The following is a 288358-nucleotide window of genomic DNA, read 5'->3' as shown; positions in this document are numbered from 1 at the left end:
ACACAATCAATAATTTAGACTTAACGGACATTTATAGAATATACCATCCAACCAAAAGCGAATACACTTTCTTCTCAGCAGCACATGGATCCTTCTCTAAAATAGACCATATATTATGCCATAAAGCTAATGTTAGCAAATACAAGAAGATGGAGACACTACCATGTATTCTATCAGATCATAATGGATTGAAGTTAGAAATAAATGAAAGAGTAAAACACAGAAACTATTCCAACATCTGGAGATTAAACAATATGCTATTATATGATGAATGGATAACAGAAGATATTAGGAAGGAAATTAAAAATTTCTTAGAGGTAAATGAGAACAAGAAAACATCATATCAAAATCTCTGGGACACTATGAAAGCAGTACTTAGAGGGAAATTTATTTCATGGAGCGCATTTAATAAAAGAAGTAAAACTCAACAAATAAACGACCTAATACTACAGCTCAAAGCCCTAGAAAAAGAAGAACAGACCAGCACCAAAAGTAGTAGAAGACAGGAAATAGTTAAACTCAGAGCTGAAATCAATGAAATTGAAACAAAAGAAACAATACAAAAAATTGACAAAATAAATAGTTGGTTCTTCGAAAAAATAAGCAAAATTGATAAACCTTTATCCACACTAACAAAGAGAAAACGAGAGAAAACCCAAATCACCAAAATTCGGAATGAACAAGGAAATATCACAACAGACAGGACTGAAATACAAAACATAATTAGAAGCTATTTTGAAAATCTATACTCTAACAAAATAGAAAATTTCGAAGACATCAACAGGTTTCTAAGACATATGAATTGCCTAAACTGAATGAGGAGGACATACACAATTTAAATAGACCAATTTCAAGTACTGAAATAGAAGAAGTCATCAAAAGCCTACCAACAAAGAAAAGTCCGGGACCAGATGGGTTCTCAGCCGAGTTCTACAAAACCTTTAAAGAAGAGCTCATTCCAATACTTCTCAAAGTATTCCATAAAATAGAAGAGGAGGGAACCCTCCCAAACTCGTTCTATGAAGCCAATATCACACTGATACCTAAACCAGACAGAGACTCATCAAGGAAAGAAAATTTCAGACCAATATCCTTAATGAACATCGACGCAAAAATTCTCAACAAAATTTTAGCAAATCACATACAAAAACATATTTAAAAGATAGTACACCATGATCAAGTGGGCTTCATCCCAGGTATGCAAGGTTAGTTCAACATCAGGAAATCAATAAACGTAATTCACCATATTAATAGACTTAAAGTCAAGAATCACATGATTATTTCAATAGATGCAGAAAAAGCATTTGATAAAATACAGCACCCCTTCATGCTCAAAACACTAGAAAAAATAGGGATAGTGGGAACATTCCTTAACATTGTAAAGGCCATTTATGCTAAGCCCATGGCTAATATCATTCTAAATGGTGAAAAACTGAAAGCATTTCCCCTAAAAACTGGAACAAGGCAGGGATGCCCTCTTTCACCACTTCTATTCAACATCGTTCTTGAGACTCTAGTCAGAGCAATTAGACAAACCAAAGAAATTAAAGGGATACAAATTGGAAAAGAAGAACTCAAACTATCCCTGTTCACTGATGACATGATTATATATTTAGAGGAACCTGGAAATTCCACCAGAAAACTCTTAGAACTCATAAGTGAATTTAGTAAAGTAGCAGGTTACAAGATCAATGCTCATAAATCCAATGCATTTTTATACATAAGTGATGAATCTTCAGAAAGAGAAATTAGGAAAACTACCCCATTCACAATAGCTTTGAAAAAAATAAAATACTTGGGAATCAATCTCACAAAAGAGGTGAAAGACCTCTACAATGAGAACTATACAACACTAAAGAAAGAAATTAAAGAACACCTTAGAAGATGGAAAGATCTTCCATGTTCTTGGATAGGAAGAATTAATATTGTCAAAATGGCCATACTACCTAAAGTGCTATACAAATTCAATGCAATTCCAATTAAAATCCCAATGACGTACCTTACAGAAATAGAGCAAGCAATTAATTCATCTGGAAGAATAAGAAACCCAGAATAGCTAAAGCAATCCTTAGCAGGAAGAGTGAAACAGGGGTATTGCAATACCAGATCTTCAACTCTACTACAAAGCAATAGTAACAAAACGGCATGGTATTGGTACCAAAATAGACAGGTAGATCAATGGTACAGAATAGAGGACACGGACACAAACCCAAATAAATACAATTTTCTCATACTAGACAAAGGTGCCAAAAATATGCAATGGAGAAAAGATAGCCTCTTCAACAAATGGTGCTGGGAGAATTGGAAATCCATATGCAACAGAATGAAACTAAACCCATATCTCTCACCATGCACGAAACTAAACTCAAAATGGATTAAGGACCTCGGAATCAGACCAGAGACCCTGCAGATTATAGAAGAAAAAGTAGGTCCAGATCTTCAACATGTCGGCTTAGGACCAGACTTCCTTAACAGGTCTCCCATAGCACAAGAAATAAAAGCTAGAATCAACCACTGGCATAGATTCAAACTAAAAAGCTTTCTCTCAGCAAAGGAAACTATCAGCAATGCGAAGAAAGAGCCTACAGAGTGGGAGAATATCTTTGCCAATCATACTTCAGATAGAGCACTAATCTCCAGAATCTATAAAGAACTCAAAAAACTCTGCTCCAAGAATTCAAATAATCCAGTTGACAAATGGGCTAAGGAAATGAATAGACACTTCACAGAAGAAGATCTACAAGCAATCAACAAACATATGGAAAAATGTTCAACATCTCTAGTAATAAGAGAAATGCAAATCAAAACCACCCTAAGATTCCATCTCACCCCAATTAGAATGGCGATTATCAAGAATATGAGCAACAACAGGTATTGGTGAGGATGTGGGGAGAAAGTTACACTCATACATTGCTGGTGGGGCTGCAAATTAGTGCAGCCACTCTGGAAAGCAGTGTGGAGATTCCTTAGAAAACTTGGAATGGACCCTCCATTTGACCCAGCTATCCCACTCCTTGGCCTATACCCAAAGGACTTAAAATCTGCATACTACAGAGATACAGCCACATCAATGTTCATAGCTGCTCAATTCACAATAACCAGACTGTGGAACCAACCTAGATGCCCTTCAATTGATGAGTGGATAAAGAAGCTGTGGTATATATATACAATGGAATATTACTCAGCCATAAAGAATGATAAAATTATGACATTTGCAGGCAAATGGATGAAATTGGAGAATATCATGCTAAGTGAGATAAGCCAATCTCAAAAAGCCAAAGGACGAATGATATCGCTAATAAGTGGAGGATGACACATAATGGCGGGGAGGGAAGGGTTAGTGTTAGGGTTAGAGTTAGGGTTAGGGAGGGGGGCATGTATGGAGGAAGGAAGCACTGTATAGAGGGATAAGAGGGGTGGGAGGGGTGGGGGGAAGGGAAAAAATAACAGAATGAATCAAACAACACTACCCTATGTAAATTTATGATTACACAAATGGTATGCCTTTACGCCATGTACAAACAGAGAAACAACATGTATCCCATTTGTTTACAATAAAATTTAAAAAAAAAAGAAAAAAAAAGACATTTTTCTTGAGCACTTTTTATATAGAAAATACCTGTATTATCTTATTTTGATTCAAAATCTTAAGAAGATAATGTCAGTGCATCTTAAAATGGATACAGGCCTTAAAAAATCCCTGTTGGTCAGGCACTTATGCTGGCCTTTTCTTCTTACTATTATTTATCATATTCATAATTTTTAGATGAGAAAACTGGGGATGGGGATGTGGGGAGTGAGAAGAATCAAGGAAATTTAGATTATGTAGAAGGAAATGAGAGGGAGGCGGGTATGAAAAATGATGGAATGAGACAGACATCATTACCCTATGTACGTGTATGATTACACAAATGGTATGAATCTACATCGTGCACAAATAGAAATGAAATGATGTACCCCATTTGTGCACAGCGAATCAAAATGCAGTCTGTAAAAAATTAAAAAATAAATAATAAGAAAAAGTAAGTAACTTGTCCAGGTGTTGCATCTGGGATTCCAGACCCAAGGACTCTATCAATTAGAAATGCATCTGACTGCAAAGGACAAAAAATCCAACTTGTGATGGCTTATTCAAATGGAAATTTAATTTTTTTCTTATTTTAGAAAATTAAGGCTTAGGAAGTCCAGGACTGATCTCTGGTGGCTCCTCAATGTCACCAGAGATTCAGGCTCCTTCTTTTCACTCAGCTGTCTTTATGACAGACATTGCAAGGTGCCCACTGTCCTGCCTCTTGGACACAATCTACCTCCAGCATTGTGACAAGTGCTAGGCAGGAAAAAGAAGATGGGAAAAAAGGAAAAGGAAATTGCTAAGTGAGTCCCTTTTGAAGAATGTCCCAGAACCATCCTTACTTACAGTCAGGCACTGCTGAACAATGTCTCAGTTAATGGAGGACTGCACTTCTAACAGTGCTGCCACAAGATTGGAATAGACTTGAAAAATTCCTATCACAGTGCAGCATTCGTGTGCTTGTGGTGAGGCAGATATACATGAACTGCATAAAAGTATAGCAATACAATTATGTGCAGTACATACCATTTATTCATAATAAATGACTGTTACTGGCTTATGAATTTACTCTACCATACTTTTTATCATTATTTTAGAGCGCACTTCTACTTATGAAAGAAAAGTTTACTGTAAAACAGTGTGCCTTGTGCTGGCAGCCTCCTACATCTTGTGTTTACCACATTTCTCAACTGCACTGAGAGGCATGTCAAGGGATTGACCTATGCCACTAAGGTTTGTGTAAATACACAATGATATTTGCACAATGACAAAATCACCTAATGATGCATTTTTAAGAACATTGTTAAGTGACACATGACCATAATTAATTACTTCTGCTTATACCACATTGGCCAGAACAATGTCATGTGATCATCTTTAACCGCAAGTAAGACTGGGAAATGTAGTTTTCACACATAAAAGACAAGGCATGGACGACCTGCCCTTGTGAAAGTGGGTGCCTAATGGTGTCTACCATAGTGTCTCTCAGGGAAGAACTGATTTTTTAAGCAATCTGCAGTTCTGGCGTTTGAGTTAGAAATGAGAGTGAAGTTCTGCTTAGCCATTTCTCACAGACTACCAGATAATAGCATACTCCTCGGGTCCTACTAGGGTTTGACTGCGTTTTCAGCAAGGTGGCTTTTTGTAGAGGTGTAGCTTATCTCTGCAGCCCAAGCATTCCATAATGGGAATTCGGTAGAACAATCCACACTCTAAACAGACTGAACTATTAAGAGACTTAGGAGTCAAAAGACCACTGGGCCTTAAAAGCAGGGGTTAATCTATTTGCATTTTATTTATAAAACTATAAGACAACCACAGTCATGTTCATTTGTTTAAATATTGTCTCTGGCATTTCAGTCAGCCGCAGTGTTAAATACTTGCAGCTGAAGCCTATATAGCCTATAAAGCTGAAAATATTTACTATTTGGTCCATAACCAAAAATCTTGCCTACTTCTGCCCTAAAGCAATGCTGCCCAATAGAACTTTCTAGGATGGTGGAAATTTTCTAGCTCTGTGCTGTCCAAAATGGAGGCTATGTGCCACATATGGCTATCAAGCACCTACAATGAGGCTAGTAGGACTGAAGAACTAAAATTTAAATTCTTTGTAATTAATTTAAATTTAAAGAGCTTCATGGGGCTGGCGGTGACAATAATGAACAATGCAGCTTCAAAATGTCAGTGTACCCCTCAACTGATACTGGCCTACAAAATCCCTGCCAGTCAGTACTTACACTGACTGTCACTGTTACTGCATTATCATTTGACTGTGGAATGTCACCCAAAGGGTCATGTGTTGAAGGCTTGGTCCCCAAATGCAGCCATGTTCAGAGGTGGGAAATTTGGGAAGTGATTGAATCATGAAGACTATGAACTCATCAGTGGATTAATCCACTGAGGGATTCATAATTTTAATGGACTGTTGAGAGATAGTATAAAGTATAGAAGGTGGGACCTAGTAGAAAGTAATGGGTCCTTGGGGACATGACCTTGGAGACTATATCTTATCACTTCTTACTGCTTCCTGTCTGCCATGAGTTGAGAAATTTTCCCTTCCATAGCTTTCCACCATGATATTCTGCCTTGCCTCAGACTCAAAGCAATGGAGCTAGCCAACCATGGACTCAAACCTCTGAAACTGTAAGCCAAAATAAATCTTTCCTCCTCTAAGTTGTTCTTGTCAGGTATTTTGGTCACAGCAACAGAAAGTTGACTAACACATGTTAGTATTAATAAACCTCTTACAGCTTTTCAGTTGAAGAAACAAAAGACTTACCAAATTAACCAACTTGCCCACAGCTACAATGCTAGTTAACAACAGGGCCTGGAGTCCATCAGTCTCCACTGCACCCGTGGGTAATGTTGCCAAGAGACTTGGCAAGTCATGTTTGATTCGGTGTTTCTATAGAGATGAGACCAGTGTAGACCTGGCCTGTGTGAAAAGCAAGCTGTCAATGGCCTGCCCATCTTGGTTCCTGTTGTTCTTTCTTATGGACCATGACAGAAGGATTTCTGCTATAGAAGACATTCATTGATTTACCTTAAACAGTCTTCCTAAGAAGTGTTTAAAGAGCTGTCCCTGCTTCAGGCTGTTCATTAGGCCCAATTCTGTCCCTGAAAACAGAAAACCACGAGGCCCAGTGCTTCCATTCTTTGAGGGGAGGAGGAGAATTTTCACTTACATCATGGCTCCAAGAGATACCAGAATAGGTACCCAACCAATGTTGCTAACCAAATGATTTTTCCAACCAAATATAAGTTCCTGAACCCAGTATGTATGATTAATTGCTCACAAGGAATCAGTCCAGTAAACTACAGAACACAGTATCCAGTGTGGCTATTTTTGGATCTGTGGCAACATGTCTTTCCTCCCTGTCTGCTCTGCCCCATGTGCTCCCCACGCTCTCTTCATCCTGGCCAGGAACCTGCTCTTCCCATAAAATGAGATGGTGGGAAGGGAAGACCATTTATGTTAATATCCGTGTTAGCACAGAAGAAAAGGCTGCCTGGCATGAGTGAGGCCTGAGACACACAGGGCCGGCTCTGACCAGACTTCTTTCCTGGAAGTTCAAACAGATGCTAATGGCGTTGATCACCAAAGGAATCCTGAGACGTCACCTCAGTAGAAATGATTTCATTCACAGTGGCCATAAAACACAGAATGTACTCAGAGATAAGCCTCACTTTGCATGTATGAGACCTACCTAAAGAAAATTTTAAAATTAAGAAGTTTATGGAGAGACACATGGTCCTTGACATAGGATAGCTTCACTTACGATTTGGGGACTTTAAGATGGTGTGAACATGATATGTGTTTAGTATACCCCATACTTCATTTTGAATTTTGATCTCTTCCTGGGATAGCTGTATGCCACCTGATACTCGCTCATGATGTTAGGCAGCAGCCATGTGCCGCAGCTCCCAGTCGGCCATGCCATCAAGGGGGTAGCAACTGCTTCTCTACAGTGCTCTGTGCTGCTAAGTAGGGTATGTCTATTAAGTGCATTTTCAACCTACAGGGAGTTTATTGGAATGAAACTCCATTGTAAGTAGTAGCGCATCTAAACACAAAGTAATGTTTTCTTGATCAAGGATTTACATCAAGGTGGTTAAAGTACACCTTCCTCTGGAGGTTCCAAAACCATGGAATTCAGACCAAGCCCTCCAGTGTGGTTGTCCTGGCTCTCCAGTCCAGGCCTTACTTGTAGAACCATGCCACCTTCTTCACCCTAGCCCCATCCATCAAGCAGCTCATCCCCACCCCCCTCTATCCCAACACATGCTTTGGGGACATAACAAATAACTTGGGATTAATTCAGATTGCTGCTTACTAGCTCTGTGACCAGGGAGAGTTTAGGCAACCTCTCTGGGTTTCAGTTCTATTCTATAAAATCAGAATAATAGCACCAACTCTTCAGAGTGACTGTGAGGACAGAAAGAGGACAGAAGAAGGGGGCCTGGCTCAGAAAAGGTGATCAGTAAATAGAACCATTGCCATTATTTTGCCAGAGGGGCTCACTTCTGCCTTCACCACTGATTCATGCTGATCCATCCTACCTTGCCAAGGACCCCTGGCCTTTCTTCTCCACTGCCCCCAATTCTCCAGGACACTGTCCAAGTGCTCACCTTCCAGAGCACTCCAGCCCACACAGGCTACTCCCCACGTGCCTCCTCTGGGACCCTCACTTTCTGCACTTAGTCCCAGCTAGCCCCTGATTACTGAGAAATCATTTCTGTCTTATAAGCAACTGCTTACTTGTTCCTTGAGGGCAAGGGCCACATAGCTTCTGCTGCCATGGGACCAACCACACAAGAGGCAAAGCTGTTCAAGAGGGCACGTGTCCTCGACCACATGCACCTGATGTCTCCCCAGACCTCCCACCTCCTGGCATTTTACCACCCTCTGTCCATTTGCTGATATCACAAGGCTGGCCCTGCTGGCCTGTGAAATCCCACAGGCTCCTGTAGGAGAGGCCACTCCAGCCAGACACTCCAGCAGGTTGTACCAGGCTCAGATCAGCATCTAATCACGTTTCCATCACAACACGGTGAGAAACGTGCGACTGGCCCTTAGCAACAGTCTCTCAAGAAAGCTACCCCTATAGAGAGCTCATTAAGTCCGCTGAACACACGTGAGGCACGATCTAAAAACAGACCTGTGCTGTCTGGAGCCTCATGCGGCACGTGGCAGAAGCTGGAAAGGGCAAGGCGGGGCTTTGCTCACAATAAGGGCAGGGAAAGAAGAAATCTGCTAGGCAGGCAGCCCCTGAGCGGATCCGGATCCCCAAGGAGAGCACCAGACTCCCTCCCTGGACTGAAGCCCCCTAAGGAAGGCCAGACCACCCTCCATGCCCCTCACACACACCGCCCCCAAGCTGCTTCCAAGTCCCATGTACTATGGACCCTCTGCCCCCTAAAGCCCTTTATGTTATTTGGAACCCAGGAAAGAGCTGTGAAGAGTTTGATGTAGTCAGAATCAAAGGTTTTTAATTCATTTCAATCCAGCAAATCTCAAGCACCCACCACATTGCAAGTCACTGTCCTGGTTGACACGATCTTCACTCTTGAGAAGTGTATAAGGATACATTAGACGTGTCACAAATGTCCACAATTCCATGTAACACGCGGTAAATGCTTTCCTGGAGAAGCAGGCAAAGCATTCTGGAAGCAAAGGGGAGAAAGCCCCCCACCCCCACCCAGCTAGACAGGGAATCGAATCGGAGACAGCTGCATGACAGAGGCAGCACTTGTCCTGGCCCTTTGTGCCTCTCTTATTTAGTGTTCCATTGAATTTAGCAAGTTCTGGTTAAGTAGTGAAATAATAAAGTGTTCTGAGGACCTGGTTATTGCCAGTTGCTGAGGGTAGCCTCCAGATGCTGCAACTTCTTTTGTCATTGGGGAGTCACCCAAAAGGTGGTTGGAGGACTAAGACCTCAGAGTACAGACACCTAGGACCCTGCAGCCTTGCACCCTGCTGGTCTTTCCCCTTCTTATGAAGACCTCAGGGCAACACGGGCTCCTCCACCCACTTGGGTACAGAAATAGGAGCACAGCCTGCGGCAGCAAGTAGTGATGTTACTACTTTTAAAATGGTTTTGAAATGCAAGACAGTGTCAGCCACTTTCCCTGAATGCTATCAGCATTTTGTCATCAGCACAGGGGTTAATTGCTAATCGTTTTTGATGGAGAATACAAAAGGCAATCTTTCTGCATTCAAGGGGCAGCTAATCTGGAAGATGAAGCAAAGGGGATGTTTCCACCCTGACAGTTCATATGTCTCGAGAGAACTCAGGAGAGCAGGTGAGAGAAGGTGCGGGAGTGTCTTTAACCTGGAGATCTTGCAGACCCTAGGAGCAAGAGGAAACTGGTCAAGAAAATAACCCCACACACATGCAGGCATCCTCTTACATGCTACCAAAGCGGGACTTTCAAGAGTGTCCAGAGTTTAAACCTAGGCACTGGAGCTTGGGTCAGTAATGTCTGAGTCCACCCAGGCTGCACTTGACAAAGCCCTCTAAGGGTCCCTCCACCATCTCCGGTCACCAGGAGGCCCCAGGCCAGAGGCAGACACTCAAGGGACTTCCTCTCAGGGAGCTCACACCTGCTTCTGGTAGAACACCACACTCCATGCTACAATACAACTCAGCTGTAGTTTTACCCATGGACTATATAAGGTGGGTAACCAAGGAGTCTGTGAGACCTGGGAATGCTGGCAAAGCTCTTTGCTGAGAAAATGGTTTGTGAATTGTGAAGTGCTACATAAATGTCAGGGCATTTTTGTTTTAAGGAAATTAGTGTCAACGTTCACTGCAGTTTGAGCAAGAATTGGTGGCCTCCCTCTTAGCAGCTAGTATCATTTTCCTTTCCACCGTTCCCACTGAAAATCAATCCCCTCCTGTATTCCTTTTCTCAGTTCAGTGAAGACATGTTTATTGAGCACCTACTGTGTGCTAGGCAATGGGGCCCCCACAACAAAGACGGACAAAGTCCTCCAGTAATTCTTAGTCTGACAAAAATGTCCTAAAGATACCAGTTATGTCAAATCCACGGAAGAAAGTCAGAAAGGAAATAGACCAGGAGTATCTTCCTCTGAGGAGGAGAAGGATGGGGTGTTATCGAATTTATTGCCAAGGAAAAACTTAGTAATAGTTCCAAACAGACCTCTGGCTTTGACGAATGACTCTGTGTGAGCAGAGTTTTCACAGGCAACCAAAGGAAAATGGGTTTGATTTTTGATTTTGGAATAAACTCCTGTTTCAATTAGAAGTTTTGTACAATGTTCCCAGCTGGCTTGCTAGTGAATGTCCCAACTCCACAGGCTGCACAGCACCAAAAACAATTAATTAGTTCCTACTTCACAAGGTCTACACAGAAGCTGCCTGGTCCTGCTTCACGTGAATGAAGCTACTTGGGCTCCTTTTAGAGAGAGTCTCAACTTCCTGCTGACCCAAACCCCTCTCTGGCCCAGGGGTTGAGACTCTGTGTTCCAGTTACATCAATTCCAAGTCTCAGAATAGCCACACATGCTCATGGCTCTTTGCTCAGTCCCCAGACCCCCTGAGTGCAGCTGTCCTGCTACCTCAGATGAACACAGCTTCCCTTGGTCCTCCTGTGTGAGCCAGGACCAAGAAGGCTAGGAAAGTCCCCAACAGAGAGTGCCAGACGCCCCGAGCCTGGCTTCCTGACTCACAGTGCCCTTATAGGACTTAGGGGAAGAAGATTTCCTATGAAGACTTCTCTGAGAAGTTTTAAACATAAGCAAAAAAAAAAAAAAAAAAAAAAAAAAAAAAAAAAAAAAAAAAAAAACCTCACTTAATGGTGGAATTAAAATAAAATTCATTGGTTCTTAGAATATGGTCCCAAGATCTGCAGCATCAGCATTACCTGAGAACTCTGGAGCAATACAATTCTCAGGCCCCACCCCAGAACTGCTAAATTAGAAACCCTGAAGTGGGGCCCAGCAATCTGTCTTGTATCAGGCCCTCCAGATGGTTCTAATACATGCTACAGGTAGAGCAGCGCTAATGTGATTATTTGAATCTGAGATGAGCAATGTTTGGCTCCGGTGCACAGTACTTACAAAACAAAACAAAACAAAACAAAAAAACTGCTCAGCTTGACTGCCAACTGTAAGAGTGTGTGTAAGTGACCATTTCCTCAGACATGTAATTCTACAGATGAGTTAACATTTGAGAGTTATGTTCATTTGCCATGGCTGCCATCACAAAATACCACAGGCGGGTGGCTTAATTGGGTGCCAAAATTGTTAGAAATACCAAAGTGCCGCAAGAAATCAAACGTGCTCAAAAGTAGGTCAGCAAGGCAAAATTCCACGTCTGCAGCAGGGTGCGCCCCCAAGGGGAAGCCAGTGAGCAAGCACACCTGGGCGAGCAGTCTGCAGTTATTATCCCTAAGGAAGCACTGCCCCTCACTCTGATAGGAAGTGTTCAGGGTACAATCTATGCCATTACCTAATTTAAAACTGGGGAGAGCACCGAAACCAGCTATAGTCGTGATTGATACCTGTTAGAGAATTTTAAAAATACTTTGTTCTGACCACATGGTTTCCTAACTTAAGATGGCTCCATTATACATTTAAAGTTTAGGTAAACATGCCTGTGCTGCAACACAGGTTTAACTTTGATAGAAAAGAAAACATAAACCTTACAATTTTCCCCCTGGATCCATATAAATTCTTTTCTTCATATTTGGGTAACATCTTTTGACATTCATGTTCAACTGTATCTAATACAGGAGGATTGTTTTGATATGGGACTGGAGTTTGTTGAAAGTCATCTCCATCAATATTGAATAAGACCACTCATGTGGAATTAAGCAACATCTAATTTCTCACTGTGGTGTGAACATACTTCCCAACCTTGAATTATGACCCCTCCCAAGAATACTTGTCCTAATTTGTGGCCTGTGCTTTAACTGAAAGACAATAATTATAGAAAGTCAGTACTGGTGGGGACCTTTGCACACTATTCATCCTGACCCCTTATTTCCAACAATAAATTTGCAGCCCCACAAAAATATAAAATTGAATACTGAGCCCCTAAGCAGCATGTCTCCTTGTGAATGCCTGAACCCCAATTTCCCTGTACAAGTGCCAGGCTGTTCCTGCTGACCTACATTTTTTACTTGGCAGAGACCAGAAAAGAAATTCTCCCTCTGTCTCACTGCCTTCTCAGAACCTTCAAACTTTGCAGGCGTGTCCTATTATCACCTTTGATTGGAAAAGAATTAATTTCCTAGCACATGGAGCTCTCCCAAGAAGCCATGCCCACATGACCAAGGCCTTCAAACTGGAACACTGGAACACCAGTCCATACACAAGACTTTAGACCAGCCCCCATCCCACCCACTCCAGACTGGTCAAACGGTCACTCTCAAAGTAGTTTTGATAGCTAGGAAGTCGAGGGCTCACGGTTCCGGTATCTCAGCAAAGCAAATGGGGATTTAAAGTCATGCCAGGCCTTCTTTGCCCTACTGCCCAAGCTGAACTGAGAGCTCCCGGGATCAGGGGAAGTCTCATACAGGCCTGTCTTGTCTATATATGTCTCCAACACAACTGCTAACTACAAAGCTATGACAGGAAGTCTCTGCTTTACTTCTACAGACACAGCAGCAAGAAGAAGTGGACTAATCCTGAAGGGACTGGAGTTTTAGTGCCAAGATGCCTCATTTCAAGAATCTGGGAAAGGAGTGTTCTAGCAATGCACTCATATGCCATGTATTTTTGTAAACTATGTAGACTTAAACTATCTTAACCTCAATGAAGATTCTCCCTCCTGACATCCTGTTTTAGTCAGCTTTCCACTACTATAACAAATATTTGAGATAAACAAACTTAAAAAGAAGAAAGGTTTATCTTGATTCACAGTTTTGGAGGCTTCAGCCCAGGGTCAGCTGACCCTGTTTCTTTGGGGCCAGTGAGGAGGCAGCACATTATTGCAGGAAGAAAGTGGTGGAACAAAGCTGCTCACCTCATGGAGACCAGAAAGCAAAAAGAGGAAGAGGAAGAAGAGGGGCTGGGGCTCCAATAATCCCTTCAAGAACATGCCCACAGTGAACTAAGAAAGTTTAAAGTTACCTCTTAAAAGTTCCACCATGGGCTGGGGAGATAGCTCAGTTGGTAGAGTGCTAGACTCACAAGCACAAGGCCCTGGGTTCAATCCCCAGCACTGCCAAAAAAAAAAAAAAGTTCCACCATATCCCAATAGCACCAAGTTTAGGCCTTTGGGGGACATTGAAAATCTAAACCATAGCACAATCTCTCCTTCAATGTTTTCTCTTGTAGAGTGATGGAGGACCTTCTGGGTATCTGGTTAAGGGAGAATGAAGAAAGAGAAACTTTGATTTGGGTGTTATGAAACATTATATGTGGTCCATAGTTACTTCCTGAGTTGCTATATTCACACTAGCTGTCTTGAGCAATGACTTCCAGGAAATCTCCAGGCATTCCCACCCGCCCTCTTGCCTGGTCCTCTGCCCAGGGGCTGTGCAGCAGCGTGCACAGGCTCTGAATGTGTGGAGAAGCAAGAAGCAAGTCTGTGGGAAATCCATCCCGTCTTTCATCACACACACAAAAGAAACTCGAGAGCAAGCTTTGGGCACTCGACGACAAGCCTAAAAATGTACATTTCATTGCCAATAAAGAGTTACGTACCTGGAAGAAAAGGAAAAGGAAAAATTTAGTTCAGCCTGGTTTGAGGGAAAATGAATTTTCTTTATTTTCTCTCCATGAATTTTATATTGGTGATATGTCTGATTCGTTATGACTTCTTTTCTCATTCTAAATAAATGCTTCAGAACTAGTTTTTAATATATATTTTTAAGAGGATCCCCAAATTCTCAGGACCCACTTGGATCTCGTTCTAGTAGGATTACTAAGGCAACAAACTAAACCCATCAGAGAGAAGTCAACCATGTAATGACAGCAATGACATCCTCCCTTCTCAGCCCCAAATAGCTATTACACTCAGGAAAGGCAATGTAGCAAGGAGAAGCTGTGGGCTCGAAAGTACTAGAAAATAACGTGATTAAAGGAAACAGTCTCACTTGCAGATGGATAACACACACTCATTTATATGACTTAGCAGTTGGGACCTTAAAAGGAAGGTGCCATCCAACATCAAGTGAACTTGTCCTCCATTCTAGCAGGACAGGTCTGAATTGTCCTCAGGGGAAGAAGGGGAATTCTTTTCCCTGCAAAGAAGTCTGGAAGAATGGGGAACTCCTTCTGAACTGGGGCAGGGAGGGGAAGACCATCCCTGGAATGATGGTCCAATTTCGCGAAGAGGTATGAGTGCTCTTAATCTCCTGAGTCTTCTCTGACAGACCATTTTTCCTTGACTTTCATTTTCTTTTCTTTTCAAGTTATTTCATATTTGGGGAAATAGACATCAATGAATAAAATCAACAACAGCATAATCCTGCAGGGTGCAAGAGCAGCTGTGAGCTGGTGCCAAAGGGGACAGGGATCTTGACAAGACAGGGCCCAAGGAGGGCCCGACCTGACAAATGGCTCCCCCATCCCATCCTCTATTTTCAAATGCTCAGTAGTTTTTTTTGTTTTGTTTTTGCAGAGCTGAGGATTGAACCCAGGACCTTGGGAGGCAAACACTTTACTACCTAAGCTATATCCCCAGCCCACTAGTTTTTTTTTTTTTTTTTTTTTTTTTTTTTTTTTTTTTAATAAATAGTTTTAAAAATTATTATAAAAAACTGAGCAGAGGCTGGAGCTGGAGCTCAGTGGTAGAGCGCTTGCGTCACGCATGTGAGGCACTGGATTCAATCCTCAGCACCACATAAAAAAATAAAGATATTGTGGCCATCTACAACTAAAAAATAATTTCTAAAGAAAAAAAAAAAAAAAAAAGACTGAGCAGGGTGGCACGTGCCTGTAATCCCAGCAACTTGGAAGTAGGATCCCAAGTTTGAGGCCAGTGTAGCAACTTAGTGAGATGCTATCTCAAAATAAAACTAATTTTAAAAAAGACCAGGGATGTAGCTCTGTGGTAAAGCATCCTCAGGTTTAATCCCCAGTATATGTTTGTATGTATGTATATCCATATAATAAAGGAATAGCTGTGTACATATATTCAAACATACATATATATGTACATACATATGAGAGTGTGTGTGTGTGTGTGTGTGTGTGTGTGTGTGTGTGTGTGTATAGAGATAGAGAGAAACTTCAACACAGGAAGACTCTGGGAGTCTTAAAGCTCTGTTTTCATGGTTTCTTACAGAAGATTGGAAATAAATGCCAATCGCCCCTAGCAGACACTGGCAGTGGAAGTGGGAAGGGGAGGCCAGGCAGGAAGTTCTATCCACCAGGCACCACAGCCTTCACATTAGGCATTGGGTACCTCTTAGGAGCTGCCTAAGATCTTTAAGCTCTAAGTCTTCCTGCCCTCACTATTCATGTTCCCTCTGCAGCCACTGCAGTGACAGATTCTGCCAGGCAGTTCCAGAGCTTGAGGCCAGTCCATCTCCTCCTGGGCCACTCCCAGACTCCTGTGGTTGGACTGGGGACTTGGAGCATCAGCTCTTGTTTCTCAGACCTTTGGACTCAGACTGAAGGACACCACCAGCTTTCCTGCATCTCCAGCTTGCAGACAGCATATCTTGGAATTTCTCAGCTTCCATAATTGCATGGCCCAATTCCATATATATGTATATATATTTACTTCTGTCTCTCTCATACCGAGAGTGTAGCACAATTGGTTAGAATTGAACCATTTGGAATTGAAAGGTCTAGGTTCAAATCCTGGAGGAGAGTTCACAAACTTTTCTAGTAATTGATCTTCATTAACAACCACTTTGAGACCTTCCTCAAAGACAAGTTTCTCTCATTCGTACACTGTTTTCATACGCAGCAAAGCACAGTGGCTGAGCTTTCAGACTTTTGGGCTCAGTCCTAGATCCATATGTTCCAACTGTGCAAACTGGGCAGGTTACTCTAACTCTCTGTGCTTCAATTTCACCACATATAAATGAAGACACTAATGTGCCTCCTCATAGGGTTTGGTGAACCTAAGAGAAATCAGAGCCACCCATGATAAATCCAGACAGATCCAGTTTCCTAAGATATAGAGATCTCTTGCATAGGACTTAGTATATGATTAGCATTCAATAAATATTAGTGTTGTTACTGATTATTTTTATTCCCATGCTGAGCACAGAGGTATTAGTAAATGTTTTGAGAAAAAACTGAATTTGTGGAGACCTAAATCACATTCAATAGCATAGAAGAAATCATAAATGCAAATCAAGGAGGGGTGCTTTGTCCCAGATTGATCATTGTGCGAGCTCACTGCCCATCTGTGTCCTTCAGGGATGCTGCCTGTCAGCCTGCAGACATTCACAAGTATCCCTCAAGCTCAAAATGGGCAGTTGCCATGCTGTTTGTTGACCACCCTGATATGGATAGGCATCCCATGCAGTCTTTAGGATGTCCACGAGACTAACAGACTGTCTGGGTCTGTTTCACTCTGAGGATTGGACCTCTCTATTGGTGAAGTATCAAGAATCTGAGACTGTTGCTATTCCAAAGTGAGGAGTATAATTCCTAACCAATGACAAAACTCCAAGTCATTTCTCCCCATCCAGCTGTTCACTATGAGCCATCTGGGTACAGGCAGCCTCATGGCAGCCAGACTATTGCACAGAGGCTGACTCCACACCGAATCCCTCCTCAGTCAGAGGACTTGATCCTGTCTGGCTGTCCAGAGCAGACGTAGCAAGCCTCAGCCTTATACCACCCAAAGATTCCCTCTGTTCAGGAGAGCTGGGATCAACCGGTGCCAAGAGTGTGGAATCAGAATCCTTGGGTTTATGCTTCCAATTTTGGCTCCATTGCTAATTACATGGTCAAGTTTCTGTCTTTGAAACTCCATTTCTTAATCTGTCAAATAGACTTAGCAATAATCTCCACCCCACAGAGGATGATATGGAATAAATGAAACAGTTCCCACAAAAAGCTTTCAACAGTGCCTGGCACATAGGAAGACCACAGTCAATGCTTACTATCGACACTGCTATTTTTATTTTTGGCCTGGGGCACACAAGAAGGCCACAATGTGTGTCTCGGTGTTGTCTTCCCTTCTTCCTACATCCATATCTGACCTGTACCAGTCCCTTCGGCCCCATAACCCTCTGGCTCCATCCTTATCACTAGACAGTGGCACATACTGGATAGGTCACTCCTGGGAAACTCTCCCCAAAGCTCACCACCTACCTCAAGTGAGATCCTCTGTTTTTAAATTAAAAGCAAGTGGGAAAGAAATATTTCGTCATGATTTAAATTAAACTTGAACAATCCAGGTAAACCCAGCATTGCCTTCCTGTGTTCCCAACCCTTTCCCCTCAGAGAGAAGAACACAGATCACTCTGGAGGAGTGTAATTTGCCAAATAGTCTTTTAGTAGGGTGCTGGCTGCTAAGTGCTGGGGCCAGGAGCCCTGCCCTGCACTGGCTGGCCACTCAGCCTGAGTTTCTTAAAAAGTCCTGTAATCGGTGTCTAACCCAGAGGCAGCAAGAGCACGCTCTCCTTGAGCCGGGGAACAGGATTGTCTAAAATAGGCCAATACTGCCACCTGTTGATCATCCATAATGCCTACTTGAGCCAAGAAAAATTCAGGAACTCACACTTTTTGGCTTCATCTAGGGACTGAGGATGCGGTTTGGTGGTAGAATGCTTGCCTATCCTGCAGAAGGCCCTGAATTTCAACCCCAGCAACACACACACACACACACACACACACACACACACACACACAGAGGACAATCCAGTCTCTTAGTAGTGCTGAACACTTGGAAAATTCAGTAACCTTTATTTTGGAAAAAAAAAAATACACAAATAATGCATAAATAGACTTTTAAATTACTTTTTCATTTTTAAAAAACTAGATGCTTATTTCATACACAGGTCAAGTATTCGTTTCTGAAATGCTTGGCACCCTAGTGTTTCAGATTTTGCATATGCATCAATGAGGTATCCTGGAGATGGCCCACAAGTCTAAACACACAACTTATTTATTTTACATAAAGCCTGAAGGTAATTTTGCATAATGTTTTAAAAATAATTTTGTGCATGAAATAGATTTATGGAATTTTTCACTTGTGATGTCATACAGGTGCTCAAAAAATTTTTGGGTTTTGGAGCATTTCAGATTTTGTTTTTTCAGGAATGATCGATATCCATGTGTGTGTGTGCACATGCACCTGCATACATGTGCATGTGCATGTGTGTGTGTGTGAGAGAGAGAAATTTATGTAGGGTCAAATGAGTAAAGAGCTCTTGAACCTCAAGTCTGGAGTTCTGGGCTCTGTCTTTGCACAAGTAGCTGTGGGACAGGACAAATCTGCTTCACAGGCTCTCTGGCCTTTACCTGGGGGATGTGAATTCCAGCACCAATGCTGTATGATTCTAGTAACATGCAATGGTGAGACATTAGGAGTGAATTAAGTCTAACATCAAAAATTGTGCAGAAGACCTGTCAAGAAAATTACCAGAGACATCTTCCCCAGTGTAGTGTTACCACACTGCTATAGTCCATTGAGCCCACAGAAAAGTACACTAAGACAGAGAGATTGACTAGGGTAACAGCTGCACATCCACCCACCCTCTGTGTTCGCCTCTCATCCTTTCTAACAGAGCAGGCTCTGCCAGAACCACCCTAGGTGGCTGCTGCCTCTAGGGCACAGTCCCCCAGGCAGAGCACAGAAGCAGGGACTTTCTCCAGCCTGAGGAACCCTTGGGGCCATCAGCTGGAGACCCATGGGAGCTTCACCTTTGACTGACAGCAAACAAGATCAGTCCCTCCTTGCCAGCCTAACACCTGTGTACACGCCCAGAGGTTTTAAGACGGGCAGCTACAGTTAAGACTTTTTCTCACACCTAGGAAAACAGGATCTTGCAAGTTGGCCAATGAGCCTCTAAAATAGAGAACTAAGGGGATCTGAAGGTGCCTATACAGTCCTGATGTTACATCTTAAAATAAAAACGTAGGTTGCATATTTGCCAAAATAAAAAGTCAACTATAGATTATATTAATCAAAGGGAAAAACCTTATATGGTAAAAATTTCCAAATACTATCACTCCCATTAAACACGTAAGTTATTTTTAACTGATGCTTCCTTATTTCACCTCACTCATTCTCAGATGTACTATTTCAGAACAGGGCTTCATTATACTTTGCCTCAGACTGCAGTGTTAGAGTCTAGTAGAAGGGACTTGTCACGCACACTCACCATCAGCAAATCTCTGTTCTTAGTTAAGGCCATTCAGTATGAATTGTGTCTGAGGTGTATTGTCCCTGAAGGAAAGTCTCTTTTTTTCACAGTTTCTGTCTTATCTTTCCACACCCCTATCCAGCTGCTCCTGCAGCCCTCAAAACTGGGTTGTACTGGGAAAGTTTAATGACTTGCTCTGGGGGAAAAGGAAGTCCTGGTGTGTATAGCATTTGAAGATTTCTGTGGTATAAATATTCCTTTCAAGAACAATGAACCCTGAAAGACACACACATATTTTCCCTATGCCTTTATTCATTATTTTAAAATTTTTTTGAGACAAATCTCACTATGTTGCCTCAGTCAGTCTCAAACTTGTATGTTCAAATGGTCCTCCTCCCTCAGCCCCCTGAGTAGCTGGGACTTCAGACACACAGCACTGCACCCAGCTATATTATACCTTTTTTCTTTTTATATAGAGTATAAAATAACATTCATAATATAAAACTTAGTATTTTAATAATCTGCAAAAAAGGTTAAGTTGTATTTTTCACACATACCCCAAAGCCTGGGAGTCTACACCATCCCTGCTGACTGCCGACAAATGTACGGGGGAAGGGCAATCACATGTTTTACACTCGAAATCTGGAAAGTGAGACAAGAGAAGTCTGGGAAGATGGCAAGTAAATACACATGCAGATAAGGCTGAAGAGTTGCTGGGGTTGCCGAACATCTGGAGCTGGAATCTATCAAGAGCATAGATAGCAACACAGTCTGCAGTCAGGAGAGGCCGCCAGGGCACCCATCGAACCTTCAGGAAAATGAGATATGGAGAAGCTGAAGAAGAGTCCCAGGGACTCCATGAAAAGATGAAAATCAGCATGATTAAGCCCAGCAAAGTGGCAGCCTCTGGCAGATGGCATGCCCTGCTCAGGTCCTTCCTGGGCCAGGCAGGATTCTGGGAGAGAAAAGGCCCCATACCAAAGTGTGAGAAGGCAGACTGTGTTCACTGTCCCACTCGATTCCCTTCTTCCATGCTAATCCTCTCTCCTCTCCCCATTTGCCAAGCTTTGGCTGCCTTCCAACTAATCCACACAGGCCAGAGTCCGAGCAGATCTGCTTCCACTGAGAATTCCCTTCAAAAAGCAATTTGCATTTTATTAATGGATTCATAGAGACAGAGAAGCCTTCAAGAAATCAGCAGTCAGTGCAGGCGGCTGGGGGATGGGAGACCCGGACTTGGGTCCCGAGAAGGCAGGCCAGGCAGAGGTGACTGAAACGCAAATCCAACCATCGGTGTTCATAGGAGGGTGACGACCTCCTCTGGAGGACCAAATAGGAGGCAAATGAGCTCACATTTCAGCACACAATATATAGTGGACCGAGAAACAAACCCCAGTAATAACAGTAGTTATTTTAAATGATCGAGCACTCTGGAGTGGGCTTTCCTGTCATTGTGGTTTACTGCTAATTCCCACCACTTTTCCTCTGAGGTGCTGTATTTTTAAAGTTCAACTGATTAACATATAATTTTGCTTGTAGGATCATCTTTTAAACTTCATCACATGGTGAGACATCTTCAGACACCATTTGGAAATGACACTAGTTTTTTAAAACCTTGGCACAATGCAAATTCATCAACATCGACATGATTCAACAGAAACTTCTCCAGCAATGCATCTGTTCAAATGGCTTCCATACAGCTATTTGAGTTCCACACACACGTATTTGATTATTTGTTCATTCATTTAAAAATTGTATTCCCTTATCTTCATACCAGTCTCCTTTTCTTCTCCCATCACTTTCACAAATATTCCAATCTTTTTCACGTACAGATGGCCCCTGACATACGATGGTTTGACTTAATATTTTTACTTTGATTCAGTAGAAGCTGTACTTTGAGTTTTAATCATTTCCCAGGCTAGTGAAGTGCAGTACAATACTCTCTCTTGATTCAAGAAGCAGCAATGAGCTCCCCCTCCCTGTCTGCCCCTAGGAGGGGCTGCAGGGAGACACCAGAACCACTGTGTGCTGTGTTGCTAAGCTATAATGTTCAGTAGGCAGGCATGCTCCCTGCGTTTTCAACGTATGGTCATATTTTCAGCTTACAACATCATAAGTTAAGGAGCAGCTATTTGTATTTTTGCTCATCTGTGTTCCTATAAAATTTATGTTGTCGTTTTGTATATTGGTACTTTATGTGAGTGACATTGTATTCTGTAGCACTGTCTCTTACTCTTTTTTTTTTTTTTTTTTAAGTGGCATTGGGATTGAACCCTGGGGTTTTCTACCACTGAGTTACGTTCCCAGGTTGGCCCTTATTAATTTTTTATTTTGACACAGGATCTTGCTAAGTTGCCCAAGCTGGCCTTGAACTTGGGATCCTCCTGCTTCCTCCTCCCCAATTGCTGGTCTCACAGGCATGAGCCACTGCACCTAGCTCTTTCTTACTTTTTTCATTGAGCAGTATACGTAGAAGATCCAGCCAAGTTACTGAATAATAATAACTTGGTTGGGTAAGCTGCTGCAAAATAATCCAGGCCCTATCACATCTCACCTCTCTGCTCTCTGTGAGTAATGCCAAGTTTATTTCCAACTCCTTGCCACCACAAACAATACTATAAACAATCTCCTTAAGGATCTGACAAGAGTTTCTTTGGGATAAACATACAGGAGAGAATTAATGGGTCATGGGGGATGCACATGCTACATTTTCAAAACAGGACCAGATTGCTCTCTACAGAAGGATTGAACTAATCGCTGCTTCCCTCCAGCAGTGCATATGAGTTCTTACATTCTTATCAACACCTGGTGTCATCCAACTTCATATTGGTATAAATTAGTTAATTGATATGGATTAGTATCCATTTTAATTTGCATTGTTTGATTGCTAATTATTTTAAGCATCACTTCATATGTATTACACTGCAGTATATAATCCGTTTCTGGGGCAGCCATAAATTGCCAGTTGACTTCTATGGTGACTGTAAATTATCCCTATCCTTTAGCCATTTTTCTACTGGGGCTTTTGTCTACTTATTTTTTATTTGCAGTAGGTTCTTATATTGTCTCAATATTAATCCCAGGTCTAGTTTAGCCATTGAAAATATTTTCTTCCACCCTTTAGTCTCTTAACTTTATCTTTGGCACTTTTCTCTGAACAGGGAATGTTTAATTTTGATGACATTCAATGCGTGACTTTTTCATCTGTTCATTCTTTTTTTGCAATGTGACTTATGCCTTGGAAGTTTTGTTCAAAAAGTCTTTCTTTGATTTGAGGTCACAAAGTTACCTTCTCTATTTGCTCTGATTAACTTAATAGTTTTATCTTTTACATGTTGGGTTCTAGTCTATCTGCAGTATGACAGGGACATGCTGTCGAGTAGGGATCCTGTTTTTTTTGTTTTTTGTTTTTCTTTATATAGAGTCAGTCAAATTTCCAGATACAATTTTACTAAACCATCTGTCTTTTCCCTATTGATTTGTGGCATCACCTCTATCCTGTATTTGTTTCCACATGTCCTTGGATTTGTCTCTGAGCCTTCCAGTCAGCTCCAATAAAGCAGAATGCTCTGTTTTTACTCCAAAACTACACTTAAAAATTAATTATGGTAGAACCAAGGGTGAAGTTCCATGGTAGAGTATTAACCTAACATGCATGAGCCCCTGGGTTTGATCCCCAGCATGATATAAAAAATAATAATAATTATGACCCTGTGTGGTGGTGCATGCATGTAATCCCAGCAGCTCGGGAGGCTAAGTTAGGAGGATTACAAGTTCAAATCCAGCCTCAGCAACTTAGTGAGGCCCGAAGAGACTTAGTGAGACCCTGTCTCAAAATAAAAAATAAAAAAGGCTGGAGATGTGGCTCAGTTGTTAAGTACCCCTGGATTCAATCCCTGGTACAAAATAAAAATTGATCATGGCTTTGTTGCATGTCAATATCTAGTAGGAGTAGTCCTGTCCCCTTTCTTCTCTTCTTTATTCGGGTAGATTACTAGTCTTAAATTGTTTTTCTTCATACAAATGGAATTTAATCAAGTGTCTCAAAAATACCAAGTGAAAATTTGACTAAAGTTGCATTCTATTTTCAGCTTGATCAGGGTGATAATTGGCATTTTACTAAATTCTGTTACTTCATTCAAGAATGTGGACTGCCTCTCCATCTATTGTCACGGTTTTTAATAGTTTTTTTTTTTTTTTTTTTTTTTTAAGTATTCTGCTGTGAGTTATCATGCAGTCTTGGTTAAGTAGACTCTTGGATACTTCAGTTTTTCATTTCTGTTATAAATGAAACTTACTTTTGATTATGTAGTGTAAAGGATGCTAACTTTATAGGTTGAGCTTTATCCTGCAAAATTGCTGAGTTTTTATTACTGTTAATCATTTATTATTTCTGATGATTTCTCTAGAAAAAGGGTTTTCTCTTCTGAAAATATTGCAGGTTCTCTTTAATCTTTATACATGTTATTTTTAGTTCCTTTCCAGTATTGAGTAGCTTCCCCATCCCATACTCTGTAAGACAGCAGCCTTGAAGGGGGCATTATTGTTCTGACCCTTATCTTGGAGGAAATGCATCTAAACTTTCTCCATTATGTAAATACTTATTTTGCTGTAAGATTTTGGTATATAAGCATTATCAACTTAAATAAATTTTCTTCTATTCCCTAGTTTAATCGGTTTGTTTGTTTTTCAAAATAAGCATTAGACTTTTATAACTAAGTATTGGCACTTTTCAAAAACTTTTCATGCAATGTTTGAGATAATTACACAATTGTCCTTTAGTCACTTAATTTGGGGATTTATATTGATTGATTTTCTGATGTTGAGCTGTCCTCGTATTACTCAGATAAGACATTTGATTTTAATGTTATTTTTTTAAATAAGCTGTTGTGTTCAGCACATGTTTTATTCTCTGGTTGTGCATCTACATTCATGAGTGAAATGAGCCTATAATTTTCTTTCTCTTCCATCTGTGGAGTTAAGATTATACTAAATTCATAAACTGAGTTAGGCAGCTTTTATTTTTCTATTGGTACAATTGTAACAGAGTTCCCTTAAGATTAAAAGCCCCAAATTGTTTTTTGCTCCCTGATTTCCTGATAACCTGTATTTCTCCACCCCAGCTTCCTCTTGCTGAGAATGGAAAATGAAAAGTTGACCCCTGGCCTGGGCAGGGACCCATGAAAAAGGAATTGTCTCATACCTCTGGCTAGCACAGGCTGTCCAAATCTACATTATGTATTTTTCCTGACTTTTGTTCTTATGAATTATAACATTTCTATAGGATGGGTGGAGGTAGATAAGCTGCCTTTCTAATTTGGGCCAAATTTGATTACATTCATTCCCCCCCCCCTTTTTTTTTTTTTTTGGTCTTCTTTTAGTTCTGATGTGGGCAGGTGACTGAATCCAGCCTGTGGGAAACCCAGCAGGGCCTCTGCCCAAGGGTGCCAGTAACACAACTTGTATAAGATGGGAATCTGTTTTTCTAAAGTTTGGTAAAATTGCACCTGTGGATTGAGCCTGTGAGTTTTTGGAAGGGGAGGCCTTTGGCTTCTTTTTTCATTTGGTTAATGCCTGTTGGTCTAGTTCAAGCTCTCTATCCACCCCCGCCCCCCCCGACCCCATACTAAGGTTAACTGACATTTCATAGGGGCTGAGGTTGTGGCTCAGTGGTGGAGCACTTGCCTACCACATGTGAGGCACTGGGTTTGATCCTCAGCACCACATAAAAATAAATAAAACAATGGTATTGTGTCCATCTACAACTAAAAAAACAAAAGTTTAAAAAAAGTCATACTTATTCTATGAATTTATTCTTTTCATCTATCTAGACTTTAACAGGCAGTGTCCGTGTACTCTTCTATGCCATTTTAATCTTTGTGTTATATTTAATTCCCTCTTTCTGTTCTGTATTTTAGAGGGCACCTCTTTTTTCTGTCTTTCTCTCTTTCTTTTTCTTGATTGATCTTTTCTGCAATCTGTCTCCTTAGTGCTTCAAAACATATTTTTTTGTTGGTAGTCTTGTCAATTGTTTGGCAGTTTGTTGGTGGACAGCCCCAAACCAGACTTCAGGGCTGTTGACCTGAAGCAGCCAGACAACTCTGGTCAAGGTTCCATCTTCAAACCTTTAGGATGAGACAGGTTTGGGAGAAGGTAGCTCTGTCCCTGGGGTGTGGAGAGGGAGAAGGTAAGGATGGTTTCACAGCCCCAAGAGAGCTTTTGTGCTGCCATGAACTTGCCTAGCAGACACCTGTACCCTATGTCCAGTCCACCGTCACTTCACTCTGCAGGTAGGCCATGAGGGCCGTGAGGCTGCCTCAGGAAGATGCAAGTTCAGCCCCCTAACGGCTTTTCTCCAACCAGCCCCTTCTCCGCTGCCTTTGGTCCCCCTCCCTGGGGCTACAGCCCCCTCCACCAACTACAATTGCAGACAATCTTCCCAACAAATTATTGGGGCTTTTGTTTGTTTCTTTTTGTTTGTTCATTTCCCCAAGTGTACATTTCCCTCTTGCTTCTGTTTCTACAGGGTTGATCAGCCAGCAGCCTGATCAGTTCTCCATCTTGGTAGGAACCTAACTGCATAAATATTTAATAAATGTTTGTGATCGATTCGCAAAGCTAACAAAGAAGCATGTCTCCTCCACGTTTGTTATTGGCTTGACTTTTAACAGGAAAATGTTTTCAACTGGTTGCAAGATTCAGGTTGGTCCCCGACAAAAGGACACAGGAAAAGAGAAAGGAATGGATTTTATTTTTATCATGCACCCACTAAATGCTGAGCATTTGCTAAGAAATGTGCGTGGTGGGTGTGAAATGTACTCTACAAAAGATGTTTCATTTCTTAATTTCTCTGAATCTGGGAAACCACTCTGGGCCCCATCAACCTGGCTGGTAGAAAAATCCCATCTCAGTGATAGAGGCAGCTTCCCCTCCCTTGGATCATACAGGAGTTCCAGGACAGAGAGTCTTCTGCAGCCTAGGATGCACCTGAAAGGGGTTAGTCCCCACTGGTCCCCTCTGGGGGCCTCTGCAGCCTGGAGACTGTTGGTGGGATGGGGGAGTTCCCTGAGGTTCCCAAAGCAACTCATTCCAAAATGCACATGGCAACTACAGGGGTTAAACAGAAGCTAGATGGGACCAAATGTCAGAGTCCATGTCCCCTGATCCTCTCCCAATTTTAAAGAATCCCTCTTCCCCTCAACCCTGCACTTTAAACTCTGGGCCATCTCCACCTCCCTAACTCTGAGCCTGGCCCCCATCCCCTCTGGGCTGGGGCCGTCCTGTCTCCTTCTTCTAAATTAGTTTGAAATCCAAAAGCTTTTTCTCTCCCCATAGGAAAGAAAAAGTAAGGACCACTCAGTATTTTAGAGACATAGCCCCACTTTTTTCCAAGGATGAGGCTGGCAAAGATGAGCCAGTGAGTTTGTTGTCATTGTTAAATGCTTATCTTACTATGTATAGATTATGCCATGATAGTTCCTCCAACAGCCCTGTGGGAGTTGACACAGTGCCCAGGCCTCCTCAGCTGGAGGGACAATGCGGAAGGAGGGTGCTGGAAGATCATACCCTCTCCTCAGGGGCAGCCAGTGTCCAGGAGCTGACAGACAGGGGACTGTGGGTGAGGCACAAAGGTCCTGTTATTCAAGGTGGTACAACTCGGAAATGCTATCCATCAGGCATCCATGACCTTGGGCGACAGCTTGTCCCTGATTATCCCAGCTGTTCCCCTGTGCTTCCTCCCCTGCAGGTGTTGGCCCCATCTCTGTCTCAGAGTCTGTTCCCTTGGTACCAGACCTAACACAAACATGAGAGATAGAGACCAACGTTCCCATTTTATTGATGTGGAAACTGAGACTCTGGGTGCTTAAGTAACTTGGGCAAATGGAAAACTTGGTATTTGATTACCAAATCTCCCTGAACTCACATGGGCAGGAATGTGAAGTGATAGCCGTTTCACACCTCAAGCCTACACACGCACACACACACACACACACACACACACACACATGCTTTTACCACACACATCTTTGTACCATGCTTTCCACTTCTCTCTTGTCCAAAATTCCCAAAGGTAAGTGGGACGCTCCAGGCCACTGAGGTATGTTTCAAACACCTTTACAACTTCAGTAACCAAATACAAGACCCAGTGACAGAAGGTCTGGCTGACTCAGCTGCCCCTCAGCACTGAGGCTGTCTTTTCCTGCAGGGTTCTAAGGAGGGGAGGCCACCAGAAGGGCTCCAGAGATGGCTGTCCCAGCCACAGCTCCTCCGCAGCCCCTGACTTCCTCCCCTCCCTCTCCATTCCTGAAAAGATCAGAGCCAGGGCTCTTCTTCAGCTTGCATGACAGAAGCAGGCGCTGGTGCATTCTTTAAGAACAAATGCCATCTGCTGTCAGAGGCCTGCTAGTGACTCTCCTTCTGGGGCCTTCAGTGCAGCACATTCAACTCACTCACCTGCTCACTTTCGCTCCCCCTCAGCCCCAAATTAACCTGCCAGGTGCTAAAACATTGTGTAGGTATAAACATGGTCATCTTTGCTAGGACCTTTTAAAGAGGTGGTTCCATTGGTGTAGCAAGAACATCATGGGCCTGGTCCAGAAAAGAGCCCTGATCTGACACTGAGCACTGAGAGCCTGCTGAACCCACAAACAAAGCCCTGGGCTGTGGGAAGGAGATACAAGGAAGTCCCTGCTGGACTTCACAATCGCTGCTGGACTGGAACCGTGGGTGGCTGCCGTCCTGAGACTGCCTGGCTGCTCTGGTTCTTCTCTGAGGGAAACCCCCAAGTGTCGGAGCAGAGGGGGAATGTGCTGTTGTTGTGGGGAATCCACAGCCAGCGATGTCCCGGACAGAGGCTCAGGGTCAGCATTTTGGCACTTGGAACCCAGGCCTTGCTCCTCAAGGCCGGTCAAGTACCCACAGCTTTGAGGTATAGACTTCTCTGTTGGCCATGGAGATGAATGTCCTGCTTGCTTTTGTTTTCCTAAATGTCTTTATCAAAGCATTGAAAAAACAAGAAAGTTTACTTTAAAAGTTTGGAAGAGTTCCACCATTTTGGTAGCAGAGGACACTACCAATGTCACCCGCAATGTCAGAAGTTTGTGGGTACCCCAGTCTCAGCAGGATGGGCCAGCCGTGGCTCCCCTAGTCCGTGTAGCCCCCTCCTGCTCCACAGGACCCCGCCCAGGGCTGTGGAGCTGGGCAGCCGCCCTCCTGCTCCCTGAACACCCCCCACTCATGCGTGTGCTCAGCAAGATATTCACTGAGTCCCTATGTCAGGTTGGGAATGCGACAGTAAGGGGAAAAATAAATTTAAAAGCCATCACAGAGCTTACCAAGTCTAGGGCAGAAGACCAACACTATTTACTGAATTCGACAAAATTATAACTGTACTAAGTGCCAAAAAAATGAGACACAGGGTACCTAGAGAGCATGTAGCCAGGGGACCTTAGCTAATCAGGCTTTCCTAAGAAGTGGTGACTGAGCTGATACCAAGGGAAGAGCTGACAATGCAGGGAAGTGCCCTCTAGGCAGGGGCGAGGCATGTGCTAAAACCCTAGGGCCGGAGTTAGTGTGGCCTGCAGGGAACTGAATGAAGTCCTGTGGTAAAGGCAGAAAGGGGAGATTGATGGTGACATGTACAAGCCCAGGATCAGGCAGGATACTAGAGAGGTTTTTTGGTTTTGTTTTGTTATAGTATCAGGAATTGGACCCAGGGGCACTTCACCACCAAGCCACAACCCCAGCCCTTTTTTATTTTTTGTTTTGAGACAGAGTCTCACTGCATTGCTGCAGCTCGCCTCAAACTTGCCACCCTCCTGCCTCAGTCTCCCAAGTCACTGGGATTACAGGCATGCACCACTGTGCCCAGCTGGAAAGTCTTTAATGTATTCAAAGTTGTCACATGACATAATCAGATTTGCATTTAAAAGAAATCACTATTGGCTGCAGCAGAGAACAAAATAGAGAGTGAAGACTGGCCAGGTAGTTACGACTTGGACCAGAGTTATAGCTGTATGGATAGGGAAGGGAGCAGGTATCAGAGATCTTTATGAAGAAGAATCAGCAAGACTTGGTGGTAGATTTGATGTGTAGGGAAGGGAGAAAAATCCATTAAGGGAGATACATGGATTTTGACTTCATAACTGGTTATGTAGAAAAAGAGAATCAAGTCTGGGAGAAACTAACGACATGTTTAGCTTAAGGTACTTGGTGATATGCAAGTCATATTCAGAGGCGGTTGGGTATCTGTGACAGGAGTGCAAGGCTAGAAATGCCATTTGTGATGAGGCCGCGAGTGTGGCTCAGTTCACAGGGAACACTTAGAGTGGGTGGAGAGAGCCAGGGATGGTGGAGGGAGCCCCGCAGTTCACCACTAGCCAGAGGAGAAGGAACCTGCAAAGCAAATGATGGAGCTTCCAGAGAGCCAGAGACAAGCAGGAGAATGGCAGGTCTCAGACGTATCTAGAAAAGACAGTGTTTCACGAAGAAGGCTTCACTTGTGGCCATAACACACTACCAGGGATCAAATTTGCGCTCCTGCCTTAAATATGAACTAAAAAGAAAAAAACCTATGGTTTTCAGACACTGAAAAACAGACAGCACAGGACCATGATCCCTGAGAGAGGAGAAATATATGAAGTGAGTCTTATAATTGACACAGTCGGCTGCCTGGCTCTCGGCAGGGAGGGAGAAGCTCAACAGAGCCAGAAGTTCTTACCAAGCTGAGAGACAGAAAAGAGAGTTTGGGAGAACAATTCATTCTCTCCCCTTTCTTCTTCCAGAAAACTTAAAGTACTTTGAACTCTGTCTCACACTGGGGCCCTCCCAAGGGTGCCATGGAAGACTATTTGGAACTAACTGCAAATAGCCCAGTTAGCAGGTAAAATAGGACACACTGCCTTGGTGGGAGAAGTGACCAAGGAACCCATTCTGCCTGGAGAATGCACGTCCAGTGGGGAAAGTGGCTAAGTCTTCCATGGGGTGGAAGGGTTGGCTGGGCAGGGTGGCGTAGGCTGAGAGATGTGCACGGCCTCCAGAACTTCCAGGGTGCCATCCAGGGAAGGTACCTCCTTCTTTTCCTGCTGGTGGTTGCTCTGATTTGGGTTTGTCTTTGGAACTCTTGTTTGGAAATTCAAGGCCACACTTAACGCTTGTTAACAATGGACAGAAACTCATCCACCAGGCCCCGAAGCTCACCCCTGGGGAAGAGAGACATGGCTGCCACTTCACTCAACTTTTACCCTCCAAATCACTTTAGCGTGTTTTGATTTACTCAGTCCTCAAGCTGGCCCCTTACTGGTGGCAGCCCATCCTGGCATACCTCAGAGGTGGTGAAAGGTCAAAGACCTTCTTTCTTTGGCATCTGTCATTAGTGAGGACAGAACATCTTCAGTCCACCTGAGGGCACAAGGGTAGAAGTCACAGAGCCAGTGCTACCATCAACAGCCCCTCTGCAGCACTGCAACCCAGAAGGAGAAGCAAAGCAGAGCCTCCACCAGAGAGTCAGCTCAGAGTGACTGGGCTACTTCACTGTCACTGAGGTAACCCAGGAAGGACAAGAGAGGATGGAGGTTGGGAACCTCCAATCTCGATGGAGGGAAGAATCATGCTGAGTTCTGTCACCAATCGAACACTGCAACACCGAGCAAACTATAGTTCCAGTCTGTGGTTGGTATGTGTGTTTCCTTGAGAGCTTGGGTGAGGGGGAAAAGGCTATATAATGTTCATATAATGTGCATCATCCACTACATTAGTCTTCTGAATTTATTCTTAGAACTTTGGTGCCTGTCAGATAAAACAGGACTCAATTAATCCCCAAACACCATCAATTCCAGTCATTACAGTTGCACAAACAATAGAAAAAGCTCAACAATGAGTCTGATTTGAAAATTAACTTTCAAAGATGCTCACAAATGAATCATTTCATCTACAATCAACTTCCATTTTATTTTTTCTCCTAGAGAAAGAAAATAGATAATTACTGAGAAAAAAAAATTGGGGAAATTTTCCACACCCATAATTTGTATCCAGAAACAGAAACAAACATTTCTCTGGAATGTACAAAATGATTCCGTATACAATCTGCTATCATTGTAGAAAACCTCCTAAAGTGGATTCATGCAAGAATTCCTACTTGAAGAACATCTGTGATCTCAGGCATGTCAAACTTGAAATATGTATGTGTGGGTGTGTCGGAGTCTGTGTGTGCTCCCCATAAGAGAGTCCCTGTACGTCTCACTGTCTACGTGACCCGTGCAGAAGTGGGCGTGGAATGATTAAATAACAAAACCCCAAGCTGCTGTACCCACCAACATCTAATAGAGAGACACAGAAATCTAGTCAGTGGTGAAGACTTGGTAGCTATAGCAACTTGCTTTAGAAGTTGTTCTTTCCTGCCAAAATCAGGTAGACCCTGTAAGCCCTCCTACCGTCTCTCTGCAGGGAAAGAAGAACCATTCAGGAGTGCCAGCCGTGCAAAGGCACCCAAAGGGAAAGAAAATGCCTGAAGTTTCAGCACTGCATGGGTCTGTGAAAGAGCAAAGTGGGAACAAGAATGAGGACAACTGAGGAAGGCTGAACATAAAAGGTGTATTTTAAGCCCTTGCAAACAGCAGAAGGATTCTTTGTAATGAACACATCAGACCAGCTGTGGTCATTCTAATGTAAACTGGCATGGAACCCAGGAGATCAGTGCACCATCAATAACCAGGACAACTAAGAGGACCTAGACAGGATAGAACCGTGTCCCTCAGGCTTCCGGACAAGCCTTAGGAAGGAGGGACTGGAATTAATACTAGACTCCACCAGGTACAGGTAGATTTTTGTAGTTGTGGCAATTTTCTTTTTTAAAAATGTTTAACTGTTAGTAAACAGCAGATAGTGGATTCCATAGGTCAAGTTCAGATCTTCTGACCAAATCCTTTACATGTAATTAGAAACACTGGAGCAAAAAGAGACCCCCACATAGGGTTAGACAAAGGTTCCTATGCCAGGTGAACCCCAGTGACCTCAGTACTCTGGTCTCTGGAGTGAGCAGCAGATTAAGCATCCTACCCCGAGCCGGGTCTGGCGTGCTGTATGTGACATGAACTTGGGCTCCGTTCACTCCTCTCACTGTGCGTCTGGAGCAACAATCACTGCCATACCTTGAAGCATCGCTCCGCTTGGCTGCGTGGCTCAGTCTCCAACTCTCCTGCCATCTCCCTGGCTGCTCCAGCTCAACCCCCCATGTAGGACCCTCCTTTTTCCTAACTCTAGGTGACCAAAGCCTTGAGAGTTGTCCCCTCTCCATTGGCCCCATTCTCTAGGGGACCCCATTTAACATCATGGGTCTAAGCACACCTGCATGCTGATGACACCTCTGTAGACCTGGCACTTGAGACTGGCACTAGCAGCTACCTTCTTGAATGTCCCTGTGGATGTCTAACAGGCATTGCAAGCACAGCATGCCCACCACTGTCTTCTTTAAACGGGCAGCTCCATGCACAAAGCACCTGCCACACAGGCCCTCCTCAGTCCCTCTTACTTCCATCCTGGTCCCAGGCCTGCCGTCTCTCACGGTTGCTCCCATGATCTTCCAAGGCCCCTGCCTCTGCCCCTGCTCTTTTCTGCAGTCTGTTCTCCACACAGCAGCCAGAATCTTTTAAAAACACAAATCGGATGCTATCACTACCTTGCTCAAACCCTTCCAGCATCTTCCTGTCACACTAAGAATGAAAGCCAGAGTTCTCGCCCCGCCTCTGAGCTCTGCATGATCAGCTGCCCCTCCCCGCCCTCTGCTCCCCCTGCTCCAGACGCTGGTTTTCTCTGCTGTTTCAAACATGGCCTCACACTTGCTGTTCCTTCTGACTGCAATAGCTCTTCCCTCTCTCCCTGTCCTTTCTCCCTATCACCCCTGGCCTGCACCCCACCGCCGAATCCCTCCAGGTCCTTCCCTTTATCCTGCTTTGTCTTCGCCACATTAATCACCACCTGTACTGCCACAGGTAATTTGTCTCTCTCAGTCTAATGTGAGGTTCATAAGCACAGGAACTTCTCGTTTGCTGCTTTTCTTTCCCCGAGGACACAGAACACTGTAGGGCCTGGCACATGGTGGGTGATCAGCAAATATTTGTAAATGAGTGAATAAACACATCCAGGAAGAAAGCAACTGCACATTTGTGAAACGTGTTGGTCAGGTATTGGTTTGATGGTTATTAAACACTTGATTTTTGTAGCTAGATGATGTGGTTCCTTTAACAAATCTGGTTATAGAATAAGTCACTCTGCCAGAGAAATTAAAACTTTGGGGATCAAAACATAGCACTACCCCCATGCCTCTGATATAAAAGAGATTTCAGAAAAACTTACCTAATAGAGGAGTCTGAATAGATTGAGGACAATAGGATTTGGGAGCTAGACAATTTCTCCCTATGACCTCCTCTCCCGAGAGCATCTAACATAAACGGTTCCTCCCAACCTGTGTCTTGTGGGCTCACCTGCACAGGCTCACTCACCTCTCAGGACAGGGGCCTGTTCTAGAGGAATTCTCTGAGTTGACAAAATAAATAAATTCCCTCCATATCATCACAGAATTTTCAATAATAGCTCACATTTGGAGCATTAACTGTGTCACACACTTGACATTCCCTGTGTAGTCCTCAGAGGGGTGCTGTGGGGGTATTATTAGTCATCTCACCTCCCAGACAGGGAAGCTACGGTCTGAAGAGGCTGACTGACTTGTCCAAGGTTACAGAGCTAGTAAGAGGTGGAGCTGGGGTTCTACCCAAGGAGGTTTGATTTCAACCCACGCTCTTCATCACCTGCATGGGCTCTCTAGAAGAGGCCTTATGGACCCCTGGGTTCAAGTCCCTCATTTTAACGATGAGAAAGTTAAGGTAAGAGAGGTTGAGTGACTTGACCAAGGTCACATGGCAGGCAGTGAATGGGTGATACAGGGTAGGAGTGGGGTCCATGTCCATGTTCCCCATCCTTTCCATTCGACTGAAAGAGCCCAGTGAGAGTAAGATATTACTCCCTGGAGAGTGGGCAGCAGGGAAGTTTTATGGTAGAACCAGTCCTAACTGCTAACTGCCAAACAGAACACCATTGGCAGAAACTGCCTTAAGCATACTAGAAAAGGGAGCATACTAGAAAGGGGAGTAGGAATAAATAAAGCAAATATATGGAACTTCATCTCAGCTCCATTTAAGTGGAAAGTAAGCCTTTTCTATTTGGAACATTTTTTTCTTGTTACTTCCTTCATACAAGGTATTGCTTAGTGTCTAGATAAAAGAAGTATACTTTTTTTTTTTTTTTTTTTCCACATAAGGGAGTTTATTAAGCAAACAGAGTGTCTCCCGGCAGGGTAAGAGAGAAAATGAGAGGAAAAGAAAAAGGAAAGAGAAAGGGGGCGCGCTAGAGAGAGAGTGAAAGCCAGGAGGAGAGAGAAAGTGAGGACAGACAAAAGGATGGGAAAAGATCAAAAGTGTACATTTAACTAAGTTTTGTTCCATTGTTTTCAACGAGTATTTATATTTTATTTTAAATCTAGTACAGACTATATTCTCTAGGTCCTTTTAATTTTGCCGCATTCAAAGACCAGCTACCATGTGCTGTCCCTGACAGTCTTGGTGACCGAATAGCATTGCCAGACACACACTAAGCTTCCAGTAAGTACCTAAACACACAGATGTGACCCTGAACAATTCATTTAACCTATCCGGGCCCCAGTCTCACCCAGAGGGATGGAGCCAGATGTTCTCCATCTTACTCTCTGGTGTCTTGTGTGTCTCTCATAGAATAACTACCACAGTCCGGTGTGATATTCATTTAACTATTATGAGGCACTGTACTGTTTTATGTGCATTTCTCATTAACTCCGCATAGCACCACTATGAACTAGGTACTGTTATTCCAATTTTACAGACAAGGAATCTAAAGCTCAGAGGTCAAGAAACTTGTCCAGGATCACACAAGCAGGCAAGTGGCAGAGCTAGGTGCATATCCTATACTGCTGACCAGCTTGAGGTGGAGGGTGTGCCCTCCTGGGACCCTGAGAACAGCGCCCACAGAGCTCCTCCCTTCATGAAACAGGTCCCTGGTCACACTGCCAGGCAGTGGTAGAGCTGATGTGAGTTCTCGTCTTGGCTATTTACTAAGCTGTCCTGTCAGGTGGATTCTGGAAAACAGACATCTTCCCCATCAATTGACTTCTGATTAGACTCTGAGCCTGGCCAATCCACCTGTTGTTCAGGGCCATATTATAAAGATTTTTGGAAGCTATATACAGCTGCCATGCATTAGATTTATACATTTTCATAATAGACTTGACCTTCACCCTGTGTGCCCATTTTTTTTTTTTTAACTAAAATTTTATTTGTAATTCAGATTCAGAATCCTATCTGGATTTTACTAGGAAATTATTTGGTTGTCAATATGAGATTCTAGTCCTTTGCTACAAGAACTTTCCCCAAAAGTGCACTGAAAGATGGGTCTGCAGAAGGTGGAGTCCGAACTTGAAACACTCACTGCTAACTCCCACCCACAACTTCTCCACATGCTAATAATCAATGTTCTCCATCACACCATCTATACGGACTCTTGAGTCTAAGGCCACCTTTAGATTAGAGCAGAGTTCTCAATGCTGGCTGCATACTAGAATCATCTGAAGGACTTTTTAAAAATAGTCATAATTTGGTACTCACCCACCATTGAAACCGCTGGAAGTTCAAAAACCATTCATTGCATGTGTTTGAGTGGGAACATGATATGGGGATAATATGTTTCAGGAATGCTGGCTGGGTTGCTATGTCACAATTAGATGGAGAGACTTGAAGTACTTTCTGAAAACATCCAGGTCTGCTTTCTGCTTAAACTCCCACTGTAGGGTCCTCAGTTGTAGGTACCCCAGGCACTCATCTTTTTTTTTTTTTTTTTTGGTACCAAAGATTGAACCCAGGGGCCCTTTACCACTGAGCCACATCCCCAGCCTTTTAAATATTTTATTCATAGACAAGTTCTCACTGAGTTACTTTGGGCCTTGCTCAGTTGCTGAGGCTGGCTTTGAACTGGTGATTCTCCTGCCTCAGCCTCCCAAGTCATTGGCATTACAGGAGTGCACCACCGCTCCCGGCTCACCTTTCTTTTTGGAAGTTCTCACTCCACATAAAACAGTTTATGGAGAAGTAGTGTCTTTATAGTGTTCTCTGCTTGTTTTTTTAAAAAAATTAATTTTTAAATAATGTTATTGTATTTTTTATACCTTTGTTTTGTTTATTTATTTTTATAGGGTGCTGAGGATCGAACCCAGTGCCTCACACGTGCTAGGCAAGTGCTCTATGGCTGAGCCACAACTGCAGCCCTTAAATTAATTTTTAAAAGATGTTCACACAGGAGCAAAAAGCATGCAACAGACTGCATTGTGAAATGCAGTCTGCAAAAATAAAAAATATTTTAATTTTTAAAAAAAAGCATATAACAGCATAGAGTAAAAAATGAGTCTCCCTACTTCCCCATCTCTCAGCCTCTTACAACTCCAGGGAGGTGTCCCTGCGGAGGTGGTTTATGCACATAAGAGCAAACATTGTGCACCAGGAGTACCCTAGATAGCAACCTTTTGGACACTGCTCAGTGACTTGCTTTTTTCTCTTTCTTTTATCCCTGCAAACTGAGCATGCAGGCCCTTCTTCTTTGAAGTATTTTTAAGGAGAATGAAGAGGACAGGAATAAAGTTGCAGAGGATCCAGAATCTCCCAATTCCTCAGAGTGCTATCTCAGCTCCTGTTCAGTGGCGCCTGGGGGCTCTTGCTAGCTTCCTTTCTTGTCTGTATTTGAGGGTGGAGCTCTTCAAATCTTACCCTCCTTGCCTCCTCCAGCCTGCTGAGTCCCTGACCCCACTCAGCATTGTGTTCTGCCTTCTCTTTGTGAAGGCACCTGTAACTGGGAAGTGGGCCTTCATTTACAGCAAGGGCAGAACAGCCTTTAGGGATAACAGGCCATCATTCAGGAACTTCCTAATCTCATTTGGAAATTGTACATCTCAAAGGAACTTATGATCCATGATCACCTGGAACAACCTTGCACATAGTACTTTAGGCACATGACAGGGGTCTAGGCCATGATGTTAAAAGTTGGAATCCAAAAGAAAAGGGACAAATAGAAGAAACAATGCAAAGAGAAATGCGATGCGACTTGATAGGTGACCAGGTTCAGGGAATGGAGAGAAAGGAATGAACAACTCTCTGTCTTAGAATCAAAACTTCAGGCTCAAGTGACCAGAAGAATGGCAGGATCATTGTCAAACAAGACATTCTTTGTAAAGGACTTTCAAAAGCCTTATTTTTTTCTAGGTTGCATACAGTACTCATCAAATTTCAGAGGTGGCCGGGCATGGGAAAATCTGTGAGGCGATGGTTTGTCTCTGGCCCTTCTCCGTACCTTTTCTGTCTCACCCTTCTTAGGGATCCCAGGTCCCTTCCTCCATGGGGCCACCCATCATCAAGCTCCTCCTGGGGATGAACAGTATCAGGTGTGGGCTGATAGAGGTAAAAGTTATGCCTGTCCTGGGGGGGGGGGAGTTACATTTTAAAAAGAAAGAAGAAATAAAACCCCGAAAGAAAAATGCATTTCCAAGAGTGAAATTAATGGGCCCAGGGTTAATTTCTGTAGACAAGCTGGTAGTTCCTCAAATCACACAGTGTTTGGTTAATCACAAGGTTAACTTTGCTATTGGGATCACTTGATTTCAAAGCCTTTTTTGCCTGAACACAAACAATTGCCAACTGACGGCATGTTAGACCTATTACGGTATGAAGCTCATAGTTATTTTCTAGCCAACCATTCAGTTATTTTAAAAGTCAGAAAGAGAGGTTGCATAATTCAGTTCCATATTTCCTTAGTCTCTTTTGGTGGGATTTTCTGTGGTTCATAATGGGCCTTCCCTTACTGGAACTATGTAACGTTTAATGTTTTGTAGAAGAGTGAGAAAACCCCATATCTACATCCAAAACTTTAATAGAGACACATGGCTCTTCTGAAGAGACAATTCTCCATTCCCTAGTCAGTCGACAGTCACTGAAACAGCTGATCTGTTATCATGGCCATGTCCACTCAGACCAGAGCCAGGAACTCAATGAGGCCGTCATCAATTGCAATCCAGCTGGCTTAACAGAGGCCCAGCTAAAGAAGATACTCTCTGCTTAACCCCCTCCAGGCAGTGGAGGCTGAGAATGTTCACATTATATCAGAAGCAGAATGGGCTTCTGGAGGAAGCATGGGCACTGGAGCCAGGCTATTTGGGTTCAAGTGTGAACTCTATTTAAAAAAAAAAAATTAACAACTCATTTTAATTGTGCAAGTTAATGGGTTTGCCTGTGAAATTCCCATACATGCATATATGGTACTTTGATCACATCCACCCTCCCTATTCCATCTCTCTCCCTTCCCTCCACCCACATCCTTTTCCCTAATAGTCCCTCTTCTACTTTCAGGTGAGGTCAGCTCTTTTTTTTTTTTTACAGTTTCCACATATGAGACAGAACATGTGATACTCATCTTTCTGGGTCTGGCCTATTTTGTTTAACATGAGGTAACATGATGACTTCCAGTTCCATCCATTTCCCTGTAAATGGCATGATTTTGTTCTTCTTTAAGGCTGAATAATACTGCATATATATGCCCTATTTTCTTTATCCATTCAACTGCTGACAGGCACGTAGGCTGGTTCCACAACTTGGCTATTGTGCACAGTGCCACGACAAACACAGGTGTGCAGGTATCCCTTACGTGTGCTGACCTAATCTCCTGGGAGTGGTATTTAGTTTTTAGTGTGTTGAGACCCCTCTATGCTGATTTCCATAATGGTTGTACCCATTTAATCTCACTAACAGCATAGACGGGTTCCTTCCACCTCACATCCTTGCCAGCATTTGTTATTTTTTTGTTTTGTTGATAATAGCCATTCTGACTGGGGTGAAATGGAATCTCAATATGGTTTTGATTTCTGTTTCCCTAATGACTAGAGATGTTGAGCAACTTTTCATATATTCACTGGTCATTTGTATCTCTTCTTTTGAGAAGTATCTGTACATATCATTTACCCATTTTTTATTGTATTACTTGTTCTTTTGTTGTTAAATTTATGAAGCTCTTTATATATTCTGAATATTAATTCTCTGTCAGGAGAAATGTGGCAAAGATTTTCCCAGTTTGTAGATTTTCTCTTCACTGTTGTTTCCTTTGCTGTGCAGAAGATTTTTAAGATGATGAGATCCCATTTGTCAATTGTTCCTTTTATTTTCTGAGCTAATGATGTCCTATTTAGGAAATTGTTACCAAAAGCTAACTCTACCAATAGCTATTTAGACAACCTCGTGACACTTATTTAATCCGCTATGCCTTGGTTTCTGTTAAGTGGGCACCTACACTATAGATGGTTGAAGATGAAATGCTATAATACATGTGAATCATATAGTTAGTGCCATAAGAATGTTGGCTGTTTATGTTTTTACCTAATAACTGAAATATTTCATATTCAGGTTTTGCAGACGATTTGTAACTAATTTTAGTTTACTAAGATGTGAGTTTGAAAAAACATTAGCTTTTTTTCATTGCCATTTCCCCTTCTTCTACCATACAGTTTCTCTCTGATGTCCCAAGTTCTAAAAATGTCATACCTGTGTGACAAGGAATCCTAGGTAAGTCACACACCAAGTGGCAGACGTCAGGAGCTCTGTCAGTCGTCTTTAGATTTCCACTGCCCATCAGGGAGCCATAAACCTCCTTTTTATACCCCTTCATTATCACAGTGCACGCTGGCAGGAGATCCACTTTCTACTGAACTCAAGCCAATGGTGAGAAGCTGTTGCTTGTCCTTTTCATGCAAGTTCCTGGCAAGGGGACAGTCCTAAGCCACTGCATAGGACATATATTCCTCATTCATGTCATATCATTTTTTAAAAAATAAATGTGTATACTAAAGTAAGTTTTTAGAGAGGTGACATGTAAACATGAATTCCTTCAGATAAAGGGGTCACAAAGCTCATCTGAATATCATCTTAATGAAAGGCAGATCTGTGATACCTCAGGGTTTGGAGAAAACTGATACCATTGAGGACTTGGGTAACATCTGAATAGATACGGGATGAATGGGTCTTGTTCATCACACTGTTTTTTTTTTTTTTAATTGAACCATGGAGCTATACAAATATTTGTTGAATATTTATGCTATGTGCTATCTCTTTATATGAAATGCCTGTCACATAAATGTTAATTAATGTTTGTTGATTTGTTGAAGAGTAATGTTAATCTCCAGCATTTAAATTGGGAGACTGAGAATATTTTATTTAAAAACATCTTCATTTAGATATTATGTCTTCTTGTGTTTGGGCATTTACCTAGAATGTCTTTTTTCTAAAATACCATTGCAGGAAAATTTTATATTCCAAATTATTTTGAACAGTTTCTATTTTTGTGGAGATCAGCAGGATTCCAGTAAAAGAAGCAGTGAGTTTAGTACTTTTACCTTTTAGCTTAGATAACAAACATCAAATTAAAGTCACATATTAGCTTAAGACAGTTGGTACTACTATTGATAAAAAAATTGACTTTGATAGCATTATTTTTAGGTTTTAAAAATAGAGCATTTTGAAAGAACTCCAGAGACTGCACATTTTCTTTGCAAAGACAAATCATTTCCTGCTGAAAATACAGGTTTGAATCAAGTAGTGATGTCAGAAGTCTAATAAATCTTGTTGGTAAACTACAGAAGCACATAAAATATGTCTAACAAGGTAGCTCTTGCTAGCAGAATATATTATATAAATCTACATGTATTTTATATTTATGAATATACATATATATATGTATATACAGTTTTTTTTTTTTTTTTCCTTTAACTTTCTGAGAAAGTGAATGAAGTATTTTAACTTTGAGTCATCCTAGGGATGGCTCTGTTTCACACTCTATTCTTATTTTCTAATCTTTTATTCTTTTATTCTATTTCTAAAAGGAATAGATCTCATATTGGGTAATGGACTGCCTGCCATGATTTATCTAAACATTTCAAAAGGCCACACCCAGAATATTATGAGTTTTACCAAAGAAAAATACCTTCTTCAAGGTCATAGAATATGCAACAGTGGGTCTGGAAAGCTCAGCTGGCCACCACAGCTGGATTCAACACCATGTTCCTTCCTCCAGAGCTGCACTTGATGTGACGTCACTTGTAGGCTCAGTAGGAAAAGATAAGTCACCTCCACCATAAAACCAATCCACAATCTCATGAGCTGAGAGGCATCCAGTAAATTTTGGCCCCAAACTTTTTTGAAATGCCAAAAATCACCTGTTAATTATCATTCTTTTGATTTAGCTTTTCTGGTCTTTAGTATCTTCTGTTAAAGATCCTATAGATAGTAAATTATTAGTGATAAAACTTTTTGGTGACTAGATTACTGATAGAATACAATAAAACCCCTGGAGCAAAGGAAGAGAGCTGGTGAGCTTGTTGATGAGATGGGGCGAAGCATTTGCTTCTGCTCAAAGAAGACAGAAATGGTGGATGCAATGATGCTAGAAGGCTACAGAACAGTGCTGAGCAGGTTTGAGGTAATAGGAAGGGAATGTGGGGGGTGAGAAGACACGGAGAGGGGCCTTGGGAAGGGGAAATTTATTCTGGAAAGAGAGAAATGAAAGTAATCAAAAGTAAAGTCTCCCTCTCTGCCTATACATATGCATGCACACACACATACATATGTGTTTCTTCTTCTTTCCCACCCCAGGCTGGATGTAGCTGGTGATTCTAACCCAGCATCAGTGTTGTCTTTAAAAGATATTCTTAAAAACTCTTACATATGGTTTTAGAGTTTTTTGAAATGTTTTTACATGAAAAACGCATATTAACTTATAGAAAAAAATAATCCCATGTTCTTGAAATATTTCAATATATCTAAGTGTTCTGTTTATATGTGCATAATTAGGATTATGCCTATAAGATTTTTAAGAATCTGAATATATATTTTGACTCTTAAAAAATCAGTTTCCTTCCTAAAAAAGGAATTATGATTATCTTCAATTTTTAAAAAAAATTTTATTGCAAAAATATGGACTGCTTCAAGAATTTGCATGTCATCCTTGTGCAGGTACCATGCTAATGAACTCAGTGAGACTCTGTCTCTAAATAAAAATACAAAACAGGGCTGGGGATGTGACTCAGTGGTTAAGTGCCCCTGAGTTCAATCCCAGACCAATAAATAAATAAATAAATAAATAAATAAATAAATAAATAAATAAAAATAAATAAACCCCACTTCTCTGTGTTGTTTCAATTTTAGTGTATGTGCTGCTGCTGAAGCAAGCACTTCAATTTTTTTTTTTAACTTTTTTTTTTTTTTAACCTTGTGATAAAACCTAAGGGCTGCTTCCCAGTGGCATCCACTTTCCCCAATGTCTCACCTTTTTGTCATGGTTAAATCATTTGCTTTTGGTTTACTTTTAGCTGCTATTCATGAGTCACCCCCCCTCGCCTCCCCTCCCCCATCAAAGGGTGGCAGGGTAAATTCTTCCTATGAACTCCCTTTGGGTTCAGGATTTTTCTTCAGTTTCTCTTCTTAGTTGAACCCCCACCCCTTCCCCTTCCTCTGTAGCAAGGCGTGATTGTGATCTTTACTGTAGTAGGAAGTACGTCTTTAGTAACAAACTATTGGGGCAGATTAGACTGGTTCAGACCACTCTGTGCTTCACTTTCCTAGTTTTCAGCCTTGTAGAGGATGGGATGGGAAAGGAAGGTGCAGTTTGCTTGCCCTGAGTGCTTTTCAACCCTGTGCGAGGTTCTCCCTTTCAGACAGATTGCCTTTGTCTGTGGAAAAGAAGGATATTTTCCTGAGCCCAACCCTTTGACATGCAACTGCTCTTCACGCTGTCTAGCTCAACCTGCCTGTCGTCTTCTGGGCTCTGGGCTCTCCTAGGATACCACCCAGCAGCCTTTCTCTCCTGGCCCGCCTGCAGCTCCTTACCTAAGGTACCAGTCAACCATAGTGGTTTATAGCCTATGAGTTTATTCTTCCTTGTCTGGGGGACAGGGGGTGGGGAGAGTATTGAACCCAGGAAGCTCTACCACAGAGTTTCATCCCAACCCATTTTATCTTGAGACAGGGCTGGCCTCCAATTTGCAATCCTCCTGCTTCAGCCCCCCAAGTCACAGGGTGCACCACCATATTCTGTTACTGTTAGGTTCTTACAGGAGTGAGCTGAGCGTCCCCAGCCTCTCTATCAGAATTCTCTCTCTGGTTCCCAGGAGTATAATTCTAGGCCCACATCTCTGAATGTATCCCTGGTGCTGTACACCACCATCCCTGTCCTTGGAATATCTAAGTCATGCCACGGAGCCCCATCCTTCACCAGTGTCACATTCTTCACATATGCATGAGAATGTTAGAAAGTTAATCATCTTTTCCTGGAAAACCAGAAATTTCATATGGCTCAACCTAAAAAATGTCATTAAGAGGAGAATAAATAAATCAGTTGCAGTCTATTTTCACACTGGGATATTATTCTGACAGTGACAATGAATGAACTAGAGCCAATACATCATCACTGATGAAACTCACAAACCTATTGTTGAAAAAATGCAAGCCATATTTGTACCATGAATACAAAGTTTGAAAACTGTTCACAAAAAATGCTTCATATTTCTAAGGAGTACGCACCAACATTTTCCTGATCTATCTACATATACACACATATTATGAAATGTAATTTTGAGTACACATGTGTATATATTCATAATATATATATAGGTATGTGCATAACAAAATATTGGTTAGTGTATATTTCTTAAGGTAGGTAGATGATATACTCATAATAGAGTTGATTAAATTTTATGTATAACAAATAGAAAATGCCTTCTCCCTTTTTCTGTAACAAAGTAGTTGAGATATTTTCTTAAAGTTAGATAAAATTTTGGTAGAATAATATATTATTTGCTTTAACAATGTAAAATTATGGTAAGAAGTTCCTGCTCTATTTCTTAGGAAGACAGCCTCTGTGTCATTTTAAGTTAACTTGACATTCTCTTTTTCTTGTTTAAGTACATATCACAGCAGGGAACTTTAATCCTAATTAAAACCAGCTCTTCTTTTCCTTAAAATGAGCTGTGGAATTAATGTGGATCTGGCACTAAGTCTCTAAACTAGTACAAGCAACCTGGCTACAATTTCTGCCCATCTCTATCTACGTTTTGGTGTTATAATTCATTAAAATATTCAGAGAATATTTTCTGTCTTTTTTACTTGACATTATAGTGGTGCCAAGGACATGTGCACAGAGTTCCAGATAATTAAAATAATTAATCTCAATTATCAACTGGTTCATTTGTACCTTTTCTTTAACCTCCTTTTCTTTTTCTACACATAAGACTGGTACCATGCAGTTACTACAGGCCATAATTAATATAATTTGTATAGTGTTAGCATTTGCAAATGTTTTCAATGTGAGATAATCAGTTGAAATTCTTTTGCTGCAGGTTTTTAATACAAATCATACATTACCAACATACATAAAGTTCTTAAGAAAATTAATATTTAAAAAAATGTTTTAAAATTATTCCAAATAATGGTATAAACCATGAAGCTTTAAATTATATCTAAATCTAAGGGAGGAACAATTTATTTTGTTTTATTACAATTTTAACATTTAATTAATTAAATTAACATTTAATTAAAATTGTTTTATTACAATTTTAATGGCACCTCAAAAAAACATGTTTTGAGGTCAGTAATGTATTATATTCACATGGAACCATAATGTAAAATGTAAAATTCCTGTGAGGTAGGAATAGTCATTTCCTTGCTCACACCCTCAACTACCAAGTTCCTTAGGTTCTCAAAGGCAACCCAAGTACATAAAACTTCAAGCTAGTATTATTTGCAACAGAATAGAATTAGGGAAAAGGTTGATCTCAAGTGTAAGGTTATATACAAAAATAAAAGGTCTGATTGTGTATCACTCCCAGGTTTGTTTAAAAAGTGCAAATGATGATTCAGGAGGCTGAGGAAGGAGGATTGCAAGTTCGAGGCCAGCCTGAGCAATGTAGTGAGACCCTCAAGTATCTTAGGGAGACAGTCTCAAAATAAAAAACAAAAAGAGCTGGGATGTGACTCAGTTGTAAAGTGCTTTTGGGTTCAATCTCCAGTGCCCACTCCACCTCACAAATGCATACAGGTACCTGCACCCCACACATGATCACACATGTAGAGTAAGTGATAAGAGAAATTAGGTAAGAAGTGAATAATAGGTATATCTGGATTAAGGTATAGGGCTGTTCTTTGTACTATTCTTACTCTTGTAATTTTTCTGTAAGTTTGAAATTACTTCCAAATAAAACTTTAAGAAACAAAGTTAATGGCCCAATTTTTCAGCTTGCGGGTGAGGGCAGGAGGCTTCTGAAAACGGGTAGATGTTGTTTCCAACCTAGACCCCTGAGGCCTAGACCCAAAACAAATTCCAGTTCTAATACTGTCTGTCTTCTTTCATTTATTACAGGAAAAAAGATTGTATATAGCCATGTTTCCAAGGGAGAAAGTGTTCCTTTCTGGTGTGGGTTTAGAGACCAAACATTGGTTCTGAGAGTAAGGCCTCTATGATATGCCCAATTTTCAGAATCTTCATGGAATGATGCAGAAAGCCTGAGAATAAAAAGGGAAAAGTCAATCATATTTGATGGATCCAGTTCCAAGCAAATCTCAGACAACCTGATCAACAGGATAGCCATGGTTAGTTGAGTATATCAGAAGGGCCTATGATTTTATTCTAATTTTGGGTTAGTTTCATGGATGCTGACAGAAGACCTGAGACACCTGGGTAAGAAATGAAAAGATTTTCTTAGAGTAAAAGCAGCAGTCAGAGTGTCAGATGCTTGTAATGATTCCCTGAACTCCAATTCCCACAGGAATATAGAGAACCGGAAAGAAGAAATATTTGATGAGACGATAATGGCTGAGAAGTTTCTAAAAGTTCCACAGATGATTCTGATGATCAGCCAGGTTTGATAATCACTGGGTAAATAGCAGGCTATTCCTCCTCACTCTATGAACTGACAATGTAAGTGAACCAGAGGGTAGATAGAAGCCAACCAGAAGTATCTGCTATGCACTGTATTAGTGATGAGGCAAAAATCATGCCGACAGGTCAATATAAATAGAACGGTAAAGAGGATTCTGTTTAAAACCAGAAAATTCCCTATGATAACCTCCCAAAAAAGGTTCAGCTGTACTAGCTTCAGTCCTCCATGAGAAAATGGCTAGAAGACACTTTGAATCTGTTTCTCTTATTTTCAAGCACACAGCAGTCTTATATGCCCAGAATATAATAACTATTAGTAAATATTAATTGAATGTTGAAAGAAATCAGCAGAAAGAAAAAAAGCTACCTAGAACTTTTCTCAAAGAAAGCAAGTTTCAAGAACAAGGATTGAAAACACTACCTTATATTAGATTTATGCACAATAATCTACATCTATTTCTACTTCTATATTTTTAGCACATCCCAGTAAGTAATTTTGATGATAATGACACTCATTCATCCAGTTTTTCATTATTTTAACAGCCATTTACTGAAAGCCTCCTATGAACTATGGCCTATGCTGAGGTCTGAGAACACAAAAGTGATTAAGTTCTCAAGATTCTAACAGAAGACAGTAATATAAATAATTATAATACATTCTAATAAGTGCTACATTAGTTTCATTCTTAAATGGAAATAATGTCTAAAATATTCTTTTTATAAGTCCAAGAAATTCGTAGTAGCGTTCAGTAATAATAATGCTTTTGGTCAAGAATTGTAGAGTCAGAGCTGGATTCATATCTAGGCCTTATTCAGTCCCTACACGATATAAGCTATGGGACATGAACCATCACAGCTCTGGACTGCAACTCCCTCCTCTATGAAATGGAGATTAAAACCATTTCTTATCTCATCGTGTTGTATGAATAAACTACTTGGAATAGTGCCTGAACAAAAATTACAGATTGTTGGTGGGGGTTGTTGGTAGTAATGATAGTAACATTTCCTTTACAGTACATAAAATTTTAATCCTTAGTTATCTGAAAAGGAGATTTATCTAGAATGGTTTATTTCTCAAGGATTCTAGATAGCTAATATTTTAACATGCATTGTGCCAAGAACTAGGAGAGGAAAGATGAGAAAGATTCAGTCTCTGCCCTCTAGCAGAAGTTTTATCAGTGATACCTGTTAGGAGATCATTTATAATCAACAAAGATTCTAGAGTCACTAAAATGTTAAAACAGTACTGAAGTATAAATGATATTTCAAACACATTAGCCTTTCCTTGAGCAAGAATGCCTCAAAGTGAAGTGCCTTGGGGGATTCTGATTTATGGTGAAGTTTTTCCAAGTTGCACAGCTCCAAATAGCAGTCTAAGTCCCAAGCAGTAAATTCGGAGTCATTTGACAGGTCTGTCACTTCATTTTTTTCTTATTCCTCAAAATACTCCAGGGATGCACTGTCTCCATTTATATAAGCCTCTGTGTTTCTGCTTTTGAACAATTTGCTTTGTTAGTTAAAAATAACTTGATTGTTCACAGTTCTCTTTTTGTTTTGATGTGTCTTTAAATGCAGCTGCATACAACATACTGTTTACTTGTTAAAGAACTCAGTTAAAAATTGTAAACTGCATTTAAGTATATAACTCATACTTAAGATAAAAAATGCTTCGTTATTAATATTACTTTGTAGAAGAAGCAAAAAAGGGCTTTACACATCAATTTCCTTTTTGTTGACAACTGGGTTAGCCAATCTCTTCTGTAATGGTAGAGCAGGGAATTTGGACTTATCCTATTGAAAAGGGCAATGAGAAAATCTGGAAAATATTAAAGATAGGTGCTTCAAACCACCTGAGGGATAACAAGATAGGAAAGAATTACCAAGTCAAGATTTGGGGGTATATTATGGTTTAGTGTTTAGTCACTTTTCTCCTGGATGAGTTTAATGATTTCTGAGCAAGCTCTTGAGAAAATAAACAGTACTTCTGTCAGTCTCAGGCTGCAAGGAGGATAGAAAGTGGTGTGGGTCTGGTCTTAGTGGGAGGCCAGAGGAACTTTCCTACTTTATATTGAGATCCTAAAGGCTGCACAGGAATTATCAGATTCAGAGATTGTAAACTAGCTGTCCTTACTATGTTCAAGGAGATAAAAGGCAAGATTAAAAATTTTGATAGAGAACTAGAAAATAGAACTAGAATTTTCTTTACAAATAAGAAATTCTAGAAATGAGAAATACATAACAGAAGTTAGGAATTCAGTCGATGAGTACAATAGCAGACGCAACACAGATTAAGTAAATTATAAAAGAAGACAAAAGAAAACATTCAAATAAAACACAGGCAAAGGGATAGACAATATAGAACAGGGAGTAAGAGGAAAACAGGAGACAGTGAGAAAGACTAACATGTAGGTAACTGGAATTCCAGGTGGAAAAAAAAAAAAGAAAACAGAGCAGAAAAATTTAAGAGATAAGGACTGAGAAGGCTCCAAAACTGATGACAGATATCAAGCCACAGATTCAAGAAGCCTTTTGGATTCCCAGGACCATAAATAAAATGAAACCTATACTATCACCATATTCTAGTTATTACAAGGTCAATAAATATGTATTACTAACAATTTTATGCCAATAAATTCAACAAGTCAGATGACATGGACACAAATGAAAATCTTAATTTCTGTTAACAAAATTAAATCTTTTATATAATTATCCCATAAAGGAAATAGTAGGCCTAGGTGGTTTCACTGGTGAGTTTCATTAAACTTTTTTTTGAAAAAGAAGTAATATGAGTTTTACATGAACTACTAGAAAACAGAGGTGGGAACACTTTTATAAGGCCAGCGTAATACTAATATGAAAATCTGACAAAGACATTTCCTGAAAAAGAAAACTATGATTTCTCCTGAACAGCAATACAAAAATCATTAATAAAACATCAGCAAATCAAGTCCAACAAAATAAATCAAATCCAAATATATATGAAGAGGGTCATGGATAAAGTACGTTTATTCTAGAAATGCAAGTTTATTAACGTTTGAAAATCAATGTAACCAATCCTATTAATAAAACAGAGAAAAACCATATCAACAGTTCAAAAGATACAGAAAAAGCATCACACAAAATTCAACTCCAAGTCAAGATAAAAACTTTTAGCAAATTTGGTCCAGAAGAGAACATCCCCATTTTGGTAAAGGGCATGGATAAAAACCCTGCAGCTAATATCACACTTAATGGAGAAATAAAGAATGCTTTCCTACTGAAGATGGGATCAAATAAAGAATGTCTGCTCTCAGAATCATATCACTTTTATTCAACACTGTACTGAAGGTGCTATCCAGGGTAATAAAAGAACAAGAAATAAAAGGTACCCAGATCAGAAAGGAAGAACATAATGTCTATTTATAGATGGCATGAGGCATGATTGTTTACATTAAAATTTCTAAGGAATCTACAAAACAACTATTAGAATAAATGAGCCAGTTTATAAATTAGTCAGTTTATAGGACACAAAGTTAATAAAAATCAACTGTACTTTTGCATATTAACAGCAAACAACTAGAAAGTAAAATTTCAAAAATCTAATTACTGCCAAAAACATTTTAAAAAGGAAGAAAGAAAAAAGAAGATATGCAATACCTCTGTCAAAAACTATAAAACACAACTGAGAACTCAAAAGAACTTAAACAGAGATAATCCATGCTCAAAACCTGGAAACCTCAAAAATTGTTAAGCTGCCAAATGTCCTCCAAGTTAAGCTATAGATTCAGTTCAATTCAGTCAAAAATGCCACCAATTCTTTTTTTTTTTTTTTTTTTAACAAATTGTCAAGCTTACTCTAAATTTCAGATGGAAATGCTGCTAAGGACCTAGAATATGCTAAAACAATCTTGAAAACTAACAAATTGGAGGGTTTATAATACCTGACTCCAAGACTTAGAAAAGGTACCAGTAATTAAAATTGTAGTGCTGGCAGAGGATGAACAAACCAATAGAACAGTAGAGAACTCAGAAATAGATCCACAATCATACAATCATTTGATTTTTGGTGAAGGTCCAAAGCAATCTATGATGGCCATGAAAATGTACCATTCACATCACCTGCAGAGGAAAGCATAGTTGACTATGATGGCCTTGGCTGTTGGCCTTCTGGATCTACCATCACATTCATGTCAAGGTTAAGCTTGGCAGAGCACAGAGCAGGGTTAGGAATACTAGTCCATTCCTCTAAGAGGCAACTTTGGCTTCACGACTCCCCGTAGGCCTTGCTAAAACTTTCTTAGCACTTCAGTCTAAGACACTTTGCAATCAGTTCTCCTTTTCCATTCCTTTTCTTTGGCCTATGAAGGTTTCCACATCCCTTTTCTGGTTGCTCTATCTTTTTTTTTTTTATCATAGGCATTTCCGTAATAAATTCCTTACATATGGAATCCTACCTCGGTATACTCATCTCCAAGGACCTAAATTAACATAGGCGGTGGCAGGAGTAGTCTGAAAATTTAAGTGTTAGAAAAGAATTTTATACTATCTTATTCATTGCTTGGTGGGCAAAGTGGATAGCATCCTGGAGTTCTGTGTGCATGGAGTCCCTCCCACAAGATAGTGGCCCATTTGTTAGATTTCACCAATGTGTTGGGGAAAAAATGCTGGAGAGAATGCCTTTCTATGTGCAATGTTTCAGCAATTTGAATGGAATGGGGAAAACAATGCCTACAAGGACAATGGGGCTGGCTGCTTACTGCTAAGTTGTGAGGCTCTGCAGAGGGATGAGAAAGTGAGGACTGTTAACAAGAGGTTAAAATCTTAAGTGTGAAAGCTGAGTTTGGTAGCTTACAAGGAGGCCCTTATTTGTTACTGAGGAAGAGTCAACAGAGCTGACTAAAGATCTGCTCATTAGAGGCAGAGAATTCTGGAGACATTTAAATGTTCAGTTGAGGTAGGCCTACTGTATGTACTAAGGCCAGAAACATTTGCATGGATATATAAACAATGGCTACAGTGGCAAAAATGAAGGCTATGTAATGGGCTCCCACTTACCCAAAGCCAATCCATTGCTCTGCCTCTGAATGTTAAGGAATTAACTTCCACCTGATTTTAAAATGTACATAAAAAAGTAAAGAACCAAGAATAAATTTGATTCTAGTCAATGGTCAAGAAGCAATGAAGAATCAAGAATAAAGAATAGTAAAGATAATCTTAAAAGAAAAACAAGAAGGACAGGCTTGCTTTCTGGATATCACTTATTTTAAGGCTGTAACAATTTTTAAAATGTGATACTAGTGTTAAGGAGAGACCAATAAAGTCTATAAATAGACTCGTGTATTTGTATATGTCTATGCTGTCATATAATCCATATTATACAGTCACATATCAGCGTAAATATATATTTCTTATCTGTGTTTATGTATTTTTGATAAAATAGCCCTGGAGAACAGTGGAAAAAGGATAATCTTTTCAGTAGAATGACACTGGCTTGATTGGATACAAAAACAAAACTTCTACCTCACACCACACACACAAGCAAAACAATTCCAGATGGATTATAATCTAAATATAAAAGATAAAACAATAAAATCTCTTGAATACAGACAATACAGGATAATCATTTGTAACCTTAGCACAAGAAAACATTTCTTAAATAGGACACAAAAAGCACAACCCATAAAAACTGATTAAATGGTCTACATTAAACTTAGTAATAACCTCTTTTCAAAGGGCACCATTAAAGGAGACAGCTGCCAGAGAGAAAGAAGATATGGCTAAAAAACACTTAAAAAGATACTCAACATTATTAGTAATTATGTAAAAGAAAATTTAAACTATAAGATAATGCCACATGTCCACAAGAATACCTAAAATTAAACAGAATAATTCCAGAGGGTAGCAAGATGTGAAGCAACAGGAATTCTCGGACTGCCAGTGTGAGTATAAATTGGCACAACTTCTTTGGAAAGCACTTTGGCATTATATCTTAAGACTGAAGATATGCACATCTTATGATTAATTTTACTTCTTGGTATACTTAACAGAAATGTCTACCCATGAATAAGAAATACTCGCAAAAATGTTCAAAGCAGTCTTATTAGTAAAAACCCCCTAGTGTAAACTAAAATATCCATCAAAAGAATGGATAAATTGTGTATTTACATCATGGACCATGAATATTAACAAGTCAGTTACATGTAAGAACATGGCCGAATCTCAGAAACACAATGAAGTAAATCAAACAAACAAACAAACAAACAAAAAGAACAACATATAATGAACTGAAAGATTCATTTCATTAAGCACAAACTTTGGGCAAAATTAAATGACAGTATTCCAAAACACATGCTTAGGTTGTAAAAGTTTAAATAGAAGCAAAGTGATTTTCACTGAGGTTAGAGTTAGGGAAGAGGTGGGAATTAGGAGGTGGCATTCTGGAGTGATGGCAATATTCTATGTCTTGACCTGGATAATGGTTATACTACAATAGAAAACAGCTGCACCTTTCTGTGCATGTGTTACACAATGAAAAAGATTAAACAACCAAAAGGACACAAACAGCACTAACCGTAATGGATTGGTCTTTGATGTTAAGATGCACAACCTAGAAATTGGCTAGTAGGCCTTCTCTGAGTTATTTTATAATAAAGATAAGTAGCTTACATTGAATTATCCATATTCTTTTGCTGAGACCCTTGGCCGGACATTTCTGAGAAAGCTTGCTAAGGGTAAAGAATTTACTGCCAAAGAGCTGTGGAAAGTTAACCAATCCAAGAATTGAACCTTAAAATTTGGCCTCATCTTAATATGCTCTAAAACCCAAAGTTAATAGACTATAATATGTAAGTATCATCTGAGTTAAGGAATACATTGTCAAAAGAAAAAGGATTTCTGCTGACAGAGTACAATTAGGCAGATGAGATAACTCAGACATGAAAGAAAGAGGCAAGTGTCAAAATTCCAAACAGTCTTTTTTTGCTTCTCCTTTGTTTCAAATTACATAACCTTCATGACAGAATTGTCTCTGGAAGAATATTTAGAAGATTTCTAGATTGGAAAGATAACTGAATAAAGGGTAGTTAAACACATTAAAATGAGAAGATGTAAGTTATACAGGTTTAAAAGGATAAAAAGGAGGGGCATCATAATGAACTTAAGTAGAAAGAAAACCAAGATGATGTTGAGTTTAGGGGAACTAGAACAAAGTATTACAAAGACATGAAGATTTGTCTGCATGACTGACAATCCAGGAGAACCTGTAAATGTACTTAATGAGAAAAAGAGATCAATGTTGCATTACAGCAATTTAGATAAAAAGAATCTCAACCCAGGAATTCAATCATGGGATTGAGGTATTAAGATCAGTCAATGTTCCCTAGAGATTGTCCTTGCATCCCACTCAAAACCCCAACCTGATGAATTGTTGTCTGACAACTGTCTTCAGAGTGCTGAAAACAAAAAGTCCCACATAATTGTTTATTGAAGTCACTATAAATACATGGTTGCCAACCTCAAAATTGCTTTAATTCTGTCTGATAATTTCCTATGTCCCTAGAAAGCTTTCTCATTTTTAATAAGAACTATTTCACACCATCTCTACTTTTCTTAAAACTGTCAACACTCCTTCTGTTCCTCAATCATCCCGAGCAGTGTTGTCATCTACAGAGGAAAACAGATGCCATTTTCTAACCATTTTTGGTATCAGACCTTCAAGTCTAGCTGTTCACAACTACCCTTCCTCTTTCCTGCAGAAGTTTCCTTCCACAAATAAAAGGTTCATGACTCCAACCACATCAGTAATCCTCTTCCAGTCTTAAGTCCCAAACTATATCACCCAACCTTCACGTACTTGCTCCTCCCCTAACATTCCTTATATCATTAACTCCAGACCCCAGTTGTCATCTTCGACTCCCATTTCCAATGTCCAAGTCTAGTTTATTCAAATTATCTCTTGGATATCCTTATCTAACTCCTCTGCCACCACCCTAAATATCCCTATTACTTGTCACCTGTTCTAACAGCTTGACTGGTCTTTTCTCAAAGCTGACTTTCAATTCATTCACCACTTCACGGTCATTCTAATGTCACGCCTGCAATTTTATTGCCTGTGGAATAAAATACAAACCCTTTAACATGATTCTTAAGATCCTCTCATGATTTGCTCCTGCTTACTTTCCTGATCTACTCCTGGCCCTTCCACTCCTGCATGCTCTGCACTAAGCCTTTCTAGACATCTAGGCTGGAAAACTTCTCAACATTGGTGTGTTTAAAAGTGAACCTCAAAACCACAGTATCATTTCCCTTAGAAGGCCTTTCCTGACTTCTTAGACAACATTTGATCTCTGTGCATAAAGCTTCCCTAACATAACATCCATTGTTTTTTGTTAATTTATCTGTATCTCAGAAAGGAGGGCTCTGTCTATTCACGGCTGTGGCCCCAATACCCAGCACCAGCAGTCTCAAAACTCTGTAGGCATCCAAAATCTTTCCTGAATATGTGGAAAGAAATATAATACTATATAATAAAAATAAATCATTAATAAGAGGAGATATGTTCCTCTATTTGGAATGGTCTAAATAGTTCCTATGTATTTTAAAGTACACTTCATGGCTTTCTTAGGTAAGAATCAAACAGATGCTTTAAGTAATACTGGAAGATGTTATTATAGAAGACATATTGTGATTTAATGGCTTTTGTGTCTTTTAACACTGTTCCCAGGTCAGAGAGGTAGATGGGAAATTTTACTAATTCTGAAGACATTTGGATCCTATATCAAGAGTAGTATTTTAATTGGATTCATGTTCAATTAAAAGAGCAAATAAAGTTTTAAAGTGAAAAAAAAAGTAGTATTGAAAAATCTAGCCTAAAGGCAATATGGATAAATAAGAAATTTATCAAAGTGTTTGAATATAATATACAAATGGCCCACAAGGATCACATTTATATAGATATTCAAAATCATTACCAAATTTACAGAAAAGAAACTATAAGTATCCTAAAAAAAATGACTTCAATACATGCTGTTCTTTCTTTTTTTTCTAAAGGGGAAAAAAGAAAAGTCAGAGCAGCTGGCCTTACAATAATAAGAAAAAGGTATTGATAACTAGCCCATTAAAAAAAAGTGTCTGAAATGTTCATTCAAGGCTGGTATTCATTCTTTATTCAGAGTCTGTTTGTCAGGCTTGAAAAGCAACAGAAATGACTACTGAATTTTATAGCCAAGTCATACAGAACATAAATAAAACTGTTCTCAACACATCAATGAATAAAGGAAAAAAAATATTCTTTGTATTACAAGGCCCTATATATTTCATCTGTTTACAGTTATAACTTTAATTAGTCATATGACAAAACTTAGAAAGTCCATAATTTGATATTCCATTTCATTAGTTCAATGCAGAAAAGCTATCTTTAAATCCTGATTTTTACATAATGAGCATCTTGTGTTGATTTATTTGCATTTACAATTTTTTTTTATTTTTTTTTTTTAGTTGTAGAGAGACACAATACCTTTATTTATTTTTGTGTGATGCTGAGGATTGAACCCAGGGGCTCAGATGTGCCCAGTAAGCCTTTACTACTGAGTCACAAACCCAGTCCTAATTTACTTGCACTTCTATTAAGAGAATATTAAAGAGATAATGGATTCTAAAAAGGAATTTCTTGAACTATTTATAAGTTTTAAATATTTTATACCTGCTTCAATTTAAGGAGGTGGTTTCTTTTCCTTTTTTTAAAAGCTAGTATCAAGAAAATAAACAAAATTGATGAACCCTTAGCCACACTAACAAAGAGAAGGAGAAAACTCAAATTACTAAAATTCGGAATGAACAAGGAAATATCACGACAGACACAATTGAAATACAAAACATAATTAGAAGCTATTTTGAAAATCTATACTCTTAACAAAATAGAAAATCTCAAAGACATCAGCAGGTTTCTAGAGACATATGAATTGCCTAAACTGAATGAGGAGGACATACACAATTTAAATAGATCAATTTCAAGAAATGAAATAGAAGAAGTCATCAAAAGCCTACCAACAAAGAAAAGCCCAGGACCAGATGGGTTCTCAGTCAAGTTCTACAAAACCTTTAAAGAAGAGCTCATTCCAATACTCCTCAAAGTATTCCATGAAATAGAAGAGGAGGGAACCCTCCCAAACTCCTTCTATGAAGCCAATATCACCCTGATACCTAAACCAGACAGAGACACATCGAGGAAGGAAAATTTCAGACCAATATCCTTAATGAACATCGACGCAAAAATTCTTAACAAAATTTTAGCAGATCGCATACAAAAATATATTAAAAAGATAGTGCACCACGATCAAGTGGGTTTTATCCCAGGGATGCAAGGTTGGATCATCATCTGGAAAGCAACAAGTGTAATTCACCATATCAACAGACTTAAAGTCAAGAATCACACGATTATTTAGATAGATGCAGAAAAATCATGTGATAAAACAGAACATCCCTTCATGCTCAAAACACTAGAAAAAACAGGGATAGTGGGAACATTCCTTAACATTGTAAAGGTTAACTATGCTAACCCCATGGCTAATATCATTCTAAATGGCGAAAAATTTAAAGCAGTCCTCCCCCTAAAAACTGGAACAAGGCAGGGATGACCTCTTTCACCACTTCTATTCAACATTGTCCTTGGAACTATAGCCAGAGCAATCAGACAGACCAAAGAAATTAAAGGGATATGAATAGGAAAAGAACTCAAACTATCCCTATTTGCTGATGACATGATTATATATTTAGAGGAACCCGGAAATTCCACCAGAAAACTTTTAGAACTCATAAGTGAATTCAGTAAAGTAGCAGGATATAATATCAGTGCTCATAAAGCTATTGCATTTTTATACATAAGTGATGAATCCTTAGAAACAGAAGTTAGGAAAACTACCCCATTCACAATAGCTTCGAAAAAAATAAAATACTTGGGAATCAATCTAACAAAAGAGGTGAAATACCTCTTTTGAGAACTACAGAACACTAAAGAAAGAAATTAAAGAAAACCTTAGAAGATAGAAAGATCTCCCATGTTCTTGGATAGGCAGAATAAATATTGTCAAAATGGCCATACTACCAAAAGTGCTATACAGATTCAATGCAATTCCTATTAAAATCCCAATGATGTACCTCACAGAAATAGAGCAAGCAATTATGAAATTCATCTGGAATAAGAAACCCAGACTAGCTAAAGCAGTCCTTAGCAGGAAAAGTGAAGTAGGGGTATCGCAATATCAGAACTTCAACTATACTACAGAGCAATAGTAACAAAAACGGCATGGTATTGGCACCAAAATAGACAGGTAGATCAATGGTACAGAATAGAGGACACAGACACAAACCCAAATAAATACAATTTTCTCATACTAGACAAAGGGGCCAAAAATATGCAATGGAGAAAAGATAGCCTCTTCAACAAATGGTGTTGGGAAAACTGGAAATCCATTTGCAACAGAATGAAACTAAACCCCTCTCACCCTGCACAAAACTCAACTCAAAATGGATCAAGGACCTTGAAATCAGACCAGAGACCCTACATCTTACAGAAGAAAAAGTAGGTCCAAATCTTCAACATGTTGGCTTAGGATCAGACTTCCTTAACAGGATTCCCATAGCACAAGAAATAAAAGCAAGAATCAATAACTGGGATAGATTCGAACTAAAAAGCTTTCTTTCAGTAAAGGATTCTATCAGCAATGCGAGGAGAGAGCTTACAGACTGGGAGAAAATTTTTGCCACTCATACATCATATAGAGCACTAATTTCCAGAATATATGAAGAACTCAAAAAACTCTACACCAAGAATACAAATAACCTAGTCAACAAATGGGCTAAGGAAATGAACCGACACTTTACAGAAGATCTACAAGCAATCAACAGATACATGAAAAAATGTTCAACATCTCTAGTAATAAGAGAAATGCAAATCAAAACTACCCTAAGATTCCATCTCACCCCAATTAGAATGGCGATTATCAAGAATACAAGCAACAATAGGTGTTGGCGAGGATGTGGGGAAAAAGGTACACTCATACATTGCTGGTGGGGTTGCAAATTAGTGTAGCCACTCTGGAAAGCAGTGTGGAGATTCCTTAGAAATTTGGAATGGAACCACCATTTGACTCAGCTATTCCACTCCTCGGCCTATACCCAAAGGACTTAAAATCAGCATATTAAAACAATCAATTTTAGCCTCTCCTTAAGAAATGGCTTCTGAGATATGATTTTCAATTTGGGGCCAGAAGATTCATTCCTACACTTTCCACTTATTAAAATACATATACAAACACACACACAGAGTTCTGATGAAATTAGGACTAATTTAACATCTACTGGTTTACTGAGTTTAGTGAAAAATGAAATTTCAAACAAGAGCAGTGCCTAGGAAGGAAGCAGCAAGAAGGCCTTCCACCAGATGCTAAACAGAAACTGGCATCATCCTCTGGAAATTCCCAGCCTCCAGAACTGTAAGTCACATAAACTTCTATTCTTTATAAATTAAAAAAAAAAAAAAAAAAAAGCCCACAGGCGAGAATGAAAAACAGGGTATTTCTGAACCTGTTTATAAGAAGATATTTTGAATTGCCTATTTAATAAACATTTCAGTTGTCTTGGGAGTAATCTATTTGGCAGTTTCAAGTAGATAATAACTGTGATGCAAAATAGTACAACCTGAGGCAGGTTTATAATAAAAGAATTAGAAAAATCCAAAAGGAATATGAATGTCAGTTATGGTGATCAGAGATGATTTTGTGAAAATATGGGTGTGAAATAAGTTGGTAGAGAAAGGGTAAGATTTTCTAAAAGTGGAAATGGAGGTGTTTCATAATTTACAGAACACAACACAAATGAATATTATTCTTATTTAAATCTTTTAATAAATATTTATAACCTGAAAATGCTTTTGAAGTCATCTCATCTGCCCAAATTAATTTTAAGTTGGGAAAGGCAGCAGTGATAGCTTAAAATGTGTCACAATATGAAGCCTATGGATATCCCTTACTTAGAAAAAGATGTAGAGACTTTCCCTCCACATACCACGGCTGCTAGGTACTGACTGCCCTCTCCCCCTTTTGTCTATTATTGGGAAGGAGAAAAGGAAGAAACAGTGTCACAAGTGTCAAGAAGGACTGAAAGTCTTGAAGAGGCAGAATAAACAGAATAGAGAATAAATAAGCACTAAAATGTATTCACTGGATTTAGTAATATGGGCATAGATGGATGACCTCAATCAACATAAGTGAGGCCAATTATTACCCCAGAGTATACAATTTGTTTTTCTAGGTTTATGTGTAACTTCATGAATAATAAAATATTTCAATGATGAACAGCTAGCCATTATCCAGTTTCTTTCTTCTTATGGTAATAAAACTGACTTGAATGATTTGCTGCAAAATTATTTCAGCAGGTTAAGCTTAATATCTAGATTAAAAGGTTATTCTGATTTTATAGTAAATACTATATATGTGGCCTCTTCAGCCTGCAGGTACTCTCTTATCTCCCAGAAAAGTTCTGAAAAAAAAAAAATCTATCATTACCTATTTAGGATATATAATGCTAGGCTTTAGTGACTAATGCCTCTATTTTTACTATTATAAAATCTTTGCCAACTTCCTCTCTGTTACCCTTAACTACTGCAACACCAGTAACAATATGTTTTCATTATGTGGCCATAGTTGAGCTTTATTAAAAAATATATATATGTTGCCAGCTTTTAACCATAAGCACACTTGAGAAGACAGACTTTAATTGTCATATTTTCTTCAGTTAAATTTGAACCTGCATTTTTGTAAAGTCAGAAACAAACCTTGAATGACTATATAGGCTCTTGACTATATAGGCTACCCAAAAGAGCAAGTCAAATCCTGTTTGTTGAAGCCATAAGATGTGTTTTTTATAACCAAATTGAATTAGTACAATTGAACGTGGTTCCTTATTTCTGTTCTATGAAGATAATAGGTCATTTTTTTTTTTTTTTTGCCTAAATAACCAAGTGATACAAGTCACTTGATAATAATATTGAACATGTATCAACGATTTTCATTTATTTGGTACCAAGGGCTGAACTCAGGTGCGCTTAATCACTTAGCCAAATCCCCAGCCCTTTTTTATTTTTTAGAGACAGGGTCTCTTTAAGTTGCTTAGGGCACCAGGGCCTCACTAGGTTGCTGAGGCTGGCTTTGAACTTATGATTCTCCTGCCTCAAGTCTTCCAAGCTGCTGGGATTACAGGTGTGCACCACTGCACCCAGCTCAACTATTTATTGCCACAATAATGTTGCACGAAATAATTCACCTCAAAACTTAGGTGTAAGAAAATTAGCCTTTATTTTTGTGCATGAGTTAATGGGTCAGTGGTTAGGCTAGGCTTTTTTTTTTTTTTTTTTTTTTTTTTTTTTTTGTGGTGCTGGGGATCGAACCAGCCCTGTGCTTGCAAGGCAAGCACTCTACCAACTGAGCTATCTCCCCAGCCCTAGGCTTGTCTTGAATGGGCTTGCTTACCTGTCTACAGTCAGCCAGAAGGGGAACTTGGGCATGGCTGGTCTTACTTGGTATAACTCTCTTCCATGAGGATTCTGGTCTTCAGCAGGTGACCCTGGGCTTACTCTCAGGGTAGAGAAAGAGTTCTGAGAGAGTTAACTGAAACTTGGAAGGCCTCTTGAGGCCTAGTTTAGTATTGGCATATTATTTTTGCATAGGGTAACGGCCAAAGCAAACCTTAGGGATACCCAGATTTAAGGGAGCAGGAATAGTACTCACCTCTTAATGGAAAGAGCTATAAACTGTATTGCAAAAGAGGCAGATACAGGCAAGGGTGGAATACTGCAGTTACTTCTAAAATTCATTTACCCAAACTTCATTTATTTTTTCAAACTAGATAATCTGATAATAATGGTGCTTTCCCTTGAACCCTAAATCTGCTTGTGTATATATTAACAACTCATAGTATCATTATAAAACATAACATAAAGAATGCAGTTAAAATGAAGACAAGGTATGCTGAAATTAGATGGCAAGTTGAGTTTTAATTTAAGATCACAAGAAGTTGGAAAATATAGATTTTTTTAACCTAAAAAAATGACATAAAAGCTACTAGACAATATGAATATGTACAACAGAAAATTATATTGCTGAAGTAGTTTTTTAACTTTTCATTTATTATTTATTATTAATAAAGGAGACTGAATCCAGGGGCACTCTGTACCACTAACACATCCCTAATCTTTTAAAATTTTATGTTGAGCCAGGGTCTTGCTAAGTTGTGAGGTTGGCCCCAAATGCAGTCCCCTTTTGCCTTGGTCTCCTAAATTGCTGGGATTATAGACATGTGCCATCGCCCAGCTTTGTAGTACTTGAAGCTACTCTGGAGTTTTTGATAAGTGATCAGAAGCAGTTTTATTCAAAGAGCAACACCCATGAACCTTTAAAATGAACCATTTATTAAATCAGACTGTTATTGTTAACAGTTATGTAAGTTACATGTATGTTTAATTCAGAGTATTTCACATGGAAAATTTTTAAACTCCTATAGGCAAGCAAAATTGTATCACACAATATATAAGTGGGAAAGGAGTACTGCTAAACATTCAAATAAGGCAAGTATTTAAAACAATAAAATAATAATAAAAAATTTAAGCATTCCTTTAAGAGAATTCAACACTACAAGCTAAATGTACTTTCTGAGTGTATTCATATAATCAAGGCAGTGTTTCTTCTTTTAAAACATCAGGAAATGGAATAAGGCTCATTAACATTACAGCTGCCCTCAAGATTTCAATCTCATTCGCTTTCTTTAAATTAAAATTCACGAAGTGCACAATTAAGATATATCAAAAAACTGAATCTGCTACTCTAACAACAGCTGCCCATGCTTAATACTTAGTGGTTGTTGGACCAAATTTTGTCTTTTCAGGGAAAAAAAAAAAAAAAAAGATAAACCACTGTAAAACATTTAGTTTGAAATGTATGCTAATACTTTTCTTCAAAATCAAAAATTATGGAGGAAAAAGGTTATTTATTATAAGGAATAGAAAGCAAAACACTAGAATGACCAAACATTTTCAAAGAACAAGCACCACAAAGGACATATGCATTCAGTTTTGTAATATTTATCAATGCATTTTTCTTATTCCAACCAATCTACTTCATCAAATTCTGAATCATCTTCTGAATCACTATATTCCACAGCAATACGGCGAGACAGGATGGTGGCAACATCATTTTCAATGCGTTCATGCTTAGCTTCCTGTTCACGCTGCTCTTCTACTTTGCGTAGCTGAATACCTGATATAGTAAATCCAAACCATTCATTTTAAATCAAAAATGCTAAACACTTAGTATTAATATTTCTGGCATAAAATTAAATACATATGAGAAATACTATTAGGAAAATAAAAAAGCAAGATCTATTAAAATAATATGAAGTAATCATATTGAGAGGGCATTAATATCTTTCATTAGATCATTTATGAGTTAATTAGTAAAATTCACCCAATGGACATCTACAGTTTATTTATCTATCATGGTCTACTGAACTTCCATATTTACTACCCCCTAAAAAGTTAACCCAGATGATACATTTCTTCTATTACCATTATGGTCAAATAAGTTAAATACTGAATATATTTTCTGTCACTTTACTATCCTCTGTACTTGAAGGAAAAGCACTATTATTCATTTTATACTTCTGATGCCTGGCAAACAATAGCTAATTGAATACATGAATAACTATCCTATCAAAAAGTCTTTCTTTTGTAACTAAGGGAAGAACCTTAACCCTTTACAGGCATCTAGAAGAACAATGTTAATGCTATCCCAAATGAAGAGCATTGACATTGAAGGAAAAAAAACCATTTTTAAATGGGTTCATATATATATATATATTTTATATTATATGCGTGTGTGTGTGTATATATACACTAACCAAAAGAATTTAAGTTTCTATACATTTACATCTGATGCTTTAAATTTCTCATTAACTCAATAAACACTTTAAGAATCCCTAAATATGAAAATAAAATGATTAGATGTTTTAAATATTTTGTATTTAAATTATTTAAAAATAATTTAAAATATAAGTTGGACATACCTTTACTTTTGTATAAAAACAATCATCTAAAATTTTATAAATGAGGAATGCATTGTTGTCTTAAATATTTAGAAAATTTTCAATGCCACCATAATGCTTTTGATGGCCCTGAGAAAATTACCTTTTCGTATTGCTTCCAGTAGTACACTCCTTGCGTCACTGATTACAGGTAGGGTTGATGGATGACGCTTTGGCTCAGAAGCAGGTATAACTTGTGATGGAGGAGATGGAGGCATTAATGGAACATGGGGACCTGGGGCAGTAGATGGTGTTGGATGTAGCCCAGAGGGAGGATGAGCAAGAGCTGCAACTGTGACAGGTGATGATGGTCGAATGCCAGGTGGAGGCAGAGGAGGCGGTGGTGGGGGTGGAGGCAGCCCCTGGACTTCACCTTGTGGGAGTGGATGAACTGGTACAGTCTCACAAACTGGGGCAGCTCTAGCTACTGGTGGAGAGGGCTGTACTAGAGGAGGTGCAATTGGAGGAGGAGCTGGGTGAAGAACTCCAGGGGCAATCTGAAGAGGAGCTGGAGGTGGTGGTACAGCTGGAGCTTGCAAAGCAGTGGTTGGAGGTGGAGGTGGGGGAGGTACTGGTGGGGGAGGAGTTGAAGTCATTGAAGCTCTTAATGAAGAAGTTGACAAGGCAGATGGAAGAGGTGGTGGAGGAGGTGGGGGAGTAGGGCTCACAAACACAGGTGTTCTGCCTGTGGCTGGTGACTGAGGGCGATTTTCTATCAAACCTGTAGCAGAACTGAAATGATAAAGAAATCCTAGCAAGTTATTAAAAGAGAAAAACTGGAAAAAAAAAAAAAAAGCCCTACAGAAACTATTATTATCATTAATTATATCAAAGTAGATGCATAAACATGTTCCTGTAGAAATTTTAAATTCTTTAACACTATTTCAGAAGAAGTGAGAATTAAAAGTACATCAGTGAGAAAATTAGGGGGTGGTACTTTGGTTTGTAATATTCTATTTAATTTTTTATACCTAGGATTGTACCCTAGGGGCAATTAACCACTGAACCACATCACCAGTACTTTTTCTTTTCTTTTCTCTTTTCTTTTTTACACAGGGTCTTATTATGTTGCTCAGGTTGGCTTTGAAACTACAGTCCTCCTGCCTCAGGCTTCTGAGTTGCTGGGATTACAGGCATATGCCACCATGCCCTGCTTGCTTTGTAATATTCTAAACAGGCTCATCCTCTCATGCACCTTTCATATCCACTCAAGCATTTTATGCTTACTTTGTTGATAAATAAAATTCTCAATTCTACTGATGAGTCTCTGCAATGACTCAATATTTATCATATTGCAATATTTATAGCAATATTTGTGACTAATACAATGTTGTACTTATATTGCAGCTATTAAGACTCATCATATACCTTTTCAGTGAAGTCGATGACAGCTAATTAAAACCGCAAAAGCAAATTTACAGCCTCTTTCTTCTTGAGACTGGAGCAACAAATGAGCCAGTAATAAAGGGTTAGTTTTTTAACTGAAAATTGTGAAACTGATCTCTAAATTTCTTTAATATCTATTGAAAAATGTATACTTGGATAACTGAAGAGGATTAAACTTCAGAGTAGCTATACTAAAAGATTATAACAAGCAACTGCTAATTGTCTTTGCCATTCTCAAACTATTATAAATATTCATAGCCACATCTTTGGTTCCCATTTCTTAGATCCTTATGACATTCCAAAAAATTCTTATTTTTTCTTAATGATATGCTTGATAACAAAGCTATAACAAAATCAAACATACCTTCTTTAAAGCAAATTCTTATTAACTAAAATTTCCCTGGAGAATATATCAGCTCTAATCAGAGGAAGGAAAATTACATCCCACATGCCAAATGTGACCACTTCCTCGTTTTCATAAGTAAAGTTTTACTGAGATACAGATACATTCATTTGGGTATATACCATGTATGGCTATTTTCATACAATGACAAAATTGATTACTTGTGACAGAAATCATACCCCCAGAAAGCCTAAAATATTTAGGATCTGATCCTTTAAAGAAAAAGTTTACCAACAATAAAACATCTTATGCTTGTCCCAACATACCTGATACAGGTGGGTATGGGTTTTGCATCTCCTGTTCCATGCATGGGTGGAGGTGGAGGTGGTTCATGTGGTCTAACTAAGACCCTTTCTTCAGCTCTAGTCAGAAGCTCACTCATCTGACTAAATGGCAAGGCAGAAAGTGAATAAGATCCATCCATATGATCCACATATGTCTGAGGTCTAAAAGAAATACACAGTATCAGTGTACTTTCTTGAATTACTGGAGAAATAAAGTGCTCTAAATAAAATATTTAGTTTACCTTTGAATACCAGTAGTTTAGCTATAGTTTAGCTATTTTTAAAAAACTTCTTACAGAAATGTATTAATCAATCCTGCTTTTAAAACAAAGAATGCCATTCATAGGGCAATATTTGCTAATTTAATCTTATTATGGAGACCACCAGTTACTTTATTACTTTATAATGAAATATTAATTTAGTTTTCAAGAATTAAAAGCATTACAAATATAATCAACATGAAAATAACTAACTTTGGCAAATCATGTTTAAATTATGCCCATATTTCATTTTTTCTTTATAAGAAGCTGCCAATGACAGCTTAAATATGAAAACTGAAATTTTCTCCACTGTTTTTAAGAGAACTTGTTCCCTTAAACTTAGAGCTTCCAAAAGGCCTCCCTGAATTCTAGCATCGCACAGATGACTAGCTCAATTCTGTGTGTCCTTTAAGTGTTTCAAAGGTGGGAAAGTCCTCAGAAAATAGCTGAGTAACATAGCAACATGCGATCCAGATCAGACTTAAGCAAAATTTTATCTTGAACATGTGAAGTTTTATATTTACAGATTGTAGTGCCATCTGGGAACAAAGTTGGATTTAACAGATATACCCAGATCAAGTCAGAAACACCTTATTTAGCTGTAATAGAAATATTCTGTCTATAGATTATTATTATTTTAAAATCTCAATTCTTTCAGTTTCTTTCAATAATGCATATAAATATAATCTCTCAGATGTGTATTTCTCTTAAAATAGGCCAAAATATTTCACACTTATGGTCTAATAATTTACATGTATTATTCAAAACAAAAAATCAGTTCTTTTACATTAAATAGTCAATATGAAAACACATAAATTTCTTCAGAGGCACACCAATGTAATGTGTTTGCTATGGCAGCTTTGTTACTTAGACAGGGCCTCTTGACCACTGATAACTGGAAAGGGCCAATTCTATATTTCTGCAAAAGAGGATGAGTAAATTTCTTTAAAGGTCCTGATATGTCTGAGGTGGGAAATGTAGCTCAGAAAGGAAGTCAGTGGACAGAAAAGGACAAAACAGAACCCCTCTCAATTCCCATTTTATATGTAATAAATCAATAAGACATTAAAAAAATTCCAGATCCTACTCTACTGTGAAATTCCAGTAAACCTGAAACATTGAAGAGTTAAGACTTCAGATGAAAGTTAAAACAACACTGAAAATCATTTACTCCAACCACCTAAAGTCCAAATACAAGAATGACCTGCCCAAGGTCAAACTTCAGAAGGCTCAATGGTCAGGGTCTTGATATGATTTTTATATTTACAACAGGTCTTCCAGTTTAACAGTTGAGGACTCAAGACTCAGCAGTACAGATGTTGTGAATTAAGCCAATGTTTTATCATTAATTTAAAAATAACAAATAAAAGAAAGAAAAGAAACCTTGTTTCAAAATGAGAGGCTGGGCCATTAGCAACTTCAATATGCTTATGTAAGAGATTAGCATCATCTTCAGCCAGCTCTGGACCTTGGGCCAACTTCTGCCATTCTCTCCTCCTGTCATGAGGTGCTCTTGGCACTTTTTCTGGTTCATGAGGACGATCTAGATTTTTCTGCTATAACAGATGTATTGAAACAAAGCCAAATGCTGAAATGCCAATTTTTAGAAAGAGATTACACCTATCAAAATAAAATTTGAAAAGTTCAAATACTGAAAAAGACAGTATCATAATAAAAGTAACACAGGGACAGTTCACTTACACATTCAGAGTTCAATTTTACCTAGTTTGCTGTTATTTCAGTTTCTTGTCCTTTTTTTTTTTTTTTTGGCAATACTGGGATTGAACTCCTACATGCCAGGCAAGCACTCTATCACCAAGCTACATTCCCAGCCCTTTCTGTTGTTTTATTTTGAAATGAAGGTCTCACTAAATTGCTGAGGCTCGTTTCAAACTTGCCATCCTCCTGCCTTAGCCACCTGAGTAGCTGGGACTACAGGTGTATGGCTCTGTGTCCTTGCCATGTTTCATAATCACAATTTTGAATTGATGTGCTGAATATATCACAGTATGCTATTGTGGTTTGAATATGAAGTATCCCCCAAAAGCTCAGCAGATAATGTAGCAATGATCAGAGGTCAAATGATTCAGTAATAAAAGTTATAACCTAATTACTAGATTAATCTATTTGATGATTAATAATTTGAAAGGATTCCTATACTGGGTGTCCCAGTGTGAATGCCGGAAGTAGGTCATTGGGGACATGCCTTTGAGGTTACATTTTGTCCCTAGCACCTTACTTTCCTTTCCTGCTCTGTGGTTGTCATGAGATGAGCTGTTTTCCTTTCCACACCCTCCTGCTATGATGCTCCACCATCACATCAGGCCCACAGTAATGGAGTAGGCCAACCATGGGCTATGCCTCTGGAACTGTAAGCCCAAAATAAACTTTTCCTCCTGTAAGTTGTTATTGTCAGGTGTTTCAGTCACAGTGATATAAAAATGATTAACAGGTATGTCTGAGTAACAAATGGGAAGGTCAGAAATTTCTTTCAGGTGAAAACAAAACAAAACATCCAAAAACAAAAACTCCCTCTCCCCCAGATCTACTGGCTTAAAATTTCTGCCATGAATTAAATTGTTTGCCTCTAACCAAAATGTGAAAATTTACTAAGGTTATGCTAACTGGGAAGTGACCTATTAGCTGACTAACACATGGGAAAAAAAATCCTATTATGCAACTAACCCATAATAATTGTGTCACTCAAAAGAACACAGGATATTTAAACAATACAACACAAAGTAGTTCAAATTAGGAGAGAGAAGTCTCGAGTAGTATAACAAATGCCTAAAGGAGCCAAGCAGGTAACATACATGAATGAAGCTAGTCAGGTATTTGATGGGGTAGGCAATGAACTGGATAGACATGTCCATCTAAGAAATTCCAGTTCAAAAAATCTAAAATCCCTCTTTTTGGCAAATGAAACCTACATAAAGGCATAATCTGGTTTGCCAGTCACCAGAACACAGAGATACTGTCTAGCACAGAAGATGACAACAAGAGGGCATTATAGGGATTGGAAAAGTTAGAAATAGCTACAGGAGAAACAAGAATAATGAAGACAGATTTTGTCTCCTTTACAATTTTGCCTAAATCCAAGTTGCTTCTTTCTTCTATATTTTCTATTATCGTTAATGTAAAAAAAAGCAGATCCAAGTGAATGTATTAAAGTGGAAAATGACAACACAAGAGACAGCTAACAGGAGTTTAGTAAGAATCTAACTTCTCCAAAACATTTGGAAAACATTTAAGATGTGCTCTTTGGCAAGAAAATATTAGCTTAATTTACTTACTTTACCAATATCTGCATATTTCTTCAAACTAGAATGCTCTTCTCTTTCATAGTCCACTTAATTTCCATTTGTTCTACAAGATTCTTTATAAAAGCTTTGTCTCCTGGCTAAAGCAGATGCTATTTTGTGTTACCCAAACCTTCTATGCAAACCTCATTATGGCACTTATTATACCATACTGTAATAGTCTAATTGTTCATCTGCTTCCCCAGGAAACTTAGCAGTACAGTCATAATGATTTCGGTATAGGGACCCAAATAAAATAAAACTAAGTACACACGATTAATAAAGTTTCATACATGCAATAAAACATAAATATATAAAAAATAACTTCAATTTTTAAAATCTCTTATAATACCTTCTGTTTCCTCTTTTCCTTCCTCTTGTCCTCTGTGTCCTGCAACATTTTTTCTTTCCATAGATCAAAGAAATATGAAGGATTGGTATAAAACTTCAAACCTTCTTTACCATCATCTCTGAAATATATTAATTGAAATATATATTAGTAAGGCAAAGAGGCAATCATAATAGAAATAATTTTACTGAAATGTTTGTTCTTCTCACATTAGTAAAATATAACGTGTTAAAATATGGCCAAAATAGAATATTGCAGCAATACAACTTTTTTTACAAATGAGGAAGGAAACTAAGGAAAATGGAAAACCAGATACTTTCCAGAGTGAGTACTAAATAATTAAAAATATGGCTGGGCAACTCTCATCTCTAACTTCACTGAATACCAAATTTTCTAAAAGTTCTTTGAGAAATTTCAATAATTACAACAGTTCTGTCAAAAATAAAAGCCTGAAAAGACAGTAACATCATTTAGAATAAAACAACTTTACTGTTACTTCCAGTAGTATAATTATTTATAAATTTAATTTTCTAAAACTAAAAGATGTCACCTAATAGTCATTTTAATAGTAACATTTATATCTAATAGCTTGCATACTAATGTACAGTTTTAAATAACTACTTTAATACCATTTTATTCAAGATATGCATTGTGCATCTTAAATTACACATTCAATAAATCATGAGAGAACTCCAAAGAAAGGCTGAATAATTTTAGATTTTAAGTGGTAAAAAAACATTTTAAAAACAGATACTATATATTCATTATGCAAAAAGTTAACATATATATAGATATATATATATATTTAGAGTAGACAGAACAAGCAAAAATAATACTTATTTTGTTAGTGTAGTGGAATTTTGAGCTCTTTATATTTTATTTGAGTAAAAATTAAGTTAAAAGGACAATAACATTTCCTTGACCCTTCATGAAAAAGTTTGACAGTGGCTTTTTCTAGTAATATTTGTTTAAACAATCCCCTTGAATGACTTTTTCTTTTGTATGCCGGAACTCACCTACTTACTGAAACAAAGGTTTCTGAAGGATGTGGGTAAGAAGGGCTCTCTGTGTTGGTCAGAAGCACAATAAAATTAAGAATGTGTGGGGATTTTAGCATTTAAATCTGCAGTCTGAGATAAATAACAAGGCTTCTTATTTATTAACCTACTGACCTATAAGGAGTGAGTATGTTGAGAGGTGGAGGTTGTTCACAAACATCATATGTCTCTTGTAATGGAATAGGTAAAGTCTTGCGGTCAAAAAGCTGCTGATCTTGAATTGTAGAACTTCGAAAGGCTTTTCTCATTGTTATGTCTTGCAAAGACACTAAAACAAACAAAAACCAAGAATTCATTTTATTTTCCTAAAACGATTTAACCATAGAACAAATTCATATTCTGTATTTGTTTAAAAGTCAAAATGGTTCAAAAGGTTATGACCCTAGAGGCTTATGAATCAGGAATCATTTTAAATACTTTATCATTATATTTATCCCTATCATTCTGTGCCTAATTTTCCCATAAAACATGGGTTTTAACTCAACTCTTTGATTTCTAAGGCTAAGAAGGGCCTGGTGATTCCTGATGTGCAGCTAACTTTCCACCAAATATATCTTTTTTTTTAATCTTCCATTTTTAGTCTGTACCAACTTAGATTCTCTTCTTTTCCTCTATAATCTCTTTCCTACCTCCCTTTATTCCTTCTTTTTTGCTGACAGCCAGAAATAACTCTGAAAGAAATACATTGTTGACCTCTTGCTAAAAGTACTATAAATATTACACAAGTACATAAAGGTAAAACAAACTTTACTATAAAGAAACTGATTTTCAAGTACAAGGTGATCTACATTAGTCTCTATTTCACTTTTATATGTACTATAGAAATTTCTACCTACCTAACCATAGCTTCTTGAAGACTGAGACATCTTGTACATCAGAATCCCCACTAATGGGCACAGCCCCATCACATATGTGGTGACTTAAAAAAAACTTCATTTACTCATTTTCTTTTGGACTAACATGTATAGCATGGTAAAATAAAGAATGTATTGAGCTGGGCTCGGTAGTGCATGCCTATAATCCCAGTGGTTCAGAAGGTGAGGCAGGAGGATCAAGAGTTTAAAGTCAGTCTCAGCAAAAGTGAGGTGCTAAGCAACTCAGTGAGACTCTGTCTCTAAATAAAATACAAACCAGGGCTGGGGATGTAGCTCAGTGGTCAAGTACCCCTGAGTTCAATTCCTGATACTTAAAAAAAAAAAAAAAAAAAAAGAATGTATTGAAATGCTACATTATTAATTTTCAGAGTGATTTCCTTACATTAAAAAAGTAGATTATTTTACATATTTAATATGGCTTTAAGTATACAAACAAATGCTTTATACCATAGCAGTAGATAAGTGAAAATTATATTCTTGGTAGTTCCATTGCTTTTTATAAATTAAAAAAACAGAGGCATTTGGGACATAACAGCATTCAGGGTGTTCTGCCAAGGCATGAATGTGCTTTTACCACTAAAGTTTCTTCCATAATTTTATCCAGTAGTGTGGTGGTTCCCCCCCATTTTTTTTAACCTGATATCCCTGATTTAATCTTGGCATAGAACATTTCTACCCTACATACTGGCAATTTGTTTTTGAAATGTTCATTTAAAGTGGTAGCAATATTCAATTAAACAAGTAGATGAGACTAGCAATAAGCACACAATAATAATAATAAGCATATTAAAAGGAGTCACATTCTTATAGAAGCAAACCTTAGGATTTCAGATACTTTTCAAATATTTTTTATTTCTAAAACAAAAATACATAAATAAATTATAAGGAAGAAAAGAGAAAGAACTGAAGAAAAGGTCTGGTTAAAATGTCTTCTTAGTGTCAAAAAATTAAGAGCTAAATGGTATATGAGAGAGATTTTTTAAAAAGGTAGAAATGAAAAGCCAGGAAAGTCCATTGATGGCATTTATAGATAATACCCTAATTGATTATAACATGTATTACAAAAGGTAAAAAGATTTATAATTCATGTTTAATACCATTCTTAAATATAATATTCATCTAACTAAAATATATACATGGAAGAAGATAAAATATGAACTAACTTACATTCTTCTTCTTTAGGGTCAAGCTGTGTAACACTAACAGATAAACGGTCCACACGTTCCTGCAATGAGTTAACTCTGAAGGAAAAACTATGTGCTTCATTGAATAATTCTCCAAATATATCTTCAGCATATTTACCTAAGCAAAAATGAAACATATTTCATAATATTTAATGTGATCATGATCATGGCGATAAATACTGAACAAATAGAGTACTGTCCTGTTAAATTTGTCATTTATTTGGAAATATTTTAAACTTTAAATCCTACCCTATAAGCACTAAGTCATGACAGAGTGGGAAAATAAACCCACAAACTCTGGGAAACCTGATTTTATATCCTGCTCTACAACCTTCTGTTCAATGACTTGTGCCTAAAGTGGAAATAATCAACTTGCTTTACTGATATCTACCTACCTGATGAGAGTTAGGGAAGATTATGATGTAAAAGTACATACAAACGTTTCTTTTAATCCCAAATCAACATTTATACATAGACTCCATACTAGTCTCAACTGAATTTCAGGCCAGGTGGCAGAATGCAAGATTCTTCTAGTGGATGCCCTGTCTCAAACATGTCTAAGCCCAAGACACAGATTCAGAACACTTACAAGAGATACTTTGCATTCTTATTAAAATTTCTTTAAAAAATCATCAAAAACTTAAAAACCGTGTATTTCTCTAGTCACAGAAATTCCTCTTATTGAAAAAAGCAAGTTGAAATAGAAGAGGTTTCTACCTTTGGTAAATTTTGAACAGAGGGAGAAACAGACATCTAAATAAATATGAAAAGCAATTTAATAAACAAATCCAAATCACTGTGAGTCCTTGATATCAAATTTCTCATCTGTAAAATAGGAATAAAAATGTATGTCTCAAAAGGAAATTATAAGAATAGAGCAAAGGGTCTGACATTATATTTGATACAGAGTAAGAGCTCAACAATAGGTAAAATCACAAAACAGTATCTAACTCTTGGGAGTGGAAAGGTGTTCAAGAATTTAGTTTAACACAGGGAACCTTAATTTTTAGTCTATGTACCACCTGAAATTATAGACAGATTTATAATGCATTTGCACTTTTCTGGAGAGAGGGTTAATAGCTTTTTTCATAATTAAAGAAAAAGTTTAACAGCCCCCCTACCACATTTAAATGCCAAAGCAGTTTAGCAGGTAAAATCCCATTCATTCTTTTTAAATCTAACTCTGCCTCCCCTCCCAGAGAAGAAACAACTGTGTACATATCTGAATTTCAACTCTTCCATTATACCACTTCTCTACTCAAGAACCTATGTCTCATTATCTATGAAGTTAAATCGAATTCCCGTCACCTAATGTTCTACCTCCTCCATAGTCAGTTTCCATCACACTTACCTAATATCAGTTGTCTTTTTAATCCCCCTTATATACATATATTTCTTTTTGCCTCTATTCATTTACCTAGGTCACACACGCTGAAATGCCTTCCTTCGCCATTCTTTTCAAATTCTTTTGGTCCTTAAGGGCCCAATTCACCTTTCATTCAGCAGGCCTCCCTTAATGATTTCACCTATGACTATCCCTTTTTTCTATCAGTTCCTATAATTTAAAATTCACAATGTTAACATCTGCTCATACTGTTCAGAATGTTTACCAATCTAATTTGTGCTATCAATCCAGTCTACCTATCCATCCTTCTACCCTTCCAGCTTATTACCTATCTATATGCTGTGGTTAGATATGAACTGTCACCCATATGTTTGAAGCTTGGTCCTCAGTGTGGTAACATGAAACAGTTAAGAGGTGGGGCCATGTGAAAGACAATTACATCATGGGGCAACACTCTCAGAAGGGATTAATATTGTGTCTCAGAATGAGTTAGTTCTAGAGAAAACAGGCTATTATAAAGTGAAGCCACCCTATACCCTTAGCTTCTCTTGCATTCGGCTTTTTCCCTTTCTACAGTATTTCTCAGTCATGTTCAGTTCCAGTAAAGAGGTCCTTCTCCAGAGGCTGAATGAATGAAGTCACTTAATCTTGGACTTTCAGCCTTTTAAACTGTGAAATAAACCTCTTTTGTTCATAAGCACCCACATTCGGATATTTTGTTACAGCAACAGAAAATAGATGAATATATTATCTGTCAAATGATCTATGATTAATTTGGAAGAAGTAGACTTTATCACCTTCTCTTGGTAGCACAAACTAACTATATTAACAAGAGAAAAGCCATGGGCAGAGAGAACAGTTAAAAAAAAAAAATCCCTGAAATAGAGTCCAAATGGTTAAGATAATAAAATGGGGAAGAGAAAATTTACATTAAGTGAACTTTGGGTTTTCAGTAATCATCTGTTAAAAAACAAAATTATTTTCCAGTAGGAAAAATCTCATAAAATACTGGGATGTACACTTTTATAAAGAGACAAGATTATCTAGCTGAGAGTGTCTAGCTCTAAGTCTTATGAAAGCCTATACTTTATTTTCATTACTGTGTTCTCAAGAACTTTTGGTGCTAACAGTAGTGCTGAAGTGAATACTTCCATTACTGAGAATCCTCTTAGATAGCTGTTTTCTAAGTAGTTAAGAGTATATTAAATTCATTAATTATTATAACTACTTTGGATAAAAATTGTTATGAAACATTCTGAGCTTGTCTTCTTAAATGGAATACAAAAATGAAATATAATTTCCCCTTTTCTTGAAAACTCATGGCTATGAATTAATTATAATAATCAATTATTTTAAGTTACTTTTTAATCCAAGCCAGAAACAGCCTTGAAAAGTAGAAGTTATGCTTTTACATTAAATGATCTTCTTCCAGTTTTTGGGTTGTTTTGATCAATTCCTCCCTTTGCTGTAAACTACCATTTCTGGTTGGCTTCTGTGATGCCTTATTCTATTATGTGCTCCCTCTACCTTCTCTTTTAATCTTCTGAAGCATAAATGTTGGGAAATAACATCATCAAATCTGTCTGAACTATCAAAGTAAAAGTAAACACACTCTAAGAGAAGGATTAATTGGTTATTTTTATCTTTAGTGTGTGGGATTATTTATTCTGGCTATCTAGAGGCCTTTTAGATTTAATTCCAGGTTATCAATCACATCAAGTGGAAAAACTGCCAGGAAAATTAATTTCTGGGTAATCAGTTATTGTGACACTTTGCTACATTACCTTATAGGTTTTTCCTCTGTTTTTGAATTTTTACAAACTGCTTAGAAAACATCTATTTAGTCTCTGATTCTAAATATGAATATTCTAAAACTAAATTTAGTTATATTTTTACAGTATGTTTATATTTCCAGATTTGGCTAGCTTACTGACAGATGTTGCTTACATGGACTCCATTAGACAGACTTGAAAATTCCTTTTATTGTCCTTTTTAGATTACACAAAAATGTTAATTATTGTAAATTAACACATAGTCATATTAGTTTTAGATTCTATTTTGTGTATATACAAAAAGCAAGTACCTGTGTTAGACTGAAAATTCATTTTGATTTTAAGAAATGTTTTGTCTAAAGTTATTAATATCATTTTTATGCTCTTAACATGTATCTTAATAAGTTGATCTTCTCACATGCACATAAGCATTTTGTATAAAGTCATGTTACATTAGATCAATCATTGCTAGGCCACAAAAAAGTCAGCAAAATATCTTTAAATAATATGGTTAATATGGTTAATTATAATGTTAATATTGTGAGTTAAAAGACTTTTCTTTTGACTAGACTCAAAAGTATCAACCATGTTATATGCATGTATAAATATACCACAGTGAAACCTGTTATTCTGTATAACTGAAATGTACTAGTTTAAAAAAAAGCTGGAAAGAAAAACAGGTACATTGCATATTGACTTTCCTATTAAAGAAACACTATAATATCTGAGTGATTCACTGTCAATAACTAACCTGAAAAAATAACCACCAACAGGAACCAGGAACATAATTAAAACAAACTCAAATAGTCTTTTATTTATTCTTATATCTATTTCATAGGCAATGCAAAAATTTAGTATACCCCCAAAGAGCATTCAAATACAGAGATTCTCCAACTTATGATGGTCTGATTTAACAATTTTTCAACTTTACAAAGTGACATGCATTCAATAGAAATCATACTTGGAAATTTGAAGTTTGATCTTTTCTTAGGTTAGTGATATGTGGTACAATACTTTCTCATGATTCTGGGCAGTGGCAGTGAGCAACGGCTCCCAGTCATGTGATGATAAGCCATGTAATAGTGTACTGTGTTGCTAAGCTATGATGTTGGGTAGATTGGTTAGGTAAATTAAATACTTTTTTTTTTTTGGTACCAGGGATTGAACCCAGGGATGCTTAACCACTGAGCCACCTTCCCCACCACTTTTTATATTTTATTTAGAGACAGGGTCTCGCTGAGTTGTTCAGGGTCTCACTAAGTTGCTGAGGCTGGCTCTGAACTTGCAATTCTCCTGCCTCTGCCCCCAAGACTTTGGGATTACAGGCGGGTGCCACCATACCTGGCAGTTAAATACATTTTTGTCAAGGTATTTTCAAGTTATGATGGGTTTACTGGAAAATAACCTCACTGTAAGATGAGGAGTACCTGCATAACCACATAACTTTTTATGATGTTCTAGCTACAAGGATATATGACCAAACTCTCACCTAAAACAAATTATATTAACAACTTCTCTTTATCTTGTGCTAAGTACAGTTGGCCCTTCAGATTCTGTATTCATGGGTTCAACATTGCAGATTCAACAAATTTTGGATAGAAGATACTTGCAAAAAAACTTCCATCTGTACTGCACACATACAGACTTTTTCCTTTTTAGTTTATTCCAAAAAATACAGTATAACAGATATTTATTTAAATAAGCATTTACATTATATTAAGCACTGTAAGTAATCTAGATATGATTTAAAGTGCAACATATAGGAGGATATGTGTAGGTTCCATGCAAACACAATGCTGTATGATATAAAAGACTTGGGTATCTATGGATTTTGGTATCTGAGGGGGGTCCTGGAACCAATCTCCCACAGATACCAAGGGATAACTGAACTCAAGTTATAGAAAGGGAAGACAAAATTTAAATGGAAAAGACAGGCCAACCCTGATATCAGGAGAGTCTACGCTAATGGGTATGACTGACATGAAAAATCTAGGACTCCTTACAGAATATATTTAGGCCATGAATACCTTGTTATATCTTTAAAATGAAGTGTAGGTGTCTTATTAAAAAACTAATCCTTTAATTCAAAACTAGATTGGATTTAGTTTTAAATGTTCTACCTGATTAAATTTAGAATGGGAAATAATCCCTTAACTAGCTCTGTTCTGTAATCTTTTTTTCTTTCTCTTTTTTGGTACTAGAGATTGAACTCAAGGGTGCTTTACCACTGAGCTACTTCCTAGTCCTTTTTATTTTTTGAGACAGGGTCTCACTAAGTTGCTTAGGAACTTGTTAAGTTGCTAAGGCTGGCCTTGAACTTGGATCCTCCTTGTCTTAGCCTCCAGAGTTCCTAGGATTATAGGTGTGTGCCCCCACATCCAGTTTCAGTTCTATAATCTTAAAATGGGAACACACTGCATGTCTCCTTTTCCCCTACTGACCCCTTCTATAAACCTTTCTCTGGCTAATCTGTTTGCCTTCTGTCTGCCAGCAGCCAAATTCACTTGCTGTTCTCACATTTTTCTTTATATCAGACTCTTGATTCCCATTTTACTGTCCCTTAGACAAAACTCACTTGACTAGCCCAATCCTTTCACTTTAGATCTTTGAGGATATGAAAACATTTTCCTAGGCTAATAAAGTACATATATAGAGAGAGATACCAGTGTCCTCAAACACAAATAGTTGAAGCTTCTAAAACTAGTAAACACAGGTAACAATCAAGCAAGAGTATAACTCTGGTCTTACATTCATAGACTGGATCATATTTTTAAAAAGATTTTAATAATTCTTATCCAACATGTGATTATGTTCCAAAGATTCTGCCCATACTTCCCTTTCCCAGAAATAATTCTAAAACTCATTAATTTTACTTAAAATGACTACATTTTTCAAGACAACTTTATACTCTACCAAATATCCTCCCTAAAATTAATTGCAAGCACATTTTCTTGATAGTCTAAAGCATAACATTCTGGTTTGTAAGTAATCTTTTAATAGATATAAAACTTACTTAGGCTACTTAGCTGTCTAATTATATTTGCCAAAGAAATATTGGTTACACATTCCAGTTCATTCTTAATGCCTCTAGGCAGTGCTGTGTGGCACAAGTGCCTAGGATCGATGTTTCTTTTCACTAATGGCATCTTGAGATCAATCTCTGTGCCAGTTCACCTGTAGAAAATCAGAAAAGAAATTAACATTATTCAACTTCAACCAACATAGAGACTCTATCACATTTAAATAAAGTTGTATGCTTGTATGAAGACAAGAAAAATAGTTATCTGACTAAAAGAATCAAAACTGATTTGTTAGCTTTGGTTTATTTTCAATTATTAGAACATCAATATAACATAAAACACTTTTTAAAAAAACTTACTTTCAACATCAGATGCTACATCATGGTGAATTTACAATTACCATTCCTATTATTCTCCTAAAACCACTGTTTCTATTTACTACATAAATAGAAATTTACTACATAAATTTTGCTTTAGAAAGTTGGTGTCAGAGCTCCTCTCTAAGAAATAACCTAAGAATCTTAAAGAAGCTAGGTACTATCAAATTTACAATTTCATATAAAACATATCAGGTGTTCAACAGGTCAGAGATCAAACAGTCCAAGTGCCTAGCACCTAAACTCTCATCAAACCTGCCAAAATTTTAACTGATAAAAAATTCATCTTTGAATTATAGGTTGTCTTCACTTTGTATGCTTCCTATGTGTGCCAATTTCAGCAACCAATGTTAAGTTAAACAGCAGCAGTCTCCCAACAATATGGTTCAAATTTCACTTAAAACAGTCTATGAACTCTATCTCATAAATACAAACTTCACTGTTAGCATTCTAGTCCACAAATCACTGTTAATATGAATGTGCATCATGATCAGTGGCCAATCTTTCCAAGTCAGTTGGTAATTTTGTCAGACTTCATGTGTTATTCAATTCTACCACAGATGGCAAAGTCAATACCTGTTTTGACTTCTTCTTGCTTCCCACTGCTAAACCCATATGAAATTTTATAAGACGAATAGAAAAAGGGAATTGGCTAGTAGAGACAAAAGAGCAGCAAAGAATCAAAAATTGTTAACACTGGGAATGAAATTCATAAGTGGAAGAGCTGAGAGTGAAATGTTGCTATTACAACATACAACATTTAGCATGAAACTCTAGATATGCAGCCAGAGGAACTTAGGGAAGGCAAACTTACAGTCACAAGTGAGGAATGTGGTTTTGACAAAAAGAAGTAATATGTCCCAGGAAGGGATGCTGGGAAAAATTAAAGAAATTCTTGAAGTTATTTCAGTGCATTGAAAGTGCAAAAGATAAAATGCCGTAAGTAGATCCAAATTTAGTAGAAAAGGAGTGTTATAATTTGCCAAGGCACAGAAAAGATGCTTCAGCTGTTAGCTGTGGCTCTTTTAAGTTACACAAGATAAACACTATTCAAAGTGCTCATTTTTTTTAACAAGAAAAAAATAATATTGTTTCTAAAGTTGTAAATTACACTGAACTAAATAAATGTTTTATTTTAAAAAAAAACCTTCCTTATACATCTTAACAAAGAGTTTTTAATGTTTTGACAAAAAAATTCAAGAGCATGGAACAATTATAATTTTCCCATGACAGTTTTTCTGTCCTAACTTGAATGCTCATGTTTATAGTCCAGCCCAGCTGCTGAAAGTGAGGACTGACTGCCCATACTTACCTACTGGTAAACACTGGTTACTTTATGAAGGAAGAAATTTACTATTTACTGAGCTTTAATGACTAACAAAACAGTTCTGGACAAATTTAACTGCACTGAAGTGTTACTTATACAACACTTCAAAAGCATGTCAATTAACATACTTTAAAAAAACAAATGAAATTTGTCTCCTGTGACCTATTTGTACAGCACTCTGAACATTTTAAAATCTTTTTAAAATTGTGCAGTATTAAGCAAACAGAAAAAAGGCACGTACAAACTGTGTAACAATAATTTATATAAATAGTCATATAACTCCATAAAAGAAATAAAACATCCTGGACCTCAGGACTCTTCTACTTTGATCTCCTTCACAATCATCCTTGCTCACCTCCTTCTCAAAGATGTGAGAAGATGTGTGTTTTCTTTAAAAAAAAAAAAATATATATATATATATATGTATATAACATTATATTGTATATATGTGTATAAAATAAGCATTTTCTTGTTTTCTTTATATTTTCACCACCTAGGCAGGCAACTCTAAATATGAGTATTTGTTTTGATTGCTTTCTGAAGTAAAGGGAATAATATGATATATATTATTTTATTCCTTGCTTTTTCATTCAACATTGTATTTTTATCATTCATCCATATTGCTTTGTATAGATGCTGGCTGTTTGTTTTCATTGTAGTGTAATACTATACTGGTCTCATTCAAATGTTGGTATGATTTCTTTTTTTTTTTTCTTTTTTTTCTTTTTTTTTTTGTGGTGCTGGGGATTGAACCCAGGGCCTTGTGCATGTGAGGCAAGCACTCTACCAACTGAGCTATATCCCCAGTCCCTGTTGGTATGATTTGTTTTAAGTTTCAGGCTGTGATGAATAGTACTATAATCGACATTCGTGTACATGTGTCTTAGTATACATATTTCTATTGTGAATATACTTTAGGAGGAGAACAGTCTGGTTAATGATAGGCAGTGTAAGAGGCTACTGCTGCCCCACATTCTTACAATACCTCATACTTTCAGTTTTTAAATTCCAGTTGTTTTGGAGAGTATGTAGTAGCAACTTAGTTTAGTGTTTTCCTAATTACTAACGAGTTTAGCATCTTTTCATATATTCAATGATCTTTTGGATTTCTCTTGAGGAAGTACCTATTTGTTGTATAAGGAGTCATGGGATATGAACCACTTAAGATTACATATGATAAAATATCTTGTCACTCACTGGTTCTCTCTTTTAATAAACAGATGTTTATACAGTTAGTAGGGTAAAACTTATCATCCTTTTCCTTTTAGGTTTAGTATGAAAGCCTAATTTTTGAAATCTTTTTTATACCAACAGCATAAATATGACCATCTATATTTTTTCTTAGTGTTGTTGCTTTTGTCTTGCATTTTAAATCTTTGAATGATATGGAATTAATTTTTCTGAGTGGCATGACACTGCAGTCAAGTTGCTTATAATTCTTTCAGTACTTTTGTCATAAACCAAGTTTCTATATTATGATTTCTGAATCTATCCAATTTTAGACTTTGTACTATTCCACTGAAGTGTCTAACCTAGAGTTAATGATACACTATTTCAATTAATGGGGCTTTGTATAAGTCTTGATATACAACAGGGCAAGCTCCACCTTGTTTTGTTTAATTTTTGTATTTCCCTGTAAATTTTTAGAGTATTAAATCACATATACATACATACTAGGAATCTGGTTGGAACTATACTAAATCTATAGATCACAGTGGGGAGTACTAATATACATTTCTTCCTATATATGAACATAATATATCCCTCCAATTATTTCAGGATTTTTAAATGTCTCTCAATGTCTTATAGTTTTCTGAAAAGCTTCCAAATCCTTAGATTTGTATATATATAATTTTTTTATTATACTGAAAATGCTATGTTTTTTCATGTTATTTTCTACAGAAAATAAATTAATTTCTGAATATTGGCCCTATATCCAGACACCATTCTAATCTCTACTAATTATTTTGGATTTTAAAAGTATATGCAATTATATCATAAGTATTAACTATCTATGCCCTCCTTTTCAATGTATCTTACATCTTTTGTTTCTTTTTTCCTGCTTTAGCACACTAACTAGAACCTTTAATACAATGTGAAATAAAAGTGACATCAAACAAATGGATGCTGATCCATAATGGAGATAGGGTAGGGAAGAATGGAGGAACTTTGGACTAGGCAGAGTTGAATAAGGGGAGGGGGTTTGGGGGTAGGAAGTGTGGTGGAATGAGATGGACATTATTACCCTACACATGTGTGATTACATGATCTGTGTGACTCTGCACCATGTACAGCCAGAGGAATGAGAAGTTGTGCTCCATTTGTGTACAATGTGTCAAAATGCACTCTACTGTCCTGTATAACTAATCAGAACAAATGTAAAAAAAAAAAAAAAAAAAAAGGTGACATCAAACATACTTGTATTTTTACTGAACTCAAAGGTTTTCCTTTGAAAAGCCTTCAACATTTCATAAGACTAGGGTTTCTGTTACACTGTTTTGTAGACACCTTTTAATAGATTAAGGAAGTTCCTTTCTATTTCTACTTTACTAAGGCTTTTTAAAATTATGAATGTTGATTTAAGTTTTTCCTACATTTATGATGGTAATCATATGACTCTCTTATTTTGTTAATGTAGTAAACTATATTGATGTTTTTCTCTCATTGTTAAACAACTTTGCATTCTTGCAATAACCCAAACTTTTATAGCCTTACTGATTTTTTTGTTCTGGTTCTACCAGAGAGCTATGTTAACATCTCCTATGACGACAGAAGATGTGTTATAAATTCTTGGTATGATTTCTTGTTTTAGACTATAGTATTAGGTATATTTAACATTAGGAAGTTCCTTCCTCTTCATCACTAATAATATGGTCCTTTGCTTAAAAGTCTACTCTGTTTGATACTAATATATACCAGTTTTCTTCTGGTTGTGATTGCTTCATATAGGTTTTCCCATTCTTTTCCATCTTCATGTATCTTCGTGTTTTAGACATGTCTCTTGATAGATTCAATTAGGTGTTTCTTTTATATTTACTTTTCTTTAACTCAGATTGATAACTTTAAACACGTATTGGTATGATGTTAATAATGTTCCTGCTGCCCAGGATACTCCCCTTGCTCACAGGCTCTCTTTTCCCAACTTCTACTTTTCTTCAAATTTCAGCTCAAATTAGAGCATTCCCTGATCCTCCAGCCCTGACCAGATGTGGTCCCTCTGTGAATTCTCTCATAGCAATCTATCATTTTTCATTATAACAACTGCCTCAGTTTGTAATTATACATATCCATGATTGATTTGTCTCCTTTATGGGTCAAAATGTAGGTTTTGTGTAACTTTTTTCTCACAGTATGTTGGATGCCTAGTATATGCTTGGCACATTAAAAAAAAAGTGAACATGTATTTGTTGAGTAACTAAAAAAAAAAAAAACACTTAACTACAATTCAAATTCCTCTTACTAAGCCATAGATGTGTCTATGCAATTGCTGCCTGGACATCCATACTTGTATGTCCCATAAGACACATCAAATTCAGCATGTCCAAAATTAAACTTACTATATTTCCTTTTCAAATCTAGGCATCACCTTGAATTCTGCCCTACCTGCTAGAATCCCTACCCATATCCAATAAGAGATCAAGCCTTACTAATTCTGTCTCATTAATAGATCTCATATTCTGACATTCCTTTTCTATACTTTTCAAACCCTAGTCATCTCTCACTTGGTTGGACTAGAGTTTCTTTTCCAGTCTTATAGTTTCTCCATTCCATATATATCACCATTCCCACCAATCCATCCCACACCACAGCTTTAAGAACATAATTAAATTTTAAATTTGGTAATGTCCTTCTGCAAAAATAAACCCTTCCATGGTTTTTCACTGTCAAAAGAAAGTCCAAACATGATATACAAGGTTCTTCAGATTTGAGTCCCCACTTCTTCCTCTAGTCTCACTTCTCACTATACTCCTACCTTTAAACACTCTTTTACAGTCTTGCCTTTTCTCATGCTTCTCTTTGCAGAGAAGGTCTCTCCCTTTCTTATCCTCAACAGAGAACACTTAATTGTTTCACACTAGACTCAAGTATCACCTTTTCTCTGAAGCCTAACTAAATCCTCTAGTCAGATGTGGCAATCTACTTTTGGTGCCCTCAACATAGATCCACTTTTGCATCTACCTAAATTTTACCAATTATACTCTATTACACTGTACTTATTTGTTTATATATCTATGCTTAAATGATAGACTCTAAAGGGAAAAATCTTGCCTTCTTCAGCTTATATAGCCAAGATTTAAAAAACAGGAGATAATTGATAAGATCAAGATCAAAACAAAAAAAAGAGAAAACAAAATCATGAAGTGTAAGGAGGAAAAACAAAACTTTAGGTAACTTACACACACACACACACACACAGTTGCTTTTCTAAAGCAATTACTAAATTATGGTCTAAGGAACTGCTTGCTTTATTTGTATAGAAAAGGAATATATTTGAGAAAAATTAATACCTTACAACTGTATTGTGAAATCACAGGCTTGCTTGTGTTTCACCCTCCCAAGAGAAAGCTTGGGTACTATCTTACTCACTTCTGCATCTTTAGGGTCTAACTCAGAGTTTAAGGTATAGCAATCATACCAATTTCAACTGAGGAAATGGTGAGCAGCATATAAGGTAGTTTTAAGGTACTATTCTAATCTCAAAAGAAAAATGAATTTTGTTATGATTAAGAGTGCCTTTAGGTATAATGCAAAAGCTTTCTGGAGAGAAAAAACTTTCCTCATCTTTTCCTTCAGTTGTAATACCATATTAATTTTCCTATTTTTCTATGATTTTTTTCTCAAAAATCTTAGTAGCAAAAATTTAAACCATACAAAAATTTAAAGAAAGTCTAACAACTTCATCTCCTACGTCCTGAAAAAATACCTGATCCTTTGTCATACTGAGTAAAAATTAAACCCTAAATTTAAAGGTATAAATTAATTATCAAGTAAATAAGATCAAATTTATTTTAGTATTTTTAATACTGCAAATGATGTATTTTGTTTAAAAGCAATTTAAAAACTGCATAGAAAAATTGCACCAATCACCTATAATTTAACATCTTTTAATCTATCAATGCCTAACTTGCTTATTCAGGAGAAACTCATTTATCTATAAGAAAGCTAAAATATACCATGCTAATACACAATTTTTTAAATGGTTAATCTGCTCCATAGGTGACAAAGATACTAACACAGCAACCAAAACTTTCCCAATTAATTTATAACCCATTTGGTTCTAAAAGTAATTGAGCTTACTGGAGATGTAAAATGCTAAACCAATTCTCAGGTTCCTTCATGTATTTTCAGCAACTAATCTGTCAATTACTGAAGCAAAAATCAAGAGATTGTTAGAACATGCAAAAAGAATATATCATCTAAAAGAAGCAGATTTTTAAAATTAATTTTAGGATAAAATTTTAGCTAGAATCTCAACAATATTTTTAATTAAAAAAACTGTGTGGTTATAATTTTAAGTACTGGTACAGATTTTAAAATTAAAAATAAATTAGCTACAATAATACTTAAGACTTCATGTTCATTAAACTAGTAAATTGAAAACCCTCTTGTAGGAGAACAAGGAAAATGAAACTACTGAAATCTACAGCATTCTAAATTAAAACATTATTTTGGTGACTACTGTTAATATTAATTTGTTTTTGAAGTTATTTTAAGAATGCCTCTGTTGAACCCAAGTGAGGCATATATGTGTATAACAGCATAAAGCAATATGTAAATGCTAAAAATATCTCAAGATCAGACATTATAATGATGCTATGACTTTAGAAAAATCAGAAAAACAAGTTATCAAGTTCTTATTTTCAGAATTCAAAAAACTGCCTCTAAAGCTTATTTTAAACATTTAAAGGATTCCTTATAGTTACTAATGCAGACAAAAATAAAATTGTTGCTGATTTTAAAATACCAGAAAATTGTTATAGTTAATCACTTATGGAGTACATAAGAAGTTTATATATAACTAAAAATAACAATTTTTTTTTTTTTTTTTTTTTTTTTTGGCGGTGCTGGGGATTGAACTCAGGGCCTTAGTGCTTGCAAGGCAAGCACTCTACCAACTGAGCTATCTCCCCAGCCCAACAAAAAAATTTTAAAAAGAAGTTTAAGAAAATTATTTTATTATGTCTTCAATGAAAGGTATGTGATGACAAGCAACTAATTCTTTAAACTAATGTCAATGAAATAGCCTATGCTCATTTAAGGGTATTTCCAAATTTTAAAAATGGCATTGACAGAAAATGAAAAAAAATGTGAAATCATAGAGATACAGTATTCAATTTTCATGACAGTATTAAATTCAAACTAAAAGATTCAATTATATGATTGAGGGAACAGGTTAGCATAAAATAACTATTCAAATAAAAACTAATTTCAATATTTTAAATATTTTTAAGAATTTTTCAGAGAGCAAATGCATTTTAAGAAATGTACCACCTTCCTGTGAAGTTACTTAATTAGGCATAACAGACCAATTAATTAATTAAATAATTTGGGCATGGCAGCAGTTAAATGGAGACACTGTCTTCACAGAAATAATTTTATTAAACTACAATCAAATGACAAAATGATGTATAATTCTGACACACAACTGATTAAACACAAAAAATTTAAAAGAATGCATGAAATAAGAAAGAAGTTCATATTAACAAATAGATTAAATCTATTTTAAAACAATTATGTAAAATCATAGGTCTTTGAACAGTATTATAACATTTTAAATGATATTGCTCTGAAGCATATCAAAACAATTTTGTAACTTAACTTCCCTCTATATCTTTAATGTACATATTCCAAACTTTCATTATTGTGAATAAGTAACTGAGTTTACCAGTGAAATAACAAAAGCTTGTGCAATATAACCTCAGGAAAAATAATAAATATCTCTTTCATTCTGAGCAGTAAACTTTAAAACTACTTACTATTCCTGACTCTTTAAAATTCTTTACACAGGGAGATGACAATGCCAACTGAGGTACTTGCAGGTCTAAAGAACTATTAATCATGCTGAATATCTCCAGTAACTTGATTGCTCTGACATGCTGGGGCCTTTGCTTAAAGAACCTTACATAAGAACAGTGCTATCATTACAAACAATAAATAGATAATTACATTTTGCATTGCAAGCCACAAGAGCAAAGTATTAAATTTTGATAGGCTGAGGTTGAAAAAAGCACACCAATATACAAACTTCAGTAAAAGAAAATGAAATGTTACACACTCAGCAATTCACGACACTGAAAATGCTGACAGATTTAAGAAAACTGGATGCTAATAAAGTAATAAATAGTATTAGACACCTATAGAGGGGAAATGAGACTCAGTGTAGACAAGTTGTAATAAGATACACTAGGTTACTAGTTTATTCTGAGATTCCAAGTTACTCTCAAAGAAAATATGTATCTTTCAAGTTAATGCAACCACTACTAAAACTGACAAGTTTATTGTGTAAGCATAATACTGTATCAAGACTGTTTTGAGATGTTAATTTGAAATTTGAAATATTTATATCACAAATTCAGAATTAAATCATTTAAAAAACAAGATCAAGGGTTCTTTATATTAAAAAGTAATACCTCTAAAAAATATTTACCCATCAAATGTACTATATGTGAAAAATGGCAACGCTGACACATTGCCATCCATCTATTGAATACCAGTGATTCAATTACTGTGCTAAGTGCTAAAAATAAAGGGGTGAGCAAAAACAAATAGCTCTACATGGACTAGCTAGAATCTAGTATCTAATTACATAAGATCTGGTTCCATGACATTTAAATTCAGACCACAAAGATTATTAGTAGTTAGTTATGTTGGGGCAACTAAACTCTGTGTATGCACATGCTTTTACTCTAACCCAGACGATGTATCATATGCTAAAAGGCCCTAAATTGGGAAGGGGTTTGTGAGTTTGAAGAACTGGCAGATATGAAAGCAGGCCAGTATGTGTGAAGAGACTGCAATGCTAGGAAGGCGTCTGATCAAGTAGGACCCTGAAGGTCAAGTGGAAGATTTTCACTGTTATCCTAATCGGCAGCCTTAGAAGGATTTTAAACCAACGATTACCAAGATCAGGAGTGACTATTCATTCTCTCTATGGAGACCTGGGTAGTGGGAGTGGCAGAATAAAGAAGAGGTAGGCCAGTTAGAAGACAGATGCAGTAATCCAGGTAACAAAGATGGTAGTTACTGGGATTTAGTGACACAACATCAGTGAGAAGATACATCCCATAAGTAGAAGGAAATAGGACTGATGATTGATGAGATGTGAGTGAGGCCTAGTTCTTGGCATAAGAAACTTTCTAGAGATAGCTAATTGAGATCATGGAAAAAGTGAGAAGGTAATTAATGGTATTTAGAGTCTGGGATAGCAGAAGAAAGAAAAGTTTTAAAGCCAAAATCAATTGGGAAGGCCAAAGAACATTAAGTGGTTTTATTTCCTTTACTTCCCTTTAATTTTTTCCTTACATTTCATAATTCTAGGCTCATTTAACTCTTTGTTTCTACATTGTTCCCATTGTTCCTACTTGAGTCCTCTGGACTTCTAGACAACACAGCCAAGGTGAATATAATATTCCTAGCAATTTACCTTCAATGCCACCTCAACCTGTATGACATGTCCAATAACATCATCTTTCTGCAGGGAACAGTATGGCAGAATACTACTTTCATTACTAACAATTTCTCCAATGTTTAACTGTACCTTTCTTTCACATATATGTGAAGAAAATACAATGAAATAATGAAAACAATGGATGTCATATAGCAATACCTAACTATTCTATGAAACTATACATACAAAATGGGACAAATTTCATTTATCTTTTGTTGAAATTCAAAGTAAAGAGTTAAAATAATTCCCTGAATATCTTAAGGTTAAGATAGTGCAGTAACACACAGTATAGAGAAAATTTTAATGTTTACATATTTATAAAAATCTTTCAAGATTGCTGTATTAACTTCAACTATTTTAAATAGTTTACTTAAAATTATGCAAACATAAAACCAGTATAAAATCCTCATAACCCTTATACAATTATAAAACCAAAATAAATACAACAAAACTACAAAACCAACAAAATTCAAAATAGCAGCATTTAGTTAATATGAGGAAATTCTTTTGAGCTAAATCATTGTTTGCCATGTGACTGTTGTACAATCTGCCTTACTTTGTTCATGCCTGTGCTGCTATATGTAATCATAGCCTTTTCTCTGCTTGAAGAAATTTTATTCCTACATTACCTGGTTGACGCTAATTAGGTTTACTGTGTGCAAATACAACCATTATACAGCAAGCATGCCTGTATATAGTTAGTAGGCTGAAAACAATTCAAGTTATACTGTTTGATACTGGAGCTAAGCTAAACATAAACAAAAAGAGACACAAATGAAACCAGATATTAAGATTACTTGACAGGCATACTTTCGAAACACAGAATGTTTTCACTAAATGCTTTAAAAATCAAAATTAAATTTTCATAGAAAACTCACAAACATCCAAAAATGTGCTCAGGATGAGAACCACTCTAGGCCAAACTAAAGACATGACTCAGAGGAGAAATGTGTTGCTGAAGAAGTAGGGTTAGGAATAGAACCTTTTTTTTTTTTTTAATCACACTCCATTGCTTCTTTCATATTAAGCTGAATTTATACAATGTACACTTTATGAAAACATTTTAATAGTTCATTATTCAGGGAATGAGCAAAATTTCACTGAAGAGAAGAAACACAATTATTCTTTTCATCAACCAAAACAGAGGAATACATATTTTTTTAAAGTAGCAATGTACATCAGTATGCATCATAGATGAGAACAAGTCCACCCACGGACTCCTTCTACACATGATTTTTGCCAAGAAATGGGAAAATTTACACCTCCCCCCATCCCCTGGTCTTTCTCTCATCCTCAGGCTAGGCATCCTCTTTTCTGTGGATACACATTTCCAAATATTAGCTGGTTGTCTCCTTCTCAATATCTCTATGCGGGGGAACACCTCAAAATCAACAAGCCCGGGGCTGGGGAGAGATAGCTCAGTCGGTAGAGTGCTTGCCTTGTGAGCACAAGGCCCTGGGTTCAATCCTCAGCATCCCCCGCCCCCCCCCCCCCCCGAAAAAAAAAAGCCCTAAAGTTATATATAACCCCAGCAAAAACCTGGCTCTTTATTTCTTATATTAATAGTTCTATCAAACAATAGCTGTCAGAAATAATGTAATCCTTTATCTTATTCCCATCTTTCCATATCTAATTTGTACAAAAAGATCCATTAAATTCCCAGCAGAACTGTTGACATCAAATTACTGACATATGCTTTAATATTTTTGAAATGTTGACAATCACTCAAAACTTTTCTATGAATTTATACTTTTCACATCCTCAAAAACATGGCAGGGAAACTACTTTTTGATCCCTACATTATATGGCTGTGAGATATGCCACAATTTATTTAACATTTCCCTAATGCTGGATATTTTCTTGACTTTTAATTTTTTACTATAATAAATACTAGGATAAGCTTTCATTATATAAATCTTTGTTCAAGTTTCTGGTCACCCTTCTTAGAATATGAAAAACTCAAGGCCTCTGAAACATTTTAAAACTACTTCCCCTAAGACTACACAATTTTGATTCTCCTTAATTTCTCATCTCTATTACTTACTATCTATGAAACTCTGGAAAATTAACTTCTCTGTGCCTAAGTTTCCTCATCTTAAGAACAAGGATAATGACACCACCTACTTCAAGTGGTTTAATGTGAAGATTAAAGTGGTTAGTTAATACATGTACAGTTTTTAGAAAAGTCCCAGATACATAGTAGGTACACAATAAATACCACTGCTATTATAATTTATCACCAACAATGAATGTTCGGAGATAAAACTGGTAGTACTCTGACTCACTTTAAGTGGGAATAATGTTTGGAAGCAAAGATCTTTTCCAAAATTAATATATGTGGGGATGCAGGAATACAAATAATACATAAGAGGGTATGGATGAAACTAATTTTAGGTCAGTCTTTATATAAGTAGATGAAAAGTTTAAGCTTGGAGAAAAGGACTGAAAATAATTATATGTAGGGATGTTTGCAGGTAATAGAAGAAGAAACTCTCTGAAACACAGTGGAAGGATGTGAAGAAATAAGTCAAATGAGGAGTGCTGAACGCAGTATGAGTTTGTGAGTTCAGAATATTTAAAAAAAACAAAGGCAGCTTGTCCTTTCGCCACTTGATTGAGATAAATTGACATGAGGCAAAAAAGGATTATTTCTAGGTCTTCTGAAAGCATACAGACACTCTTTGGTTTATCTTATGGTCTGAGGACGCATGCTATGGCACACAGAAATAAGTATTCTTTCATACTTTACAGCACATAAACAATCAACTAATTATTGGCCCTGCAGGGATAGGGATCTCAGTTGTGACCTCCAATTAAGTATTTCCTTCACTACAACATACTGACACTGTCTCCTAAATCTTCTTTCTGAATTTGCTAACTAATTACTTGGAATATACAATCATTTAAATTAGATTTTATAATTCCTTAGTTTTATTCATTGACTGCTACAAAGAAGTTCAATTGCTATTTTCCTGTCCACTCATAAGTCTTTTTAGATCACATAATTTGTCATCTTGGCATCTCACTACACAGAAGAGTGTTTTATCATTTCAAACCTGGGCATTTTGATGTGTACTTTCTCTTCCTGAACATTTTCAAAATATAAAATAAAAGCAGTGCCCATATTAATTTTTTATTGTTAATAGTTTTCAATTCAGAAAAGCCTATCATTTTTAAGATTGCTAGAGATATTAAAAACTAAATGACTCATCTCTTATTTTGTAGTTAAGCAAACTTACCTGAAAAAGTTAAGAAACTTTTTTAAATTCACAAGATTAATAGCAGAGCTGAGACCAGATTTTAGGTTTACAAATTTTATATCTACTGCTTGCTCAATTCTCTGTTACTATTTTTAAATTCATTTTACTTTCTTAACAAATCAGTCTACCAAATGTCACAATCTCCTAAAAAACTTTCCAAGGTATTCTGAAGCTCCAAAACCCAAATGACTACTTCCTTCAATATACATTTGCAGATTATATGCTAGGATTAAACCATAGGTAATGAAGATTTAAAAGAAGTAAAATAGCTTCATCACCCAGAAGTTTACAAAATAATAAGCAAACATGTACCAAAAATTTAAAAACAATAAAAATTTACATATGACTAAAGTCTAAAATAAAATGATACCATTAAGTAAGTAGAAAAAAATGAAATCAAACCAACCCAAAGAGGTTAAAGAAGATGATGCTAACATAGACCTGTGCTATCTAATACAGTAATTATTAGTTATATGTGATTAAATTAAAACTTTAAAAGTCCCCCGTTCCTGCTGAGCAGAATCACAGGTCTATGACAGGAGTCCCCCATGTTTCTCCTTTGCTTCCTTCTTTTTCCTTTCTTTTAAACAAACAAATTTTAAAAGTACTTTAAAAATCAATTCCTTAGTCACAGTAGCACATTTCAAGTTCTCAAAAGTCAACATGTGGCTTATGGCTGTCAGAGTGAATAGGGTAGTTACAGAACCCTATCATCACTATAGAAAGTTCTATTTTAAGATGACCACATGATCCCCAGTCTCTAGTGCTACTCCTATGATGGATAAATTGACAGGGACTGAGAATATTTTAAGTCAAGAATAAGAGGAAAGTTGAGCATAGTGGCATACACCTTTAATCCCAGCAGCTTGGGAAGGTGAGGCAGGATGATCTTGAGTTTAAAGTCAGTCTTAGCAATTTAGTGAGGCCCAAAGCAACTCAACGAGATCCTTGTCTCTAAATAAAATATAAAAAAGGGCTGGGGGGCTGGGGAGATAGCTCAGTTGGTAGACTGCTTACCTTGTAAGCACAAGGCTCTGGGTTCCAACCCCAGTAAAAAAAAAAAAAAAAAAAAAAAAAAAAAAAGCAAAAATAAGAAAACTAGCTTGAAAGGAATACAGAAGAATAAAATATAAACAAAAAATGCAGCCAAATTGAAGACTGAACTTTGATATGCAATGAAGAATAAATGATTCTCTTAAAAAGGAGTAAAAGATGACAAACATTTGATCTTAAAGAGATCTTAGTACATATTATGGGGTAACTAAATCATAGGGCATATATACACAAAAATACGCACAAATTTAGCAAATACTGCCAGTTTTCCTAAGCGCTTAAGCCAATTTATATCCCTACCAGCAACTATGAGAGTTCCATAATGAAAGTCTCAGTTGTTGACAACCTTGGTAACACTTGATATTATACATTAATCTCATCAACCTCATAAAGTTTTATTTTATTTAATCTATTGAAGAATTTAAATTTCTAAGACCTTTGGCCATTAAATAATAATAATAATAAATTAAATATTTAGTTATTTCTGGGAAATAACTAAGGAGTTGACAAAACTTCTTAAATGCCATAAGAAGAGTATTCCCTGCATTCTGTAAGTTAAGAAGTCTATAAAATTTTCTGGGCATGGTGGCCCACACCTATAATCCCAGCAATTCGGGAGGTTAAGACAGAAGGATCACTAATTCAAGGCCAGTCTCAGCAATTTAGCAAGTTCCTGTTTCAAAATTAAAAAAAAAAAAAAAAAAAAAAAAAAAGGACTAGGGATATATCTCAGTGGTAAAATACCTCTGGATCTGATCCCCAGCACACACAAAAAAATTCTTGAGAATTCCTAGACTGTCTAAACAATAACAGGATCAACAAAATGCCACCTGTACTAATTCCTCTATTGTAAAAGTTTAAACAATAAAGTAATAGGAATTTTTAAATATTAAAAATTTATATGCTATAGAGGGAAAAGAGGGGTGGGAGGGGTGGGGGGAAAGGAAAAAATAATAGAATGAATCAAACACCATTACCCTATGTGAATGTATGATTACACAAATGGTACACCTTTACTTCATGTACAATTAGAGAAACAACATGTATCCCATTTGTGTACAATAAAATAAAATCATAAAAAAATGTATATGCACAGCATTTACCTCACAGTATGCAAAATCACAAATTTGAGTCAGGAATTTAAGAAACTAACAAAATCACCTGTTTTTGTTTGACTTTTAGCTACGTCCTCACCTTTTTATTGTTTGTTCTCATTATAGGTAAAAGAAAATACAAACATAGAAAAGATACTAAGCATACTATCCTCTTAGATTTATTCCATGATTTGGCCATGGAAATACTAAGCTGAATCAAAGCAGAGAGAATATCAACTTACATCTTGAGTTTCACAACCATTTCTTTGTGTACAGAGATTATTATATCTTTTTGTCCTGTTTTTAGAAAATATATATACTTTATTGAAGTATACTTTATAAACTTTATTTACACTTTATATATACGTTAGCACAATATAAGTCATTCAGTAGGCAAAATTTGAAGATGGTCTATCTCTCTAGTCCCTAGTGCTACTCCTATGATTATGTCATATTACAAGTTAAGAGAAATTTGAAGATGTAATCATAGTTGCTAATCAGCTGACCTCAAAATAGGGAGATGATCTAAATGGGTTTAATGGAATGTATTACATAAGTGGTTTTTTTGTTTTTTGGGTGCTGGGGATCAAACCCAGGGCCTTGTGCTTGCAAGGCAAGCACTCTACTGACTGAGCTACCTACATAAGCGTTTTAAAAGCAGTGTTTTCTCTTTCTTGAAGAGAAGAGGAAGTCAAAGATTCAAAGCATGAGGGAGATTCAGGATACCACTGCTGGCTGGACTATAAAGGGTCACTTGAAAAGAACCTCAAAGTGTATCTGGTCGCTAAAAACAACCTTTGGCTAACACTTGAGGGAAGAAAAGGAATTTCAACCATTAAGCCTATAAGCTGATTTCCCCTTTTCAGTCTACAGAAAGAAACACAGCTCACTCAATGCCATGATTTTAGACTTGTGAGTTCCTAAGCAGGGAATCCAGCCAAGGGCACAGAGACTTCTGACCTATAAAACTGAGATAATTAACAGGGGTGTTTTAAACTGTGGCTAAACTTGTGGTAATTTGTTAAGCAGCAATAGAAAATTAGTAAACTGAACATTTGATCAATTTTAGAAGTTTCAAAAAAATTTTTTTAGTTGTAGAAGGACATAATACCTTTGTTTATTCATTTTTATGTAGTGCTGAGGATAGAACCCAAGCACTCTACCACTGAGTTACCATCACAGCCCCTTAGAACAGTTTTAATACAGCTTAATACTGTGAAATCACCAAACATCCCCAACATTTTGTTTCCCTTTGAAATAACTTCCTCTACTCATGTCCCCAAGTACCACCAACCTAGCCTTCTGTCATGATAGATTAATTTGCTTATTACAGAGTTCTATATAAATGGACTTGTAAAGAAATTATTCATTTTTGTACCTTCTTCAGCCTAAGGATGTTGAGATTCATCCTTGTTGTTGCATGTATCAGTAATACATTCGTTATTATTGTTGAATAGTAGTGTTTCATTGTATGAATGTGTCAACTTGCTTATAGACATGAAGGTCATTTTCAGTTTTCGACTATGACAAAGTTACTAAGAACATTTTATGTAAGTACAGGGGGAAAGGTTTTTTTTCTCTTGGGTAAATATTTAGGATTAGATTGGCTGGCTTATGTAAGTATGTATTCAACAATTTTAAAGACTACCAACCAGACTGTTTTCCAAAGTAGTTTTACCATTTTATATCCCCACCAACAGAGTTTCAGTTTCTCCATATCCTCATCAAAACTTGGTATGATCAATCTTAATCTTAGCTAATTAATGAGTATACAGTGGTATCTCATTATAATTTTAATTTGTATTTTCCTATCCTTCCTAAAGTTAGTACTAAAAAAAAGTTAACTTCTTTTATAGCAAAATTTATGCTATAAGTTTGCATATAAATACTTCATTAGATATAATGGAATATTAAAAATTTTTTATAAAATGAAATGTCTAATTTAAATATGAAAATACACAATAAGATTGCTTTTAGGAGGGGAAGTATTGAGGGTACCTTTGGAGTGAAAAATGAGAGAGATTTCTTTGAGTTCCAAATGTAAATTTCAGGAGAAGTTGCAAAATCTTCTTTTCTATAACTAAAAAAATGGTAGAGGAAATGAAATTCTATAAACTCTCTCATTGACAGTGGTAAAGAAAAAAGACTGAGAGGCAGAGACCTAAGTTTCTTTTTCATAAAATCTACTCTATCTTTTTTCTTTGGTACCAGGGATTGAACTCAGGGGCACTTGACCACTGAATCACATTCCCAGCCCTATTTTGTATTTTATTTAGAGACAGGATCTCACTGAGAGTTGCTCAGTGCCTCGATTTTGCTGAGGCTGGCTTTGAACTCATGATCCTCCTGCCTCAGGCTCCCGAGCTGCTGGGATTGCAGACATGCACTATGGCACCTGGCATAAAATCTACTTTTTTCTAACACATTTTTCAATGTGCTTTGTTGTTGTTGTCTATATATCTAAAATAATGTAATATCAAACAGATTACATTGATGGGAATAAAAAATGAACACTCCATGTTCTAAAGTACTTAACAATATCTACATATATAAACATGGAACTTAAAAACAGCTTTTAATATTTAAATAGAAGAAAACAAAGTAATTTATCAACTTCTTTTGAAAAAGAATGCTAAAGACAATACCAAAAATATACTGATATAATCTGAGCCAGTAAAGTAACTATGCGTTACAAGAAAGTGCCTTAAAATAAATATATAAACAGAAAGTCCTAGAAAACTTCACTTAATTGAATTTTCATAGGGAAGCAATGAGGATTAAAAACTAAAGTGTTCTGTCCCAAGTTATCTCCATTGTTATTATTCAAATAAGAAACACTTTCTACTGATTAACTATTCAAATGATATATAAATGACATACTTTTATATATTCCGATATATTTATGATATATACATTTATGAAAAATGATATATATTTATAATAAATGATAAATATATATATGTAAACATATCTCCATCAAAGGTAGATGTAATTTGCTGTAAACAGAGGCAACCAAGCATTTTAAAAATTTAGAAATGTTGCAAGGGATCCTTTTATTCTATCTCAAAGATGTTAAAAGATTTTTCAGCCATTGCTTCTAATCTAACTTTGCTGTGCTAGGAAAAAACAAAAACAAAATACAGAATTTGGATAAAAATTTAAATACAAAAAAACTGAAGGGATACAAAGCTTGAATCTTATGTAAAATTTTCCTGGGTTAAAGTCAGGCATATGTACAAAATTCTGCTAAGAACATCCTAATACCTAATAAGGAATAGAAGGACATAATATGCTGCAATTACAAATTAGATGCCTAGTATTGATGAAAAAGCTCTTAGACACCTTCATAGTGGATGACTTCTTGTCAAGATATTCAAAAGCTATGAACTGTGCACTCAAGTAACAAGCCAATTAGACTCTACAAATTCCCAATTATATCCAATTCTCAATTTCATCTACAGTGAAATAAACATAATTGATTGAATCTACAGCTCTTGAATATTTATACTTAACATATTATCACAGTGAATATTTAGTTTTTTTATCTGATATAAGGTCAAACTGGTTCAATAGAAACTAAGAGGGCAAGTTTAGTTAAACTCTTTTGTCATTACTGTTTCCTGATTTGGAAGGAGGTTGAGAGTTCTCTTAAAACAAATATAGACCAAAAGACAAAAGTGATGAGGAGACATTAAAGCTGGACATAAGAAAACTTTTAATATCATATATGTCCAAAAAAGAAATAGGTTGCCTCTGAAACCTATTTTGTAGATGCTTTTACTAGATGAGAAGTTGGACTACATTATTTCTAAGATGTCTTCTTGTTTAAAATCTCTTATAATATAAAAGGGAAATTTTAGAGGATGAATAGAGAAACCTTCACATGAATTTCACTGACTACCAAGATAAAGTTCACTAAGATTATTATTCACTAATAATTCACTCAGGTGGGTTATTTGACTCACCTCAGCAAATTTCTTAAAATGATCTAATTAGAACCAGCTACTATTCTCTTGAGAAAGGATGGCTACTTTCCTCAGGTAGCTCAAGCCAATTCATCCTTCAATGTCCTGAATAAATTCTTCCTTCATCATGAAAATCTTCTCAATATACCTAGTTCATGAGTTATTATTTACTTAATCTGAATTCATAGTTCTGTTCTCTATGCCACTTATTATTATTGCTAACCAAATAAAGACCTACTGCCTTATAACCTTTCTTGAATTGTTTCTTACTTTATTGCAATTTTCCAAGCTAAGCTACCTAAAGATAATGACCATATCTTAGTATTTCTTTTCATGTACCATAGCAACTAATAACATTTTGCATTTTGACTATTTAGAATTGGTTCAATAAGAAAAGGAAATTACAGATTACTTTAAAAACTGAAAAGAAAAATTTGGTAGAAGAATGAACAGATAAAGAGAAAAGAGAATATAAGAAATAATTATGTACAGGTTAGTAGCTAGAGTCAACCTTGCATTAAAAGAGAGAGAGAGAGAGAGAGAGAGAGAGAGAGAGAGAGAGAGAGAGAGAGAGAGAGAGAGAGAGAGAGATGCTGTTTGTTGAGTTGAAGAAAGCAGAATTCTAACCAAGTTCCATATGATCTTGTCACATCATTTGGTAAAGAACATAATAAATTTGAGAACCACTGGTATGGGGGATAAACATGAGATACTTCCAGATTCTGAGAAAAGAAATGTTATCAGAGAATTGGAATGACATTACAAGATTCTTTCCACATCTTTGATTCCATCTTTTGGCATTTAATAGGGGTCTTCAAGTATCAAATCCCATGAAACCAGATGGTATCTGGTTGAGCCTAATATTTGGCCATGAGCAGCAAATTGATGAAGTGGCATTACTCATAAGATCACAATCACTTTGAGAAAAACTTATTTCTCTAAATGGTTCTCAAATAACCCCGGCTTCAGCAATTTTTCAACTCATATTTGGTATTATAATAACCTTCAAGAATACCATCTTGATAGTTTCATTTAATTAGAATACTGTCTAATTTTAAAAGATACTTTTCTAATATGTATGAGAAAGTTATATTTGAAACTAAAAGTTATACTGGTTTAAAACAGTATTTATAAAATAGCAATACAGTAAGAATGTTGATTCAAAACCAAGTGTCCAGTGAAAACTATGAGCAAAAGAATAATACGTTACCTAATTATAAGACAGATAAAGTAATTGAAAAACTGGATATAGGACCTTTTGGGGGGACAATTATATTTTACAACTCATGAACTGATAAGGATTTGGACTAAGACTGCTGCCAGTTGGAACGAAGGGGAAAAAAACTTTCAATATGGAATAAGGAAGATTTGCACCTGAGAGACTAGTGCAACCTTTATAAGAAATGGGGAAAATTGAGAAATCAGTTTCAAATCTATTTTTAAAGCCACTAACATATTCTGTCACCATACACTTAATTTGGAAAGCAGATGTTTCCAAGACTTTTGCACTTTTTTTTAATACATAACTTCTAAAGTTTAGAACTAATTTTAAAATGACACCAACTATCTGGAGTTGTTACTGAGATAGAGTACTCCTTAACTTTATCTTGAAGATTTTGAAGTTTTTGTTCAGTCATAGCTATCATCAATAGCTGTTTTAACATACTAATTTCTACAATTTTGAATAAAAATGAGAATTAAAAATCTAATATTTATTATTTTTTCCCTCATACTCAAAGAAGCAATTTTTTTCCTTTGAGTAAACAGGACAATGAAATAAATGAGGTCTAAGGAATAATTTAAGCTTAATCAATTATTTTTAGTTATAATAGAAAACTAGAAGATCAATATAGTAAAATCATAATTAATAATATTCTATCAATTATGAATTGAAACCAGAAGTCTGAAATATGTTTTGCTTGGAAAAATCTTTAGCTATTACTACTAAGGAATTATCTGACTCAAAAACCATTAACTCTAAAAATCAAAGCTCCAAAAATCAAAGAATCCTTTCACTGAGTCTTTTTCCAAGTTCTAAGATGAGAAGACAAACTGTAGAATTCTATATCCATTCATTTAACAAATACGTACTTTTTATTTCTTATTTATAAGTAGTTTTTTATTCATGACACATTGTTGACTACAACCATGTATTATATTTTCAATCCACTAACCTCATTTTACCAATTAATATCATCTTATTTAGGAAAAATATATTTATCTAGAAGAAAGGTACTAGTTTAATGTTTCAGTTAACTGGCAACCTAGAAATTTAACCTAGAAACCCTACCAACAGCTGGATGACAACTTGGGTATCTTCTCTTACCTGTGTTGGTCCCCAGAATATGTTCATTATGCTCAAGTAAACTTGTTAGATAGAAAAGGATCATTCCCCAGTCAAGGGAACATTTAGCCTATTAGATTAAGCTTTACTTGCCCAGATATTTTTTACCTGCTCAAGATCTGCAAAATGTTCCTACCTATTTACAGCACTGCATTTATGTTCTTCCTAAAGAAAACTGATGTATATTGTTGCTTTCCATATCTTCATTAATTTTGTTTTGTCAAGAAAAACTTTTTAAAAACTTGTAGAAATGTATTTCCTTGCCATTCAGTAAAAAAATTAGGAAGCAATTATACCTTTTTGCATTATTATAATGATGTCTGCATTCTGGATTTCTCACTTACTATGATGAACAATGTAATTTTGCCCTCTAAAACCTGGCTACATGACAGGAAGAACCATGTCTCAACTTGACCTCTATGAAAGGACCACATTTCAGCTGAAATCTAGTATGTGGGGAATCTTCAATTATTATGTATTATGCACATAAGCATATAAAAGAAAAGGAGTCTTAAACAAAATACACAATAGGGGAAACTATGTTATCACCAGTGAGCACAAAAAATGCAAAGCCTGTTACCAAACAATTTTTTAAAGAGCTATAAGAACGGTGCAATTCAGAATTCTATCTCATTGACATATTGGGCACTTCAGAGAATATATTTAAGAAAATACAGTGAATATGTTTTTAAAGAGTAAAAGTAATATGAACATATCATATACTACTTATGAAAAACTTTTTTTGATTTTTTAAGGACAGGTTCTAGAATACTTCTCCTGTGAGAGTCTACTCAGATCTAATACAATTTAACTTATTGTTCAGAATTCTTAAAACAAGCAAGACATAAACCAAGATTTATCATTCAAGAGCGTATCTCTTGCTTCAAAAGTCATAAAACAAAAGACAAGCAGAGGGAATGCTTCCTAACTCAATCTATAAAGACAGCATTACCCTACTACCAAAAACAGACACAGGTAATACAATAAAGTACATTTTTTTGAACACAGATACAAAAATCTTCAACAAAATATTAGCAAATTGATTCTAATAATGCATAAAAAGAATTATACACTAGGACCAACTGGGTACATTACAGGTATGTGAGGCTAGTTCTACATCTGAAAATCAATTAACATATTTCATTGTACCAACAGGTTATAGAAGAAAAAAACCACATGATCATATCAAGAGATAAAGAAAAAGCATGTTACAAAAACCAACACCCATTCATCAGCAAATTAGGAACAGAAAAGATCTACAACAAACATACAACTAATCATACATAACGAAGAGAAACTAAAAACTTTCCTGCCAAGAAGTTTCGTACCAGAAATCTCAGTATATGGATTGGGAAAGAAAAATAAATTCTTTGTTCACAAATAACATGACTGTATACAAAAAAAGTGAGAGAACTATACCTGAAACTATTAAGCAATTATATAGTAAGGTTGCAGATTACAAAGTTGCTATACAAAAGACAACTGCTTTCCTATATTCTAACAATAATCAAGTGAAATTTAAAATTAAAAACTTTTATTTAGGAAAAAAATATATATATATAGTCACACTGTACTTCCCCCAAATTAAATATGCAGAAACCTAACAAAATATGTAAAAGATTTATATGGAGAAAACGAAAAAAATGATGAAGTAAATAAAAGAACTAAACAAATGGAAAAATATTTCATGTTTATGGATAGTGCCTTATTTGGGTACTGTAACAAAGTATCATAGACTAGGTGTCTTGCAACAGAAGTTTCTCAGAGTTCTGAAGACTGGAAGCCTGAGATCAAGGTGTTAGCACATTCAGTCTCTAAGGAGGGCCCTCTAGGTTGCAGACTGTTTAGTTAACATGTTATGGAAGCAAGAAAACAAAGTTGGAGGACTGAGACTATTCAACTCCAAGACAATTTGGAGCTACAGAATTTAAGACAGAGTTTGGTTCACAGGCAATACAATGGAGAAAGAAAAGACAGTCTTCAACACACAGTGTGGAACTGGACATCCACACGTTAAAAAAAAAAAAAAATCGAGACAGACTTTCACAAAAATTAACTTAAAATTTATTATATATCTAAATGTAAAATGTAAAACTATAAACTCCTAGAAGGTAACAAAGGAGAAAATCAAGAAGACCTTGGGTTTGGTGATGATCTTTTATATAAAACACCAAAGGCACTATCTATGAAAAAATAATGGATAAGCGGGACCTCATTAAAAATTTGAAATTTCTGCTCTTTGAAGAGATTGGAAAAATATGTGCAAAAGACTATTAATTGGCAGTGCTAATTTAAAGCATGGTCCTTAAACTAGCATCAGTAGCATTAGCCTCACCTGGGAACTTGTAAGAACTGCAGAATTCTGGTCCTGGCCCTGATCTTCTGTACCAGAATTGGCTTTTTAACAAGATTTCCAGGTATTTAGAATGTATGATAAAATCTAACAACAACAGACTAGAAGACCGAGCTTGAGAAAGAAAGCAAAATGCAACAAGTAAAATAGGTCGAATTTTTTAATAAACAGAGAAGAGTATGCAAAACTAAATTTAAAAGGTTATGTGGGGGAGGGGAAAAAGGGGATGGGAAGCTTGCTAAGGGTATTGCTGAGAAAAGAGCAACATTCATGAGAAAAATCACTGATAAACCAAGTTTAAATAGAACAAGTCATGTATCCTACATTATATAGGGAAAACAGGAAAACAGATGAACACTTACAAAAAAGAAATGTTTTGATGGATAAAGAAGCTAGGGACAAAAAGAAGACTGGGAAGATGGATTACTAACAAGAAAAATGATGTTGATGTCTCCTAATCTGAGTTCTCATTTTGACCAGAATATTTCTGAACTCTTTTACCCTCTACAGATTAGATTATAATGTTTTAAAAATATCAAGGGTGTTCCCCATATTATATTTATACAACAAAAGTATAGTCTTTATGTATAATATTCAGACTACTAGAGAAGTTAGTATCCTCATTCTATGGAAAGCAAGACTCAAATTATGACCAGAGACACTAAAAAGATAACATGAAATGAAACCTCTCAGATTTGGTGTCACTTGCATTGTTAAAATAATAAACAATATTGCCACTTTATACTTTCTCAAAAAATGAAGACTGTGGAACCAACCTAGATGTCCCTTCAATTGATGAATGGATAAAGAAACTGTGGTATATATATATACACACCACAGTTTCTTTATCCATTCATCAATACACAATGGAATATTACTCAGCTATAAAGAATAATAAAATTATGGCATTTGCAGGCAAATGGATGAAATGGGAGAATATCATGATAAGTGAGATAAGCCAATCTCAAAAATCCAAAGGATGAATGATCTCACTGATAAGCGGATGATGACACATAATGGGGGGTGGCAGGGGGGCAAGAATGGAGGAAGGAGGGACTGCATGGAAGGAAAAGAGGGGTGGGAGGGGTGGGGGGAAGGAAAAAATAACAGAATGAATCAAACATCATTACCCTATGTAAATGTATGATTACACAAATGGTATGCTGTTACTCCATGTACAAACAGAAACGACATGTACCCCATTTGTTTACAATAAAAATAAATTAAAAAAAAAAGAAAGGTTAGATTCTAAGATCAGAAAAAATCCCTAATTGTAAAACATACTCTCAGAAATCCCCGTGTAATTTCCTCGTTCCTGTTTTATAAATTATTTCTATATGTTGATAAACCTTCCCTTGTCTATTAAAAAAAAATTTTTAATTTACTTTGTTCTCTAGCAAATATACTGTTAGCTGTTCTTAATCTATGAAATATAAAAGGCAGTGCTCTAAAATGTTGGGAGTATTGAGTCTGAAGACAGGGTTTGAACCCTGGCTCCATTTACCATTTGTGTTAAGGACCTTAAGGACCTCCAGAGTTAATCCTACCTACTACTTCTGGTCATTGAAGAGGATCAAATAAGATAAAGACTAGCATAAAGCCTGGCTCACAGCACAGAAGAACTCAAAAATATATATTTTTTGGAGTGGGGGGTGAAAAAATGTTGCAAGTTTTTGTTTGTTTTTGGTACAGGTGATTGAACCCAGGTTCCCTTAATCACTAAGCCACATCCCCATCTCTATTTTATTTAGAGACAGAATCTTGCTGAGTTGCTTAGGGCCTCACTAAGTTGCTGAGACTGGCTGTGAACTTGCAATTCTCCTACTTCAGCCTCTCCGGAGCTGCTGGAATTGCAAGCAAGTGCTATCGCACCCAGCTGTTGAAAGTATTTCTTAAAGCAGACTCTCCCATGGATAAAGGGGCTATTCCATCTTAATATAATTGGAATTGTTTGAAAGGACAATATTTGAATCAAAGCCTGGATTTCTGCCATCTTCCCTTTTACGAACTATTATTTTGCATGACCACAAAATCCATTATGTAATAAGCTTGTAAAAAAGTGCTTCATCAAATCTTCAGACAGATTGTTCTGATCTTTAACATAATCAATAACCAAATCTGAATGCTAGTTTTTAAGACTCAGCAGAAGAGAAGCAATTTTGGAATTAAAATGCAGATATACTTTAGTCACTTATCCTTGTATCTATATTCCTAATATTTCAAATGTTTATTTAACCAAATTGCCTTAGAGGCTATAAAATCAAGAGGTACTGTTAAATTTTCACTTTGTTTTCCTATCAAGTGATGACTAAGTATAGAAAAGAGAAAGAGATCCAGTTCTCAGAGTTCTCAAAGTTCACTTGCGTCTAACCTGCCTTAAGACAAAACTATGAAACTGCTGTTTTGTGAGGATTCATTCCTTGCAAATTACATTCCTTTGGGCTAGTATATGTTACTGAAGCCATTCTGTCCCATTGTTTCACATGTGGAACACCTATAAAAATTTAAATATACCACTTATGGCAACTTTGAAATAATATTTGAAAATTTATTATGTTCAAAGAATTGAAAAGTAAATGCGTCAGTCCCAATTCTCTCATCACCTCCCACATAGCCTCAAGGCTATCTATGGCCTCTTGTTTATTTAACCAAGTAACCCAGTCATTTTTTTGTTCTAGTCTGTAAATAATTATACATTATTACTTACATGGTTTGCATAATAGTTGAGAGTGCTCCACAATGATTCATGTGATGTATTAAGAGGGCATAAACTTAATCAAACAACACTCTTTAGAAGTGAGGTCTTTAGAGGTAATTAGGATTAGATAAGGTCATCAGGGCTGGGCCTCCATGATTCAATACTGATAGCCTTATAAGGATAGAGACATATACATATATTCCCTGTCTCTTGCCATGCAATGCCTTGAGTTACTTTGAGTCTCTGCCAGCAAGAAGTCTATCACCAAATACTCTCAATCTTGGACCAGAACCATGAGCCAAAATAAACTCTTCCCTTTATATGTACCCAGCCTTAGGTATTTCATTAAAGTAACAAAAAGGAATACACTTACTCAGAGGAAGTGTCCAGCTTATGAAATCTTAAGTGCCTTAGAACCTATACACAAATTCTTTGCAACTCTAATAAATTATTTCCCATGTTCTGGAATACAAGTTATCTTATGGTTTGCTTTGACTATATCTTGTGGTAAAAGTAACATCATTCAACTTGCCAGCCTAGGCCTCAAGAGACATTGCAGGTCCTATAATTGCTCTCCTGGAGTTTTCCAGATAACCTGTTTGTCCTCTCCGAGATACGTGGCCCCAATAATAGCCAGAACCAACTGCCAGATATAAGAGTGAGGTCTTCCTAGACTATATAGCCTTAGTTAAACCAACTGGTAACTGCAGCTATGTGAGTAACCTTGATGAGATTAGGAAAGGAACTGCTCATCTGATCCCAAGCCAAATTGCTGACCTACAGAATCACAAACAAAATAGTTGCTTGGGGTGGTTTATTACCCTATGAGATATAAACTTTTAACCCCCCTATTAAAGAAATGAGATTATTTCTATGTAGAGCAAAACTAATGAGTCGTACTATTTTGCCTTCCATGAAATCAAACCTAATATGATCACGCCACTAGATTAGTGTTTCATCTAAAAACAGACATATATGACAAGACACAGGCCAATAACATAGAAAGTTGACGTGGCATACAATTTTGCCTCCATAGAAGATTAAATTCTATCAAATCTTTCATTAGGTAAAATGAGGGCAAAATAAACATTTTAAAAAATGGGTCACTGAAGCTGCTACTGTGTCCTGAACAACCTAATGTAAATCCTAATCCTGTAATCAACAGAACTCAGGGCTATATGTATGCTGAGCCTCCTTACTTCCCTGTGTCCACTTTAGAGTGGACCTGAACATTTTCCTTACCACTTGAAAGGACTTAATATATCATATTTATTTCAAGGTAGTTACTATTTATTTCTAAATAATCTCTTTGAGAAACATTGCATAGTGGACAGAGCCATGGAGATTTAAGGCAACCATATTAACTGCATGACTATTAAGAGTTAAGGATTAAAAACCAGAGAAATAATAGACATTTTTCTTCAAAAATATATGGCAAATTATACAGAATTCAAAAAATTCTATTACTTAATAGGAGTTTTTAAGGACATCGATTTTTATCAGTTGATTTTTGTTAGATAATAAACACCTCCTCAAATTTACAGTTTAAAACAACTGATTTCATGGGTCAGAAATTGAGGCTGGACTCAGGTGGGCAGTTCTGCTAATCATGCATGGACTCACTCAAGTGTTTGTGGACAGCTGCCAGGTAGATCATGGACTAGCTGGTCTAAGATGGCTCAGCTGGGATGGCTTAACTCTATTCTTCAAGATCTTTCATCATCAATTTGGCTAGCTGAGGCTGATGTATCATGTGGAAACATACAAAGTTTCTTAAGGCCAAGGCTCAGAACTCAGAAAATATTACTTCCATCAAATTCATTTGTCAAAGCACATGAAAAAGGAAGATCAAGACTTAGAAGGGGAAACCCGGCACCACCAAGATGCTGGCTTACCACTCTTCTCTCATGGACCCTGACACCAAACTCTTTGGAAACATGTCCCTGTTACCTATCAGAAGTCAGTTCAAAGGACCTGCGCCCAGAGAGACAAAAGATACAGATATTGTGGATGAAGCCATCTATTACTTCAAGGCCAATGTGTTCTTCAAAAACTATGAAATTAAGAATGAAGCTGATAGGACCTTGATATATATCACCCTCTACATTTCTGAGTGTCTAAAGAAACTCCAAAAGTGCAATTCCAAAGGCCAAGGTGAGAAAGAAATGTATACCCTGGGAATCACTAATTTTCCCATTCCTGGAGAGCCTGGTTTTCCACTTAATGCAATTTATGCCAAACCTGCAAACAAACAGGAAGATGAAGTCATGCGAGCCTACCTACAGCAGCTAAGGCAAGAGACTGGACTGAGACTTTGTGAAAAAGTTTTTGATCCTCAGAATGATAAACCCAGCAAGTGGTGGACTTGCTTTGTGAAGAGACAGTTCATGAGCAAGAGTCTATCAGGACCTGGGCAGTGAAGAGAGCCTGGGCAGTCACTGTCTCCAGCGCCTTGGGCAGCATTTTACAGCAAGTTGTATACAATTCTTTTTCTTTATTTCATAAAGTTTTATACAGAAGAGAGAAGAGAGCATGTCTTTACTTGAAAAGCTCTTGATCAAGAATTTGGGGGTGTGGGGGTGAGCTGTTGAAAGGTGATTTGAAATTTTCTGTAGTATTAAGCTGGTGCTTAATAAGAATGAATAATAATAAATAAAATTCTAACATTTCATGTCAAAAAAAAGACTTAGAAGGTAGATGAAAAGAAGATAAGCTGAGAACACATACAATGGACTATGATGCTTTTAAGGATGAAGAGTTTAATTCTGGAGAAAAGGAACAGGAAGATGGAAAAGTATCTTTCAATTCAGTGAATATACTTTGGCCTACTTTTTTTTAATTAGAATTTTTTTAAAAATTTTTACAGACTGCATTTTGATTCACTGTACACAAATGGGGTACAACTTTTCATTTCTATGGTTGTACTCAATGTAGATTCACACCATTCATGTAATCATACATATACATAGGGTAATACTGTTTCACTCTACTATCTTTCTGTTCTCCATCCCCTCCCACACCATTTTCCTCTACGCCATCCAAAGTTCCTTCATTCTTCTCTTCCCCCTGCCATCCCCCTGCCCCGTTATATATCATCATCCGGTTATCAGAGAAAACATTCAGCCTTTGGTTTCTTGGGCTTGGTCTATTTCACTTATCATGATATTCTCCAGCTTCATCCATTTACCAGCAAACGCCAAAATTTTATTCTTTATGACTGAGTAATATTCCATTGTTTATATATATACCACAGCTTCTTTATCCATTCATCAATTGAAGGGCATCTCAATTGGTTCCACAATCTAGCTACTCTGAGTCGAGCAGCTATGAACATTAATGTGGCTGCATCACTGCAGTATGCTGATTTTAAGTCCTCTGGGTGTAAACCAATGCACGGGATAGCTGGGTCAAATGGTGGGTCCATTCCAAGTTTTCTGAGGATTCTCCATACTTCTTCCCAGAGTGGCTGCACCAATTTGTGACTCCACCAGCAATGTATGAGTGTGACTTTTTCCCCACATCCACACCAACACTTATTACTGCTTGTGTTCTTGATAATAGCCATTCTAATTGGAGTTAGATGAAATCTTAGGGTGGTTTTAATTTACATTTCTCTAATTACTAGGACTAATGAGCACTTTTTCATATATTTGTTGATCACCTGTATATCTTCTGTGAAGTGTCTGCCCAGTTCCTTAGCCCATTTATTGAATGGGTTCTTTGTATTTTTGGTGTAAAGTTTTTAAAGTACTTTATAAACTCTGGAGTTCAGTACTCTGTCTGAGCTGTGTGTTGAAAGATTTTCTCCCACTTTGTAGGCTCTCTTTTCACATTACTGATTGTTATCTTTCCTGAGAAAAAGATTTTTAGTTTGAATCTATCCCATTTATTGATTATTGCTTTTATTTCTTGTGCTGTGGGGGTCTTGTTAAGGAAGTCTGGTCCTAAGCCAACATGATGGAGATTCGGGCCTACTTTTTCTTCTGTTTGGTGAAGTCTCAGGTCTAATTCCTAGATCCTTGATCCATTTTGAGTTGAGTTTTGTACAGGGTGAGAGAGAGGGGTTTAAGTGCAGGATATAAAATCAACACGCATAAATCTAAAGCATTTTTATTCATAAGTGATGAACATCTGAAAGGGAAATGAGGAATAACAACTCCATTTACAATAGCCTCAAAAAACAAAAATAAAATACTTGGGAATAAATCTAACCAAAGAGGCGAAAGATCTCTACAATGAAAACTACAGAATATTAAAGAAAGAAATTGAAGAAGACCTTAGAAGATGCAAAGATCTCCCATGTTCTTGGATAGGCAGAATTAATATGATCAAAATGGCCATATTTCCAAAGGTGCTAAACAGATTTAGCACAATTCCAATTAAAATCCCAATGACATTTCTCATAGAAATAGAAAAAGCAATCATGAAATTCATCTGGAAGAACACAAGACCCAGAAGACCCACAGCAATCCTGGGCAGGAAGAGTGATGTAGGAAGTATCACAATACCAGAACTTAAACTCTACTATAGAGCAATAGTAACACAAACGGCATGGTACTGGCACCAAAATAGACAGTAGACCAATGGTACAGGATACAAGACACAGAGACATAGCCACATAAGTACAGATATCTCATATTAGACAAAGGTGCCAAAAACATACAATGGAAAAAGCCTCTTCAATAAATGGTGCTGGCAAAACTGGAAATCCATATGCAGTAAAATGAGATTAAACTTTGTGCCTACTATGGAGTTCCAGACTTCTATTCATGCCATCCTCTCTTCACAGAATGAATCCAACCTCAAATGTACTCACCTTTATGACTGAGGGATATTTAACAACTCTGAGCATCAGTTTCATCACAAGATTTCTGCTGGAATTTAATAATGCACATCACAGCCTAGAATATTAGGTGCTATGTAAACAGCAGTCATTGTTACAATTAAAAAGTTACCTTGCAGGTGGAATTTTAACAAATTACTTCAGTCCTTTTATACTGTTTGTCACATTAAAATGCCTGACATGACCAATACATGTTTTCTCTCCCTCCCTAGCAGGTACTAGATCTCCCACAACTTTACACTACCCATAGTATATATAAAAACTTCAGCAATTCAATAATATTTTTTCACAATTATTACATGTAGGTCATTGTGCAGGGAGAACCAGAAATGAACAATAAGTTTCAATTTTCCTTCCTTAGGTAGCATGTAATCTTGTAGAAGAAAAGAGATATTATTTAGTGTAAATGACCCAAGGCCATAATAAGGAAACACATAAGCTTGCAATACTGGTGCATTCCTGTGGTCCCTTCCAAGTACTTGGAAGGACAAAACAGGAAAATCGCCTGAACTCATGAGTCTGAGACAAGCTTGGGCAACACAGTGAGACCCTGCCTTAAAAACAAACAAAAAACAAAAACAAAAAACAAAACAAAAAAAAAAAACAGCTGCCCCCACAAAAAGAGAAGGAAAAAAAAAAAAAAAAACCTAACAGATAAATGGGCAAAAGATTTAAACAAATACACTGATAAAGAGCATACAAAAAGACAAGTCAAAATCATTAGTCTTTAGGGAACTGCAAATTAATGTGAATTAAAGCCACAAGGAAATACTATTAAAAACCTCTTAGAATGGCTAAAATTAGAATAGTAAAGTTATGGACCAACCAAACTCATACCTTCCTTGTGTGGTAAACTAATATTACACAACCATTATGAAAAACAATTTAGTAGTTCCTTGCAAAATTAAACACGTCTAGTACATGACCCTATCATTCTATTTCTAGGTGTTTATTTATGAGTCATGAAAGTATATATCGAAAAACATGACTTGTAATGAATGCTAAAAGCAACTGTCTTAGCCAAAACCTGAAAACAATCCATATGTCCATCAACAAATGAATGGGTAACAAACCGCCATCCATTGGAATAGTATTCATACAGTGGAATAGTACTCAGCAATAAATTAAACTAATGCTGTAGCAATACAGATGAATCTCAAAATCATTACGCTAAAGAAGTCAAACAAAAACAGGTATATTCTACATATTCCATTCATCTAAAGCTTTTAAAAGTACAAATTAACCTATAGTGGCAAAAAGCAGATTAGCTGTTGTTTAGGGAAGGAGTTGAGGTTGGTAGAAGAAATAGGAAGAGGTAGGACACAGGGATTACCAAGGGGAAATAGGAAACCTTTGAGGGTTCATTATCTTGATAGGTGAGTGAATCCAAAAGTCAAAATCCAGCCAATTGTACAACTTATTTCCTAAGTGAATTCTCAGGAAATCGATCCAATTGTACAGTTTATTATATGTCAATTATATTTCAACAGAACTCCCCAAAATCTACTTAATAACATTAACTATTTATTTCAACTATAGACAATATTTATGCTATAAATGCTTATTATTTTCTATTACCCACACACAAAAAATGAGTTGAACATATTACTACTAGACATCAACTTTAAATGTTTAAAAGATCACAATATAGTATTTCAAAAATATTTTCAGAAATACACAAGCAGAAAATCTTGGATTCTAATGGATTAAAGCAAATTCACACAAGCTCTCAGGTACACCAGAGAGCTTTGTTATCTTCTACTTATAACCAATGGTTAATTCTCAAGATTCTCACTCAATCTACTAACAACATCTGTCATAGTTGTTCAATCCTTTAAGCATTTTCTTAGTTTGACTTTCTGAACACTTCCAGTCTGTGGCTTTCCTTCTATTTCATTCTCAGTCTGCATTCCTTGAACATACACAATGACTTTAGACCCTGTCTCTTTTCTCTTAATTTTATGTATACTCACTCAAATGGATTTTTTAAAGTGAGATACATCTTAAGACACACATCTCTAAAGGTAAATGTTATTCCCAAGTAAAGTCAATTACAGATAAATTCTAATATTATTTGATGAGGCAGCTGCAAATGAAAAACAGAATTCAAATAAGCACACAGAAAATAAAAATAAGAAACTTAATTTTCAATAAATCTCACCACCTTTAAGTTCAACATGACTGGTGCAGAGTCACTTAAAATTTTAAAGTAATAAAACTAAATTGATAAAAACAAAATCAAATATTCATTACTTATTCTAGTCATTAGCTATATTAGAAACATTTAAATGCCATGCTGGATATTTCATTAAAAATGTAAACTATGGCCGTGTCTATGATCCTAGTCCAAGGGCTTAAAATAAATCAGTAGCACCCATATATATACTCATAATATAATATACTCATTTCAAAAGCCCTTTTCACCCATATAATATACTCATTTCAAAAGCCCTTTTTAAAACAATTATTTTCTTTACCTCCAAAGATTTCATAAAGATAGTAAACACTATTTTAATCAACATATTTTGGTCCTAACATTTCCTCTCCTGTAACAGATTTTCAATGAGTGAATTTAATGAATTTAAAATTAGTTGAAGAATAGGCAAAGTAGCACACACAAATAGTCCCAGCTACTCAGGAGGCTGAAGTGGGAGGATAACTTGAGCCATGGAATCCTGGAATTTGAGACTAATCTGGGCAACAAAGCAAGATTTTGTCTCAAAAATAAATAAATAAATAAATAAATAATAAATAAAATGAAATTAGTTGAAGAACTCATAAAATTTATTCCTACTTCAAGAAATACATATTAAAATTCATGTTCAACTGATGATACAATGTTATCTTTCTGTACTTAATATGAGCTAAAAAAAACTTACTTAAATGTAGACTTAAATGAGTTGTAAATAAACTTTAAAAACTCTAGGACAACCACTATTTTTTTTTAAACAAGAAGTATAATTGATATGCAAAGAGTAGAGAGAAAATGAAACTTTATAAAATATCCAAAGTCAGAGAAGGGTTAAAAAAAAAAAAAAAAAAGGAAGGTTTTTTTTTTTTTTTAAAGGAAATAGAACAAATGTGAAGAATGCAAAACAGTTACAAATATGAAAGCTATTAATTCACTTATATCAAAAACCATTTAAAATATGAATGGTCCAAATACAACAGCTAAAAGCAGAAATCATCAGTAAATAAAAAAGGGGGAAAACAGACCTAACTATATGCTGTCTACAAGAAACCAATTTTACATATAAAAACAGTAGATTAAAAATAAAGGGATGAAGATATCTTTATATACCATACTAACATGAACCTAAAAAAAGTTTGAGGTATAGCAGAATCAATTTTAGACGAAGGAGATTTCTGAAAAAGGGAAATTTCCAGGGATTTAAAAAATGGATTATATTACGATAAAGGGGACAAATTCTCCAAGACAACATAACAATCCTTAATACATACACTCTTTAACAATTGTATCAAAATATGTAAAGCAAAAATTGATAGAACTGCAAGGAGAAATAGCTGAATCCACTATCTCAGTTGGAAGTTTTGACTTCTATTAGTAACCGACAGATCCACTGGCAGAAAATCAGTAATGATACAGTTGAACTAAGTAACACTATCAATCAACAGGATCTAATTGACATGTACACACTTCTTCACCCAACAATAATTTGAGTTTCTTTTCAAGGTCACATGGAACATTCAAGACAGACCACATTTCAGGTCATAAAATGCACCCAAAATTTTTTTAAAAGAAAAGAAACCATACACAGTATGGTCTCAGAAGAGATGATGGAATTAAACTAGAGAGCAATAGCAGAAAAATAGATGGAAAAATCCCAAAATATTTGGAGATTAAACACCACACTTCTAAATAACGCATAGTTCAAAGTCTCGAAATGTTTTTAAATACTATGAATTAGATGAAAATGTAATTTAACAAAACTTGTGTGATTTATCAAAAGCTGTGATTAGAGGGAAATTTATAGCACTGAATGCCTATAGTAGAAAGAATTATCTAAAATCAACAATCTAAGTTCCCACCTAAGGAAATCTGATAAAGAAGAGTAATATAAACATTAAAACAAGAAGAAAAAAATAATAGCAAAAATTAGGACAGAAATCAAGGAAATTGAAAATAGAAAATCAACAGAGAATATCAATCAGATCAAATGAGGATTCGACTATATCAATAAGTGACAAAAGTTCTAGCCACATGATATATTACACAGAGCTTGTATTTTGATTTTTTAAAATGTGTTAAGACTTTTCCTCCACTAAACTACAAAATGCTCCACCTCTTCTTTTTGCTTAACCTTTCCACAGTTCTCACATAACCTTCAATACTACTGTTATAAAAATTTATGAGAAAGAAGAAAACAGACATCACTATGAAAAAGACTACAAAAAGTTTACTTTTGTAGCAAAATATGAAAAACAACAGACTTCATAATTTTTGGTAGAGAAGCCAAACAAGTAAATGTATGCCCAACACATAAGCCTTTGTTCTTCTTTTAAAATGACTTACAATCATTACAAAAATTAACTTATTGGAGCAGTCATGAGCAACTGCTACTCAAAAGGAAAAGAACAGCAAGAAGCTGGAATACTGTCAAACACGTACACACAAACCAAACAAAAAACAAACAAAAAATCCCCACAAAACTTTGCTGCACATCATCCAATAGATATCGACACACCCAAAATCCACCTCTCACAAAGATACCAGAGTGTCTCTTGAAACTCTATCTCAGGACCATGGACAAAGGCACATGCAGTCAGGACTTTGCATGTGCTTCTCTTCTTATCTAGTTCATGTGGCAAGAAACAGGCCAATTAAAGAGTTTCAGAATTTTCTATCTTTACCAAGTAGAGATAAAAGAAATGTATTTACCCCCTGGGCATTTAGGACCCAGAAAAAAAATGAGTGACCCAGCTCAGTGCAAATGTCTAAAACTGAATCAATAAACTACAGAAACAGTCTCCCTAGCCCCACCCTCCCAAGCCAGAGTGATCTTTATAGAACATAAGTATAATCCAATTATTAACCTCTTCATTGGCTTCTTGAATAGATTTATGATAAAAATCCATAACTCTTGTAGAACCAGGCTTTATGTAGGCCCTGTATATTCTGGTTCCTGATTACCTTTGCTAGCTTCTATTAAATTACAAACCCTCTTACTAATCTTTATTTATTCTAGACTTTTTTTCAGTTCTTTGAACTACCAAGTTCTTTTCCACCACAGAATTGTCTCACATGTAGTCTTTGTAGCCTCTTCCATTTCTACCTAGTTTTCACTAATCTTGCCTCCAAAAAGCCTTCCCTGACTCCCAATATAAACTAGTTTCCTTGTTTTCTTGTTTATAGCATGCACCACAACTTCTAATTGTGAATGTATGTATTTGTTCATTATGTGTTTCTCTTCCTGCACTGTTAACTCTAAAAGACTAAAGACCTACCCTTTTGAAACCTAGTTGGCTCTCAATAATTATATGGTAAATGAAAAATTGGTTTAGCATGTCGCTAGATTAATCCATTGCAAATGAAGGGAGGGTAGCAGGTAGGCATAATTGTCATTATCCAATTATTAAAATGAATTTTCCAAAGGTAACTTATTGAGGAAAGGGGAAAGAAAGCAGTTCCCAGAGAACCTGAGCTACTACTGGGCAGAACAAAAACCTGTTCAATTCAGTTACCTTTTCCCCTCAATTCCATAAATCTTCATAGACCTATGATATCAATAAAATAAAATAAATTTAATAGTACCTGTAAAGTGACTTGCAATATTACTTCCTTTCCTCTTAGGAGACCATGCTACACATTAGAAATGAATATCATTAATCTCCAAATAAAAAATTGTTTAAAATTCTACAAAATAATGTATATGACAAACAGCTGTTTTATGGCCCCTTCTCTTACAGCATCCTTATCTTACAACCCGCTGCCCAAAAGAACAATTTCTATAGTAATTCTGTCTACTCAAAATCCACTTATCTTAAACTAAAGAACGGGTATGGGAAAAAAAAAAAAAAAAGCAAAACAACCAAACACCAAAACCATCTCCTGTCTTTGAGGAGTTGAGAAACTCTTTTTTGTCAATCTGCCTCCAACTCTACCACACCTATGTCAAAGACCCCATGCCATTCCATTTCTTAGTTGTCCTGGAAGTTGTTTTCTTCTTTTTTTAATTTAAAATAAAATAAAAATGCAAACATAACAATAAAAAGTCTTGCTTATAAGAATTGTAGTGTGTAAAAAAAAAAAAAAAACAGAACTACAATCTTTTTTAGAGGTAGATCCAAAATGGAGAAATTCCCTGATAGGAAGTATATAGGCAGCAATATTAAAAAGGGAAAAAGAACTCTTAAAAAAAAAAAAGAGGAAGTTACACAGATCTTTCAAGAGCCTTAGAATTTTATTTGTAGCTAAAAGGGACCTCAAGTCATCAACCTTTTCATTTTACAATTGGCGAAACCAAAAACCCTTAGAGGTAAAGTCATGTAGAAGACCCTACCTCCTTCCAATTTCTATCATGCCCAACTTCTGCCCCAGATGATATAAGGCTAGACTACCCAGCACACAGAAGAATATCCTCCCCTTCACATCCAGTGGGTGAAAGAGAACAAGTCCTAATGTTGTCATGCCTACCAAGCTAAAACTGTCATAGTTATAAATATTTTAAATACAGTATTTATTAGTATAATTTTATAATTATCTAGTATTCCTGGTATATCCTATAATTCAGGTATATTATAGGCTAAATATGGTTTAGTGGGCTGTCTGTGAATCTACATACAAGCATAGTTTCTGAAGAATAAGTTCCATGTTCCAAACCATTTTACAATTACATTTTAAGGATATAATAATCCCATTCTACATTAGGACGACCAACTCACAAAGACTCAAAATTCTAAGCTGAATATGATAAACTAAAAACACAAGATTCTTAATTTTATAAGTTCTACTTCAAGGATCATTTATTTTTTAAAATTAGGTACTGACGTTTTGCACAATATTTAATTTATATCCATCTTTTTTTTAATTAACATTTCACCAGAAAACTTAAGTCAAAAAGAAAAACATTTCTACACTCATTCAGTAATTTTAAAAAGTTAATATACATTTTCATTAAGTGAACTGTAAGAGGTAAGAAGAAAATTGTTAATATTTCATTTAGGTAACCAATGTATACATTATTCAGTATCTAGTACCAGTTCAAAAACATGTGGTAAAAGGATTATAAAAGGAGGCAGAATAATGCAACAATTTAAAAAAGAAAGTAGAAGTTCTCAAAGAACCTCCAAATAGAATATTCTTTTTTTCAAAGATAAAACTGCTGCATTATTTAAAATGTTTGATAAATCTTTTAATGGTTTTCACTAGGTATATTAATTCAGTGGCTATTCCTTACTCATTCATTTTATTTGCTCAACAGAGAAAAGTGAATCCCTGCTATTTGCTAACCACTATGCTGTCACCTTTGAATTTACGACAATGAGCTTCAGGTTAGTTCCTGTCCTCAAAGAGCTTAAGAAAAACCACTAGTTAACTGCATTTACCCACGTGATAATGACTACTAAATTTTTGCTCATTTTTTAAAAACTATAAAATGTAATCAAATTATTTGTAAAAAAAAAAAAAAAAAAAAAAAAAAAAAAAAAAAACCCTATATAACAGTAATTTATTTATCTATCTATTTATTTGGTACCAAGGATTAAACCCAAGAATGCTTAATCACTGAGCCACACCCCCCAGACTCCCCTTTATTTATTTATTTGTATGCCTGAGATAGGGCCTCACCAAATTGCTGAAGGGTAGCTTAGAACTTGAATCCTCTTGCCTCAGTCTCCTGAGTCGCTGGGATTACAGGCCTGCGCCACGGCACCCAGCCTATAACAGTAATTTTAAAGACACTTTTTACAAGTTTTATTATCTATATGAAGTTCTCCCACAAAGTAACCAAAAACACTGTTTTGACAAAAGTTCTAATAACAATCTTTTAAAAGTAGTTTTGCTATGAAAGTTGACTGAATTAACTCTCCAATAAGGAAATCAAAAACTACTATCTACTATAATAATGAAAACCAAATACTTGGAAAAGATATCTTAAATTATTCCTAAAATTAAGCAAAATGTATACTTATAGTATTACCAATATTAATACATTAAATATGAATATATGGCTATGTACAAACCCAAAAAATAAACAAAGTAGCCCCATACCTTACAAATGATCACAACTATGTATTTTGGATTGTGCCATTTGAATTTTTTTGTTTCTTTTTTGCATGCTGGGGATTGAACTCAAGGCATGCTAGGTAAGTACTCAACCACTGAGCTACATCTCCAAGCTGATTCATGAAAATTTTTTAATGAAAAAATCTTAACATTTTCTAGATATTTTATTTTTCACAAACTTGATTCAATTTTCTACTTATTACCAAGTCATATAATGTTTTCATCAGTATTAACTATTTATACCTACAACTACAACTATATACATGTATTTGCTACAGTAACTAATTCTAGAATTAAAAATGCTTGATAGATAAGAAATTCTTCAATTTAGAGCCATATCTCTCTAAAGCAAAAATCGACATAAATCAGTCCATTTTAATGTGCCAAGGAAATTCTAAAAACATTTCTAATGGTATTTTACACTGAAATTGTCATTATTCACTAACTAAAATATTTAAATTTTCTTTAAAAGTACTAAAAAAATCTTTATAGAATTTATAAATACTACCTAGTATTATCTCCATTTACACATAAGGAAATCAAGGCAAAAGGTGTCCATTTTGTAAATTGCAAGGTCATCTCCTAACCAAAGAACTGATTCTACACCATCAACTTATGGGTGCGCTACTTCTAAGTTCCATTTAAACAATTACTGTACCTTAAATCTGCCTCTGCAACGCCTATGTGCAATTCTGTTTTTTGAAAAGGGTTAATGCAACAAGCTTAAAACAAGGAAAAATGGAAAAGGTGGATTACAAAAAGAAAAAGAAAAAAACATTTTTGGTAGTGAATCATTTATTTTAAAACCATGAGACTTAAATGATAATCTTTAGCATAATAATCAAGTAATCAACAATTGTTTCTTATGCTTTCAAAATAATACTTCATTTTTCAGGTAGATCATGCAAAACTGAAGTCTACTCATTCTTGTAGAAAGAAGTTAGAAAAATAAGAAAAAAATTCGTAACAAGTAAATACATGGTATTGCAAAGAAAATAAATGAATAAAAATAAAACTCAGCTAAATTAAAGAATGTTCTATTAAAACCCCACCTTAAATATTAAATCCTTCCTTTCATTCAACTCAAGGCTATAATCAGTAATCCAATATTCTGCTGCTAAAAAATAAACACAAAACTTTACCTATTCAAAACGTAATGTAGTTTGTTTTCAAATATTCAGTACAAATACTTTTTCTAACAGAAACTTAGATCATAAAGGATAAACTGCTCCTGAGAGTTCAAACTTAATGTTCAAACTTGCATTGGTAATTATACAATGCTATCAACAATTATCAAATGAAAGTTATCTACTATACAAATTGAAGAGCACAGACGAGTTGAATAGCCAATAAGTCGATTGCATCAATGACTGAACTAAAATATAAGCCTTAATATGTAAATCTAACACCTCCCAAATTAAAAAAAAATAGAACCCAAGGCACACCTTATATAGAAAAGGATAGTATTAGAACGAATCATATCAAAGTACCTACTCTAGTTGGGGTTTAATTAATTAATCGGTTACAGGACAGGTCATGAATGCTCAGGTCGGATATGCTTTCTTTTCATCATTATTCTAGTTCATCATCTGTAAGTGCAAGAGGTGTCAGAGTACCGAAGCTAGGGGGCATGCTGTAGCAAGGGGAAAAGAAAAATGCGAAAGGTGCAATGGATGCTGCATAGTTGAATAATTATCTGGGTGGCACAATGGGCGAGTCCTGTCGACATCAGAGCTCAGTGAGCGGCTCCCCAACTCTGCCCGAGGCACCACCCCATTAACAGGCATCAGAAGCGACGGCACCGCTTAGCCTCTTCAAACGAAAAAAAGGATGTCCGCACTCGCTTTACCGTTCAGTCTTTAGATAGACCCACGGCACAAACATGCAAAGGCACGAGCTTTCTTCACAGAGCCTCGGGCACGTACAGCCAGCAGGGGCTTCTCCGTCACCCCGGGCTGCAGCCACTCCTAGAGCGACAAGGCACGGGGGTGGCTCGTGGGTGCTGGTCGGCAGTGGATCCCAGACCATGGCACCTCAGGTGAGACCCGCAGTCTCTCCGCCCAGAACAGCCTTCAGCCAGTCAGTGCAACCGAGACCCAGACGCACCCGCCGCGAGCTTCCTCAGCACCCAGCCCGGTGGCTGGTGGGCGGCAGGAGCTTGGGAAACCCGGAATGGGGGTGGGGGCCATCGCGGGGGAGGCGCGCCCATCAATCCCCGCAACCTTTGCGGACCGGAGATCCATACACACCTCTCAGCTCCGGTCGGCAAGAAGAGTTCCTTTCCCAGGACCCCCTCCCCCGAAAATAAAAAATTCCTGAGAGACTCGCGCTCACCGTGAAATCGTGGGGGGCTCTAACCTTACCCCTTCTTCATGCTTTGGCGGCGGCCGCCGGTCCCGCTCAGCTCGGGGACTCCACCTGCAGCCCACAGGAGCGTCGGGCTCCCGGGCGGAACCCGCTTGGGCAGCGGCTGAAGCGCAGGGCCACCGGGAATGCCGCCTAGGGCGCCTGCCGGTCGCCGGACCCACGGTGTGTTCGATGCGCGAGCGAACAACACCGCGAGCCGCCGCTGCCCTCCGCCCGCCCCCTCCCCGCGCGCGACGCTCCACAACCGGGCGCGAGGATCCGTGCCAGAAGCGGGGGGAACCGCGGCACTCTCTTTATCTAATCTTCCATTCTTTCCCCCAGCAGGTACTCCTGGCCACCCATACGTTTTCGAACTTAAGAGTCTCACTTTCTCCTTCAGCCCCCAGAGCCCAGGTGCAGCGGTGGTGGGAAACTCAGCTTCCGCCCACTCACCCATCAGAGGGGGCGAAGAACGCTCTTCCCCCTTTCCTGGGTCTCTGTGGTATTACCCAATCCTTAGTTTGGGGGAGGGGGACGGAGAGAACCGTGCTTGGCTAGGGAATGAGGGAAGATGATAGCCAATTGAATGAACCATCCATTCAGGGGCGGGGTCTAAGGGAGGCCTTCCTGTACCGCACCGCCCCCTCGCTCCAAACTACACTTCCCACTGTGCCTCTTCGCACTTCCCGCCGCGCTGCAAGCCGGGAGTGCAGGACCTCGAGGCCTCAAGGTATTTCAGAACTGCTAGTCTCTAATCGAACCAAATAGGTCCTGAAAGTTATAAACTATTATAATCCCCTGTCCTTTCCTAAATGTTTCAAAATTCCCCGCCCGATTTTAGTTATCCTAGTGATTAACTTATCGTTTCAAAATGTTATGAATTATTTCTTAGTAAAGGAGGTAAATAATGTGTTCCGTGGTAATCTGCCAGGACCTGGGAGCCGCTGCTTCTTCCGCCCGGGCCTTGTCTGTGCAGAGGATCTGTTGCCGTGATGTCGGCTGCTATTGCAGCTCTGGCCGCTTCTTATGGTTCGGGTTCAGGGTCCGAATCGGACTCGGACAGTGAGGGCAGTAGGTGTCGGCTGCCAGCCGCCGACTCCCTCATGCACCTGGCTAAGTCGCCTTCGGCAAAGCCCACTCTGGCAGTGGCGGTGGACTCGGCTCCGGAGGTGGCAGTTAAGGTAAGTGTTTTGGCCACTGATGCGGTGCCGGAACTGGCTTCAGCTCCAAAATCCGCGGTCGCCAGTTTGGTCCTGAGTTACCTCTTAGTGCAGAGAGATAAGTTGCTAACCTGTAGATCTCTTGTTCCCTCATGCATCTTCCTCCGGAGAAGCAGAGAACTGGAAGCTCGGGACAGCTCTCCATTGCTCTCTGCCCTGGCTTCTCACCTTCAGAAAGCAAGTGCGAAAAGTGGGTAAAATTTGAGCTTGGGATATGGGTGTAATTCCACGAGATAAATAAAATTAGATCAGGACTTCTCAAACTAAATATGTGCTTTCACTCGAAATGAGTAGTGGTGTGAAGAACTAGGTTTTACCCGAGTTTTACTACTTGTGTGAACTTGGGCAAGTTTTACAACCTCCTGTTTCCTCACCTGTACAACTGTGATCATTTTTAAAGCACTTATTTATATGAGAGAATTATCGAAAAGATTAATTGAAATTATACAAATAAAGCTTATACCACAGAGCCTGCTATCTAATGGGAATGCAGTAAGTGTTAGCTATTGTGATTATGTATGTTAATGCATTGAGGAAAGCCATTGGGTTTAAAAATAATGCATGATCCTGATGGAGGAAGGTGATAAGGGAAGAAATTGGGTCCTATAGTTCTTTTAACAAACATTTACCAAGCAACTATTATTCATCAGGAACTAAGGACTGAAGCTGCAGAGGATGGAGGCATCTTTGCCATCATGATGCATACATACATTTTAATGGAAGAGGGAGCTAAATAATTGTGATCAAATAAAATAGTTACAGGTTGAATTGACTACTATGAAGGAAAAAAACGAGGTACCATAATGGAGAATAATTTTGATAGGAGTGTAATTTTGGTAGGTTGGTCAAGGAAGTCCTCTCTGAACAGGGTCCTTCAAAGAACAAGAAGCTAGCCCATGGAAGTGAAGGTAAGAGTTTCTAGGCATAGGTGACTGGCAAACCTGAGAAAATAGAGAACTTAGTTTGAGGAACTGAGGAGAAATTGATGTGTCTAGAGCTGGGTGAGAGTATCTACTTGTTGATAGTAGAGCTCCACGTGGCTGATCCAAAGCTCATGGTGTGGAGGAGAGACTGTACAAAACTTTCTTTGTAAGTTGTTCCCAAGTCTGCTGTTATGACTAAAGAAAATTTTTACAGGTTTTTAGTGAATTTTACTTTTTATTAATGGACATGAAAGAATGCTTGGAATTCTGTCTTTATAACAAAACTTTCCCAATTAAAACCTTCCAGTAGCCTCCTGATCTTTATTCCTTTCACAGTCAGCTCTTTTGGAGCTCTCTTCACCTGTTTCCATTCTCCCTAACCCAAGGCAGTATGACCTGAGCCTCTTGGAAAACTAACCTCGCAGAATGATGTCGGAGGCCTTCCAGTAGTCAACTTCTGCCATCTGCCTTGAATGTACATCAAGTGACACTCACATACTTCCTCTTTCTCAAAATATTCTCTCCCTTTGATGTCACTGGTCTATCCTTAGCTTTCTGGTTCCATTATTCTGCCCTCTCCTTCAATATTGGTGTTTCCAGGTTTCTGCCCTTAGTCCTCTTTACACTTCACACATTCTCCGGGATCTTTACCCTCTCTGCCAGTGCTTCTGATAGCTCACAGGTGACCACTGTGGAGTGAAAAGCACAGGTTTGTGTCAAGACTCAAGGATTCAAATCCTGCCTCCATTGCTTACCCACTTGGTGACCTTGAATGAGTTACTTAAGGATTCTATGCCAATTTTCTCATTTTTAAAGTAGATTTAACATTAACTTCTATCTCATGGAGTTACAAGAATTATCCTTAAGCTTGTAAAGCAAATTTAACATTACCATGCTCATACTGACTGAATGTTAGGTATTCTTATTTCCAGTCTAAACTTGCTATCTTTAGACCTAATAAGTATCTTTCCCAGAATGATTGGATACCTCCAAGTCAGTGTGCTGAAAAATTTTCTTTCCTTCAAAATTCACTTCTCTTTTTCCCATTTTGATTAATGACTCCACAACCCACTCATTAATCCAAGCTAAGAGCAGAAGGGTCATCCTTTTCTCTTTCTTTTTCCTCTGCCCCTGAAGCTAGTCATTCAGCTGATTATAACATTTCTGCTTCATTAATTTTTCTCAAATCACTTCCTTCCTGTCTATTGTCACTGGCACAGCCTTCATAGTTTCCTTATTTCTCCCAGGAATTATTTTTGACTTTTGTTTCTCAGCCTTTGCTTTGGGGTAGTGGGTCCTTCTCATTGTAACTCGGTGATATTTATCAGATCTCTTTCCTCTTCTGCTGCCACTGTTTAGTTCAGATTTTGAGCTAAACAGATTCTAATCACTTCTACAGACAACTATAGCCTTGTAACTGGTCTTTGTACTTTCTCCTTTTTTATTTTCCATACCACAACTCCATTCTGTCTTCCACAGAATTTAGAATGTTCTTTCTAAATTCTAGTTTCATCATGTCAATTCCCTGCCCAAAGACACCATGTTGCCTATTAGATAATTTATAAGTTCCTTATGTAGCATGTGAAGCCTGCCATTATTCCATGATGAAATCTTTATAAAGCCCAATTTTCTTTTCACCTTTCAAGATTTTGCCCACACTAGTCTCTTTGGCTGCAAATCCCTTGCTTCATGCTACTCCCACACCCCAAACTCTGCTGCTCCTCAGTCTCAGTGCGCTTGTTTCCTCCTGTGTCTACCAGAAGCCCCTTTTCTTATCTCATCTGTAGCACTTGCCACATTGCTGAGATTTAACTTTTTACTTTTCCCTGGACTTTGAGACTCTGAAGCCCGGAGATTGTTTTGTCTATTCCTTTATGTTTCTAATGCCTATTACACTAAAGGAAATATATTTGAAAGGAGAATGGAAGAAAAAATCTTAGTAAATTATGTGCATTAAAAATCTGAATTTTAGAGCTGAGCGGGCAGTGGCAAGATTGGAGGGGGTCTTTAGAGCTTACTTAGTTCAGTCACTAAGGAATTACTTCAAAAAATTAGGAAATCCAGAAGGAAGGTTGCATAAGATAACCAGAGATCTGTTAGAAGCAGAGCTGGTGCTAGTCTCCCCAGCAATCTTGATTGCAAACTGAGAAATTAGTAGTGTCCTTACTGTTGGTTTGAGAACCAACACTTACTTATATGAAGGACTGAATGGAGGGTGGAGCCTATACACTGTAAATATAATGATTGCAAGTGATTGGGAAATGATCAAGGAAGGAGATGTGAATTCAGCATGCAGATAATTTCATCAGTATTTAACTAATTGTGTTCTGACTAATAGCAAGTATTTTGGCAGGAAATAAATTTATGCAGTGTTTTTCATCCATCTTTTCCTGAACACTTATGAGATTGAGCATCTTTTCATTTTTGTGTTGGTTATTTGATTTTTTTTTTTTTCTTTTCCCTCTTCAAAATGACTCTTGAGTTGGCCTTTCTCCTTTTGGTTTGTAAGGGATACTGTCCTTTGTCAGTTTGTGGCAAAAAGAACTTTTCCAGCTTATAACTTGTCTTCTCATTCTTTTTTTTTTTTTTTTTTAACTATCTTTTGTTAAACAGAATAGTTTTTTTAGTCTTATTAAATTATTCCCTTATGGATTGTGATTCCTGTTTTGTCATTTGAGAAATCCTTAACCCAAAATCATGAAAATATTCTCTTTTGAAAGTCCTACATGTTTGCTTCTCACATCTAATTCATTCACCCACGTAAAATTAATTTTTGTATATGGTGCAAGCATTCCTTCTTCCTTTTTTTCTTGCCTTTGTGGGGGAGGTTATTGAGGATAGCGCATGCTAGGTAAGCACTGTACCACTGAGCTACACCCCCAGCCTGATATGAACATTCTTAATGCTATGACTTGATATTTGGTAAGATAATCCCTCCACACACACACCACCACCTTTTTGTTGTTGATTTTTAAGAATGTTTTGGCCCTTCTTGACCCTCAAAATTCTATATACTGTTTAGAATTAACCTGTAAAGTTCTGTTAACACCCAGGTGGAATTTTATTTGCGATTGCATTGAATCATAGATCATTTTGAAATCTACTCATTAATTTAGGTCTTTGGGTTTTTAATTTCTTCCAAACATTACAATCTTCTCCATCAAGATTTTATACAGTTCTGTTGCAAGTATTTCTAAGGACCTATTATTTTTATGCTATTATATTAATAATAGCATTGTTTTTTCCAAGTATTTAACTTTCAGTATTAACTACTTACAAAATCATACCACCTGTAAATATGGCATTATTTTTTCTTTCTTTCATTCCCTATTTGATTAATTTTATTCTTGCCTTGCCATTCTTGCTAAAGACCTCCAGAAAATCAAAAACAAAAAGATAGAAAAAGGATATACAGGCAAATTCTAACCAAAAGAAAGTTGTTTCTGGTTGTATTAAGGTCAATAAAATAGACTTTAAATAAAGAAAATGTTAATAGAGACAAAAAGGGTTATTTCATAATGATAAAAGGTTCAATTAACAAAGGTACATAACAGTGTAAACTCAAAATGTTTAAGCAAAAATTTACAGAACTGCAAGGAGAAATCAACAAATGTATAATCATAGTGGGAGATTTTAATACACCTCTCCGTTGTTGATAGAACAAGCAAAAAGTATCAATAATAACACAGGAAATTTGAACAATATCCAAAGATACAGTTTACTAATCTGTACATGTACTAGTAAACTGTATCATTTAACATAGCACTTAATGTAGACTATAGTTTTCTAGCACCAATGAAACATTTTTAAAGAACTGATCATAAACAAGACCAGGGATTGGCGAATTTGGGTGAAAGACCAGATAATAAGTATTTTAAATTGTGTTGACCACATATCCTTTTTTAAACAATGCTTTTAAAAAGTAAGTACCATTCTTAGCTTATTAGCACAAAAAACAGACTGTGGGCTAGATTTGGCCAGCCCTGTACTGAACTGTAAAATGAGTCTCAGTAATTTTTCTTTTCTTTTTTTTTTTTTTTTTGGTATTTTTTAAAGTTTTTTTCATTTGTTGTAATTTGTTGTACATGACAGTAGAATGTATTTATACATTTTGATAGATCATACATAAATGGAGTGTAATCTCATTTTTCTGCTATACATATTACAGGATCACATCAGTCATGCAGTCATATATGTACATGAGTTAATAATATGTCTCAGCAAATTTTAAATCACATATGCTGACATTCTCTGACCACAGTGAATATATACTAGAAACTAGTCACAAAACAATAATTATAAAATTCCCATATTTGAAGTTTGTGAAATTGCACTTCTAAGTAACCCATAAGCCAAAGGAAAAAAAGCATGACAAAATGTTTTGAACTGAACAATAAGAAAACATTACTCAGTAAAACTTGTGAAATGCAACCGTAGCAATAAGTTTTTTAAAAGTTAGTTTTATGTACATTTAGCAGAAAAGAAGAAAGGCAGAAAGTACAGTATGCTAGACATCCATTTTTTTTTATTTCTTTCCTGTTCTTTCCTTGTCATCATTTATAAATTAAGCACTCAGTTTCTGTTAAGTAGTTACTTCTATAAATTATACTGTGTCTGAATTAATCAGTACCTTCAGCTTCTTAAAATCCAAAAACGAAATCCTCTCACCCTTATTTTAGTTATTTTTATGTGGGGTGTGTGTGTTTGTGCGTGCATATTTGTACACATACATAACACGTGCCCTACACAAGATGATGGTGAAAGATATGTCAGATTTTGCACATTAATAGTCATCACCTTAACTAGGAATGGAACCACCATATGACCATCAGCCGTACCACTCCTTGATATTTATCCAAAAAAACTAAAATCAGCATACTGTAGCAATACATGCATACCCATGTTTATAGCAGCACTACTCACAGTTGCCAAATTATGACTAGCCTAGTTGTCTGTCAACAGATGAATGGATAAAGAAAATATGGTATATAAATACAATGGAGTTTTACCTAGCCATAAGGAAGTATAAAATTATGTCTTTTAACAGGAAAATGGATCAAATTTAAGAAAATTATGTCAGGGTAGTATGTTTTCTTTCTTGTGGAAGCTAGAGAAAAAAGTGGAGATTAAGGGGGAGAGAGGTAAGGGGTGTCTTATGAAAATAAAAGGGAGACCAGTAGAGTAGAGGAAGAGGACCAAGGGGAAGGAGGAGGGGAGGGAAAGACCAGATAGTGGGGAATGGAATTGGCCAAATTATGTTATGTGTATGTACAGATACGTAACAACGAAGCCCCACTGTTAGGTACAATTAAAATGCACTAAAAATGATTAAAGGACATAAATAATCACTTTAAAAATGTAATAAGCCCTTTTGGGTTACCAGAACTGCTTCTTAACTTGCTTTAAAGTTAAAAAAAATAAGTAAATAAAAACAACCTGGCTTTCTCTCATTTCAATCAATGACTACATTACTTTCCCCAAGTGGCTTTCCTGCTTTATTTAGCATAACCAACTTGAATAACATGAAAATTGTGCATCTAAGTTTGAAGCACAGATTTAAATTTCTTCTTGGGTGATATTTTTTGCTATTCATGAACTCCCAGTTGGCCTACTGTTAAGAGCCAAACTCAAAGGATATCCAAATTTCTGTTTTCTTATTTCATCATCTATACCCCCATTTTAAGAAAGTCTCATCATTTCCAACTTCTGGGGGGATGAAACTATGCCATAAATTGAGAAGTACTTTATGATAATGATCAGTAATTGTCATCTGCTTTGCAGTGTACTTGGTGATTTCATGTCTGTTTTCTTATTTGTACACAGGCAGAAATGTGAAAAAGACGGAAAAGGAATTTTGTTTATTCTCAAATTAATATGAGTCAACAAGAGATAAACTGTTTAAACTTATTGGACCCACAGGATGCCCTTCAGTTATACTACACTTTAATTTTTGTGGATAATTGAAAAAGTAGAAATCTTTTGTAATTCTGTGGTAATTCCAGTTCCTAGCCTAATTGGTATTGAACTCCTCATGGGTATTAAAACAAGGTTGTGGTATTGTCCAAGTTCTTCTAATTAAATGTAAAATTAACAGCCATTCATTTTCTGGAGAGTCATTCTGTTCTATAATTTTAGTAGGAGCCAGACTGGGACTGATTTTGTATTGTTTATTAGTTGCCATCATTGCTTATATAAAAGGTAATTTTTAAAATTGTACTTTGCATTTAAAAATTGATGTCTCATGATACTCTGCTGAAACTCTGCTCAATAGAATTCGAATTTAGAATATTTTAGATACCTTTAGTTGGAAAGATTTGGTAACCCATATGATAAAGTGGTTCTAACAACTGTACTCTATAATCCCTCATGGATTTGAAGGTGACTAAACTTCTTGTTCTTTTAAGCAGTTAAAAGTATTAAGAAGGAAAAGATTTCATTTAGTTTTCATGCAGTTTAAGCAATTTGTATGTAACCCTTTTAATTTTACAGTAATGAGTTTGATATTGGGCTCAAGGCAAGATGCTATCTATAACTGTAATCTTTTAGGTGACCTAGCATTTGCACCCCCTTCATAGAGAGGCTTAATGTAAAGAACATCCTTGTTCACCAGCCAGTCCCCTTTCATCTTAGGCTCAGGGCTATAACTTGGGCTTAGCCAAACAGACATATGCACCTAAACTTTCTAGTCTGAAACTACTCTGCAAAGAAACAAGGAGTGAGGATTTTAAGTGACAGTATTGGCCAATATTTTCTAGTTTCTCACACCAGTAGCTTCAACAGCCAGCATCCAGTGGCAGCAATAGCAACTTAGCATTGATTTTGAGAAATAGTAAACTGTTGTCTTCACTGAATTGGTTCTGTGATATAACTGATTGAATTGTGATTCCATCTGCAGACTCACCTTTTATTTCTGCCTACTTTTCAAAGCTGATTCTTTGTCCCTTCTGGCAATTTTAAGAGAAATGCATAAGGATTCAATAGCATTTAATCTGCCTATGAGAATTTCTGTTGATTGCAACTAAGAACGCTGACTGATAATACCTAGTTCCTATGCCAATGATTTTTCTTCCTTTTGTTGCTACTTCGGTCTCTTTAACATTGTTCGTTGTGGTTAATTTAAACTCTCTTATCCTTATCGTTAATTCTTTTAGTACCTTGGGCTAAGTGACTTAATCTTGCTAATACTTAACTCACAAAAGTGTTATAAATATTATGTGAAATAATGTATCTACCCTAATGCTAGCACATTAGTGTTTTCTTTTCATAGTACATAACCTCTTTTAGCAAAATGTATAGTTCATTTATTTATCAAATGAGTTATGGTCTATCTACTCCACCAGAATATAAATTCTACAATGACAGGTATCTTTGTCCATTTCTATGGGCCTAGAATAGTGCCTGACACATAATAGGCATACTGTTAATATTTGTTGAATGTTAAGCTCTGGTCTTGGTTTTTAATCCTCCAGAGCTTATAATTCTGAGCACCTAATTTTTTTATGTGGATGAGACACAGGAAAAAATAGAATAGAGCTTGGTAACTTAATGTAGTGCTGAAAATTAGATCTAGGAATAGAAGAATATCTGGAATTTAAATACATTAGTATCAAACATATCATGATTTCTAAAACTCTGAAAAGCATTTTTAATATGTTATTACATTTGAAATAATGTTGTAAAATGTAATCAACTTTTTTTCTCCCAATATCACCACTCAAGACACTAACTGGTCCCTATTCAAATGACAGCTCTAAAACTATAGAGTAATTTGGTATCTGAGGTAAAAGAAATATGTTTTCATTTATTCATGTGTCTCTATATCTAGAAAAAAAATATTTGTTGAATGAAAAATGAATCTGAAGGTATATAGTTGCTTTATTAAGGTGCCTGTGCCCTAACTACACAAAATTAAATGAACAATGTCGACTCCAAGCATCTCCCAGCACCTCTAAATATCTATCACTCATCATGTCAAAGAGAGCCCTCTTTTCGGAGTTTAATCTTCCATCTCTGTCCTGGATTCTGTCATCTCTCCTTCCAGGATACCTTTGATTATCTCCTCATTCTTGTGTTTCTTTCTGCTGTCTCCTTTCCTCTAGCAGTATGACTGACTCTGCCTCAGACTTAATCATTTCTTATCTAAATTCTTATATTAACCAATACCCCTTGCTGCTGACTTTCTGTGGTCCACCTCGGTGCCCAAATCATTCCAGCAAAGGTTTTTTTGTGATGTAATTGCCAAATGATCTTTAGTTATCCTTATCCTACTTAATTTCTCTATGGATTTGCCTTTTCTTTCTTCCCTTTAATTTAACGAGTATTCATTGAACATGTGCTGAATGTCCTGCATTCTAATAAGTAGTAAGAATTTAAAATGTAAGTAATAGCTATGTGAACCAATAACATATCACAAGTACTAACAGGAATGAAACATTTAAAACCTTTTTTTTTTTTTTTTTTTTTGTTATAGAAGGACACTCTATTTTATATATTTTTATGTGGTACTGAGGATCAAACCCAGTGCCTCACACATGCTAGGCAAGCGCTCTATCACTTAGATACAACCCCAGCTCAAGAAAGCAACATTCTTTAGAACTGTGGCCAGGAGGTGGGAACAAATCGGGGGCAATACGATAATTTATTATCAGGTAACAAAGTGAATGACTGTGATACACGGTAGTAACATTGCCAGTAGCATTGAAAGGATTAGAGTATTTGCTATTTAAAAAAAATAGCCATCAGTGTAATATGTTAAAAGTGGGGGTATCATAAACCAGAAAAGGAGGTGCTATAATAGACTAGGCAAGATGTGCTAAAGCCCTGAACGAGGACAGTAGTAGCTAGGATGTGGACAGAGAGAATAGAAGTGGGATTGCTGGAGAAGATTCACAGGCAGATTAAGACTCAGTCAGTGCCTGGCTTATTAATGAAGGTGCCATGGGGGAATGATATATAATGATATGTTCTGTAGTATGGTGTTTTGTGCTGTCACATCCATATATAATGAAAATCAGTAGGAATTTGGATTTGAAGATCCAAAAGCCAAGAGTGGAGTCAGGGCTGCAAAACAAACAAACAAAAAAAAAAAAGTTGAGGTTGGGGGACAGTAACTGAAGTCATGAGAAGGATGAGAAAAAAATAATGATAGTTTTAAAACTAGAGAGGAGAGAAGTTTTAGGGTGATAGCCGATACACTGTATAGATCTTTGAGAATAGCCTGCTTTGGTAAAGGGGCTTTTGTAAGATGTTTTAAGAGTGGTAAGGTTTTGGAACAATAACTTTGTGCCTATGGTATTATTTTTCTTGTTGGTTTTCCTTCAGTCTTTGGCTAGCCTAACTACCAGGCATTCATTTGTGGTATTTCTTCTCTATATCACTGTCAACTTTATTAAGTTCTACCTGTTTTGCAAACTTTTCAGTGTTTACATTGGCCTTGTATGTGTTGACAGGTGTACTGTACCATCAGCAAGAGGTCAACAGTAAAGAAGATAACATGATCATAGTAGTTCTAGGAATCGATTTACATTTGTGCATACAAAATCTACCTTGTATAGCTTACATTTTCAGTGGAGGCAGATTGATAGTAAACACATATATGTCAGGTGATGGTAAATATAACGAATAAAATAAAGTAAGGTAAGCAGAAAAATAAGGGTAAAGCAGAAAAAAAATGAGCAAGAGATTTTAAAAGAGAGAAAAATATTGTGGATATTCAGGCAGAAACATTCCAAAAAGAGAGAACAGGTGCACAGCCCCTGAATCAGGATTGTCCTTTGGTATAGTCCAGGAATAACACATGAACCACTGAGGCCGGGGTTAAGTGAGCACAGGCTTAGTGTTAGATGAAGAGAGAAGTTGCTGGGGCAGGACAGATCGTGGAGAGTTAATTCTCAATTTATTACACTAAGGTTACTTATTTTATAACAGCAATTTTATAAGCCAGCATTGCTGAAATGTGATTCATAGATGATATTTAATTTCCTTAAAATTCTTGGTATAACTTGAATATCCTAACTAAAGGAAAAATACTTACAATCAAATAACATGTTTTTAATATGTGAATGGTTAGGCATTATAAAACACGATGACAAAAATGCCCTGTAAAACTAGACTAGGGAATCATGCTCACTTTCTGAGAATAACTAAAATGGGCCTGTAGGTTTTTAGTAGGCTTTTACTTTGAGTGGGGAAGATACTTGGGGGGTGGGTTACAGCAATAACTAACATAATCTGACTAATATTTTGGAAGAATTGCATTAACTCCTGTGTGGATTGAGGCTGTGCATAGACAAAGACAGAAAGCAGGGAGGCTGGTTAAGAAACTATTATAATAATTCAGATGAAAGATAATAAGTTGAATTGAGGTGATGAAAAGTAGTTGAATTTTGGACATTCATGGAAGGCACATTTGCTGATGGATTGAATATAGAGTGTGAAGAAAGAATAGTAGAGATAACTTGAGATTTTTACCTGAGCAACTAGAATGATGTAATTGTGATTGACTTAGAGAAGGCCAGAAGGGTTTGTGGGGGCAGGGAGACCAGGCATAATTTGAGCTGTCTCTTAGACACCATGGAAAAAAGATGCCAAGTTCAGTGGTTTGACTACATGAGGCTCAAGAGAGGTTCAGGCTAGAGAAGCCAGTTTGGGAATTGATATATATTTGTTAAGTGGTAGGTTAAAAAGATAGACTGCCAGTGATTCTGCAGTGAAAATGAGACTTTTATAGTGTTCATTAACCTGGGAAATGAATTTTAGAAGGTTGAAACATTGACATGGATTATAAGACTTCAGATTTAGAAGATTGAGAACCTGCTATTTCTTTTGTTTCCTCTGCCATATCCAAGAGAGTGCCATCTGTTTACACATGTAAAAAGTTTGCGGAATAAAAAAGAAGTGCCTATTTCCAATGAATTTGGAACTAGAGGATCTTTTTTTTTTTTTTTTTTTTTTTTAACAGTACTAGGGATTGAACTCAGGGGCACTCTACCACTGAGCTACATCCCTAGCCCTATTTTGTATTTGATTTAGAAACAGGGTCTCTAACTGAGTTGCTTAGCACCTTGCTTTTGCTGAAGCTGCTTCGAAGTCCTGTCTCAGCTTCCTGAGCCACTGGGATTGCAGTTGTGTGCCACTGCACCTGGCCAAGGATCAGGTTTTTTGAGTTAATAAAAAAGAAGAGTTAGGGGCTGGGGATATAGCTTAGTTGGCAGAGTGCTTGCCTCACATGCACAAGGCCCTGGGTTTAATTCCCAGCACCACCAAAAAAAAAAAAAAAAAAAAGAATGAAGGAAGTTTTAAGACTTTTGTAGTGTTAATAACTTCTTTAGAAATTTTTAATTAATAAATTCAGTTTTTTGAAAGTAAAATGATTGTTACATATTTTCACCTCTAAAATTAACTATGTATAATACTTACATATTTTATTTATCTTTGATTATTAGAAGTATCAACCATATGGTACTAAGGTAATAATCATAAAATCAGTGTTAAAAAAGACTGATGTGAGTTTGATGTAGTTTCTAAAATAAAATAATTGCTTATCCAGTCTTTAATATTCATTTGGTTTTCTTTTAGGAAGATTTAGAGACTGGAGTTCACCTTGACCCTGCTGTCAAAGAAGTCCAATATAATCCTACCTATGAGACTATGTTTGCTCCTGAGGTAAGAAAACATATTCAAGGTTCTGCCTTTTGCTAAAGGATTTAAGTTATGCATAGGTAGATAAACAGTTGGTGAATTTTAAAGTTTTTTCACAAAAGTATACTATTTAAACTTTTGGAAAATATTTTTTTGTATTCTGCAAAAATCTAAATAGTATGCTTTTGTGAAAATATTTTTAAAAATCCACTGCTACTCCTTCTGCACAGAAATGTACGATACCAGAGATCTATGTCTTTTGCAAAAGATAATCTGAAAATATCTGATGTGAATGTAACTGTTCCTTTTCCCATTGATAAGGAAGTATTGTAATTAACCACAAAGAAAAAGAATTTGATTTATTAGCATCAATATAGAATACAGTAGAAAACATTTGGTTACAAATGCCTTGGAAATGTCATTCTAACATACTTTGATGCCTAGTGAAACAAAGGATCATATTGGATTTTTTTTTTTTTCTTAGTATAAATGATAATAGAAGCTTTAATAAAATGGAGGGGGAGAAAAAACAGAAACAATTCCCTATTGTCTGTTTAAGGAAGTCTTGGAGTATTATCCATGTAGGACAGTTTATAGAAGACATTACATTCTTAGATATTAAATGGATAAGAGTATTTAATTGACCAACAGGTCAGAAAAGTATAAAATTATAAAATAAAATATTAGATTTCAGTGGCAGAAACTTTAAGAAGCATGTTAAAGTTGAATGTGAGGAGCTATATCATGTTGCATCTTGGAAAATTGGGCACTTTTTAAATAATTTTCATTTGTGGCATATACTTCCTGATATATCAGAATCCTAGAGTAATTTCATATACTTTACCTGCTCAAGTTTCTATAGTCACTTAAAAGAGAGCCACTGAATGTGTAGCACAACCAGAGATATCAGTGCTCCAGCTGTTCTCTGAGCATTCAGTAAGCAAAACCTATAGTACATTTTAAGTTTTATTCTGTTATTTCTTAAATCCTTCTAACCTGTTAAACTGGAGGCTGTTTCATATCCCTTGGCACTGTTTCAGCTGGCCCATTGAAGAGAGGTTGTACATGGTATATGTGCTTCATGGTTTTTTTAAATTGAAAAATATTTCAATAAAATCGAGCTACTGAATTCAGAAAACGAGAAAATTGGGAAGTACTATGGTGTATGACATTCGGATGTCAGCCTATTTTCTGTGAAGTCTGCTTTTGAATTTTGAAATCTTATGCATAAGATAAAGAAACTGTGGTATATATATACAATGGAATATTACTCAGCCATAAAGAATGATAAAATTATGGCATTTGCAGGCAAATGGATGAAATTGGAGAATATCATGCTAAGTGAGATAAGCCAATCTCAAAAAGCCAAAGGACGAATGATATCGCTAATAAGTGGAGGATGACACATAATGGGGGGGAGGGAAGGGTTAGTATTAGGGTTAGAGTTAGGGTTAGGGAGGGGCCAAGTATGGAGGAAGGAAGTACTGTATAGAGGGTAAAGAGGGGTGGGAGGGGTGGGGGGAAGGGAAAAAAATAACAGAATGAATCAAACAACATTACTCTATAAAAAAAATAAAATAAAATAAATAAGTAAACTATTGTATAGTTACAGTTTTCAGAACTTACAAGAAAAATTTAAAAGGTCAGTTAAGTTTTTGTGGTGATATTCACAAGGCAATAGGCCTATCATTCTCATGGAATTATCAATGCTTTAATGTTCAGCTTTTTTTTTTTTCATATTAGGGAGCCTCACCTTAAATATATTAACTGGTTTATGTTTGGAACAGTTCCACAGTTGTTAACAATTTAAGAAAGAAGTGATGAGATCTAAAACAGAAGCCAAATTATTATAATTTCCCTCACTGCCAAATGAGTTAGTCATCTGTGATATAACAAATTATGAACTTTGCTTTATGACTAGGATGTGAATCATTTGGCAAAGTTTGGAAAGGTGCCACCAAGGAACTTTGTGAGATTAAATTCAAGTTTCTATATTTTGAGTATCCACTGTTAGAAATAAGATATAATCCCTCTCCTCAAGCTAGTATTTTATCAAAGAGAATGTGCTGTGTTTTTAAAAAGGTAGAGACCAGACTATTTCCTATAATGCCTCTAAAGTACTATTCAAGTTTAAGGAGAGATTGCATCTGGTTTTAAAGATTTTCTTTTTAAAGTTCCATAAAAGAAGTAGTATTTGAAATGAGCAATACAATCCAGGTCAAAAGCATGAGATTTTTGAGTTAGACTACATGGTAGCTCTTGTGTGACCTTGAATATTCTAATGGAAAAGAAACATGACTTTTAAAAAATTACATTATAGTACCATTATTGGCACAGTGTCATCCAAAATTTCCCAAATCATGGATTAGAAAAAACTATAGTCATTCTCAGTTATCCAGAGCAATATAGTCAAATAGGACTTTGTACAGTATCGGATTATAGTAGCTAGTAACCACATGTGAATGCTAAACTCTTGAAATAAATAACTGGGCTCTTCTCTTTCAGTCCCAGGGACTGATTGACAGTGCTAATCAACCATTTCCCACTTGAACTAAACCATGTGAGGCTACCATGGTCCCAAACAGGTTAATTAGCCCCTGATTTAAAATTAAAAAGTATGATCTAGTAGTTTTAGTAATTCTAGCTTTCATATAGTCAGAACTTATGTTTTTCTTCCCCTCTCCACCCCTTTTTTTTCTTCTGATAACATTGCAGTTTGGACCAGAAAATCCCTTTAGAACACAGCAAATGGCTGCTCCTAGAAATATGCTTTCTGGCTATGCTGAACCAGCTCATATCAATGATTTCATGTTTGAACAGCAAAGAAGAACTTTTGCCACATATGGTAAGGTTATAATAAGACTTAAACAGTTTTAAATTTGGCCTTATTGAAGTATGAGTTGTGTGTCCAGTAATCTATTATAGCTTCTGACTTTTAAAATGTATTAATCTAGAGTCTTTCAAATGGACTTCTTATCTGTATCTACAAATGTTTACATAAATGAAAAGGTGAAGTAATATTTTTAGCTCTCATTTTTAAATCCACTATGATTTCTGTGTACTGGAAATATTCTGGGATCTTAAAAATGTAATGCTTTTTATTGTTGTTCTTGGTAATGAACCCTTGTTACTGAATGTGCAGTATGTGCAGATTGCTGTTAAAGTTGATAAATGAAGAGATACTGTTAAGAGGTTACTTTTTTTTAAATCTTACACCCTATTTAACTTAGTAACTCTGTTCTCAAATCTTGTCTCTAAAATGTTCTCTTGATCACTAAGGAATATCAGAAAATAGGATAGTCATAAATTCATTGTGTAAAGTAATTACATCCTGTCATTGGTAGGATTGTTAAAGTTTTGTGCATGGTAACTGTGGAAAGGGATTATTATATATTAGATCGTTTGACCATGGCAATGTTTTAATTGACTTTCAGTGGCCAAAAGTCATCCTTCAGATTGTATACCACTAAAATCACCCAAAAGATTTCAGTCACACTCCCAATCACTGGAACATCATTGCATTGTACCCATTACTTACGTAAGGGGTCCATGTAAATCTAAAGGTGCTTCACATAAAAATCAACTCTGTTGCATCATGAATTTATTGTATTTTAGCCAATACTAAAATAGGGTTTTAAAGAATAGCTTATTTTCTTGGATTTTATAAAGGACTTAAGCAATAATTTAGATAAGTGTCTTCAAAACAAAACAAAGGGTGGGGGAGCTAAATTGTTTATATTGACTTTTCTTCTTAAGCTACCTTATGGGAAGAATAAGCATTTGAAAGTATTCAGTTGGCTTTAGACTTGGGTTAGAAGTGGGCTTATTTAAAAAAAAAAAAAAAAAGCCAATGATTTTTGCCTCTCCTACTAGAAGGTCGTCTGCAACAGAGGTTGAATCAGTGAATTCGAATAAAAAATGAATGTGGGACCATAGTATATTAACCAGTCTGGAATAGAGGAAATGGCCAGTTGCAAAACTAAGAATGTCATGGTCTTGCTCCCTTATGAGAGATTTTTAGAACTGAGAGCAATTTGTTTGAACTTAATAAGTTAACTAGCCTCAGGTTTAACACTGTCTCTTTTTTTTCCTTATACTCAAGCAGTGATCAAATATAGCTTCTGTTAGTGTAAATCTTACAGTTTTCCCATAGAAAGTTCTTACCTGACCAGATAGTAATTTCTAGGCCAGCTTTCTATTTACTTGTTTGTTTTTTCACTCTTACACACTGGGGTTTCTGTTACACAGTCCCTCATTTACAAAGTAGAAGGGAGTACACCTTCCTTTGTATCTTGTGCTACCGTTACCTATGAGACATATTAAGGAGATGGCACAGAAATGCAGTTTTACCTAAGTCTCATATTTATAACTCTGGGATATCACTGCATGGATGTAGAAAAAACATTGATCCTACTTTTCTTCTCATTTTAAATGTAGTAGCATTGTTATAATCTCAGTAAATAACTTCTGGAAGTTGTATATTCTACAGTACATTTAGTTTATCATAGAACCAACCTGTGGAGTCCTTGTCTGTGAAGGTAGTCTCATTTCCTCTTATCACCTCATTTACTGGCAGTGTAGTTGGTTTTTAGTTCCTGTTTGTGGTGTTTCTTCTGACAGCTCAATCTTTCAATGGATGTGTGAATTCTTTTGTCCTATTTTCCTCCCTTTTCTCATGAGTTCTCACCTGGTCCTTTTTTGGTCTTATTTAGGGCTTCTTCTTTTTTTTTTTTTATTCCTCAATTTTATTTTATTTTGTTTTTTTATTTTTACAGCCTGCATTTTGATTCATTGTACACAAATGGGGCACATCTTTTCATTTCTATGGTTGTGCACAATGTAGATTCATACCATTCGTGTAATCATACATGTACATAGGGTATTGGTGTCTGTCTCATTCCACCATTTTTCATACCCCCGCCCCCCCCTTCCTCTCTTTCCCTCTACGTAATCCAAAGTTCCTCCATTCTTCTCTAATCCCCCTGCCTCCCCACCCCCATTATATGGATGATGATCCACTTATCAGGGAAAACATTCAGCCTTTGGTTTTTTGGGATTGGCTTATTTCACTTAGCATGATATTCTCTAATTCTATCCATTTATCCACAAATGCCATAAAATTATGTCTTTATAGCTGAATAATATTCCATTATGTATATATACCACAGTTTCTTTATCCATTCCTCTGTTGAAGGGCATTGCTGGTGGAGTTGCAAATTGGTGCAGCCACTCTGGAAAGCAGTGTGGAGATTCCTCAGAAAACTTGGAATGGACCCACATTTTGACCTAGTTATCGCACTCCTCGGTTTATTCCAAAGGGACTTAAAATTGGCATACTACAGTAACACAACCACGTCAATGTTTTTAGCAGCTCAATTCACAATAGCTAGATTGTGGAACCAACCTAGATGCCCTTCAACAAATGATTGGGGCTTCTTAATGAAGTTTTTTCCTGTTGTTCAGATTTCACTCAAAATGTTTACTACCTCATTCTATGGAAGTGGAAAATAAAATTTTAAATAAATATGTTTAACCTCACCAGTCATTGTTAACACTGTGTTATCTTCAATGTTAGAAACTTTTAATACTTCAAAGTAATTATTTAAAATTCTCTGCTATCATAGTTTAAGGATCCCTTGTATCTTTAGATTTCAAGTTGGTTCCAGTTGTCACTATTAAAAATGTAATGTATATATTATACTTTAGTAAAATCCCTCTTAAAATGTGACAGTAGATATTATTGAAAATAAGACTATAAAACTTTATAGGCTTTTTTCATTGTTGTTTTTTTATATGAATTCTCAAAAGTTGGTCAAAGAATTCTCTCAATTCTGCTCCCACCATGGATGAAGTTCTGTTTCTCCTTCTGTAAGGATCCATATATGTGATTATTTTTCCTGTGTTTGATAATCAAAATATTGTCTCTTTATTTTGAGTTGATTTTTGTGGACTACTGATTTTGAAGGATTTTCCATTTATTCACAACCATTTCCTTGCAAAGTGTTTATAGTGCCTATACTGTTTATAATGTAAATAATCTGTCAGAATATTAGTATTTATAATCTTAAGTGTATATCAATAAAATTAGTATTATTATAGCCATTTCAGATGCTACTACCAGAAGAAAGTAGACGTGAACTCCACTGAAAAAGTGAATTGGAAAATGGGCTTCTGAAAAATAGATAAGAATCTTTAAGAACTACAGTGTGGATACATTAATTTATTTGAGACATAGAGTAATATAAAACCATTTGGACTGAAATTCCACAGTGTTAAAGTTAGAGCTTGTTCTGTCACTGGCTGATTTGACGTAGTATATATGGATAAATATTTAATGTCTCTTATTTGTAAAAGGAGACTAATTTTATTCACTAATCACCTGGAGTAGGAGGGAATGGAGGGGATGATAGAAATGGCAGTTAAAGACCTTTACCACAGAGAAATACAGGAGGAAAGCATAAGTTCCTTTAGTTGAAACAAGACTGTGTATGGCCCGATGAATTGTGAATTGGTGCTTACACAGAGACAAGAAGGACCAGGGCCACCCTTCCCTCTCTTTCATCTTCCACCCCTCCAAACACATCAAATAATGCCATTTATATAGACATAATATCTCCTTTCAGGATAGAATTTACATTCTAGATAAGGTTTTATGGTTGAGTTGGGAATTTTAATTCAGGGTATGTTGGTCTGAATTTTATATGAGCCTTATAAAAGTCTCATTTTCTAAAAAAATTACACATCGAACAAAGAGGTAAAAACTATAACTCATGGGATTTGAACCTGTGATTTCAGAGATTCAACTCCAAAGCTGCTTTTCTGCCATTGAACTCTCCTCTGGCTAAGAACATATTTTAATGCTGAAAAGAACTATATCTAAATGAATTAATAGCCAGGTGGTTGGTTCTATTCTAGCATGTCATGTGTGAGTTGAGCACCTGCATCCTTAGCTTGTTTTAAAAGTACGTTTCATAACAAATCTTTTTCCATTCCCCAAAATTAGTTCCCTTTAACCTTTAGCTGGAAAATAAAAATGTTAAATATGTCCATTAGGATGTGACCTTTAAAAAAATGAGTTAGTACTTTTTATGCATTTTGTGATTGTGCATATGGGCTGTAGGCCAAAGACTAATGAATGATCAGCTCTCTTTTGTGAATATGTCAGATTATTATGAAATGGATTATACCAAACATTTATTATCCTAGCACACCCATTGGAGGAGAAAAATAAAACCGATTTCAGTTATTTAGGTAGGCTTTGTTCCCCTTCACTCTCCTAGACCACTGGAGACCACATTCATATGTAGGTACACCCTTGAACTAATTGAAGGAGTATATCCATACACCAGCTATCCTTACTATCTTCTTTTACCAATGAAATATTACTACTACTTACCAAAGAAATATAAATAATGATTTATGAAGTAGAAATACATTATTTTAAGATTAGAGGGAAGACTGTCCTTACTGGGAATAGCATTTTCAAAATAGTAGCTAGACATTATGTAATTAACTTTTTACCCTATTCTTTTGTAATTTAATAGTTTATGTATTATAAACTATAATATTCATTACCAAAAAGAAAAAGGAATTGGTTTCTAAACTTCCAAACATATAATGCACATGTATTTTTAAGCTCTTCAATTTTTTGAAACTAAAGTTTATTTCATAGCCAGAAAGGCTGTTAGTAATATAATAGCTATATATTAGATTGATCCTCTAAGATATATTTTATTCTGCTGAAGTCATTCAGGGTTCAGCCTAAGATTTGGATTAATTGTGGTAAATGGAACTCAGGAAAGAAGACTTGGTTCATAGTTAAAGAGAACATTTTTAATATGTGGGAAGGAAAATGTGAAGTGGGCATATTGAATAGTAGTTATAAAATGAATTATAAATAACAAAATGGAGTCAGTAGTTTGCACTTTTTTCCTTTCAGGTTATGCATTGGACCCTTCATTAGATAATCATCAAGTATCTACTAAATACATTGGTTCTGTAGAAGAAGCTGAAAAAAATCAAGGTAATTGATTTAAAATAGCTAATATCATGTAGTTATATACACTTCTAATTAGTGTCTTGCAGTAATTAGACAATAGGGGGAAAGCACCCATATTTAACTCTTGACTTTTTAAGTTGAGACAATAGAATGATATAGTTTAGAGCAGTACAGTTTAGAACCTTTATGGTTTCAAGCTTGCTTTTACCATTAGATGTGTTACCTTGTAAGGAAGACAGTGGTTATGTATCACTTTGGGTTATTTTGAGTACTTGGCACATGCCAATCTTATAAAAATCATTCAATAAATTTATAAATAATGTATAGGTAATTTTGGCAGTTGGCTTCTCCTCAGTAATATCAAGCTAAATTTTAACAGAAGTAAAGTTTCATTTTGTGTGTCTGTGAGGCTTGACTCTGAAGGGTTTCTTTAATGACTTGAGTGAATATGTGTTTTAAATGTTTGCGTTCATATTCATCTTTTATAATAAGGCATTATACTTGCTAAATGCTGACTTGTCACAAATCTCATCAGACCATTGGAGTCTTATCTATAAAATGCCATTAAAAAAAGAAAGTTCAAGTAACATAGGGACTTAATACTTCTACTTAATAAAGGTAGACCCTATAAGATCAAACTGCCTTCTGTGTTTATGTTTGATTATTGTTAAAATAGTTTTAAATGCTTTTATTGTAACACAGGCTAAAGGAAATTGATTTGAATTAATATGGACTTTTTTTCCCTTTATTTATGTATATGTAGCTAGATTCTTAGTTAACTTATCACCATGGCTCCTATAAACCTTTCTTTTTCCAGCTTAACAGTATAACCTCCTACTGATCAATTGAGAAATCTCAGAAACATCCTTCTTCTTCATTTCTTTTTACTAAAGTTGATATTGAAGATCAGGTTTAGATTGAGATCACATGAAAGAAATACAAGATTCTTGTGAAACCTTGTTTATTTTATATTGTTCTGTTGCAAGCATAGTAAAAATACGTTACCAAGTACTTACTGTAGTTTTAATTCAGCTGTTTTTAAGCAATAAATGACAGTTCTTGCTTTCAAATGTAGCTTTATCACTATTTAGCAATGTCAAGTTGTCGAGTTTCTTTCAGAATTAGTAAAAGTCCATTAAAAAGACTGTGTACCATTGTAGGGTTGCATATCTTTTTTAAATTTTAAATATATCAAAATTTACAAGACACAACAGGGTTAGAAGGAAGCATCTTTCCCCAGAAGCTTCAATCCCTTTTTATGTAGTTTGAGCTAGTATATGTGGCAGATTCATAAACATTTTATTTTTGTTTTTGGTCACTTGAACAATCACCTATCTTTAACTATATAAAATCATTTATATGGTGATATTTCCTAAGAAAATGTATATATTTATATATTTTTTTTTTTTGTGGTTGTTAATGTAGGTTTAACTGTATTTGAAACTGGTCAAAAGAAAACAGAAAAGAGGAAAAAGTTCAAAGAAAACGATGCATCTAATATTGATGGTTTCTTGGGACCGTGGGCAAAATATGTGGATGAAAAAGATGTAGCCAAACCCTCAGAAGTAAGCTTTGATGTTTTTCATTTCCAATTCAAGTATATGCTATGTCTCTACAATTCATATCTCTATTAATAAACTTGAGATTCTCTTAGAGAACCAAATGACTCATCAGAATTTCTCTGCGTTGGTTAATTAAGAAAATACAGTAAAATTTCTTTGGTTTTCTTTGCACTATTTTTATTTACTTTTTTTCTGCTTTACTTTCTTTGGTACTTTCTTATTAGAATATTGAACAATTTTTAATAAAAATTGCCTTTATAATGCTCTTAAGCTGCTACAGGAGAACTGTTCTTCTGGTACTAGGCATTTAGACGGAACTATAGGATCAGTTTTTTTATCATACTGGAATTGATGGTGGTTTTAATTATTCATTTATTCAAAATCTTAAATTTTATCTACAATATTTTTGAAAAGTATTACTAAGAAGTTGGTAAAGTGAAACTACAGAACTCCACCCTTCACTTCCCCACCTCCATAATCCCATTTGTCTCTATGAACCAGGCACCAGCATAGGTCCTGGGATACAGCAGTGGACAAGATCAAGAAAATTCTGACCTTGTGCAGCTTATCTTCTAGCTGTTCTTTATGCCTGCATATCTTAAAAATGTACATATGCTGCTATTTCTTTACTTATTTTAGACTTGTTATAATAGATGTAGATTTACAACTCTCCCACTTCCCTCATGCCAAAACAGTTACAAATATATAGTAATTGCTTATATACCCTCAAGACTATGTAAGAATTATTTATTGAAGAACAATGTTATGTACTCAAATTCAGTTTCCTTTCCTTTCTGGTACCAGATTTTCTAATTGCCTTGTCTTTTAGCTTAAACAATTAGCATAACATGTTCAATTTTATTTCTAGATGTTCCAGAAGGATGAACTTGTAAAAATTCGGTTTAAAAATATTATATATAGTATCCATTATGTGTTTGTTGCCATTTTGTAATTTGTGGAAGAGGTGATCAATCTCTGCTTATGGAAGAGTTGAAATTATTGTATGGGGAAGTACATTTACAGCAATTGATTCACATAAATGAAGACCTCATTATAAAGAATTTATAACCAACTTTGGACACAGTGAGGTTCTCATACATTTGTTTTAAAGTTCACTCCTTCATTTTCTTAGGAAGAACAAAAAGAATTGGATGAAATCACAGCAAAGAGGCAGAAGAAAGGCAAACAGGAAGAAGAGAAACCTGGAGAGGAGAAGACAATCTTACATGGTAATATATTTTTCATACGTCTTCATTTCATGAAAAGCTCACATGTAGTCTGTTTTCTGTTCATATAATACCAATTGTCCTTACTGTCAGCTGCTGTACAATCATACTATTAAGAATAACTATATTTTAGTTTGTATCCCAAAGAAATTACAGCAGACTTTCCTTTACCAATAAAAGTAAAAAAGTAGCATGACTAGCAATAGCCACATACAATTTTTGTTAAAATATTAGTGAATTTTTAAAAAGTTAAAAATAAAGAAGAAACTTGTATGATCCATAATATGACCTTTCTTGAGATAAAGTTGACTCTTTTCATGTATTAATGATGCCTCAATCATTTAACCGTTCATTTTTAACACAATCCAAATATTCAGGTATCTTCACAGTTTATAACTTATTAAATGTAAATAGACTGGAGATGAAGACTCATACTTATTTTGACTTGTGGAAGAAAATGCATATTCACCAAAATAAATTACAAATGTTCTAGTATGTACCTATTCATTAATAATTAGTTACATTTAGGAAATTAGGGTGATTATCTGAATCTGTAAAGAATAATTTAGCACTAATAGTGTTGCTTATTCCAATGTTTTGTGGCATCAGATGTTTAGATATGATGAGGCCATATTTTGTTTATCAAGCTCCAGCTTTATATTTAAGGAGTCTGTTTAGTACTGTGGCACTTATAATAGCAATAGCATTCAACATTAATTGAATACCCACTCTGTGCCAGGCATACAGCTAACTGCTTTCTATATATTATGCATCTAAGTCACCCACATGTCTTTTATTGTAAAATTTGGGAAAGGAGGAATGGAAAGGAACTAGAAAGGCATAAAAACAGAAAGCTGGGGGAAAGGATAATTGATATTTTTTGTTTTAATTTCTTTCTTAGCTAATTTGTTTTGCTTCTGATTCTTTACCAGTGCTAATGAGGCCCAAGTATTATTTTCTCTTCACTCAGTACAATTATGCTGCTGTGAAGTCTTTATTATATATCACTAAAGTGTATAACTAAGTGAAAGAAGTATAGATCTTATTTAAAGGTGTAATACTCTCTGGGTATTTAGGAATCTAAAATACTGCTTCTAATTGTAAATGGTAGAAAGGATTTCAGGCAGCTGAATTTTAACTAACTTAAGATTTTTTTTTGTTTTGTTTTTTGTTTTGTTTTAGATGGACACAACACCCTTTTTTTTTTTATTTATTTTTATGTGGTGCTAACTTATGATCTTAACATCACCAAAGTGTTATTATCCAAGCCTTGATAAAGGCAATAGCCCTACAAATGAAATATTTATCATTTTAAGAATATAGATCTCAGGACTGTTGTGACTATGACTTACATTTGTTTATTGCCTTCTTTGCTTTCTTGTTTCAGTTAAAGAAATGTATGACTATCAGGGCAGGTCCTATCTTCACATACCTCAAGATGTTGGTGTCAATCTACGGTCAACTGTGCCACCTGAAAAGTGTTATCTTCCCAAAAAACAAATTCATGTGTGGTCTGGACATACAAAGGTAAGCAAGTTGGCTGTTTCTATTTGCTGTAATGTTATAATAGTGAAGACAATGTAAAGTTTCAGCCATAAATGTGGATCATTCAGTATTTCTCGTAAGGATGTAGGGAAGTAGAGAGGACAGGAGAGTTATGTTGAAGATCAACTTGAGTTAGGCCTTGGAGATGCTCACATGTATCAGTCACAAGTGGCTACTCAGTCATGAAAGTTTTCTGGATTGGTCATGACACAAGTGTTTGTGGTTGGGTGTCCTGACCCCTTGTAGCCCAGCCCTTTCTCTGCAAGTTCCTGCCACAGTCTGCTTCCTCTTGGGCACTAAGTCAGTTAGTAACATGCTGGTCCTAGCATCAAGTCTTCTGCTCAGCTTCTAATGTTGCCTTGGTTTTGGGGGATTATTACCCTTCAGAGATGAGACGCTCTATGGTGTATAATCCAAGCTAATATTTTAACTAACACAAAGACAAGATACATGAAAACTTTCAATGTTGGTATTCTTTGTCGTCTGCACAATTCCAGCTGTTCATTTCCAGCTCTTTGCAAAGAGCAAAGGGACTATGTAAAAGAAGGAAACGAAGTGGAGGTGTTAGCAATTTGATTGACTCAAGATTCCCTTGAGTGAGAAAGTCAATATTAAAGGTTAAAAAAAAAAAACGTCAAAAACTTAGTGTCAATAAGACCTGCTCTTGGAATACTAATGAAAGTTATTTTGGGGCATGATGTTTGGAATGAAGAAAAATAGAAAATTAGGTTGCTTTAAGTTTACTGTCTTTGTCTTATGTTCAGTGCTAGCCAATATTCAGAATGCTTCTGGTTTATAACTGTGATACCTTTTTACAGGGTGTCAGTGCAGTCAGATTATTTCCTCTCTCTGGTCATTTATTGCTGTCTTGTTCCATGGATTGTAAAATTAAGGTGAGTTTTCAATAACAATGACAACTTTGTCACTGATTAAATGTTTGGTTATTGTAAATAAATTCGGGTGTGTTGAGCAATTAGAGGCTAATTATTTCCTCTTAGGTCCTACAAATGCAGCTATTTATGAACTGCTACCAAACTTATAGTCCAGTTGTGTGGTCCAGTTGGCTAGATTCTTTTTAAAGCTTAGAAAACTTTTAGAATATACTCCAATCAGTTTGGCATTGGACACATAAATATTTAATCACTAATAATGCATTTTTATAGAAGTTTTAGACATGTAACTGAGTTCATTTTTTTCCTCAGAGCCATATGAGGTAGAGAGGACACATTATAGAAATTCCGTTTTCAGAATAAACAGTATAATTTATCCTTTTTCTTCTGAATACTAGTAGACATCAAGTTGCAAAAGCATTCACAGCCTCTTCTCTCACTGAAGTCTTAGGAAGCTCCACCTTTACCTTCTGCTCAACTATAGAGTATGTGGTAACAGAAAACTTAGTTGTCATGTGTATAGCATTTTGATACTGAACAGCTTTATTTTTGGACTTTTCTGAAGTGAAAGATAATATAGAAGCTGTATGAAAATAACGATCTAGACTCAAATAATAGGCTCACAGTTCTCATCATATCTTAAGTTTCATGTCCACTTAGATGTGGGGAAAGCCTTGAAATAAATCTTAAATCTAAAAGGATAGTTTTTGTATTTTTTTGGTCTTCACTGTGTCTCTGTCTTTACAGTGGTTCAATAAATACCAACCCTATAGTGCTCTTGTGGTTTGGAAAGTTGAATCATTAAAGCTTTTTTCCCTTTTAATAATTCATGAATATTAACAATATATAAAGGCAGCTTCTTTCGATGAGAGCAACCATTTGGAGGTTTGTCTCTAGTAGAAAAAATTTGTCACTAATTGAGTCAGTTATTATAAAAATCCTTACTTCCCTTAACCCTTATACAAACTGTGTAAATTGAGATTATGATCTTCTCTTTGACCAACTTAAAAAAAAAGAAAAAAGTACAGAATTCAATTAGGTTCACTTATGTAAACACTCATTAGGTACCCATTACGTCAAGGGGGTGAGGATAAAAAATATATTAAAGTATTGTCTCTGCCCATTGTATTATGATGTAAGTGATCATTTTAGAGGCAGGTACAAGGTGCAGGTATTCTGGTTTCAAAAAGGAAGCATATCTCAGTTGGAAGGTTAAGTAAAAGGGAAGGGATAGAGTATGTTTGAGAAGAGTGAATAGAACGAAACAGCAAGTTTTGTGGTTGGCAAAGCTTAAAATTTAAGAGACAAAGAATGATTATAGTCACAGGCAGGGACCAGGTCACAGAAATGCTCTCCTGGCATGCTATGGGAACTGAGACTTTATCCTACTGTCACTGGGTGGCCAGGAAATGCTTTCTGTTTTAGAGCAGTAGCAATATTGTCAGGGACTGGATTTGAGGCAGGCAAGAATAAAGTTAGTTTTGAAGTTTTTGTATTCATGGCACTTTACATATGATAAGAATTATGAGACTGTTATTTTAGTCTAGATCATTATTTTCCCACTGTTTGTATTATACTTGTTACTTCAGAAATGAATTTTTAAAAAACTTTTCAGTATCAAAATGTTATATATGGCAGTTGTAATAAAGTAGTTTGTAGTATTACAAAAGTAGAAACTTTTTATGAAAGAAAATAACTAAAGTATAGAAAAGAGCAATATGAAATGAAACCACCTGGATTAACTCCTTCTGTAGTCAAGGTCTCTTGATATTTAATGCAGGTGTTTTACATCACTTCAGATGGAAAGATCTTTAAAATTCTAGTTATAAAAGAATGTGTATGTGTATATATGTGTGGGTGCTCCAAGTAATATAACACAAACTGGTAGTGCTGAGTAAAATTTAATAATTAAATCCCCTGTACACACACAGATATGCACATACATAACTGGCATATGACTGCTATTGATTTAAAATTTTTATTAAATAATCTCCAGGGGAGTTTCTCCAGGGGTGTAGCTCGGTGGCAAAGCACGTGCTTAGCATGTATGAGTACCTGAGTCCAGTCCCCAGCACACACACACAAAAAAACTAATATTTCCATTTATGTGTTTTTTCTTCAGCTGTGGGAGGTTTATGGTGACCGGCGTTGTCTGAGAACATTTATTGGTAATACTTCTTTTTTCCCTGGCTATAAATCTGTTTGGGGGAAGACTTTTTAATGAGAGATAACATCAACAACAGTAATTTTACTACACTGATGTAAAAAGGAAAGTGTTCACAGACTTGAACTGAGCCTGTTAGTAGGAGCAAATCTGCCCAGATAGACAAAGAGAACTAGGAAGCAAGAATAGCAGAAGCAAAGGTGCTATAAGAAAGCACAGTGCTTTGGGTGAACCACATATGTAGCAGAATTCCAGGGTGTAAGTGAAAGACAAAAGTGCAGAGAAAAGTAGTCAAACAGGAACTAGAGTATGGAGGACTATGTGTGCCATTAATAGAGTTTAGACTATCGTAAGGGCATCAGAGAGCCATTAACAGTTCTTATAGCAAAGTAGCATGATTGGAAGTTTGCAGAAACTTACATAGCAATCTGGAGAGTGCTTTGATTAGAAAAAGTCTAGAAGAAAGGAAATGAATTTGTTATTTTATTAGTCTGGATCAGAGATGATGAGAGTTTGAACCAAAGCAGCAGAGATAGAGAAGAAATGACCTATTGAGTAATGAAATCAATGGGATCTGGTAACATGGTATAATAAATGAGAGGAGGGAATCTAGGATGACTCCCAGGTGGCTGGATGAATGATGGTACTGTTCACCAAAGGAGGGAACAAGAGGATGATGAGGGTTTAGACGCATTGAATCTGAGCTGCCTTTGGGACGTCTAAGTTAAAAAAAAATCAGTAAGTGGTCTGGGCTTGTGGCTCAGTGGTAGAGCGCTCGCCTAGCACATGTGAGGCACTGGGTTCGATCCTCAGCACTGCATGAAAATAAATAAGTAAAATAAAGCTCTTAAAAAACACAGCAAAACAGTAAGCAACAGCCAGATGTTGAACTTGGAAGAGAGGTTGGGAATTGGCAGCTGAGGCATAAGAAGGACAAGATCAAGAGAACTTGAAGTAAAGAGGACCAAAGGGAGGACAGCTGTGTGACAGACTAGCCTTCATGGTAGAGAAAAGTTTATTGTCTTTGTCATTTCATATGAAAGCTCATTACTCTTTCCAAATTTAGCCAAACCACATTGAAACTCTGTTTGTGTAAGTCATGGTAGCTCTGTTTTTAGATTAAGTGGGAGTCTGTTCTGCTGTGCTTTGTTAAGATTTTAGGAACTCTGCAAATATATACCATCCAATGTACCATGCAGCCTAAAGGAAGACTTATGGCAAAGCTGTTAGCTGTGTCAGGGGAACAAAATGTCTCTCTCAGATACAGTGGGTTTGGTCTCCATCTGCTTCCCCTGTACTGGCAGACCATTTTTCAATAGAAAACTGAAATTCTCCTATGAAGGAAGATTATAGCAGCTTTGACTGGGACTTCTGCTGTAGTAAATAATTCCTTACTGCTATGGTGCATACTACCTGACTGGAGTTCAGTGGTATTCCAGACTCAGGGATGCTACATGTGGTTGACAATTTGTGCCATATACATTTTGTACAACTGTACATGTCTTGGTCTTGGTGTGAGTGTGGTGAGAAATAGGAAAGTTTCTGCTTTGTTTGGCCACCTTTGTTTGTATCTGTTAACTTTCAAAAGAATTGATTAGTCTGGGAAGATTAATTTCCAACTAAAGCATAATCAGCACCTTAAAATTAATTTATTCTCAAAATGCTGTCTTAAAATAAGAGCCATATCATATTTAAACTGCTCATTTATCTGGGAGATTTGAATTACTTTCTGTAAAATTTGATAATATGATCATAATTATCCAAACATACAGTTACCAAAGGCTACAGTTTCCTGAACTTTTGGTTTAAATCATTTTATTTTCACCTGCAGCCTAGTGAGCAACCTGATAGTGAACCTCCAAATTTCATCATGATTTCTTTTCATTGGCAATAATCAGTCGATTATATTTCCATAAATTCTTGGCTAGTTAGTCTTCACATGTCTGGACTTCATATTAAGAGTTTTCATGACAATTTAGAAAAGAGAACTTAGACCTTTTCTCTTGGTGCTTACCAAAATGTTATGAATCATCTGAGGAGCATCTTGAAGGGATAAAAATACCAATGCACAACCATACTGAATTGTAAGTCAGTAAATCAGAAGATGGGTTCAGTGATCTTGACTCACTCCTTTCCTTGGGAACCATTGTTTAATGCTGTTTCTGAAGATACAAATCTTGATCTCACTGCCATTTCTGTTGTTTCTGCAGGTCACAGTAAAGCTGTTAGGGACATCTGCTTCAATACTGCAGGAACGCAATTCCTTAGCGCAGCCTATGACAGATATCTTAAACTTTGGGATACTGAAACAGGTAAGAATGCACTAATAGAACATCTTTATCTTCTAAGTTAGCATTTATATGAAACGGTATGTGCTGACTCTGATAAAATGGCATCTTCTCTCACTGCCGATCCTCCCGTTTACTATCAGCTAATGTCACAAAATACGTTTGAAAGTTAAAACTCAACTTTATAAGTAGCTCTTTAACTGTGAAACTTTGCCGTATACAATTTATAAAGCAAATATATTGATGGACAAGCAAATTTGAAGTATTCCCTAGACCATCTAATTGATCTTTTTGTCCTCCTGTTACTTAGCATGGCACATTACATATAAAGAAGCTCAATAAATGTCTATGAGCAGAATTAAATTTAATTACTCAAATTGATTAAAATGTAAGTCTAAATTCCTGTTGGCCAGCTGGTTTTACATATTGCAGCCATATTAATTGCATCAGTATTTTGTGTCCACTATAATTTTATACTGTTAGAAAATCATCTTTTTTCTTACTGAGTTTTAAGATTATTGATAATAACTAATGTTTAGCAACACTATGCTAAGCATTGATATGCAATATGTCATGCAATCTTAATATTATCTGTGACGTATATACTAGTATTACATTATAGATAAGGACACTGAGGCTTAAAAATAACTTTCCAGGGTCATACAGCTAGTAAATGGCACAGTTGGGTTCAAACCAAGGTCTCTGATGCCAGAGTCCATGTTCCTCACCTCATTAGCAGTGATTCTCAATTCTGGCTGTACATTGTAGTTATCTGAAAAGCTTCAAAATTATTGATGTATGGGTCCAACCTTCAGAGGTCTTTATATGATTGTTCCAGGCTATGGACTAAATGATTCTATTATTTAGCCAGGATTGAGAGTGCCCCACTCTATGGGCTTTTTTAAAAATCAAGGAGTAATACACATGAAGTATATGAAATGCATAAATGTTCAGTGATTTTTATTTTTCCTTTTGGTAACTATATCTATGAACTTGTTTTAACTACCTCCAAAGTCAAGATATAGAACATTTCCAGCATTCAATAAGTTTCTTATGCCCTTTATCTATTCAACAATTAGTAGCACAGACATACTTTTGAAAAACTATTTTTAATTATTGAAAATCCATGGAGCGGGTCTGGGGATATAGGTAAGTGGAAGAACACTTGCTCAGTATGCATGAGACCCTGGTTGAATACCCAGTACCATAAACTGAGAAAAGAACAATGTAGTTTTTAACAAAGAATAAACAAGCTACCTTTCCTCCAAATTAATTAAGCAAATGACCACTAGATCATAATGCCCCGTCATCCTTAAGTAGTCAAATTTATTTTTTTATTTAATTTGAGCCTTTTGTTTTAGGACAGTGTATATCAAGATTTACAAACCGAAAAGTACCCTATTGTGTCAAATTCAATCCTGATGAAGATAAGCAAAATCTCTTTGTGGCTGGAATGTCTGATAAAAAGATCGTGCAAGTAAGTCTTTTCCTTCAGTATTTTTATTAAGCTTTCTGAGCTTTACGTTGAATCAAGGAATGGAATACAGAATGTTGATGCATTTAATGTTTGCTACTTTAGGGACTGCTGATGCTCTGTTAGTATCTACTAGTAGAAAATAGTTAATTTATAAAAATATGTTAGAGATCTTTTTCTTTTTGACTTTCCAGAAGTATATCCTGCCTTTACCTTTGCTCTTGTTTGCTATACAGTGGGACATTCGAAGTGGAGAGATAGTGCAGGAATATGATCGGCATTTGGGAGCTGTCAATACCATCGTTTTTGTTGATGAGAATAGGAGATTTGTGAGCACATCTGATGATAAGAGCCTAAGAGTGTGGGAATGGTGAGTTTCCATCAGTAAAAATCTACTTCTTTGGCTAGGCATGGTAGCACACACCTATAATCCCAGCTGCTTGGGAGGCTGAAGCAGAAGGATCACAAGTTTCAGGCCAGCCTGGGTGATTCAGTGAAACTCAGTCTCAAAATAAAATAAACAAAATAAAAATAAAAATAGGACTGGGGATGTAACTCCGTGTTTACCTAAACACTGGGGGTTGCCCCAGGTTCAACCCCCAGTACTAGAAAAGAACAAAAAAGAAAATCTGCTTTATATAAAACAAGCAATTTTAAAATGTGTAGCCAAAGACAAAGCCTGATAATATGCAGTTATTTAAATATTTTTCACAGCTGTGATCCTAGCTTGCCAATCCATATTTTAACTATTTAAGTACCACAATTCAGAAATAAACTCTAAATTGACTGCCTTCATAGTTTTGGGATACTCTTTCCAAAGAATACTCAACTGTAATAAAATATCCAAAGAATATTTACCTTGAGTGCTTGTCATATGGTGATAATAGACATTATATTGTGCTATCTTACATTCTTTATTGGTTATTTTATTCATCTTTGCAAAGTAACTGACTGACAAGAAGTAGGGGCCACAAATATATAAACTATATTGGTTATGTAGGGATCCTTGCCTCAGAATAAATGCAAAGAAAATACTGATTATTTTTCAGTTCTTTAAGTGTATATTTTATGATTATTCAATATTGAAAGCTCCCCCACATCATTATCCTTGTACAAATGTTTTAATTATAGAATATAATCAGAGTATATTGGTTAATTTTGCTTTCCTAGAAGAAAAATCATTTTTCTAAAATCCAAAAATACTAAAGCTAGTTTCATTAAATGTCATACATCGTGTTTTATAATTTAGTTGTAAAGAGATACATGATAATCTTTTGGTTAAAATGGATGTGCACATGGAACTCAGCTTGATTTTATAGCCACTTACAAATCACAACTCAGTGGTGATTACAGTATTGCAAGGACTAGAAAGTGCTTCTTTCTACCCCTAGAAGTTGTTATGCTTTAAGAAAGTGGGAAGTCTTGAACTGTAACCTGTGATTTCCTCCCCAGACTGAGTCCCTTTGGAGAGCTGAGCAGGCCCTAATCATTGTCAGGACAATTTGGATAATTGAAGAATTAACATAGTTTAACAGCAGTTTCTCCCCACTCCCCACAACTACCACATGTCTGTTAATTATTCCCAACTAGTACAATTGATTGTACTTTGTAGTCACATATAGCATTTTGTTTTTGTTTTTGTTTCTTTTCCTAGAGAAAATGAAAAATTATTTTATTGCTTTGCTAGCAAAGGAGAAACACAGGGAACTCCTATCCCAGAGGCTGTTATTCTGCCCATCAGGGTTCGGAACAGGAAGTTATTAAGGAGGTGATCCAAAAGGAATCTTGTTTGGAGAGATTAGGGAGGCAAAATCAGGTAGGGAAAGATTGAAGAGGAAAAGATCAGGGGGAAGAAGATCAGAAAGGAGACATCAGGAAGAGAAAGAAACATGTCCACTTTAAAAATAAGTCTCAGTGGCAGAACAGCAAGGGCTATATTCAAAGTATAAAGTGGACCACTGTTATATTTCCCTACTGTTAATTTCTCCATTCCATTTCTATGGAAAAATAGGCAATGACATCTCCAAGCTGCAAAGTTGAGGGAAGTAACCCGAAATCCTTGTCCTCTGTCAGATGGGGCATGGATACTTAGGGCTCAGCATCAGAACAGTTCCAGAGGTCCATGGTAGCTATTGGCCGGTGATTGGAAAAGGCATACATAGGGCAGGGATCATACGACAACAACAGTAAATAAGACAGCAAAGCATTACTTTTCTGTAAACAATTAGCACAAGAGCAATTTATATTTCATTTAGTCTCTGCTTAAGGTGGACTCCAACATGTCATTTGGACACCAAGGTTTACATAAATCATCTTTTTTTTAAATTTTTTTTTAAAGTTGGCAATAGACCCTTATTTTACTTATTTATTTATTTATTTATTTTTGATTATCCAATAGAGGCTTTAATGAATGAATCAGAGAATAAACTCCCAACCTTGAAGCAAAACAATTTCTTCTCTCTCCACTTACCAGGGAAAACATTCGACCTTTGGTTTTTTGGGATTTTCTTATTTCACTTAGCATGATATCTCCAATTCCATCCATTTATTTGCAAATGCCATAATATTAGTATTCTTTATGACTGGATAATATTCCATTGTGTATATATACCACAGTTTCTTTATCCATTCATCTGTTGAAGGGCATCTAGGTTGGTTCCAAAATCTGGCTATTGTGAACTGAGCTGCTATAAACATTGATGTGACTGTGTCCTATTTCAGATGCTTGTGTTGTTTATGAAACACCATGTTCTCCAGATTCTCTACAAAGATGTTTGTTTAAAAATTCAAATTACTTCAAAGTTCACTGAAAATTTTGGAATGCACTTGAGAAAATGGAGCCCCCTAGGGGAATTTCAGAACTGAGACTTGAGATTGCTCACCCTAGGGGAAAGCTGAGTGGACTCCCATTCATGACAGTCCAAGTTTGTCAGGCTGGAGCTTTTTGAGGTGACTTGGTTGTTGGGACGAGAAAGTTACAGAAGGTGATATAAGATGGGGGAGCTAGTTCAGTGGTAGAGTGCCTACTGAGCATGAAAAGGCCCTGGGTTCCATCCCCAGCGGGAAGAAAGAAATGAAGGGCTTTCATTTAACCAAATAGTTGGACCACCTTCATCACTAGCTGAAAAGTTCTATGTGAATACAATTACTGTGCCAAATCACCAGTGCAATGTTTCCTACTAAAGAGAAGATTAAAAGGCTTTCCATGGGTAGTACAAATAACTGCAACTAACATCTGTTCTCTAAATGTGGATGTTGTATTACAAAGAGGAACAGGATCAGAGGCTTTGTGGTCAGAGCCTGTCTGAACAGCTGATTTTTCTGTACATCTTTGAAGGCTGCTAGGTTCTCCAAGATAAACTGGCTGAAGCTTTTAACTTCAGGGTTTAGACGGTGGGTAAGCTTAACATCATGGTCTGGCTTCATTTGAAAACAGTGAAACATATCAGCCAATTCCTTTGCTACAGGGGATACCAGCTTTCCATAGGCTACCAGAGAGATCTTTGCATCTCTAACTTCTTTCCCCTATCTCTTGGACAAAACATCAGCATATTGCTGCGTTGTTAGTGTTTCTGCACTGAGACCCATAGCCTTGCCTATAAACTCCTCTGGAGAATTTAAAATGCTGGAGACAGCTGCTCCAACATCAGCAACAGAGAAACCATGCATTGGTTCATCCCGCATGGGCAGTGCTAAGGTGTAGTAATCTCCATCAGGGGCTTTCGCCAGCTTCCACATGATGAGAAGGGTTTCAAAGTAAACTGGCAAGTGGACATTGGTCATGGGAACGCCAATGGACCAGAAATACTACTCCACCTCTCCTTTCCGTCAAAGTGTGGCACATGCAACTTGCCCCTAATCAGCAGCTTCACGTTTTCCAGGCCACTGTACACCGCGTGCTTCAGCCCCAGGCGCTTGGTGGTGTCTGCCACCCACTTTCCCTGACACTTTCCTTGTCTTTGCTGCAATGCTCCCAGAAGTTGGTCACCATGAAGGCCCCATAGGCTTCTTTTAAGGCGGCCTCAACTAACACTTTGTCATGCAGGTTGCATTTTACCACCTCAGCATCAGGGCTTTGCAGCACCTAGGTGCTTGGTCGAGTCACATCCCTCATCAGTGCTCTCACTGCAAAATGTTTGCTCTCCAAAAGGGCCTTGGCCATGGAGCCTTCCAGAGTCCTGTTGCACCAAACACTGCAACTACTTTCCTATTGGCCATATTCCTGGGCAAAGGAAGAACTGATGGAGTAGCAGAACTTTCCCCTGGAGCAGACACAGCTGAAAAGTAGTCTTCCTTCTTGTGTCTATTTTATTTATTTATATGTGGTGCTGAGAATCAAACCCAGTGCCTCGCACATGCTAGGCAAGTGCTCTGCCACTGAGCCAGAACCCCAGCCCTACATAAGTCATCTTAAATCATTTGCACAGTACTCTTTCTTAAACATGGCTTTTTTGTTTTATATATGTTAACAGATTGATTATACTTAAACATTTAGATGTTTCTACCTTCAGATGACATTTCAGCTCCCTTTTTAAATGTAGAGTGGTGTAAAAGAAATTGGTAAATATTTAAATGTTAGCTTTTTATCCCCCTCTTGTATCTTAAGAAATATTGCTTTAAAAAGTCATGATACTGTTTTTTTACAAATGATGACAGCCTTAAGATTTCTGAGTAACCTTTACTTAATATTAGAAGTCATCACTGTTGTAATCATTAGTGATGTTACATTTATGGAACCCTTTTTATATGCCAGTCACTATGCTAAGTGTTTTACCTGAACTCTGATTTAATGTACAATCTTATGAGATAGGTACATTTTTTATTCCCATTTTTAAGGAAACTGAGACAGGTTGATTGATTTGCCCAAGGTTATATGGGACAGGAAGGGCCAAAATTCAAACTTGGGTCAAACCAATTCCAAAACTCAAGTTCTTAATTATATGGCTGATTGGCTAGATAAATGAAGGGACTGATAGAAAGAGAATGCCACTCATATCTGGTTTGATTAGTGAGAAAGCAATAAATGTGAGGATCAGTCTTGTTACAAAGGCAAATAAGAAGCAAAACCAGCACAGGACACCCAAAAGTCTTATAGCCACCACCAAGAGTAATTACTAGTGATATTAGCAGCTTGCATAGAAGGGAGGCCCTCATGTCCTCAGAGAGAGAGCTGACCCAGCTGGAGGAAAATTAACAGCACTAGGGCCTTTAGACAAGTGGTGCTTACCAAGCTTGTCTTCCCTCTTCCTGCTTAGGGTAGCATAATGAGACAAGAAAACAAACCAAAGGAACCCTGGCTTTCTTAAACAACACAATCCAAATTATGTAGTTCTGAAGGAGAATTGGAGGTTATATTCAGTAGTCAGCACCTGTGGCATTTTAACTGGCTAAATGCATGAAATGTCAGTGTCATGTTAATTCCCAAAGGTGTTTATTGTGGTAAAATATTTTTAAAAGGAAATTTTACAGAGGTTAACACTCCTGTTTATCTTTTATTCTTAAATTTTCAGACTTGTTTTTTATGAATACATTTCCAAACTAAAGATTATTTGAAGATGAGTTACTGGTTTATTATACTGCATTACAGTATCTAATTAGAAAAGTGTTGTGTTTATTAAATTTAACTATGCCTAGCAGACATTTTTACTAGAAGTAATGAAGTCCACAGAGGAGTTCAGATCAATTGTTGTTCTAGACTTTGTTGTTCCAAGATTCTTTAAAATAAAGGTCCATTTGAGTTGTTTATGTATAATAAAACTGATTAATATGAACCTGAAATATGGTCAGTTTAATTTAGAAAATGCCCTTATGTTTCAATCCATATCATAAAATTTTTAGCAACTAATATAGTAAATACGAGGAGAGAAAAAAACATGAATTTTTTTTTTTGACCAAGGCTCTTTTTTAATAGATGTCAGATCTCACTGCTTCCTTAGAGGTATGAGAATTGGTGATCTGATAGTGTTATTTCCTATTATGCCTGGGAATTTTTTTCCTCTAACTAAGACCCAAAGAGAAGTTTTCTCTAATCATTTGTTCCTTCTTAGAGATGTTTGTATAAAAGAATAGAGAAAATTCCCACATGAAACAAAGTATCATTATTATTGTTGTTACCATTATTTTCTAATTAATCAAAGTATTGAAACTTGAGTGATAGCTTGAAATTGAAATTGCTGTTTCATATTGTATTATTCATCAGATCACATTTTCCAGACATTACTCTGTAAAAAAACATTTTTAGTCTCATGAGAAATAATAGGATCAAACTCCTTTTAGAATTATTAAATAATTTTTATGGAGAATACTAAAAATGAAAAGGTTAGAACTTTGAATAGTTCTAAATTTAGGTGACTAATTGTGCATATTTATTGACTTTGTTTTATCCTTTGTATCACTCACATGAGAATTTGGTTTTGTTTTTATTGGGTTTTTGTTTGTTTTTTGCTGTACCATACACTTTTGAAATGCTCCACACATATTTTGAAAACAGTCTAGGCACCAAGCACAAAATCTCCCTAGCCTTGGTCATTATTTCTGGATGGAATAGGCCAGATCCGTACAGGTCTGCCTGCTATCTGCTTGCATTGATGAGGTAAAGTAACATTCCCTGTAGGCTTGCTCAGACATCTTGTTTCCACCTACCTTAGTACATTTTAAGATGAGTTATTAAAGATGTTTTAATATTTTTTTAACATTAAGGTCAAAGTTGAATTCTCAGAGTTTAAAATAAAATCAATTATTTCATGGAAAGTCATTTAAAAAATAAAGCTTTAATAAGGAATACAGTGTTAATTTATGATTATCCTTTCTCTACGAAGTTTAATGAAAAGGTCTAATAAATACATTATTTCAAGAGTTTGCTTTTATTTCAATACTATACCTTTAATTCTATACCTTTATTTCAGAGATAATTTTCCTACTAAAGGTTTTTTTTTTTTTTTATTTGCTTGTATTGATATGCTATTTTAAAATTTAGGGATATCCCTGTGGATTTCAAGTACATAGCAGAACCCAGTATGCATTCAATGCCTGCAGTGACTTTGTCTCCAAATGGTAAGTTTGTGCATAAAATGTGATCTTAAATGAGTTCCTAAAACAATAATGTAATTGCCATATTCATAAGAACTTTGACCATTCCCTCCCAGAGGAAGTTTATCTCAATGTCATACTTACATAAGGAAATTCTTTCAATATTAGAAATAATTACTGATTTTCATATGTGAGTCACCTCACCCACTCTCCTGTTTTGAAAAAATACAGTTTTCAGCTAACATTGAGCATCTAAGAATTCTATCTCACTAGGGTTTTGTCGTTGTTGTTTTAATCTCCCAATAGAATCAGGTTCCATAAATCGTTTAATAAACTTCACTTTCAAGGGGTTAGAAATTTTGGTCTGAGTTTCACAAATGAGAACACCTTAGCGATTTATTAGGATTTTCTCAAATAAATATTTTAAAAGATAAATTATTTAGTATTGTTTCCTATTCAATAGTCCATTGTCTTTTAAGTGCAAGATAATTTGTGCTGCAGACATACTGAAAATACATTGATATGATTAAAGCTGTATATGAGGATATTAAAGTAGAAGGTCTGAGGTTTGGGGAACATCATCTTTGAAGCAACTGTTAACTCACATAGTTACCGTAAATGTAAAACAAGGTCAAAGAGACAAAGAAGTGTCTGTTCCTCCATTGGGACATCTGCCACAGGCAGGGTGAAAATAGTTATTAAGTGCCCTATCATTCTTCTGAGAAGAGCAGCCTTAACGGGATCCTTCTTTGGTAATCACAATATTATGTACTTTTCTTATCATGTTTGTGCCCATCTTGAACAAGGCCAATGGTAGGATTTTTCTTAGTAATGTTTACAAATGTGTAAGACACAAGTAAATATTGTAATTTAGGGTTTAAGGACTTTGGTGAATCCTGGGTACATAAAAGCACTTTTAAAAATAATTACTGTAATTTTGTTAATCATTTTTTTGTAGCTGTTTTATTTGATAATCAGAGATTTTCTTACCATAGTAATCTATCTTTATTTTATAATTATCAGAAATAGGTTATTTTTTCCCTTGCTTCTGTTATCTGTACCAACTACAAATTAATTTCACTTTATAAATTTTAATTTAGTTCTGTTAAAACTAAGCTTGGAATTTCTGTATTTCCTTTTATTTGAAGAGTACTCAATGATAATGGGATCATAGGAGCAGAATACATTACTTAATGTATAAATAACTCTTGCCAGTGACATATTTGTCACACTTAACAGATGGCTTGGTAAGTTTTTTCCTAATATAATAAAGTACTACAAAAAATAATAATGACAGCAAACATTTAAAATAAAGTTTCTTATTTTAATTTTTTAGCTTTCTCTAAAACATCTCATTTATTGACTTTACAGGGAAATGGCTAGCATGCCAATCAATGGACAATCAAATCTTAATTTTTGGAGCACAGAACAGATTCAGATTAAATAAGAAAAAAATTTTTAAGGGACATATGGTAGCAGGCTATGCTTGTCAAGTGGATTTTTCACCAGACATGAGGTAAATTTAAATCTTCTGATCTGTTCTCATGTTCAGATATATGATATGTTATAAACTATCATTGTACAAATAACAATATTTCACAAATCACTTTCACATATTTAATTGTATGAGAACTGTTTAATCTATAAAAATACCAGAAAAAAGGTAATAACAACTTACGAAAATTATATTTTGCTTTTCTGTAGATTTTACTATAGTATATATCCTTATATTACTTAGTCCTATGCCCTTTAACCACCTATAAATCCCTGTTTGTATCAACAATGCCTTATTTTCTCTTTGCTTTTCTAAGCAAGGCCAGGAGTGTTACAATTACTATATTGCTATGATTGGGTGAACACCAGAAGAATAAATTCTATATTATAATGTTGATGGGAACAACTTTACTACAGCTTATCTGTGCTAAAAACTGAAACCCAGCTTTTGAATATTTCTAGATCACACTTGATTCATGAAGCTTACAGTTTTGTTAAGAGTGAAATTCCACATTTCTTTCCCATTCTTCATTAAAATATATAGATAAAGATAATTCAGAAGTTCCTATAATTGAGCATTGACTCAATCTTAGATTTATTCAAAGGATATTGAAGACAAAAAGTAATTATGAAGGTAGTAAAGTTTTCTGTGGTAGACTGTATCTCATATGTTCACTGACTATGTGTGAAAATTGGTTCTTCTACACTATTCTGACTGGCCAGAGACTGTTATGCATCATTTATTATGGTCCCTGGGATTCCCAGTGTCCCAGTTAAAAATAATTTTCTACTCTTTGATTGGTAACTCAATAGGGACATTTTTGTAGAAATTCAAATTATAGACTGCTTCATGTTCTACCTTATTATTCTGAGTTTTGTATATTTACCTTGATTTTTTTATGTTAAACTGAAAAAATGAGATCTGCCTCTGTTCTTCATCCACTTTACCATTTGAAGGTATTTGAAAAGTAATAATTTTGAACTTTTCTTTCTGTTGCAGCTATGTGATCTCAGGAGATGGAAATGGAAAATTAAACATTTGGGACTGGAAGACCACAAAACTCTATAGCCGGTTTAAAGCTCATGATAAAGTGTGTATAGGTGCAGTATGGCATCCTCATGAAACATCTAAAGTCATTACATGTGGTTGGGATGGTCTCATTAAATTGTGGGATTAATGGGATTAGTCCTGAAATGATCTAGGATCATTTTTGATCCAATGTCATATTTAACTATATTTAATTATTAAATGTGTTGGATGACAACTTGATTTATACATAATGTTTTCCTTATGAAGTTGACCCATTGTTTAAAAAAAAAGCTTTGTAAATTTGCTTCATTTAATTTTATTGGCAACTTCATTTTGTTCTTTATAGTTGTTATTTATACAAAGAATGACTGTTGACTTTCTATTCAATGAGTAGCTGTTGTTGGCAGGCAGTTGGGGTTTATCCCCATGGCATTACTGAAAAGATCTCTTTGAGGTCAAGAAAGAATCCCTAGTGGTTTGGGATCCTAGGGGAAATAATGCAATTAATGACTCAGAAAGGCACCATTTAATCACCTATTCAAAAGGGCAGTAAAGACCAGGGATAATATAATTTAATATGTATCAAAGAAGGATAAAACTCCCACAATTACTGTTCCCATTATTTTCAGTGTGTCCAGTTCAAATCCTTTGACTTCATGAGTCCCACTATTTGTTATGACATATGTTATATATTTTTAGTTGTAAGTCACTAACCTTTGACTGCAGCATTCCTGTAATTTTTAACAATGTAAAATAAAAATCAGAATTCTTTTCTCTATTTTCTAACTGATCAGTATAGACAGGGCTACTGTAAGCAAAAAGTTATATTATTTCTAAAGATAGAACTCAAGAGAATGCACCAAGGCTTTGAATTTTATTACTATTCACTGTCAATAAGGACCTGGCTACACTTTCAGAAATCAGGATCTCCTAAGATCATTGTTTCTACCATGTCACTACTAAAATACTCCTTCTACAATTTAGGGTATGAGGGCATAATCCAGAATGTCAGTTTGTAATTTCTTTGAAGTCATATGTTTTGTCTTTAAAATTATTCTGATTTTACGTACAACTGAACTTTTTAAGGTTAAGAAGTACTAAACTTCTTTTAAAATCTTTGAAAAAAAAATAATGCTACAAGAAGATGGCTAGACTTTACCAGTTTGAGAATAGCGTCCTGGTTGTGAAAAAAGAAAAGTTTAAAAATTTCAGAGTATGAAATCAAGGTAGTCTCTCAAATACAGTGGCTAATGGTACTTAAGTTTGATAAGCCATTTCTCCTGTTTCAAGTCTATATCAGATTGGTTTATAACTGTGCAGAGTACTGACTTGAAGAGCAAAATCATGTCAAATGTTGATAACCTGAGTCATGTGCATTAAGCTCTGAGTCATGTGCATGTTCCTTTCCCTTAGAGAGCTTTCATTTTTAAAATCAAAATTTTTTAAATATGACCAGGCCCTGTACCCACGTATAAATGAGCTCAAAGAAGAAAATAGAAAAAGAGAATAAAAATAAAGATGGAGGAGGTATAGTTTTTGATACAGAGGCACACAAAGAAATAGAAGCACACTGCCTAGATGCTGCCATTTTTGTATGTGCCCAGGAAGGGTGGCAGATAAGAGGGAAGAATTCAGACAAGACCTTTCTTTAGTCCCAATCACGGGTAAAACAAATGAATTATTGAAATGTGACGGGACAAAAAGAATCCATACATTTAAACTGTTGTTCAGCACTAGTATATGTTACAAATCGTAATTTCTAAATCTGGATTTATTTTATTGTTTTTTGACTGTTTCTAAACTAAGTAACTGTATATAAAAGTTTTCTTTTTTGAAAAGATCCTATTTTTGAATAAAGCATTTTTTTGTAGAAAGTGTTGTTGAAATGTTCTTTGTTAGTTTCCTTTTAAGTCTTAAGTCTGTTGAGATACCATAGTAAATGTGTCAAATGGAAAAAAAATGATACTTTAGAGGTGGTTGCAGTATGCTTAGTAATGTATTTATTTTAATTAAGTGATAAAAATAGAAGGCAGTACCCTTAGAGCATTTAGTGGTGTGCTAGGTCATGGTTACACCCAATTTTAGAGTACATAAACGAGTGGGGTTCTTTTTCAGCATAAAAAATGTCTCTAGATCAGTTGGTCATACCAGGATAGGTTTCCTTCCTAAAAGAATAAAAGTGATGGTTTAGTGAAAATGTAATTGAGTAAATATTCAAATATTGAAGCACAAGCTGGGAATATTTTGTCTTAAATAAGGAGCCAATTTTAAGATAAAGAACTGTGAAAAGCATTAAACAGGCTCATTTTGAAGTAGAAACATAGAGTGGTTCTTGAGGACACATTCTAGGGCTGCCTGGTAGCCTTAGCATGTTTACAAATTAAAACCTAAAAGAAAGCATTCACAGTTAGGTATCAAACCCTTGAATGGCAGCCATAAAGATCATACACCAGCAACAAATTACAGAGGCTGTCCTTGAAGACTAGTGTGAACTGAGTCATCTCCAACAGAATCAGATAGGAATTGTGTTGTTTACCCAGATATAAAATTCAGAAGAAAGAAATGTATAGTTACAGGAGCCATGATGAATTCAGGTGTGGGGTAAAGTGGCATCCAGGTTACAATATCCATCAGCAGTCTTAAATGTGGGTCTCAAGGTGAAACCTGGGTAACACTGATGTCATATCTTATCAGAGTCATGTATATTTTACATTTTGACATCTTTGAATAGGACTACAGTTAAAATCAAGGATTCATCATTTTTTAATTGCCAGCATTCTTAGTTGATCATAAAGTAATTAATTAAATACAGTATAAACAAAGCAAGTATTAAGGGTCCTGAGAGGAAGAGAAAATCCAATAGTAGGAAGCTGTCTATCACAGCGCTTGGTTCAGAATTCATGTTATAAAATGTTGGTTTAATCCATGGGTAAATAAACTGAATGAACTAACAAAAGATTACAATAAAAATGAGATGATTGATACATAGATACAAACATATAAACATACATATATATGAAATCCCTGGGATTCATAAAATGCATAATTCTTGTTTCCAATGCAGTCCTTAGAAACTTAGCTGGTCAAAAATACATACATGTGTGTTTATGTGCATGCTTATATTTATACCTTCCATATGCATAGTCACTTTAATAATTGTGGAAACAATTTTCTAACCCTAAAAACTACAATTTTATCTGGAACTTAAGGTGATAAAAATCATAGACTTACCTCCAGAGCCCTGGAAATGGCTTCATATTTAAGGCAGTAGGTTAAAGAGATGACTTTCTGATTCTATAGCTTCCTATAACTGCAAAAGCTATCTTCTAAGAAACTTAAATTCCCCACTCCCATCTCTCCAATCTCCAGCATTTTAGATTTTTAGATGTAGAGGACTATCTCAGAACTCAAACATTTTAAATTTATGTTCAAGTACAGTGCTGGCCAATGGAAATATGTGGGTCATACATGTAATTTCAACTTTCCTAATAGCCAGTTTTTTAATGGAGAATTAATCTTACTAATATTATTTAATATCCAAAGTTTTATTATAGCATGTGCCCAATTATTTTAAAAATTAATAACTCTCCTATTCTTCATACTGAGTCTTTGAAATCCAGTATATATTTTATACTGACAGTTCATGTCAATTCAGACACAATTTTCATTAAAAATTTTATCTTTCATATACAGATTTACCTCCCAAGTTATTCTAAATAGACTTAATTTTTTCCAATAACTAACTCAAATATAGAATTTTTAATTTGAAGTAATTAAAGGAAATATCATTTTAAATGAGTGGAACCCAATAGTAGACCACATGCTTTGCAAATGTGAAATCCTGGATTCAAATCTCAACACTTAAAAATAAAATAAAATTCATTTCCTCAGTCAGCCACATTTTAAGCGTGTCTAGTGGCTACCATATTGCATGGTATTATCTTAGTGCCGCTTTTTTACAGAACAGTTAGATATTCAGTTTTACTGCCTCATCTTCTGAAAGATTATAAGGTTAAAACAGCTCATAAAATAGCTTTTATAAGGAATATAAATGTCCACTTTTTTTTTTTTTGCTATGTTTCGTGTAGTTTCTTCAAATCTGTTGTCCAGTTCACTTTAAGGTCTCTTCAGCTGTGTCTAATCTGCTGTTTAATCCATTTGATTTCTCATTTCAGCAACTATTTTCCTTTTTGGAAGGTTCTTGTTTATATCTACCTATTCTTTTTTGTAATGTTTTGTTTTCTTATGGTTTCTATGTTGTCTTTTAGGACTAAAATCATGTTAAGCAGTTTATATTATAGTTTAAGATTGTTCAGTTAAGTACTTGGCTGAAAATTCCCATATTCCTTATGTTTGTAAGCTCTACCTCACTAGGGACCATTTTCTTTCCTTACCACTTGTAATATTTTGTTATAAACTCATCTTAGCTGAGTCTTATTTTTCTTAAGTAAATAAATCCCTTATAGCCCGGATTGGCATATGTCCCTCCAGAGTGGTTTTGCATCTGCTTCTATCATGGTACCCTCAAGGTATCAAACCTAGAACCAGGTTTTTAATCATAATTTCTCAGTTTATGGTTTTGCTTACCATATGATTAAGACAAATTCAGTTATTGAATTTGAACAGGTCTGAGGTTTTAGTTTCTTAAGAGAAATGTTTATTTGCACTGAGAGCTATAGTGGAGATTAAGCATCTTTATGCTGTTAGGTATGGTAATTTTTTAAAAAATTTTTCATTTGTTCTAATTAGTTACACATGATAGCAGAATGTATTTTGACATGTTATACCTATATGGAGTATACTTTCTCATTCTGGTTGTACATGATGTAGAATTACATTGGTCAGGTAATCATATATGCACATAGGATAATAATGTTCAATTCATTCTATTTTCTTTCCTATTCCCATTCCCTCTCCCTTCTTTTTATTCCCCTTTGTCTAATCCAAAGTACTTCTTTTCTTCCCTTACCCTTCTCCCCTTATTGTGAGTTAGCATCCACATATCAGAGAAAACATTCGGCCTTTGGTCTTTTGAGATTGGCACATAAGTTGGAGAAAAGATAGCCTTTTCAACAAATGGTACTGGGAAAACTGAAAACCCATATGTAGCAAAATGAAATTAAACCCCTATCTCTCACCCTGCACAAAACTCAAAGTGGATCTAGTTGCTCACCATATGATTAAGGAATTAGAACAGAGATCCTACACCAAATAGAAGAAAAAGTAGGCCCAAATCTTCACCATGTTGACTTAGAATCTGATTTCTTTAACAAGACTTCTGAAGTGCAAAAAGTAAAGTTAGGTATGGGATTTTTAGTTCCCTTTTCCATTGAGATTGTATCCCTCCAAATGTCCCAATCGCCCCTACCCCTACCACCCTGAACGCCAGGCCTTATCTCTAGTGCTCTAGGCCTCTAACCATTTCTGTTACACTAAAGCCAGAGGGTGGCTGCCATGTGGGTTCCTGCTGTACCCCCTGCTCTAGGCTCTCTCTGGGCTTTTTGTGTCTGAAGATTTTTCTTTCTTGGACATTGAAGAGCACACATGTGCAAGTGCACACGTGTGGAAGGATGTTTGAGAGGATATGAAGTTTATTTAGTATTTAGTATATGTTTAGATGCTATCATGTTATTGGAACAGCTTAAAACAAGTATAAAGTTAGTGCAGTCTGTGAAACCTGATTCTGATTTTAAGAACCAGGAGTTTAATAAGTACGTGATCTAAATAAAGTACTTTTACCAAGGGCATTTCTCTTGATGACTGAAGAACTATCATCATGGATTCATTTTCTCTCTGGGCTCTGGAATTTCTTATGCATAAGCACACCATTCAGATACTTTTGAATTTTATCCAAAGACTTCCCTTATAGCACATCTTGGTCCCTTTGGGCTACTAAAAGAAAATACTTGAAGACAGGTAATTTATAAATAACAAATGTATTACAGTTCTGGAGGCAAGGATATCCAAGATGAAGGTGTCAACAGATTCAGTGTTTGATGAGGGCTTACCCTCTGCTTCGAAGATGGTGCCTTCTTGCTGTATCCTCACATGGTGGAAAGGGGAAACGTGCTCATGAAGGTGCCAACCTCATGACCTAATCTCCTCCCAAAGGACTCATTTCTTAACACTAACATGGTGGGGATTAGATATGAATTTTAGAGGGACAAGCATTCAGACACTAGCAGCACACAAATTGAGAAATAATCCTATTGTCTAATTCTCATCTGATCACAAAATCAAAATAATGAAATTTTCAAGCTAGAAGAAACTTTACAAGTTAAATATTCTAACCTAAGAAAAGAAAATAGTCAAAGAAAGGCAATGATTTACTTGATATAATGGAGCTGCTTAGCAGCAGTGTCAAGATCTCCTTTTTCTTTCACCCTATTATCCTGCCTGTACATAATGTCATTTAATTGTGTATTCTTACAACTCAGACTTGTGACATAATCTTTGTGGCTTCCAGCTTCCTGTTTCTGTTAGGTTGTTTAAAAGAAACAGCTACTTAAGATAATGTTTCATTCTTCAGTGAAACAGAGTCTGTACCCGAAGACATTCTCAGGATTCCTTCCTTTAGAGTAAGACCCCCATCGCTATCTCTGTGCCCACAGGGAAATTTTCTTGATTCATACTTTAGTCTTGAGAATCTATCTTTTCTCACCTTGATTTTGCTCTTTCAACTACTATCTTTATTATCCATTTTGTCCTATAAAAACAATGTAACTTGATTGGTTTTTATAAAAAATACCAAGCCCTATCCTCGGTAGAAGTAGTCTCCCATCATCACATATTCCTTGTCTCATAAAACAAAATATATGCTCTATGCTACTATGAATTGTATATATTGTATTATATGTTACATACTGATTCTTAAAAAGATTGGTGGAGATTGGTACAAAGAAAGGACAATGAGAAATAAGAAAGGAAGATTGAGATTTAATATCCTAGGACTTAGATCTATCTTCAAATAATAACTGAGCCTTCAATTGTTATTTAACATATTCAGTTCAATCATTATATAGCTCTCAACTCCCCAAGGTCAAAAAGATCTCCGTTAGCATGTTTTAATCAGGAATGGGGAGTACCACATGCAGTGCAATAAATAACTATGTCAATAAAAAGAAAAGGACAAAATGTGTCCAAATTTAAATTAACAAAATGAGAGACATTGATTCATTTAATTTCCAAACATCTTTAATGCAAGAATAGAAAATGATTATGAAATAATTTCATAGAAAAATTCTATATGAAAGAGCTTTTAAAAATTTATATTCAACAAATATATATTAACACCTTTTAACTAGCAGTTTCCACAGTAAGCACTGGGGCTACAGACATGGCCCTTACCCTCATGGAGCTTACAGTCTGCTGGGAAAGACACACATGATACAAGCAGATACATTGAGGCACAATAAGAGAAAATAGGAAGAACAGAGGTCCCTGGGGACACAGAGTGGAGACCTTAAGGAGGGAGTCCCTGAGCAAATGATGTTTATTCTGACATCAATCCTTGAGAAATAATATTTTTACACAGACAATGAATAGCATATTTTTACTAGTACATAATTGTAGTTTCTCATCAGTGTTACAGAACTCACTTGAACCTTCGTTTCTTATCTATATCCACATAGGAGTAGATACTGATATGCCCTATATCCAATGACAAGTAAGCAGAAGACAAACCAGTTAGAATATAAGCTAGCACAGTGCTGAGTCAGGGTCCAGGAGGCCACCTGTTGTACTGTACATTAACCTCTGATTGCTCCATCAACTGTCCATTAACCTTTAATTACCCTATGATAGAGAGATCAGGCCTCCTGAGAGAGACCTAGAGTGGAAGGACCACTGTAAAACTCCGGAACACAACCTTTTTACCAACCACTATAGTTCTACTAGTGGTTGGATTTTATTTGTTTTGTTTTTCATGAATAAAAAGTCCAAAATGTTTCATGGAACGTACTTTTTTAATTAACAGGTAAAAATTATATATGTTTATAGTGTATATTTTTGTATACATAAACATTGAGGAATGACAAAACCATGCTAATAACATCTTATCATTTTGGGGAGATGAGAACATTTAAAATCTACTGTCAGCAATTTTCAAGAATACAACACATCATTATTAACTATGATCACCATGTTGTACAACAGATCTTTTTTACTTACATACAGATATCAGTCTTGTGTATACTTGGCTTCTCTATTGAAGTAGTCTGGATTAGAATTTGAAGTTGCCCACCCACAAAAAAAAAAAAAAAATTCCTATTCCAACCCTACTGTACAAAATCAATCACTAAATTTTTTTAAAAAATTTTTTGTAGATGGACATAATGCCTTTATTTGTTTATTTTTACGTGGTGCTAAGGATCAAACCCAGTACCTTGCACGTGGCTAGGCAAGTGTTCTGTCATGGAACTACAGCCCCAGCCCAGTTATAATATTTTATATGAGAAGAATAGGAAATTGCTGATTGTGAAAGCATTTGTTTTAATACATTGAGAATGAGCATTTTTCCATATAGTTCTAAAAATGACATTAAGCCTGCTTGATTTATTTTTCTAAGGACAAATATAACAAAATTATTCAAAAAATTTAATAATCTCCAAATTTTGGTAGTTTTAAAAATACACTGAATCTTTGGGTTATGATTTCATAAAAATAAAATTAAAACAACTATTTTAAAGTAAGTAAACGGAAGAGACTTCAGCATAAAGTGAAATATATTATCAAATTCCCAAAATGCCAGCAATTGGTAGGCATGAAAAGAATTATTGCTTAAAAAGCAAACATAAATTTATTGCCAGCAGAAAAGAACAATTACATTAATTGAGTTTTGGAGGTATTGTTGTATTGTCAAGTAAAATCATCTGTTCAGACGAGGCCTGCATTTTTAAACTGGCAAAATATTATGAACTGACTTCCTGGTTTAATCTGAGCTTTGCAAAATCCAAACATTTAATACGTAAAAAAATCAAATATAGGGTTGTATTTACTAAAAGATCTTATAACCAATGCAGAAATGCTTTCATGAATAACAGATTTGAACTAAGCACTGTAAATTCATGCATTTACTTTTGTTCTACCCTGATGTAAATATTAGTGAATCTTCAGTTGATTCTAATAGAAGTTCGTTCACTTTTCCCTGGTTCTCTTCATGTGAACATGTCAAATGGTTACAAATATTTATATGATGACCTATTATAACTGTATCCAACACAATCACACTAAGAAAAGAGGAAGGGGAAATAGTTTCTTTGACTTTCAGCTCAACACATGACACAGAGTTTGTGCTTTAAAAGTTGACTTCTGAATCTCTTACATTCTCATATGTCTTGCCCCTAAAAAAGTGCAAATTTTAAAAAATCATTTGATCAGAGCATCATTAAATTTGCATTTTCAGAATCACTTATGAAATACACTACTCTGGTAAGAGCTCATTCATTTGCAGGTCAAAGACAAGTTTTAAAGAAAGGAGGAAGTTCACACTATGCCCTTTCTAAAGCCTGGAAAGAAAGTACCAAGTATTGGAACAAGCCTGGGCAAGAGTCCCTCCAAGGCCTGGCAAGAGCTCTTCTGGCAATCTAATTATATTAACAAAAAAGTCGCTGGGTTCCCATATTTCTTCACTAAGCCTCCATTTGATGGGCTTACTTTGATTACATATGTGGTTCAAATAAAACAAATCTATATGCTACAAAATTATCCTAATGCTAACAGATTTTCAGGTCTGGTTTAAGTATATGTTATTCACATACCCACCCCTTTTTCACTAATAGGCCAAAAAAGTGCCTTCCAGTGTGGCATCTTACATTTGGTAATGGCTACAGAAGCCATGGTGGGAACCAGGTATGGTCTTTGTGGGGATCTGACAGACCAAAGGGTTGGTTTCTGTTCCACCATCTACTAGTAGAATAATCTGAATAAGCTATGTAACCTCTCAGAGTTTCTTTGCCCATACACTTGGTAAAATTATACTTAATTCTGAGTTGTGGACAGAATTTGGAATAACCTATGCAAACTACATGGCACATTGTAAGATCTTGGTAAATATCTCTTGATTTTGTTCATTTGCTGCATTTTGTTTGTGCTGCTTTTATGTTGGTTCTGGTGGTGATGGTTATTGCTTTGTCTCTTCCTTCCAAGAGGATGTTGTGTTTGCTGGTTTTTTTTAAAGCAACACCCATGCTGTGGTAACCTGATCCCCGTCTCATGACCTACACCACTACTTCTTCACACTGGATGGTTTTGCCCCCTGGGAGACATTTGACACTGTCTAGGAGCTACATCTGGTTGTCAAGCTTGTGAAGAGGTTCTTGCTCCTGCCATCTAGTGAGAAGACAGGGATGCTGCTAAAAATCCTATAGTGCATGGTACAGTCTTCCATCGCCATCAAAGAATTACCAGTTCAAAATGGCATAGTGGTGAGGTTAGGAAATCCTGACCTACATGAAAAACATAACCAATTCTAGAGACAGAAACCATGGCACTCATCAGAATACTCATTGTAATTTCCAACTATCCATGAAGAGGAATAAGCATAAATATGGATTACTATTGAACAGGCTGCCCAGTTGGTGGGTATGGGTAGGTGTGTTTGTGGTTTATTTTTTTTCAATAGTACATCCATTCTTGCTTCAGATATAGAGAGTGATGAAGTCAATGTTCTGCACCATCTATCTGGATCAAATGGTTAACTGGCCTTATACAAAGTAGCTTTCAGTAATGCCTTAAATTAACTCTTTGAATTAAAAATCTTGATATGGTTGTCTACACATCTAAAAGATGATCAGACTGCATACTTAAAGCTAGCACACTCCACACTTTACGATATAAGAATATATACTAAGTATTTCAGTGTATAAAATTTTGTGAAAAAAAATCTGTAACATAATTCAAATGGAATTGGACTGACTAAAGCGAACTTAGCTTAAGCGCAGGCAGCATACAAAGTAACAGTTATAAACCACTTTAGAGTGTTTATGGACCCTTCTGCACACTTGAACTGCCTATGCACATCAAAGAGACTGAAATGCCATTTCAAATTACACTTCTTCAAGCTGGTCCTCTCAACCCAACAGCTTTTATTAGTGTACTGTGAGTTTTCAAATCAAAACTTCATTATATTTTTAAAAATCATCACAATTAATTCAGAAATTCTGTTCTCTTTTGAACTCAAGTTAAATCATTCTGTTCTATCTTGGTTTTTCACTTGAGGAATGGTATTTTCAAATTGTTGCAATAAAGAAAAATCCAGTCAGGGAACCTGAAGGCAGAAGCAAGTAAAAACCCATAAGAAGAAAAAACCATGGCAATATTCAGTGCTCTACTCCTCCCTGCAATTTTTTGAACAAACAATACACATAGTTTTCACACTCTTTCAGAATGTTAAAAAAAAAGCCAAAAAATAGACCTAATTTATAATAAGGCAATTATTTAGTTTATTTTTATATTACCTAATTTATTTAAAATAGAATTTTTAAAAATCACTCATAGAACTCTATTCCTACAAATAGGAATGAAGGACATCATATGAACTATTGAGAGCCTACATTCTCTGCTTCATTTCTAAAAATGTAAAATGGTTTAGAAACTCTGAAATACTATAATACCATTCTAGGGAAGCCAGATACTATGGCCCCTCAGGCTGCAGTCTTATAAACAATGCCACTGGCAATAAAGAAAAATGTACTTAATACTCAAAGTAGTATATTTAAAAAAAGATTTGACAGCATGGGCAAGTGCAGGGTGGGGGTCATGTCTGCAGATTGAAGAGGTAACAGTCCTACATGTACTAAATTTCACAGGAAGAGAGAGATTTTGAGACTGAGAATCTTGATAGAAGCCCTTGAAAGTCTAGATTTTTAAACTCAGTGACAGAATTTTGTGTGTCTGATTCCAAGAAACCAGAATCAATGGTTTTTATAAAGCCACAACAAGCCTCAGCAAAGGCTGAGAAACAACGATTGAAATCCAGCAGGTGGCAAAGAATATGATTGATTTGTAAACAAAGAAAACATTGAAAGAAATAAATCAAAGTCAATTTTAAACAGTGGACAACAAACTTTAGAATTCTCATCAACCTACTAAAAATGGAAATTTTACATAATTCCATTTTAATGTTGGACTACAGATACATGAGGACTTTTAGGAATGAGTGAAAGTGAAGGAGGACAAATATCCCCACTCTGTTAAAGGCAAAGAGCCTGAGTTTAAGCAACTGGGGTCACTGTATCCATCCCTTCAACTGTGTCCTTATCATATGCCAAGCACCAGGCTACACATACTGCACAGACAATATCAAAATCCCTGCCTCGAGCAGGTAATGGACCAGTGGGAGGCTGGAGGCAAATTTGGGATTAGAAACACAGACATGCTCTATTTTGCAAATATTTCCTTGGATTCTGGATGAGGTCCTGCATCCTATTTCCATCTTGTGTTCACCCAACTCAGGGTGTAACAGCTACTAGCATTGAAAATGTCTTTCTTCAGAAATAGCTGAGGTTTAGATAAGTCCTTATAACTGTAAAAAAGCCTGAAATCCTTCTGTTCTAACTCTTTGAGGAGGCTGTACCAGAACCGCACGACACTACTGTCACTGCCGCTGACCTCAAACCCAGGCCAGTGGAGATGGATCTCAAAGATGAGCTGTCCAATCTGTTCAAGGACATCTTCCAGAATAAGATTTTCCAAAACTTTCCATTCTGCACTTTCCAGATCTGCCTTGAGAACATCAATCTGTAGTTAAAAAATGAAACGAGATTAAAAGATTTGGAAATCACTGTGAAACATACCATCTTTGTATCAGGAGTCTCACATCATAACTCCCTCCCAAGACAGCAGAACTTTTAAAATTTTAGAGTTAGAGGTCATTTTCAACACGATGCCACCAAGATACTAGGTAGAGCTGGGCACTGTGGTGCACACCTATAATCCCAGCAGCTCGGGAGGATGAGGAAGGAGGATTGTGAGTTCAAAGCCAGCCTTAGCAAAAGCAAGGTGCTAAGCAACTCAGTGAGACCCTGACTCTAAATAAAATACAAAATGGAGCTGAGGATGTGGCTCAGTGGTTGAGTGCCTCTGAGTTCAATTCCTTGGTACCCACCCCCCAAAAAAAGATGCCAGGTGGAAGTCATAATAGACCCTTTTGCTTTCTGTCCAATTAAACGGTTGCCCAAGAAGAAACTGGAGCACGTATATCATGGAGCTCCATGCCTACAGCGTCTCTCCACAGCCTGGTCAAGAAACATAGCCAAGTCCTAACAGAATGGTGACCACTGGGAAGGACTGACAGAGTCCGGCTGCCTATAGGGACCATCTCACAAGCCTTGTCCCCCTCCAACTTTATCAGGACTGGAAACCAAGGAAGGGATTCCCAAATGTCTGAACATTAGACATGTAGAAAAATTATTATCCCAGAATTTCTTAAAAAAAAAACACTATCCCTGCCCATTTACTGAATACAAGTTTACATCCCAGGTAAAATGGAGAACAGCAAGAAGCTAGGATAGGAGAAAAATTTTGCCATTAATCAAGTTATAAAAATCAGCTCTGTTCTGCTGGCTTTGCAAACAATTCCTTAGACCAATGGAACCCTCCATACCTTATGAAAACAAGACTGGGGGTGTGGCTCAGTGGTAGAACACTTATCTAGCATGCACCCGACCCTGGGTTCACCCCCCAGCACCAAAGAATTGAAAAAACAAAAATAAAAAGCAATGAAAGCTGCCTTATCAAATTATTTATATGTGCCTGACACCAATCTAACTGTTTCCCTTTGCAGTATCCATTTAATTACATCTTAACTGCTGCAAAGGTAATCCTATCAGGATTCCTTAATAACATCTGGGAAATCAGACTCAGTGAGTAACCCATCCCAGTCACACAGCTGGAGAGACAGTGGTGAAATTTAAACACTAAACCGTGTTGCTTTTCCCAGTGAACCACAAGAGGAAAAAATGGTAACTCAGAGTCCCAAAGAGGTTTTGGGTTTGGAAAGTGAGATGTTATTTATGGAGAATGAATATGGGTCAGTGAGTAACATTTTGTTATCAGTATCACTACTTTACATTTGCAGAGCACTTTTCAAGGGGGATCATTTTACCACAGAAAGGAAAGCTGGAAGCATTCAGACAGGAGTTGGGACAGTTGAAATGGAGAGAATCATACAAAGGAACAAAGGCTGTAATCCCCAAGAAGTGACAGAAGAACCATAAACAGTCCTTCAGGAAGCTGCCAACTGAAGTCACTAGTATCCTGACCCATGGAAGTGAAAATATCTTTGCTGGTTTTAGATGGCTAAACCCCAAGACTGATCCTGCCCAGCCTCTCCTCTCTCCCAGTGCATGTCTGTTAGATAAGTTTCTCAAATGAGGCTGAAATGCAAGGCTCCCAATGCCATGGAAACATTCCTTGTGTGATTTCAGAGTTGGGCAGGGGAGAAGGTATATAGAACTAACATATAATTGCTCCAAGAAAATGGGCTTTGCCTAATGTCCTGAGACCCTGCAGGAGAGGATTTCGGTAGAGTACCTCCTGGTCCACCAAGGAAAGAGCAGTGGTAAGATCCAGTAAGGTGTCTTGGGATTCTTGGGATCTTAAAACAGCTTGGGGGCAAATGGTTTCAAAATCAAAGAGAAAAGGTAAAAAAGAAAAACATCGCTTCATGAAAGTAACTGAGCAAGGTCAGGTTCTGTGGGAACATATACCAGGCTAATTAATTCTTGAAAATTAGACACAAAGAAATTAATTCATCCTTATTTTTTTTTTCCAATCTCTACTGCCCTGACACTTCCATGGCTTTGTTTAATCTTGGCAGTTTTAAGCAGCATATTCCCGGATTAAGAGTAATTAAACTGCCTAAAGAAATACTTAATCAAAATTTCACAAAATGTTCCAATTAATACATCCAAAATTCAAAATCAGCATTTGTTATATCAATTTACAGACCTAAGAATTTCTTTGGTTCTTTACAGATTTACTTTCAACATTGTTTTCTGTGAGTTTGCATCTAATGAATATCATCAGTAGATCAAAGTGTTAATGGGACAGGGTAAAGTTAATCAGCTTAAAATTGATCTAAAAAAAACTATTCTGGTAAGGTATAGGGGAATACACTTTATAGAGTTTTCCAAACATTTTAAAATAAAACTACCAATCAGAAGTTATGTACAAGTAGAAGAGAATCAAGTTAACAGGTTGAATTATAATAATTATAAAGTTTCTTTAGAAATCAAATTTTATTTATAAAAAGGCAAATCGATTCTAAAGGACAAAAAGTACTTCCAATTACCACAACATTCCCACCCTGTCTGATCACAGTGACCAAAAATTCTCCACTTCAATCAGAATTGTCCAGGTTGATCTACGTCACTCAGCCTATGGGTGGTACAACCTGAGACCCACATAAGCTCTCCCCTGTCCCCACCTTGAGATCACACCACCCAAAAGGCAGTGAATTAAACATTTCTCTCTCCCACTGTGCTTTTTCTATTTCTTGCATTTCAGAATGTCCCATTACCATTACTATTTTGCAAATGTAATTTCCATTATTACTGCATAATGCATCCAATATTATTGTTATTATAAAGCACTAAACATTTCTGAATAAGATATGCCACTTTTAAGATTCTAATATAAGCTTTCAACAATTAGGGCACTAAAAAATCATGCAAATGATTACATTGGAATAATCAAGTGCCAATCCTAATATAGTTAGATTAGATTAAATCAGGTTTCTAGAGAAAAACAACCAAGTGTTAACTCCTTATAAACTCCAGAATAAGTGAAGACATATTTTGGGTAGAAGGGGTTCAAACAACTTATTTGATGTTAAAGGGGTTGTATTTCCAAGGTATTAAAGGGGTTCTCCTATCAAATATTATCTCCTTTTCCTTGAAATAGCCAATAAATTGCCTTTCATAAAACTTTTTGAAGAAATGAGAATTTTAATTTTAACTGGATTAAGATATGATTGGCAAATTCCTTGTGGGCACAAGTTTCCCTGTGATCATCCACCCAGATCTGCAGATGAAATGAAAGGGGAGGACGGGGGATGGGTGTTTGAGTGAGTACCACAGACTGGGTGGTTTAAACAACAAAAATATACTGTCTCGTGATTGTGAAGACTGGAAGCCCAAGGTCAGACGTCAGCAGGGTTGCTTCATGTGGAGAGTCCTGTTTCTCTCCTAGTTTTGGGAGATTTGCTGCCAATCTTTAGCATTTCTTGGCTTCTGTATCACCAGTTCTGCTTCCATCTTTATATAGTGTTTTCTGTGTGTCCATTTCTACGTCCAAATGTCCCCTTCATATAAAGACATCAGTCATATTGGAGTGGGCCCACCCTACTCCACTATGGCTGCTTAACTAACCTCGTCTTTAACAACCTTGTCTTTAAATAAGGTCATATTCTGAGCTACTGGGGGTTTGAACTTTGACATATTCATTTTGGGGAGACACAATTCAACCCATAACAATGTTCAAGGCAGCTATCTCAGTAGGCTTTCCCAAAGCAAAATGTGTTCAGGAGCCAATGCTAGAAAAGGTGCCCTGCTAAGGAGATCCAAGGACTAACAACTATGTGAGGCAATTATGGTATCGCCCTGCCAGGCCCTACATCAGCCAACACTGAAAGCTCCAAGTTTGCTAAGCACTAAACCCAGAGCAAGTCGACCTGCCTCCAAAGACAACTGAAAGTACTGTTGTGGAAGCCCTGTACTTCATTCCTTGGTTCCTTCTCAGCCACACAGCCAGATGTAGCCGGTACAACCTTTCCCTTCCCTGCATGCTTCCCTCCTCCCTCTGGAACTCCTTCAGGCACTCAAGGGCTTCCCCTCTCCAGCTCCACACCCAAGACATTTCCTCTTTTTTTTTTTTTTTTTTTTTTGGGTGCTGGGGATTGAACCCAGGGCTTTGTGCTTGGAAGGCAGGCACTCTACCAACTGAGCTATACCCCCAGCCCCGACGTTTCCTCTTGAATAGGGCTGTCCCACAGGACAAAATCTGTTTTGTTGTTGTTGTTGTTGTTTTGTTTTGTTTTTTGTTTTAGACAGGCAAATTTTGTTACATCTTGGCTTGCTCCCAAGAGGGCAAAAATGTAACTGCATCACCTGGTTTTTTTTGTTTTTTTTTGTTTTTCTTGTAATGGGTATTGAACCCACTGAACCACAATCCGTCTTTTTTAATATTTTATTTAGAGACAGGGTCTCCCTGAGTTGCTTAGGATCTTACTAAGTTGCTGAGGCTCTTTGAATTCACAATCCTCCTACCTCAGCCTCCAGAGTCACTGGGATTACAGGCATGTACCACCGCACCCAGGCACATCTCTTATAAAAAATAATCTTTAATGGTGTACTCTAATTATACATCATAGTGGGATCCATTGTGATATATTCATACATGCACAAAAAATAATTTGGTCAATTTCATTGCCTAGTACCTCACCTTTAGCTCCTTCCTCCCTCCCCCAATCCCCATCCTTTATCAAAATCCCTTCTATTTTCATGTAATTACCACCCCCTACTTCCCCTTTTTTTTTCTTTTTTCTCTCTTTCATACATAAGATAAAAATAAAACACTTGACTATGAATCTGGCTTATTTCATTTAACACAATGTTCTCTAGTTCTATACATTTTCCTATGAATGACACAATTGTGTTCTTCCTATGGCTTAGTAAAACTCCATTGTGTATATATACCACATTTTCTATATCCACTCATCCATTGACAGACACCTAAGCTGGTTTCGTAATTTGGCTACTGGGAATTGTGCCGTTATAAACATGGTACGTATATATCACTATAGATGGAAAGCTTTAATTCTTTAGGATAAATATCGAGGAGTGATATACCTGGTCATATGGCAGTTCCATTCCTAGTCTTTCAATGAGCCTCCATAGAGATTTCCATAGTGGTTGTACTAATTCACAATTCTACCAACAGTGTATAATAAGTGTTTCTTTTCCCCCACACATTCTCACCAGTGTTTATTATTATTTGAATTCTTTTTTTCTTTTTTGGTACCAGGGATTGAACTCAGGGGCACTTTACCACTGAGCCACATTCCCATCCTATTTTGTATTTTATTTAGAGACAGGGTCAAACTGAGTTGCTTAGCCCCTCACCATTGCTGAAGCTAGCTTTGAACTTGCAATCCTCCTGTCTCAGGCTCCCAAGCTGCTGGGATTACAGGCATGCACCACCACGCCTGGCTGTATTATTTGAATTCTTGGTGAAGCCACAACACCTTTCTAAGTAAGGTCTAGCTGTGGGAGTCATACAGCATCACTTCCATGGCATTCTCCTGTTCAAAGTAAATCACAAAGCCAGCCCAGAATCAAGGAAAGGCAAAATAGAGTCCATTAAAGAGAGGAGAAGTATAAACAGGGTGAGAGGAGTTGTTCATGGCAATATTTGCAGAAAATTAGCCACAGTGATTAACAGTAATATTGCGTCATACAAATCCATAAGAGAGCTACAGTATTACATTAGGCATTAACCTTTCCTGGACATATGCAATATTCAGGAAAAATAAATAATGAAGCCCTTATTAATCAGAATATCACTAAAGAAGGTACATTAAGTAAAGCATGACATTTAGTATTAGATTTGACTTTCTTTGGAAGTTGACAGAACCTAGGATATCCGAAGGATTAGGATGAGTAAGAAAATACAAACAAAGGCAACTGAAGTATATATTTGTAGAATCTAGATATTATATTAGCCTGCTGGGGTGCTATAACAAAACATTGCAGACTTTGATGACTTAAACAACAGAAATTTCCTATAGTTCTGGAGGCTGGGAGTCTAAGATCAAGGTGTCAGCAGGTTTGGTTTTTACTGAGGTCTCTCCCCTTGACTTGCAGATGACTATCTTGTCACATGGCCTTTTCTATATGCACAAACCCCTGGCATGTCTTCCTTTTCTTATAAAGATGCCAGGCCTTTTGGATTAGGGGTTATGATCTCACTTTAGCTTACTACCTCCTTAAATGCCCTATCTCCAGATAGAATCAAACTGAGTGTTATGGTTACATCCTATGAAACTGGGGAGGGACAAAATTCAGTCCCTGATAGAAACAAAACAGGTACTTTTGCTATATTTTAAGGCAATCACTATTTCCACAAAGAATTGTAAAATACATCCCCATTACAATTATGGCAGCCTGAAATTTATCCTTTGTAGTTTATGGTCAACTGTGGTTCTAGGTAGTAAAAATCTGAGCCAACAAATTAGTTGGAGGTGAGTCACAAAGACTGTGGGAAATATTACTCTCTAAAGATGGTCACATGAGTATCTCCTGTCTCACATGCTTTCCTACAATGTAGCCTTGACCCTTCTCTGCTTAAGAGAAGAGGTCAAGGTTCCCTCCCCAGGATCAAATTCATGGACCTGCAACCAGGGGCCAGACACACAGGGCCCTGCATGCAGAGGGGCTCTATGCTTACTTTAATGCTCTGTTGTCACTGTCCTAAAATCCTTAATTAACTTTGAACAAAGGAACCCTTTTTTTCATTTTGCACTGGGTCCCACAAATTATGTAGCTGGTCTTCTTGACTCTTGATGGGCCAAGGTGTTTGACTGTCCAAGACTTTGCCATACTCTGAGCAAGTCCCAATTGCAGAGAGACCACCTGAAGAGGCCTAAGTTCTTATGAAGAGAGAAATACCTGGCCAGACCCTGGCTACACAGGGAACCCTGAGAGAGAATCACCCAGAAGAACCCTTCCCAAAACTCTGGTCCACATAAACTATGAGAGATAATAAAATGATCAATAGTTGTTTTGCTTTTTGACAGGGTCTAGCCATGTTACCCAGGTCAGTCTTTGTGATCCTCCTGCCTCAGAGTCCCAAGTAGCTGGGATCACAGGTGTGTGCCCCCACACCTTGCTTCTTGTTTTAAAAGTTAAGGTTTGGGACTGATTCATAGTAACAAGTATGTTACAAACATACAAACAACATACAAATATAAATACAGACATGCAAACAGGTATGCTACAAACATACATAGTAACAAGTATGTTATAAACAAGTAACATAGTAACAAATAACTAGAACAGAAACCAATTACTATTTATGCAAATCTTCTTTTTAAAAATTAGAAGTCATTTGTATTGTCAAATACTACATATTCCAAAGTTATGACTTCTAGAAATTAACATATTTAACCAAAAATATTTTCTTATAAAAATAAATCGTAATTATTTTTAAATTAAACTTTTAAATAAGCAAAAATAAAAAGAATTTTAAAACCTATAATCCAGAGTTTAAAGCGTTTGCTCCTAAAATCCAAAGCATTTTTCTTTGCCATAAACACACATCACACAGGCACACATATGCACACACCCACACAATACAGATTAGAATATGCACAAGCATAAGTGAAACACATATTTTTATAAAATTGGAATTAATGTTGTCAAATATGCTTTTTTTTTTTTTTTTCGGTGCTGGGGATGAAACCCAGAGCTTCTGTAGTGCTAAGAAAATGCTCTACCACTGAGATACACTCAGTCCTAGACTTAAATCTACTTTTTAATATAACAGACAATCTTTTCATGTCAATAAGTTTTCACCTAAATGTCCTTTCAAACAGGGTCCCACAGAGCTTGCATAAGAATTCCATAGAGGTAGTGAGGGGGCTCAGCAGGGGTACAGGTGATGTCAAGTGGGTGAGGTTCAGATCTATACTCCAATTCACCAAGAGCAGCTCCCCCTCTATTTCTTCTATATATTTTGAATTTCTAAAAAAATTCACTTGGGAAAAGAACTCTTCTGTTTTGCTTCTTAAGTTTGAAAGACTCTGTCTATAATTTATTTTTTAAACTTTTGTAATGGTTTACTTCTTTAACCAGTCCCCTCTTCTGCCATTTAGTTTTTCCAAATGGATGATGTTACAACTGATATGATCAACAAATTGCATCTAAGTCTTCGAATAAGTTCTACTATTTTCCTAGCATAAATAAGTCCCTGGAAGTAGAATAGGTTGTTCAAAGGACAGATGTGGTTTAGAACTTTAAATAATTTTACTAACCTGTAGCCTCTTCCTGTCCCTGCACTTGAGACCTTGAGGATCAACCAGTTGCACTAAGTCTGGGAGCCCTGAACCACATGAAGCTCCTCCACTGGTCAGCAAGCCAGGCTGACATCCAGTTAGTTTTCTAACACTAAAGCCATGTGACATTCTGGAACATCGTAAAGCCGCTGGTGGCTATACATCTCCATGATTCAGTAGGTTACATGAAATAAACTTCATGCTCTTTTGAAAAAAAAGTGCAGAAAAAAATCAATTTTAACTAAATACATATAAAATTGTCTTTATGTAATTTGTTATTTAAATAATTTTTTAAATGTTTTAATCTGTTGTTCAACATGAAATCTTTAAAAGGATATAGATTCATTTTTCAACCTGAAAAATGCATATTACAGCTTAAAATGAGCTATTACCATCAATTATAAAGATAACTAATCATTATATTAATTAATATCCCTAGTTAATAGCTAAACCTACATAAGTAACACAAATAAAATGTCAATATGAACTGTCCATCTTCTTGATTATCTAACCAAGAAAAAGGGCTTTCCCTGACCAGAAAACACTATTGAATAAGTTCTACTGTATCAGCTATCTGTATTTGGGGCCAGAATTATACACTAGAAGGCATTTACCTAGGCACTTCACATTTCTTGAAAAGAAGTGTGGAAATTGAGTTTTGCAATTGAGCTCATATTTTTTAAATTTTTATTTATTTTATTCATGTATATTTTTTAAAAAATTAAATTATCATGTTACCTACCATCCCAACAAATCAGGTTATATTCATTCTCTATTTTCTTTACAGTTTGGGTCAACATTCAATCATAAGTTAAAAGTAATTGTATCAATACTTCTTCCCTCTTTTTAGTTTAATTAAGAAAAGTAGTTATCTAATGATAAAGTTAGTACAAATTCATTTTTATATATCAAGTCTAGTTAAAGGAAGATATATCTGCACCTCCAAAACTGGGAGCTAAATCCATTAGCAAAGGGATCTTGTTGCAGAAAAATAGAACAAATTAATCTATTTAAATGAAAAAAAAAAAGGATCAAAAGTCTCTGAGAGTTTTAAACTCTGAACACACTGACTCGGGTTCAATTATCACCATCAGCTGGCAAAAATGTAATGTCACAGAGTTTCTGCTATCAGTAAGGAGCAGAATGAGGTTTGCTCTGCACATTATGAGAAGTATGCAGGGTCACTCTAAGATAATGTGAGACTAATTCTAAACCAATAATGAAAGAAAATATTTTTTATGTAGTAATCAGCTCACAGAGATGACCTCTGCAGGGAGCAATACTCTGGAAATGAATTTAAAAGAAACATTTACAACCAAAGTCCCACTTTATTTTTTGCCTACTTTATTTTGATATCTAACTTGACCAAAGAATTCAACTTGAGAGCTGGGGTTGTAGCTCAGCAATAGGGTGCTTGCCTAGCATGTGTGAAGCACTGGGTTTGATTCTCAGCACCACATATAAATAAATTTTCAAAAAGTTCCATTAACAATTAAACAAAAAATTCAACATGAGGCTGCTGAGCAAGAAACTTCTGGACTGTGTGACATGACACAGAGGGTAGCCCCAGAAACCTAAGTCAGGGACAAGTAATGGGAGAGCCAGTGACAAGTCAAAATGTCATCAGTCAGTAGGGCTATTGTTGACATGCACTAGCAAGGAGTCAAGCAGCACAAGTTTAGGCAAAATTGCTGTTGTAGCCAGGGACCTGGCCAAAGGCAGAATCAGGCAGAAAGTCGTGGCAGGACCAAGGACAGCGCCAGGCAACTGCTTTTATATTTTTTTACCCTACCTCCTTGGGCAGAGATGAAACATAAAACATATACATTTATAGAAGTAAACGTACAGAACATGAAAGGAAATGAGGGTGAAATGATTTTAAAAGACTTTTCTTGGCCAGATATCCAGCTTGACCAAAAGATCCAAGTTAGGGCAAAATTAATGGATGTATAGACAAATAATGAAGTGAGCCACCAAATAAAATGCTCTTCAGAAATGCTCTCTTGACCTTGGAAAGTCTATGGTGGTTTTCTAACCAACTGCTTTCTTAAGTAAGATGCCATTACATCAGAGTTTCCTAAACACATGGCCAACGTTTCAGTGAGGATTGTATTCCCTGGAACTGTGTTCAAAAATGTGTGTTTGTGCACATAAGCACTTTAAGAAGAAAAGTGTGTGGCCGAGGGCCTTGTCTCTGGGGCATAACTGTCCCATCAAAGGGCCTGAAAAAGGTTGTTTAGCCTGTCAGTGACTCAGAGGAAAACAACAGAACCCACATCGTAGGGTCATTTTGAGACAAAACAACATGTATGTGGCAGAAGGAGGGATCCATCAGTGTTGGTTGCTATTATTTTTACCAATCCTCTATGTGGTCTACGATCAAAAAATATTAAAGAGTATCTGATTTAAACTAATATCAAAATATGCCCTTTGTGCATCACAGCAGCTACATTTTAGGAAATAACTCAAATGCGAAATTAAAATTTGGCACAGGAAATATACAGACATAATCAAACATGCTAGCCAAAAGTCATCTATATTGAGCACACTGGCAGGTGAAACTGGAACAATTCACTTAACTTCATTTTCATCTGAAAAGAGGCAAAAGAGGTACATTCCCTGAGACTTAGACTTGTACTATAAGCCTCATGAGGGCTGATTATTCATTTTTGAATCCCTAGAGGCTAGCACATTGCCAAGTAATTTGTAGGTGCTCAAAAATATTTGATATGTGGATGGGTGGGTAGATGGATGAAAGGATGCATGGAAAAACAGACAGGGGGCAGATGGATAGATGGGTGATGGGCAGATAGGTGAATGATTAAATGGACCTCTTGGATTTGGGGCTATGGAAGAACTTTGTGAACATCTGGTTCAACTTTCTCATTTTGCAGATAAAGCAAGAGATAAGCTCAAGATCACAAAATACTTACTTATTGATAGGGATTCTACATCTCAAACATCACTCATCTGCTCTGAGTTTTATTCTCTCTCTCTCTCTCTCTCTCTCTCTCACACACACACACACACACACACACACAGCTTTACAGTAAATCTACAACTCTAAGCCTCATTCTCTGTGGGACTTAAGGACTATCCAGGCAGTCACCTTAAGGATAGATATACTACTTCAGAAAGAAGCACATTCCCTTTCTTCTCCAATATCCCTCTCTGCCAATAATCTCTGCACCAGAAACACACAGAAAAGCACAATCTGTTGTTTTCCAAATTTATTTCTAATCAATACCAGTTTTCACATTAATAAAAATTCAACTGCCATAAAATGCACTGAGAAATGCATTTTATAAAATGGGAAAAATAGCAACATATACCATTGTTTAGTTTAAAGGCAAATATACCATAAAAGAACTGTTGCTCGCCCATGCATTCATATTCTTCCTTCTTCCAATAACAAAACCATAGCTGACCAAAATGTTGTTCAGCTAAAACACGATTTTCTAGTCTCTCTGTGGCTGTGTGGCCCTGTGACTAAAATCAGATAAGAACACTATTTTCTAGTCTCTCTGTGGATGTGTGGTCCTATGACTAAAATCAGATAAGATATATAAGTAAAAGTGTCACAAAGAAGTCCCAGAAGTTTCCTTAAAATGTTGTGGAATCTCTATGTAAGATGGGTACAAATTGCCTCCAGACTTCTTTTATGTAAGAGAAAGAAATTTTTCCTATTGTTTAAGCCACTTCGTTTTTCACATGCAGCTCAACCTAACCTTATGTACATTTAACACATTCTAGTATTCTTGGTTACTTATTAACAACAATGCTACTATTGAAAAAGTTACTCAAAGTTGAAAACTTCTGTGAGGAAGTGGTGAGTGACAGGATAATAGACCAATGAGCGGTGTCTATTGAGGATTACAGGCCCCAACCAAGAAGTTCACTGATCTTTACAAGTACTTCTGAATTAGTAACTTTCCAATTCTGGGGTATCTATTCTTCCTCTAGATTTCCTATATATTTCCCTCTTGCCTCGTCCCCCTTTGCTCCAGAACCACAGAAGTTCACTTCTTTCCCCCCATCCTTTCTTCTACTGATCTCCCCTGGATTCTCATGAGATCTCCCTCCCTCACCCCACATTTCTTTTCCTTTTTCCCCTCTAGGTTCCACATATGAGAGAAAATATACAACCCCTGACAATTCACTTTGCAGAGTTCCCATGACCACCACACTATACTCTCCCTTCTCTCCTATCTAGAAATTTACTGTATGTCACAAAACCAGATTGCAAAATCATGCTTGGTCACTTCTATTAGTCTGAAAACTCTAAGTTTGAGGCATCATGTTAACAAAGTAAGTTCTTTCCTTTCTATTCTACATATATGAAATTCTAGAATATATCTAAGAAGTCAGATACTGATTTAGTGTGACCAGACAATGGATTCCACATGTCTGTGTATTTTTAATGAATGTACTAATGTTTTTTTGTCTCTTTGAGGTGACCAAAATTTTATCAGCTTCAAGTGAAGCAAGAAAATAAAGATATTCTTTGTCTCAAAATGCTCTCATAAGAATAATTAGACAATTTTGCAAATTGTCTTCACAAATGTGTTTCTTCCTTTCTTTCCTCCTTCTTTTGGTGCTGGGGTTTGAACCCAGGGACTCAGACCTTCACTTCAGACAACTTTAAGTTGAAAGGGTCAAGTCTTTCATCAGCTAAACAAATTTAACTTGTAATCTGAGCATATTTAGATTTTGTGGAGTTTGAAACTTACTTAATTTGAGGGGTCCTAGTTTTGAAAGAAGAAATACAAAATTATAACTATACATACTATAGAATTACATGCAGGTCTTGGAAGGGCCTGTGACCCATGCAAGTGAGAGTCCCTAAAACTTGAGTTTTATCAACTGCATAGTAAAGCCACTTCTGCATATAAGCATACACACACACACACACACACACACACACACACACACACACACACACAAACAAACACAGCTCAACCCAAGAGAAAGGAAAGGATCAAGTGAAAGTAAACTGTAAATGGTCATATGGCTAAACACCAGAAAATAAGGAAAAAATTCCTGCAAGGAAAAATTCAGCCAGTAGGAGTTTTTAATTTCCTGTTAAATTTATGTAGCAACTGGAATGGAGGGTAATTTATACACAAGGAGATCAGTACCTAGAAGATACATATAGGTTCCACACAAACAAATGTGCTAGAGACTCAGATATGAGTTAGATATAAAAAACTCATCTTAGTAAAAATGGTTAGATGACTTGCAGAAGTGATTCATTGGTTCTCAGTGATATTGGTTTAAAAGTTTTGATGTACCATCCATTAGAACATATCATTTTATCTTGTATCTACCGGTAATGATAAAATTAACAGCTAACTGTAGTAAAGCACTTCTGTGTGCCCAGCCAAGCAGCATGTTTAGCACTTTACATGAAATGCCTCAGTGTATCTTCAAACAAACAAATGAAATAGGTACTTTTGTTACACAGCTTGTGAGAGATAAAACCAAGACCAATTCCAAGCAGTTTCCAGAGAAACCTGGGAATCGGAGAAATTAAGCAACCAAAGACACAAGCTCCTCAGTGGCAGAGTCAGGAGTCTTAATGGGTTCTGACAACAAAATAGATGTTCTCACACTCTCACCATATTATAGGACAAAAGCCTGAACAACCTTGTTAATGGTTTCTGCCTTTCTGGTTCCTTTTGCAAGAACAACAGACAGGAGAAAAGCAAACATGAAGTATTTATAAATTTAATAAGTCCTTGTTGAGCTTCTAACATGGGTGTGGTCCATCTGGGAGTGGAAGATAGCAATCAGGCCTAACTTCAGACAAGGCACACACATTGAGCACACATTGCAGTTTTTTTTTTTTTTTTTTAATCTTTGGAACTAATGTCCCTTGACCTCCCATTCCATGTACTTTTTCTAGAATTATGGCATTGTCATTTGTATTAATTTCATAGTCTCTTATGGTATAATTTTGGGCTGGGACATTTTCTTATTTGTTTTGTAAAGTTCCATATAAATTTATGTGATTACATAAGAAGAAAGTCATCATTTTCATCAATAGATACTGAAATAACTGCTGCAAAACCCCCGTTCCGGCTATAGAAGGTTTCCTCCCACTAATTCATCTCCCTACACACACACACGCACACACGCACACACACACACACACACACACACACACATGGATTATGTTATTCCCTTCCATTCCTAAAGTCAGGTTCAGGTCCTTGTGGCAATTTCTAGAAACATCTTCAAAGAACTTGAGTTTCTCATAAGTGCAATTTAGTAGACTGCCCTGGGATTTTCTGATCCCATGAGAGTGAAGATACACCCATACATTTTAACTACATAGAATCTCATGACAGCATGCTGACCTTCCTGGAAAATATGATTAATTGTATTTTCATCCTAATCTGAATTTAGCAAAATGTTTTTATTTTTTCATGTTTTTTAACATCCACTGCTTCACACCTGGCAATCTTTGAAATGCACAAACAGGAAAGATTGCTAATTCAAAGGGGGAAGGAATACATGCAGGAGTGGAAGAGTCATCAAAAGATTTATTTGATGTAAGGAGCCTCATTTGTTTGCCAAAAAGGAGATGGAAGAAGATGCAGAGGAGGAAAGAGAGAAAAAGGAGTGTTCTACAGGACTTCGCATTATGATATATCCTCTCTTACTCCATAAAACCTTTCTTATTTTTCAGTCCTACAATAAGGAAATAGTAGGATGGCTGCCTAACAGTTAGAAGAGATACTTTTACTACTCTGATTTGAGCTGACATGTGGAACTTTTGGCAAAAGATCATCCTTTTGAAAATGATCCAGAAATACACTCTTTTAACTGAATCAAAGAGATCAATATATATAATGGATTTTTTTAAAAAAGTGTACATGTTGGCTCAGAACAGAGAAAGGGGAAGTAATCATCAAAGTTTTAGGGTTGTCAGCCAAGAACTTCGTCATCTGGTCTGATTTCAGTGGTGGTGGTTCTATAATTTTAAAATTGAAGCTCCCAGGATTCTCTATCCTCTTGTTTATCTTCCTTTGTTAGAAGAATTGCTGATGCCTGGAGGCATCAGTCATGAGGCGATGCAGTGTTACTGGAGTTTCCCAAATAGCATTTTATCAATGGTGAGGATGGTAGAATGCAACTTCCCCAGTGTGCAGACACCTTCTATGGTGCTTAGCAGCCAGGCAGTTGTTGACCTGTTGCCATGAACTCTTTCCCTAAATAAGGGTATGCTCTGTATTTCAGGCAGTGAGTGATTTCAGACAGACATGTTTCAGGCACCAAGGAAAGCTCTCATGTTAAATAGAATGGGAACCATCACATTCAGACTAGGGGTTTCTTTCCTGGATACCATAATAACATTTGAAGTTCCTGGATTGCAAAATCTCTCATAAGACATTATGCTAGCAAGTTGAAGTTACTGTAACTTCAAGCTACCAAAGATCCTCATTCTAGGGTTTTCCATAAATGTCTTAAAGGAGACAAATGTGATCTTATTGTTGTGCCTTAGATAAGGGGAGAGAAAACAGTTCCATGTTGGTTCTTGTAAAGTGTAGTTTCCAAATTTGATTATTTAACTTCAATAACAGGAAGGACATTTAACGAATAAATTCATGCTATAGACAGCTTCCTAATATTCTTGCTTAAGAGCATACATTTTCAATTGGTTGTTTCCAGAAAAAACCGAGTGTCATGTAGCTATATCAGTTGTGAGCTTCTTCATCTATATGCCAGAAAATTTCACCCTGATAGGTAATTGCACTTGAAAAACAGTACTCAAGGAAGATTCAATGAAAGCATGTTCTTAGTCCATGTAAAAAAAACTTACATATTAATTTCAAAGAAAAACCAATTCTCAGTTACCTATAAATTGATTCCCAAACCCACATTCAAAAGCAGTTATATGTGCATAGTTCATAGCTAAATATCACATATTTATTTGGAGTTATCTATAATTTGTATGAACAGAATCCCTGGAAGAAGATGACGAATTGCTGATAGTGCAAAAATAGCTTTCATTGTTTCTGATGAATATGATATATGTCTGTTTTCTCCATAGACAAAAAAAATCAAATTTCTTTATAGCAAGCCCCCAGAGAGATTTTTAAGTGTTTTAGGAACAAATATTTCTAAATGAATTATTAAACAGACCTTTTAAACATTTTGTGCTGTAGCTTTAATTTTATGGTATTGGGATTTGATATTCCTCTTTTTCAGAAATATACTTGTTATTATAAAGTTGGTTGTAAAAATATAATTAAGACAGAAATGTCATGCCTGGCCACATTTTAAATTTTGATACCTATTGATAGAAGTAATAGCTATTGCTAAAATGCCAAGCTTGACTAATGTCACCTTCTCCAACACTGACTGTGATCAATCTTTCTAATGTTTGTTCACCCAATATTTTTAATGAACTTGATTCACTCTCTCAAGAGATCTTAACCTTGAATTGTCCCCCTTCTGCAATATTTCCAGAATTATCTAATTTTAATTCTCATTATTTAAGTCCCTTGCTTAAAAACTCTGCCGGCTCCCAGAGTCACAGAATGAAATCCAAATCCCTTTCTAGGGCTCGCCAACCCAACCTTACGTTCTCACCCCATGCCTTGCATCTACTGTTTTCCCTCCCTCCTTCTACCTTGAATAAATTCCTATTCAATTGCCAAGAGCCACCAGAAATATCACCTCCTCTGTGGTCCACACTCTGACCTCCCAAGAAAAACAAAGTGCTTCTGTTCTGCTTCTCTGTAGGAACACTGAGCACACTATTAGGTTTTTCTTGTGCAAGTGTTCATCTCCCCCCATACACCACAGTGTGTCTGAGGGTCATTGACTCCCTGTCTTTGATTGAGTTCCTGATTGGCAGGACACCTTCCAAAAGTGTTTAGAATACTAAACCATTTTCAATGTTATCCCGCAAAAACAAATAATAAAAATTCAGTCTCTCTTCTTCATCTGTAGCAGGGAGTAAGAAATACTTGATAGGTGTTAGTGCATGCAAGTATTTCCAAATTCTGGCTGGCCAGCTCAAGCAAAGAATGCCTGATCTCTGCAGCTGGTGTTTCCACAGCACCAGCCAAAATGCAAAGAAGAAAAACTATGTCCAAGCATTTCTCCTTTACACCTTCCTCTGCATTCCTCTCCCACCTCTTGTGACTTTACCCCCATAGCATTCACCTTCGGATGTCCTGTTGGTCAGAATTTCTTATTATAGCATGTACACCAAGCCATATATAAAAATTTCTCCCTTTCCACCTAGGTTAATGTCCATCCCCTTAGCCAAGTACCATAAGATACCTACATCAGACATCAATAAGATTACCTGATTTAAGTAGTTGATATTGGCAAGAACAAGATCAACCTCCCAGAGAGGAATGTTTTTTTTTTTTATATACTTTTCATTTTATTAGGACACTTTTAATGCTGTGTAGTATAAGTGGGGTATAAAACAACAACATATTACAATTATACCTATCATAATTCTTTTTTAATTTATTTTTATTGTAAACAAATGGGATACATGTTGTTTCTGTTTGTACATGAAGTAACAGCATACCATTTGCATAATCATACACTTACATAGGGTAATGATGTTTGATTCATTCCATTATTTTTTCCTTCCCCCCCTCCCACCTTTCTTTTCCCTCTATATGGTCCCTCCTTGAGAGGAATGTATTTTAAAAACATTACTAATGAATTCAAATAAAACTACCAGTAGAATTAGTTGAAGAGATATTTTTATTGGGAGACTTTCTGGACATCTCTTTGACTTTCTGGGTCATAAAATACCATCAGTTCCAATGTGTTGAAAAGATTGTGTCAATAACCAGAATCCCCATTTGTGAAAGGTTGCCAGCACCTGACCTGTCTTCAGGACTTCCCAGTGTGCCCTCTTTGAGAGATCAGTGCTCTGAAGATCACAATCACTGCCCCATTGTGACTGGATGTACACCAAGGTACAGACACTGTCCACAGTATATATACTATATCACTAGACCCCCAGAAAATGTCACTGAAAGACAAAACTTGGGCAAGAAAAACAGAGGGGAAAAAAAAGGTTGAGAGCAAGGTGGCAGATGAGAAAGAATCACAATATTGGGCAAACCACATAGAAGATTCCATGCACAAATAGATGGCACTTGGCACTTGCACAAAAAGCTTACTGAAAGAATCAGAAGCGCACCCATTCCAGCATTTTTTCTATTAAAATATTTCTAATCTAAAGCTGAGGGTTCTGTACCATATTAACTTAGTAAAAGGGGGACAGAATTCAAAAAAAGATTGAGCATTTTTCTTCGAGAAATTATGAAACCCTCCAAATGCCTGGAAATGTCTCTGCTCTACACTTGCTTCTCATGATACAGTTTCTGTCCTCAATTTGATTTTATTTCCAGGGAAGCCATTTCTCTAATAGCCACACATGCTGAGATCAAAGGATGGAGAAGCTGATACATACAAGACTAACGTTACCGAGAGAGGAGTTAGAAAGGGCTCAGACTCCATTACATAAAAGAATAATTTCAAGAAATAAAAACCATTTTCAGAGGAAGCTGAAACCAAAAATAGGAGCAACCTTAAACTTCATTTTAGGAGCTTTGAGGGATGTTATACCCTCCTTCTGGTTGCCTAGGAAACGGGTCCATTTATCCTTTGCTGTCCAATAATTTCTTGGAAATTGCTATCCTATATCTATGGTTGTTAAATTCACACTAAATGGGAAAACTCTTCAAAAAATGCAGTTTAAGTTATAGTAGAGGAATCTTTGTCAGGAAAATCTTGTAGAAGCTAAAGCTCCTTTAATATTTTTTGCTATCCTCATAAACTAATATTCATCTACTTGGACAGGATCATCTTACCCATAATATTTTACTCTTCATTTTGATTCTTGAATGTGTGCAATTTATAAATAAGTGAATTCATCTTGACTAAAATCACTTATCTTAGCATTTCAAAAACTTAAGTAGGAATATTCTAGTCTGAACTAAAGTACAGAAAATTATTCTGCCTTTCCTATAAATATTCAAGAAAGGATATTGTTGATAACAGAATGTGTAAGAAGCTAAAAAGAATGATGTTTGGCTATCTTCATATGATAAATTTTCTTCAGATTTTGTCTGCTATAAACCCAACCATGAGAGAGAAAATATCGGTGTCATGGGGAGGCTTATTGGAAGAGCCACCAACAGAGTGTGTGTGTGTGTGTGTGTGTGTGTGTGTGTGTGTGTGTGTGTGAAAGAGAGAAAGAGAGATTTTTGAAACAACACTATTGGCAGAATTTCTGTCCTTCCTACTTCCGGTAATTCTTTCAGGCCAAGGTAATTATTTCACAGGCATGCTGAGTCTTCCATTTCTGGCTCCCCCTTGTTAATTGAATAAAAGGCAGTCTGAGAGCCAACTTTCCAGCAGGTGGAATATTTCTTCTGCTTCTGGTCCTTGCTAATGCTTTTGGCTTCTCTAAACCTTACCATTTTTTATAAGACAAGATGCTAAACTTTATCTCTGCACTTTCCTTGTTGAAACAACTTGTGTTAAAATTTAGATTGGGGGTAGAAACTGAGGCAAGAAGCTACGGAGGGAGCGATTTAACAATCACCTATTTTAGTTTTCTGTGAAATTTTAAGAGCCTGACCAGACAATGCCTGAAACCAGGGCTCTGTGACCCAACGAATACCCTCTAGTGGGAATCTCTAAATCTTAATTAGCCAGAATTGAACCATAAGAAGAGAATTCCTATTTGTCTTAACCAGCACTGTCTTGGGCACCATGGAAATTAAAAATATGTCAAAAAAATTTTTTTCTGCAAGTTCATGTTAAGGGAGCTGAATTATAACAGGACAGATTCATGTATGAAAATCTTGTTTTAAAAAATGAGAACAGGGCTGGGGATATAGCTCAGTTGGTAGAGTGCTCACCTCGCAAGCATGAGGACCTGGGTTCAATCCCCAGCCCCGCAAAAAAAAAAAAAAAAAAAAAAAAAAAAAAAAAGAGAACAGGGAAAGTTCTCAAATCAGTGCATATTCAGGCCTATCTTCCATAATTAATTACTGCATCATAAAAGTGATATTCAGAATGACTCTACAGGATTGTCAAACACCTTACTTTCCTCACTCTATTTTATTCATAAGGGCCTAAAATGACTGTTTTAGGTTCCTGTAAATGCTGTATCAAGGTGTTTGAACACAGAAGTGAATTGCTGGTACAAATAAAGCACTTCAACACAACCTGATTAATTTTAAGTTTTAAACTGGCAAAGTGCATTTGTGGTATTTGTGAATATTCTTTTGCAACATATATTAAGAATAGAAAAGTCAGTAACTTATGAGATTAGGTAAAATTTAAAAGTAGTACATATGTGTGCTAAGCATAGAAAGTGATGGAAATACTGATTAAACACTGAAGTAGTTACTAAACATCAAATATAGAGGAGATATGTATATCACTCAATATTCATGAGGTCACCAATTGGCCACCATTCTAGCCCCACAGATAAAATCATAGCTATTCATAGTCAAATTGATGAGCTTACAGCTGTGACCAGAGCACTTACCCTACATCCCTTCCTTTCGGCATCCTTGATCTAAACCTTATTTCTAGTCCGGCTAGCCACACCACGAGCAGGTGAGGCATAAGAGAAGAAGAGGGAAGGGGGAAGAGAAAGCTGAGGATGAGCATGAGGGAGAGGGAGGTGATCAGCCAATCAGGAATCAGGCAGTGTCCTCCTTCCACTCTGTTTGTACTTACTCCAGCTCCCTGCCCTTCCTTCCCACTGTATGTTTCTAATCGATTCAATAAACCATGCGATTTGAGCATCTTCTCTTGTGATCCATAACCTCTGGGATAGCTTAACCAGTAGTATATGTGAGGTTATCACATCAAGGTAATTTCTCACATGACGAAACTCATCAAGTGTGTCTTAAGCCTTCATGCTGACTGCTAATTGCCTGCCTCCAAAAGCCAACAGAAGAAAAATAAATGATAAGTGGCAACCAATTACTAATGAGAAAATCTGAAGTAGTCAATATTGCCTAATTCTGTGGCTTGTTTACATGACTTCATGTTGCATACATATAAATAGTCATATTTTCTCTTGGTGAAATTATACTAGCTCAAATTGTTAGATTACAGACATTGGTATTTCATGATATTCCACAAAGAAGATACTGGTGTACAAAGAGAACTATGATCTCAGGATGCTCAGCCCAATGAACAAGTTTTACTGCCTTTATTTTAAAAAGATTCTCATTAACAGAGTGAAACATTCATTTTGATGCATCTAATATTTGTTTACTGTATAGTTTACATGAGCCAGGCATTGTTCTGTGTGCTATAGTGGGGGGGAAAGGTGAATATGGCAAACTTACTATCTCTGCAATTTCATAATGTGTGGCATAGATACACAGTATATCTATGGATACATAGTATACTAAGGATACTATACCATAGTATACACAGTATACTATGAATACATAGTATATGTATACATAGAGAGCTCTCTAGGAGGAGGTAAGAAACTAGCTAACTTCCACAAAATACTTGCAAACAAAGTTTTATGGAAATTCAAAGAAGTAATCAATCACACCCATTGGAAGAATCTCAGTGAAGTAAAATGGCACAAACTCTCTCGAAGGTAATTTAAGAATGCATATGAAAATTCCTTAACAATGCATATGAAAAGTTCATGGTAGTTGTTTTCGTCAGCTTTTTCACTGCTGTGACTAAAAGACCTGACAAGAACAATGATATGGGAAGAAAGGTTTATTTAGGGGCTCATGGTTTCAGAAGTCACAATCTATAGACAGTGGGCTCCATTCCTCAGGAGTGAGGCAGAAAAGCATGGTGGAAGAGTGTGGCAGAGCGAAGCACCTCATATGATGATCAGAAGAGAGAGAGAGAGAGAGAGAGAGAGAGAGAGAGAGAGAGAGAGAGAGAGAGAGAGAGAGAGAAAGAGAGAGAGAGAGAGATTCCTTCCATTCCACTCGCCAGATTCAAAGTATATATCACAAAGGCATGCCCCCAATGATCAACCTCCTCCAGCCACACCCAACCCGCCTTCAGTTACCACTCAGTTAATCCCTACCAGGGGATTAATTCATTGATTGGGTTAAGGCTGTCATAACCCAATCATTTCTCCTCTAAACCTTTTTGCATTGTCTCACACAGGTGGGAGACACCTTTCATCCAAATCATGATAGTAATCAAAAACTTAAAACATTCCATATATATCATTGGGAAATGATTAAATAAATTATGATACATCTGTTGAACTAGACTATAAGCTACTATTAAAAATTATATTGTGGATATATATTACATAAGACTACATGAAAACAGTATAAAATACACATGGTGTAAAAATGTTCAAATCCCTCACGAGAACAAAGTGTCTCCCACTCCAGAATTCCTAGTACCTGTACCCAAAATATCTTTTTTTTCCCCAAAATATCTTTACTTAACATACCACTTTACTCAAAAACCCAAAGGTCCCAAAGTACCTTTATCTAAAGACTCTCCAGTACATTTACCCACTATCTTTACCCAAAGATCTATGCTCTGAAGTACATATACAAGCATTTATTTGTACATACACGTATTTATTGTTATTCAAATTTGGTTGTAACAGTAGACCTATTTTCTGGTACTTTGATTTGAGTCCTGAACAATTTATCTCAGATAGCTCTCTATATTAACAAAATGTAAATATAGCAGATACTTCACTAGTCACCAAATATTCAATTGGATGGGTTTTACTATAGCTCATTTATTCAGATTCCTATAAAAGGGCAATAATATTATTTTCCAGAATTTTGCTATTACAAGTAATGTTTATAATATATCTAGAAGAAATGTTTAATAATATGTAAAGATGTTCAATTTTTTATTAAGAAATAAAACAGATTATAAAATAGTACATATATAGTATAAAATAGTATATATATATAGTATATATATATATATATAAAATATATATATATATATATATATATATCACAGAGGAGAAAAGTTGGGAAGGAGAGATTATGTATACTAATAGTAGCTGTTATGGTTTGTCTGTGAGGGGTCCCCCAAAAGCTCATGTGTGAGACAATGCAGGAAGGTTTAGAAGGAGAAATGATTGGATTATGAGAGCCCTAACCCAATCGGCAAATTAATCCCCTGATGAAATTAACTGAGTGGTAACTGAAGGGAGGTTGGGTGTGGCTGGGGGAGGTGGGTCACTAGGGACAGCCTTTGTGGTATATATTTTGTATCTGGCAAGTGGAGTCTCTTTCTCTCTGCCTCCTGAGTATCATATGAGCCACTTTCCTCCACCATACTCTTCAGCCTGATGTTCTGCCTTGCCTCAGTCCTGAGGAATGGAACCAGCCATCTATGGATGGAGACCTCTGAAACTGTGAGTCCCCAAATAAACTTTTCCTCTTCTAAAATTGTTCTTGTCAGATGTTTTAGTGACAGCAGTGAAAAAACTGGCTGAAACAGCATCTATCCAGTGGTAGAATTATTGGTGACTTTAATTTCCACCTTTTTACTTTCTGTGCTTCCTATTATCTGAATTTTCTGCAGAGAACATATGTCATTTATGAAATAAAAATTACACTAAATGCTTTTGAGAAAGATTCTGTGCAAGAGATGGCAGTTGGGAAAGGACTTGAAAGATGAGTGACTTTTTTCACTTACTCAAGTACAGAGAAAATATTAGAGCTAATAGCAATTGTGATTAAAGCTACACGAGATCAAAGTGTTTAGGCAAGTTGGAAATAAAGCCATCCAGCTAGGTTAAAGCATAGAATACCTTTAGGAAAGTAGTGAGAAATAAGCAGGTAGGAAGATTGAATTCAGACCTTGCACTTCAAAGCAGAAGTTCATGTTTAACACAGTAGGTAGCACAGGAGGGGAACAACAAAGACAGGTGAGCAACAAAGCCTCCTGGATTTGGTTGAATAATTTAAGTCATCCAGAATATTCCTTAGTAGTTAGTTCAAACAGCAAAAAGTCTTGAACTATTGCTACCTAAAGTATCTTCAAAGATGTCAACACCACCTACTTACTTCATAATAATATACTCATAGGTCTGTGTAGCTTCAAGTACTTATGCCCGAGAGAGGCACCTGGCAAGAGCACTGGATTACATGATCTCTACTAATGCCCATGAAACAGGTGACTCTCTGAAACACACAATTGTGTCCATGGTTGTTCACTGCAGAAAAACTGATCCCAAGTACATGGACAGGCTGTCTGGATATCCAATTCGCACTGCTACCGTTCTAAATACTTCCAACATCCAATCCAGAATACTGACCCTCTTCAGCGTTTTCTGGAGTAAATGGTTGACCTACTAGAAGTTACCTACTATCACTAAGAAAGTAAGAGAGCAATAAAATATACAGAATCATTCATACATTAGTGCTCCATCCCCAGAATTTGAATATTGTCCTAAAACAATTGAAATCAATGTAACCCAATAACTATTTGATAAATAGCTTTCATGTGGAGAACAACTGTGCTAGGTTCTTTATAGTCTTTGTTCTTAGTCCCCTGAAACAGTCTTGCATGGAAGGCATTATTCCAATTTTACAGAAATCATAGAATGTGACTTACAGGGCTTAATTGACCTGTTCCATTTTACACAACTAACAGGTTGTAGCACTGGTATTTAGGTCTCTTGAGAGCCAACAGTTCATTCACTGGGCCTCATGGACTGATATTTACTATCAGTCCCCAAACCAGCATCCAGAAAATGTCATTAATCTTTTTTCTCCTGTGCCAATAATACCAAGACCAGAGCAACTGTGTGAAACCCTGAGACTCATTTAAGACAGACAACTGATCTCTTTGCTAATGAGAATAATAACAACCCAGCAAACATCAAAACTGATATAAATTTCTAAGGAAAGAGCAGTGCCAAATATTTCTGTGGCCAGCTTCTTTCTTTGCCTCAATTGCTAGCAAAATTAAAAATTGGACAGAATAACAGCTATGCCTTTCACTCGTTTGAGGATCAAATAAGCAGATTTCTTTTATAAAAACCAGGAACAAGAAGTTTAAGTCTTCAAATATAATGTCAATATATTTTAAATATCTGAAATTCTCTTGAAAAATCTCAAGACTGAATTTCAATTTAAAATAGCTATAAATATCATGTAACTGAGAAAAATATTACTGATTGAGTCAAGTGAGAAAATGAGAAGAGGCCTTTTTTCTATCTTAATAGAGCACAATTCTTTAGAGAATAAAGTCAATGTTCTAAGAATAGAAAGAATATTTTCTCCCCAAATGTCCCACTACTTCCTAATATCACTACACTCTCATATCCACAGGCAGCTTCCTTCTTCCACCCTCAAAGAAAAAGCAGGGATCTGATGGAAATAATTCAGCATCTCTGAATATTAGATCATATTTGAATGAGGAAAGGAAGAATACTGAAAAAATGTTACCCAAAGGGTCACCAGAGAGCAACAGAGACAACCAAGGGGGAAAAAGATCAGTAATCCATTTACAAGTGCTCTGTTGTTCCCCAGTGCCATTCCTATAGAATGGAAGGTGGCTGAGAAGCAAGAAGGAAACAAAGGAGAGAGACCTTGTCCCCAAGGGCTCATTCACCCAACCACAAATGCTTATCAAGTCCCTCTGCAGACTAGGCATCAGGAGTAAGAGATTACATTGGATTTCTCTATTAAACATTCTGGTAGCATACCAAACATTTTCTTTTTAGCATCATTATCACATTTCTATCTTTTCAACTGCATGTTAATCTGAGACTTGTTTATGGGAATATAAAATGATATATCCACTATGAACAACAGTATAGTTGTTCCTCGAAAAATAGAAAATAAAGTTACCATATGGACTATAATCCGCTTTTGGGTATATATCCAAAATAACTGAAAGCAGGGTCTGGAAGAGACATTTGTACACTTGTGTTCATAGTAACATCACTCGCAATAGGCGAGAGTTGGATGTAATCCAAGTGTCCATTGCCAGATGGATAAACAAAATGTGGTGTATACATACAATGGAATATTATTTGGCCCTAATAAGGAAAGAAATTCTGACACATGCTACAACATGGAGGAGCCTTGAAAACATTATGCTCAGTAAAATAAACCTGATACCAGAGGGCAAAATATGATTCCACTCATGAGGTATCTACAATAGGCAAATTCATAAAGACAGAAAGTAGGGTAGAGGTTACCAGGGGCTACACGAACAGAGAAAAGGGGAATTATTGCTTAATGAGTACAGTCTAAAAAAAGTCCTAGAGATTGGATGCAAATACACTTAACACTACTGAACTAATACTACTAATTTAAAGTTATTAAGATATTTAAAAGTGGTTAAGATAGTAAATTTTATATGTATTTTATCACAATTAAAAATGAAAAACTAAAAGGGAACTTGTTTATCATGATATCTTAATTGTTTAAGCATAGGATCTAGTTTACAGAATATGCTTAATAAATATTTACTTTATGAATAGGCAGATGGGTGGGAATATGAACAGAAGTTCAACATATAAATCCATAATTACTCTACCATGAGAACATAGGGAAATGGGCGCTGTGATTGGGAAGAAATGAAGATTTCTTACTTTGGTTAAAATTTGACATTACATTTATCATACAGAGTTACTTTGTTTTACCTAAAATGCTGTACAAAATTTAATATAGATTTAATTGTCTAGTGAAGTAATCGTTATTTTTTATCGTATATTGCTTATATATTACTTACACTATAGCAAATCTTTTGTCCAAGTGATATTAAAACAAAGAAATTGCATTTTTTTGGTCACCTTTGCTCTTTCCAGTATCTCTCTTAATCCAAAAGGGCAATGTGAAATAAAGCTTATGCTTAACAGAGCTGAAGACAAAGCAGAGTAAGTTGCTTGCCCACAGGTTATTAATCAGCTCTCCTCTGGGGCACAGAGTTATGAAGCTGTGGTGTGTAATAAACAGCAGGCAAAAAGAATAATCTCCATTTTCCAACTCTGAAGTGCAGGCATGTGCTATAAAACTAAATTGACATCTGTTAGCAGGCTTGTCACATGGATGGTTTTTCCTGCAGAATCTGGAATAAATTAAATCTTAAAATAAAATTTGGAACAGAGAGGCTGTTTTACATAATTCCTTCTAATGGTGTGCTGTGAACCCATCGCACTGATTTTAAAGAGAAGTTCTTGTAAGAAATGTTGCATTATCATTTTAATTGCAAAACTGTTGAATGCCACTCCATGCTAGGAAATTTGTGTTTTTGAAAAGGTCCTTATGTTTTTAACTAAAAAGGGGTGAATGAAATCTTCCTTTCCTGGCATTTTCACTGACTGGAAAATAAATCAGGTTTTACCTCAAAATGAAACTTGACCACCTTTTCCCAAGTACTTGGAACCTGATTCTGCATGTGTCTATTATTCTCAGGCACCATGAAAACTGGTGTGGCTGAGCTCCTGAGGCAGAAATGGCCAGCATGGGTGTGACCTGGAAGAATTTGCTCAGGAATACACTCCCTCAGAGGATTCGCTAATGTGATAGGGAGTTCTCAGGGCTCTTATTGTCAAAAGGCATTAAGCTTTTATTAAACACACATAAAGGGATTGCAGAGCTATGTGACCCTGCAAATCAGAGCTGTACAGCATGGGACGTGACATTCCTCTACGGATGCACAATCCCCTTTAGGAAGGGAAGTCACACAAAGGGAAACCCAGGGAACTCAGAGGCACCTGGAGTTTATAGTTCTCTGCTCCCTCAGAATTCACTTGGCTCTTATTCCCCAAACTTTGTCAAAATGGCAAGATTCTCAGACAAGTCCGCCCACTCCCAGTACTGAGCAACAAAGAAAAACAAATGCCAACTCCCTGGAGGCTAACTTCCTCCATATGTGAAACCTTCCTCTTTCGTAATGATTCTTTTTTCTTTTTCTTTTTTGTATCAGGGATAGAACCCTGGGGTGCTTAACCACTGAACCATATCCCCAGCCATTTTTTATATTTTATTTAGAGACAGGGTCTCACTAAATTGCTTTTGGACCTGGCTAAGCTACTAAGGCTGGCTTTGAACTTGTGATCCTCCTGCCTCAGCCTCCTGAGTTGCTGGGATCACAGGGGTGTGCCACCACACCCAGTCTCTTTTGTAATAATTCTGGACCCCTTCAAAAATCTCAAAGAAGCAATAGTCATAATTCTCCAAAAATCAAAATGCAATCTGTAAAAAATAAAAAAATAATTATTAAAATAATAATTCTCCAAAAAGTATAATCATAATTTGGGTCTCATGAAAACTCTTTGCTCCTTTCTCTCCCTAACATGAGTTCATATGCTTGCACAATATCTCCAGTGGCAGAGAGTCATGCCACACACCTTATGATAGGGGAAACTGAGGCACAGGGGACTCAGAGACTTGGTGAGAAGACAGGGAAAATGCCACAGAAGCTGACAGTTGGGCCTCTTCCCCTTCCTCCTTACATGGTTTATGTACACCAAGAGGGAGGGATTTGCATAAGCAAGGCTGAACCATTCAAGTCCTTGGAAGAACACATACACTGAGGTTCCTCAGAGTGGTGTATCAGTCAGCTTTTTGTCATTTTGACAAAATACCTGCAACAACCAACTTAAAAGGAAGAAAGGTTTATTTTGGCTAATGGTTTCAGAGATTTCAGTCCATGGGCCGTTGGCTCCCTTGTTTGGGGGCCTATGGCAAGACAGAACATCATGGCAGGGAGCATGTGACAGAGCAAAACTGCTCCCCTCCTGGCAGTCAGGAGAGAGAGAGGGTCTCACTGTCCCCTCAAGGGCATGCCCCAGTGACCCAACTTTTTCCACTTCACTGAGCCCCACTTCCTAAGACTTCTCCACCTCCCAAGAGCACCACAGACTGGCGAGCAAGCTTTCAACATAGGAGCCTCTGGGGGACATTTCATAACAGGAGGTCTTCATGTCACCTGGGTTAGAGTGGGGTGGGGTTGGTTAAAAATGCAGGTTCCTGGCTCCGTGTCCAACCAACTGCACTGGAATCTCTGTGGTTGGTCCTGGGTTTGACATTTCGATCAAGCTCCCTTTGTAGTTAGAATTCTTCACTTGTGGTGTGCCATTGCCACTATTTTGGTTTATCATCCAGTGTCTTCCATCCTAACATTAGAATCTGAGGATCACTTGGTCACATAAGTGAGAGTGGGTCTCCAGGTTTCAGAACATTGTTCTCACACAAGCTTATCAGTACAGCTTCTGCCCAAGGAACACAGATGGGAGAATATATCAAAGAAAACACAGCTAAATCCTGATATACTCAGTTCTCTCTTTAGATGCCTTTCTAATCTACTGGAGCTCCATGTTAGCTGAATACTAAATGATTTGAAAAACACTAAGAAGAGCCAAGACATTTTTCTCCATGGTAAATCTCAACATTATAGATGAGTAAGCAGAAAGGGTTTAAAAAAAAAAAAAAAACAAAACAAAACAAAACTCATTTCCTAAGTGTTGAGTTGAGAAGTTCTGGACTCTCTCTCATTCCCAAGATGGCTTGTCCTTAGGGTCCACTGCAGATTGATGGGGATGGAAAGATGTCTCTGCATTTCCAATTGCAATTCAGCACCATGAATGACTCATTACTGCTAAATTGCCACTGGCTTATTTCACAGAAACACAGCACCTTCGTGATTAAATAGCAATTCCACAAGATGAAGTTGCCTTCAAATATGCTAAATGATACACACCTCTCTTTGAAAAAAGAATATAAATGAATTTAGATGGAAGACACTGGAACCTAAAAGAATCACTTGCTTCTGCATTTACCACACCATATCAGGTTTTCTGTAAGGTTTCTGTTTTAGTCAGCTTTTTCATCACTGTGGCCAGAAGGTCTAACAAGGATAACTATAGAGCAGGAAAAGTTTATTTGGGGCTCAAAGTTTCAGAGGTCTCAGTCCATAGAGAGCCAACTCCCTAGCTCTGCACTTGAGGTGACGCAGAACATCATGATAGAAGAGCATGGAGGAGGAAAGCAGCTCAGGTCACGGCAACCAGGAAGTAGAGAGAGCTCCATTCACCAGAGACAAAGTATAAACCCTAAAACCATACCCCCAGTGACCCACCTGCTCTACTCATACCCTACCTACCTACAGTTACAGCCCAGTTAATCCTTATCAGTAGATCAATGCACTGATTAGGCTGAATCTCTTATAAACCCAGTCATCTCACCTCTCAACTTTCTTGCATTGTATCATACATGAGCTTTTGATGGACATCTCATGTCTATACCATACAGTTTCCCACCCAAACATTCTTCTGAAATATCAATAACCTCCCATAAGATTCCTGGATGCTCAAGTCTGCTCCTTATAGTTGTGGGGCAGATTGTGTCTAAAGACAAGGTATTCAAACCCTAGTTCCCTACACATTTTATTTAGGAATGTGCTAGATAGAAAGTTAGGTTGACAAGCATCCTAATTATTTCTAGAGCATTTCATTAGGAATCTGGAATGGAAATCCCAGTGATAAGGGTCTCTGCCCATATGGCACAAGCTCAGTTAGGAACACACATCTCAGAAGCAGGGCTTCAGTTCAAGGATAAATCATTAATCGCCTAGAATTTAGGTATGCCTGAGCCTTGACCTGATTTGGTAGGCCAGCAAGGGACATTTTGAATAAAAGATCTTCCCTCTTGGGGAAGAATTTGTCCCAGGATGGTAGCTCCTACAGAAATATTGGGCAATAGGTTGCAGATGGGAAAATGATCTGGAGAAAGGCACGGTACCTGCCCTTCACACTGTCTTGGCAGGGACTACGCTGAGGGCAGAAGACATTGATGGGTCACAATGTGGCCCAGTGCTCAGGTTCTGGGGTCACCGCCCTGGTTCAAGATCCAGTATTGACAATTACAATTAAATAGCCTCTGGTTCTGTGTCTCTCCAAGTGTGGTACAGACCTTGCTACTCATAGTTTCCCAACCAGCAACATGAGCTTCAACTCAGACTTCACTATAAACGCAGAATCCCAATCCCATTCCTGCATTACCACTTGCATTTTAACTAGATTCCCCAGTTGATTCACATATATATTACCTTTCAAAATAATGATATATAATATGATTTGGAGGCAATATAAATAAACATTTCAAAATCATTCATTTACTAGGTATGTTTAATATGTACTAGTAAACCACAACAGCCAAACCATGAATGAGCCCAGGAACATTATTTCTCCAAATGATTCTAAGAAAGTTGAATTCATTTAAAGTGTATTTAAATGAAAGTATGCACCCCACCCCCATGTCAAACACAAAATAAAAAGGTAGAATTATTTCAAAGAAAGACAAAGAAAAAAAAAAAGGAGAAAGCAAGGCTCAAAGACAAGTTGAATATCTGATTTGACCAGAATACAAAGCAGTGAGCAGCACTAAAGTCAGGATGTGCTGGGCTTCCATCTTAAAGCAGATGACAGTGGTGCTGGGGTGCATGGGTCCTCCAGGGAATAGGAGCTAATGCTGCTCCCATGGGATAGCAGGCAGAGCCAGGTTCACTAATGAAAGCCAAGGGCTAGGGTGAAACTCCCTAGCTCCAAAAAGGAGCTGAAAGTAAATTGCTAATAACCCCTGACTGGAGTTTGGCTTAAACTAGTCACTGACCTGAGGAGATAAGAAAAGAAAGACAGACCCTAGGAAACATCAAATGTAACAGCCCCTAGATGGTTCCGTGATGGAATATTCCCAGTGACACCAGGGGAGTAGCAGCCTCCAAATGCTTATATAAGACCAGGTCCCAAAGGCTATTATAAAATCACTAGGCAGAAAAGTTTAAGTCAAAAAAGGAAGAAAAAAGCAAAGCAAAACAACAACAAAAAATCCTTCTGCTGAAAATGAGCCAGCAAACCAAAATTCCAAAATACACACAAAATCAAAGAGAAACAAACAAAACAATAACAAAAATATCAATTTATTCCAAGATTAAATTAATTTTATTGAACAGTAGGTTTAGGATACTCACAGCAATCAAAAAGAATACTTACTTCCACAAGCACATAAGCCATAACGATACATTTTTAAATAAAACACGAAAAACTACAAAAGAAAGAATGGACAGGAAAAACACCAATTAAAAATCTTGGAAGTGAATATGTAGTCTTTTTATATAAAAATATCAGTAAATGGTGTAAACTCTCAATTGGATACAGTTGAATAGAAAAATTAAAGAACTGGAGAATTGGAAGCTTGTGCTGAGAAATTCACCCTGAAGTAAGACAGTGAAAGACACTTTAAAATATGAAAAAGCAATTAAGAGAGAAGGAAGATAGATTGAAAGACTCCAAACTATATCTAAAGGAACTCAAGAAGTAGAAAATAAAGAAAATTGAGAAGTGTATTATTCAGCTTTCCACAAAATACCTGAGATAACTTGAATGGAGGGAAGGTTTATTTTGGCTCACAGTTTCAAAAGTTCCAGTTTATGGTCAATTGGTCCCATTGCTTTTAGGCCTGTGGCATGACAATGCATATGGCAGGAGCACATGGTGGAGGAGACTACTTACCTCATAGCAGCTGGGAAGCAAAACAGGAAGGGATAGAGGTCACAATATTCCCTTCAAGGGCACACCCCCAATGATCTAACTTTCCTTCACTAGGGTGGAACCCTCTTAAAGGTTCCACCACCTCCAGATAGCACCAAGCTGAGGACACATGGGCTTTGGGGAGACATTCCAGATTCAGACTATAGGAAGAAACCATTGAACACACACACACACACACACACAACAACTGTGTGGAAATTTCATAAGAAGTAGACTTGCTGAATTTGCATTTACAATGTGATAGATATTGCCAAACTACCCTGAAGAAAGTTGTACCAAGTTAAATTCCTGCTACTTTTTATCTTTGATAACCTGATAAAAACATGTCTAAGTGCACCTTTATTTGATTTTTTTTAATATGAGCAAGTCCAAGTGACTTTACACATAAGCTAGATTTTCTTTTCTGTGAACTATTTTTGCATCAGGTGTTTGTTTTATTTTTGCAGTGCTGGAGATCAAACCCAGAGCCACATGCATGCTAGGCAAGCACTCCTACCACTGAGCTACAGCCTCTGTCCCTTATCAACTGTTTCTTTATCCAATTTTCTATCAAGTTGTGCATCTTGTCCTTATTGATTTATTGAAGCCTCTTTATACCAGTGAAATTAGCTCTTTGCTTATCAAATAAATTGTGATCATGTTAAATAAACAGATTAATATAAGAAAGATTAAATCATTATGATGATGAGTCTTCCTCTTCAAGAATGTGTTGTCTTTAAATTTGCTCAAGTTTTCTTTTAAATTCTTGAATGGTTGTAGTTTTTTTCTTGTAGAGCCTACACATGACTTTTAAGATTTTAATCTTTTGTTGCTTTTAAAAAAGGCTTCTATTCATCCTTTTTGTATTTGAGCTGATTTTTATTCATAAAAGTTTAGTTTTAAAATTTTTGTGTACTGTGCACTAAATTATTATAGTTTGATATTTTTCATTAGATTCATTGAGTTTTCCAGTATATAATCATATTATCCCCAAATAAGTCCTCAAATAATAATACATCTTCAAATAATAACATTTTTACCTCATTCTTCCATATTTTTATGCCTAAATTTTTTCTCTTTTCTAATTGTACTAGCTATAACCTTAAGAAATATGTTAAATAGCAATGGGGATTTCACACTGTATAATTCCAATTATGTAACATTCTTGAAAATGACAAGATTATAGAAATGGAAAAGCAGATCAGTGATTAGTGGCTTCTGGGGTTAGGGAAGGCGGTAAGGGATGAAGGTAGGTGTGGCTATAAAAAGGCAGCATGATCCTTGTGGTGCTAGAAAGTTCAGTATCTGACTTACATCAATGTCAATGTCCTAGTGGTGATATACTACAGATTTGCCACTCAGAAAAATTATGTGAAGGGCACAGGGAATCTCCATGTTATTTCTTATGGCTACATGGGAATCTATAATTGTTTCAAAATAAAATTTTTTAAAAAATGCTCTAATCTAGTTTTATTTTTTAAGTGGTGATGATAGACATCCTTATTCTTCCCTGACTTCCACAAGGATATTTCTACTGTTTCCACATTCATCATGCAATGAGCTCTTAGTCTGAGATATATCAAAATAAGAAGCAATTAGTTCAAATATATTGGCAATAACAATACACAGAAATGAAGTTTTCATTTATAATGAAAGTTTTCATCCATTCCTTTTTATTGATTTTTTAATATGTAGAGATAATTGTTGAAGAGAGAGAGAGAGTAAATGTGGCAAAATATTAACAACAAATGAGTCTCAGTGAAAAATATGTGCATGTTTTTTGCATTATTCGAGCAACTTAGTTTTTCAAAGTAAAATGATTTTTTAAAAAAGATGGTAAAACTTCAGATAATAAAAATATAGGAGATCTTTGTCATGTTTAGGAGGAACTTAGAAAGACTGAATGATTTAATATGTTGTTTTAAAAATTTTAGAGCTAATTATGTGAATTTAAAAGGTAAGGATAGGACTGGGGATGTAACAGTAGTAGAGCACTTGCCTAGAATTCACAAAGCCTTGAATTTGATCTCCAGCACTGAAAATAATAATAATAATACTAATAAAGCTATTCCATAAGGAACAAAATTGTTACTTATGTTATGTTCTTCTTTGACAAGAAGAGAAAAAAAGATACAGAAAACCAAAAGTCCAATTTAAAAGAACAGAAATTAGTCCAAATATATCAATAATCACAATAAACATAAATCCAAATGAATTAAGTACACCGGTTTAAAGACAGAGATTATCTGATTAATTTAAAACACTCCAAACTTACTTTGAATATGTTGCCTTTACAAGCTACACAAAAGCTAAAACTCTATCAATAGAAGGAAAATAAAGGAACCCAGAATGGTATTTCATATAAATACTTACCAAAAAAAGTGGGTATCATTGAACTAATAGCAAACAAAATAGAATTCTAGGCCAAAAAAATAGATTTCTAAGAATAAAAAATGACATATACATATGGTCAAATTTCCTTCCCGAAAGAACATTATTTTCTATTTCCAGTAGCAAAGCCTGAGTATTATTCCCAAAAGTATTTCAATACAAGGCAGTATCAAATTTGTATTTGTCAATTTGGTAAACAAAAAGAAAAGAAAAGATCTTTTTACAGTTTAAATTCAAAGCCCATGCTTTCTCAAACCCAGAAATCACACAACAAAACTGATGGTTTGGAATCAATGGCAAACTTCCAGCCCAGGGAGGCAGAAACAGTACTTCTTTTAGGGCCCAAGGGGACATTGGGCCACCGCTGGGTAGTGAGGGGTAAGGGAGGGAAGAAACCTGGAGTTGACCAGCAGGGAGCCCAGTTCCTCTAGGTCTTCAAACCACTGAGCCCCTGCCCCTGAGGTCGACATCTGCTCATGTGGAACAGATTCCAATTAATTCTTAGCAGCTTATTTAATTTCTATACAGCGAAGTATTTACTTTCTATACAATCACTAGCAAAGCTGTTCGGTGCCCCAGGCACAAACACTAACAGCTCTCTTACAAGGAAGTCTGAAGGACCAATTGCCCTTTGGTTTCACACAAAGCTTTCATTAAAAACTCGACAGGAATTAGGTGCAGTTAGCAATTTCCAGAGAAATCTCTGATACATTTTCCCTGAAAACAAAGAAAGAAAAGAAAAAAAAAAAGGCAAGATTTTCTATAAAATTTAGCAAAAGGTTACTGAATTTGTCGATAACAATTCTTTGAATTTACTGAAAACACATAAGTGATTAATCCATGCCAGGCTTTCCGCTGGAGACTTTTTACCCTGTGTTCTCAGATCTAATTCTCCAAACAAGTCACAATTTAGGAGCATTATTGTCCTCATTTTACTGACAATCAAACTGAGTGTCAGCGAGGTTAAATTACTTGCCCAATGCCAAACTCTAATAAGCAGATTCATGCTTCATATTGAGATTGATGGGTTCACAAGGGTGAACTCTCGGGCAGCCCTGTTATTCATGTTATCAGCAGCGTTATTAAGACTGAAAATAATAGCAATAGTTATAATTTCTCATTAACAAGCCCAGATCATTTAGGAAACTCTGAAGATGTAATAACATTGTGGGGAGGCATACAGTATGATTAATGCAAGCAGAAACTTTCGATAAGTTCTGGAAAAATTCATATGCTCAGTTAACAGCAACAACCACTTCAGCAGAGTAGACAGTTAATCATTCTCAATAATGCTGGATCCAGGAGATATTATTTCCTGACAGGCTGGGCTGCTGGTTCACATGGTTTTGCTGATGCAGCTGCTTCTGCTTTATGCTCTAGAAAGGTTTTCTGATTTATTGTTTGAAGTTAAAATTAGCAGAGTTTTAAAAGCAACGCAAAAGCCACATGCATCTTTCTGTCACTATTGCCTTTGTTCTATTCACATTTTATCCACTTTTTGCTTGAGTGGCTGGAATCTAGGTTCGGACATAGAGAAGATAAAAAAATAATCCCATGGAAATTATTACAAAACTAGATGAGGCATTTTAAAGTCATGCAGAAAAATGATTTTTTTAAATTGGTTTGGTTTCTAGAGTCACTATCAGAATCAGTGAGTAAAGAAAGCAAGGCAAACACACGGACATTTTTTAGTATTCTATTTGCTTCCCCTGCCACAGCCACATCCTATTTGCCAATGTCTGTATGAAAACAGACTGTGCCTGCTACAGGCCACAAACAAGGTTTCCTTTTATCTGCACTGCATAGTTCCTAGAAGCAAGCTCCTAATGGAAGCAATCACTCACCAATGAATTTAGTTTTTGTTGTTTTGTTTTGAAGCATTTCAGCCAAAAAAAAAAAAAAAAAAAAAAAAGAAAGAAAAAAGAAAAAGTATCCCTTGAATTCGTCAATGAGGGACATTTTTAGAGTGGCAAATATATACCTGGTAATTCTGAGCCAGATCACTCTCAATGTTATTAATGTTTTTAATAAAAATGAGTAATCTTAGGAATATAAGCAATCTTTTAAAGCATTTTCCTTTTTTCAGGGATCATTGTAAATACTTCTGCTATCTCAGGGGCAGTGTTGCAAAAAGGCTTCATACTTTATTCCCAGTATACAGGATTGCTTGCTGCAGCTCCCAGGTAGCTGAACAAACATAATTCAGGTATGAACATTATTACCCCAAAATGCATTCTCTGTTGGAAATGTAGTTATATAAATTATACCCCACAGATCACTTTTTCAAAGCCTTATTTTATCCTCACCTTTAGCAAATCATTTACTAAAACATTGAAAAATGCAAAATGGCATCAAATTTCACCTCTTTTCCCTTTTCAGTCTTTACTTGGAACAGTGAGGGAAGAAAGGACCAAGGGAGTAAAGAGCATGAAGGAGGACCAGCAAGACTCCTCACTGAATACAGAGAATAAGTATTAGATCTTTGAATAATCTAGATTTGACATATTAGAGAATCATTTACCAAAGAAATGACAACAAATAAAATTCTGAAACAATGCTCCTGCCTCTTTCCACACTTACTAAAAAATTCATAGCACATGAAAAAAAAATTGTGTTCAGAGATTTTACCCAAAAAGTACTATGTAGGTTTCATTAAGATTCCTGACTATTAAATGCTAATTACTCTCAGTGGCAAAGGAAAATACAAATCAACAGTTAAGCACATGTTAAAAGAACAGTAAATTCTTTCATGTTGGAAGAAGCTTCAGCTATCTAATTCAAGGGAATTTTTTAAAAAGAAGAAAAGGAGGAGAAAGAGTAATGCAGGGAGAGAACCCTTTTGCTAAAATCAAGAAGCCAACTCAAGTTCCAAGTTGAGTCCCACACACCCTGTTTTTCAGGTAGACAACCATTTTGACATGCTCTGAATCATGCACGTGGCATCTCTGGCTGGGAAGGATAGGCCAAGACAGGCCAAACCCAAGAAGGGTTAGAGATCGAACACCAGCTAGCTGCACCCAGAACTTCTCGAGCATCAGCCTGGGACTGGCAATTAGCTCTGGTATATCATGCTAGAAATTGCTTTCAAGGAACACAGTTCAAAGATCGAGTTTCTCTTTTGCTGTCCATTCACAATGAAATATTTGCAGAGATTTGACATCCTTTGACATAATTATATAAATAGCACATACAAAATGTCTATTCAATTTCATAAAGCAAATTTTAATCAAAGCTACACATTTCTGAATACTAAGAGTCTGGAGGCTCAAAAGAGTGAGAAACATGTTACAATAGTGAGAAATACTATACATGAGTACTTTTGTCAAACGGAAGCATGATCGATGGGATCCTACCGTATGTATGATTTATGGATGATTTATCAAAATGCATAAATGCATTCTGTCAAATTAAAAAATTTAAAAAATCATAAGCCTGGCTCTGATTATATTTTTGTATATGAGGCCAACAAAAATAATTTGCTCTTTCTGTAAATTTTAAATCCATTCCTAAACAGAAAAGACACACTCCAGCCCAAGCATTAGCTCTCTCAGTCTTCTTGCCCAATCTTGACCAAGATCTTCGCATTACTCAACAGCAACTAAAATTCAAATCAATTTAAATATCTCTATCACTGCCACAACTTTATGTCTACGGAGCTGACTCTATAAATAATGGCAGGCGATCAGTAAGATTAAAACTGGACCTTCAACTTTGCAATGTCAATGTTATCCTTGGTTTGCATTTTTAAGGGAAGAGAGTTTATAGGTTTGTTCAATTAATCAAATTATGAAATTGAACAAAAAGTCTCACCTTGTGATGCCCAAATTCATTCAAAATGCTTCCTAGTTTTCTGGTATTGCTATGTAGCTTTTGGGCAGCAATAGCTGGATGGGGGTCCCGCCAATCGATGGACAAGCGGTGATACCAAAGGCGCTGACTTTCCAGAATGTGAGCTGATTTGACACTAGGATCGAAACGATGCACTTCACATCCATCATTAGCCATGCTCACCTCAAAATGGGTATCATCACTTCCCAGCCTAGAGAGAGAGGATGGAAACCAGTAACAACAACAGCAACAGAATCCAATGAAGCAAATTGTTGAACCAACAGAATGACAGATCCAAGGCCAACTTTCTTAGTCATCTCAGACCTTCTCTGTTTTTGAATATGTGTCTAATGTACACATTCAACAAACTTTCTTTTACAAAGAAAAAAGTATTATCGCTCAAAGCCTTTGGATACAAGACAGAAAAATTATCTGCTCAAAACAGACCAGAAAATCACAGACTCAAACATGTAGAAGCATAACAAAATGATTTTTAGCAAATCATAGTAGCAATGAGACAAATAAGAATATTCACTAGTCTTGAGATTTTTTTCTCAGACTATGCCAAAAATATAAGCCCCACATTAGTTCCTTGAGGAGAGTTGCTTTCTACTAATGAGGTAATTTGTCTCCATTCTAATGACCCAAGTGCTATGCATGCAATTTGACTTAAAGACAACAGCTGTTTTCTTAAAAATGGTGTGTATTTTAAAATAGTATAGTTAAAGAAAAAAGGCAAATATATGTAGTTCTACTATATCCAGGACACAAGAAGCAGAACAGTTTCCTCACCTCAATTCACATTCACAAAGGGAAGAAATTATGAATTAATTAGAATTAAGTACCCAATTGGGTACTTACAACATACTTACAAATATTTGAATTTACTTAGAAATATTTTTTATTTAATGGCATAAGAATCATCACTTTGATTAAAGCACTGATTTGAATGAAAAGCATAAAATTAAGCCAGAAAGAATGATTTTAAAAAATGGTGATTATGGCTTCTCTGCCCAAAATACTATAATTACACGTGATTTAGGATACCAAAATTTCACAGAGTATCCACAATACATTGGCCATACCTGAACCTAGTGCAGAAATACTTCATTCTCTTAGACTCTATTTCAGACTATTGCCTAATTTCAAAATACACAAGTTCAGTGGGATAAGAATTATTTTTCAGATTTTAGTTCATTAAGCCTTCAGTGTAGACATCCTCCACCTAGACATTCTTATAGTCTTATTGGTCTCATCCTCCCCCTTCACCCTATGGCCACTGGAATACATGATGTGTCAGTCAAAGAATCAGAGGATTCTCTGATGTTCTTCAACAACAGATCTTTCAACCCTCTTTGGCTAAAAAAGAAGATTCAACAGTCCTCTCAAACATTCCCATTTCTGGGGCTGGGGAGATAGCTCAGTTGGTAGAGTGAAAAGGATAGTTTTGTAGTTTCAGTAAGAGAACATTATGTCAAAACTTACTTGTTAAATACAATTTGCATAAAACCTTCTAGTGTAAAAATGTGCATACTTTCTTCCTCTGAATTTTCAGAATTTTTTTCAAGCAAATATTCTCTATTCTAAAATACATATATGTGATTTTATACTTAAGTATAAAATTTATTTTAAGTATAAAATCACATATGTAATATATATATATAAAATCATATATATATGATTTAAATCAAGATCTAAAAATATCTTAATCGTTAAATAAGTTACATACTCTTCTTTAAATTTTTTTGGTAAGGCACTTTATTATATATTGATATCATCACTTCCAATTGAAACTAGTTTCCTGTAATTAAAAACTAACAAATACATGTAGGAAAAATCAAATGGTAAGAGGTATATACATGAAAAGTGAAAGTTTTCTACCATTAGAAATTTTAGCCACTAATTTCCAGATTAACATGGTTAGCAGTTATTTGTGAATCTTTCCGGAAATTTTCTACACATACACAAGTGTCTTCTATTATAAATTATTACAAGAAAACACATACATATGTAGTGGAGGAATCATTCTGTATGATACATTAGGTAACATGAAACTAATTTGCAATTTTTATTAACTTATGTTACTTTTATTCAATCCATTCAACCTTAAAATGTAAATATGTATTTGTAATGGAAAATAATACACAACATTCACTTAATTTCACCTATAGTATTTATTTCTATTTATTTGAAATGGTATTTCTTTAGGCTTAAATTAGTCAAGTTTGTGGTAGAGATAAAAGCACGAGGAAGAATAAATGGAATATACAATGTTTTCACAAGATATGATCCAAAGTAGTGAAACCAAGAGTCAAATCCAATCCTGGTCATTCTAAGATGTGCTCTCTATACTCTACCTCACTGCAGGTGAGTACAGCATGCAAGTTCATGGAGGGAATATTTACGATCTCAGGGGTCTAGGAAATTGTTCGTTCCTAGATAGTTAAGCTCCATGAAGAAAAAGCTTGCTCATTTCCAAATCCCCAGTGCTGTGTAGATAAATGATGTTAGAGAGACCTGCAGAATGGTGCCCTGAGTGAAATAAAACTTTTAGATAGGTTCTGAAATTGCCAGAATATACAGGACAATATCTAAACAAAGTGCGTGATGGGCTACATTTTGCTGACTCAATACCATAAATAAAAATATTTAAAGCGTACTTCATATGTGCATGGCACTATATTGAACACCAGGGACAAACAGATAAATTAGTAATGAAGGAAGATTTTTGAACAAATAACTAAAATAAAGTAACAACTATTATTTGTAGCAAAGAACTTAGTCTATAAGGAAGCCATGTTCTGCTGTTATTTAACTAGAAAGAGAATTCACTGTTCATTTTAATTCATAGAAATATTTTACTTAATACATATTCCACAAAGCAAGAAGTATAGATCATATGGCTTCCATCTCATGGCCTAAGAGAGCTGTTTCATTTTTCTGCCATTCTTTCTGTATTCCAGCCTCAGGAAAGGTAAAGGGGAAGCCACGGTCACATCTTTCCTCTTGAAGTCATGGTCTAAAAGATGCACGCATCACTTTTACTCACATCCCATTGCTCACACTTAGATATGTGGCACTTACAGCTTTAAGGAAGGCAGGAAATACAGCCATCTGCAAGGTGGCCATGTGTCCTGCTAACCTTGGGTGTTCTGCTACCAAAGGAACAACAGGAGAATAGATATCGGGGGACAATTAGTACTTCCTACCTACTTTGAATTAAGACTGCAAGCTTTCCTTCCCTTTGGGATGGTAGAATTGTATAATTCATGATGATAAATATTATTCTGCCTACATTACTGGTGGAGTTGGAGGTCACAACAAACTTTTCAGTATAGAAGGACCATTAAACCTAAGAGCTATTGAAGAAAAAGGAAGGGGCAACTTGATTTTCAATGGTAATGTAGAATATTAGAGTAATCACTTTAGCTATTCTCCGATGTCCCAGAAAAAACCCACCGGGATTCCTGCACACGGTTGTGTGAGCTGTGTACTCAACAACTCTAGGAGGTGCCATTCACTTCAGAATGACTCAGTCATGAGTTCCTGGCAGATGGCAGTATGGCTCTTGGGAGAGAGGGGTACATTTTCACAAGCTGTACCAAGGGGGTTTTTGAACTAGCTCTGGGTAGTCCTGGCAACCACCTGCCATTTTATACCTCTGAAGGGTAAAAGGGATGGATTGTGGCACTGTGTCAGGTCCTTGGTCACTCTTTTAAAAATATTCTTGAGTATTAAAGTGAGTGACTTTTATATTCCCTAGAAATTAAAAATTCAGAGTTTGAGCACATGAATAGATAGATGCTCAAGACCATTCACCAGGAGGAAATACAAATCAAAACCACAATACCCTTTTTAGTAATTGTCTCACTGTTTCCAACACCTCTTCTTTCAATGATCAGGGTTTAAAACTTTCCCTGTTTCCACTACAATGGATATAATAAAAAAAAAAAAGACCAAAATAATAAGTGTTGGCAAGGATAAAATAGAACTCTCACAGATCACTGGTGAGAACGTAAAATGGTATATTCAAGATAAATGAAAATGTCCACTCAAAAACTTCTACATCAATGTTATCTCAACTTTCATAGTAACCAAAAAGCAGAAAAACCTAGACGTTCTTCAACTGATGAGTGGATGAACAGAATGTGGTATATCCATACAATGGAGTATTATTCAGACATGAATAATACATTGACACATGTTACAATGCAGATGAACTCTGAAAACATGATGCTAACTGAAAGAAAACAGTCACGAAGGTCATAGATTGGGAGTGCCTGCTCCCAATTACAGGCCTTCTGGGGGGATGACGAAATGTCCTAAAATTTTCTATAGTGACTAGAATACCATTGAATTATGCAGTTTAAATATGTAAATTTCTATCTGCATAAAGCTGTTTAAATGCTAAAAAACATAAAATAAACCCGAGAAGATACAGGGAAAGTTTTAAACCCTGATCACTAAAGGAAGAGGCGTTGGAAACAGTGAGGCAATTACCATTTTCCCAGGGCTTTCAGAACTCCATTCTCCAATCCAATAGGAGCCAGAGAATCTGGCCAAAGGATTATCTTAATCTCCAAACTGCCAAATAATAAAGGGGGAGAAATAGGTCTTGCAAAGCATAAATGACCCTTAATAGTGTATAAAATATTTTGTAATTATTGATTTTTGTTAAATAACATGGCAGGATTTCACCTGAAACTTATATTCTCAGCAGGGATGTCACTCCTAAGGAGGTGAAATGGATTCTGGGGGAATCTTCCACTCCTTACATACAATGCACAGCTATTATACTTTACATAAGCAGATATTAGTACATCTATGGTTTTGCAAATTCATGGAGGGTGATTAGGGAAAAGATATCTAAAAAAGGGGCTGGGGTTGTGGCTCAATGATGGAGCGCTTGCCTAGCATGTGTGAGGCACTGGGTTCAATTCTCAGTACCACATATAAATAAATGAATAAAATAAGGTCTATCAACAGCTAAAAAAGTATTTGAAAAAAAAGATATCTAAAAAGGAATCTTTGAGTCCACAATTTCCTGATTCCTCATTCACATATACTATGATAACACCCTTCCCGCTGTCTTAATTAAACTACTGTAAGACAAAAATGTTTGGCTCTGAAGCTCATTCCTTCTTGAAATGCTCACAGCAACCGGAAGAGCCAGATTTTCTGTATAAAATATTGGCTCTTATTGCCTAACCATGTGTCACTTATGAAATCTTCTTCTGTCTTATACGACGAATTTATGTCTTGAAAACAAATACTACAACCTACCACAGAACTAAGGAAGGGATGGAGAATGTTTACCTATGTGCTAGCTCAGCTTCTCCCTTTCACATCCAGTTCTACCCCTAAAATATAATCTTTGACATGAACAGTAAAATAGGCGATATTTCTCACTTTATCTTCTTTTCTTCCCCTGTCCTCCCCACCACTGCCCGACATCTCTCCTGTACCTGCAGGGAAAACCCTGCCTGAGGCTGCGAGGTGGACAGTGTCATCCTCCAAATGCACAGCCTCTCCTTATTTCTTTTCTCTTTCCCCTTCCTGTAATATTTACCTTCCTTCTCCCTGCCTTCCCCTGTCTTCACAGGTCAAAGTCATGAAGGATCCTATTTTAACTTTCAGTGGAACATCACACAGAGTACACTGGACAAGATAAATGCCTTTCACATTAACTCTGGAATAAAACGTTTGACTCCTGGTGAAGAAAATTCTCCATCAGAGAGACAGTAGTGGGAACACCAACTTTAGCTATTGTGGTGGAAAAAATCAGGTGGGACAGATAAGGGCCACTGGTGTTTGTCTTCTGACTGCTGTGTCCTCATTCCAGGAAGGTCACTCCTGCCTCACAGCTGCATCTTTAGTTTGTCCGGGAATTACTGGGCCCAGAAATGACCTGTTCTTCTTGCTGCCACACCCTGGGAGTTTGCATCACATCCCCCCATAGGTAGGGGCCACTGACTCACCACCTGACTTCCTTACCCATCATGCAACTGTCCCAACACTCCCAGATGCTGGGATGGGGCCCACATTCCCTGTGGCTGACCTTCATTTCAGGACCACCACTTCAGGTCCAGGTCTTCTCAGCATCAGTTGAGATGTTGTCAGCCAGCTCTCTGCTTGTGCCCCCCACCCAGTGTGTAACTCACCTCAACAGGAGGTGCTTTTCTGGATTCTGGATCCTAAGCCACAGGTCAATCAACATTATCATCCACAATCCAAAGCATCCTTTTCCAGCCATCAAAAATATTTTCTTTAGTTTCCAGTTTTCAACTAAGCTCTTTCATGTTTTTTTTAATCAAATATTGACGCTTCTAATCTATTCATTTCTTTTCTCAGTGGAATTCAAATGTCCTCATCCACTCTTAACAAAGTTGATTTTGAATGGTAAACATTGAAATGAAAGTAAAAAACTATCTTTTTATATGTACTAATCTGAAATCTGACTATACAACCATCTTATCTAACAGCTTTGAAGTATAAGGAAAAAGGAATTTAATGTTTTTCCCTAAAAACAACTTTTTAAGTTTTATTTTACTCAGTTATATGCTTTAAATGAAATTATTTCAGAGCGTAAAAAATAAAGGCATTTCAGAGCAGAAAACAGGACCAAGCTGAGATTTCCAATTTGCATGCAATACTTTGCAATTATTTTTTGACCTACTTTCATACATCTTTAATATGACATAAAATAAATTCTGCTGTCACAACTTCCTGTTCTTCCTAAAGTCTTGAAGCTGAGCTAGTGGACTCCCAGGAAAAGAGCTCAGTTCTAACCATCTGGCTGAGCAACTCATCATTTAAACCAAGCCTTCAAATTTAATGAAGAGCTTCCCTTCCTAGCCTCCTCCCCTCAGCCCATCATTTACATAGCAAATATGTATTGAGTGCCTACTGTGTGCCAAGCCCCACCAATACACACCATCAGTATATCTTCATTTAACCTATATGTATCCATTACCTCTAAATTCTTTTTTTTAAAGAAATTTTAAATTCTTTGGATTTTTTTTTTTTTTAAATCCACAAAGACTAGTAATTCTTGTTTGTTACAGTTTGACAGCAATGGTGATCCGCTCTCCATCAGCACCTTTGGGGAGCTCTCCACATTGCCTTTGTCTGTTCTTAATCCTGAACACCTATGATTCTGGTTATCTGAATGTATGCCATGGAGGTAGGTAATAAGGACCAGAGGCAAGGAACAGGCATGTGACTTTATAGTCCTAAGCACTTTCTGAAAAAGATTTCAATGGTCTAGCCTGAGAACCTACATATTTCCTACCAACGAGTCTTTTGGAAAAAAGTTTTAACAAAAATAATTTCTTCCTGCTTTTCTTTTGAGACATATATTATCTGTAAGTTTAAGGCCATTTATAAAAATACTGATATATTTGGTGAAATAGTCTCATTTCATCATTATGTTCATCCATTTACAAAAAGCTCTCTAGCCAGGTGTTGTGACGCATGCCTGTACTCCCAGTGGCTTGGGAGACTAAGGCAGGAGGATCGTGAGTTCAAGCCAGTCTCAGCATATCTAGTGAGGCCCTAAGTATCTTACCAAGACCCTTACTCAAAATAAGAAATAAAAAGCGGTGGGGAGGTGGCTCAGTGGTTAAGCGCCCCTGGGTTCAATCCCTGGTACCAAAACAGAGAAAAACATTAAAAAGCCTCTCTAAATTCATTTGTACATATAGGTCATTTTCCACCTAAATAATTGAATATCAATTTTTCTGTTGTGACAAAATTACATGGTTTTCATAAGAGTCCCCTTTATTTTTTAAAAATGTACAAAACTATACATAGATTTAACATTAGTTGTTATGGTTTGGATCCCTCAAAGACTCCTGTGTTGTCCCCAGTGCAGTAATGTTCTGAGCTAGGGCTTTTAGCACACAATTGGATTACGGGTGCTCTAACCTCATTATTGAATTAATCCCTATGATTGATTAGTAATTTGAATGGAGATGATGGAAACTATAGGCAATAAGGTGTGGTTGGAGGAAGTAGGTCACTGAGTGTGTGCCCTGCAAGAATATTTCTTGTTCCTGGCCCCTTCGCCCACCCACTCTCTACTTCCTGGCTGCCATAACCTGAGCAGCTTTCTTCTGTCACGCCCTTTACCATGATGTTGCTCACCTCAGGCTCAAGGTCATGGAGCCAACTGACTGAATCCATGAGCCAAGATGAACTTTTCCTCCTTTAAGTTGTTTATGTCACAGCAATGAAAAGCTGACTAACCTCCTGGTACCAAATATAAAAATCCAACAGTATCCATTATTTGTCTTGGGTCACTCATAATTGTGTATAAAATTCCTAGCATACTCTTTTTCTAACTATATTCATTAATATTCTTCTCTCTTTATAATAAAGGTGTTCTAATTCTCACTGGAAACCATTGGTTTCCTTAAGAGGATCATCCTTATGCTGAGAACTGAAGTTGCCAACTTACTACCAACAAAATGGGAGAGAAAGTGACTCTGGCCAAGTGGCCCCAGTGATCTGCCTGTGCCCACAGTTTCACAACAGTTCAGTCTGCGACAAAGGCATAAGGCAAAGCCCAGCACCTGTATACAGCGCAGAGTCAGAATTTTGTATTGCTGAAAAAAAATCATGATTGCCTGCAGGAAATTTTGTTTCCTTCTGCTATTTAAATAAATAAATAAATGTACTTACCCTAAAGAGTAGAGGCGGCACTGCTTGTTGCGGATTTGATGAGCTAAGCCAAACCTGTCATCAAGACACACCAACCAGGGCTTCTTTGCAGAGCTGGAGTCAGTAGCCAAGCTGTCTGTACTCATGTGATCACATGCAATCTGTAAGGATTGGAAATCAATATGAATAATTTAAAAATGTTAGATGATAAATAGTAGGTAGAGATTGATTGCTTCCCTGGTCCATAAAATTCTTAACAGAAGAGTTATGTCCTCCACTTCTCACTATTTCCCTCCCTAGGGAACCACATGGCTGCTGTAAAATGTTTAGAGGAATTTCAATTACATACCAGATAATGAGTAACCTCATGGAAACTCAGCACAGGTTTGAAGGGAAGTTAAGAACTGCTGTCGCTGTTTGTTCAGAGAGCAAATCGGAAGTAGAGATGGGGGTGGTGTCAGGAGGCTTTGCAGAGGTGCATTAGTCTTAGAGGGTGGACAGAAGTTGACAGAGAGGCTCAGACCATGAAGAGCATTCCAGACATGGAGAACAGTGCAGACAATGTCCCTACCATGAGATATGCAATACAACTACAGACACAGACCTCAGAGGGACACTGGCAAGGTTATCTATTCCTTATCTCAGGCAGATAAGATGGGGCCACTAAGGTCAGAAAGGTGGCATGTTTTATCCAAGGTAGACAGTTCAAGGGAAATTAATAGGCAGTCCCTGCTGATAAGAGGGTATTCTGTGTGATAAGGTGCTCTAATGAGCCTCCCTCCTGGGAGAGAAGGACAGGAGCTCCAGGCAGAAGGTCCTTCCCCAGCTAACCAAAGCACTTCTTTTAACTTATCCATCAAAACTAGATAAGAAAACCAAAGAGAATGTGGGTCTAAGTCAAGCAGAAGTTAGTCTCAAATTCCAAGTGCACATTAAGCAGATGCACTTCATGAGGGATTCTGACTTGTGTTTGAGGCCAGTACAGTTTGCATGGCTGAGCTGTTAGAATGGCCAAGATATTCACCTTACTGAGCAGCAGGGTCCCCTTCCCATCCCTCAAAGTTCTCATAGTTATCACGATGCTCCATGACACAGCAGCTCTTGCTGTCACACCATAGAAAATCAGACCACTCTCACACAAAGGATACTTTCAGGTTTAGTGCCTTAATTCATTGAAAAATACAACAGCAAGTCATTTTCTTTAGATGATTTTTCTAAGCTTGCCCAATTTTTTTTATTTGATTTTTCAAAGCTCTAATCTAAGAAGAGCATATCATGCAAAGCCTATTCAACTAGTACAGCATCTTTGCTTTTGCTATACAAGGGCTGGCCTAGCAAAACCGTCCTGGAGATATTTATCAGCCACTGTAAGAATCTTCAACTAGGATTTAACAATCTTAGAGGAAGGCTTAAAAAGCAAAATACTAGGTATTCTTTTTCCTTTCTACTTCTCTATCTCTAACAACTGTTTAAAGGGGGGAAAATACCAATACAAAATGGAATTTAATTTTCTCTCAAGCAACTACTATAGAATACATTTATTAACTGAGTGCATTAGCATCTTAATTTGTGTAATTCATCTTTACTTGTTTCCCATAGAGAAAAGGAAATTATGTTTCTGCTTGCCCCACTCCTCTTCCCCACTCACCCACCCAAGGGCAGGGAAGTTTGCTAATCTAATTAATCAGAGCTCAATGTGTTCACTGAGCCCTGATCTTCTAGTGGGCATATTACTATGCCTTAAACATGGGCACCTTCATTACTACTCTGCCCCATGCCCTGCCTCCAGCAGAGCAGTTCTGTGGGACCCTAAGCAATGCCTTTACCAAATGATCCTAAGCCATTGCTCCAGGGCAGCTTCCTGGACTTTTTTTTTTTTTTTTCCTAAAGTGGTATGAGGATTCCCATAGTTATTGTTCTTTGTGGGCATGTCTCCCTAAGAACCTCCAAAATGACAGATAGAATATGGATATTCACAGACCTTTGTATACAGTTCCTTTCCAGCATCATCAAAATCTAACTCCAGCCTCTTCCACAGAGTTTCTTAACGGTGTGGTCTACCTGCATTCAGCATCACCTGTGAGCTACTTAAAAATGTAGGTTCCAGGGTCCCAATCCACATTTGCAAAATCAGAATCTCTGAAACTGATGCCTGGGGATGTGCATTCTAATAAGCTCCCTGGGCTGATTCTTATGCAGACGGTCCTGCAGGTTACTGGAAGTTTCAGCCTTTTGTAAAATCCCAGGGAAATGTTCCAAACTGGTCTCACCTTTTCCTTAGTGAATTAAGGCAAGAAGCTACATGTGGGCCAAGGCTTTCAACTGCAAACAACTCGCCCCTAACAAAGGGCCAAGGGGCTTGGCACCAGCAATTAGTCTGAGGCCTCCAAAAGTCAGGTATGAAGAGTCAAGAGGGCTTCAAGGTCTTGTTGATCTCCTTTGTCAATGCCAGGCAACAGGGTTTTATCTTATTGAAGACAACACTTTGTCTAAGCATTTCTTCTTATTCTAAGATTTCATCTTGCACAGACATATCCTTATAAGAAGAAACATTCTTTTCCATTCAATCTCTCTGATAATGTGCCCCCTTCTTTTTCTTAGCTTGAAAATAAAACAGGAGTTATCTAGTTTTAACCATTTATTAACCATCTCATTGACAGACATGAGCTTTTGAAAGCAACTAGGAGTCCTTCATAAATTCTACTCCTAAAATTTAATTAAATATTGATTTTTCAAACTTTCTAGTTAAGATTTATGGCCAGGGCTTACATAAACTCTCTTGCAAGCAAAATAAGTGAGGGTAACAACTTCAAGCTAAGCTTCAACTCAAGAAATTATGTCCTCTGTCTAATACCCTTGTAATTTTAGCCATGTAAAGAGAATTAGGCCTGGACAAGGGAAAACAAACTTCAGGAAAAAATTTTCTGAAATGTTCTTTTTAGTTATTTAGCTTAAAGGGCTAATTTATTTTCAGTTCACTTTGTATCCCAAAGCTTGAACAGTATTACTGCCAACCTGTAAGTGGAATGTAGAACCCTTAAAATCTGGGGACTTTTAGCAAGAATCACTTCAATGATTGACTGTATAAACAGTATATACACACAGTCCCATTATTTTGAAAGGCTCAAGGATATTGTATTTCTTTTGCTTTTATCCTGGTGTATGTGTGTGTGTGTGTGTGTGTGTGTGTGTGTGTGTGTGTGTGTGTGTGCGTGTGCAGCAGTAAAAATAATGGATGCTATTTCTATGGTGTTGTAAAGTTATAGTGTGAACATTCACACTCAGGTTGTCTTAACAAGTATATGTGTAGATAATTAGATAAATAGATAAATAATAGAAAAACAGGTCAACTTTAAAACATATTTTTTCTTTTCCTAAGCCACTATTGCTTAGATTAATTTTGCACAGCAAGGCTTGCTTCCTGGAGGCATATGGTTTGGGGGTTGCCATAAAAAGCTAGATCTGGAGCCTTCCCTCAGAACAGAGCACTGTATTTATGATTTAACCATTTTTTGTCAGCAGCAGACAGTATCATCATTGACTACAGAACCTACATGTAAATCATGGTCTTTAATGTTAAAAAAAAATACCTAATTAGACTGAACTTGATGTTCTACATTCTCTACCCAAATGCCATATCCTCTGGTGTTCCATTAAAAAGTGAAATATTACAGCTTCAGAGGCTAAGACAGGAGGATCACAAGTTCAAAACCAGCCTCAGCAACTTAGCAAGGTCCTAAACTACTTAGCAAGACCCTGTCTCAAAATAAAAATGAAAAAGGGCTGGGGATATGACTCAGTGTCTAAGTACCCCTGGGTTCAATTCCTGGTACTGAAAAGGAAAGAAACAGGAGAGGAAAGGAGAGGAGAGGAGAGGAGAGGAGAGGAGAGGAGAGGAGAGGAGAGGAGAGGAGAGGAGAGGAGAGGAGAGGAGAGGAGAGGAGAGGACAGGGGAGGACAGGGGAGGGGAAGGGAGGGGAGGGGAGGGGAGGAGGAGAGGAAAAAACAAAGAAAGAACTAAGGTCACTGCAATACACAGGCCCAGGGTCATGCCTATGGCTATCTAATGCCATGCTGTCCTGTGTGCCCTGTGTCTCTATTCCCAAGTTCCCTTGGCCTAGGAAGCCTTCCCCATCCATCTGTCCACCCCCTATTGCCATACCTCTCTTGCATGCTAACTGTTTACCAGTATGTTGGGGGCAGGGTTTGGATATTCCAGAGCCCAGCACACTGCTGGCCATCAGCAGGTCCTCAGAACCTGCTGCACTAATGCACGGATAAAGCAAATCAACAATGAACATATCAAATGCCAGGCCTCACTGCAGAAGTTTGAACACAGATTTGAGGGAATTAATTTTCTTTTTTAATTTTGAAAAGCAGCATAAGAGGATGGGGGTGGAATTCACTTTAAGTACTTTCAGAGATTTTTTTTTTTTTCCCTAGCCCATTATGACTCAGTACTGCTAACTGAAAAATTTTAGGTAACAGTGACTCTAATATTCTGCCAGTTTTACAGACATTCATTGTCAAGATGAGCTCTAAGTGGGGCATAAGCCACCAAAGAAGCCCCAAAACTCTGTATTACATAGGGGATGGGAGGAAGCAATGGTTAGCAAAAGAGTGGGATAAAGAACCATTTACTGTCATTTCTGATGGCTCCCCCTTGCTGGTCTCTTACTAACCTGGAAGTGCATCAAAGCACCAATACTTTTCCTGAATAAAATGACTCTTGATTACAAAACCAGTAAGTGGTCTGGAATTTTATCTCATTCTTTCTAAAGGATAAAAATCCTTCTACTGAACTTTGAAGAAGTTCAAGGCATGCCATTTCAAAATATGCCCAACTGGTATATTGATTACTTCAAGCTGAAATCAAGTTAGTAACTGTAACTTCAGCAAGGATCATTTGGCCTGTCTTTTCCCACATGCAGCAAAATATTAAGGTTCTTTTGGGAAAGATGTCTTTTCCATACCAAAGCCAGAAAAGAGTCTTGATCACCAGAGACCGGTAACTGGGACTGCAATGAAACCAAATAAATAGTTTAAGCTGATCCTACCTTCTACTAGCTCTTGCATCCTCATCACTACCACATCTCTTTCGGAAGCATCCAGAGAATATACTGCCCTAGTCCAGATATCCCATCTGGACTTTTTGTCCCATCAATCATTCCTTTACAAGTTTATTGTTCTTTATCTTAAAGAAAAAAGCATCAGGCTTTGGTCATTTTTTATTTTTTTATTTTTATTTTTTTGGATCTTCTCTCATGAAGATCCCCACATACATGTAAATTTAATAAAACTTTTATGCTTTTCTCTTATTCATCAGCTCCTATATTAATTGGGATCCTAGAACCAGCCAAAGAGTGCATGTGGGGGCTGCAGTGGGTGAGGAGATCTTCCCTACAGCGTCAACAGTCAGGTCTCTCTCATTGCACTCATCAAACTGAATAATAAGTATGCATCCACTTATCTGCCTTCACAACTCATTTGTTAGCTCTTGAGGGCAGAGATTATATTCCCAGGGTCTAACACAGTTCCTAGTATGTTGCAGGTGTTCAAAGATCCTTGCTTAATAAAAATCCTATTCTTCTCTCTGAACAGGACTCAAGATCTCTGCACAAGATCACAGAACTGGGAGAGACATTAGAAACAATTTAATCCAATCTCTATCTTTTCAAACCAGAGAAACAAAGGAAAAGGAAATTGCCCAGGGTTCTAGTATCAGACTGCATCACATCAGAGAACATTGTTTTATTTCTTCTTCTTCTTCACTTGTCTTTTTATTTTTCAGAATTTTTCTTCTTTCAGATCATAGCTCATGAGAGGAGTCTGAAATGACCATTGCATACTTCAAGATCATCTTCTAGTAAATACGCTTTATATAAGTTACTTAAAATACCAAAAAAAATGGCATGTGGAGTCTTATACTCAGTAAATTAATTTTGGAAGGTGGAGTCCATAGTTCTCAAATTCAATTTATAAATTTAACACCTCTCCTTTTTCTCTGAGGACTTTAAGAGCTTTTTAAAGTCATCATTAAGAGCTTCCTATCTTTCATATAAAGCCAAAGTATAAAATTAAAATTTCAGTATTTTAATTAAGTCTGCATAAGTCCACCAAATTAACTTGCAGCAGCAAAATAAGATGAAATTATGTAAAGCGCAGGGACCAATTCATCACTTCATCATCCACGATGAATTCCATAAGCTTTTAATTCCATGTTTGGGTGACAGGTATTAAAATCTCTATGATCGTCTGACCGCATCATATGAGAACAGGACTTTCTTTTACCCCTACACCAGCATCTTAAAGACCAAGAAATACATTCCCTCCATGGATTAAAAAAAATGGGTTTTGCTGACAGTGAGATTTAGGAAGAGGAGAGAGGTGCCAAGAGCCAGTGGGACGAAGGAAATAAAAAGAATCCAGGATATCCATGCCCGGGCCACAGCCAGGCCAGAGGGAAGTTCCCCAAGTGGGCCTATGCTCAGTTCCCAGGCAGTCAGGGTTCTTAATTTACTAGCACTTCTCAGTTCAGGGCTTAAGTGTCCCTTGGGCCTGTATCTCCTCTTATATCTGTCTTTTTCCCAGGATCAGGCAACTTGAGAACGGAAACCTCCTGATTAACGTGTCAAGAGCCATAGACTCTCCTTAATGGACAGTCTTTTTGCCTGCTCAGGGCACTGACTCAGCCTGAAGCTGGGCCGGAGCTGCCACTATGTGTTAAGTCACTAATAAAGGCTGTTGCTCGGTAATGACTTAAAGTGCTCCAAGGAGAGGGAGACTTTGGATTCATTAACTTCCCATCCTTCTGCCTCAGAGACTCCTTTGCTCTCTTGCCTACTGCATCCCTGACTGCCAAGCATCTGTGGCGGAGAAGTGAAAAGGCAAATGCCTCCAAATACCAACCGGAGCTCAGGCCTCCAGATGACAGTGTGGTTTTGTGACACACATGACTGCCTACTCACAGGGATGAATCTGTCACTTCAAATGGTTTTCCAAAGCAATTTTCTAAAGTGGATCTTTAAAACACTTTGGGATGAATCATTAGAACGTTTCAGGTTGATGAGACTCCTGGAGGAAAGAAGATGCCTGAGCAAATGAAAGCATTTTATTTGCCTCCAAGAGAGTGGATAAATTTAAGCAGCAACATCTCAGAAATCAGGTCCCTGTCAAGTCCCTATCGGGAGTCACTCAGAACCTCCCCACCCTTCAGGAACTTAGGTTTCAAAGGGGCAATCAATATTCCAAACCCATTTGAGCCTCAAACACAACCTGGGTGGTGCTGATGTATCGCAGAAACCTCAAGGCTTCTTCATCCAGAGACTGAGCAGGGCCTGCCCAAGGCTGGAGCTCTATATGCCACCGGGGACCCTGTGAGAGACAGAGAACATAGTGTGTAAGGAATGAGGAGCAGGGCGGGGTGGGGAGAGTATCAGACAGGGTCAAGGCTGCCAAAACAAGCACGTGTGCACAGAGGCAGCAGGGGGTTCATTGCAGCTGCTGTCATTAAGGTCACATCTATCATGGGAGACAAATGAGACCTCAGGAAGCCCAGTGCCCAAGGTAAGCAGGAGACTGCAAGGGCTCTGGGGACTGCCTAAGCTTTTTATCAGATGCCACTTGACCTCATCAGGTTGTACCTTAACTGCAACTTTATGTTACCTGGTGCCAATCCCCAGTCAGAAAACAAAGTCCCTAATCTACTATGGTTACCCAAGTTTAGCGCTCCCTAAGGGCCAGTTTTTTACGTTGGTGGTACCCTAAGGGCTGGAATCTCATCTTTGTGGGGAACCAACACTCAGGCACAGGGAGATGGGGTGACACCATCTAGTGGTTGAGCTCGTGCACATGGGCGGGGGGAGGGATAAGAACTCTGGAACTGTCACCACCAAGACCAGAGTGTGGTTTTCTAGTACTGTGATGTGGCCCTCACTTTTCAGCAGAGAACACAAGAAGGTAGTTTGGGACGAGCCCCTGGATCCTCTTTTGCACCAAGGTTGGGTAGATGAAGGACAGGGGGATGGCAGTGCTTAAGAAGATACGAAAGTGGGAACTCCTCCAGTCAAGAGGACACACAGGTTATGATGTCCTTGCTAGACAGTTTGGAGCTCCTCTCCTGTATTGTCACCACCTGGAGACCTCCAGGAGGTTTACTGTGTGTGATTCCAAGGGAAAGGGAGGGCTCAACCTGCAGGGCAGGAAAGGGATGGGGGTTAGGAAATGCTCCAGCAGCTCCATTCACCTGCCAAGGTGAATGTCCAGCATCAGGAAGGTCTTCAAGGATCATGGCACTGGGGTTCCTGCAGAGTGGCCACTGAACCTCCTTCTATGGTGAGGATGGGCAGGCAGGATTCTGGGTACGAGATAAGGGGAACACTCACGCATACACTTTGTCCTCTGGGTGGGTGTTGTGGGAACCATCTGTACCCAAAAAAGAAATAGCTACACAGCCTGATGGTACAAATGTGGTTGGTGGCCTGTGAGGGGGTGGCCCAGGTGACTTGGGGTTAAATGGAAAACAAGAAGTCAGGGAGAAGCAAGCAGGTTAGTCACTGTGAATCCAGGTGTCTGGACTCAGGGAAGGGAAATCCTCTCCCATGTGAGGGTCTGAGATATGTGCAAACATTCTGGAAATGATAAAGCGTTGCCCGAGTTAGGCAGCATTAGACACACGTCACTGCAGAGTCCTAGAGCCCACAGCCTTAGTGCCCCCTGCCCCTGTGAGGCCCTTGCTGTGGCTGAGCACCGTGTTCTAGATGGAAAGAGCCTCCCCGGCCTCCCGCAGGCTGTCTTTTCCTCAGGGATGGACAGGCAGGGCTGGCCTCACAGGCATGTCCCGTGCAGGCGTAGGAGGGCCATGCTAGGTTGATCATTCTACTGATGTTCCCTTAAAATTCTTTATCATTTTTGAACAAGAGGCCCCACATTTCATTTTACATTGGGTCCCATAAATCATGTAGCCACTCTGCCCCAAGGGGTACCTTTACTGGGAGGAAGGCCTTGTCTTTTTTTTAATTGTTCTTGCCCTGGGAAGGTTGAACAGGTAGAGACTCGAGTCAGAGAGAGCAAGAGAACACCAGCTAATATCTCGGCAGGATATCCTGTGTTCTAGCCCCTTAGTTCATCTTTCCTTCTCTGAATACCAATATCAAACGACATTTATTGAGCATCAGCCATTTCGTGCCAGGCACTGGTAAATATACGTCTGAATAAAACCTGAACTCTCAAAAAAAGGCCCCATGGTCGGGAGGGGTGGGGTGGACAGATGTGTATAGAAGAATTTCAATAGGGAAATTTGAAAACAGGAGAGTGATTCTTTTCAGGAAACTGTTGAATTCTGAAATCACAAATTATAAATACATTTAAACACAAATGCCTCCTCATTTTTCTTGGTCACGTTCTTTCCATGTGGCCATAGCAATCAGCACAGCAACACAATGTTCCACAGGCCTGTCAGGGTGGGTCTATAAACCTCCTACTCACTGTGCTGGGGCCACTCACAAGTGCCCCCAGCATCTGGCCCAGGAACCTCTTGATGGAAACGATGCAGTTCACATGTATGGTTTTTCTCTAAATCAGGGGCCAGCAAACTTTCTCTGCCATGGGTCAAATAGCTAATATTTTAGACTTTGCAGGCCAGACAGACTCTGTTGCAACCCCTCACCTCCCATCACAGCTCAAAGGGAGTCACAGACAGTAAGTAAACAATGGTCGTGGCTGTGTTCCAATAAAGCTCCATTTACAAAAACAGGCCAAAGACTGGATTTGGCCTGCAAGCTGTAGTCTGCTGACCCCTGCTCCAGTTGATTTGAAGTTTGAAGTTGGCTGGCCTAGGAAAGAGCATTTACTTGAAATAATGCAAGGGAGATTGACTGTGATATTTAGATTAAACCAACTTTTTCATCTGGGTGAATTGGGCAAATATCAGAGTCCCATAGGCTATTGGAGACCTTCAAACTAGCTAATTGGGGAGAATTTCACCAAAAGACTACTTACAAAGGTGTGGGCAGGGTTAAGGAAACCAAGAAAGAATAATGCTATACCTGTGGCTGGTAATACAAGAGAGACTTTACCAGCCTTAGGGAAAACAATATGGAAAGAGCCTTTCAAAAGGCACACAGCCAGTCCTATTACAGACTGCTCTGTCTATCTCACCTGCCAATCTCCTGCCTCCTGCCTTCTGCTGGCCAAGTCCAAAGGGCACACAGACAAGAGGGAGGCTGTGGTTGGCCCATGCAGCCAGCCTCCCAAGGTCAGAGCAGGTGGAGCAGGGGGAAGATTGGACCTGGATGGGCAGAATTCTTTGGAAAGAGGCAGTAAAGTTTGGCCAAGGAGTCATTCATTCATTCAGCTGGAATTTGTGCCTCAGGCCAGGCTCTGTTAGGATTTAATATAGGACATGGCTGTGTTAACCAAAAAATGCAATGAAGTGATCAGGGGCTGTGACAGAGATTTCTGTAGGGTACAATAGGGGACACAAAGAGATGGAGTGTATGAGTATTACTCTATAATAAATGCCAGAATTTTACAAATATAGACCATATAGTCTCCACTACTTGAAGCTCAAAAGTACATCAAAGGTCTTTCTAGCATCATTAAAGGGATACCTTAAACACAATAGCAGCATTTAAGAAGGCTAACATACACAAGTAACTTCACAGATTAAAAACTCTGAATCCATTTGATGAATCAAGATGGTAAGACTATAGAATTACCTTAAGGATCCACAAATAGTATCTTTTTTTGCAATCTGCTATTTCTTATTTCCAGCTGAGTTTTGACCACAAAAAAGCCAAACACAGCAGCTGGACTAGTGTATAATATAAATTGAGGAGTCTCAGATGGGGATCTAATAGAAACACACAACAAATGGATGCTCTCACTTGATGCTTTGGTTGAGCTATTTAAAAAACATTTCACATAAAGCACTCTTCTTATTGGAATCAGTCTGACAGCAATTCGTGATTATTTCCCCATGGAAACCACTAGCTTTTATCATCTCTTTCAATTATCATTTGTTTTAATTTTTTAGTATACACATCAACATTTGTCCTTTCCAAATTTCCACAAAAAGAATTCTCTGTGCACCTTCAAACACCAATGGCAGATTTAATAGAAAAGAGCAAAACCCATCTTTTTCTTGAAATTTTTTTTATTATGAGGATTTTAATTCAAATGGTTTCCTAAATACCAGGGTATACTAAATGTATACTATCCATGTGTTTCAAGTATCAAGTGGTCATAGCAATGCTATCCCATCTCTCCCAGGAGGTAGAAATATGATTCCTAGTCCTGTATGTCCATCAAACTTCCTCTCTACACAGGTAAAACAGAGGCTTAGCAGAAGGGGGCTGGAAGTACCAGTATTTTGGACTTGTCTGACTCTCTGTCCTCAGAAGGCCTGCACTGAAATGTCAAATGGAGTATTACAATGAGTTGTCATAGAGCCTCTGCAGGGATGAGAGCTCCTCTACTCCTTTCAAATCCAGTGCTGCTCCCCAAACAGCAGACATTGACACAAAAAGCCTTCCCTTATCTCAGACAAATTTTTCAGGGCAAGCAGAGTCCTGGATTTCCACGGAAAGGAAGCACAGCCTCCTTTTGGCTTTGCAAGATCTTATCCGGCACTTTCTCCAGGATTGTGCATTGCAAAGCTAGCTGACTTTTTCTAGGTAAAAGTCTTCATAAGGTAGGAAAAAAAAACTTTATAAACTAAAAATTAAGATTAGGGAGAGCAGAAGTTTCAACTCATGTCATGGTGGCTATCTTACAGACATCTGAGATTCTACTTCCTAAAGGGCAAAGAGATGACCACTGAGTCATTCAATGAATAGAGATAATGGATCTGACTCAAAAAGACTGCAATGAGCACAGCCATGAGACTTCTGTGTATTTTTATCATTTGTGATCTCAGCATTAAATTGATTCTTACGAAAAAAAAAACAAAAACTGATTCTCTCAAGCCATGAAATTGAATTCCAAGATTTTGCTCCTAAAAGATAAAGTAAAAAATAAAGCAATTAAAAAAATACTTCTTTGCCTACCAAATTCAAAACCATAGCCCCAAGCAAAACTGGTGGCATTAAAAAAATTTTTTGAAAGTAAAAATGCAGGCCTACTCATGACCTAGAAAAGAGAGCCATCTCTGCCTGTGTAAAAGCTTTCTTTGTCTCAAAATTTGGAAGAACAGCATCCTTTTTCACAGTCAGTTTCCTTACACCCATGAATGACCTCATGCAGCCCATGAAGAAATTGTCAAACTAAGAATAGTGCCACCATCAGCTTTCCAAGCAATTTTTATAAAAGCATTTTTTTTTACATTTTTGGGGAAGGGGATATAAAAATTAAAGATAAAGTAAGCTGAAAGAAAGATTCCAATGGTTCATTCCTTTGTGTTTCAATGCTGTAGCTCTTTTGGGGTTGAAATTGTGTAAGTGATTTTAATGATCAGTTTAGTGTGATGGAGAATTGACAGAATGTTTGAGATAATTTTGATAAGATGCCAATACACCCAAATAGACATTCCTACTGTTATCAAGCTCCAAAAGATTTCAGATCCAACAGTTTTCCTGTGAGAGAAATCTAGCAATTGATTCTCTGTGTTATGGTTGTGCCCATGGAGAAGAACAAGGCTGTAAGTTCTCGATTCGAATTAAACAAGATACTGAGTGTGTGTCGAGTTGATGTTGGAGAAGCCAAGGTTTTCTGGAAGAAACAAACCAAAACAGCAAAATAGATTTACTTAGTAATTTTGCTGCAATTTTGTCCTAATTAAGAGCATCTGTTACTGGGCAGGGAACAATGACTGGAGGAAACTGTTTATTCCTCTTTAGAAAGAGAAGGGGGAGCTTGCAGGAGTTGTTGGGGGAGGGGGAGGCACAAAATGGAGTGAGTACAACTCACACGCCTTTCCCTCAGCATCCTCAGACTCAGCCCTGCTTCAAAAAGAGCAGGGGTCAGTTTTGTATTGTTGCTTAAAATTCAGGTACTTCATCAAAAATCTCATAAAAATAAAAAGAACCTCAGTTTCAGTTCTGGGTCAGAGGCACAAGCTCACTCCCACCCCACGTCTCCTGCTGAATGCAGTAATAAAACCTGGATGGAATGCAAGGAGCACTTATTTGAGGAATCTGAAAAGTAAACGTAAGGAGGCAGATGGGAGAAGACCAGAATTCTGAGTACCCTGGAGCCAGCAGTGAGTGCACTATTATTTTTCCTTCTGGTACCCCTCCCACCCCCACTCAAGGCATAGACAGAGGCACAGGCCCAGACAGAAAGCCCCAGAGCAGCCCTTTAGTTCAGAACCCAGGAGGGAAGAAAGAACTTACTGTTCATTAATGGGGAACGTTCCCATTTCCTTCTTTTCCCTATTTTCTCCATTCTTGCATCCTAAACCTTGGGCAGTCCCACTGAGGTCAGTGGTAGGAGCCACAGTAGGGACGCAAAGGCACCTAAAACTCTGAAGAAAAGCCATCTTCCTATCCCATCTGAGTCTGTGGCCCCAGAGGATGGCATGTAGCCTACCATTTTCTGTCTCTTGTCTCACAGCTTCACCTTGAGCTCAGCCACACTTAGAGGAAGCATGTGGCCAAGCATGGGCAAAGCAGAGGTACCCAAAGCCCAAATGTATCCAGAGGTTCAGAGATCTCAGGGAATGAGATAATACTGGGGCAACTGTAAAGGAGTAGCTCAGGGAAGCAACCCCACAAAGTGACTCATGAAGAACTGAGCTCACCCTAGAACTGCATAGATCTGCATAGAACATGCATAGATCTGATCCTGGTTAGTATTTCAGACTTTAAGAACTGAGCTAATATGGAACCAATCTAGGTGCCTTTCAACAGATGAATGGATAAAGAAAATGTGGTACAGGTACAATGGAATACTACTCAACTGTAAAGAAGAATGAAATTATGGCATTCACTGGTAAATGGATGAAACTGGAGACCATCATGCTAAGTGAAATAAGTTAGTCCCCAAAAACCAAAGGCCAAATGTTCTCTCTAATATGTGGATGCTAACACACAACAAGGGGAGCGGGGAGGAGAGAATACAAGTTCATTGGATTAGACAAAGGGGAATGAAGGATATGGAGGGGATGGCAATAGGAAAGACGGTAGAATGATCAGGACATAACTTTACTATGTTCATATATGAATACCTGACCTATGTAACTCCACATCATGTACAACCACAAGAATGGGATCCTAAGTTGTATTTCATGTATGTATAATATGTCAAAATACACTCTACTGTCATGTATATCTAAACAGAACAAACTAAAAAATAATGAAAATATCTACCCCACTAAAAAAAAAAGAAGAAGAAGAAGAAGAACTGAGCTAACACAGACCCCTACCCTGGTCCCAGACTAGCCGCTGGAGAGAAGGCACAGGAAGAGACCTGAAATACACTGCAAAGGCTTTGGAAACAGAATTAACATTGAAGTCACAATCCACAGGAACTCAGTGCCTGAACCCAACTTGGCTGATTGTCAGTTAAAACTAATGTAACAATATTATTCATAGTCTTCAAGCAAAAGTCAGTCTCCAAATAAAACATTTAAAATATTCAGAAAACATTCCAAAACCACTAAACATGAAGAATCAGAAAAATCCCAACTGGTATGAGACAAAGACAATCACAGGTATCAGTAAAAGCATGACACAGATGGTGAAAGTTTTTGATGCTGACTTAAAAGCAACTATTATAAGAATACTTTAAGGCTGAGTAATATTCCATTGTGTATATATACCACATTTTCTTTATCCATTCAGCTGTTGAAGGACATCTAGGTTGGTTCCATAGTTTAGCTATTGTGAATTGAGCTGCTATAAACATTGATGTGGCTGCATCACTGACTATGCTGATTTTAAGTCCTTTGGGTATAAACCTAGGAGTGGGATAGCTGGGTCAAGTGGTGGGTCCATTCCAAGTTTTCTAAGGAATTTCCATGCTGCTTTCCAGAATGGTTGAACCAATTTTCAGTCCCAACAGCAATGTTTGATTGTATATTTTCCCCCACATCCTCGCCAACACTTATTAGTGCTTGTATTCTTGATAATTGCCATTCGGCTGGAGTGAAATGAAATCTTATAAGAGTTTTGATTAGCATTTCTCTAATTGCTAGAGATGTTAAACTTTTTTTCCATTTATTTGTTGATATTGTATATTTTCTGTGAAGTGTCTGTCCAGTTCCTTTGCCCATTTATTGATTGGGTTATTTGGTTTCTTGGTGTTAAGTTTTTTGAGTTCTTTATATATCCTGGTGATTAGTGCTCTATATTACTCAACCTTAAAGAAGAATGAAATTATGGTATTTGCAAGTAAATGGATGGAGTTGGAGAATATCATGCTAAGTGAAATAAGCCAATCCCAAAAAACCAAAGGTCAAATATTTTCTCTGATATATGGTTGCTGATCCATAATGGGGGGGGGTGCTATTGAACAATGGAGGAATTTTGGATTGAGCAGAGGGAAGTGAGGGAGGGGAGGGGATATGGGGTGAGAAGGAAGGTGAAATGAGATGGACATTATTACCCTATGTTCATGTATGATCGCACAATTACATTGTGTACAGCCAGAGAAATGAGAAGTTGTGGTCCATTTGTGTGCAATGAGTTGAAATGTATTCTGCTGTCGTATATAACTAATTAGAACAACAACAACAAAAGAATACTTTATGAAATAGAGGTGTATGCCCTTGAAACCAATGGCAACATAGAATGTCTAACAAAGACACAGGAGTCACATGGAAATTTTAAACAAAAAATATAATAACCAGTCAGGTGCAGCGGCATGCTCCTGTAATCCCAGCAACTCAGCAGGTTACGGAGAAGGATCACAAGTTCGAGGACAGGCTGGCAACATAGCAAGACCCTGTTACAAAATGAAAAACAAGACTGGAGAGGCCAGTGGCAAAGCACTCCCGGGTTGCATCCCCAGTACCAGAAAAAAAACAAAATCCCCTATACCAGAAAAGAAAAAGATAATAACTGACATAAAAATCTCAGTGGGCAGATCAACAGTAGAATGAATCTGACATAAGAAAGAGTCAATAAATTTGGAAGTAGAACAATAGAAAGTATTCATCTAAACAACAGAGAGAAAAATGATTTGGGAGGAAAAAATAAATAAGCCTCAGGGACCGATGCAATGATACCAAGAGGTTGAATGTTCATAGCATTGACATCCCAGAGGAGGAGAAGAAAGAAATCAGGGAAGAAATTAATATTTAAAGAAAAAATGACTAAAAGCTCCCCAAATTTGATGAAATATGTAAAACTAAAAATTCAAGAAGCCCAGCAAACCCCTTCGAGAAACACTCAAAGAATTCCACATCCATGCACTGAAAACTAAACATAACAAATAGTCAAGTTGAATCTCTATTGATGCTGTGACAGATGGAACAGGGGGCCAGGGCCAAAATGGCTAGGTGAGAAAGGGCAGAACCAGCCCCATACCACCGGGCAAATGCTTCCCCAGAGGCCCCTCCTGTCAAGGCCCAATCCACCTCTCCAAGTCCATCTGCTAAATGTCGCTGGCAGCAGACAGCACGCATGCTGAAATCCACATCCAGAGCAGCACTGTGAATGCTTTCCCCATCAATCTGCCACCCCTGCATCATTACCCAAAGTGTAGGCTGGGAGGCAAGGGGGCCAGAAATCAAATCAACTCTGACAAGAAAAAATGCACCACAATTCAAGCAGGCCCTGATAACTTTTAAGAAGGAAGGGGAAAAAGGACAAGGAAGAATAAACACATGCTTCTAGATTTATCATCTAAGTTTTCATACCTGGTAAGTCAGAAAGAGAGGCCAAATCAATTAAAACAGGGTTTTTGTTCTTAAGCTGACATTTTTAAATTTACCACTTTTTCTGTGTGTGTGTCAAAATGGTTCAAATGGGAGATAGAACCTCCCCCCAGGAGATGGCTAAGAGAATAAAATATCATGTATTTTGGGGTTTTATCATAGGCAGTAAAAAGAGAAGACAAATGCATGAAGTAGATCCAGTGAAATCCAGAGGTTTTCATCTGTTTTCATGAGGTAGATGCTTACACGGTGTCTGCATACAGAGTAGGGACTTGAATGTCAAGTCAGGGATTTCACTGAGGTGGCACATCAACCAGGAAAGGAGAGGAGAATATGGTTTGTCTTATGAAAATACGTTTACATAAGAATGTTTGCCTAGGAAAACAAACAGAAATTTAGAAAAGCATTAACTACATTTTTAAAGATTCTCCAGCTCTCTGAGTCTCCACTTGTTTTCTGTGTTGCCCCTCCCCCACCAACACACACACACACACACACACACCCCTCCATTGCATGCACAACTTCTTCAAAATATATATAATACCTGGCCTTTCAGGAGCCCAGAATCTTGGGAGCTTAAAGTCATCTGAATCAGTATCTATCTCCTATGTTCATGAAATTACTTCTGTCAGAAAACTCTGATCAGCTGGTGGTGCAAACCTGTAATCCAGCCTCTCAGGAGACTGAGGCAGGAGGAGCGTGAGTTCGAAGCCAGCCTCAGCAACACAGCGAGGCCCTAAACAATTTTTTTTTTTTTGGGGGGTGCTGAGGATCAAACCCAGGGCCTTGTGCTTACAAGGCAAGCACTCTACCGACTGAGCTATCTCCCCAGCCCCCCTAAACAATTTATCGAGACCCTGACTCTAAATAAAATACAAAAAGGACTGGGGATGTGGCTCAGTGGTTAAATACCCGTGGGTTCAATCCCCAGTACCAAAAGAAAAAAGAAAACTCCAATCAGTTAACCACTCCTCTGAATAATCACCAGTTTCTGAAACATCAATCTCTCAGGATGGAAGGTCTGCTATGTATACCCATTTCAAGGATGCTCAGAATCCTGAGTAGCTGTCACAGCCAAAAGAAAATGATGTGGCCAAGGGTGGGGAGGGACAGAAAAGTCACTAGGAAGGAAGGAAGGGGAAAGAAAAAGGAAACGGGAAAAGAAGTATAAGGGAGAAGAGAGGAAAGAGGGGCTCCCCCTCAGTACTTATATGGTCATCTTCATTTCCCCCACAAGTTCGCCTGGGACCTAGAGTAGACCACAGTGGGGTTCCCAGACTTTTTGTGGGGACTCTCAGACCAGACCAGTCCTCAAACCTCAGCCAAACCAAAGAGAGTGTTTCAGTTCTAGACTCCAAACAAGAAGAATGAACATGCCTTATCCCTAGTCTCCAAGGGTAGGAGGACAGGAGTCATGGCAGAAAGAGTGTATGGCCGAGACCACACAGAGCACATGACACAGAGCTGCAGCAGCAGCCCAAGGCCACCCGAAGGCTGACAAGTGGGATGGCAGCCACACGTGGCACAATGCACTGATGAGAAGCACTGAATTTCTGGAAGTCAGCCTAGACACTTGTTTTAGTCAGCTTTTTTGCTGCTGTGACTACAGGACCCGACCAGCACAATTGTAGAGGAGGAAAGGTTTATCAGAGACTCACAGTCTCAGAGGTCTCAGTCCATACACAGCAGTCTGCATTCCTTGGAGCTCGAGGTGAAGCAGAACATCGTGGTGGAATGTGTGGCAGAGGGAAGCAGCTCACATGGTGATCAGGAAGCAGAGAGAGAGAGACTCCACCAGCCAAATACAAATATATACCCCAAAGCCACACCCCCAATTCCTACCTCCTCCAGCCAAACCCGACCACTTCAGTTACCAATTAATCCCTATCAGGGGATTAATCCACTGATTAGGTTAAGGCTATAACCTAATCATTTCTCCTCCAAATCTTCTTGCCTGAGCTTTTGGGGAACATCTCACATCCAAACCATAACAACCCTGGATGATCCTCGAATGATCTCCTGTGAGAAAGGGCATGAATGAAGACACAAGATGCCCTGTTATGAGGAGGACAGCCCAGGGTGGCTGCAAGGAAAAGAGCAAACTGAGTCCCAGAGGCCAGCCACATCACCCAGCATGTGCCACATGACAGAAGAATATCCCCAGGTTCTCGTGAAGCTGTCACATCCCTTGAATATGTCATTGGGCACACATAACCGTATGCATGTGGTATTTCTCAGTTTTAGGCATGGATCCATTCATACTAAGTTTCTCATTTTCATATTGTCCATATTTCATTTGGCCCATACTCTCTCTCTCTGACCCTTAGACAGTGAAATGTTTTGGTTGCCTCAGTAAATCCTACCTGACAATTAGAGATAAGGCTCTGGTTCTGGAACATTCCTTGCATAATTCTATATTTATAGAACATTTTTCTGTCTAAATGCACTGTAAGTTATAGCGCCTGGCAAGTTAGAAGAAGCCCACTAAATGTTTCTTTTTAATCTGTGGGAAGCTGCCAGCAGTGTAAATCAAGGCAGTCAGAGCTGGCTGGACTCCTCTAGGACCAAAAGCACTTAAGCCTCAAATCTAATGGAAGGAAAAAATCTACCGATCTTTATCACTAAGTGGTCCTTTTGAGGAACATGGAGAATTGCTGAAGGAAGCAGACTTGTTGGGAAGTCAGTTGTTATTGGGCTTGCTGCTGTGTGACTCTCTGGACTCAGGGCTCTTTGCTGAATAGGAGTGAGACTCTCCACGATTGGAAGCTAAGCTGCTGAAGTGGCAGCTGACCTTGGCCAATCCCCTTTTCCCCATTGCAGACTGGAAATAGCAAGAGCAAAGGGGACAAACTGTGCAAATAAATATAGCAAATCTCGGCTGATGAAATTCTGAATACATTTCTTAATGGCATGAGAAAGGATTAATATTACTTGCATTGAAGAAAAACATGCACACTTCCTTCCACAGGGAGAACTTAAAAACAAACTATAAAAAAAGATACAGAATCCAGAAGATGCAAATGATTTCTAGCTTTAAATTTTACATGTGTCATACTTACAGAAAATCAGTGCATTGAAAGAGAACTTAATCTAGACCACCCCCTTTATATTATAATTGAAGAAAATGAAGTTCAGAGAAATGAAATGACATACCAAAGTCACATGGTGGGAAGTAGCAGGGATGAGATTCAAGCAGTTAGTTCCATACCTGCTCTGCTACACTGGGCTGCCTACATCCCATCTCTCAGAGATTTATCTTCCCTACACAGAGTTTTCCTGTTCATAAAGACATGACATGCTAATATCAATTCACTTCCAGGTAAAACCGCAATGGCTGTCTTGTATTAGCAGACTCATTGATGCAATGAGTAACGAAATTATTATAATTCTTTAACCATAAGATGTGAAACACACTAAGAAATTTACCAGTGGCTCTAAAAAGGTCAAGGCTGATGAACCCTTGGAGAGTTAAAGAGAAGGGTTATAATAAACAGGTGAAAGGATTCAGGCCTTTCTGATGAATGACAATGGTTTATGTAAGTACTGGCAGGGGTCAGTATGAGTCCCTGAATGATAGTAACAAGCTAAGACCTTACCTTTCACTATAACCATCAACCCATGCTGGACATGTAGCATGAGCAAGAAAGAAAGTTTTTCCTTTGAATTCACTGAATTGCATTTGAAATCCAAACATCTACAAAGGTGTTTGTTACTATAGCCTATCCTGACTAAGACAAACAACTAAAATGTACTCAGAGCAAGATGATTGTCATTATTTTGCCAGCATTCACATAGAAGATTCCCAATTCCACACCATCAAAGATTAAATGGAAAGCTTAAACAGACCACTGCCTTTTGAAAGTCTTGGGTAGAGAAAAAAAAAATATGTAACCAAAGATAATTCAGTGTCAAGCTTACACTCAGAGAAGTTAGGTCCTCAGATAAAGACCATAAGGAAATTCTGGTTACAAATCCTACTGTCTGGCCTGTTTTCTAGGCCTCTAACATACTCTGCCAGGCCTTTTTCCTCCTAACTAGAATTCTCTTGCTTACTCATTAGTTAGTTCAAATTCCACTCATTATTCGGGGTCCAGTTTTAGTCCCACATACTATCCTTAAATGACCTAACCCTTCAAGCTTCCCCCAGGTGTAAAATGGACTATGCCAATGAAGTGCTTCAGAAATTATCTATTTTATTTCTCACTTTGTACTTATCAAATGTTTGGTATAATCTGATTCAAGTGTGTTGAACTAACCAGAATTAGAAGCCTTATGAAGTTACCACACGTTTTGCTTCTTTTACAATTCTCCACAGAACTGTTCCAAGGGACATTTTTACATTGATTTAAATGCCAGGGAGGAAAGAACTTGCTATAACTCTTGGACAATTGTTTTATTACTTTGGAAAAAAGTAGGGAAATTCACTAAGTGGACTTTATAGTAATAGATTACTCTAGCTAAATATACTCTTAGGTAGAAATAAATTTTTACAAATCCTACTATGGTTTGGATCTAGAATGTCTCCCAAAGGCTCACGGGCTGAAGGCTTGGTCCTCAGTGCAGCAAAGTTCACAGGTGGGGCTTCAGGAAAATGATTGGATCACGAGGGCTCTGATTTCATCGATGGATTAACCCAATCACAAATTCAGAAATGAATGGAATTATCTGGAGGTTGTGGAAACTGTGAAGGTAGGGCCCAGGTGGAAGAAGAAAGGCACCGTGGGCATGCCCTAGAAGGGTATATTTTGTCTCTGGCCCCTGCCACTCTCTCTGTCACTTTCTCATTCCCAGTCACCATGAGGTGACTTGACTACCACACTCTTCTGTCATGATGTTGTCTTACCACAGGACAAGTGACAATGGAGCCAGGATATCACTGTGAAATTGAGCCAAAATAAGCCTTTGCTCCTTTAAATTATATTTTGTCACAGAGATGAGAAGTTGACTAATACAAATCCTAAATGTCTTTGATTTAGTTTTGTTCAAATTAAAAGAAATTTAAAAATGATAAGCAGTTTAGCAGATACTGAAACTGCAAAGAAAGCATTTCTGAGAATTTAAAACACTCCATCAAATATTAGTATTTGTTTTGATAGATTTTAAAAAGTTAAATATTTACATGTCAGTTATCATAAACTTTAAGCTAAGTCTGAATACATTCTACACCTTGAAAACATATTAGATTTCATCCATATCTGTTTATGGAGCGCACAGAGCTTTTCTATAATATTGAAAGTTTGTTTTCACAATTCCAGAGAACTGAAAACTACAAATACTTGTTCTCATAAATTTTATTTGTTAAATGCAGAAAATGTAGCTGTTCAGGCAAAGATAAAACTATCTTTGTCATCAGGGGTTGATCCACAGGCATCACAAAGATAACCTTCTGATCCCAACTGCTCTGGTTTAGTTCTTATCATTCATCCTGTGCAGCAAGGCTGTGCGGATTCTCTTGAAGTTCGGTAAGTGAGTAGTCCTTGTAGGAATTTATCTTTTAGGTAAAGTAGAATCAACATATTTTAAAACATGGCACACAACTTACTTTATAAGATACATTTGACCTGTCTCTACAAAACTAGCTCAGAATTTCTCTCCCTGTGCTTTCCTGTTGTTAACTGGTTAGTTTATTTTCAGCAGGAGTCACTTGGTTTGTTCCTAAACAAGTTCATATCAGCTGTATATATCAGTTGAAATGACATAATTTAATTGAAAATTAGGTAAATCCATGAAGTATGTGCACTGAAGAAAACAGGTTTGTTTTTTTTTTTTTTTTTTTTTCTTCTATAAGAACCAAGTCCATAAAAGACAGGTGCTATTTTAAAATGTTGTTGTATTTGGTATGGGCGAAGTAACTGTAAAATGAAAGAACAAAATCACTAAAATCTCAGAGTGTTCTACAATCGAATTGCTCAGAAGTGTCAAGTTCTTGCTCCATTTTTAAGAAACCAAAACTGGAAAGGGTGCGTGATGCCGTTCAGATGGATTTTTGCAAGACCAGAACTCCAATCAGGGGACCACACACACACCCACACACACACACATGCGCACTCACGGGTGCACACAAGATTGGCAAATGAATATGCATGCGTATGTTTTCAGTTAAAATAAACTGTGCGTGTACATGTTTTTGTGATTCATTGCTTTAACCACCTTTTATATAACTGACCCAATTACTACAAATGGATGACTTTGATATGAGGCTTCTACTCAACTTGTTAATTAAATGGTTGTAGAGATTACACAAGTGCATAGTCAGAGGCAGCGCAATGTTATTGATCGACTTAGAATGCTGGTAGGCTAGTATCAGTGTGTGGCTGGAGGAACAGAAACATAAATCAGAATGAAGACAAGATGGAAGAGATGACCTATAACTTCCTTTTATATATTTTCACTAGAAGAGAAATATTTCCACCTTCAAAAATTTGTTTAACATTGACCAGTTTTACAGCACAGAACAAGAACTTGTTTACAAATGAAATAACATAAAAATCAATGGTAGGGATGGCTACTATTCTGAAGAGAAAACATGGCTGCCCTTCCAGATGTAGCTTAAGGAGGCCAAGACAGGCAGACCTGGCTGTCTTTAACATGCACATCACAGTGCCCCCCTGGAGAAGGTAACTGGGCCAGGCCTTGGGGGAGGAACCCTAATCTCCAGACCAGAACACTGGGCTCCACCTCCCTGAGGACTCCACTCAGCTCACAGTAAGATGATTCCAGAAAAGAAAAGCCCATAATATTGGGGCAGCTCTCGGTGAAAGGTGAACACTAGTTATTGAACCACTGACCCCAAGTTTAGGAATCAGTCATCCCCAAAATAATTGTCCATGTCTTGACCAACTATTCACCTCCCTGTGGGAGTGGCCCTTCACAGGAAGCCTGATCAGGAGAGGTATCTCTATTCTGAAAACTGCTAAGAGTGATTCTGATTCACTCTCACATGAAGAGTTTAGTTTCACAAGGACCAAGAACTCTCTGAAATCAACTACCAATGAATGTGCATGTGTGCAGATGTTCAGTATTTCTGCAGTGCTTTCCAGAGCAAATTTTCGTATTAGAAAAATATAAAGAACCCCTGTTGTGAACTCAGTTCAAGTCTTAACCACCTGGTTATCTGCATAGTACTGAGTAAATCTAAGAAGAGCTGAACAGAAGTGTTCCCTGTACACAGCCTCCCTGTTGTATTTCTCTTTCTCTCTCTCTCTACATTTTTTTCCCTCTAGACTCCAATCTGTTCCTATTTCTTCACTTCTATTTTTAAGTTGAAAAAATTTTGGTTTCAAAATAACTATAACCTAAGAATTCCTTGGATAAAAGACACAGAAAATTGAATTTCCAATTTCCCTTGCCCCACTTCTCCCATTCCTGTATGGTTTTATTATTAAAACTTTAAAAAAAAAAAGAAAAAGAAAAACCCTTAAGGGCACTTTCTGGTTTTCCTATTAAGCTAATGACTTGACCAAATATGCATGTCTTTAACTCAATTCTATGCATCATCACTTACCTGTAGTTTTAAGACCACAAATTATACATATAGATAGTGCTTCTTTCCTGTTCCTTGTCTCAACACATCACTATAAATAAGGAAGAATTTGATGTTGTATGTGTTAAACAGGCTCCAATCTGTGCTCGTGGTTTGGTTTTATAAATAAGAACATTCCTGGTCCAGGAATAAGGCTCAGGCATTCAGATTTTCCAAAACAACTCTCGTATCCAGGGTACCCAAATAAATTCAAGCATTTAGGTTTCATAACTGATGTAGTTCTCTCCTCTTGATTGAGGCTTTTCTAAGTGCACATTAGTTAAATCAGCTATTTTTTACTATTTCAGTGCAAAATGAATATTCACAATTCAAAAGAACATTCCCTATCATAATTATATAATCAGTTTGAATTTGTTTTTAAGCAATGTAAGACATACTTGAAATTCCCAACCTGACAAAAATAGCTAAAACTAAACTCCTAAAAAATATTAGTTGATTTTGGAAAATAGCTAAGAAGCCTTAATAACAAACCTAAAATCTATAGTAATCAACATTTTTATGAGATTTAGATTTTGGCATAGAGTAGTTATAACAGAGTAGAAACAACACTAAATCTGACCTCAGCCGATCTAGGTTATAATATCAATTTATCTTGACCAAGTAATGTGACCAGATTCCCTGTTGACAGAAAGGAAACAATGTCCATCTCACTAATAAGACTATTAACAAGAACACTTGGGATAACAACAGAGCCAGTCTTTGTAAGCTAGGAAGAGCTGTCTACGTTCACTGCTCTTCTCTTTAACACAAATGCCCTCAAAAATGTAACAGAATGCTCCCTGCACACAAGTCATTGCAAGTGAGATGACAATTGTCATTGGGTAGGGATGAAAGTGAGGAAAAAGAGCCAAGGTAGCTGAAGTCCTGAGCAGAGTAATAACCCACTTGCTTGGGATTTACTCCTGGGAGGCAAGTTTGGTTCAATACACAGAAATGTAATGCACCACAAGAACTGCCCTAAAGACAAGAATCACAAGATTATTTCAATAGACGTAGAAAATGCATTTGACAAAATATAGCATCCATTCATATTCAAAACACTAGAAAAACTAGGAATAGGAGGAATATATCTCAATATTATAAAAGTTATATACATTAAACCCAAGGCCAACATCATTCTAAAAGGAAAAAAACTGAAAGTATTACCTCTAAAAACTGGAACAAGACAGAGATGCCCTCTTTCACCACTTCTATTCAACATTGTCCTTGAAACACTAGCCAGAGCAATTAGACAAAAGAAAGAAATTAAAGGGATATGAATAGAAGAAGAGCTCAAACTATCCCTGTTTGCCCACGAATGATTCTCTATTTAGAAACCCAATAATTCCACCAGAAAACTTCTAAAACTCATAAATAAATTCAGCAAAGTAGTGGAATATAAAATTAGCACCCATAAATCAATTGTGTTCCTATACACCAATGATGAATCAACTGAAAGAGAAATTAGGAAAACTATCTCATTCACAAGAGCCTCAAAGAAAAAATAAATAAATAAAATACTTGCAAATCAATCTAACAGAAGAGGTGAAAGAACTCTATAATGTAAACTACAGAACACTAAAGAAAGAAATTTTGAAGAAGACTTTAGATGATGGAAAGATCTTCCATGTGCTTTGATAGGCACAATTAATATTGTCAAAATGGCCATACTACCAAAAGCAATGTACAGATTTAATGTGATTCATTAAAATTCCAATGAAGTTCTTCATAGAAATAGGAAAGCAGTCATGAAATTCATTTGGGAAAATAAGAGACCCAGAGTAGCTAAAGTAATCCTTAGTGAGAAAAGTAAAACAGGGGGCCTCACAATACCAGACATTAAATTATTATTCAGGGCTGTAGTAACAAAAACATCCTGGTATTGGCACCAAAACAGACATGAAGACCAATGGTACAGTACAGAAGACACAGAGACAAACCCACATAAATACAGTTATCTCATATTAGACAAAGGTACCATAATCATATATCAGAGAAAAAATAGCCTCTTCAACAAAGGGTGCTGGGAAAACTAGAAATCCATATGTATTAGAATGAAATTGAACTCCTATCTCTCACCCTGCACAAAACTCAGTTCAAAGTGGATCGAGGACCTAGGCATTAGACAAGAAACCTTGCACCTACTGAAAGAAAATGTAGGCCCAACTTTCTCATGTCAACTTTGGAACCAATTTCCTCAACAAGACTCCTAAAGTGCAAGAAATAAAATCAAAAATCAATAAATAGGATGGTAACAAATCAAAACGTTTCTTCACGGCAAAGGAAACAATCAAGAACATGTGAGAAAGCCTAGAGAATGGGAAAAAAATCTTTGCCACCTGCACCTCAGATACAGCATTAATCTCCAGAATATATAAAGAATTCAAAAAATTCAACATCAGAACAGCAAATAACCCAATCAATAAATGGGCAAAGGAACTGAAAAGGCACATCACAGAAGAAGATATACAATTGAAAACAAATATATGAAAAATGTTCATCATCTCTAGTAGTTACAGATATGCAAATTAAAACTACACTGAGATTTCCATCTCACTCCAGTCAGAATGGCAATTATCAAGAATATAAGTGACAATAAATGTTGGGCAGGATGTGTGGGAAAGTTTCACTCATACATTGCTGGTAGGACTGCAAATTGGTGCAACCACTCTGGAAAGCAGTATGGAGATTCCTTAGAAAACTTGGAAAGGAACCACCATTTGACACAGTTATCCTACCCAAAAGACTTAAAACAAGCATACTACAGTGATGCAACCACATCAATGTCTGTAGCAGCTCAATTCACAATAGCTAAGCTATGAAACCAACCCAGGTATACTTCAATAGAAAAATGGATAAAAAAAAAAATGTAGCATACATACACAAGAGAATATTACTCCACCATAAAATAGAATGACTTTATGACTTTTGCCAGTAAATGGATGGATCTGGAGACTATCATGCTAAGTGAAACAAGGTAATCCCAAAAAAAACAAAGGCTAAACGTTCTCTCTGATATGTGGATGCTAACACACAATGTGGGGAGGTGAGAATCGAAGTTCAGTGGATTAGACAAAGGGGAATAAAGGGAAGAAATGGGGGTAAGGGGGGGAAAGGAAAAAAAAAGAACCCTCTTGCTTAAGAGAGATGCAATGAACTGATAGGTGTTTTGTTGCTTGTTTTGACAAACCCCTGGTGTTCTGTGTCAGAGCTTCGTGCAAAAAATGGACACACCAGGAGGCCAACAAATGCACAGAGATGACAGTGTGAGGTTCTCTTCCATCTACAACTAGCAAGTTCTCTAGGTCCCTAACACATGGCTGTGTATGTATGTTTCTGACAGATGCCTGCCAGGCTTGGGGGGCTGTTGGGAGAATGAGCACCTGAAGCTCACCAGGAGCCAGGTGATCACTCCTGAAAGGCCAAACCAGGTGCTACCTATACAAGTAAATGCATGAGCTCCACATTTCTGCTAAATAAACATGACTGCGCCCTTCAGTGAGCACCACCCCAGACCCAGGTAGCAGGGCTCTCTCACAGTTCTTTTATCTTTATCTGTGCAGAGCAAAACATGGGATTTCACTACCATTCCTTTCATGTGCTCCTGGGCATTTTTAAAAATTCACATATTGTAAAATTTGACATTTTAAAGGTATAATTCAGTGACTTTCGATATACAGGTTGTCCAACAATCACCACTATCTAATTCCAGAATATTCTATCACCTAAAAGAGAAACTTTGGAGGAACAGTCACTCTACTCCTAGCCTCTGGCAACCACTAGTCCACATTCTACCTCTATAGATTTGCTTCTTCTGAACATTTTATTAAAATGGAATTAATGCAATATGTGCCCTTTTGTGACTACTTTCTTTCACTTAGCATCATGTTTTCAGTGTTCATCCACACTTTAGCATGTATCAGTACTTCATGCCTGGATGAATAAGATTCCATTTTGGACATTTGAGTGGTTTCCAGTTTCTGGAAATTATAAATAATATTGCTATAAACATTTGTGCACAAATTTTGTGTAAACATATATCATTAACTCTCTTGAGCCTATCTCTAGGGGTGCAATTGCTGAATCTCTTGAACCCTAATATTCATGCCAGCACTTTCTATGTGAACCCATTTCCACAGCAGACTGAAGGAAACAGAGTTCACCAGAAAAACCCAAAAGTCAAAGAAAGAAAGGAAGACATGTATAAAGGAATACAGGGTTCCACACGAAGCAATATATTGCTGCTCACAAAGCACCACTAATAATATCTTTCACCTATACGGAAACACAGCAGTGGCTGTAGCCAGAATGAGGGGACCAGCACTGGACCTAAATCGGTGCAATCTTCTTAATAATAACAATCTACACAAAATGAGTGCTTACTATCTTTGAAGTTCTGTGTTGAGCATATTATGTAGATTGTCTAATAGTAGAGAGGATGGGGGAAACATGATTATTGCAAACAATCTCTGATTGCAGCCACGTCTGCCCTCTGCCAGAGTGGCATAACTCATCTCTAGGCCAGACCTGGAGGGAGAGGGGAAAACAGGAAGCTAAATGCCTGTGGGAATGGGGAGAGGCATATCTTTGGGATTTGTTTGCTGGAAGGTCAAGACACTGGGTGCGGAGTAGGGTTTGAAGGCTTCATCATGGAAGAGAGGTGCTTATGAGAAGGCAGGAACAATGTAGCAGGAGTCTGGGAAGAAAGGGCACCCAGTAAAAAAATCTCAAAGACCAAGGAAACTTTGAGGAATCGGTGTTAGGTTGGTATTTGTTTTGAACTGCATTGACATCGCCCTCTATTTCTGTGAGACCTTAGATCAGGCCTGTAGATGTCACTCTGAAGGATTAAAGAGGTGGGCAATGCAGGCCAGAGATGAAACACTAACCTTGCAGCAAGAATTCTGCAACAAGTGATCAGAAAACGTAAGCTCCAGAAATGTCAGAATATTAGATGGGATGAAAAGTATGAACTCCTACTATAGGGCTCAAGCCATTTTTGAAGTATTAAGGGAAAAGTGACTCCAGAAGCTGCACATGATGGGATCATCTGACTTTCACAACATAATCTGCCCAACAACCCTACTGTTGCATTGGGAAAGGAGTAGCAGGTTGGAGCAGGCAAAGCCAAGGTCCAAACCACCTTCTTAATACTCACTACGTGGCAATGGCTCAGAATAAAGACCTTCAAGACCTCATGGTAGCACTACCATGAAGACTCAGAGAGTACCAGAACATCTTCTCAGCACCTGCTGAAGTCTAGAACTGTTCTCAGGCTACATATAGAAAATTCTAGCATGGAAGTCTCCTGGAATCGATTGGGTTCACTGAAATTTTCTCTCACCCCCACCTGAAATAGTCACATTCAGGTGGACCTGAGGTCACTTCTGCAGCAGGGGTTGGCAAATATTTTCTCAAAAGAGCCAGATAAGAAAACATTTTTTAGTGACTCAGGAGGTTAAGGCAGGAGGATCATGAGTTCAAAGGCAGCCTCAGAAACTTAGCAAGACTCTAAGCAACTTAGCAAGACCCTGTACCGAAATAAAATACAAAAAAGGCCTGGGGACATGGCTCAGTGGTTAAGTGCCCCTGGGTTCAATTCCTGGTACCAAAAAAAAAAAAAAAAAAAAAAAAAAAAAGAAAGAAAGAAAGAAAGAAGAGAAAATAAAAGAAGGAAAGAAAGAAAAGAAGAAGAAAGAAACGTTTCTTAAATTTTTAGACTCTGTGAGCGAAGAGGCAAAATCAAGGAAATTAAGTAGGCACTATAGAACAAGACAGAAGACAAATTTCTACAATGTTTTTAATGAAGAAATTTAAAAAATAATAACTCACACAATTTGTAGTAATACAGATTTAATAATAAGAAGAATGAATTTTTTACACTATTTTGTTTCACTGAAGTTCAAAGTTAATATTTCTAACATCCAATTGATTGCAAATGTTTATTGTAAAAACCATTCTTAGCTCATGAGTCATATAAAAATAAGTGCAGGCTCAGTGTGGCTCTCACCCTCTGTTCTGTAGTCTGAAGCAAAGTGAATGCTGGGTGTTCTTGCTAGGAATCTGCAGTACCCTAACTTGGAAATCAGAGATCTTGAAGGGACTTAGGTGTTGCCTTTGAAACATTTAGATATTCCTCAAACCCATTTTCCTGGTACCTAAAAGAAATGACCATTCTTCCAGTGAGTACTTGCTGAATACCTACTATGTGCCAGTACTCTATCACTGAGGACATAGTGGTGAGCAAGACAGATCATCTACCTGCTCTCATGGGGATGTGACTGAAAACAAGAATTGAAGAAAAATGGTTAGAAAAAAATGGTAGTGCTATGGGGAAAATAAGAGAAAGTATTAGAAGGATGGAGACAGGGAGCTACTTTGGGTAAAGCAATGTAACTAGGAGCTCCTTCAATCCTTCTTTTACCAGACTTGTGTTTTTTCCCACAGGAAGTGGGTGAAACTGAATCTCACTGTTTTGATTTGCTTCCCATCTTGACCTTTATATGTGTGTATACATTTTTTCTTCGACCTTTTATTTGTCCTCTTCTGTTAATTCCTGGTAACTCCCTGTTGGTTTTCTGCTTGTTTATCTTATTTGTTTTGTTACAGTTTTATACCTTTATTGGTGATATGCATTGCAAACATCCTCCCCTAGACTCTGACTTGTCTTTTAGATTTGTGGTGTCTTTTGTTTACAAGACTTTCATTTCTATCTGTTAAATAATCTGTTCTATGTGAGAATTGGTTGTTAACTGCCTGTCTCAGCAGGCAGATGGGAAACAGCATAAATTATGAGTTGAAGCCTTTGTTTCATTTCTTATGGCCACTTCTTATCCAAATTTATTAATGTCACTGAGTCTTGGCTTCCTTGTCTGTGAAATGAGAACAATTCCTATTTCATGGTTTGGTTCTGAGAACTAGAGAATAAATGAACTCCTCTAGGATTATGGTCTCCTCCATCTCCACTTAAATTACAACTTCTTGAAGGACTTATATTCCCCACAATACCAGGTACAGTGTTGACACTTAATATTTTGCTTACCATATTGACTAAATTGAACTTACCTTTAAAAGGCATGTAAAGTACCAACTACAATAATATTCACTTAAATTTAACTAAAATGTGGAAGACAGGAGCATTTACTAATTAGCTCTTTAACCCACGATTACTCTAACTGACCTCCCTTGAACTAAAGAAGTAATGGAGTGGTAGTTGGTAGTAGGTGACCCACAACGGTGGTAGTTATGGGAGACTTGTAAACATTCTTTTGAGGGAAAACTATCTTTCAACTATCTTTTTGGAATCACATTTATACAGTCAATCCTCATACAAACAAAAATTATTTAACAGCATTTTATAAAAGACACTTGTAATTAGTTTTAAGGAAAAAAGAAATCAAACTGATGCAAATAAGTAAGACAACTTCATAAGTGGGTTCATATGGGGAATAAATGTACAATGCATACACTAACAAAAATGTACTAGTTATAGCTAGCCTTTCAGATTTTAAAATATATATACATTCAATATATATGTATATATATATGTTCATATTTGTTATACACACATGTATAGTCCAGTTCCTCTAATCCCTGAGTATATTACATATGTTTTAGGTTTCAAGAAGAATAAAAGAAATACTAAAATATTTAACATTTTAATATTAAAATCCCAGCAGCTCGGGAGGCTGAGGCAGGAGGATTGAGAGTTTAAAGCCAACCTCAGCAACTTAGTGAGGCCCTAAGCAACTTGGCAAGATCCTGTCTCTAAATAAAATACAAAAAAAAAGGACTGGGGATATGGTTCAGTGGTTAAGTGCCCCTGGATCCAATCCCTGGTGCCAATAAATACTGGGCTTTATACATCACAGGCCACTTGCCTATAGCTTCCTGGTACTCATAAACCGGTGTTGCAGGTGGTGAAACACCAAGTTGAACACAGATGACCCTCATTTGCTGGACTGTTTCCCTGTGCCAGGACACTGCCTGGTGTTTTCACCTCTGTGTTCTCATTTCATCTTCACAACAACCCTGTGAGTTATGTACTACTCATTTTTTATAGAGGAAGAAACTCAAGTTCAGAGGAGGCATGCCACATGTCCATATTCAGAAAGCAGCAGAGAGAATTTAAGCTTCCAACCTCCAGTGTAAAAGCAGGACTGGAGGAGTGTCTCAGTGGCAGAGAGCTTGCCTAGCATGCACTAAGCCCTAGGGTCCATCCCTAGCAATGCAAACAAAAACGACAAATACAAGCCCATTTTACAGGTGAGTTTGCAACATTCTCAAGTATTTTCATGCCATTTGTAAATCCACATAAACTGGTGTCCAAAGATCCCCTGTATTACCTTCACTGGCTTCTCCCATATTCTACTCCCAAAACTGCTGACGAAAGAAGCTGCTTTCCACAGCCTAATCATGCTGAGCTCAATGAGCATGTATTTTGCTAATTAGGATTTTTAAGTGATTTGTTGTGCTCTTCTCAAAGTAGATGAAATATAAACTAAAATTGCTTGCTGTCATATTGTGCATAAGAGTAAATGCTATTCAACACGAGTATTGCCTCTGATTTGTGGTTAGATTCTGAAAATACATTTGGAAGTCTTTCAATAAGCTCCAAATAAAAATAAGGAAGGGATCGCCACGAAGATGGATTTAGACACAGAGTTTGACTCCTCTCATCAGAGGCCTTGCGCTCATTTGCACTTCTGGTTTGATTTTTTTGAATAACTTGCTGCTTCTCCCCATCCCCAGGAAAGAAAAAAAAAAAAAAAGAGAGAGAGAGAGAGGGATAGAGAGAGAGACTGGCTTACCATCCTTCCATTACTGCCCTGTGCAAAGAACCTAACATAAACAATGTCAACAAGAATCATTGTATTTAACAAACTCCGGGATGTGCCCCAGCACTGTTTGTAAGATGTAAATCAAGTCTGGTTTTATTTTAGTGTGCTACTAAATTCAGACGTCTGCTTCATTTTAGATCTCAGCCCCCTAAAAAGAGCCAACCATGCTTTATCCAATACTGTCAAATGCACAGATTCAGCGAGACATCAAAACACAAATGTGAAACATGACCTACACAATGTCCGTTTATGTATGGATGATTGAAAGGTCACCATACTATGGTGGCCCTAAGTGCTGCTCACCAAATATTTCCAATTCTGACTTCTGGTACACAGCAGGGTGGTACGTCTGGCTTTGGTGGGACTGAGAAACAGGCTTTGGCCATTGAATCTAGAACAGGTGTGATATGTATCACTTCCAGGCCAGGGCTTTTAATACTACCACGCGAGCCCCTCCAGAGCACTCCCTCTTCTGCCAAGGTGACTAGCAATGTTCCAGATGGTGGCTGTGCTGCCAGCCTGGGGTCCAGAGAGAGGCCAATAAATGCACAAAGAGGTACCTACCCCCTAACCAACCCTGCATGAACCAGTGAATACACAGCACCAACAAGAAATAAATCTCTGTCAGTGTGAGACATAAGATTGGAGCTTTGTTTATGACTGCAGCATAAACTGGCCTCTTCCTGCCTAATACTTCAGGCAAATGGTATCATGAAAAGGACTTGGTGACTCTAGAGATAAGTTAGCAGATCTGTGTAATTTAGTATCTGAAGCTAAATGTTATTATCTTGTCAGAGAAAGGCTCCTCGGCCCATAGTTCACATGGCCCCAATCATCATGCTCCAAAATCTGAATTAAATAGACCTATTTAAAAATTGGAAATTGAAAAGGGAAAGTTACAGTTGTAACCTTCTGAACTGCCAGTTCTGATTTATTGGCCTGTCAAGGTTCTTAGTTGTAAACAATAGAAACTACTCTGGCTAGTTAAGCAGAAAAGGAATTGATTAAAGATTTATTAGCTTGCAGAATCTACGGGGCAGGAACACCACCTCCTGACACACAGATGTAGACCACACTGCCTCATTGCTGGGCAGATGCCACGTACAGCTCGTTTCACCATCGCTAGAACTCTGACCACCAAGCCATTCTGTGGTCCTCATACCATCTATTGTAAGGTACAATCCAAACTCTCATGCAGGTGTATCTAAATGGTGATGCTTAGGTCCCGTGAATATCCTTTATTTATTTATTTAGGTACCACGAATTGAACTCCACCCCAATTTTTATTTTTATTTAATTTATTTATTTATTTGAGCCAGGGTCTCACTAAGTTGTTTAGGGCCTTGCTAAGTTGCTGAGGCTGGCTTTAAACTTGTGATCCTCCTGCCTCAGACTTGCAAGCTGCTGGGAGTACAAGCATGCTCTACCACATCCAGTCATGAATGCACTTTAGGTGCAAGGGAAAATGGGACAGGGGGTTGGTTCTTTTCATGAAAAGGTAGAGAATTCCTCAAATACAGGAAGGGAAGATATGGCCAAGAAAAATTGTAAGTACTCACTAAATCTCTGGTACTATATAACTGATTTCCTCAAGGCTGGTTTTAGTCCATGATTGGGTTCCCAGAGCCCTGGTTTCTCCAGGTCTCTTTTTCAGTTGGTACCTACCATTTCAATCAGTCTCTGGTTTTACTACATCTAGTTGGGTCTGTCACTTACAACCTGAAGAGTCCTAACTGATATAGAAATAACCATATGTTTAGGAATCCCAAACTAGCCAGTTGGAAAGGAGACTGTAGATAATCAGATGCCTGAAGAATTATTTGAGTGCTTTTTCTTAAAAGTAACTCTCCATTGACAGAAAAAGAAAATCAAAGAATGTAAGACTCTGACTTTGGTTTGAGAACTCTAATTGGAATCATGGACTGATACTTACTTTCTCTACAAGTCTTCACAAATAACTTTTTACTTTAAAAAAAAGCAAGGGGGCAGAATTACATATACATAGACATAGACATACATTCAGTTGTCTATTGTAGGCATAACACTGAATAAAAAATCTTATGTATAATTATATATACAAGGTGCCAACTTATTGCCAAATGCTACTTGGAAATAGGGTTATCTATAAGAAAACATCTCGACAGAAGTAGTTAAGCAATAAAGATACATACATATATACATACATCTACAAACCCACATTCACATAGATGCTAGGGTCTGAGATTATTAAACACAAAAACAAAACCCCATTTCTGTAATCTATTCTAGGTGCTCAGGTCCAAGAGTTCCAAAATGGGCTAGTTGAAATAAGAGAATAAAACACTGCGCAAAAATGATACTCAATAGTTAGGGAATGCATGGACTTGACTTTTTTGGATAAATTAGATGAAGTTTCCCTGTCTCTAAGAATGGTGTCCAAGACAGGGAGGGGTACCATTTTACCATGTTTAGGGAAAGTGGCCAGAACCAGTCAACCCAAGGTGAACATCAAAGACAGCCCTGAAGTGGAGTCAAGTCAGTCACTCTGGTGGCATTGGAGGAAGAAGGAGAAGGAACTCCGAAAGCTAGGATATCCTGAGTAACCCTATTCCTCCCTCCCTCCACAGGATGGTGACTGAATTCTTTCTCCAACTCAATGAGAAATCTGCAAGGTCCCATCAAATTTCTTTAATTCTTTTCTTATTTTTTGTTTAAGCTACATCAGAGTCCATTTTTGTTGCTCACAACCAAAAGAATATTACATTAATATTGTATTAATATTAATACTGTTAATGTCAATAATATTTGTATCTGCCCTTCAAACTTACCCTCCCCAATGACCAGCTCCAGTCTTATGTAACTGTATTATAGGAAGAGTTCAAAAGGACCTTCAACTTCTCTCTCTACCTGTTATGTGCCATGTTGCAACTGAGCAGCATTAATCTTGCTTGTCACTTTTTAGGAAAAACAACTGCTAATTTGAGAACATCTGGCTCATGGTTGTAACTTCAAATGCCTTTAGAAGACAGGTAATGTAAATGGAAAGAACAATAAGCTGGATCCCATTAGATGCCTCATCTCCTCATCTAAAGATATTCATGATAGGGTTGGGGCTGGAGGGTTATAGCTTAGTGGTAAAGCACTTACCTGGCAGGCACAAAGTCCTGGGTTTGATCCTCAGTCCCTCCCCACAAAAAAAGAATATTTATTTTCAGAAACATAAAACACTATGTGTCTAGAACAAAAATCATAGTCCAAATTTACCTCCTACACCATCAACTAACAGCCCAGCTTGCTATTCATTTAAATTATATATGGCCCTGAATCATAAGGCTCCTAAAACTCAGTTTCTTTTCAGTTATTTGGCAGGATAAAAATGCTTCTTGAACAGCAAGTTTTCCCACCATCTTTTAGCAGAAACTCCACAGGTCATTAATGGAACCAATGTAAGATATTCAGAGGACCCTATTGCTGCTTTTCAAAGCTTATCAACCCTGGTAGATTCCTGCCTCTGTGTGTGTCTCCTAGCAAATGAAACAGGCGCCTGATACTTTCCACGAATCATAGAACAAAGAGCCAAACTCCTTATAAACACAAGAACTCCAAAGGTATCATTACACAGATGGAACAACTGAAATGCCTACCAGCCTTGACAGGGTTCGGTTTAACTCTAAGGCCCTGATTCTCTTCACAGCCTGAAAAGGAAATCCAATTCTATTGGAGAGCACCAACAAGGCATTCTTTTCCTTAGAGAAAATGGACCCGGACAAATTACACACAAAAACCTAAAATCTCCACTGGCAGTTGTTGAAAAACAATACAGCCTCCATTAGCAGTTCCTTTGCCCGCAGAGTGCTCTCTGAGAACTAACGGCAGGGTTTGGAAAGAGTGCAGAGCCCTATTCCCTGTCGCAGGCACATCAAAGTTGTAATAAAAACCTGCTTTTCTTTATGAAACTAAGCAACTGCTATTTCACACCCACATATTGCTGGAGCTCATTCAATTACCCTCAATGACTTTGTTTAAAATGGAAATACTTTGCCTCCTGAGGACTGTGTGAGAGGACTGATTCATGCTGCTCCCTGAAGGACAGAAGTGTAGGTACATGTGCAAAAACCTGAGGGGCCGTAAACTACTGCTGAGCCATATTTCACAAGGAATTCAAACCTACCTCCAAGTATTTTTTTAAAGAACAAGGACTCTCAATGCGGTTGGATATATTGGGGGGCATGCTGTGCCACCTTTCCTCATTTTTCTTGCTGACAATCACAGAATTAGAAAACTAAGAGGAGGATGACAAGAAGTGAGAAAGACCAAATTTTGCCATATGGGTTTTCAGAAGAAGAGGAAACAGCTCCTCACCCCCCACACACACCCACCCTGACACATTGTTCCAAAGGATCAGTAACTCACAAACCAAGCCAGCACATTGCTGGGTTCTGCAGCGCAGTGACTCAGAAGTCACTTTCCCAGCCAACATATTAAATGTCAAATTACGTGTCTCTGATAAGAGAGAAGACATTTCTTCAGGAAGCTTGGCCCCCTTGGCCCCTGAGCAAGTATCTCTCCTGTGCATATGAGCCCTCTATTTTAAAAGCTGCTGTCTTTTAGGTGGAGTGCCAACCTTTAAGAGTTACAGCATGCACCCAAGAGCTGCATGAAGAAACATAAATCATGGAGACCATATCCAGTTCTCTATGAATTCACAACCCCCGCCCAAAGAACTTCACCTATGGGAACCATAGTAAATGTGTGAAAGAAAGAAAGAAAGAAAGAGAGAGAGAGAGAGAGAGAGAGAGAGAGAGAGAGAGAGAGAGAGAGGAAGGAAGGAAAGAAGGAAGGAAGGAAGGAAGGAAGGAAGGAAGGAAGGAAGGAAGGAAGGAAGGAAGGAAACAGAAAAGAGAGAAAGGAAAGAAAAAGAATCACAGTGGTGTTTTTATGAATATTTAGTATGCAAAATTTAGAGATTAAGAACTCTGATGGAAGGCTTAAAAGAGTCTGGAACATACAAGAATATATAAGTTCCAGGGTAGTCACAATCAAAAAGGGCAGTATTTATCCATCATTTCTCATTTGTCCTCATTTCATAATGTTCTTAGATTAGAACTCCTGATGTGCAAGAGGACTTAATAACAGCTAGCTCCTATGCAGCTTGGTGAAAAAAAGGGGATGTGAGAAGAGGGAAAGAATTTTATGAGGTCTACACTTTTCTTTTTTATAACAGATTGTTTTCTTTAAGAGTAGAATAAGCTATGATTAAAGTGGCAATATAATTGCTGAATTTTTGTGCCTCTAACACCTGCGAAGGAAGCATGGTGACAAGAAATGCTCGGCAACCCAATTATTTCATGCAGGTTTTCATCCACCCAAAAAGCTGTCCTCAAAATAGAATGGAACTTGCTCTCCTTTACCAATCTGGCAGGTGCCTGGGGCAAAGTAACCAAGAACTTCATAACATTGTTGATCAGTATTCCCAACAAGCAAAATTTAAATAAAATAAAATCCAAAGAGCCTGACAAATGCATTTCAATTATTTAATGGTGCATTCAGCTGATATTATACCATGTCTTGATGTGAGGCTCAAAAGGAACAAGATTTGTCCCCAGAGAGATATAGAATATTCAGCTTGGTTCTCAGAAATGGGAAGACAGATTAGATAACTGGTCTTTCCAGTTTTGAGGAATATTTTAATTCGACTGTCATATAATGGGAAAATGAAACAAATTCAAGATCCTAACTATCTAGGAACTTGGGGAAGTAAAATGTATATCTGAAAATAAGTAAACATTTAGAGAGAAGGCAATCCAGGTAAACTTTTTCTTTAAGAGGCTAAGAACCTAATATTTTTACAGTAATACTTAGCCTTTGCTTCTTTCTTACATAATATATAAAAAATATAACCAAAGGCATACCCATGACCAGCTAATAGTAAGATTTTTATATTTTCACACATTTCAATCTCTGGAGTATTTGCTAGAGGTTACTATGGGAAATGTGATCCTTTCCATTGAGAACAACTGTGGAGACAAAACATTCCATCTGAAATGGATTATCAGGTCTCAACATGCACAAAGCAACTCACAGCTCACAGAAGGTATAGCTGTTGTCATTCCAAACTGGGGCAAGATCAGCATGGAAACAGGATTGATATGGGATGGTTTCCAGGTGATAAAACTTGACCTGAACATTCAAGGACAGAAAGGGGAGGAGGATGGATGACCTTACAGGAAAAGGAGGATGGGGACCTTGCAGAAAAAGGAATAAGCATGAGTTAAAGGAATAGAAATAAATGTTAACAAATCACATTTGAAGAATGGGTGAAGCTATAGAGCAGGGACAGATATGTGAAAATTAAAGCTACCATTATTGAGTGCTTGGACATATCAGGCACTATACTAAATATTTTCTTTTTACTTTCTTTCTAATCTAATTTTAATAAAATTGAGCTCCAGGGTTCAGACGTGGGTCTTTTGTCCTTGTTAGCCACACTCACTCCCTAGTTGATCTCATTCAGTCTCATGGTTTGAGTACCACCTGTACATGGATGATTTCCAAATAACTACTTCAGCCTGGACCTTTCCTCCAAGCCCCAGATTCATATGTCCAACTGCCTATTTGATATTTTCACTTGAATGTCTAAAGGATATCCCAAACCTAACGTGCCTGAAACCAAGCTTCTCCTTTCTGTCCATCCACCAAAGCAAAACAAACAGAAACTAACCTCTTCCTTCATGGATCTTTTACTTGTACCCAGGATCACACAATTTCTCATCACCTTCACACCTGTCTCCCTGCCTGCACCATTCCCATCTACAGTTTGGATCACTGAGGCAGCCTCTTAAAGGATTAGACATGAACTTGCCCCCTAGTGACTCTGAGTTTATGCATTCCAAACTTTGGCATTTGTAGGATGGGCTCCAGGTGTCTGAAGTAGAGACAAAGACTTAAGAGTAATTCTTGGATGGGTGACAGCAGAAACAACAGATGTTGACAGTGAATCTGAAAGAAAAGGTACAGGGTGTGGTGAAGGGTATCAAGGATAGGACATTTGAGGACATATACAGAGGGGCAAAAGAAGCCAAACTCGAGAAATGTCAATTCCTGGCTCAAATGTCCCCTCCTCTGTCTGCCTTCTTGACTCTTCCTTCTGTAGGTTCCAGATCTGAATCTGAACTAGCAGACTGGTCACAGCACTGGATGCTTTTACTAAGTGCCTCCCCCACTGGACTCTGAGCTCCCTCCGCACTGGGTGCCTGGCAAGCTCCTGGCAAGTGTGTTGAATGCATAATACAGCGCCATGGAAAGTGCCTGAGGAGCATGAGAAGGAAGTGGCTGCTTCTGTTCAAAGAGCTAATTAAGGCTTTACATAGATGTGCTGTTTCAGAGGGGAAAAAAAAAAAAAAAAAAAAAAAAAAAGAACTAGGTTTATCCAGGAAGATAACATGGATGGCCTGGAAAGAAACAGCAGTTTCTTTCCAGAAGACAGAGGACAAGGCCTGCAGAGGAAGTGGGAAAAGGAAAGCAGTGAAAGAAATGGTGGAGGGTATTGAAAAGTAGGGTAGAATTGGGCAGCTGAAGAAAGCAGCAGAGCCAACGGAGAGTATGGGTTGTGCAGGATGCAGGTTTGGGGCGGTCGTGATACCTAGAAGAACAGAGGAAACGCCAGGCAGCAGAAAGAGGTTGCTTTAGAGGATGCGATTGGTGTTGGGATCCGGCGTGATGTGCCTAAGAACTAGGCAAGCTCATATGTACAGTTCTTAATCTTTTCACTCTAAAGGTCCGTGTAAATTACGAGCACCGAAAGAAGGGTGGGAGGCGAGGGGCTTAATCAGAGGTTAAAAGTGGACTATTCAATGAGGTGTGAGGCGAGAAATTAATGAGGTAAGAAGAGCAACACTGTCCGGTGCTAAGTCGGACCCAAGGTATTATTTCGGTCCTTAAAGATCGATTAATTTGCCATTAAGTGGTGCTGGGGGCTTGATTTCTCACCACCATCCAGCCACCATCCAGGCCTGGGGTGGGATTCCAGGGAAATACGGGTGGAAGGTGGAACTTCATCGCTGAGATGAAGGTGGGAGACAAGCCACTCACTGTGGATACCCACCCAGCTTTATCCAGGCCTCCATGGGGAAAGCACATAATGGCAATCACGACTGCTTTCTTTCTTTCCCTTTCCTTGCCTGTCATTCAAATCTTCTCTCACTAAAGTAAGCAGGGCTTTGTTCTTCATTGCTGGATACCAGGAGCCTAGAAAGGGGCCTGGCACACAGAGGATGTTCAGCAAACCCTGATTGAATATGAAATAAACTCTGCTCAGTTCCACTTCATTCCATTGGGGCACTGAAGGATGCCACCAGTGAAGTCGCCTGAGTGAGCACAGGAAACAAGGGAAGGCTCTGGAGATCCCAAGTAAGGCCGGTTGCCATGCCCGGGGCGGAGGGCTCCTTAGCGGGGTCCGGGTGGGGGATTCTGATCCAAGGCCCAAGACTGCCGGGTTTGCAACTGACCTTCCGGCGGAGCCGCCCGCGAGGGGAACAGCAGCTCGGCTCCGGTGTCCCGCTCCCGCCGCCCCCCGGCGGTGCTCGGCGCCCGCTGCGCACGTAGGTCACCTGTCTCTTGCTTGCGCCGCGCGGCGGGACGGGCGCTAGTGGCAGGTGCGGCCCAGGCGGTCGGGGGATCGGGCCTCGCGAGGAGCTGCGGACAGGGGGTCCCGACCCGGCGCGTCGCAGTTCGACGCAGAGTCGCAGGCCCAGCAGCAGCGCGGCGCCGAGCAGGCACCGGTGCAGGGCGCCACAGCTCCTTCCCTGAGGCCTCTCCCGGACCATGGCGGGGGCCTGGCCCGGGACTGCGCTCCGGGTACCGTAGCGCAGGCAGCTCCTGGCCCAGCAGGGATGGCCCCGCAGGCCCAAGCTGCCAACTATGGAAACTCCCCCTCGGGCCGGGGCGCGGGCTCGGACCCGCCTCCCTCCCTCCGGACTGTGGAAGCCCCAGCGTAACCTTATCCTGCCCAGCCGGGCGCAGCCCGCCGTTGGAAGGGGCGAGGCGCGGTCCCCCGGCTGCAAGCGGCTGGAATAAGCAAGGGACTCCCAAGGAGCGCCCTCCACCCTGACCTCCAGAGCCGGGTCGAGGTGAAAGACACAAGGCCAGGAAAAGCTTATTCCTAATAGACTCCTCGGCCATAACTTCATTTTCTGGTATTGGTATTATTAGAAGTCACGCGGGAAGCCGATAGGTGAGCTGCCAGGTTTTGCTACAAGGAACAAGTTCTGATTGTGGAGCAGTTTGTGCCATTAAGTGAGATATAAAAATAAATCATACTTATGCTCGGGTTTACAACTTCTCTCCTTTGAGAAGGGGGATGGGGGTGGGGAAGAGGAGGAGAGAGAATAGCACTCAATGCAGAATAATCAAATTAGTTATTCCATTTCTAAATTCTGCCTGAAGCCAATCCGTGCTTTCTCCCTGTGTTATGAAATGTGTGGGGGTGAAGAAGGAGAGGGAAAAGCCAGCTAAGACATCTGACAGCAGGGAGAGAGAACAGAAGTTACCATGGCATGATGTAAATCAAATTAATTTAGCTCCAAACACACACCTCCCTGCTGTCTTGCAGAGATACAGAGGGACAAATTTATCTTTGGGCAAAATGCTCCCCAGCTGGTATGGCCATCATCACCTTGACCTTAATTAATCAGACTGAATGCTCACAGCCTGAAGTCCAGTGTTACACGTTCCATTTTCAGTTGCTGGTAGAATTCTTTCCCACCATCCGTTTGGAATGGGTTTGAATTTTAGGTTTAGGTTTGGGTCATTTTTGTTTTTTGCTTTATGAACTATGACCAGGTCCGCCCCCACCCTGGGGCTTTATGCTTGCATTTTTCATGCTACTGTGTGAGGCTGCCCCTGCTGACCTCTCTTCTCTTAAGCCTCTCTTCTCTTCCCCTTAAGCCTATGCACTGGACAACAGAGACCAATACTGAGTCCCAGCCCCCTCCCCGTTTGAATTTTGGGAATTTTCCATAGGGAACTCTCCTCCCTAAAGTCCTCTTTCCTGGCTTAAGAAAGACCCAATTTATTCTTTGTCACTGAACAAAGCACTTATGCTTTCTCTACATGTGACACAATTTCTCCACCCAAACTAATCCTTTCTCTGACCACAACAGGTCCTCGGGCTCCTGAACCTTTCATTATGATTGACTTTTACAGATAGGCTTTGTTTTAATGAATTCAAACAAGTACATTTTCTGTACACTAACTATAAGAGACAGTCTTACATCTTGTGACTAGTTACTTGAAATATATTTGAATCAGGACCCTACCATTCAGCAATGTGATGCTTGTAGACAAAGTGCTTGAACTCTTTGAGCTTCAGTTTCCCTGTGGATAAATATATGGTAGGATTATAAATATTGCAAACTCTTACATGCTTAGTACCTATATGATACCTGACCCACAAAAAAAAATTCAATAGCAAATTTTAAAATTACTTATCATTAAAGAAAATCCAAAATGTTGTCATGAAAAACAAAAAGTAAGCATAGTTTAAGGTCAGTAAATATAGGAAAGTATAAGGAGATTTGTAAGTAGCTTACACAGTTTTCTTTGGAATTAGGAATCTCTAACAATTTCATGAAAACAACCATTAAGACTCAAGAAATCACAAATGTACTCTATTAAGTTCTATAATTGCATAATACTATTTGAGACACAATTTGTACAATGTTTGATAGACTTGGATTGGCAATGTCTGATGTAGACTTTGCTAGAAGTTTTATTTTCTATGCAATTGATAGGAGTACTAAAGAAGTAATTTTTTTTAAGATCATGATATCACTAATGTTTAACCTCTGTTCATTTGTTGTGTTTCCTCCAGAGAAGAAACATGAGGAATATTCCAAATCATTAAAACGGGGGGTATTTGATAAGATTCTGGACTGGGGGTGGAGAACAGGCAGTGGTGGAGAGGCAGTGATGCATGCAGAACAGTGCAGCTCTTGAAAAGAATGGGCAAGATGAGCTCATATTTTCCCTGTCTCATTTCTATGGTTCTCCAATAAAATGTTTCCATTATGAAAAAAAAAAATTAAATGCAATATTTAAATACCCTTTTCCCTTATCTTTTGCAACTATGTCTATGTGTTTACTACTAATCAAAAAATCCTGTTCATATGTAGCATCGTTCATTTTCTAGGAAGAAATCTCCCATTTTAAACTTTCACACAATATGTCCCTGTGTCGTGGATAATAATGAATAGTGAAATGGGTCTGTTGGTAAGCTGAAGAGGCAAATCTAACTGATCTCCACCATGGCTGACAAGCAATCTTTCATTCATGACCTCTGCTTTTCTCATAGAGTTGAACTTGTCTTGGTCGTTTCTGGATATGTTTCAAAAATGCAGATGATCATTAACTGCTGTGTCATAGATTGGTTAATTAAATGTGCAGGTCAGTTAACCACAATAACAGCTTTCATCAGAGCACAAATTACATCCTTCTTGAGGTTTCAGCTAGCAAAACCAGTGAAAGAGAAAATTTAATGCAATCTTCTAGACACTGTGCATGGTAACTTGCACAGATGCTATAGTGCAGTGGTTCCCAACCAGGGGTAATTTTGCCTTCCTTGGGACATTTGACAATATCTGAAGACATTTTGGGTTGTTACAGCAAGTGAGGGGAGGGCAAAGATGCTACTGGCACCTAAGAGATAGAGACCAAGGATGCTACTAAACATTCTAATATGCAACAGATAGCCTTCCACAATAAAGAATCATCCAGCTCAAAATGTCAATAGAGCTGAAGTTTCAGAAACCATGCTGTAATGTTAGATGCTAATGTGGCTAACTTGTTGTTGTTACCAGGGATTAAACCAAGGAGTGCTTAACCATTGAGCCACATTCCCAGCCCTTTTTATGATTTATTTTGAGAAAAGGTCTTGCAGAGTTGTTTAGGGCCTTGCTAAGTTACTGAGGCTGACTTTGGGCCGGCTTCTGGCCCAGTCTCCAGAGCTGCTGGGATTACAGATATGCGCCACCACACCCAGCTAATATGGCTGATTTTTAATTATAGACTCTCAAAGGAGAAAACAGGCTGACAGAAAGGATCCTTACCTCTATTGAGTAGTTATTTCTGTTTCTCAATGTGAAGTACCCAGCCTGAATTAAAGTAATCAAATTTACAAGAGAAAGAGAGTTGGAGTGTCAGCATCAACATCTTCCTTCTTCCCCATCACCTTTTCCTGCATGTCCACTGTGGGAAATATACACTAGTAAATGAAGATATCAATAATCATTCCCATTATCATCATTCGGAGATCACTATTCTGTCAGACTTTTTCCTGTGTATACATATTTACCAAAATGAAATCATATTAAGCATATTTCCTTGTGATCTGCTTTTGTAACATAATGTATTATATAGTTGATATGTTAAATAATCCAATGCCTGATATTTGCTTTAAAATAATCCTGTAGAGAGAAGACAGGTGGGAAATAAGTGGGGGTATAAATGAAGCAAGAATGACTGTGATCATTATTGTAACTGGGTACTCCTGTTTTGGGTTGTTACAGCAAGTGAGGGGAGGGCAAAGCGGCTACCGGCCTCTTTGAAATTATCCATAATAAAAATGTCCTTTAGCAGTGACCTATTAACTGTAACATCATTTTTAAAAACAAACTTTAGTATATGTATTAGGGGTTTACAACATGATGTTATGAGATATAGAGAGTAAAAGGATTACTATAGTGAAGCAGATTAACATATCTATAATCTTACATTGTGGGCTGGGAGAATGGGAGGAAGACAAGAGTAGCCAAATCTATATAGTAGTCTCTTTTTATCCACAAGGGATGCATTCTAAGACCTCCAGTGGATACCTGAAACCATAGAACCCTATATGAGAACTCTGAATACCATGTCAATCTGTTTGATAAGTATCAAACAGGTAGGTAGCATAGACAGCATGAATACACACTGAACAAAGGGATGATTCATGTCCCAGACTGGATAGCACAAGATTTCATCATGCTACCAAAACAGCATACAATTTAAAATTTATGAACTGTTTATTTCTGGATTTTTTTTTTTTTCTGGTATGTTTCCATTTAATATTTTTGGACCACAGTTGACCTCAGATAACTGAGACCAGGGAAATCAAAATCCAGGTAAAGGAGCAATACTGGACTGATTTAATAAGAATATCTAATGCCATAGAATTTTATTAAACTGTAGTCCTCATGTTGGACATTAGATCTCTAGACTTGTTTTTTCTACGTGTCTATAGATTTATATCTTCTGACCTACATCTCCCCAATTCCTTTCCCGCTCTTCCTCCACCAGTGGTCGCCATTGTTTCATTCTCTATCTCTGTGTATTTGGGCTATTTTATCAATAGTGAGGTCATGTAATGTTTTTCTATCTGTCTTATTTCACTTAGCATAATGTCCTTCAGGCCAATGCATGTTATGGAAAATGGCAGGATCATGTCCTTTCATAAGGCTCATAATATTCACTGTATGAATGTACCACATTTTCTTCCTTCATTCATTTTTTGACATTTTCATTTCTTGGCTATTGTGAATAATGGTGCAAAGAACATGGGAATGCAAATATTTTTACAAGGCGGTGAGTTCATCTCCTTTGGGTACACCCAGAAGACGAATTGCTGAATCAGATGGCAGCTCTTTTAACTTCTTTAGGAGTTTCTATCCTATTTTCCATATTGAATGTACCAATTTATATTTCCACCAACAATGTATTTGGGCTTCTACACCCTCACCAACAGTTGTTATCAACAATTGATGAATCATGTTTGTGATAACAGCCATCTTTATGGGTAAAAGATAATCCCTCACCCTCACAGTGGTTTTAACCTGCTTTCCTCAGATGATTAATGATTCCAACATCATTTTTAATAATGGCATATACCATCCTTTAACCATTCTTCCACTGTCGAGTTAGAACACTTACAAGTTTTCATTTTCATAAACAACACTATAATGGACATCTTTGTAGCTAAATCTGATGGATTGGATATGGAGTAAAGAGAAAGAAAGAAGTAAAGGATTTCTCCTGAGTAATTAGAAGAATGAAGTGGCCATTATCTGAGAAGGGAAAGATTCAAGTAAGAGCAGTTGGGGGAAAAAAATAAAGAGATTGATTTGGGTGATTATGTTAAATTTGGGACATCTATTAGAAATCTAGGTAGAGATGTGAGTAGGCAGTTGGAGTTAAAAGACGAATTCGTAGGAGTGGTGAGGGCTGGAAATACAAATTTAGATTATCAGCATATAGTTGTAAGGGAGGCAAGAAATATTTGGAGGCTTAACTCTGGCATTCGCCAATTTAAAATCAGATGAGGAGGCTCTAACAAAGGATACTGAGAAAGTTACACAGTGAGGTAAGAGAATGTGGTATTCCAGAAATCAAATGAAGAAAATATTTCTCAAAGGAAGAAACTAAGACGTTTAACATGCTGTGGACTAAAAAGTGTCAGTGAGGTTTGATCACATGATGCCTTGTTTATTATCTTTCTTCCCAGATAGAATGTCAGCTCCATGAAGTCAGGGACTTTATTTCTATTATTGCTATACTCCTGGTGCTTGGATTGGTGGCTGGCATGTGGTATGTACCCAATAAATAATTGTTGAATGAAAGAGTGAAGTATGGATCCAGTCCGTGTACCCTTATAATTATTTTGTCACATTACATTACATTCTTAAGCATAGACTGCTAAGGCAAAATTTTAAGTCTTTTGATGATAAATGCTATTATTAATTTTGAAGTCCAACAAAAAAGAATGTAATCCCATTTAAAGACCATCAAATATTCCTCTGTACCATTGGGAAGCATCAAAGGATAGCCTTGAGCCAGCTCCTAACAGAAGCATGAACTCAGCAAAGTTCATGTTGGTTTTCCTCCTACTTATTTCATCATTACACTTAAATCCACTTTTGAACTCCCCCCAAATGCCTCTCTTCCAAGTGACATCTCAGATGGGATTTGGTTTCACTGGATTGTCCATTAGTTTTCTCTTCCCCTTCCAGAGATGTAGCTAAATAATAAATACTAGCTCAACATGACTTATGGTCCCTCAGCTGTGTCCACATTACAGAAAAAACTCCCAAGATGGAAGCTCTCAGACGTAGAGGAATAGCACTATAATAGAATGACAGACTGGATCTGCTACTTGAGGCTGGGAGCCCTGCCTAAAATAACACCACAGCTCCCTCCACAACCTAATGAAGCTGGCCCTGGACTGGTCTGAAGGAACATGGCTGGGGGATGTCTTTGCCCTGGCTTCCTTTGGAGAATCTCGTTTGCCTCCCCTCACGCTGTGTCCTCCCAATCTATCATCTGTGGACTTGCTTTACCTTTCTTCTTCCTGGGATGTTTCTCAAGCATAGAGATGAGGGTCCTACTCATCTGGTACCCCCAACCATGTCTTGCAAGGGATGGGTTTCAATCATGTCTCAAGAATTACTGACAAATAGCAGATATCACACCCCAATCCTGCTCAGGTCAGAGGCAAGATACCACAGTTCTTCCAGCAGATCCTGTTGCTCATTTAAGACAACCAAAAAAGGAATCATAGTCAAACAAATATGGCTGGCTTACAAGAACATCTCCAATCTGGTACCTTTTTTTCCCCCCTGCATCACCTTCGGAAGAATCAGGAAATGTGTCACAGAAGCCCTTGGTGAAAAAAACTCCAAGGTTATAGACGCAAGTGTGGATAGCGCAGTGCCCAAACCAGATGAAAACTGCAGTGGTTGATGGCTCTGAGCTAAACCCTCAGCCCTTGAGTCGCTGGCCGGAAGTCCTTCTGACAAAAACTGCAATGTGCACATGTGCGGATACACTTTCCTGCATGTGTTCTGAAAACACATCTCTGGCATTGTTAAAAAGATTTATTTACAGACAGTAGCTTTCGCAATGAGACATTCCTAGATTTTATGACAATACAGGAGCTTAGGTTAACAATGATCAAAACATTGCCAGTTTCATAGGACCACCTAGGGAGCACTTCCCCTCCCAAACCTGAGACTCATCACTATGACACATGCCAGAAATAATCTCCCAGCTACAGATCACTTTGAAGTCAAAAACATTCCTGATTTAAACTTTTCCAAAGTCAAGGGCTTAAAAAAAAACAAACCTTTTAAGGTCAGAAAAGATCACCAGGGAACTGACAGGATAAAGTGAGGCACAGCATGCCCAAAGGCAAAAATCCCAGGGCCCGGTCTTTTCAAGTCAGCATGTGAATATATTAAAAATTCTGAGGTCAAAAGCCATTTTCCTTTCTCATCACATTACTGCTGTAGCCCTAGGGAAAGCGAAAGGACTATATTATTTTCAGATCAGAATACAGAGGCTCTCAAGCTAAGTGTGCCTGAGAATCACCCTGGGGAGTTGTTCCACTGCAGCTACAAAGGCCCCACCTCCAGAAACTGTTCCCCAAATCATTATTTTAACAAGCTCCAAGTGGCCCACCATCAAGCTCACAGAAGCCTTGGCACCATGGCTTCCCGTGGTAGTGATGGTTGGGGATGGGAGGTAGGAAGTGGTTATTATAAGGTATCCTTGTATCCATGGGTACAAATGTTCTCCCTCAATCTTCTGTGTAGTTTCAATATTTCAGGCATCAACAAGGGGTCTTCATGTTCAAAAGTTCAGCAGTCCCCTTGGCAGCCCTTACTTTCCCTCCTTTCTTTCCTTCCTTCCTTCTTCCAATTTGCTCTGGGAATTTTCCAGAGCTGTGGAATGGAAGGAAAAAGTGTGGTTAACCATAGGCATCTTGTGCAAGAGCCTGCTCCTTGATTCCCCTAGATGAGACAGTAGCACAGGAAATCAGCCAGCACCCTGACTGAGATGCAATGACCTGCAGCTCATAAGTTACCTTACTCTTGGTGTCACTATGCCCTCATCTGTAAAATGGGTACAATAATCATAACTTCCTTGTGGGTTGGTCTGAAGGTGGAATTAATATATTTGAAGAATTTAGAGTTGTGTGCATGGCCTGTAGTGCTCTCATGTGTAAATGATTACTGCTGCTGCTCACTATTAATCAGAAAGGACATTTTTCATTTTCCAGCAGCTGTTCATATTGCTCTTTCCCTTGCCGGCAGGTTGAATTGTTCAGGGCTCGGGCTGGGGCTTACTGAGTCTTGACTGGACTGAAATGAGAAATGCAAAGCGGCTCTGGTGTCACTGCAGAGCCCAGCGTCTTTTTCCTTGGTGTCATCGCCTGCCAAGGGGAGTCTCTAAGGTTCCTATCATTTCTGGGAAAGCACATTGATTCCATTAACTGTTGAATCCTTTCCTGTCCCCATCCACCTGCCCTACTGTGAAACAGTTCTCTTATTAGTATTTCTGATAGCTCTGGATTTTGTGTGCCACATAACCAACACCACGTTTCTCTTTTATTTTTCCCATTTATTTCTGTGCTCACTTCACACTTCATTCCTCCTTAAAGCTTGCTCTCTCTCCTCTTCCAACTCCATCACCTCTATCCACTTCACCTGCTCCTCTGAATGGCCTCAGCCCTGTCATTTGACCGTGTGCTTGCACTGTCACAGAGGACACATCCCCAGGCACTCCCTCTGGAATTTTCCAAGTGCTGAAGACTGAGAGCTGCTTCCTCCCAGAGGGAGCAGAAGGCCTGGAGCTCCCCTGCCCCCGTCCTCCTCCACCTTCCCCAATGACTTAGGCAGTTGCTCAGAGAGGGAGATAAATGCCATCTGAAAGAATGCTGCTGTTGCTAGGAGAGAAAGAAGGAGAAATAGTTCCCTGTCACAAAGGGTAGCCAGGAGAAAAGTCACCCTAGGCTGGACAACAAAGAGGAGAGGGGCAGAGTTTCCGCATGTTTCCAATATTGCCAATGTGCGCACATTAGCTGTTTCAGCTGCTAACTATGAGATCATGGGTTAGGTTTCTAATAGCAGCAGATCTTATTTTAATGACTTTGTGGCTTTTTAATTCTGTCTTAATGTGAGGAAACTGTATGTAAAATTCAGGAAACAAATTTCCATTATTGCCAGAACTGTGGCCCAACCAGGTATCAAAGCGGTTAACTGCCTCTGCAGTGATTGTTTACCAGCCCTGAATCCCACAGCAGATGCAGGGCTGGGGATGTGGATGGTGAATTATTCATTTTTGCATCCCTGCTGCTAGCCAGTCTCTGGCACAGAGAAGAGTTCAGTAAAATGTGTGCAACATGAGACGTGGTGTATATGGACCAATCTTCAGGTGGCTTCATTCACTGCCCCCCAGAACACACCGTGCTTTCCTGCATCTAGAACTTTGCTCTTGTCATGCTCCCTACCTGTCATGGAGGTGGGACAGTCCTGAGTAGGGTTGGAAAAGAGCAGGTCAAGGAGTTTGGGTTTTACAAAACAGGCAATCAGGAGTCATTGATGGTTTTTGAGCAGACAATAATGACATGATTTGGAATAGGGCCTGAATGAGACCTTCAAAGACCCTGAGAATGCAGGTTGTGGTCTCCCAAAGCCCCACTTGACATTGAAAAGGCTTGATTCTAGATCTTCTGAATGTAAAATTTTGAATGCAAAAAATAATTCTTTTCCAAGTCTTTCCCTACTTCTCTTCACCACCCAAGACTGAAATGACTCCCTTTCTTTACTGTAGATTATTCTTCCCAGAATATATAAGGTTTGAACATAGCAGTTAAGCAAAATAGAGTGGTCACTGTCCAACTGTTCATGACAAAATTAGATAATGGTGTAGCATAATTATTTCAGAATAAATCCTCTCACTTTTGCTTCGACTGCAGAGAAAGTACAAGAATAACTTCATAGCAATGCTACAATACATCTAAAGTGTGCCTTTTGAAGCCCTTAAAAGCTACACTGATGAAATTTTAAGGGAATCTTGATTTTATATATATATATGGTAGCTGAGATTAGAGTCTTGCTAAGTTTGGTGGACAATGATGAAAATGGTTCGTGAGCCACTTTGTCATTTTCCAGTATTCAATTTCAGCATAAGTGAAAATCTGGCGAGCATTGGGCACTATAAATGACCAGTTAAATCCTTCATTTTGCCTAACTCTAGTTTAAAATCAAAACGGTATTGACTTCACAAGGAAACTCAACCCTAAGTTTATTGTAAAACTTAAATATTAAAAGGAGATAAATTAAGCATTCATTAATATATAATAAAAATCAAAACTAAATCCACAACCTGTCACAGTCAGACCCCTTTAAAACAGAGAAACCCTCTTTAACACAAAGGCCTTTATCTTGTATTTCATCAAAGCAAGGTGGTCAACAACTCTTTCTATGTAGTCTGTTTCAAATCCCATGTTAAACAAAGGGGAGAAGTTCCATTATCTTTGGGACTTTAAGAATCCATGATAAATTGGCTGTGTTTTTGTCTATTATTCATTGCCATTGTTAGAAATTAAGCCTCTGTTACTGACAAAGGCAAAACTTAGCTGGGCAGATCAATACAATTATTCCTCTTTTCAGACAATAGGAGGTATGAAGATAATGACTAGCATTGAATTAAGAAAAAATTCTGCCTTTCACTAGCAATTCATGTTCCAGGAAAACCCTTTGAGTCGCCCAAAACAGACTGCTTGTAAGGTTCCATAGCCTCATGTAGCAGAGAAATTTTCTGTAAGCCTGAAACCTAGTCAAAAAAGAAAAAAAAAAAGAAAAAGAAAGAAAGAAAGAAAGCACAGTCCACAGTCAAAACCATACAAAAGCCTTCATAATTAATGCTCTTATGGATTCATTACAGGTCATTGCTAAGCCCAGCATTACTATGTTGAATATCAATAGCCACCGGATCAGAATGGAAGGAAGAGAGCACAGACCAAACAAAATCTTCAGCAACAAGAATAACAGCTTTGCTCTCAGAAGACAGACTTCTCTGGCTGGCTTCACACTTTGGCCCCACGTGCTTTCTTTGGAAAATACTTGTCATGAAATTTTATGATCTGTTAAAAAAAAAAGTGTAAGAATATTCCTTCTTACCTACCTCACAAGATTGTTGGAAAGATTAAAATTAGATAGTTGTGAAATTGTTTCTAAGTCCCTTAGGGAAGACTGGAGAGAGGCTTTGTGGATAAACTTACTCGTTGCCACCTTAAAATAACTGTAATGATCCCATCTCAGCCATCTCCCATTAAAAACCCAGAATTCTACTGACCAAGCCACCAATTTGCTTGTCTCCAAATAGCTCTTTAAAATCATTTCACCCACAACCCAAAAGTATTTAATACCTGATTGACAAAAAGAAAAAAAACAAATTCCAGCAGCCCTCCAAATCCTTCCTGGATTAGTCAGAAGACAAATTCCAGCAGCTCTGCCCTAAGAGTGGAATTATTCCCCTATGACTCCCTCACCTCCTGTCCTTTAAACACATTTTCCTTTGTCTCCTTCCAAATGTAAGAACAGGCAAATGCATTGCCCACTGTCCCTACACCCCCTTCACATCTCTTCATGTCAATATTTTCTATTCAGTCACTTTACTTTAATGGGAAAGGTATGGCCCACCTTCTGCATAACATGTCTTCACATGCCTCCATGGGCCGAGCACCATCACCCTTGGCAACAAATGCTTCCAGCTCTACGGATCCAATATATGTGGATTTCCCAAACATGAGCACCTCAACCCTCCCCACCCTCAAATCTATGTTACCAAAAGTAACCCTTCAACTGAGACCTGAAACATGTTCATATGAAGTTGTAAATTGTAGTGTCTGCTTCAAGAGTTATGTCTTCTACAGTAATTTTACTTCCTACATTTCTCCTTCCTATATGCCCCTAATATACCTTCCTCCCCGCAACTCCTTTATTTTAGTCAGCTTTTTTGCTACTATGACTTAAAGACCCAACCAACGAAATTGTAGAGAAGGAAAAGTTTGAGGGCTCACAGTTTCAGAAGTCTTACGGAAGGCCAGTTTCATTCCTTAGGACTGGAGGTGACAACGAACATCATGGCGGGAGGGTGTGGCAGACGGAAGCAGCTCACATGATGATCAGAAAGCAAAGAGAGAGACTCCACTCTCCATATACAAAATATATACCTCATAGCCACACCCCCAATGAATCACTTCCTCCTGCCGCACCTCACCTGCCTCTATTTACCACCCAGTTAATTCCATTAGGGATTAATTACCGGATTAGTTAAGGCTTCTTGCATTGTCTCACACATGAGCTTTTGGGGGACCCCACATCTAAACCATAACACCCTTTCAGGCATATTCTCTCCAAGAACGTACTCCCAGTTAGCTCAACAGGAAATTCTCTTTCTGTTAAATGTCCCAACGTACAATCAGAAATGGACCATCAGTTGTGTATGGCACTTAGTAATTTGGAGGAAGGAAAAAGGTCTTAAATGAAATCACAGAGTGGAATTTCAGGAGAAGTTTAAGGGCAGTATAGTCAAGAACTTGGGTGCTATCTACTCTACCTACAGGCAAACCTCACTGTGATAACAGGGTTCTGTGGTACCAGATTTTAAGAACTGAGTGGTGGAGATGAGGGCAATGGCTTCTTGGGCATTTGGCATGGGTGTGTGGCATTCAACAGCAGACAACAGGAGCTCAAGTTAATTCAGTACACAGGTACTTATTGCCAAGCATTCAGTGGCTTGCTAAATCATGCAGCAGTAGGAGGAGCAGGTGCTGACTGAGCTATTGGGACCACTACCAACTGCCAGGCTGAGAAAGCCTTTTCATGACCTCCAGGTGTAGCAGAGGCAGGAAGTACTGATGTGAGCAGCAATGCCTCTGCCCCTTCTGTACCAGCCCAGTGGACACTTCCAGTCTTGCTCTTCCCTCACTTCATTCGGTTCCAAATCCAAGTTTCATGCACAGGTATCAGTCTAAAGGAATGTAATTCCCAAATGAAACCCAGCCATAAGGGAGCCTAGGAAATGCAGTTTTAACTTTCAAGACTCTATAGTTTAGAAAGGCCCAAGATAAGGAGGTTAAAGTAAGTGTTCAACAATTTACAGAGTCTACTATATCATACTTGTAATTGGGGAAGTTTTAGCACAACTGAAGACTAATCAAAATATGCTTTAGCTGTGAAATAGTCTCAAGTGCTTTCTACTTCTCCCAGATTCCATTTCTGAAAAAATGCTAAATATAATTTATTTTTTCTCAATCACCCAAAACCGTAACCATAAACATTCCCAATTTTACTGTAGCAAAATTGCAATGCCCTCAATAACTACTACTGACACGTAGGATGGTTTTCCCTGAACTGAACGCCCTCAGAGTGCTGTGTTGCTCTACTCTCTCTTTCCTCATAGCTTTCTTAGTTCTCCAATGTTTCTCTGTAGACTGTAGGCCAACTGTGCCTTAAGCTTTCCTTATTAAAAAGATAATGAAAACGCACTCCTCCTAAGTTAGAGAGCTCGGGTGGAGACTCTTCAGACAGGAAGGAAGGCTGCGCCGGTGGTTTGTGCCTCCATCCCTTGTCTTCCCAGTGCTTCTACCATTTTTTCTGAGGCCTGAGCATGAACTCAAGTCTCTTTCTTTGGATCTTATTAGAAAAGCTTTTGTTTTCCTTAGCTTTTTCACTGCTGTGACTAAAAGACCTGACAAGAACAGTTTTAGGGGAGGAAGGGTTTATTTAGGGGCTCAAGGTCTCAGAGGTCTTAGTCCATAGAAGGTCAGATCCATTCCTCAGAGCTTAAAGTGAGCCAGAACATCATGGCAGAAGAGAGTGACAGAGGGAAGGAGCTCATATGATGATCAGGAAACAGAAATTCCACTCGTCATACACAAAACATATACCCCAAAGGCATGCCCCCATGACCTACCTCCTCCAGCCACCCCCTGCCCACCTTTCAGTCACTACTCAGTTAATCCCCATCACAGGATTAATTCACCGACTGGGTTAGGGCTCTCATAACCCAATCATTTCTCCTCCAAACCTTCTTGCATTGTCTCACACATGACCTTTGGGAGAACACCCCACATCCAACCCATAACAGCTTTCATAAGATGTTATTTCCAAAATCACTTAATAAAAGCTGAGGTAAACTAAAAACAAATAGTACAAAAGTAGTCTCACTTCCAAATTACCAAAGACTGGTCTTAAAATATAGTAAAGGTAAGAAGTTCTCTGGGTTTTCAATTCTCTTAGTCTAAGAAAATTATACTCAGGTCCCAAGGGAAAAAACATCATAGCCACCTCCACGTTCCTCCTTCTCTCCCAGTTCAATTTTTTCTCCTCAGCCAAGAACATCATGGCTACCAGCTGACATCTAGACTCTCAGAAATTCATATCTGATCCATTAGAAAATACAAAAATTTTTCTTTATAAAATATCAAATATTTTTTTCACTTCAAATTCCCTTATTTGTTTCTATTTTCCATAGCATATCAGAAAATCAGTGAGTCACTTAATAAATGAGTCAGCATTCCCCAGCTCAGGGGGACAGTACTGCCCTATCAGGTATATTATACTATGGTTATCCCAGATTCAAGCCATCCTTCCACATAATGAGAATTCGTGCTACAAATGCCCTCCTTGGAAGATTCACAGTAAAACGGCTTCTACACCACACTGCAGTAAAACTTAGGATACAGTAAAAGAGAGTTGTTCTTATGTTTCCTGCAGCTATCCATCGCTCTCCTTCTTTTCAGGTATATTCTATTTTTGTCCTACTTTATTTATTCCCTGCACATGGGTCATAGAAGTATACGGTCACCAAAAGCCCTCTTCCAACAACTAGAAAAAAGGCTGGATAATTACAAAATTACAAAAGTCCTATTTCTAAAGACATCAGATGAGGTCTGTTGGATTCCAGAAAAGAGAGAACTCCTGAGGGCTTATTTCCCTTGGAAGCATTTGTTGATTTGATGCATGGGTTAAGGCAGAGGAACTTTCATAGGGGGAAATACATGAAGTTTTTGGTGGTCCAATGAGGCTAATATAACTAATTAACGTATGCCTGAAATGCTGCTGCTTTTTCCACAAGACATTTGCTGAATGCTGTAGTTGTGTGCAGGAATCTGGAAAGCTAGACTAAGAACTTTGAAAAACCAATGTGAAATTTCTTGCAATCTTGTGATGCTTGAAGTCAAACTCCTAGTACAGAAATGGTGTCTCTCCAAGTCTGCAAACTCTCCTTTGAGATATTTGCCAAGTTTTTAAATAATAAGGACATGAGGATGAATATGAGAGCTCAGAACTTCAAAAATTTCCCATAGCCAACAGCTCCAAAAGGCAGAATGTCCCATAGGCTGTCAGGGCTTGAAGACAGTGAACCTCCAGGCTGTCGATCACAAGTTCAAAATGACCACACCTAAAGAACAGCCAAGAACCAGAGACAGTCTGAGTTTTACTAAAACTGAAATACAATTCCAATGCATCATATTCCTAATTGGGTTGGGTTAATCAGCCTTTCACTTTGTATGTCCTACTGAAGAAAGAGAAAAGCCCTTCCTAATGGAAAATACCATTTGGAGTCTCTGTGATTCTTTATACTCAGTGTCAGGGGTATGATTAAACATTATTTGATATAAAAAGAGGCAGAGAAATAAGCCAATAATTAAGAGAAATACACACAAAATAAATAGTCCTACAGATGATGTGGATGTGGGTTACAAACAGGAATTTTAAAGTAATTATAACAAATATGTTAAATAAAATAGAGAAAATGAACAAAATGGATTTTCAACAGAAAATTAGAATCTATAAAAGGAATCCGATGTACACTCTAGAACTAAAAAGCATAATTTATAAAAATAACTAATTGAATATAATATTTGACATAGAAAAAGACAGAACTAGCAAACTTAAAGACAACCCAAACTAAAATAATCAAAAAATAAAAATAGCCAAGTTAAAGCAGAGAGAAAGAAAAAGAATGAAATAGCACAACAAAATATGAGAGAAATGTGAGACATAGTCAAAAGATACAGCATATGTGCAACTGGAGTCCTAGGAGAAAAGAAATGAGAGCATGGGCTAAAAGCAATATGTGAGGAGATTATGACCTAGGATTTCCCAAAATTCCAAGAAACCATCAATCCATAGATTCAAGAAGTCACACAAACAATAAGCAGAATAAAGACAAAAAGCATCCTTAGACACATCAAACTTCTGAAAACTAAAGCAAAGGAAAGAAATCTTGAGACAAAGAAAAGAAGATATATTACTTTGAGAGAAGCAATGATAAGACACCCAACTTTTCAACTGAAACTATGAAAGCTGGAAAGCAATGATACTTTTTAAAGTCCTGAAACAAAATCCCTAATGGTCTATAACCAACTAAAATATCCTTTAAAACTGAAGATGAAATGAAGATATTTTCAGAAAAATAAAAGCTGAGAGAATATGTTTCCAACAGACTGTAGTATAATAAATGCTAAAGGAAGTTATTATGGTTGAAGGAATTATTCAAAATGGAAGCATAGAACTAAAGAAAGAAACAATTCCAGAAAGGGAAATAAAACAGAAAAATGACTGTGTAAACCAACAACAATAATAATAATGAGTTGAGATGTTTGTAACATATATAGAAGTTAAATATATAGCTATAATATTCCAGAGGAGGGGTGGGGGTACATGGACTAAAAGTGTTGTAAGGTTACTGTGTTATTTGATAAAAATACTAATTTAAGGTATGTTTTGATATTACAGGGAATCACAGGTAAATCTCAGGCAACCATTGAAAAGAATTATGGAAGAATTAAAAAACTGCATGTGCTTAGCATGCATGAAGCCCTGTGTTCAATCCCCAGCACCAAAATGATTAGTAAAGTAATTGCAGCTAAGAGAAAAAAAATGACATAAAATAATGTATAAAGAACTCCTACAAGTTGCAAATTGGTGCAGCCACTCTGGAAAGCAGTATGGAGAATCCTAAGAAAACTTGGAATGGACCCACATTTTGACCCAGTTATCCCACTCCTCGGTTTATACCCAAAGGACCTAAAATCAACAAACTACAGTAACACAGCCACATCAATGTTCATAGCAGCTCAGTTCACAATAGCTAGATTGTGGAACCAACCTAGATGCCCTTCAACAAATGAATGGATAAAGAAACTCTGGTATATATACACAATGGAATACTATTCAGCCATAAAGAAGAATAATATTATGGCATTTGCAAATAAAAGGATGAAATTGGAGAATATCATGCTAAGTGAAATAAGCCAAGCCCAAAAAACCAAAGGCCTAATGTTTTCCCTGATAAGTGGAGGATGATATATAATGGGGTTGGGGGTGGGGAATGAGAGAATAATTGGGGACTTTAGAATATATAGAAGAAAATGAGAGGGAGGGGGGTATGAAAAATGGTGGAATGAGACAAACATCATTGCCCTATGTACATGTATGATTACATGAATTGTATGAATCTGCCTGGTGTACAACCATAGAAATGAAATTATGTACCCCATTTGTGTACAATGAATCAAAATGCAGTCTGTAAAAAATTAAAAGCCAAATAAAAATAAAGAAAGAAAGAAAGAACTCCTACAAACAACTAAGAGAAAAATTTGACCAACCTAAATTTTCAAAATGAACTACATATGTAAATAAAAGATGCTGCATGCAAAAAGTATTTGAAAAGAACAATAAGCATAGCACAGCACCATTACTCATTAAGCAAATTTAAATTAAAACCTTATGAGACACCAGTACATTCCCAACAGAATGGCTAAAATTAAAAAGTCCTACAATACCAAATGTTTGTGAGAATGTGGATCAATCACAACATTTATACATTGCTGAATGGAATGCAAATAGAAAACTGTTTGGTGGTAGCTGCTAAAGCTAACCATACATGTATCCTAGGGCCACAACTCTATTCCTGAGTTAGGTACTCAAGAGAAATGTATGTTTAGGCTTTCAAAATACTTCTATAAGAAATATTCATAGTTTTCAGCATTATTCACAATAGCTCTAAACTGAATACAATACAAATGTTTATTGACAGCACGAATAAAATTGATATATAGTTACACAATGGAACATTACACAATAATGAGAAAAGAATGAAGTGTCACTATACTAAAAACATAGGTGAAGTTTACAGACTTATTAGGTGAAAGAAACCAGAACCCCACTTTCTACCAAAAAAACACAAATAATATGAATCTTATTTGGCCCAAGCAGGCAAAATTATTACATGTGATAGATATTGAAATAGTGGTTACCTTTGAAAGGATATGAAATGGAAGAGGCATGACAGTTTTCTGGTGATATTATAAATGTTTTATGTTTTAATCTGTGTGAAAATTATGTGTGTTGTGTGTGATTCATAAGCTGTACATTTCTGAGTTGTACCATTTACTGTATACCTCAGAAAGAAAGGAAGAGAGGAAGGCAGAGGGAGGGAAGATAATGAAAGTGCATGTACTTCAGAGCCAGGCAGAACCAGTTCAGTTCTGGACATTGCTAGCTGGGTCATCTTGGGCATGTAATCAGCCTCTGAATTACAATATCTGCAGGTGAGAAATGGGAATTTTTAATACTTCAGACTTGAAAGAGATCGTACATGTAAAAGCACCTAGTCCCTCATAGGTGTTCAATAGGTATTAGTCTCCCTCCTCCAGGCATTTTTTCCCTTCTAAACTTCTTACTTCTTGGTTGATCCTGCACATTCACTGTTTTGTTTTGTTTTTTTTTTTTTTTTTTTTTTTTTTTATATTTAGTGGTACTGGAGACTGAACCTAGGAACACTCTACCTCTAAGCTATATCCCAAGCCCTTTTAAAATTTTTATTTTAATACAGGGTCTTGCTAATTTGCCCAGGCTGGTTTTGAACTCGCTAGCCTCCTTCCTTAGCCTCACAAGTACCTGGGATTACAGGCGTGCACCACCATATCATGGCTCTTCCTCATTCTCTAGGGCTTACACTCCATTTAGGAAATCCATTCTCAATGCTACAGTAAAGACTTTGACATCAACTGCTTTACTTTGTTGGTCCTCGATTTCCATATACTCCTCTAACACCACAATGTCCTATCCCTGTGTTCCTTCACCTCTTTCTTCTCAAGTATCTTGGTTCCTCCTCCTTGGCCATCCATCCCATTCAGAGGGGCCTGCATTTGGCATCCTGAGTGGGACCCTGCGTGGTTTGGCCCCCAGTCCCCCTACTGAGCCCATGCTGTTGTTAATGGGCCTAGTCACCTACCATCTTCCACACCTTGCATGCTGAGGGCTTCCAGAGAACAACTCACCAAATATCTGCAAGCTACCTCTTCCAGCTACTGCCTTTCTCTCTGTTCCCCTTCACGGCAAAACTCCTTAAAGGCATTGTCTCATAGTCAGAATTTCTATATCCTCTCCTCTCACTGTTTCTTCAACCCACTCCAGTCAGACCTTCTCCCCACCACTTCGGAAAAACTGCTCTTCTCAAGGCCACCAGTGATTTCCACTTTGCCAAAGCCCAGGGTCAATTCCCAGGTCTTGCCTTTCAGCAACATTTCAGACAGGTGACAATTCCTTTTTCTGATACACTTTCCTTATTCAGCTCCTAAGACACCTCACTCTTCAGACTTTCCTTCTATCTCTTTGGAGGTTCCTTTTCTGTTTCCTCATCTTCTCACTCTACATGCTCACTGGCCTCCGGGCTCCATCCTCAGGCATCTTCTTTTCTCTTTTAGAGTCACTACCTGTTTTGGTCAGTTTCCTGTTAGGGGGATGAAATGCCTGAGAGAATCAACTTCATCGGAGGAAAGACCTCATGGCTTCATGGCTTCGGAGGTTTCAGTCCCTCGTCACTTGTCTCTGTCATTTCTGGGCCTATGCTAAGGCTTCGAACAGCATGGCAAAAGAGTTCACCTCATCATGGCCAGAAAGGAGGTGAGGGGAGGGAAAGAGGCAGAGAGAGAGAGAGAGAGAGAGAGAGAGAGAAAGAGGGCGGGGGGAGAGGGAGAGGAAGAGACTGGGGTCCTGATACATGCTTCAAGGACACCCCCTCCCAATGAACTACTTCCTTCAACTAAGCCCTGCCTCCTAAAGTTCCACCACCTCCCAATATCACCAGTAGCTGGGTCCAAGCCCTCAACACATGAGCCTTTAGGGGATATTTAACATCCAGATCATAGCACCTCCCGGGTAATTTTATCAAGTCCTGTAACTTCAAATATGCTGATAACACCCAAATTTACCTCTAGTCTGCTACTGTCACCACACTCCAGACCCATATATCCAACTGCACACTCAACATATCCATGTGGATCTCTAATAGATGTTTCAATTTAATATCAAACTTCTGATTATTCATACCTCCCACCTCCCAAATTTTTTCCTCCTTCAGGGTTCTCCTTCCCACAACACAGCAGCTTCATTCATTCAGGTGGTCAGATCGAAAACCTTGACATCAGTGTTACCTCCTCTTTAATTTCACACCCCACAACTGATCCATTAGCAAGTCCTATAGTTATGGGTATAGTGGCACATGCCAGGAATCCCACTGGCTCAGGAGGCTGAGGTAGGAGGATCGTTAAGTTCAAAGCCAGCCTCAGCTTGGCAAGGTCCTAGGCAACTTAGCAAGACTCTATCTCAAAATAAAAAGTTAAAAGGGCTGGGGATTTGACTGAGTAGTTAAGTGTCCCTGGGTCCAATCCTTGTTACCAAAAAAAAAAAAAAATTCAGAATGTGGCCACTTCTTATCATCTCCACCATCCTTTTTCACTACATCACTGCAGTGACCTCTTTATTGTTATCTCTCCTTTTTCTTTCTGTCCCCCTCTTCAGTTTATTCTCCATAAGCAATCAGAGTAACATCAGATCATGTCATTCCTCTATTCTCAACTCTCTAGAAGCTTCCCATTAAATTTAGTACACAATTCAAAATGCCTATCACAGCCCCAAATCCTGCATGAGTTGAATGAAGTCTACGCTTGTGACTTGGTCTTCTCCCATTTTCTTCTTGCACTTTGCCCTTAGCCACTTTGACTTCCTTGCTGTTCTTTATGCTTACCAACCATGTGTCACTTCCTCTCAGGGCCTTTGTACCTGCTATTCTTTCTACCTGAAATCTTTATCCCCCAGATAGTCACATGGATCCTCATTTTCTCACTTCATTCAGGCTTCTTTTCAAACATCACCTGCTCCAAGGCCTAACAAAAGTATGCTATTAAAAAAAATAGTAGGCTTGGGCTGGGGATATAGCTCGGTTGGTAGAGTGCCTCACATGCACAAGGCCCTGGGTTCAATCCCCAGCACCACACACACAAAAAAAGGTAGCCTTTCCATCCCCCTCATTTAAAACAAAGTGTGTTCTTTATAGCATTTAACTCCATCAAACACTAGTGTATGGACTTACCACTTTGTCTCCCTAAATTGAATATAATCTCCATGGAGACAAGATTTGCTCTTTCCCTTGTCTAGGAACATTCCTAACATACCATTGGCATTAACAAATATGCCTTAATTAATTAATTAATTTTGCAGATTGCAGGTGCCACCAATTTAAAGTTACTAACCTCCAGGCATTGCTTAGCAATCTCATGTGCCTCCTTCAGATCTCTTTCAGACACCTCTTC

The 288358-nt window shown here is 37.3% G+C and overlaps 4 protein-coding genes and 1 pseudogene across 11 annotated transcripts; 2 read left to right on the top strand and 3 right to left on the bottom strand.

The window, feature by feature from the left end:
* Window positions 1-62279: 62279 nt before the first annotated feature.
* On the bottom strand, window positions 62280-216136 carry WASF1 (WASP family member 1). Of its 5 annotated transcripts, XM_079149140.1 has the most exons (10): window positions 121764-122195; window positions 118992-119081; window positions 79196-79356; window positions 73049-73183; window positions 71121-71274; window positions 69952-70069; window positions 67684-67856; window positions 66023-66202; window positions 64071-64699; window positions 62280-63144 (listed from the first exon to the last, which is right to left on the bottom strand). In XM_079149140.1, the coding sequence occupies exons 3-10, from the start codon at window positions 79326-79328 to the stop codon at window positions 62987-62989; spliced, it is 1680 nt and encodes a 559-aa protein (XP_079005266.1). In that variant the 5' UTR covers window positions 79329-79356; window positions 118992-119081; window positions 121764-122195; the 3' UTR covers window positions 62280-62986. The 5 variants fall into 5 exon arrangements, with proteins under 5 accessions (XP_079005266.1, XP_079005268.1, XP_079005267.1 ...); XM_079149142.1 differs by lacking the exons at window positions 118992-119081; window positions 121764-122195 and adding an exon at window positions 216039-216136; XM_079149141.1 differs by lacking the exons at window positions 118992-119081; window positions 121764-122195 and adding an exon at window positions 122229-122309.
* Window positions 108188-108995, top strand: LOC306666870 (actin-related protein 2/3 complex subunit 3-like). Its single transcript, XM_079149174.1, has one exon. It carries the CDS (start codon window positions 108225-108227, stop codon window positions 108759-108761), a length of 537 nt encoding a protein of 178 aa, XP_079005300.1. The 5' UTR covers window positions 108188-108224; the 3' UTR covers window positions 108762-108995.
* On the top strand, window positions 122482-165966 carry CDC40 (cell division cycle 40). 2 transcript variants are annotated; one of them, XM_079149129.1, is made up of 16 exons: window positions 122482-122505; window positions 122707-122956; window positions 135496-135582; window positions 138274-138403; window positions 143498-143581; window positions 144983-145122; window positions 146252-146348; window positions 147733-147872; window positions 148709-148783; window positions 150903-150948; window positions 153155-153256; window positions 154594-154709; window positions 154943-155076; window positions 161683-161759; window positions 163107-163251; window positions 164230-165966. In XM_079149129.1, the coding sequence occupies exons 2-16, from the start codon at window positions 122768-122770 to the stop codon at window positions 164405-164407; spliced, it is 1740 nt and encodes a 579-aa protein (XP_079005255.1). In that variant the 5' UTR covers window positions 122482-122505; window positions 122707-122767; the 3' UTR covers window positions 164408-165966. The 2 variants fall into 2 exon arrangements, with proteins under 2 accessions (XP_079005255.1, XP_079005254.1); XM_079149128.1 differs by lacking the exon at window positions 122482-122505 and having other exon boundaries at window positions 122541-122956.
* Window positions 155083-161672, bottom strand: LOC306666866 (nmrA-like family domain-containing protein 1; annotated as a pseudogene). Its single transcript has one exon. The product of its transcript is annotated as a nmrA-like family domain-containing protein 1 (transcript).
* Window positions 175499-267383, bottom strand: METTL24 (methyltransferase like 24). Of its 2 annotated transcripts, XM_079149156.1 has the most exons (6): window positions 266382-267383; window positions 231993-232091; window positions 224739-224878; window positions 216039-216267; window positions 176869-176997; window positions 175499-175525 (listed from the first exon to the last, which is right to left on the bottom strand). In XM_079149156.1, the coding sequence occupies exons 1-6, from the start codon at window positions 267060-267062 to the stop codon at window positions 175517-175519; spliced, it is 1287 nt and encodes a 428-aa protein (XP_079005282.1). In that variant the 5' UTR covers window positions 267063-267383; the 3' UTR covers window positions 175499-175516. The 2 variants fall into 2 exon arrangements, with proteins under 2 accessions (XP_079005282.1, XP_079005281.1); XM_079149155.1 differs by having other exon boundaries at window positions 175499-176997; window positions 266382-267382.
* Between the last annotated feature and the right edge of the window lie 20975 nt (window positions 267384-288358).

Source organism: Sciurus vulgaris (assembly GCF_902686455.1).
Source record: "Sciurus vulgaris genome assembly, chromosome: 7".
Lineage (NCBI taxonomy): Eukaryota > Metazoa > Chordata > Mammalia > Rodentia > Sciuridae > Sciurus > Sciurus vulgaris.
Note: the sequence above shows the minus strand (reverse complement) of the source record. Positions and strands in the feature narration are given on the sequence as shown.

What these genes read in the sequence shown, in the direction of transcription:
- WASF1 (XM_079149142.1), bottom strand. Translation starts at nt 79,328, where the DNA reads ATGCCATTAGTGAAAAGAAACATCGATCCTAGGCACTTGTGCCACACA. An exon ending in TGACCCTAAAGAAGAAGAAT is followed by an intron (nt 71,275 to 73,048) that starts GTAAGTTAGTTC and finishes TGTTTGTTTTAG; the next exon opens with TGTCTTTGCAAGACATAACA. An exon ending in AACATACTCACTCCTTATAG is followed by an intron (nt 70,070 to 71,120) that starts GTCAGTAGGTTA and finishes AATATATTTCAG; the next exon opens with AGATGATGGTAAAGAAGGTT.
- LOC306666870 (XM_079149174.1), top strand. Translation starts at nt 108,225, where the DNA reads ATGCTGGCTTACCACTCTTCTCTCATGGACCCTGACACCAAACTCTTT.
- CDC40 (XM_079149129.1), top strand. Translation starts at nt 122,768, where the DNA reads ATGTCGGCTGCTATTGCAGCTCTGGCCGCTTCTTATGGTTCGGGTTCA. An exon ending in TGTGGTCTGGACATACAAAG is followed by an intron (nt 147,873 to 148,708) that starts GTAAGCAAGTTG and finishes ACCTTTTTACAG; the next exon opens with GGTGTCAGTGCAGTCAGATT. An exon ending in CTGATAAAAAGATCGTGCAA is followed by an intron (nt 154,710 to 154,942) that starts GTAAGTCTTTTC and finishes TTTGCTATACAG; the next exon opens with TGGGACATTCGAAGTGGAGA.
- METTL24 (XM_079149155.1), bottom strand. Translation starts at nt 267,062, where the DNA reads ATGAAGTTATGGCCGAGGAGTCTATTAGGAATAAGCTTTTCCTGGCCT. An exon ending in TGCCGCCTCTACTCTTTAGG is followed by an intron (nt 216,268 to 224,738) that starts GTAAGTACATTT and finishes CTCTCTCTCTAG; the next exon opens with GCTGGGAAGTGATGATACCC. An exon ending in ATGAATTTGGGCATCACAAG is followed by an intron (nt 176,998 to 216,038) that starts GTGAGACTTTTT and finishes TTTTAACTACAG; the next exon opens with ATTGATGTTCTCAAGGCAGA.